A 232027-nucleotide genomic window follows, 5' to 3' on the forward strand; every position below is an offset into this window, starting at 1 on the left:
GTACGATGATACAAATATACTGAAAGGTGAATCAACATTTAAATCAACCTATATAATTTAGTGAAGATATTTCTTCGCTGTCAAGTTTTTTTCTAAATAAAAAATCTGTAAGCTGATAAAATGGCAAAGAAAAAATTAAAAATGTAACCTTTCACATAAAGAGTGATTCTATTAGAAAACACTTCTGGGTGTGCTGTCTGTGAAGCTTTACAATAAACTTGTTTGTTATGGTAGGAATTAAGCGGAGCAAATGTTAATGTAGACAGAGTAACATTCTCCTTTTTCTTTACATCATCTCCAATATACCAGATGATAGTAGCTGTTGGTCTACTTTCACTTGCTGTACATGTCAATGTTTTACGTACACCATTTGTTACTTCTAGTGTACCTGCTAGTAAAGTGCTGCCGTCCTTTAGTGTTACATTAGTTACCTGAACTGAAATAAGAAAATAAAGACAAAATAAGCTTGATATTAGGATTCAGCTATAAACCCTTGTTAAACAAAGTATTCACATCAAAGGTTGGATTAAGTAGGTTTAGATTTTCTGTTAATTCCCATTACTTTCACAGAATAATAATTTTATAACTTACTGCCCAAGCATTGATAGATATATTTATTCTTTGTTTGATCACCTACCCTATCGTTTACACAAATGATTTTATTCTTACTTTATGTCTCTTTATAATTATGTGATTTTACATTATTTGTACCTGTAGTTATGTTCAATTATGAAGGCATGTGACTGAACAGTTCTCAACATTTTGTTCTCCTCGTTGATTTTTTCTGATTTTTTTTCTTTCTATACTAAGGGGTTGCGTTCATTGAACGCCGCCCCTTCCTTGTGGATCTTGTTTTTAATTTTGTTACCTTTTAACACAATGACGAAAATTAAAAATCAATCATCAAATCAATCATTTGATTTAAATTACTTCGATTTTTATTATATGTTGTTTTTTGCCCACCGTATTCTTCGAGTAGCTTTCTTTGAATTTGTTTGTGTTAACGTCACACCGACACATAGGTCACATGGCGACGTTCCAGCTTTACTGGTGGTGGAAGATATCGGGTTCACATCCGTGCATTATTTCAGACTCTTTGACAAACAAGCAATATGTGATAAGGCATTCGGGTACTATATTTATTTGATTATGATTTATGTTTAAATGCTAATGTCGTCCTTCTTATTCTACAACATAAGGACACAATTCTAATCAAATACCTCGATGATGCGCTACAGAGAACGATCCATCTTAAATAAGTTTAAGTAAGGTTTATATAATTACCGCACCGACTCAAAATTATATTATATTACCTTACATCACTAAAAAAGAAGAATATACGTTATATATAATACTCGGGATAAATTCGATACTATTATATCAGTTAAAATGTCGATTGATGTGTTCTGTTATTATATTTTGTAATAATAATAATAAATCAAGTTTCCAAAATATGTTCGCAAAACCATTTGCATAATTGTCGAATATCAACTTGCTTTCATAGCACCATGAAATTAGATTAGCAATAATGATAAAATCGATATACATATTTTATTCAAATAATAATATACATTGTGTATGAAAATATAAATTAGAAAAAATATATAAATATTTAACAAACTTGTTTTATTGTGTTTGTCACAAACGATACATGATTTATACCTTGCGTGCAAGAAAATACATAGATTATGAAATAGAAACAACCAAATAGAAATATGTCAAGATATTTAAGTTACAGTTCGAATGTTTTATATCAAAAACTTTGTAATTTGTGTAACCTTTAAGAACGATTTAACATTAGAGGAAGTCGGAAAAAAATAATTTTATTTCACTAAATGATGATGTGTAGCTGCATTATTGTTTTGTCTATTTTATTTGTTGAGGTCATCATACCATGATTTTCTATCATATTCCTTTAAATCAATACTTTAACAATTTATCAAGAAATATGAATTGCATGTATTCAACTAAAATGTAAATAGAGTTGGCTTAGTTAGTATTACGAGACATATTTATAAAACGCATTGAGTAATCAAAGTGAATGAACTGAGAGAGGTGAGCCGCATAAATGCATGCATTTAATAAATCCTCGGAAAAAAGGCTCCAATAAACTAAAACTGAAGTGCATCGTTGAAATATAGCCTAAAGTTTACGGAATAGCCATACCTTGTATATATATGACCACTGAGTTGCTGTTAATCACTTTTGGAAATAGTATTTCAACAACACATTGGTATTTGTCTCCCTCATTTTGTTTAGTTACTTTCCTAATTGTCCATGTATATTGTTTACTACTAGGACAACTGTACTCATATAAACTGGTGTCTACCGGTATTATAAAAGATTTACATTCTGCAATTATTATACCAAGGATAGCAAAGCTACTTTCATTTGTCTTCACCCTCTTCCATATAAAACTTGTTACGGTTTCATCACCAGTGAATGTACATGTTAATGTAAGGGAACTATTCTCTAGCGCAACAGGTGATGATGGTGATAATACCACTTCTGCAATCACAACAGCTGAAATAAATTTAATATTATTTTAATTGTAAAGAATATTGTTTAGTATTTAAGAAACCTTATAACCAACATACTCTTTTATCAATATTTCAAAAAGTATGAATCCAAGTATTAGTTGGCCACTTTCTTTTATATGAAGTTAACTTAATATAAATGGACATTATAACATTATAGGTACAGCGCATGTCATAAGGCATGCATGATCATATTGATATTCATACTAAGTAGCTGCGAATATTTTGTACATTATGTGTATGTTTTCTTATGTGTCATGTATATTTATTTAATAAAATGAATCTAAAAGGTCTTACCTGAGAGTGCTAAGACATATATAAAAGCTATTAGTTGAGGGGACAGCATTGATTTATCTCCATATGACATTTTTAACCACACTTGACATAACTAATAAATCCTTCTTTAGATGATCGTGTATATAAGTATACATGCAAATGTTAATGAATGTCCCACATTTATTGTTCTTCCTGTTAACCGGACTTTGTAAAACGACGATAGCTATATGTTAACTTTTAAGTATAAATAATATGATAACATTTACATCGATTTGGAGTGGCTCTCTGTTTGTAGTGTATAGTATTAATGTAAAACTGTTAATGTTTATACAAACGTTTTTAAAGATGTCACAGGGTTGATTGTGATGGGACAATTTTCATGTCAGTTATGCGTAAAATTGAGTAGAATGTATGTATGTGACTATGTATGCTATGCTTCATGAGGGTTCATCCGCCCGTAAGGGGGTAAAATGCAGATTTAGCTGTCGAGTACGGATCCCGGATATATCACCGATCATATCTATAAATGGTACACTTTGAAGTACAAGGTAGAGCTAATGTACTTCCACCTCATTTATACGAAACATTGTCAATAAATGTGAATTTGGACTAACCTGAGACAATATGAAAAGAGGAGGTAGGTCTGAAAAGGGATATTATGCCGGTTAAGGGCCTGCATTCAAACTGTCACTCTGTGTTAGGGCTCACGCACACTGGCAGACTTTCCTCGTCGTCCCTGGTTACTTTGTAGAGCCCTCGGCATAAAAATCACATTGGCAGCTAAATTCATACATTCAAGTAAAATCGTGCGGCCTTAAGCGTGACACTGAGCTGATGAGAGCATGCCAACCGGCCGTCATTACGGTGGCTCTTCAGGGAAATAGAGAAGATTGAGTAGTAGAAACACATTTAAACTACGTTTAATCTAGGAGTTAAACTAAATCAACTTTTTAAATAGCCTTTTAAGTGACAACTATGTTTTATTTTAATGTTCACAATTTAATTTCCTAATCTGAAAGTGGTGCAATACAAACGATATCATAACCTAATATATCTTATTATCGTTCTTTCTCTACATTACAAAATCAAATGAAGCTTGTAAACGTCTAAATAAACTGTCAGAAAAGGTAATGTCTAATTTAGAGAAAACGTTGTTGATAATATAAACGTTATATTGATCAAAATATTGCGCAGAATATTTAATTCATTTACAACTATAAGATTTTATTTGTTTCAGAGCTGAGTCCATTGTACCAAAAAATTAATTAATGGTTCAAGTCTTAAATCTTAAAACAAATATATTTAAAGTATGTTAGGATTTAGTTACATTACTTTCAGAGAAGCACTAAGAAACGATTTTCTCTCATAATCCGCAAATTAACAGTTTGTTTTTATTTTAAAGAGTCAATAATTCGACGATAAACTATTCAAATAAAATTTAGATAACATAGTTTTGACGCAATGGGAAATTAAACTTATATATGGTTACAGTTGCTTACATACAATTGCACTAGATTTAGATAACAAAGAATTCATAAACCAAAGGTAGTATAACCCTAATGCAATATATCTGCTTTGAAGAGTATTCAAATAGGCTAGAATCACTGTCAACTGCTTTGAAACTGAGGAGCGTGGGTTCAAACCGAAGAAGGGGCAACTTTATTTTTTTTCTTAATTTAAACATTATTTATGTATCTCTAAGATCCCTTATGGAAAAAAATTTTGATTTCAATTATATATCTATTGGCGAAATAATGATTCATACAATGTATAATAACAAATATGGTACGTGATATTTTCAAAGTGTAATGAAATCAAAACAAGACGGTAAAAGTATTTGATATTTTACAAGATCAACCAATATACCTTTAACCCTTTCCCTCATGAGCATATTGTGAAAAATGGCCGTTTTCATTGAAAAGCCTCCTGTTACAAGTTCAAACTACTATGAAATAATGAAAAATGCTTCAATACTATTCAAACTTGGCACAAATGTTGACTGGACCATTGCCTTTGTAACGACATGCTCAGTCTTAAATTTCCTGTTACCATGGCAACGAGGGGACATCTCAAATTTGCCAAAAATCACTATTTTGCCTTGATTTTTTCCATCAAAATTTATTTCAAAGTGCTGCAACTTCTCAAGGGATTGAGATAGAGTCAAAGGCTTTTCAGCGTTGGTTACATGTAACATTTTGATCGACCTGTGGTCATTTTTAGCCTCTCATAAGTCAAAAATTTTCTTGGCGATGAAAACCCCCAAACACAAGGGGGCACATCCCCCTTCTGGCAACCCCCTGATGTATCTTTTGGATTGGGGGCGGCGCCGAAAAAGTGCTCACTTTTTTTAGCAACATTTCTCAAACGAAAACATGTGTTTGGGGCAATAAAATTTCAAGGACATTTCCGGAATCATAAATTAATACCTATACGACAAAACGTTCAGCAAAGCTTTGTTTACGACACCATAAGTGATATGGATTTTATCTCACGAAATAAAAACCCAGACTTTCACTTAGCATAAACTGTTACAATGATTTGACAAAGTATATCCTTAACATATTGACAAAATAAAAAACATTTTGTTTCTACTGCGTAATTACTTGCATACTTTAACTTATCTTTGGTTTTTCAAGTGGACTATAAGTGCCGTATTCAATGTGTAAATTACTTCTTTTGTTCTCTGCACAATATAATTATTTTAAATACATTTTCCAAATTGTTATTAAAATAAGCAAGGATATTGAGCCATGCTACTTTAACGTTTAACTTTAATGTTTTGTTATGTAATTGCAAGGAAAACATGACATTACATTTTATAATTTCCTTCCCTCAATATATTATTTGACTGGGTCATTCAAAACGTAGCTGCAATTATACTTTTACTGAAATTAGCACATTTAGTTAGAATCACTCAATTTTTACTCAATATTTAAATGATTATCATCCATTTCCATGGAGCTTTGTTCAATAACTTAAGATGTCATATACTCAGAGCTACTTGTTACCAAAACTGGCATATTTTACAAGACAGAAATATTTCGGTTTATATTTTCCCCTTCATTATATTTAAAGTAGGACGTGATTTCAACAACTTCAAGCTTTTTACGCACTTAATTATATACACTTATTTGGAGTATTCGTTACATTTAACAATGATATCCACGTGATGTGTGATCTTCCTTATTCTATTTACATTTAAGTGTTTATTCCTATTTATATATATCAGCCACGACATGTTACAGAAGATAAAGAGAAATACTGAGAAACATCTTGATACTGGAAATTAAATAACAATCAAAAGAATGAATGTAATTATTGTTTAATTGTTTAATGTAAGTTAGCCCTGGAAGTGTTTCCTGTGGCAAGGACAATATATCAAGTTCGTTTGAATAGATGAAACTATATTTGTCAACAGATAATTATCCACCATAATTACCCCTCTTTTATGATTGTTAAATTACGATTGAGTGTTTTGTAAGTGGTTCAAGGTAAATCAGTACAGATTTTACTTAATATTTATGCTATCAAATGAGTCATTTCCACCATATCTTTAAACTGCGGAATACAGTCATGATTGCGATGAAAAATATATTAAAGAAATTTTAACTTTAAAATATGCATCGTACTTTTAAAGTTTTACTATTTCATATTTCTAAATAAAATTAACAGTATAGCTACAATATTGAATTACTCCTCTACAAGAAGAACTGTTTTTAGGATGCTTTATCCGGGCAACATTTCTAACCTAGTAAAAATGTTTGTTTTTTTTTCTTTTGTTGTTTAGATATGATCATTCCCCATTCGACATTTGGTAAGGTCACGCAGCTAAAGGTCACGAGCCGGTAAAGGTCGCGCACAATCAACTTTCCAAATCGCAACTAGAGGGCCCTCCAGCATCTCTAATTTTATTGACAAAATATCAGATTTTATGAATGAAATTCCTTACTCCTGTATCTATATAAATGTTACTTGATTCAAATGTTGAGCTTTTTGAAACCTGGGAAAGGGATTGTCACCATTTACTTTTCTGTTTCAGGAATTGTCATTCAAAAGCTAGTGTATCAATCTTTTAAGACATAATCATTTAGAACAAATATATTTACTTTATGCATGTATATATGTTGCACTAAATTGTTTAACATAGTAATGTCATTGACTAAACATGTACATTTATTTGTATTGTTGTATTGCACCACAATCTGTATACCTAAACCACTTTTGCGCCATTTTGAACATTGTTAAGGTATTGACAACACTTTCAATAGGTCGCACAACTTTCAGGTCGCTCATCAAATCGTGCAGACTGGTTTGCGCAAGTGGGTCGCGTGCCAATCTTCTATTGCACACCACATTAGCTGCGCAAACAAAAGGGTATATAAGCTGGGATGTATTTTTTATATGTTAGGGTTTCCTCTCTCTTCCCCTTCGGTGCGATCATGTCGCAGAGAAGCAGAGGATTTTATAACTTGACTGATATTCACCGAAGACGCGTTGACAGGTTAACACCCGAGGCATGATGTGTTACATAAGGGTCCTGGAAACCAAACTACCCCTGCACTGATGGGGAGTTAAGCTACCATCGACATCATCAACTCAGCTGCCGATGTCCTGATTAAAGTCAAGGGGAGTGGTTCTACAAAGGAAGCAAGAACGACGAGAAAAGTGTGCTAGTGAGCTTGTGCGGCTTGACATATCATCAATTTTCAGAGCTACCTCAGGTAACTATACATATAGGTTCTTATTGACCGCTTCTGTGACCTACTTCTGACCTACTTCTGACATAAAATTCATATTAAATGAAGACTGATGAAATAAATAATATCAAAATAATATCAAAAAATCATTAAATTATTCTTCTTTTTTTTCTGAAAATTTTGTGTTTGGAAGTTCAATTGATTGCTTCATAATAATATGTTTTTGACATTGGTGTTACTCGTTACATAATTGTCCTGTTTACAGGATAAACTAGTATGGTTAATTATTTACATTATAATTTCAAATAGATACCATTACGACTTTGTTTTGTACACAAGACTTTTGAAAGTGCTTAAAATATGGTTATAATGACAAGTTGAAGAATACACTTATTGTCTCCTCATTTTCCCTTTGATAGCATTATTAACAAAGACTGTTAAATTGAAAACAAAAACACACTAAATATTAACTGCATTTTTGAACTGCAAATACATGTTAAATTAGTAGCTATTTGTGTTGCTTTGAATGTTATGTATCTGTCACTTAGTAAAGAAAAAATAGTTTTAAAGGGGGGGGGGGGCGGTCGGTGGATTCCTATCTTTGTTATTACTTCAAAAATGATTGGTTAAAAATAGCAATTTTCATTGATGAGAAAACCTTTTGAAATTGTTTTTTGTTGTTTTTTTTTCTTTTCTTTTCTTTTTTTTATTACAATTATACAATTAAAAAAGTAATTCAGTAAAACACGTACGGTATGTAATAGATATTAAAAAATATATATATGAAAGTGGTCGAAATCAATTTCATATTCATATTAAGTGACTACTTTTAGATGTTTTTTGACAGTCAGTAACTTCAGTTATTTTTTCCATTATAAGAATTTAAAATTATTGTTCCGTTATGTTTTCTCAACACAGTGTAAGGTGACAACATTAAATTGAATCTCACTAATAAATAATCATAATATAATTGCATTCAATTAAAATCTAGCGAGGGTTTTAGTGAACAACATTTACCGTTTTTACTCGATGGTTCAGGCTCGTCAAAATATATGGAATTTTATCTTATTTCTTGAAAATATATTCTTTATTTCACTCAAACGAAAAAATATACTCTAAATCCAAATTCTTCCATAACATTTTTCTGATTTAATATCGTTAATTGACATATCAGAAAGTATAATCGAATAAGTATCTACCGGCACCGCATTGCCTTTACGGAGGCCTATAGGCTCCCACCACTTAGTGTAACTGCAATAAGTGAAGAAGTTGTGGCGCTAAAGGCATCCTCCCCGGACATCAACCCTTTCGTATTTTTATGGAAAGACCACGATTTGGACTCAAACACGTTCGTTATTGACATAATCAGGCAGGCTGGTGTTTATACAACATGACACTTCAGTGTCAATCATTATATTGTATCATAGTTTGGAGACCTTTCTGTTGAAAATGTGTCATGGTTAAATCGTATACATATACATGCACAGTGCGTTAACTGGAGTGCGGGTATTAGTTACCCGCACTCCAGAGCATGCCCATTGATTGGCTCATTTTTGCTGGGGTTTACATATTGTGACGGCAGAGAAAGGGAAAGCGACAGAAATATCATATTCAGATGTTCGTTCATTGGTCCATTTTTGCCGGGGTTTCATATTGTGACAACAGGGAACGTGTTTTTATGTTTGACTATGATACAAAAGAGAAAGAACACCAAAACACTCGGCAATATGATTAATACTCGGGGGCTACGCCCCCTCGTACAAATCAGATAGCCTCGTGTTTCGGTTCTCTTTCTATTACTTATTTGAATATTGTTGCTTTGTTACAAATGTAACTAAATGTTTGCTAGCACAATCAAAGCACGCATTTAAGGTATTTGCAACCATCAAAGTGTTATGAACTCGTTGAGTGTTAATAAACTGGTCATTTACCACAGAAGAACAAGAATTCGCAAATCTTTGGTTGTTTTAGCAAGTCGAGTTCTGATAGCTGTCCAATGAAACAAAAACATGTTTAAAAAGGTTCTTAAATCGCTGGCAATAAAACTGGTTTGCTTTAATCATTATATTTCATTATATTTCAAAGAATTCATACTATCATTTTACCACACATGTCACTTCTATTAGTAATATACATTTAGTAAACTTCTCATAATTTCTATTATTATATGATCTAAATATAGCTGCAATCTCATTGATCCAAGCAGTAGTCACCAGAACTTTTTATAAAATCATTTTCACCGTGTGTACTATCATATTCATTGGCTGAAATGGAATTTTCCAGTCTAAAAATAGATTGAGACTAATATTCAATGATCATACACAATAGACTGTTCATTACGCGTGTTAATTAAAAATAATTGTTGCTTTTTGTTCTTTATTGCATATTGCTCGATTAAAATATCATTATTTTACTATAATTATTAAAGGCTACACCGCTAGGATGAGTATAAACTTGAATTATTTTATTTTTGTATGGGCAGCGTTCGCATAATCGATGCACGCCTTACATGTGCGTCTTTGTTACGCGCTTCAACGAGGCAAAATTTGTACATGTATATAATGTTTTTTTTTTTTTTGTGATTTCTTTTTATTTCTTAGCCTATTCATATAATAAAACAATTATCAGCGCCTCGGTCAATATGTCATTTTTTGAATCACATTTCAATTATTGATTACTGTTTTATCAAATTGGATTTAGATTTCAGTTGTCTTATCTTGATTTGTACTTTTTTAATTTTAATAGTTTTAATGTTTCTCTTTATTTAATTTTCAAGTCTTAGATTATTCTTCATGTACATTTTTTTATTTGATCGACTGAGTTTAAGACTTTGAGATTAATCATGGCATATTTTATATTCTGTAAATGTATACATATATGTGTGTTATTATTTTTATTACTTTTCTTTTGTTTCTAAAGTCATTGTAAATGTATATAATTACATTGTAAAGCGCCTTTGAACATTTTATTTTTTGAGAAGGGCGCTATAAAAATGTGGTAATTATTATTATTATTATTTGCCGGTGAATATCACATCTAGTTTAATTTTACCCATGAAATATGGTGCTATATCAGTTAAATATATTTCATATTTTTAAAAAATAAATATGAAATATAAATATGAAAGTGGGCGGAGTCAAAACTGATATTTATTTTAAGGGACTTCTTTCGCCGTTTTGTTTGAAAAATCTAATAAATACTAAACAACTTTTTCTTGAATTTTGTTTTGAAAACTATCTAGCATGATAGAAAATGGTCTTACTAAGAAAATTAATCCGAACACCAATATCTTTAATTCAGTAATTAACGCTGTACAGACGTTTAAAGAGTTGTTTACATGACGTCACAATGTAGCCCCAAACAGCGCGTGCTTACGCATAAATTACTGCGCGCTGTACAATTGCAGTTGGTAGCAAGCAAGGGGATTCGTTACCATTTTCTTTGATAATGAAATTAAATAAATAGGTTATTTTTTCGTTTTTCGTGAAATATGGTACATGTATATATTTTCACGAAACATGATAAAATGCCACATATTTTCACGAGCCGGTACGGCTAGTGAAAATATGTGGCATTTTATCATGTTGAGTAGAAATATATACCATATTTCACGCAAACGAAAAAATATCCTCCTTATATTCAATGGCTCACTAGTCAATTATTGTATGATAATGTCAATATACACGCCGTTATGATATGTCTTATGTTTATATTTATAGGCCGCAATCTTAACACATCTGAAAGTTTTGCCAGTCTTAAAATGCAATCACTAATAATTGATTCCAGCACTTTTAAGTGTTGGAAATTGAGAACCGCTTTTCGAAGGTATGGGCGTGAGAGGTGTTACACATGTACAGACTCAATCAAACCGAGTCTGCATTTTTCATGTGATTTGGTTGTGATTATAGCTTCTGAGGGACACCCCTTTGGACCACTTTTCTGCAAATTGTGCATTTATTTCAACGGCACCAAACTATCAGAAACGGAATACAGGATTTTACTGCACTAGATACCTTTTCAGGTGGATCACCGTCAAATTCTCTCTTTTTTCAGACCAGTTTGAAAACAAATCATATTCTAAGAGACTTCATTTTATGAAATAATTTTAATTGTTTTAAGAAAATAAGTAAGAATCGACATCGTAAAGTGTAAACGCTTGAATGAAATTGCCTTTTTACACCAAAAGTATTTTGTGACTTGGTCTATATACACTTCGATTTACAAATACGATTGGGTCTAGTTATAATGTAATCAATATGTCTGTGACGAGTTCATTCACGAGCGAAAGAAGACTGATCATAACCATTTTTCCACGACAGTGCCTCGTATATTTTGAGTAAAAAAACTAACAGTTATGACATGTAAAATGAATATAATCACATATATCTCCTACCTGTTCAATGCCTAAATTATGCGAAAGACTTATCATTGCCATTAATAGTGTTTGCAATTAAAAGCCGGCGGAAATTTCTTAATGGCGCGGTTTCATAAATTTATGAGACAATTCACAGTCGTATTTACTTAATGTATATTAAACTAACAATAAAGTTCAGTAAATATCAAATGTATATGACTAATGTAGGTCACGTTTGCTGCAATAAAGTGTAAAAACATAGTTCGAAATATAATGACTATAATAATAATGTGTCCATTTTAATCTTTCGGAGTAAACCACGATGGTATGAGGTCGAAAGTACGATGTTGAAAACACGAACTCATTTCAAAAATAATTACATACCGGGAAACTATTAAAAATATTCAAGATGGAGTAGCAGTGCATTCCCTCCGCTGTTATCTTTTTATATTTTAAGTTTCACTGGAATCTCTAATAGTTCTTCTTTCGCAGATTTTCTCTTGACAAGGAAAACATAGCTTTGACCTCTCAGTGTGACCTTGACCTTGGTAGAGGTCACAGTGTCGCGCATGACTCATTGTCTTAATATGGTGAATACTTGTGCAAATTCATTTCAAAATACTTTGATGAGATAAAAAGTTGTGGATCTTGCACAAAAAGGCATTATAACAGACCACTTAAAGCGTTGACCTCTAAGTGTAATTTTGGCCTTAGAGGTAGGATTATGGGTGTTGTGTATGACGTGTGATCTTATTCCGATAAACATGTGTGTTATATAGTATTTCAAAATCCTTTCATGGAATGAAACGTTATGGATTGGTATTCCTATCAAACAATGTTGACTGTATCTCGCAAGCACGGTGTCTTAAATATTGAGCATTTGTACAATGTTATTTCAAATACCTTTATGGACTAAAAAGTTATAAACCGGATTGTACCCTCCATTAGACAATGTTCTCCTTTGATCTCCAAGTGGGACCACCGTGGAGTTCTAGTTGTTTTGCATGACAGGTCATCCTAATTTGGTGTATATATGTTATTCAAAAATCTCTTGATGAATGGCTGAGTTACGGACAAGACAAACGGACGGAGCCTTTGTATATAAACCTCTTAACTTCGAAAAGGCCGGAGACAAAAGTGTATACAAATGTGTTAAATCACCAAGGGACTTTTTGGCATTAATTGTGGTCGTCAATTTATAATACCGACTAAGATGACTTCGTTTCAAGAATAAATTTTAAATGCTATAGCTAATCATTTCCTACATGATAGATATTTTGTCCCCAGATTACACACATAATGATAAAATCTATTAACATAACACCACCAGCTAAATGTTTTACATGAATAAAACGTTCGCGACATTTAACGGTAGTTTTGCGGCAATTAACGGTTTGGGAAAATCGTGCGATATTTAACGTTACCATTGCGTCATTTAACGGCAGACGATTGTGCAACATTTTGCGGCGATTGCGAATTTAGCGGTAATGATGCGACATTTAGTTGTAAGTGCGACATTTAGCGGCGTTGCGACATATATCTGTGTTTGTGTGTGTGTATGTGTGTGTGTGTGTGTGTGTTTGTGTGTGTGTGCGTGTGTTGTGTGTGTGTGTGTGTGTGCGTGTGTGTGTGTGTGTGTGTGTGTGTGTGCGTGTGCGTGTGCGTGTGCGTGTGCGTGTGTGTGTGTGTGTGTTGGTGCGTGTGCGTGTGCGTGTGCGGATTAAATATTTAACATGTAAATTACGCGACTCCATAACTCTAGTCCAAACGACTAGTAGTTATTTTATCGATCGGTTTATGATGGTAAGAAGGCAATACACTTTAAACTGTTTAGTCACATCTTTTGAATAGCTCATCCATAAATATACTATTTGTATTTCATCCGAAGTTTAAAAGTCCGTAAATTGTATTAAAACTTCCTTGTTGTGATGTAAAGTTATGGGTGTTTATATTTCTAGCATAAATGTATTTTTACAGTATCAATAAAAATGAAAAGAAATAGTTTAAGTGTAATATTAGTTTTATTTCTTTTGTCAGGAATTTTAACCGGCGGGAAATCAGGTAATATTTGAATACATTGTTGCTTATATTATGGTAAGGAATTGAAACTATATTGTGTTTACTTTATTTTCGCCACTGATCTAACTGTGGAAGTACACCAGTTGTGTACAAGTCTAAACGGCCCGTTCAAACGATGTATATTACATTTATGAAATATTTTTTATTTATCATTTATTTATTTATTTATTTATATATAGTAAACACTGATTTTGTAAGAGGGGAACTTGCAAGATCAATGAAATAAAAGATGTCTGTTCAACAGTTCTAATGTCCATCAGCATCGGTTTTAGCAGTATTCAATATTCAAAGCTACATATATTGTAATAAGTGATCCTTAGATTACTACAAATATGCTTAACACTTATACAGTTTTACTTTATTTAACGTTTAAAATCATATGTACTTAACAATATTGCATGAAAACATATGATAGCGCCAGAAAAAACTGTTGTACGATACATTGAATAAAGAAACGTTTTCTATTAATGTATATAGAACATATTAACATGTACAGATATCTATTGGACTTTAATCATATTTTAAAGGCATGGTGACAAACGTTTTCGTGAAAGACTACAAGCCAACAATCAAAGGAAGTGATATACAAATTGTATGTGAAATTTCACATTTCAACAATTCCGAATTAGTAAAGCTACATAAAACAGACTCCGTTCCTCCTACAGACCTTACAACTATTTCAACATATACATATTGTATTCCAACTCGGTGTTACGGAAATATACAAAGACATACATTCAGCCCAAACAGTAGTGGTCTTACTATTACAGTCACTAACCTGAATAGAACAGAAGACCAGAAGTGGTGGACCTGTGCAATCAATAACCAAAGAAAGTACTTGAAAGTTACGGTGTACAGTAAGAATATTTTCAAAAGTATATGTCGACATTCATTTTTACTAAAACAGACAAACTGTGCATATAAAGCATATTCAAAAATATTTGGTTAAACGATAAAATCAATATTAAAAGATTCAACCCTAGCAAATGATGTAATTCATCAATTCATATAACCTGAAACAATATATTCTTAGAATTGAAAAACAAAACTTTAACTAACTATAACTATTTAACATAAAGAGAAGAACTTATTTGGTGTTGTGCATAAGAAACTATCAATTATGTTATTTCACTGTAAGCAATCTAAATATTTTTACACTGTATGTCAGATATCTCTATGAAGTCGACATGCTAGATGTAGAACTACATCTATATTACTTGAAATGCATGATTCATCTATTACGAAGCTTTTTGTTTTGTTCGTTTCTTTCAGCAATCTCACAGACGCTACAGTTTGATGATCCCCCAACCCAGGATCAAGATCTCATTTATAATTCGGTGATATTGAAATGTAGTACTGGATGTGCTTACCCCGCGCCTTTCTTTATATGGTATATGTCCGAGGTAATATTTTAATTTATTTTGCTACCTCAATTAAGAACAAATAGTCTGTAAGTGGTATACTCACCATTTTTGTATAGCAGTATTTATACGATACTATTTTGGGAAGAGAATTAAAACAACACGAGGCAACGAAATGTCATTTCTTTGGTTACAGTTTATCAATGAAAATGAAAGATATGTATCTTGAATTTGAACTTAAGTAAAACTTGCCTTTGATATCCTTTGAATAAACGCTTTCGAGATGTATAATAAAAGTGTGTCTTCTTTATCAAAACGATAACTGCATTTTCTGTTATATCAGTTTGGTGAGTCACGTCATGTATGGCCGACATCACAATCTATTAAGGAAACTACTGGACAATGTACAGACTCTGAAAACATGTACACATCAACATTATTACTACAGAGATATACGGTTGGTATCGACAACACCGATAAAACCGTCAGGTTTCAATGTGGAATAGAGTCTGGAAATGATTCAACCACTGAACTACTTACACAACCGTCCGTGAATATTAGATTTGCTGGTAATCGTGTTGTTTGTTCTTTTGAACTTATGAAGCTTTGATTTTTAATACTCTTCATATATTATATGTTAATAATTTATTACAGTTCTTAAGTTAAGTATTAACAAAATATTTTAGATTTAAAGAATGTTAACTAGTTATCGATCAAAATGAAAAACTTATTTTTTCAAAATGAAAAACTTATTTTATAAAATCATTAATGATTACAAATATTGTTTGTCATTATATTAATTTTGTTTTTATATTTAATAAGATACCCGGGTAATTCCAAATATTCTAACACTTAAAATAACAGATAAAATGGCAAATGTGTTGTTAACAAATAAACATATTTTCTGTAAGGTAATTTACTAAAACACCTAACATTTTACAGTAAAAGTGACAAGTGTGTCTTTGGAAAGTGGAAATACCTCGTTAGTAGGTACCATCAATGTTACAGTTGGTATATTGAGCAATATGACATGTACAACTAGTGAAAGTAGACCTACGCCAACAGTTATATGGTATAGTGGACAAGAAGAAAAAGAAAGAGTATTAAATTCTTCAAACGCAAACTTTGCACTAATTCCCAAAATTGAAGATAATGGAAAGGATGTTTATTGCAAGGCCTTCAACATTCAGCCAGAAAATGAAGCTTTGTCTTCAAACAAAGTTTTACTAAATGTAAAAGGTACATATTATCAATGTTTCCTTAAATGCACATTATACTTCAGCAAATCAATTTTTTTTAATTCTTGAGAAATGTCAAACATGTGTTAAATTGTGTTTGAATAATGAATTTAGGGCATGTTAGATGTTTTACTTGACGAAAGCGGTGCTGAGCTTGTAGTCATGTGTCATAGAGGTAACAAGTTAAATGTAAACAATAACGTATTTTGTCTTCCACACAAAATACTTATTCAATATAACAATACCGATTGCCCACAGAGCTCTAGTGGAAAGACAGTCCATGTATGAGGCAAATCAAGATCAATTTTACAACCGTTACAAGATACAAAAAAAGCTTTTGGGAAATAAAATTGGTAACATTTATGAGGCACAAAGGACCTTTAATGTAAAGAGTACATGATTTCATTTGATTTGTATAAAACATGAAAAGTGCATTCTCGGTTTGATTGAGTCTGTACATAAAGAATAATGAAAAAGTGCAACATCACTGACGCCCTTGAGCACCGGCTTGAGCGGTACTCAATTTTCAACACTTAAATGTCCGAAGGATCAGAAAAATAAAACAACAGTAAATGACTATTTGATAACGTTTACCCTATTTGAACCGAAAGTGATTAGCCTTTCAAAAGTCCATTTTGTTTAATTACGCCCCTTGTTTTCTCGTTTAGGGCACACATTCTATAACTTGGGGAACATACGCCGCTTTTCATGGAATTGCACAAAAGTGTCGCATCGAAGGTTCTCTGATAACCGCTGTATGAACCCATCTGCGGATGTTTCAAAATTCAAAATTTCACCATTTCATGTTTATTTTGGACTTTCTTTACGGATTCTTATTTTCTCAATTTTGATGTCGATATACGAGGGTTGTTCGGGAAGTTCTGAGAATTTTGTCATATCTCCTATATTTTTTGTTTCTATGGCGTAATATTTTGCACAAACTAAGATTAGCATATCACGGAACTATTCCTAAAAATTGAATAGAATCAGACAACAATAGCCGGAAAAAGCAGTAACCATAGCAACACTATAACGCCGCACCGGAGCAGTCCGACTCTAAAGAAAGGTATAACGCGCTACACTAATAATATTTCGTAATTTTGATAACGTAAAAAATGCGCGAAAACGCTGGTCAGCAGCGGAACGTCATGACGTCATTTCCTGAAAATATCATAACGTTATTTAAATTCTCAACGGATCAACATTGTTTTAAAGTTGTTGCCCAGAGCCAATGAGTAAACAACATGACGTCGATAGGTGACGTTGAATTGCGAAGCTTCGTGAAATTTTGTGTTGCGCTGGAAAAGTCTTCCACAGAAACAATGAAAATTATCAATGCTACAGGTAAATACAAGAAATGCATTCCGGCTACAGTGTATAAATGGCATGCTCGTTTTAAAGAAGGAAGAAACTCGATCGAAGACGATCCTACAGCACGGACCTCGCTCCGATGGACTTCCGTGTGTTCCCGGAGCTCAAATCACAGCTGCGTGGAAAACGCTTTGACTCAGCTGACGATCTTGTTAAGCATACGCAAGCTATAGTCTCGTCCTTTACCGATAGCTGGTACGTGGAAACATACAATAAGTGGATCAGCCGACACAGGAAATGCATCGAAAGTGCAGGTGACTACGTTGAAAAGGTGCGACGATCGATGGACTTTAACGTCGCATAACGTTGCAAATGACGTCGGCGTGCTCCGGGTGTTTGTTATATGGCTATTTACTATTTTTATTATGTTTTAGTTTCTGTGTGTATGATGATGAAATTTTCAGATACTGTACAGTATATATTGAAATAAATGCGTATATATTTATATTTACGCTAACCCGACTACAACGTGTGCTATAAAACAATTCTCAGAACTTCCCGAACAACCCTCGTAGAGATAGCCCATCATGCAAATCTATACAGTCAACTGGTCTCTATACTGTTTGATTTGATATCTCTAAAGTCCATTCGAGAAGGTTCAAGGGTAAAGCTTATGAAAAATATTATTCATAAAATGATATATGAATGTTGCTGAAAACTTATTTCAAAAACCTTTATGTTAAAAAATGACATTAAAATCTTTATATAACGTGCACCAATATTTCAAATATTTTCTGAATAAAAGCTTTTTGTATCTATCTACAAGGTACTGTCTGTCTGTGATGAAACAAAATCAGTGTTATCACTATTAAAGTTACTGCGTGAACATAAAAACAGATTACATTAGATAGATATTAAATAGGGCGATTAACACTGCAAAAATGAAAGTGTTGATGTTCTGAGGGCGGCATTTACAAATGTAATCTACCGTTCATACTTTTTAACACCGTCTTATAATTTAATCATTAATTATATAGAGAATTGTCAAACATCATTAATCAAATCATATACATGTATTAAGTTATTTAGTTTTACATCGTTCGTTTATCCAGAACGAGCCACTGTGAAGTCATTGTATGTTGACGGGCATATAGGAAAAACTAATGTTACAGTTGATGAAAATGATGTCGATTTGCAACTGATATGTATCATTAGTGGAAACCCTGCTTCTAATGTGAAAATGAAGTTCGAAGGAAAACTTTTAATTCAGGACACGAACACAAACAATCTAAATTTTCTTCGTACGAGTGTGGCTTGTATGCATGGTGGTGTATATACTTGTGAGGGACAAGATATACTTGGGGTTATAACAAAACGGACTGTTATTTTGTTTGTCAAATTTAAGTTCATTTCTTTTCTTTACGCAAACATGCTTTGCAGAATTCCCGGCATTTATTTTTGCGGTATAATAATGTTCCATAACATACAATTATTGCAGGAAAGCCACTTGAGGGCTGTCTGCGATATTGTGTTTTTATTCAACATTTATAAACATACAGTACAACAAATGTAGAAAACCATTCTGGAGATTTTTAAAACATTTTTTCCTTGTACATATCCTAATAAAGTATCTTTTTGGCCAATGAAATTGCTGAACTTATAAGTATCAAAGAACTTATTCTATATTTACTCTCCAGGTTCTCCAAGGCCTGTACGATTCACCAAATCAAATGTGACAAGTGCAATAGGCGCTTTGGCTACACTAACGTTTTCTTCTATAGCATATCCAACACCTGGATCTAAAGGATTTAAATGGTACAAAGAGACCTTCAATGAATGGATACCCTTACTCAGTAATGAAGATCTACAGATATCATCAGCAAAATTACAAACAAATCTTACAATATTTAATCTTACACGGGAAAACTTCGGGAAATATCGATTGACAGTTACAAACAACATCGGCACATATAATCACTACTACCTTCTCGGTCAAAAAGGTATCAATTATATACACTGTTCCTAGTTAAGGAAACTACATGTTCAAATTTAAATGTACATGTAAATACAACAGTTTTACAAACATGTTCACTTCAGAAATGAAACTTAAATTTAATAATTAAACTTTTAAAGTAACATTGTGAGTGAAACCATTCAATAAGTCATATGCTTCTTTCTTTTTTCTTTTTCTTTTCGTACTCATTTATCAGATAACACCAAAGTTGATATTGGAGTTAATGATGGCTTACCGCATGAAGTCGATGCCGAATGTAACACTTTTGTGGTGGTCACAATCATACTTGCGGTGGTTATTGTCGTTGGTATTGTTTGTGCAGTTGGTATTGCATGTTGGTTGAAACGTAAAATAACGAGGAAAGGTAAGATTTATTGAAATCTTACAACTGTTTTGTTATTTATTTATTTATTTATTTATAAACAATCATTATATTTTCTATATTAATATGTTAGCCACGATGATATTTTTTATACTTCATCTGATAAGCAAACAAGACACATACTGGTGCAATTAACAATGTTCTATTTTCTTACAAGTGCAAGTTATAAAAATTATTGAAAGGGATACATTTTATGTCAGAATAAATCTGACGTATCTATATGTTTATTTTCGTTCAATAGACTAGAACGTTTTTGATAAGCATACCGTGATACATATGTTTTATAATTTCAGTAAACAAATACTTTAGCAAGCGAATAGAGGCCTTAAATTGTAAATACATTTTAATAAAGCTTGAAAGTTTCTAAAAGATAATATTTACAATTTTGCTAGAGAAAAATACAATTATAATAAACTATGCATAGAAATACCGAAATCTACCGAAATTTATTGTAGATACCAAAATATCCCATACATCATCACCTAAAGGGTAAGGGTTTTCTTTACTCCTAAAAGATGGTTTTGCAAAAAAGATGGTTCCTAATCAAATACATCAAAACGGTCATGTGTAAAAGCATTAGTTTATGAATCTATAGACAATAATTGCCCTTGATAAATTGGCAAATAAATACCGTTTCGTTCATTTCAGTGTCACTTTCAAAATATTGATATACATCAGAATTAAAGTTGTTTTGACATAATTCTTACCAAATAAAGATGCACGAGTTTTGAAATATAATGATTAACAAAGCGTGTTAAAAATATAAATATTATTTTCACTTTAAAAAGAGTGTATGGGATACACTTTGTCATTTTATGTTTTTATCAGGAACATCGAAACCTATGACAATACATCGGATGAACATGAAATACAAGTATCTACTCCGGGTGTGTACGAGAATCCATCACAACAGTACACTGAGTTGACACCATTTCCAAGAGACAACATGACGACTTATGACATTATACAAAGTGCTTAATCTTGTTCTAAGAATTATACTAACTGTGATATGTTGTGGTTCAGATCGGAATACCCGTAAATTCCGATCCGAACCGCAAACATACGTTAAAAATATGTTCTTGCATGTTCTACCATATTCCATCAATTTTTTTTTTCTTAATAAAACTATTTTCCATAAATATATTTTTGTTAGTACACCTATAACTATTTTCTTAAAGTATGGCGCTTGAAATAATTAATAATTACTTCATTCATAACGGTTAATTCACGTCTTCCTAAGCATACCATGAATTGCATAACATGCATCTGACACCAATGTGCTAGATGAAATTTCCAGCATGAGTAAATAAACGGAATCACCAGTCTGATATGCAAGAAATCGACTTGTCTGTATAAGCTAGTGACATCTGTAGTGCAGGTTTACTTTCGATCTATCGCCGCAAGTGTCAAGAAGCCTGATATGTTAAAATATCCTCTGATTTTATTCAAATAAGATCAAAGAAAAAATCATGTATTTATAGAACAAATAAAATCCAGCCCATAAATCAAGGGCGGTATTCTATTCAATAAGTGTAAAAGCAATATGTGGTAAGAAGGCTTTGGGTCAACGGATAATTTAATCTATTGAACGGAAACTGTTTTCGAGTTCAATTTCACTGTGATATCTTCCGGCAACCAAACTAATAAGTAATACATTTCTTCATCTTCAGCAAAAAAACATAGGTTACCCTATGGAGTTTGAAATTTGTTGGATAAATAATTTGTGAAAAGCCGATTGAACCGGATTTATTTCTGTAATTCTGAACTTAGCGGCCAATATATGTTGCCTGTAGCTAGTTTTTTGGAACGAATCGCAATACATGAACAAAAGGCAACAAACAAAGACAATATAAACTATTTAAGAAAGAAAATAAAACTGAACACTATGTACTGTCTGAAATAATAAAAATTATAGAAATCCAAATTTAGATGTGTAGTTGCTCCTCTAAAACTTGAGACTGGTCGTTGAAGCTTTACCATTTAATGAGAGAATATGTTTTAATTGTAGTAATAACATTGAAGATGAGCTGCATGTCCTTGTTAAATGTCCACTTTATTCGCAAATAAGAGAGGCGCTTTATATCGACATATGTAAAACTAATGACGGATCTCAAATGTATAGTGATATTGAGAAATTCATATATTTGCAATCAAATGAAAATATTGTAAAATATTCTGCCAAAGCCTGCTTTTATATATTATGTGTCAGGCGTAATTTATTATGTAATTGCTAATTATTACTATGTACATATGTTTCAGAGTCAACATCCGAATAATAGTTAGTATACGTTTGTTTTATATGTGTTATATATTACGTTTTATTGCCACCACATAGTTCCGCTTTTAACAATATTTTAATATGTTAATATTGTTCTTAAATAAGTTTTTTTATTCATGATCATGTTCTTAGTCTCTCATAATTCTTCTAGAGTGGTTTTGTACAAGTATTTCTTTTATAACTTTGTTATATTTGTTAATGTATGTACAAAAGTGAGACAAATTGACTTGACTTGTATTTGCATATAAGCCGCGGGAGAAGTATAATATGATAGACAAGATCAACAAGGAAATGTGATGTTCAATGAACGCATGGCCAAGCAACAAGAACCAGCGGCAAGAAGCCCAGGAACCGCAAATTTAAACTCTAAAATATTCCAAAAAATGGAAAGCAGAGTAAGTCTTGAATCTTTCAGAGAGCTCCTACAACTTTTAAATGTTTGCCTCTTAGAGTAGTTGAGAAATGGCCAAATCAATTTATGCTTGTTGGCTCTAGTAACGTCGTCGCATAGGCCTCAAAAAGCGCTTGATAACTGGCATATTAGTCTTCTACTATTCCTGTTGTTTCAGTTAGACTTTATTCCTAGTTGTATAGACTACAGGCCAACAATACAAAGTACAGCAATACAATCAAACAATAGAGTGATATATTCAAATTCAAAATTCATATATAAATAATATAAAGGATAGACTTAAGTGGATCAGATATTAGTCAAACTATTTTAGCATTGAATATGTCAAACATACAGCGTTAAGTTTAGCTCTGCATTTATTGTCACTGATATTCCTTACTTTCCTTAACTAAATGGATGAGATTTCGTCATTTAGATACATATTCGTGTCTTTGTTAACTAAGTAGGAATCTTGATATTTCGATTTTGAGTTAAGATTTCTTTTCACAAGTCAAAATTTTAAAAGCATCTATAATTGCGATCTTGAATAGAAATATTTCACCAAAAACCAATGTTATATATAATGTATCTGCTTTTTCTGATCTTGCATTTACGTTATGGATTGATTTATTAAATGGTTATACAGAATTAAGCTCATTCTTTCTAATATTAATGTCATGATATAAACATTAAGCAACTGATATTTCTTCATATTTTATTGTTGATGGCATCAGGGAATAGATTAAATAATGGGAGTAATGAGGTAACCATGTGTCTTTAAAATTAGACAGTTTTGATATATATACGTATAATAGAGAACATCCGAGGAAAAATAATGATATTCATCCTCAATAGCATAAGCAATGAATGCAATATCTTTCATCTCTTACATTGATCTCTATTTATTCAAATATGTCTAGCTCATTCTACCATATGACTATGACATGAACATCGAAAATTAGAAATATACTCGTATGCTAAACCTAAACTTAAATATCTTTCAACATTAAGTTAAGTTTTAAAGTACTTGTAATTCAAAGCTTTTGTTTAAGAATCAACGGCATTATGCCAGTTTTGTGAATAACAATAAAATAAGCGTTGCTTAAACATATAAATGGGATTTTAGTCATCACCGATATCATGGGAGATCTATACGTATCTAAACCCAAATGATCTTCGTTTTATTTAGGTTTATCTTCACATTAAAAGATTTACAATAATCTTAAATATAATGTTTTTGCTGCTGTAGATTCACAACGGTGTGAGAAAAGCTAGACACATCAGCAGCAAACATAAGAGCAATTTTCTTTTCAATGACATTTGATACAAAAATACCTCAATTACATTTCTCATGAAGAAAAGTAACTTAATCATTTAACCCTTTACCTCATGAGCATATTGTGAGAAATGGCCGTTTTCATTGAAAAGCCTCCTGTTACAAGTTCAAACAGCTATGAAATTGAGAAAAATGATTCAATACTAATGAAACTCGGCACAAATGTTGGCTAGACCATAGCCTCTTTAACCGCATGCTCAATCTTAAATTTCCTGTTACCATGGCAACTGGGGGACGTCTTTAAATTGCCAAAAATCACTATTTTTCATTGGTTTCTTTTCAATCAAAACTGATTTCAAAGCGCTGTACCTTCTCAATATATTGAGATAGAGTAAAAGGCTTTTCAGCGGCGTTGGTTACACGTTACCTTACGATCGACCTGAGGCTTTTTATAGTCTGTCTCATGTCCAAAATTTCCTTGATGTCCCCTTTAAACCCCCGAAAAAGAAGGAGGGGGCACACCCCCTTCTGTCAACCCCCAATGTACCTTTTTGATAGGTGCGGCGCCGAAAAAGTGATCACTTTTTTATCAACATTTCTGAAACAAAAAACAGTGTTTGGGGGCCTAAATAGGACATCTTTTTACTGTTTGAGGTCAAAAAGTGGGGGGGGGGGCGAAAAGCCGTCAAAACACGTCTGCCTTGTATGTTCCAGTATTGCATCAGAAGAAACGTCTAAGCTCCTCATCAACTTTAATTAACACATGATTTAAATTTTGCATACATCGATTTTATAATTACTAAAAAAAAATCCATTTATATTATTTCTAGAAAATGCTTTCTATTTTTTTGATGCTGAATTCTGTCAAAAGTTTTGGAAATGTCTATATTTATAAACAATACAATCTACACAATCTGCCCTATTTGATTTACTCTAATGATATATAACAATTCAAATTATTTAATAATCTTATTTTAATTATTTTGGCTTAACTTGCCATAAAACCTCCTCCCTTCTGTAACAAGCTAGCGGGATTCTTTCCTTTTTCAAGAGCTAGATATTTTCATCACATGTTCATCAACCTTCCAGTAGACCAGTTAGGGTCACTAAATCAATGAGCAGGAAAAAAGTTGAACCATTGTTTGTCTGTTTATTTGAATTTTAATTCGCTTGTAAAATGGGGACTTTCCAACGAAGATCTCAGGTGCCCTTTTGCCATGAACAGACACCTGAACAGAATCACTGATGTTCCGTAAGCTAGCTGCGTAGCTTCCTCACATGAAAGAAACAAAAGGCCCTGTCAAGATTCAAAACCTAAGCGATAAGTGGCAAGTGGCTTGAAGTCAATAACCTTAAGAACCACTGATTTATGGTAAAATGTCAATATAAAGAATTGTAAGACCAGACTAAACATTTTGGATTAAACATTAAGGACTCACATTGAGCTACATAACATACTTATAGCTAAAATTTTATCTAATTCAGACTATGCTACATGGTATACTTACAGTAAATATTTTATCTATTTCAGACTATGCTACATTAATATTTTATCTATTTCAGACTTTGCTACAAGGTATACTTACAGTTAATACTTAATCTATTTCAAACTATGCTACATTGCATACTTGCAGTTAATATTTTATCTATTTCAGACTATGCTACATAAATCTTTTAATACGTCAGACTTTGCTACAAGGTATACTTACAGTTAATACCTTTTCTATTTCAAACTATGCTACATGGCATACTTACAGTTAATATTTTATCTAATTCAGACTATGCTACAGGGTATACTTACAGTTGATATTTTATCTAGTTCAGACTATGCTACATGGTATACTTACAGTTAAATATTTTATCTATTTCAGACTTTGCTACACGGGATACTTACAATTAAAATTGTATTTATTTCAGATTATGCTACATGGCATACTTACAGTTAATATTTTATCTACTTATGACTATGCTACATGGCATACTTACAGTTAATATTTTATCTATTTCAGACTATGCTACATGGCATACTTACAGTTAATATTTTATCTTTTTCAGACTTTACTACATAGCATACTTACAGTTAATATTTTATCTATTTCAGACTATGCTACATGGTATACTTACAGTTAATATTTTATATATTTCAGACAATGCTACAATAATATTTTATCTATTTCAGACTTTGCTACAAGGTATACTTACAGTTAATACTTTATCTATTTCAGACTATGCTACATTGCATACTTACAGTTAATATTTTATCTATTTCAGACTATGCTACATTAATCTTTTAATATTTCAGACTTTGCTACAAGGTATACTTACAGTTAATATTTTATCCATTTCAGACTTTGCTACAAGGTATATTTTCAATTTTTTTTTTATCTATTTCAGACTATACTTCATGGCATACCTAAAGTAAATTTTTATCTATTTCAGACGATGCTACATGGTATACTTACACTTAGCAAAATATACCATTCTGTCCTCAAAGACCATTAACCCATTCATATTCTAAAATCTAAAATTTAAAATTGTTCGAAATTATTATGATAATGCAAGAGTGACAGAAAAACAACAGCCAAAGGGTATACAAATTCTGTATAAACCATTATATTTGATCTGACAAATAGAGATTATTTCCCAAGGAAATATTTATATATTTATCTATATAAAAATAAAAATTTAAAAATCTATTTAAAAATCCTATATTTATCTCAGAATTTGATAGTATGACAAAAGCAGACGTAGAAGAGGGGACATAATTCAGATAAACTGTTTGACATAAATTTTTACCTTGGTATTAAACAAGTATTTGAAGTTTAAAGTGAATAACTTTTGATGGTTTTTGAGAAAATTATGAAAATATAATAAAACACTTTTCTCAGTGCTGACTAAAAAATAAAAGCAACATAGAAAAGGGGGCAAAACTTAGCAAAAATAAATTAAGAATTACCTACCCTTTTAAAATGGCATCCTTTCCTGACAATAAACATGTATACCAAGTTCGAAGTGAATATCTTTTATACGTTCTGAGTAGTAGAAATTTTTGCAAACGTTATTTAATCAAAGGTGATGCTGATGAAAGGGTCTTCGAAAAGTGGAGCTGATAAATAAGAAGATAACTGAACAATAATGCCCTTCAGGGTTACCTGTTCTTTACAAAAAAAAATCAAATTTTATATTTAACAAGTATTCCAAGTTGAAAGAAAATATCTTTTAACAGATTTTGTCTGTACATGAAGGATAATGAATAGGTGCAACATCCCTCTCGCCCCCTAGCACCGGCTTGAGCGGTACTCTAGAGCCGTACTCAATTCTCAACACTTAATAGTGCTGGCATAAATCACTCAATTATTATATATTTACAGACTTTGATGAACAAAAGTATATAAAAACTACTTGCCAAGTGAGCGAATCATCTAAGGGTGACTTATTTTATTTTCTTAAAAAATGACTCTTCTAGTCTAAAGGTGAAGCAGTATTAGAAATAAATATAACACTGTCGAAATAAAAACTTTCAATATTTAATTGTTTCAGATTCAGGTATAGTATTAATGAAATTCATTTAAACAATTGTAATGATAAATTTATAAATAAGAAAAATGAAAAAAAAAACTGAATCACTTTCACCCTGCAATAAATCTTCTTAGATACTACTAAAGACTTGCAACATTTCATAAAGGTTCAAACGAGAGCTATTATCAGCAATAACTGGTAAATACCCATGAGGCAGTCTCTGCAGAAAATGATGCTCCACTGTCGTGTCAAATTACTGCACAGATCTTCAGTGAGTCAAATGTAAAATTTACTAATCTAATGCTATAACCAATGTATGATTTTCACTGGTTCACAAAGTCGGTTAGTAGTTCCTGGTTTAAAGGGAGTATAACCCCTTTTTTATTTGTCTGGACGTGTGATCTATATGGACAACATGTTCAGGTGTCCACAGCGCAAAATGTGTCCACATCGAAGGTTGAAAACGCATGTTTATGTCTATAACGATAGGAACATACACTCACACACATACACACGCGCGCTCGTAGCCTCGTACACACACATAACAATGAAAATGAGTTTTAAAACAAAGGTATGTTATTGTATTAACACAAAATATTAATTTACAATTGGTACTATTGAATATACAACTGCCTTCTTTGACTTAAATCTTTTCTTTCTATGAACGTTTAAACATTTGTATTCCAAACGTTATCCATTTGAAAGTATGGTAAAGGTCAATTGAAAGTTTTTCAATAAACAGGTCATCGGTTTCTGAAACAGGACATCCATGATCAGTTAATAAAGCATCTTAAAGTCTGATAGCTGTTTCTATTTTAAACAGTAGTATATCTTATCACTTCTTTAATAACTACTTAATTTCGCCTTTTTTGACGCGACTTATATGTAAATAATTAAGCCTTAAAAAGTACGCCAGTTATCAACAATGAACATTTATGTACACCTTTGACTCATGCACTTATTTAAAAAAAAAATTGTATATATTTCCGTCAAAACCAAGACTTGTCTAAGACACTACGCCTAACACATCATACGTTTCCTTATCATCTCTTAACTGATTCTTCAGTGATGTGTATTGAGAATCTCCTGAATCATCAAGATCTGTTCGCTGTTGTTCACCACTATCATTTGTTGAGTACACTACATTTGTGTAAACCGGAACATTCCTGATGACATGAAACGAAATATAGTTAAATTTACTATAAATGCATTGATGTAATACACAATTTGTAGAACAAACATGCGTATGAAATATTAAAATATCCAGTTTGCTAGTATGTCAGTTGTACATACATCCTGGACGTTTCTTCGAGAAATATATTTCAAAACATTGCTTATCTAGATAAAATTGTTCAGGGGTCTTATCTGATTTCATAAAGTAATGAGTCATTTATTATGACATAAATATGTTTGGACTCACTTGGACTTTGAATTGTTTATTTTCTTTATCAATAAATCTAAAATAGTCAGTAGAGTATTAGAGGTCGAAAAGGGAAGCATATACAAATAATTCTCAAAACAGAAAGTTAGATGAGGGGATACAAATTTACACAATTCGTATAACAAATGTACGTATGTAATATTAAGATATTGTCAATAAATGAAAAATCTTAAATCTAGTTTACAGTAAAACGTTCAATGTAGAAAACGTGCTTAACATAAGAAAATGTGCAGAAAAAGTCTCAAACTGTTCACCGGTTTAAAAATAGCATGTATTAAAAACTGAGCTTGTTAAAGATGAAGTTATAGATTAAACTATCTGACACTTACGTAACTGTTCTGCATGACGCATTTTCGTCTGAAATAATTTGAAAATAATCTACTTTCAAAATGTTCTAACTAGCAAATTTACATTTGTTACATTTGTGAACAAATGTTATGCTATTACAATATACAATACTGAATTTCAAGAACAGAATAATTTCATTGTTTCCAAACAAAGCAAAAAACTTGTATTAATGTAGTAGAATTTAATTATTAAAAGGTCAGGGTAATATTTCAGGATGATATATCAAATACAATGTGCAGATGTATCTAATGTTTGAATTGAAAAATAGCTGTCCACTAGACATTGATTCATGCCGAATATCTAAGCACTTGCTTACATTGTTCAGTAAAAGATTTGAAAAAGAAGCATAATATGTTCATAGGGAAAACAGCAATCGAAAGTCAATTCCGATCCATTTACTACATTTACTAAAATATGGACCATATGTGTAGAGATTCACAAAATGATATGTCATGCTCAATATCTTAGCTCTAAAATATCTAGCTTAAGCTCATGCGATTTTAAACAAAATCTATTTTAAGTATTTACTATATGCATATAAGGAACACCCATGCCCCCTCAACATGCACTGTGGCGGGATAAAATTTGATGGCTAGTTGAGGGCCAATTTTGACACATAGCTTGAAACTTTTTTAGAGGTATACAAGACAAACGTCTCACGCTAAATATCTAATCTATGAAAAATAATATATAAAATATATAAAATATTTTAGCAATTTTGATCCAAGGGCTGGATATAATTTGAACAACCATGGTAGAGGTCCACCTGACAATGCTTTGCACAAAATAGCTATGTTCTAGGTCGCCTTGTGGGTCTTAAAAATATTTTATAATTTTACTTCCTATATGTATCATGGCAATCAAATTTCTGTTTAAAATAAATTTTATTTACAAACTTTAGGAGCCCAAGTGGTTATAAAGGAAAAGAAACAAATACAAGTGGCTTTAAAGACGAGAAACTTGAGTTCACTATATTATCCATATAAGGCTCACGCATGTGCGTGCGCGCACACACACAATGCGCACAAACAGACACACACAGAAATATGCTATATGCCACCGCTGCGCGGTGTTACAAGACATATGCATCACATTTTTACAATATGTTAATAAAAATGTTTGAGGCCAAAAAACTCATGTCATAACCCCTACATTTTTTTAGGAAAGAGATTGTAAAAAAGTAAAGTAAAGTAAACATTAGTATATCATTATAATCATAAGTATAACAATATAATATTCTCACCTTTTTTTCCATCTTTGCGCTTTAGTAACAATGTAACATAACCAGCATACGTCAGTAGTAACAGGTTAATGAATCCAAGAACAGATCCTACGACTATGGTTTGAATGTTAGTATTACTAGCGTAACATGAATCAGGTTCTGCCTGTTTCCCTAGAACATCGTTTAAAAAGTCATAATTATTGGTTCGTAATTTCAAAATATTTCATTAATTTTAAATTCTTAATTGTGCACATTTTTTTTAAAAAAGCCATGTTAACATGGCCATCCTCCGCCGAATGTGTTTGCTCATTGGAAGAATGTATATGTAGAAGAGCAGAATAATTCAATGTTAAGAGGTATTTTGGTAATGCAAACTGATGGCTGACGTGATTACAGATTTGAAACCTGATAACTGAAAATAACAAAGGGTAAACTGAAAAATAATGCACGGTAGCATTATTATTCTTATGCGCTGCACTCCTCCTCAATGAGATCTATCCAACTATGAAGTTTCAAGTTAGTACCTGTGATACTTTTTTAAATAATTTCCGGACAAAAAGTATAAAAAAAGGGCAATAATTCAGAACTTAAAAGAGAAGAGTTATCATTCTTGTACAAAACATTCCTTCTTAATAAGAAATATCCACCTATTAAGCTTTATGTTGACAACACAAAGAGTTATGCTCTGGACAAAAATGAAGTAAGTAATAACAAAGGGCAATAACTGAAAAATAATGCAGAGTAGGTTTTCATTTTCGTGTGCTGCATTCCTCCTTAATGAGATCTATCCACCTATGAAGTTTAATGTAGATATCTCAAATGCTTTTTAGTTATGCTCTGGACAAAAATAAAGCATGAAAAATAACAAAGGGCAATAATTGAAAAAATGAGATATATCCACCTTTGAAGTAACACGTTGATGCGTCTTACACTTTTTGAGATACACTCCAAACAAAAAGTATGAAAAATAACAAAGGGAATAACTCATAAATGAAAATGGGAAGAGTTATAATTCTTGTGCACAGCATTCCTCCTTCATAAGATCTTTCCACCTATGAAGTTTCAAAGACTTTTTGAGTTATGCTCCACTCGGGTGAAAAATTAAGTATGAAAAATAACAAAGGGAAATAACTGGAAATAATGCAGGGTAGAGTTATCATTCTGGTGTACTGCATTACTCCTCAATATGATTTATCCACCTGTCAAGTTGATACTTCAAAAACTATTTGAGATATGCTCCGGACAAAAATGTCGGACGGAAGGACGGGCGGATGTTCTAACGGGACGGTAATACTGTTACTATTTTATTGTTCTTTCTATTGCTCTTTTTAACCCCACAAAAGAAAATAGCAACATAAAAACATTACGGAATTGCGGAGTAAATGGCATCAAAGATAAGGAACAGTTACCTATTTCCCACTAGCCAAATTATTACTGTCCCGTAAAAGCGGACGGACGGAAGGACGGACGGACGGAGACTATTTCTATATCCCCCGCAACCTTTCGGCGGAGGATAATAAAAAAGTATAAAAAACTATTTCTAACAACATTAATTAAAAGATAAGTTCTGTAAAACTTGTGACATTTTTTTTTTACATTAATCTTTTTCAGTCATCGAGACAAAGATCTATTTCAAAGAATAATATTTTATCATAGAAATAAAGATTCCTTATATTTTCTCTTGAGTTTGAATTTCTTTATCGTTTATTATTAATTGTAGAAGGATTAGATGACGTTTCTAAACATCAAGCAACAGAAAGATAATCGATAAACTTACAGATGATTACTTATCAGAAAAGCAAACCTGCGTTTTCTATAAAGTTGTGATTTAGAATGTCCAGGGTGGTGCCAAGTTTGACACAAGAAGCAAAATTTAAACATCTTTGGAAGAGGTCCACCACAAATTTTCTCATGTCAAATATATAACTTTGAGTCTTCGTCATTTCAGAGAAGATGAGTTTTAATCTTTTACAATAAATATATTAGGAAAACCTATGCCCCCTCCCCCGGCTTGCAACTTTGAAAAACTTTGGTAGAGGACCTACAGATGATATCATATATCAATAATAAATGCTCTTGCCCTTTACTTTCAGACATTTTTTTTTAATTTGCATTTGTAAAAATCCATTCCTGGCCCTTTTACATTCTTGTGCAACAAACCGGAACCATTTGAACAACTTGAAATGGACAAAGCAAAGATCATTTAAGTAAAGTGTGCTTAATGTGCAGTCATACGTTTTACAGGAGATGTTGTTTACATAAATTATTGACACACGACTGGGATCTCAATCAATCACTGAGCATTATGTGCTAAAAAGGAAAAGCAATATCGCCCAATATTCCCCCAAACATCATTCTAACATACAGCAGAACAATATGACAGAGGGACAAAGGAAATATTAAATAACCCCCATACCATCCATTATTTCTAATGTTGACCACAAATGCACAACAACACATGCTTACCAACAATCCTGTAAATTTTAATGGCACATGGTCAAATACTTTTTGACCTTTGCATCACACAATTTTAAATTGTAAGTGTATACTTAGTCAAGGGCAATAACTCAAGGGCAATAATTAATTCACATGCAAAACCAAAGATGGACAGCTTCACATGCTGATCAAAATTCCTGTAAAGTTTGTTGATTCTAGCTCAAGCACTTTTAGAGGTACACATGACACAACATCTTGAAACTTTTTTGTCAAAAGTACTCACTCTACAAATCATGATGAAATGTTCACGCAACCCCCTTAGGTGAACAACTGCGAATGCTGATAAACATTTCAGTAAAGATTCGTGATCCTAGGTCAAATAAGTTTTATGCTACGCGCGACAACAGTTTGAAATTGCTTTTTTACCCAGTCAAGGTCCAACGCTCAGATAAAACTGCATAAATCCACATAAGAAACCCTAGGTACACAGCTGCTCATGCTGATCAACATTTTTGTATAATTTCATAACTCAACAATTAATACGTTTTGGGCTTCGCATGTTGAAAATTGCAAATTTTTGTCTAAGTCAAGGGCATCAACTCTGACAAATCTTAATTAATACTCATGCCAAACACATAGTGCACAAATTCAAATGCTCAACAATATTCCTGTACTGTTTCATGACTCGAAGTCAAATATTAGCTACTCGCTACACATGTTGAAAAATGGATGGACGTCCAACAAGGGCAAATGTAAATCCCCCATGTAATAGTGGGGGCACACAATCTTGGGAATCTATACAAGATCATGATCGTGCCAAATCATAGGCCTAAGCCTTTATTGTTCTAGAGAAGCCGAATAATTAAAGTTGTCCTATATTCTTAAAGTGAAAAATATGGTCCTCCGGCAGCGGGGCCAATTTGACGAAAGGACTCTAATTTAAACATTCTTAAGTGTCCACCAAAAAAGTGTCATGCTAAATATCTTAGATATAGCCCTTTTCGTTTTCAAGTTTTTTTTTAAATGATATATAAGGAAAAGCCATGACCTCCTGGGGTTGGACCAATTTTGGCCGATTGGCTTTAATTTGGATAAATAATATCAAACGAGATTAAAAAATGAAAGCTAAGCAAATTTTATGAATCGCTTCGGACACTACACATCTTCTTAGTGGTGGCCATAAGGTTTAAATCAAATTTCTTCAATATTTTTTCAAGTTTTTCTTAAGGCAATAGTGTAAGATACGGACAGAAGGAATGGCGTTACTCTTGAGTCCTTGAACCCATCGGCACTAATTTACACATTATCCCCATTAATAAAATCTGGACAGAACGGATATTTATCCCATAATGAAGATTGACTTTGTAAAGACAAATAAGGTTGTGACTTAATTATTAATACCTGTAATTGTAAACTTGATAACAAGTGCATCTGCTTCATTTATCCAGCCAAGAGCATTAACACTGCGTACTCTAGCATCATATACATTAGGTTGCAATCCGCTTATGTTGAAAGTGAAGGTAAGCTTCTTGGCCTGAAGAAATTCTGCATCCGTTTCATTAAATTTAAGTCTCTCCACCCAGTTGTCCTTTCCAACTTCAGTTGTTTCTATAACAAATGTTTGGAGAAGTCCTCCGTTGAAATTGCCGACTAAAAGAAATGTTGGTATTCCATCTTTGAGACCGGTGAAATTGAAATATTTAGGAATTGACGGTTTACCTGAAATGAAATATAGAAGTTTGCTTAAACATGGTATTATTGCATCTTTTATCTAAGTGTCACAATATAGCTTCATTTTAAAACTTCGTCAACATCAGCACCATTATGAACATACATCACCAGCTTAAATTAAAGACAACCTTTAAAATTCAAAACAGAAAAAACTTTGGCTCAAACCCCAGAAAGGGCAACTTTTTTTCTTTCATTTTTTTTTTCTTTTTCACATTTTAATGTATCTCTCAGATCCCTTTTGGAAGAAAAAATGTTTGATTTGAATGAAATAATTATTGAAGGTATTTATTTGCTAAATAATGCCAAATGTAATAGCAAATATGATACCAGATATTTTCAAAGTTTAATAAAAAAAACTACAAGGTAAAATAATTTTATATTTCGCATGTTCAACCAATATACTTTAAAAAAAAAAAAGGCAAACTTTGAAAACAGCCCAATATGGTGGTCAATTGTAGGGATATTTTGAATAATGCTTTTTATATAGGGAAATGGTCAAATAAGTGTTTAAAGTGGATGGGGTAGCGTAACATTTTTATACATATGAAAAACATTTTTTTTAAACAATAATTCTGCTCGTGTAATTTGTTACCTGAATGTTATTGTTTGTTTCTTAACAAAGAGCTAAAGGAAAACATTTTTCATAATGATGATTTTTTTAAGTTTCCACATTTCTGGAAAAAGCCCTTCTAATACCAAAGCTTTAGTTTAGAAATATATCCATAACTCATATAAATATATCCATATCTCATAAACCACACTGTAAATTCCATTCAAATACTGCATACAAGTGACCTTTAAGGTATATAACTGTCCTATGTTGTCAATTTTACAGTTCCTTATATTGGTCTACCTTAGAAACAGCAAAACGTGAATTTTATCATGTTTCATTAATGGTCTGAGAGAAGTGTAAAGTGCTTGTAGCCTAAATAAGTAGCAATAAATGTGTAATAAATTGTCATAAAAGTAGCAAAATGTAAACAAAGTAGTATTTTTCCATATAAATTATTAATTCACTATAAATGTACTTGCCAATTAGCAACTGATAATAAAGATGGTTCCAATAATTTGCCAATGAGTAACTTTTTGGATACTATAAAATCAAACCAAAATTAAAAAGCTTTTGAGATATAAAAGCGTTTCATTGACATCATGGGATTTTAAGACATTAAAAAGAAAAGATAAAAAAGGGGCAATATCAGAAACATTTAATTTACGATGACCAGTGTTAATAACATCTGCATCATTGCAACAAAATGAAAGACCTGCTTATAATGTCCTAACGAACATTTGTTTGAGAAATCAAAAAAAAAATTAACAAAAGCTGTCACGGGAGTGACGAATTTCCATCGATGACATAAGATATGATGAAGTGCTATTCATTATTATGTTTAAACAAGAGCCAGCGCCGGGCAATGCACGACTAAAAACAATAATGACTAATTACTTACTTGTCATGTTAAACGGACTTTTCAGTGAGAACTTTGCTGAGATCTTCAAGTCCTAATCAACCGCCCTATCAAATCTATGATAGTGACTTTATAAGTATATATAAAAAATAGAGAAGAACAGAATCCCTTAAGAAAGTCCAACAGAACAAAACTGAAAATGTTGCAGGCTCGATTTGATTGAGCCTGTTCATGGACGGTACTCGAAAGTGCAAGTTACCGTCCACGCATCCTAGCACCGGCTTAAGCAGAATTCAACATTTAACACGAAAATGGTAAAATTTTGAATTTAGAAACATCTGCAGATGTGTTCATACAGCGGTTATCATGGGACCTTCAATGTGACGCAGAAGTGCCATTCCATGAAAAGCGGAGTATGGTCCCCAGGTAAGAGAATGATTTTGCCCTTAACGAGAAAACAATGGGCGGAACCAGATATAATGGAATTTTGAAAGGGGATCTGAGGTTATGAAGCTTTAAAATAAGGTTTAATAGTAAAAAGTATGAAAATTTATTTGTAGCAAACAAGCGTTTACTTAATTCTTCATTTTGATCCAACGGCCATAATGTGATTACAATTAGTATATGTTCACCAGGCAATTAACTTGGTACCTGTTACTCGCTTTGTTATAATTTCTAATTTCTCTTTGAGCGCATATAAAATTAAAGAACTCTTATACCAGACAAATATTGGTTCATGACAGTGAAATAACGTGGTAAATGTACATTAAGCAGTTTAAAATATTTTAAATCTAATGACAGAGCAAACCTGGTTCACTTAAATATTAACACTGAAACTACTGACATGCAGACAAACAAATGTGGAGAAAAATAGAATCACAAAAGAAAAACAATCTTAAAAGCTCATATAAACAAAAGAATATATCTTAAGAATATTAGTAAAACATCATTGAAATCACTATGTGAGTATTAATTGTGAAAATGATATAATTGTACATCAACCTGGAACATACTTCGGCAAAAATGACTTAATTGGTTCTTCAACTCAATCATTCTGATCTAAATAGTTGCATGATAAAAAAAATTTGTGTCTTACATATGTCACATAACATTTAGCTGGTTATATAACTTTACATTAATATATGTTCATTTCTCATGAAATGACGTTAAGATATAACAAAGTTTCAGAAGGTAAAAATTACAGAGGACATACTTTGGGAGACATGTTTCAAAATCCATGACTTATAAGATCCAATCCCATTATAAATGACCAAGGTGTAGTTAACAAAATCTGATTCTTCCTCATTCCTTATTTGAAGCTGAGCAAAGTACCCGTCTAGCTCCACTTCTTTTCCATAAAACGTGTCCTTGACGTTCCCTTTAAAGAATGACACTGTATGTTTGCTAGAATTTGTTATCACAGTGCCATTTTGGAAATTGAATTTTACAGTTTGAGGAGGTGGGTCACTGTAAAATGGTGCTGTAATATTGACTGTGCTCTCAGGAGCTCCAGCAAATATTCTGTCGCCAATTTTTAAAAGAAACTTTGGTGAAACTGAAATACAAAATAAACATTCATAATATATTTCAATAAGCAATAAAGTAAATAAAACTGATCTTGTTAAATACATCATTCGGGAATTAATATTTTACTTTAACTTATTTCATCATCATTGATTCATTTTTGTTAAGTAAATATTACACTGTGTAAGTGTAAATAAGAACCATTATCTTTGTAATGTTAACAAAACTATAATAAACATTAACAGTTATCTTCTAAAAAATGAGTTTTCTTTTTAAATAGGAATGTTTTGAATTTATTTATTATCTCACTTGATGCATTGGGACATATTTTGGTAAAAACTAGCACGCTCAATTTTTCTCAGTCCGTGTGGGGTACAATAACAAAAAGTGGCCCCTAATCCCATTTCAGTTACATGTCCTTCTGTGCTAAGACAATTGATTTCAGCAGCATGATTTTGGAATCAACACAAAGTCAGTGATTGTGTTTATATTTGTTTGTATGATTGTTATATCAAACCTCAAGTCAAATTTGATTTTGGCCGCAATTGACTTATTTACAGAGAAATGCACCTTTTTAAGCATTTTTAAGTAAAATTATTGGTTTCTGCAGCTAAACTTTTGAACAAGCCAGTGCTAGGGGGCGTGGACGGTAACTTGCACTTTTCCAGTACCGTCCATGAACAGGCTCAATCAAACCGAGCCTGCAACATTTTCAATTTTGCCGTGTTGGGCTTTCTTTAGGGATTCTGTATTTATCTATTTTCTGATCACATCCGTGTTATTTGTGCCGTGTGGCGGCTGTAAAAAGTCTCCCCGTACATATAATCAATGATGTTATATTTTCGATCCTTGAAGATCGTTCAGCACGACATTGTTGTTGTGCTTGTGGTATTTTTAGTTTCTACTTTTCGGCATTTTCTAGTTGGGTGGTTCCAATATTCCTACTTGAATAATGTTGAATCACCCTTAGGATATGTTGCCTGCTTTTTAAATTTGTCTTTTGACGTCTTATCTGTGATACGCAGGCTTCATAACCTCTGATCCCCTTTCAAATTTCCATTTTATTTAGTTCCGCCCATTGTTTTCTCGTTTAGGGCACACGCTTTTTATTACTTGGGGACCATACGCCGCTTTTCATGGAATGGCACGGAAGTGTCACATTGAAGGTTCCATGATAACCGCCGTATGAACACATCTGCGGATGTTTCTAAATTCAAAATTTTACTATTTCACGTTTAAATGTTGAATTCTGCTTAAGCCAGTGCTAGGGGGCGTGGACGGTAACTTGCACTTTTCCATTACCGTCCATGAACAGGCTCAATCAAACCGAGCCTGCAACATTTTCAATTTTGCCGTGTTGGGCTTTCTTTAGGGATTCTGTATTTATCTATTTTCTGATCACATCCGTGTTATTTGTGCCGTGTGGCGGCTGTAAAAAGTCTCCCCGTACATATAATCAATGATGTTATATTTTCGATCCTTGAAGATCGTTCAGCACGACATTGTTGTTGTGCTTGTGGTATTTTTAGTTTCTACTTTTCGGCATTTTCTAGTTGGGTGGTTCCAATATTCCTACTTGAATAATGTTGAATCACCCTTAGGATATGTTGCCTGCTTTTTAAATTTGTCTTTTGACGTCTTATCTGTGATACGCAGGCTTCATAACCTCTGATCCCCTTTCAAATTTCCATTTTATTTAGTTCCGCCCATTGTTTTCTCGTTTAGGGCACACGCTTTTTTTACTTGGGGACCATACGCCGCTTTTCATGGAATGGCACGAAAGTGTCACATTGAAGGTTCCATGATAATCGCCGTATGAACACATTTGCGGATGTTTCTAAATTCAAAATTTTACTATTTCATGTTTAAATGTTGAATTCTGCTTAAGCCAGTGCTAGGGGGCGTGGACGGTAACTTGCACTTTCCAGTACCGTCTATGAACAGGCTCAATCAAACCGAGCCTGCAACATTTTCAATTTTGCCGTGTTGGGCTTTCTTTAGGGATTCTGTATTTATCTATTTTCTGATCACATCCGTGTTATTTGTGCCGTGTGGCGGCTGTAAAAAGTCTCCCCGTACATATAATCAATGATGTTATATTTTCGATCCTTGAAGATCGTTCAGCACGACATTGTTGTTGTGCTTGTGGTATTTTTAGTTTCTACTTTTCGGCATTTTCTAGTTGGGTGGTTCCAATATTCCTACTTGAATAATGTTGAATCACCCTTAGGATATGTTGCCTGCTTTTTAAATTTGTCTTTTGACGTCTTATCTGTGATACGCAGGCTTCATAACCTCTGATCCCCTTTCAAATTTCCATTTTATTTAGTTCCGCCCATTGTTTTCTCGTTTAGGGCACACGCTTTTTATTACTTGGGGACCATACGCCGCTTTTCATGGAATGGCACGGAAGTGTCACATTGAAGGTTCCATGATAACCGCCGTATGAACACATCTGCGGATGTTTCTAAATTCAAAATTTTACTATTTCACGTTTAAATGTTGAATTCTGCTTAAGCCAGTGCTAGGGGGCGTGGACGGTAACTTGCACTTTTCCAGTACCGTCCATGAACAGGCTCAATCAAACCGAGCCTGCAACATTTTCAATTTTGCCGTGTTGGGCTTTCTTTAGGGATTCTGTATTTATCTATTTTCAATGATTGTGTTTATATTTGCCGTATAGGCATGTTATATCAAAACATAATTTCCCCCGACTCAACAGTTACAGAGTACTGCACTTTATTTAAGCATTTTAGCTTAAAATGAAAACTTATTTTCCTAACTTTTGTTATCAAACAGAAACAGTTTTTCTGATTTTTAGTAACAGTGATATTGACCTTGAATCTAATGGTTTTTAACAAAACCTCAGTCAGGTCTCCATAACGCTTGCAATAAACACTGTACCAAGTTTGATTATTACAAAATCTTCTCCCTCACTCTAGTAACTGTCCAGAAACCATTTTGAATCACATTTATTGAGTAGTGGCGACATAAAGGGATCACTTCTCAGTCGTCTGTCTGTCCGTCCATCCGTCACAAAACTTATCCGGACTACTCCTCATAATTTACTAGTATAATTTCATCCAAACTTTACAGAAATAATCAGTACCAATCTAGTTGTGCATTTTGTCAGCATTTTCGGGTTCAATTATTTTTTTCTGAGTTATGGTCCGGATTACTGATCTTATACCACTAATGAAATTTCAATGAAACTTTACAGGATTGCTCTGTAGTTCAAGTATATTACTCGGGTTTCAGCTGGATTGATTTTTGGCCCAGAAATGGCCCTTGAATGAAAATGGTGTTAATAAAGTTTATCAGGACTACTCCTCTTTTACCATTAATGTAATTTCAATGAAACTTTACAGGATTGACTGGTCGGTCAAATACTTGTGCATAATTCACAAATTTTTCACTTGAATAATTTTCAGGTGAGTTATTGTCCTTGAATATAAATGTGTTTTGTCCTGTTAATGATTTTTTGGGTCTTCTGCTACACAGTAGCTGCAACATGCGATTGGCTACTGTAAAACACTTATTATTCGCGAGAAATTTATTTTCGCTAATATTCGCGAGTTTTCTAAGACGCGAATTCATATTTCTCGCAAATATTTCACTTTGTCTATACACTTGTCCGAAAACGAATACTCTCCGAAAAGGCGTACACATGGATATATATATCTGCGAAAAGTATCGAAACCAGTTCTTGTTACATCATGAAGTCATTCAAGTGTTGCAGCATATACATATCGTACAGGTTACTAGTATGATATATGTACCTGTAACAATTTGGTATTATTGAGGAATTGGAAAAAAAACTTCTTCTCTGCACATTACCTGTGTCAAGGAAGGTAACTGTGACTTGCACTAGAATTAATTTTAATGGTATTTCTACAGATTTTTCTAATTAATGTGAAAATTGTTAAGCACCTGCGAGTTGTTTGTAACATTACTATTTATTGTATCCTATTGTATTTTACTACAGATTAAGCCGGAGGGTAAACATAATCGTTGACAGGTTAGGCAAATTACAGTACCGTTTAATTGATTTTCGTCTGCTTGCCTTTTAATGGCTAATTAGAGAAACTTAACAATACATGACAAACACAGTGAACACATATCAAATAATTATCAAACTTTATTGACATATTTTTAGACAAGACGGTTTCACTTAACAAGAATATTAGCAAGCTATCAGAAAAATCGATACAGATATAAATGCATTTGTCGCACAATAAACGACGCAAAGTTAGTGAACGGACAGGACAGAAAATATCCGAATGACATCGGGTTTCCGGTTTCACATTTTTTGGGAAGACGCGAATTCATGGTGACGCGAAATAATTATTTAGGACATTTTGCCTCAAATTCGCGAAATAAGGTTCTCGCGAAAAATAAGTGTTTTACAGTATCATGAGGCGACGCATAGCATCACTAATGGCCTTTGTTCTACATGTAGCTTGATTACATAATCTCGTTCCGAACTCTAGTTATCATCCGGAAACCATCAGACTGTAAGACAGATGTTCTTCTTGAGGTTATCCCTTTCAAATTCTTTTATCTCTTAAAGCCCAAAAACATTGTATTTTCTACCATAAGCATTCTTTCCCCCTACATGTACAGTATGTATGGATACAGATATTCAGTAGGGGATTAATAACATGCCAGAGGAGACAGCACACTGGACGTAAATAATGCTGTCAGTAAAAACAAAGGGTATATATTTACTTGAGTGATGATAAGAAATCAGGAAATTGACAAAAAGGTCAGATGTGGCCTGTCAATGAGTAATGTAAATGTCGAATTAGCAATCATATCAACTAGATCGGTTTTATAATTATGTATGCAAGAATATGATTTGTTTAAGACACATTTCTAAGTCATCACTACAATGTGTACTGAACACACATGCTCTATAAAACACATAACTTTAGATCTTTGTTAACCAGAAACTGTTAAATCAATTTGTGAGGTCTTAATCGCAACTCTAAGATTTGAGTATCCTTTCAACTAACAGTAGAATATATGCCATTTATGCAAAATATGATAATCACAAACCTTTTATTCTGACAATGTTGCTTCCCCTTTGATCAAGATTCTGATTTCTGTCTTGGATGCCATTATTTGCCTCACAAATATAAGTACCACTATCTTGAAGTTTTGCATTTTGTATTTCTATGACACCATCTGTTGAATTAAGTACTTTAGATATAACCACAGGTCCCCATTTATGTACAAGAGACGAGAAATGATAAACTTCAGGCCTTCCTTTAGGTTTACATTGAACTGTGAAGGTGTTGTTTTCAGTTGGATTCCGGTTACTTACATTTACAATGATATCTGGTGCATCTATTTGTAAACAAGAAATGTATTATAGTGTATTTGTATGTTATATCATTAATTAAAGATTATAACATCATAACCATCTGAATGCAGATGCATGTTGTCATTGAGTCAGAGCCTTTTTTCATTTTGTTTTCTTTACTTGTATATGTATTGTTTTAACATTATTTATTAAAGTTTGATTGTTAAGAAACCTAATTACTGTAAAACACTTATTTTTCGCGAGAACCATTTTTCGCGAATTTGAGGCAAAATGTCCAAAATAACTATTTCGCGTCAACATGAATTCGCGTCTTCCCGAAAAATGTGAAACCAGAAACCCGATGTCATTCAGATATTTTCTGTCCTTTCCGTTCACTAACTTTGCGTTGTTTATTGTGCGACGAATGCATTTATATCTGTATCGATTTTTCTGATGGCTTGCTAATCTTCTTGTTAAGTGAAACCGTCTGTCTAAAAATATGTCAATAAGGTTTGATAATTATTTGATATGTGTTCACTGTGTTAAAGGTTCACTGATTAGCCATTCAAAGGCAAGCAGACGAAAATCAATTAAACGGTACTGTAATTTGCCTAACCTGTAGTAAACGATTATGTTTACCCTCCGGTTTAAACTGTACTACAATACAATAGGATACAATAAGTAGAAATGTTACAAACAACTCGCAGGTGCTAAAGTATTTGTACCAATTAGAACAATCTGTAGAAATACCATTTAAATTTGGTGAGACGCATTAATTTGTTTATACTTAATTCTAGTGCAGGTCACAGTTACCTTCCTTGACACAGGTAATATGCAGCGAAAACGTTTTTTTTTTTTCCAATTCCTCAATAATACCACTTTGTTAAAGGTAAATATTTCATACTAGTAATCTGTACAATATGTATATGCTGCAACACTTGAATAGCTACAAGATGTAACTAGAACTGGTTTCGATACTTTCCCGCAGATGTATATCCATGTGTACGTATTTTCGGATAGTATTCATTTTCGGTCAAGTGTATAGACAAAGTGAAATTTTCGCGAGAGATATGAATTCGCGTCTTAGAAAACTCGCGAATATTAGCGAAAATAAATTTCTCGCGAATAGTAAGTGTTTTACAGTATCTTATTACTGTTTTAAACAATCTCAAATATTCTGATGCCATCTGACTTAGTAGGGTTCAAACCATTATCACTATGTCAATGTTCACCTTTTGAAATAGTTTAAAGGGACTCCACTGATGTTTAAAGCCTTATACATAACATTTGAATTTCTAACATAAATGGGTTGGGGCTCTTTAAACAGAAACATATGCAAAGAAAGTAAAGAAATTTACTTTGAAATAAATTGAAAATCGTATTTATATGCTTTTCTTAGCCCGATTTGAGTGCAACACGTTTAAACAATTTTCATTTTTGGTCATTTTTTAACAATTTGAATAATTATTTTGGAAAAACGAAATGCACAAATAATCTGAAATTTTGCACAAAGATTAGTGGTCTAAATGTACATCAAATAGTACATTATCTAGAAAAAACAATTTCAGTCCCATCATGTCAAAAAACCTCAGTGGAGTCCCTATAAAGTAAACATAGTCATGTAAAATGAATGAACCATTTCAACAGCATACACTTGATTAAAACCATTTAAAGGAGATCCATGAAATCCTATCATCCACCTAAGATAAATAAAAAGAAAATATAATACGCCTATAATATTTTTAATGCACAAGAAAGTAGTAAGGGTAAAGGGAATACAAGTGTTACACACTTACAAATTTAAGGAGACATTTTCTTCAAAGAATGCTACTGTGGCCTCCTTTAAATGTTATGAAAATTCTATTGTTCTCTTAAGACCTATCTACAGTTAGATGACATGGCCCCTTTTTGTTGTCTGTAGTACAAACAGGTAAACGGACGGACAAAAAAGACAGCTGATATACGTATCCTTGGGGAGCATAAAACAATGAATTGGTTAATAAAACAAACCTCAATTAATGGGCAAAGAAATTAGTTGAAAAAGTAAAGGCATTCAAGCAGAAACTGTGTAACATAAACAAAACACTTTTATCCCAATGACTGATTTTTGTTTTGCCAAAAAAATGACATTTTCACTCAGTAAAGGAAGAGGGAGATGAAATGTTAATGAAAATTCATTTTTGAAATAGTTCTGAAACTTGAGCTTGTATAACCTTCGCCACGAGATATGACCTTTTGACCTACTCCTTCAATTATCAATATCTGGTATTGTAATGATCATAATTATTAGATTTTTAAAGAAGTATGTCAATTAAAAATCTTAAGCAGAGCAGAGATCGTTGGCTGTTACCAGTATTATATTGCTGTACTAATTACCGTATTTCAGGTTACTTTCGTGTTCCACAAATTTCGCGAATTTTGAGGTTATATGAATTTAAAAGAATATAATTTTCGCGATTGTACACGTTTCTTTTGTCACGTTTTTCTCGTTATAAAGAGAAACCACTCTTTTTGTCAGACATTTATTGATTTCACAGTTAAAACTTTGTTTTCAATTTCCCTATTGACGTATCGGTTGCATATATGTATTCGGTACATCACACTTATTTTCTCATCTCATCATATTTTTTACATATTATTATCAAGCTGTCTATGTGTGCAAGGTATGAATTAAATTTTTATCTTATTTAATTAGAAAATAAGTTAAATAAGCGTTAACAAAAATATCTGTTTGCTGATTGAATCACTTATATACTAAAGAAAAAGTAAAAAAAACACAAAAAAACATTTAATTCTTAACAACCATTAATATCGAAAATTGATATTTTAATAAATTGAGATGTAGGTATACAATGAAAAATTCATAAGACTTAACTGGATAACAAATCAAAAGCAGAAAAGAAAGTTAAAGGAATTCGCAAAATTGAAAGGAAATTTGAGGACTCTATTTTTCACGATATTCATTGCACGCGAATACAGCAAAAATTAGATACTTGCGGGAAAAAACTGATATACGGTGTAGTAGTTTACTTAAGGTGCATATTTTAATTCAAAAGAGGATTCTGATTTTGTCTCTTCAACATATGATACTGGCTGACATTATCAAAAAGTTAACACTAAACTTAACTTAAAACAACTTAAAACAACTTGCAGTTAACAGTAACATTCAATTCGTCTTCTTTAATAAAGTTATGACTTGGATAGTGAGTTGATGTTGCTGTAGCTCTACATGTGTATTTCCCATGATCTGTTCTATCTATATCATCAAACAACAAAGTAGGACCTCTTGACGGTTGTCCTACCCAATCTACATTTGGGTTAGGGTTACCAGATGCATTGCATGTAGCAGACAATGTTTGACCCTCATCTTTTGTTGTGGTATTAACTTGTTTACTATCCACAAGTATCTGTATTATTGGAGAATCTGCATTACATAGAAACATTTGACAAATTTAAATAAAATAGATGTTTATTTGTTTAGATTGGTCTATACACTAAGTTAATTTCATTTTTACAAACCTTTGCCATAAATATAAAGGACTGTATCCGATTTATGAAGAGACATGGATATTTTTGCAGTTGGTCTTTACCCTACCGGTAATTAAACTTTACAAACCTTTAAAGAGTTAAATATAAACGAGTTGTTTAAAGCAATGGTCAAAACAAGAAATATATATGATGCGTAAAAGCCAATAAATCATCAAATAGAATTATTATTATGCTAATGGAAACAATTACTCATATAGAAATCTAATACTGGCTCTTGTTTAGACAGGAATATCTAGATCAAAGCTAACTTTTTAGAGCAGTAACAAGACACTATGACGTATCTTCTGGGCAGTCAACAGAGTTTCAAATATATTACTTCTAACACAATACATGTTTCTCAGGAACAAAATGGCTCTAAATCCCTCATCTGAGATGCATTGCTAGAAGAGGTCAATTCTTCAATGCATTGGTCTAGACACTTTTGACCATTTTTAATATTTGAAAATGACTGCTAACAAATGCTACATTCCAAATATCTTTAAGAGACATTGGCACTGTAATTTCACAGAAGAAGTTTTAAATCTACTTACATTAATTGAGCCCTTACTACACTGGGCTTATTTTTTTCTCAGAGGCTAGATTAAGACAAAAAGGACCAGAAGGTGAGGTCACATGCGTATGTATCAACAGAAATAAATCTGTGAAGTTTTTCAAAACTACAAAATATGATAAATGCAAAATTGATATAGGGATGGTCTGTTATAGGTTATTTTTTGTGTCCGCCTGGAACATTTTCATCGATAAAGATATGCGGGCGATTCACAAATGATAGTTGATTTACTTGGGCCTGACTTAGCATCATACCCTTAACAAATCATGTTAGCCTTTGACTCCAAGTGTGACCTTAGGGTAAGGGACTAAATCTTGAGCAAGACACATTTTCCTGCTATTATTAACATATGTGCCAAATAATTTCAAAACCAATAGATTACAAAAAAGTTAAGGATCAGACACAAAATAAACTCTATAACACACCGAGGTAAGCTTTGATCCCAAGTGTGACCTTGGTCTTGAATGTAGGGGTTTTATTGTTGCGCATTACATGTCCTCCATTTCTTGTGAACATTTGTACTAAATAATTTCAAAATACTTTGAACAATAAGAATACATTTTTATGTAATAAACAGACGAAAATCAATGCTGTGATGCCAGTATTTATTTGATGACTTCTTGGTTTGTTATGCACCACCATTTTCCTGTTTTTAAAACAAAGCCTCAGATTTTTATTACAAGTATAAAAAATTATGAAATCATTCTTACATTCCACTTGTAATAGAACTTGTATGGACTGGATCTGAAGACCTTTCTTCTGTGTAAATAAATTCTTCAACTGACAACTTACTGGACTTCTATCAATTTGATACGTTAGTTTAGGTAACTTTAGCTTCCTTGTATCAGCAACATCAGGTGTACCATATTTTTTGGACCATGTTGCTGTAGCTGTAGGATTACCATAATCAGATGTGGAACAATAAATACTCTTTCCTGTCTGACCTTCCAGGAATGGAAAACTATCATTCTTAATTCTAGGCTGTGACGGAGGCCCTTGAAATATTAAAAATAACACATTGATCAATATGTTGTCAATATTTAATATTTCTACAGCAATATAATGACTATTTCATGATCATATATATTTTTAACATCAAAATAACGTTCATGCAATCTTCAAGTAAAGTTGTGTTTGATTTTTATTCATGTTTTAAGTTATTCAGTTAACATCTTTACCTGTATATTTTAACTATATTAAATAAAAGGAATCCAACAAAATGAAATTCAGATTGGGTTGTGTGAAAAGGCATTTACTCATTTTAGGACACTCGCTTCAATAATGGAGCAAAATATGTAAATATATGCAGATTGATATAGGTGATTCTGTTTTAATTAAGTCCCACATTTATAAATGATCAACAACAAATAAACATACAAAAAGAGAACAAAAAAACAGCTTGATTTAAGGCAGTGCACTCAATAATTTGTTAGAACAATAAGGATTTATATAATGAATATTTTTTGGAAAAAGCTGAGAATTAACTTCTTGACATCTATAAACCTGATTTGATTAAAATCCTTAATTTGTTTGTTAATTTAAATACATTGTGTATACTGTTACAATGTATACATTTTTAAAAGACACCTTCGGTAGAACATTGTTGTTAAGCTTACTCCCCTTTATTTAATACACACATGTATTCTTCCCAAATTGCTGTTGTTGCTGTTGTTATTTTTTACATTAAGTAATACTTTACCTTTTAAAGTTATCATAACCATAACTGAAGACACAGAAATATAATTGTTTTGATATGTCACCAAAAATGCTATATGAATATAATTAAATGGTATATCATGTTATTATGTTATTTGAAGCCAATATTTATGTATCAGAAACAATCAGTACTGATAGCGTTATTTTGGATCAATTTTGCAACTAGGTTTGATCTATAAATGAATAAGTTACTCTTTGAACTTGAATAAGCAAAATCTTTACATGTTTTAAATGAGAAAATATGTATCAATGACATAACTAACAGTTATCGAGCACCGTTTTCTTTGTTTTACAAAGATGAATGAATTTAAATAATAAGCAAAATCAAGCGTATGACACGTTTTGCCTAATAAATTTCACTGGAAATTTCTTAAATATGGGTTGCTATTTACCTTATTCATTTACATGTTGCAAATGCTGGATATTGCAAACACTTATCTCAATCATAATTTACATGGACAGTCCAGAACATTGTCTACATCAATAAGCAAACAAAGCACATCTTAAATTAGTCTGACACAAACAGTCATTTATTCCCTAGTAAAAATTCATTTAATTGTCAAGTAATTGATCTGTCTCGCACCTCTGCAGTCTCCATATGGGCTGATAGTTAAGCTAATTGCACCCTCACATTTTGGGATAAAATATTTTTGACAAATTGGTTTCTCTCTGATATCTTGAAAGAACAAAAACATGGGAAACACGGCAAACACTTGCTAAACATTAAGACATTGGTGGTTACCTATTTAAGTTTAAGTTTAAGAGAGATTTCCGGTCCTTAAATATCGTTCAGCCACGGTAGGGAATCACGTGACTTTTACGGCTACGCGTACAGACAATATGGCGGCCTAAAAACCTCGCTTCACATGTGTTTTTCAGGTAATTCTTTATTATATCCCTTTTACTTACATACGAGACCTGTTGCAGCCTACGCGGAATAAAGAATTGTTGCCGCCTATACCTTAGTATCCACCCCTGTGCTCATAGCTTTTACAAACACTCAAAAATTCAACAGAAATTTTCAATGTGAACAATTATATTTCGGGTAACATTCACGCAAAATTTGTATTTTTTATGAATTTGATTAAACTACGTCGAGTTAGCAAAGAGAAAATGTTCATAGAATTTCTTTACTTGAAAATGTAAATATTAGGCATGTTAAATGTTGACTGGTCATTTTCTATTCCAATACATGAGAGAAAAATTATTTGGGTAACTCCCACGCGTACTTTTATTGTTGATAACTCCCACGCAATATTTTATGTGCAGGCAATATCTATGCAGGTTATAGCCTAGATATTGATTGAACAAAATCATGATTGATGCATTTAGCCTAAAACGTTCATAGAACTTTGAATAATATTAAAAATACCGCCAAAAGGTCCTGGATAGAATAAAGCCCCTATGGATAGCAGAATACATACTCACGCGACTATATTAAATGAAGTTTCGATATAGATGAATTAATCGCAGAAATTAAAATATAAGTCTCAATTATAAGAAGGAGGTCGATTTCAGTTTAAGCACAATTACAGTTGTCTTTTTTATAGTTTGCAGATATGGACGGTTCCAGCTCGGATATTGTTTGTGGATAATGTTGGACAACATTTGTCTTAATGACCACACAAACTGGCTACTCGGCACGGGACCTTGTAAATGTTGTGCCAAATCGAAACGTGACAGGTATGGCATTTTATGTTATTCGTTATATTAAGATTTTAAAGACATTCAAGTCATTTTATCACTTAGTCTTTTATGTAACCAACATTTTTCAAATTAGTGTCTGTATTTAACATTATAATGTTGTGTTTTTTTTAATCTAAAGCATAAAAGAAAACAAACTAAAGAATATTAGAATTCACAAACTAGGAAATAAAATCTAGAGGACTTATGTTTGAATGTCATTTAAATATCAACATTAAAACCCGTAACGTTTCCGATTTGCTGGGCTATAAAATGTTTTACCACAACATTTATATGGACCTGTGCCGTGTAGACTGTTCATATGGTCAATATTTGAGACCTATCCGTGAATGAAATGTTTCCTACATTCATCACAAACAATATCCGAGAAAGAACCTTCCATATCTGCAAAATATGAAAAATGACAGCTGTAATTTTACTAATAAAAACAGAAATACATAACCTCCTTCTAATATTTTAGACTTTTGTATCAAAACGCGACCTTATTGAATGATTTGGGTTTGGTAGGCCTTATGCGAAGTTATTGCTGTCCTTGGCAATTTATTGCGAAATTATTGCTGTCCTTGGCAATTTATGATTTTACAAGCCATGCCTTTTTGAAATTTATTTATCATATTATTGTAACCTATAAGCAGATGAAGTGTTGTTCGCCCCATATAATTTACGCCCCAAGACGATTCGTCAATTTAGCTGTATTAATTTTATATCTCAGTGATAGTAAAATTAAATGTGAATTAGTTTGAAAAATACATTAAATCCATTGCATTATCAAAACAAATATTGATTAAACTGTTTGAGGTTAAATAATAAAGATGAGAGTTAAATTTTAAGTTTAATTGCCGTGAATTTATGGGGAATAATAAGTCTATTTTATATTCTAGATACTGGTCCTGGCTGAAATTTAGAGTATTACAGCTGTAGCTTCTATACCATAAATTTAACATGGAAAGGACTCATCTTGGGAAAATGCTGACGTGACTGATGGGAGCAGTTTTTCTTACCAATCATAGACCAGACTTAAATAGCTTCTTGTTTAAAAAGTTTTTGTTGTTTTTTTTTGTACATAATTTACTGTCAATATGAAACTTCAGCTGTATCTTAATTTCTATGCTTTTTTCTTATGTAAATCTTAGAAGATAAGCATTTTAAGATAAAACAATTCACTAAGTTGATTAATTATATCTAATTTGAGATTGACCAAGTCAATTTTAACTACATGTTGTAACTTCTTATTTTATTTGCAGAAGCAGTAGAAGTATTCAAACACCATCATAAAACACTTAAGACATACCCAGAGAGCTCTAGAAGAAGTACTAGTGGTAGATTGGAACAGATTGTAGCTTAATTGTTAAACTAAAAGGACCTCTTAAATCGTTTGAATTTAAGCTACACTTGAACTGTAGTTTTGAAATAAAATAGCTGAAGTATTTAATAGTGTCTTGAATTTTTTTGTTAAACTCTGTTACAGTTAGAATTAAAGTATGTTGAAATGACATTGAAACTTCAACGTTGTGCCAACGTTGAACTTCAACGTTTTTTTAAACTTACTGTTTAATCACCCTAAGGATATGTTGCCTGCTTTTTAACTTTGTCTTTTGACCTCTTATCTGTGATACGCAGGCTTCATAACCTCTGATCCCCTTTCAAAATTCCATTTTATTTAGTTCCGCCCATTGTTTTCTCGTTTAGGGCACACGCTTTCTATAACTTGGGGACCATGCGCGGCTTTTCATGGAATGGCACAGAAGTGCCACGTTGAAGTTTCCATGATAACCGCCGTACGAACACATCTGCGGATGTTTCTTAATCCAAAATTTCACCATTTTCATGTTTAAATGTTGAATTCTGCTGAAGCCAGTGCTAGTGGGGCGGGGGCGTGGACGGTACATTGCACTTGACAACCGTCCATGAACAGGCTCAATCAAACCGAGCCTGCAACATTTTCAATTTTGCCGTGTTGGGCTTTCTTTAGGGATTCTGTATTTATCTATTTCAAATTCGAACATAAATCTAACGTTATTTCAACGTTGAAATCTGACCATACTTCAACGTTGTTCACCGTTGATGTGCCTGCTGAATTTCTTCTATCAAGGACCTATTGGCGGTATTTTAATATTATTCAAAATTATATGAAAGTTTGATGCTAAATGCATCAATCATAATTTTTTTCAATCAATATCTAGGCTATAACCTGCATAGATATTGCCTGCACATAAAATATTCTTATAATTGAGACTTATATTTTAATTTCTGCGATTAATTCATCTATATCGAAACTTCATTTAATATAGTCACGTAAGTATGTATTCTGCTATCCATAGGGGCTTTATTCTATCCAGGACCTTTTGGCGGTATTTTTAATATTATTCAAAATTCTATGAAAGTTTGATGCTAAATGCATCAATCATGATTTTTTTTCAATCAATATCTAGGCTATAGCCTGCATAGATATTGCCTGCACATAAAATATTGCGTGGGAGTTATCAACAATAAAAGTATACGTGGGAGTTACCCAAATCATTTTTCTCTCGTGTAATGGAATAGAAAATGACCTGTCAACATTTAACATGCCTAGTATTTACATTTTGAAATAAAGAAGTTCTATGAACATTTTCTCTTTGCTAACTCGACGTAGTTTAATCAAATTCATAAAAAATACAAATTTTGCGTGAATGTTACCCGAAAAATAATTGTTCACATTGAAAATTTCTGTTGAATTTTTGAGTGTTTGTAAAAGCTATGAGCACAGGGGTGGAAAATAAGATATAGGCGGCAACAATTCTTTATTCCGCGTAGGCTGCAACAGGTCTCGTATGTAAGTAAAAGGGATATAATAAAGAATTTCCTGAAAAGCACATGTAAAGCGAGGTTTTTAGGCCGCCATATTGTCTGTACGCGTAACCGTAAAAGTCACGTGATTCCCTACCGTGTCAGCACGACATTATTGTTGTGCTTGTGGTATTTTTAGTTTTAACTTTTCGGCATTTTCTAGTTGAGTGGTTCCAATATTCCTTGACTAATGTTGAATCACCTTTAGGATATGTTGCCTGCTTTTTAACTTTGTCTTTTGACCTCCTATCTGTGATATGCAAACTTCATAACCTCTGATCCCCTTTCAAAATTCCATTTTATTTAGTTCCGCCCATTGTTTTCTCGTTTAAGGCACACGCTTTCGATAACTTGGGGACCATACGCCGCTTTTCATGGACTGGCACGGAAGTGTCACATTGAAGGTTCCATGATAACTGCCGTATGAACACATCTGCGGATGTTTCTAAATTCAAAATTTTACCATTTCATGTTTAAATGTTGAATTCTGCTTAAGCCGGTGTTAGGGGGCGTGGATGGTAGTTTGCACTTTCCAGTACCGTCCATGAACAGGCTCAATCAAACCGAGCCTGCATTATTTTCAATTATGTTGTGTTGGACTTTCTTTGGGGATTCTTATTTTCTCTATTTGGTTAAACAGTAGAACTGAACTGTTATTTATTACAAAATCACAATAGTTTGTGCATGATTATATGCTTGAATTTTTATTTTTGCATGCTTATACGTGTGATTTCAATGATTTATTTACGCACCTAATCTGGAGCCCTGTAAAGGCATTTAAAACTTATTCATTCCATTTGGACTATAATCTTGTAATTAAAGTTACAAAATATAACAATATTTGAGAGGTTTTACTTTGATTTTTATAAGATGTGACATCGCCATTGGTTACACCAAAACCAGGGTAAAATAATAGCTTAATCTATGTGAAATGCAAATGTTAATATACAATTGCTCTGTTGATTGCATTTACCCTGAGCGGTAGTGCTTTAATGATTTACCATTAGAAAAAACAAATGTTCCCTATACTGATAACTGAAACTAGTCTATCAATACAAATAATACATTTCATGCCAGTTTACCTAGATATCAAGCAAATAAAAACAAAAAAAAATATTTGATGATACTTTGAAATTAATGATATTTTAACTGTTTTCTGCTATTATTTATACTGGTTGTCATTTTATCAATTGTAAGTGTCTTTTCACAAATGAGTGAATCAAATAACGGAATTCAAAACTTATTTAATGAAACTATAAAAAAACCAACATATATCAGATTGATTTTAAGAACGTTTGGCCTAAAAAATTTACTTACAATATACAGTCATCTTTTCTTGAGCTTTAACTACACTTTGACCAGGTATTGCAGTTTCACAATAAATTGTTTTGTTGTTATCCATTCGGTTGGCAGTAAATGTTACTATACTTGTTACAGATTTAAGATCATTTCCATGACTTTGTTCTGTATTATGTACAATAGTCAGTGTAAGAGTTTGTAACTTCCATGTAACTATAGCAACAGGTCGTGTTTGAGAGGAAGTACATTGATATCTTATTTGGTCGCCTTCTAATTTTTCTGATGTCAGGTCTGTGATTGTAGGAGTAGTAGCTAATTCTGAAAACGGGTAAACTATTACCAAATACTATTGTCAAAATGTTTCATGTTCTATCAATATCACATGTACAGTTACAGATTTATCATATATTAAAAACTAAACGTATCAGAACAACAGGGGAAGAACCTCTTATGGATCTCAAAATTGAGTTTCAGTAAAAACTATATGTGGTTTTCCGCTGATCCAGATGTGCTGTATAACATCAGTCCGTTTAGTGACATTTTCTTCATATGCATTGCATGCTATGGACATACCAAAACCCACGACGGATGTTTATGTCAGCGAGGACTGCATTAAAAATCCGGAACGTACCCTATGGTTGACTTTTGCCTCTGACACACATGTTGTTACAGTTCACATCTGGATCAGCGGAATTTCAATGTTAAGATCCATATGGCGTCCACCCCCGTGAGACTATATCCCATTTTTCCTCTTTGTTATCTTAATTTTTTATGTAGTATCTATACCATATTTTTTTTGGTAGTCTTACTTCATAATAAGCTGAAAGAGAGGTTTTGCTATTCATACAACAATATAAAATGCTGCATCAATCCTATTCTGTAATGGCAAACTCTTAATAACTTTTGCATTTGAAAGTTTGTATATCTTTCATGCTATTTATAATTCTTCTGCACAATACTGTCTATGAACAGGCTCAATCAAGCTGTACATACAACATTTAAAATTTTGCCGATTTGAGCCTGCTTTTGGTGCTCCCTGTTTTTCTGTTTTCTTACGCTATTAGATAGGATTGCATTTATATCACTGAACAACAATGCACATCAATTATACTTTAAATGATACCAAGGTAACAAAGGCGACATATACTGATTATCCATTCAAATCAACATATATTAGTGGAGATATTTCTTTGCTGTCAAGTTTATCTAAATGAAAAATATAGTAACTGTTAAAATGGCAAAGAAAATATTAAAATTTTACCTTTCACATAAAGAGGGATTTTATAAGAAAATACATCTGGATTTCCTGTCTGTGAAGCTTTACAATAAACGTGTTTGTTATGGTCGGAATTAACTGGAGTAAATGTTAATGTAGACAGTGTAACATTCTCCTTCTTCTTCACTTCATTTCCAATATACCAGCTGATTACAGCTGTTGGTCTACTTTCACTTGCTGTACATGTCAATGTTTTACGAACACTATTTGTTACTTCTAGTATTCCTGCTAGTATAGTGCTGCCGTCTTTTAGTGTTACATTAGCTACCTTAACTGAAATAAGAAAAAAAAGACAAAATCAGCTTGATAATAGGATTCAGCTATTAACCATTGTTAAACAAAGTATTCACAACATAGGTTAGATTAAGTAGGTTTAGATTTTCTTTTTATTCCCATTAATTTCACAGAATAATAGTTTTATTTATGCTTTGTTTGATCACCTACCCTATCGTTTACAGAAATGATTTTATTCTTACTTTATACGTGATTTTACATTATTTGGACCAGTAGTTACGTTCAATTATGAAGGCATGTAAAAGATTTCAGTGACTGAACAGTTCTCAACATTTTGTTCCTCGTTGATTTTTTTTTCTTTCTAGACTTAGGGGTTGCGTTCATTGAACGCCGCCCTTCCTTGTGGATCTTGCTTTACTTTTTTAGCTTTTAACACAAGGACGAAATTTTAATCAATTATCATATCAATCATTTGATTTAAATTACTTCGATTTTTGTTATTATATGTTGTTTTTCTCCAAACTTACTCTTCGAGTAGCTTGCTTTCAACATGTTTGTGTTAACGTCACACCAACACATAGGTCACATGGCGATGTTCAAGCTTTACTTGGGAGGAAGATCTCAGGTTCACTTCCATTTCCGTGCATTATTTCAGACTCTTTGACAAACAAGAAATATGTGATAAGGCATTCGGGTACTATATTTATTTGATTATGATTTATGTTTAAATGCTAATGTCGTCCTTCTTATTCTACAACATAAGGACAAAATTCTAATCAAATACCTCGATGATGCGCTACAGAGAACTATCCATCTTAAATAAGTTTAAGCAAGGTTTATATAATTACTGCATCGACTCAAAACTATATTATATTACTTTACACCATTGAAAAAAAAAGAATATACTTTATATATAATACTCGGGATAAATTAGATACTATGATATATCAGTTAAAATGTCGATTGATGTGTTCTGTTATATTTTGTCATAATGATATTAAGTCGAGAATATAAATCATGTTTCCAAAATATATTCACAAAACCATTTGCATTATTGTCGAATAAAATTAGCAATGATGATAAAATCGATATACATGTTTTATTCAAATAATTTATACATTGTGTATGAAAATATCAGCTAGAAAAAAAATAAAACTATTAAACAAACATGTATTATTGTTTTTGTCGCAACCGATACATGATTTATACCTTGCATGCGAGAAAATTCATAGATTATATAATAGAAACAACCAAATAGAAATATGTCAATATATTTAAGGTACAGTTCGAATGTTTTATATTAAATACTTTGTAATTTGTGTAACCTTTCAGAACGATTTAACATTTGAGGAAGTCGGAAAAACATAATTTTATTTCACTGAATGATGATGTGTAGCTGCATTATTGTTTTGTCTTTTTTCTTTGTTGAGGTCATCATACCATGATTTTCTATCATATTCCTTTAATTCAATACTTAGACAATTTATCAAGAAATATCATTGAATGTCAACTAAAATTTAAATAGAGTTGGCTTAGTTAGCATTACAGGACATATTTATAAAACGCATTGAGAGAACTAAGAGAGGTGAGCCGCATAAATGCATGCATTTAATAAATCCTCTGAAAAAAGGCTCCAACAAACTTATTATATAATAAAGTGAAGTACATCGTTGAAATATAGCCTAAAGTTTACGGAATAGCCATACCTTGTATATATATGACCACTGAGTTGCTGTTAATCAATTTTGGTAACAGTGTTTCAACAACACATTGGTATTTGTCTCCCTCATTTTGTTTAGTTACTTTCTTTATTGTCCATGTATATTGTTTACTTCTAGGACAACTGTACTCATATAAACTGGTGTCTACAGGTATTATAAGAGGTTTGCATTCTGCATTTATTGTACCAAGGATAGCAAAGTTACTTTCATTTGTCTTCACCCTCTTCCATGTAAAACTTGTTACGGTTTCATCACCAGTGTATGTACATGTTAATGTAAGGGAACTATTCTCTATCACACCAGGTGATGATGGTGATAATACGACTTCTGCAAACACAACAGCTGAAATAAATTTAACATAGTGTAAATTGTACAGATTATTGTTTGTTACTTAAGAAACCTTATAACCAACATACTCTTTTATCATATTATGTGTATGTTTTGTTATGTGTCATGTATATTTATTTAATAAAATGAATCTAAAAGGTCTTACCTGAGAGTGCTAAGACATATATAAAAGCTATTATTGGAGGGGACAGCATTGATTTATCTCCATATGACATTTTTTAAACGACACCTGACACAACTAATAAATCCTTCTTTAAGATAATCGTGTATATAATTTATACATGCAAATGTAAATGAATGTCCCACATTTATTTTTCTTCCTGTTTACTTGACTTTGTAAAAGGCGATAACTATATGGTAACGTTTGACTAAACATTTACATCGATTTGGAGTGGCTCTCTGTTTGCAGTGTATAGTGTTAAACTGTTAATGTTTATACATACGTTTTTATAGATGTCACAGGGATGATTGTGATATGACATATTTCATGTCAGTTTTGCGTAAAATTGAATAGAATGTATTAATGTAATTATGTATGCTATGCATCATGAGGGTCCATTCGCCAGTAAAGGGGTAAAATGCAGCTTTTGCTGTCGAGTACGAATCCCGAATATATCACCGATCATACCCATAAATGGTACACTTTGAAGTACAAGGTGGTGCTAATGTACTTCCACCTCATTTCTACGAAATGCTGTCAATAAATATGAATTTGGATTTACCTGAGACAATATGAAAAGAGGAGGTAGGTCTGAAAAGGGGTATTATGCCAGCTAAGGGCCTGCCTTCAAACCGTCACTCTGTTCTAGGGCTCACGCACCCAGACACAATTTTCTCGTCGTCCGTAGTTACTTTGTAGAGCCTTCGGCTGAAAAAGAACATCGGCAGCTAAATTTATACAAGTTAAATCGTGCGGCCTTAAGCGTGACTTTGTGCCGAAGTGAGCATGCCAACCGGCCGTCTTAAAGATTTACACATTGCAGTGGATCTTCAGGTGAATAGAGAATATTGAGTAGAAACACATTTAAACTACGTTTAATCTAGGAGTTGAAGTAGAACAACTTTTTAATAGCCTTTTTAGTGACAACCATGTTTTATTTTAATGTTCACATTTTAACTTCCTGATCTGAAAGTGGTGCAATACAAACGCTATTATAACCTTATAAATCTAGGTATCGTATCGTTCTTTTTCTACATCACAAATACAAATGTATTTTGTAAACTTCTAAATTAACTGTCAGAAAAGGTAATGTTTAATTTAGAGAAAACGTTGTTGATAATATAAACGTTATATTGATCAAAATATTGCACAGAACGTGTGATTCATTTACAACTATAAGATTTCATTTGGTTTCAGAGCTGAGTGCATTGTACCAAAAATGTATTAATGGTCTAACTGTTTAAAGTATGTAAGGTTTTAGTTACATTACTTTCAGAAAATCACTTTGAAACGGTATTATTTCTCTCACAATCTGCAAATTAACAGTTTGTTTCTACTTTAAATAGTCAATAATTTGACATAAACTTTTCAAATAAAATTGAGATAAAGTAGTTTTGACGCAGTGGGAAACTTAACTTATACATGTATATGGTTACAATTGCTTACATTCAATTTCACTAGATATAGATAACGAAGTATTCATAAACCTAATTCATCACAGTCAAATACTAGAGAAGGCTTAGGTATAAGAGAAATAGACAAATATTTATTTTATAAATTGTACCTTATATAATCAATTTTAAAGACTGTACTAATTGCTGATAACTGGATTCGTTTTCAAATTCTTTCTAAATACTTTTTACAAAATGATAAAAGCACGCTTAATTGGCAGGATTGTAGCTTTAAATGGTACATGTATATTATCCTTATTATGTTTATAAATTATCAGTTATGCTTAAATTGGTTAAAATACAGTTTAACTACCTCTTATCTAGGGGTTAAAATATTTTACTGAAAGCTATTTCAAATTTGTTTTACATGCATAAAAGAAAGCTCAATTGACTACACTTCAACTTCCTGATCGCACTGTTGTAAAATATTAACGATAGTTTTTTTGTAAACAAACTTTTCATTTTACCAGTGCATGTACCGTTTATAGAAATGCTACGTGCAGATCACTGTTCATTTATCTGTTTTATTTATGTGGGATTTTTGAATACACTTATAGGTAAGTTCATTTACTATATTCACTTTTTACACATTTATGACATCATAAACATTAAAGTTTTAAATAATAACGTAAATGATATTCGAAAGCACAACAAGTAAGGTAAGAATATAATAAGATATCCCCGTCATATGAATTTACAATCATTTTATAGTAAAGTACATTATTTTGGGATATAATGATATTCATAGAATAGTTTGGCTGTATATGTAATGCCATGTTGATCAGTCATTTAAATCTATACAAATTACGATTTTAGGATTTAAGGTTAGTGAAGACATGCACATTTCTGTTTCAATTATTAAATTCATTTAATATAATTAGACCTTGAATGAACATGGTTTTAATATCAACACTGATTGTTTTGGCAATGCTGATTATGACAAATTTGATAAAAGACAAATAAAGAATGTCCAGTCTATATTTGGCTCTGCATACATTTTTGGTCATTATGATCATATTAAAGATCAGTACTCAATAACACACATTCAGACTTTTATAGACATCAAAGATTTTTGGGGTCTTTTTTAATATGTTTTGAGCCATAACTCGAAAATGCACGATCAGATTTTGAAGGTATTTAATGAAATGTTTGTTTCGTTACAATTAAACTTAACTTTTGCAAATACTGAGTATTATTCAAGTTGTTGCTTGCACTTTTTAATGCTCTAAGCAGTTTAACTTTTGAAACAAATATAAATTCGCAAGGCTTACTATTACAAATGCATAACAGAATATTCAGGACAGTTTAAAACGTCGATGTGAATGACGTTTTCCATACTGAGGGCTTTACTTTCCATTTGATAGCCCTTGCTTATTAGAAGAAAGGAGACTATTTGTGTTTCTAAACCATGAATTCTCTCTTGTTTAGTCATTCACACATTTGGTTTGTTCAGGCAATGTGTTTTAAGAATCTCTCGCTGTTCTTTTATCGAATACATGCAAAAGTCTCTAAGATATGTTCAATTAATTTTTTCATCATTTGCCAACAGCGAAGAACTCACCAGGCACACAATTCTTTATTAAAATATCATCTAAGGCTACAATGCCAATCTTCCAAGATAACGTTGTATACCTGCGTAGCGTTGTTACTATTATAGACAATTAATTGTTTATACTTTTTCTGTCATAAAAAACAAATACATGTCTAGCTTAACTAGCGGATTGAAGACTTATTTTAAGTCAAAAGGGTTCTATGATAAAGCAACCATCATTTAACCAAATAGTGTTTTATATGATTAGAAAAGCAATATTTCTATTAGTGATAAGAATGGTGTCATCAGCATGGGGTGTTCAGCAAAACTCTGTTATAAAAATATAGCGCGAAAGTAAATTTAATAATATATTGTATAATTGATATATCATAATATATATTATATATTTAATAACAGGTTTTTTATGCTGTAAACTGCAGTGTTATATTGTCAACTTCTCCTGCTACAGCCGCTGATGGAGAATCCTTTACATAAACATGTACATAAAGTGGCAGTGAAGGTGTGACTGGTTTTGCATGATTTTAAATGGTAATACAGATGGTGTTATTGTGCTACCAGCATGTACACCATTTGCCAATCCTGGTCCTCCTGATCCATTATTGTTTGAATATGCCTGCCTATCAGACAACAAATCATCATTTACAGTGAAACGTATTTCACTCAAATAAAATGGCGATAGATGGCAATGTGCAGTTGCTGCTCCTGGATATTTATACAGTTCTAATGTGACTATAACTGTGATGTTATGTTCATTAAACTCATGATGTTAGAAAAAGAATATATTATATATCTTACAACTATTTTTCCTTTTTCCTTTATGATCATTTTTGTTATAAATAGTATGTTCAGAAAATCGCTAAAGCTTTAAAATATCAGTAAATGAATTACAGAAAAACACATAACGTATTTACAGTGGCGGTAACCAATGTAAGTCTACAGTCACCAAGCGGCTCAATTACAGAACATATTAAAACAACGTTTTCCTGCAATACCTCCCCATCAAAGCCTACAGCAAATATAACCTGGTACAAGGAGTCTGACGGCGGTCAAAAGCAGACGATAACAAATGAAATATTTTCTACAACAGAGGATGTTGGCGATCAATTATATTAAAGTATAGCCCAAATAGGAGTGACAATGGATATGAAATATTTTTCTGCTCTGCTATTAATATTGGAGGAAGAACACCAATTACGTCAGCAAAGTTTAAAATGCTTGTTCAGTGTAAGTTATATCACAGTAAATTTACTTTCTTTCTTCACATCACATTTCTTGCAAAAGGTAGTTGTTTATTTTGATTCATTTTCAAAAACGCAATGTAATTTTACTAAATATGTATAATATAATGTATGCCTTTAAACCACATATATATTAAAGCAAAAATAAGTATGTCTTAAAAATATCCTGATAATATTGCGATAAGATAACACGTTGTTTACTTTACTTAATGAACATAGACTGCACTTGTTCAATTAAATGTCGAATATGATCAATTAGCGACATTGACAAGGGCCTGTTTTAACAATGGATTGCCTACAGTTATAAATGGAACCACAGTAACAAAATCAGTATTATGGATTGCTACAAGAGGTCCTGACAGATCGTGTACTTGTCAATGCTCACATCCTGTAACAGGGGTACAAACTGTTATTATCAACGTGCATGTTTTGTGATTTTATTTCTTTAGCTTGCTTGATTTATGGTATTCAAACACAAAGCCTCTTGTGCGACAGATTCTTGGCTTTTAGTGTTATACAATCTTTCCATGGGGTGGAGTTTGTTTTAACGCATTTTCTTCCTTCAAACACAAAGCCTGTGATATTCCAGATAAAAAAATAATCATTGTCGATCAGAACAAACTTAGATATTGAAAAGAAAAATGTTCAAAAACATATTTTAATATTCTAGATAAACCAGATATACCAAGCTTCGAAGTTTCTGGGAACGAAATTGATGGTTCTATCAGCTTTATTGAAGAAATACTAGGTTCTGTGATGTGTGAAAGTAATGGGAATCCTAGCCCAGACATTTATATCTCGACTTTTAAATGTTATAATGTATATACTGGAAGCACACTCACATTAAACCCTGTCCGGAGACAAGATGACGGTCAGTACACGTGTACAGCAAACAACACAATGGAACCATCAAAGGGATATCTCCAAATAGGAAGCAGTAGTTCTAAAGTAAAAATAAATGTTCTGTGTAAGTATTTTGTCCACTGTTTCAAAACCCTAAACACTTCAAATTTAGCTTGTAAACAGATAAATAAACTTTCAGAAAACGTAATGTTTAATTTAGTAAAAAATTGGTTTGGTTGATAATTTGTACTTTATTTTCAAAATTGGTTTATCTTTGAATATGATTGTTGTTCAATTACAAGTCACAATATGATTTAATCATTAAAAGACTAATATAATTGAATTATATAAGGAAAATGTTACATTACTCTCACTGATTGTAATCCGCATATCAACATTTTGTTCTTATTTTAAAGAGTCAATAATTCGATGATAAACTATTCAAATAAAATTAAGAAATAAAAGTTTTGACTCAAAGGGAAAGTAAACTTATATGCTTATCATTGAATGGCACTAACGTGTCTCATTGAAGGTCCCATGATAACCGCCATATGAACACATCTGCGGATGTTTCAAAATTCAAAATTGTACCAATTCATTTTAAATGTTGACTTCTGCTTAAGCCGGTGCTAGGGGCGTGGACGATAGTTTGCACTTCCTTCACAGTACCGTCCATGAACAGGCTCAATCAAACCGAGCCTGCAACATTTTCAATTATGTTGTGTTGGACTTTCTTAAGGATTCTTGCTTTCTCTATTTTATACATTATGAAATTCAACATGGTCCACAGTTGCTCTCATACAAATACACGTTTTCTAATGTAATTAGATAACAATTATATGCTATTCACAAAAACTTTATTCATTACAATATGATAATAGCGAATGGCTTTAATGTAAAAGAAATAGATGAATAAATATTTCATAAACCGTACATTCTAAATTTGAATTTTAAATGTAAAAGCTCCACTTCGCTGATAACTTGATTCGTTAATAATTACTTTTAGTTTCTTTTTTCAAATACACAAACAAAGATGTAATTCTATGTTTAATATGTTTAATGCAAGTACTTAACGGTAGGAATAATAAAATACTACTGTTCATTACTAAGTAAAAAGTATATGACTGTTATGTATATCTGCGATCTAATTGTTTTTTTATTTCAAAATCACATACAGTTACAGTCTTATTACACTCTGTACTACGGTTTCTATACTCTATACCGTTCGTTTCCTAATTCACATTCTAATGCAGACATATTCTGTTTAATATCTATATATTCACCATAAAACATATATACATATATATCTTAACTTAAAATATTAAACAACATATTTCAGGATCATGTGCATTTCACTTAATGTGTATAATATTATGTATGCCTATAACATAGATAAATACAGAATCCCTAAAGAAAGCCCAACATGGCAAAATTGAAAATAATGCAGGCTCGGTTTGATTGAGCCTGTTCATGGACGGTAATGAAAAGTGCAAGTTACCGTCCCCCTAGCACCGGCTTAAGCAGAATTCAACATTTAAACATGAAATAGTAAAATTTTGAATTTAGAAACATCCGCAGATGTTTATAAACCACATGTATTTTTTAATCAATCATTAGTATGTTTTCAAAAATGATTAAACGGTTTTGTCTTATTTTATTCTTTACAGATGGTCAAAAAATAATTCTCTCTGAACTTGATAACAAAACGATTCTTGCTGGGTAAAGCTTTAATTTCTCTTGTCCTGTAACAAAGGGAAATCCTACATCTACAAGTTTTAAATGGACAAGAGATGGTGATAACAGAACATGAAACACACAGACACTAGACATTTATAATGTTACGAAGAAAGATGGTTTAAAATACACGTGTACCGTGCTTAATGTTCTAACACCTAGTGAAGGTCTATGAAGGACTCGTACTGATAGTGGATCATTTGATCTTAATGTGTTATGTAAGTGTGGCACTTATTATTACAGATCTACTTGAATATGTATATTCATCAAATTTGCTCTTATAAAATGATACATTTTTATTCATTATGTCTTATTAGAATTCTATTATAATAAGATACAAAATTTGAAAAAAAAACAAATAAGAACTAATCTAAGTTATCCATTAAAGATAAAGAAAGCGGATAGTGTATCTTTGATTCCTACAGCTTAACTCGAGTGTCGTCAAACCTCTCATATGAAATATATAATATTTTCAGTTTAATCTTATTAGAATCTAGAAAAATAAACAAATAAAAACTTAACAAAATGAGAATAAAACCAGGGTAACGTGTAATTGCTACGTTTATTTAGCAACATTCCTTGATATTATGCTCACAGAATCAACTTCCCGTACAGGGTTAACATTTCCATGTAAGTAGTTTATACTCAATTTTTAATTTATAATTCAAATCAACTTTTGTTTAACGAGTTTTCGTTCTTATCACATTTTAGTTATTTATTGTAGATATGTCAGTTGTATCATCATACGATCAAAGAAAATCAGAGTCAAGACCTACTGATATCAGCAATTGTGAACGAAAGTGCGAATGTACTGTTGACAGTAATCCAAGTTCTAGTATTGAAATAAATTTTAAAGACAAACCACTATTGAAAACTGACAATGCAAGAAGTTTAAACTACACACTTTTTGAGGTGTCTTGTCTTGATACAGGTGTTTATACCTGTACCGCAGAAAATCAATATAATTCAGGAAAGAGTTCCAAAATGGCATTGACTTTGTTTGTTCGATGTTAGTATTGTTCTAATTCATGCATTCTGTTGTATTTCAATATATGTCTTTAACCGGTTTTTGTCAGTGAACACTTTTAAAACGATATAGTTAAACGTTTCGTTAAATAGCAGATCCAATATAAAAACAAATCGAGGTCCAGCGTATTTACAAAAGAAACTAATTAGATAATTTGAAACTGAATTAAAATATGAACAGTAAATATAGCATATTACACGGTTCTATGTGATTAAATAGGATAACACTTTGTCCGTGTCATTGTCATTATAAATGATTTTAAATTGACACATTATTCGAACACACATTTAAAAACAATCAATAAACGAGAATGTTATTGAATAGACTCAGATTAATATCTAAATTGAGCAGCGGATTGTGATGACAGTTGTCACTTCAAATTCGATGTTATTTACGTTTTCATTTAGTTACTGATCGGTTTTAGTTAAGCAACGTAGCTTGATTTTTACCTGCACTTTAAATACACAATAATTTAATTAACGTTAAACAAATTTGTTCAAATATTTTCAGTTTTATATGTATCTTTAAGAATATAAACAATAATGTCTTTTCTGTGTATAAATCGTATTGAAAGGTTTTATTTCAAACAACATACAGTCTTTGAATGTAGAAGTTTGCTTTGTTTAAGATTTATGTTTTCTATATGTCAACCGGCTCACCACGACCACAAATTCACTATAAAGAAAATGTTAGTAGTGCTCTTGGACATGTCATTACCTTGGTGTTTAAGGGTCTTGCATACCCTTGTCCATCGGAGAACACTTAATAACAGTTCCAATGTCATTATTTCAATATAAGGAACGGATTCAAATCTAACAATTAGAAATGTGTCACTATCAGATTACGGTGAATACCAACTGAAGATTGAAAATGAAATAAATTATTTCATACAACCATATTTTCTGTCTCAAGAAGGTGGGGTTTTTATTATCAAATTATTACTTTATAAATAATTGGCAGCTCTGAAATAGCATTTCTCTTTACGTGTATTATTCATATGACTAAAGAAACATTCCTTAAGGGATTATGTATTCTGCAGTATTTGTATAAAACATATGATATAGCAGTTTTAGATAATTAATTGATAAAATGAAAAATATGATCAAATGATTGATGCTGCTACTTTTCACTTCAATATTGTACTTTAATTTGTAATATTTATAAGAGATATCTTCTTATGTCATATTTATTTATATAGATATAGCAGATGCACCTAATGAATTTCAAGGGGTTACAGAGCATATTTCGGACACTTTCGCGTTGTTTCGGTGGAAACCATGAATCAATGGGGAACCAAAACAGTCATTTGTATTATTATATAAGAGACCATCAGACAGTTGAAGACACCCGTGAGACCCTGATGATTTATACGTTGCACGAGTTGGTCAGTGATTCGGTGTATAGAGTTGTACGTGCTGTTGGCAAGAAACAGTGTCGGCGATTTAATAAACTCTACAAACATGACATTTAGAACAAAAGGCATGTTAAAGGTACCATAATTGTTTAAATTAATGTTAAAAAAACTTTTTTGACAAACATTTTGAAAGTAGCATTATTCAAAGGTTTTAAAACTACATCAAATTGTTTTAATGAGTATAAAAACGGTCAATTGTAAACATTAACTATTTCATCTACTTTAAAGCACTTACAAAACAATTAGTACATGTTACTTGTCAAAATAAACTTACAGGAATCTTACTTTTATATCGTCCATGGTTTATGCAATAGAATTATAATCATTTATATCTCTCAATTCGTTATGATAAATTTATTTGAAAGCAATTGTGAAACTTTATAACGAGCTCTGCATCAGGGGCCGGGTTCATAAAATAGAGGGTATTGAATTAGTGTAGGTTCAATTCTGAAATGTTTGTCTGTTGCGACAAAGATTGAAACGTCTGGTCGAAGCAAAATAAATTGGATTACAAGCAAAATTGAAATGATTGGTATACTTAAAATGAATTGAAGACAATATGTGCCGAGAATATGTCCATTTAAATATTGGTACGAACTTCATAATGTTCGAATGATTTTGAGAACAAACTGTTCTGCAGTAAGCTCCCCTTACTGGCCGTAGTGTAAAAGTGCGTAGGGTTTGGTGCACTTTCTAAACGATTGAGGGAAAACCGCCTCTCTGATAGTGGGTGTGGTTTAGGCTTTGTAACTTGTAATTTAATGATAAGACAAGTGATATTGATCAAAGTTGTCCTGGCTTTCTTCCGCCCCGTCAACGAAGACTAAATGCTAGCATACGGAGCATCATATTTAATTTGGCGACATCTTAAGGCTGAGCCGAACTTCAACAGAGGCGGAGCAAATGAAGTGAGTGAAACTGCCTCAGTCGTTACCTCTCTCATCGGTTAAATTTTAGAACGATCGACAATAGACTGGCTAATTGGCACATATTTATTATGTTGATAAAATTAGATAATGATAAAAAGAATATGATATTCAAATATGGCACTTTCACTTCAGTTAAAAGTTTATTCTAATCCCTTAAGGCTATGTGACATGTTTTACATCAGATAAGCTATTTATTAGAAAATTTGAAAACAATGTGATTTTTTAGAAGAAAAACAAAATCAAGTCTTAAATTTTCCCCATTTCTGTATGGACAAATGCATATCTACTAGACGCCGCATGCACGCGGCGTCTAATAAAAACTTTTTTTAAACTCAGTTGCTGTGCGTATATTAAACCCTCTGTTCATGTAAACTGTCAAATAGAAATATGGGAGTATTGGGAGAGGTTTTACGCCAGTTAGGGAAAAGGCACAATTGTGTAACGTTTATTTTTCTGCTGGGAATTGAATTTGTTGTTTTGAAGGGAGATTTGTTGATTTGATGAAGTTGGTTGAATATAATTGTGGTGATCTTAATTGATCAGGGTCCATTGGTTGTAATCAGTTGTTTTGGTTGTAACATTTTATTTGGTTGTTGAGAGTTATATCTGTTTGGTAAGATATACTTGGTTGATATTGGTTGAATTTTTTGAGTGATTTTGTCTTGTCATGATTATTTTTAGTTGATGCTTTGTTTGTGAAAATATTTGTAAATATTGGGGGCTTTAGCTTAAGTTGTTTTTACATGCTGATAAGATTTTGTGAAGTTAATATTGTTGGTTAAATAATTGTGTTTATACTGTATCTTATCTGTATACGTGAAAATATATTTCGTATGAGTGGTTCATAAATGATGTGTGTTTGTTTTGGGTGTAAATATGATCAGAGTTCTTTGTTTTGTGTGTAAATAATAATCGGAGTTTGTTGTTTAAATGTATATATGGCTTTGAGATAGAAAAATATGTCACATTATGGACTACGGTGGAACACAGGCTGATCACAACTATCATACAAAACAAAGCACAACTCAGTAGAAACTATTTAACAGTATATTTACAAAAATAAATGATTATTTATAAATGAAATTAAATGAATGAATGAGAAAACAAATTAAATAAAAGTTCCGTGTCCTGTCGAATAACACTATGTCACTTTGTCCCGGTGGCTTAACTTAAAATAAATACACTGATGCTCGGGATGTGACCCATCCAAAGCAGAAAATCGATTCTGTACTGTCTACAGAGTGTAGATCCAAGACTGTGGATGTGGGGTCTCTACGTCACAATCTCCAGATGTGGCCCATTCAAAGCAGAAGATCGATTCTGTACTGTCTACAGAGTGTAGATCCAAGACTGTGGATGTGGGGTCTCTACGTCACAATCTCCAGATGTGGCCCATTCAAAGCAGGAAGATCGATTCTGTACTGTCTACAGAGTGTAGATCCAAGACTGCGTCGTTACGTCACAATATCCACTATCGTCGCTATGTTGAAAATATGCGGGATACAAAATTGAAGGTGAATCCTCCAAGTAGAAGCTACAAAATATAAAACATGGTAAATATCCATGGTACACAAATATAAGGGTATAAGTATGTCCCTTTGAAATAGCCGGACCTTTGTCGGATTCCTATAAACTGATAAACAAGGCTTCTAAATATATAATGTCCCTTATGGAACGCAATACACACTGGTGTAATAAATTCAACGTTGATTATATATCGTAGCACGTTGTAAGATATAAACCGGTTGCCACCTAAATATCGACGAAATCCTTCCTTGAATCGAATCCATATTATTTCGTACAAACAAAAAAAAATAATGATGATGATGTGATAGGAAAATTACTTAAAGAAATAAGAATTATATAAAAAGAACATCTGCAGCAGACTTAAATATAAATGGCTTTTACTTATTAAACAAGAACATGAAAACTTATGCATGAAAAAATAACGTGCACTCAAGGCGTTAACGGCCTTCCATACATACAACAACTATCAATGATAATAAACAGATTACAAATATTCAAGAAATTAATGGAACACTAGAGTCATAAATCTACAGAAGACGAAAAATTAGAGAACGAAAAATTACTGTCAAAATGCAAAATAAAATTTCTATAAAACGAATATGTAATGAAAAATTAACTGAATTACGATATTCTGAAATAACAAAAATTTACTAAATAAAACAACAAGAAAAGAAAAATTTACCTTGCGCAAGCTTAAAAATTTACACCACAAAAATAAATGTGTCTGTCATAATGACCTTGTGCGTCTTTACACGTCTAAATGTGAGTCCCAAAGAAGATTTAAAATCGTTCAATATATATATGCATAGCTATACTGAACAGAAAAGCGTGAAACATAACTTTCACGATTTTCTTGCATTCCAGTGTGCATGTATTATAATAATAAAATATACAGGCCCGTAATATCAAATTTATAGCCCATAAAAAAATTTGCACTTTATCACAAAAATCTAACTTTCTTATTACATGTACTGGACCGAATTTTATGAAAAATATATCAAAATGTTTGGAATGATATCAAGAAATTTAAGCAATAAATGAAAAGAAATAAGTAATATCACTCGATAACTCTGAATTTTACAAAAAGATGATGCAATAATTTACATTGTAATAAGTATAAACCTGAGGTTCGGCATGAAAATAATTTTCTACAAAAATCAAAGTACTGAGAGTACTTCTGAGCATTTACGAAATATGTAAAAATCAAAGTACTGAAAGCACTTCTTAGCATTTACAAAATGGTTTACTTTGTGACAAAATATAAAAAAACACCCAAAAAAGTGTTAACTTAACAATTACATGCTAGTTTTTCCAACTGAGAATATTTCAATTTTAAGTCAGGCAGTGCTGCGCAGCCTCCATATCTTGGAAATTGGTTCTAGTTTTTATTACTAAATCTTTCCTCAGATTAAATAACATCAAGGCAGTCATTCTCCTGACAATATATAGTCTCAGAACTTCGTGAAAAAATGCCGCTCACAGACTTATAGATAAACATAAACTTCACGATAATATATACTGCTTTTTAGTGTGTATTCTTTGAATAAATTTCAAATAAATGAAAACATGGAAACAGTTTGAAGTCAGTTAATAATAGGTTAAATGAATAAGGGACACTGATTAAGCTTATAAAAGTTATTATTTTTAAAAACTGGCAAAATGTTGAACCATGCTTAGAATAAATTACTAAAACAAACATTTGTAGGCAAAATTGCGAAGAAATATTGCGATTGCAATAATGTAACTAAAGGTTTTCGTAAACGTGTTGACCGTCATTTGGCGTAGACTTCAGTTCTGAAAAGAAACAAATTAATTGCACGTAAGTCAAAATGCAAGAATACAATGTAACAAGAAATATAAATAAACATATTCATCCAACCATTTAAAACCCGATTTAACTAACAAAACGATTTTAAATTTCTGAACTATGCTGATGAAATTATACAATCAAAAGATATTGACGTATCGTTCATTCCTTTCTGTCGTTCAATAATCGATACACATTTGAAAAAAATCGATAATTTGGAATTATTTGTTAAATGTCTTAAAATAATGAAAATGAATCCAAAAATATACGGTAGCCAACGTCTTTGTCTAAACGTATGATGGTTCTTTTTAATAAAAAGATATATGCAGCAGTCAGATGGGCATTTGATAAAGTAAGACTTATTGTATGGAAGAACGTGTATTTTCCTAGTCATTGTCATAAGTATGAAAGCGATTGACGGAAAATTAATTATTAAATCAGATATATTGTCATTTTTTTCATCTGATGTCAGAACATAGCCGATAATCTTTGCACTATATTAATGACAGCTCTAGATGGAATTTATACATTAATGTCCTCAAATCTGTAAATTAATATAATACAGGTATTTTCATAGTATTGCAACCAATCCATAAGTCCCCTACCGGTTTGAACCCCAGCAACATTCTGAAGGGCCATTGGTCATTGAATTTTGTCATTGAATGAATAAATGACATAAATTAACTTAAATCTTTTGAGTTCTTAGATTGTCTGTATCTAAGTAATATGTTATGTTTCCCTTATTATGTTTATAGATCAAATAATCAAAATATCCAATTTTCTCAGGATGAATATGTATAAGTGATGTTTCAACTTTACTTTATTTTAGGTAAATTTGTTAGAAAAGTTACAATGTCTTTAAAAGTGATCTCAGGAAACAGTTTTTAGAATCGGACAGAAAGACCAACTGACGCAAATTTCGAGGATAAATGTTTAAACATCACTGGTTGTTACCAGAAAATAACATTTTTAAAAGCAAAATTCTTTAACTAAGAGGAGATAACTATTAAAATAAATATGTTAGACTTATGAACATTTTCATACATGATGTGAGTGTAACAAAAAATAATTATCTCACAGAAAATTGTCATGGTAACATATGTCTTATATATCTAATCACACATGAATTAGGTCTTGATAATGAATGTTTTTTTTAAATTTTAAGTTAATCCATTGAGAAATAAGAAAGTTAAAGAATCGAGTAAGAAAAATTCAAAGTTGAAGAAGGAGATAATTCTGGAAATATGGACGCTAGATTTATAACCCTTGTCATGTTATTATGATTTGGGAGTTTGAAGGATATGTCATAAGAAATGAAGAAGTTTGAGTCAAATAAAATAATTTCAAGAAAAAAAAATGTTCAAAGGGGACAGAATTCTGGAAATAGTCAAGCTAAGGTATTGAACCTTCTCCAAAATGAATTGAGTAAAAATTAGCACATATATATGACGGTTATAGTAGATACATTAGTTATGTAAAAAATCATCATTTTTTCAAGGGGTGGGGGTGGGTTCAAAAATATTGTTATATTTGCCATATTTTAAAATTCTGGAAACAAAGTGATCCCTCGGAAGCATTAATCACAACAAAATAGCCTTTTTGCTGCCATAGCAACCAAAGTTTTCATCATAGGAAGAAGAAAAAGACGTGCATAATCTCCATGATCTAAAAGCATTACGGAATGAATGACATCAAAGAGGAAGAACAGTTATCTATTGTCCCTCTAGCCACATTATAACTGTCCCGTGAGAGCGGACGTTCCAACATTTTGGGTTCAGGGGCTATTTTCTTTGTCATTTTCTTTGTTATCTTAAGGGCTACTAGCCCATAAACCCTTTGATCACGGAATGAACCTATTGTTCTCCTTTGTTCTCTTTACTGTTACATAGCCCTTAAACCCAAAACATTTGCTCGGACGGACAGATGAACGGACAGACAGACGGACGGAGGGTATACATAATGTCTCTTCCGGTAAAACCGGTAGGAGACTAATAACAACTACGATAGATTTCATTCTTTTTAATGCTATACAACAGTTTCAACAACCTGTAAAAAAATAAAATTGATAACAGCCTATATTAAAATGTACCGATAATCATACTGATATAAATATGAGTAGGCAAATGTATATACGATACATGTAAGGATTTAAAGATTAGAATTGCGTTTACTGTAGGTACAAGCCATTATTGACATCAATTTGAAATCTTTAGATACTCAATAAGAGCACATTATGATAATTAACACGTGTAAGAAATCCAGCAACATTTTAAAGCTAGATAAATAGTAAAATATGTAAGAGCAGACATTTCTTAAAGAGTGTAAAATAATATTAGTATGTCCAGCTATTTACAATGAGTGAATTGTTCTTGAAGTAAAACATAACTGTGAGGAATGAAAGTCACTTACCTAACTTTTTATAGATATGCTCCTTATTTTCATCGACATTCGGCTCTAACACTGTATACACATTTGTGTCGCTATGAAAAAAAAATATTAAAAAGTGGTTTATGATAAAAGAAAATAATTATATAGCATGTTTCGTTATTTAAGAAACATGTCAGAAAAGATTAATTGCCTCAAAAATTAAAACATTGCTGATATGAACATGTATTTGACAATGGGGAAAGAGAGGATATTTTGGATAGAGAATGACTTCTCATCCAAAAACCCTGTCCACTTAAATATCATAACTTGAGAACCATTCGGCTTATATTCGCAAGGTTGATCCTGGCTTGTGAATAACCCCTTTGTGAGATTAGTAGGTTCTTTGTCAAGCTCATAATGACCTTAAATGAGATTTCGTAAAAACGAATTAATTTTTCGTAATTACGAATTAATATTTCGTAATTACGAAATAATATTTTGTAATTACGCATTCATATTTCGTAAAGACGAATTATTATTTCGTAAAAACGAATTAATATTTCGTAAAAACGAATTAATATTTCGTAATTACGGATTAATATTTCGTGAGAACGAATTAATATTTCGGAAGTACAAATTAATATTTCGTAAAAACGAATTTCTATTTCTTAAAAACGAATTAATATTTCGTAATAACGAATTAATATTTCGTAAAACACGAACTAATAATTCGTAAAAACGAATCATTATTTCGTAAAAACGAATAAATATTACATAATTACGACTTAATATTTCGTAAAAACGAATTAAATGCCGGGAAGAAAGTGTCGAAAATGTCACCTTAAGGGCTCCGTATTTTTTAAATTTGAAATAATCCTTTTTTTCAATAAGGAAACCTTTTAATTTCAAATATACGTCCATGAAACAGAATATGTAATTAATTTTTGCAAAAGAAAGGAATATTTGTGGATGACAAACGATCAAGTACCTGTATAAATGATACTTTTAATCACAATTACGCCCGACCAATCATAAGAAATGGCGAACTCACAATACATTATTAATGTGAATATTAACATGATGTATAAGATATAAGTTCCAAAATGTAACATAGACCATTGTAGGTTCCTTTAATGTCAAGTGATTCTGTATTTTCTACAGAAAACAACAATTGTGATCATGTACATTGCAAAATATTTACGCGTTAACAAAACGTTTGTCTTTTGTTTTCGAAATTATTGACAGTTTAAAACATTAAAGAGTCCTGAAATTTCATGTGAACATATCTATACAGTGCCGTATATAATCTCATATTACCAAAGCTTATGGAGATTATAAAGCGTTCCCATATTTTCCAGAAAAACGTGTATTGCACTAAAGCTTCTATTTGCACTGATTTAAAAGCTTCTAAGCAATATTTTCTTATACATGTACCAAAACCTGATAGGGAACATTTACAAGGCTATATATTTTCAGATATAAATGTATATAAAACTTTGCAAGACATTTAAATATTCAATAATTTATACTAATTGTTCGTCATCCTGTTTTTGTGTGTGTGTATTTTAACAGCTGCCATACGGTGTTCGATTATTTCAGTGACTCATAGTTGACCCGCTATTATCAAGCTATGATCAATATTTATATTCCTCTATAGTATTACAATTGAAAACTTGTTTGTGATTTTTTAGTTATTTCCAATTTCGACCTTCATCTTGTCAATTCGATTAATGATGACTTCGAATGATGTCCGTATTATTTTTTTTATTATTTAAAAGTCAGTTTATCCTTAGTTCACATAATTTCCAGGGAACATTTAAATACAAATGATCATAAGTTTCTTGAGAACAAGGTGAAAAGTTATCAAATTATATCTGTAGCTAGTACAATTGTATATATGTTCTGAAGCACATATTTTGCAAAAAAAATCGATATTATATCTTTTAGCTTCTAGAGGTATTAAGTTTCCACAATTAAAGAAGCAAAATGAATAATTTCCATAGTTTCATATAATAATACGTGTATAATACAAATTAACCTTTTTAGGTAAACCCAGGCAAATTAATGACACAACTATTAAAATGATTTAATGTATGCAACCACGCAAAAAATAATAACATTTTTCACAGTTTCTGTATAAATTCAATATATTTTGGGGTTGAAGCGAAAATATATCTATAAATGTAGAACGAAGTTAAGACGCCAACAGATTCAAAGATTAGTTTTAAAACAAGTCGCGTGACCCTAGAACAGGCATTGTGGATATTGTATGATTGAAACAAGTCTAAATCATTCATATTGACATGTTCTTTAACGTTTCCATAGTTCACTGTGACAACTCTTGTGAAATTCTAAGCTTTAACTTGACCCACGTGGTCGACAAGGAAACCACGATTTATTTATTTTTATACAAAGAGAAAAGTTTTGTTCCTGTGTCTGTCTAATGTACTCATTTTCAGGACATTTACAGAATAATAAATGTGTAATAAGACGGATAAGAACCCTCTAAGAACGTGCAAAACGGCAAATTTGAAAAAATTTCAGGTTCGGTTTGATTGAGCCGTTCATTGACAGTTCAGGAACGTGCAAACAACCGGCAATGTCCCTTAGCATTGGTTTATGCAGAATATAATGCAAGCAAGTAAATAGTATATTAGATATGAGATCAAATAAACTATAAGAATTGTTCTTAACTACTGTGTTGTTTATATGTATACGTACTTTTCACTTGAACTGTGATCTGAAAATGGAAATCATTGCATTGACAGAAATGTCATATTCCCGTTGTTGGCATTAAAATAGACAAACTTAAGAATTGTAAAGTTTTTTTGTTTGTTTAGAAACAAAATCTATATATATATATAACAATAAAAAAATAACTACCTATTGCAGAAAGTTTATCAACCTCTAACATAATGGGTTTTGTAGTATATGAGTGCCCTTTAATATAGTCGGTTGTGCTCGTTTGTATTGAATTTCGTGTATTAGTTACATAAATCAAATATGAAGGGTAATTTTTTCAAGTCTTGGTCGTGTGTTTTACTGCAATATTAAAAGGATTTATAATTGAATGTAAATGTAAATATATTACAAAATATCAAAGCGTATAAAAGCTTATTCTCATGAAATAATTTGTAAACATTTGATAACAGTAAAACGAAGTTGTTTCCAGAACAGTATTGCCGTATATGAAACGATTTGTAACATTGAATGTTTATGTTATTTTATATACAATGAATGTTGTACGTAAACACAATAAAATTGGACGGAACAAAATATATTGTTTTATTGTTAAGATTCCATACATGTATTTCCCGCTTTTGATAATATATTTTATAATTCCTTTCATTCTAGGTATTCTTCAAACATTTTAATCATAATGTAAAAAATCATAGTACATTCTGTAGACAACAGAGCTTTATACACTTTAATTCACATGTTTGAGCTTTTTTCTTATTATGTTTACTTTTCCTTATGTAATTTAATTGTAATGGGACTTCACAGGCACATAAATCCTATCTTGTCAATCAAATTGCTTATCTGTTAAATTCCTTAATTAAATTCCTCCGTCTAGAACTGTTTAATGAAGGTATGACTTTTTTCATTAAATCAGTGATTTAAAAGCAGCATCAGTACATGCTTTTGCTTCTACAATACTGTTCCATTAATTTAAACGTTTGAGTATGACTTTTTTACAGTTGCTTGAACACACTATAATAATCCAGTCTTAAGTTAAAAATAATCAATTTTATTTACCGTGTGCCGTGTTAACGTAGTCAAAGTCATTGTATATGTGTATACCACTTTGCATATCTTGTAAGTCTGTGTAAGCATCGTTACCGCTGAAAAAAAATCGCAATACAGAAAAGGCATTTGAAATGTGTTATACTTAGAAAAAAGATATCAATTCTAAGTGCATTGTTGTAAAATAATCCACGGTTTGAGTTCAAATGCGTAAGAATATAATCACGAAAGCCGATAGGCCTGAGTGATTAATTACAAAATATTTGATCGAAAAAAATGTGCATAATTATACTACAATGGACGGAGGTTAAATATCTATTTCCATTCTAACACGTCACGAAAAAAATATTGTTGGACTATATGTTTGGTGGTGAAATTTGTTTTCGCCTCAGAGTTTCCAGTCGGTTGCAAAAAAACTGTCGTTTAGTCTACCGTTCGCAGAAACATTTTGAGAATAATGAATTTTTAAAACGTTGTTATAATTGTTGTATGTTTATTTTAATTCACTTTATATTTTTCAAGCGCAATACAGAGTATTAATAGTAAAATTAATGTGGTTTGCGGCATTGAAAAAAAGTTCAGCGTACAGCATTAATGACTGAATTAAAGATATTGGTGTTCGGATTTATTTTCTTAGTTAAACCATTATCTATCATTTCAGATAGTTTTCAGAACGAAATTCAACAAAAAGTTGCTTTTTATCTATCAGGTATTTCAATCAAAATGGCGCTGTCAATGTATCGGTTTAAAAAACAGAGGGATGAAATAAGAACAGTGAGTGTATTGTTGTGAAATATATATCTCGCTTCTGGTCTTCTTTGTTTATATAAGAGAAATCTCCGAAATCTCTTAGTGTTAGAGTTCTATTTTGTTAAAATGTTTTCATTTTTTATATGAAATAAGGATCGAGAATCATAAAAGCTATCATTGATAGTAAACGTCATTTTGCCTGAAAATTATTGACGTGGAGCATCACAAATTTGCTTAATAATATACCAACTTATCTGTATTGAACTCAATCTTTGATAAATAAACATAAATAAACAGGAAAAGGATATGCATTCCTTACAAACAATTTTACCTATGTCTGCTTTCACTTCTGTCTCTTTGAATTCCTGAAAACAATTGATCGAAAATATACAGATTAGTTCTATCATTACATAGAAATGTGATCATATTTGACGGTTGTTAATTACAGTAATCATTAAATAATGCTGACCAGAATTAAATAAAATCAAAAGAAGTACACGTCAAATGTGTAAGTACTTCGATAAATTTGACCTGACATCTCCAAAAAGGAGCCAGTCTCAAATGATATCACATTAGATCATTGGATAGAATTTGAAAATATGTCACATAACTACAAAATAACAATATACAATTATGCTGAATTGCTTATTATTGAAAATATAGTATAATCTCTATCGTAATACTTTGAGTAAGCTTGTCACGAATGGCTCATCTTTAATGTTTTACGTTTAATATACTGATCCAATGCAAATGATATTGTCCAAATATTAGTCCTGTTCATAATCCTACATTTTAACTTGATTATGTTGATAATTAGTTTAACTGATATCTTATGTTACAATTCACGTCACCCAAATACACTAGGATAAAATGGAAACGTCCAAGCATTAATTTGAAAAAAGGACCTCGTGGGCTCGTCCAAGCAATATTTCAGGCATGAACTGGCTCTGAGTAGAACCATTAATGTTTCTTATACAAAATTTAAAGACCCTTGGTAGTATCGAATCCACAACTGTAAGGGGTAAGTTGTTTGAAGATGAAGACCGTAACCACTCGACAACAGAAGCCCTAAAAAGGACATACTGTTACGCCTATGAAAATGAATCTGAAGAAAAGGCTATAATAAACAATGATATCATAATAATTATGTATTGTTGTTTATATTGAACGTTAATTAAAGAGAAAATTGTATACCTTTTTTCCAGTATTTTCTTCTCAAGAAAACACTAAAAACAACGACAACAGCAATAACGATAACTGAACCAGTAAGCAATCCTCCAATCAATGCTGCATTTATTCCAGGTTCGTCTGTTTTTCCTGCAATGAGGCAACACCATCACAATTTATATCTTGTTAGATAAAAACGTCATATATGTATTACATACATGCAACTTCGATTATTACAGAACGGATAATGGTATTATGAATTATCTTAAACAAGAATAAACAAGAAAACTATTTTAAAAAATACTCGGCTGAAGTTAAACTGGTTAACTGGCAAGTGTTATTCTTAAGTTTTCCAAACACATAAACGTGTTAGCAATTCTTACATGACAACAACGCGAACAATTCTTGTAGGATTATTAATCTCGAAAAAAATGGACACTAAAAGGAGTACAAAAATAAAATGATTCTGTAGTTTTTCGTAACTGAATACGAAAGTTTCTTAGTTTCTCAGTTTCTAAGAAGAACAATTACGCAGTCGGTAGGCAATTAAATTCATAAATACTTGATTAATATGCAACAAAATGTGTAATAGATTTATAGACATTATATCAATTGAACTCATGATATATTAGACCCTAAATGAACATCATAAAAAACTAGGTAAGTTCGGATATTTAGGTGTGTTTTTCGATATATTCATATGCATGAGTAAACATACACGGTCGTGAACGTTGTCTGTTATTTTGGATAAAATATATAACTCAGTAAAATATTATGTAGAAAAAAAACTCAGTAAGTTCTCATGAATGATAAACTGTTCAATAGAAATGTAGTCAGATCTTAACAAAGTATAAAATGTGTTGTGGGGGGAAGTACTGTTAACTTGAATACCTGAGTAATTTTACTAGAATGTTAACAAAACCTATCCTATTACTTAACTTTAGAATGGCAAATGATATTCCCAGATTTCTGTTTGAAATTTTAAAATGTTCAATGAATATACTTCTTATATTCAGTTTGTCTCTGTACATTTTAATATAGGAAATAATACAGAATTTAGACGACTGTCAGCAAGATAAATCATAACATAGCAGATATATATGTCTTGTTATCTATGAATCAATAGAGCGTACACGGTATTTTTGTGTGGGGCAGATGAATTCTATCTCATCAGATAATGATCAGAGGTTCGCTAAAGAAATAGGAAACTTCACTCTCAAAAGAAAAAAAAAGAAATATATAATCTATTTTCTGCTAGACTTCTCAGGAAAATGTCATTGATGCATGATATTTCAAATTTTATCTTGTAAACATGATTGTGCTTTTTAGTACAGTTATCGGTTATAAAGAAAAAAGTGGCAGATATGGAAGTTTCAATATACTTAATAATCAGAGATCTGCTACAGGTCAGTGTGACCATTTCCAAAATTGATCACGGTTATATAGAAATGCTTGTTTTTAGAATTTAATTAAACATCTTAGAAATATTGGCCTGAAATAGCGTACTCATGTTTATACTTAACAAGGGTATATGTGTGTTTGTTTTGGTATTATCTGAAAATACAGACTCATGAGCATGTAATTTACACATACCTCTTGTTGTAAATGTTAATATTTCTGTAACATCACTGCTTCCCTCAGGATTTCTTGAAAACATTTGAAAGACATAGGATGTGCCTGGTTCAAGACCGAAAAGTGTAACATTCATTCGTGTGGTTCCCTTATCTGGTATCGTTATTTCTTTCCAGCTTGAGTCACTCTGTTTTTTATATGTGACATGAAATGTTTGGTTTAGGCCTCCATGGAATCCCGGTTTCCACGTTATAATGACTAATGTTTGTTCTAATGAACCATCAAGGTAGTTAACATTTTCTGGTGGATTCGGTTTACCTGTAAAAATAACAAATATGTCGAATAATTTCTACAACAATATTTGATAAAAGGCAATGTAATAAGAACGTGTTTTCCTTATTTCTTTTTAAATCTGAATATATAATAATAAAGTTTGTCTAAACAAATAAAATATTCGACCATGAAAACTATCAGATATTTATAGACTAGCCATACTTTTTACCACAAATAACCCTATTTCAAAGCAAAATGCTTTAAACAATGCACATTCTAGGATGCTTTAAATACGTTTGGTCAAATTTGTTAAGTGCACCCCTTGTTCCGTCAGAATACAAGCATACCGAATTAGATAATATTTGATAATATTCAAATTATGTCAGTCTGATGTCTACAGAATATGTAAATATATTACTAAACACTGTTCAATAAAACTTCGTGGCAACGCAAGACAAGTTACAACAAGGAAAATGCAGTCTAAAAGTTTTGAAGATATGAATCTTTATCTTTTTCGGAAATGGTTACCTTATATATGATGATGATGGCATAGTGAAACTCAGTTATTTAGAATCCTGAGGGTATGGAAGTAAATACATGAAATATAGTACCAGTATTTCCTTAATTTGGTTATTTCAAATGGCCTCTTTTATTGTGAGTTATTAGTCGGCGTTAATGGTATCGTGTCGAGTTTGGTCCATACACGATCACATGACAGTCAGAAAAAGCTATATTTATATTTCGTTTGTAAGTGATAATTAATAATAACATTAATTCTGACTCTCTTAACAGGAAATAATCAGTTAACGCCTTTCGGGATTTAAGGTAATAACCGAAGAAAAGAAAACACTGTTACTTAAAATAAACATCCAGCAAAAACCATGGATTCTGTTAGCGTTCTTTCAGTCATAATATAATGATGAAATAACAAACAAGTTTTGCTTTGCATGTTCAAGAAGGACATTAATTTGCTATAAAAAGGTATACACATGCCGGATATGGAACACATACTTTTGCATTGCCGCCTGCTTATCATGGGCATAGTTTATAGGTCAACTTGCAAAATTTATCAAATGATTTTTATGTGGCCTTAGTGAATATCAATATTCACATTAGCCAGAGCAATGTACTTTGATATTCTTCTCTATACCATATAACTGTATACTCTTATGTTTTATACATCTTAGACTACCACATTACACTAAAACGAGGCTAGATACATTATAGTTTAATTTGATAACTATTGATTTCATTTACAGACTTAGGACAATAACTGACAATAAACACTTACAAGTACTGTCAATGAAAAAATTGAATCAAGGCGAGTCTTCATTTTTTTACTTTAAGCCGATTTGTGTTCTTTACAAACTCATTCAAATAATATCATTTCTAAAATTTCATTTATTTCATTAGAAGTGTAGAAGAAATAGTCTAAACAAATTTTACTTAAAAAAGATGTTACTATTAATAGCTCTGTCTAACATTTTGTGCAGCGGAGCAGTACGGTCCGGGAATATGCGTAACTAGGGATGGGACTGACCACTTCTGAGTAGTTTCATTGAAATCTGAGATTTTTCTATTAATAGATCTGGCGGCCATTTTGTGCAGCGGAGCGGAACTTGCCGGCGATATACACAACTAGGGATCGTACTGATCACTTTTGCGAAGCTTCATTGAAATCCGACAAGCAGTTTGACCTGTGAAAGCCGGACAAGATTTTTCTTTTTACAGCTGTGGCGACCATTTTATGTGTGCAAGTTGAATGTATGACCGATATGCACAACTAAAGATGGCACTAATCGCTCCTGTTAATTTTGTTTTAAACCCGCCAGCAGTTAGACCTGTGAAAGCCGTACAATATTTTTTCTATTTTAAGCTCTAGAGGCGATTTTGTGAAGCAGAGCGAAACGTGCCGGCAATATGCACAACTAGTGATACTTATCACTACTGTGCACAACTAGGGATGTTGCTGATCACCCTAGTGAAGTTTCATTGAAATCCCCTCAGCGATTTTGGAGGTGAAACGCGGACAAAATTGTTCTATTTAAAGCTCTGGCGGCCGTTTTGTGCAGCGGAGCGGAACGTGCCGGCGATATGCACAACTTGGTACGGTACTGGTCACTCCTGTGAACCTACTTTCACAGAATTTCCCCAAGCAGTTTCGGAGATGAAGCGCGGACTAGATTACCGGACGGACGGAAGGACGGACGAACAGTGCGATAACTATTTTGCGCCCTCCGTGAGCGGGGGGGGGGCGAAAAAATCTTTTAGCCTGAGAAAGTTATTACAGTATCTGTATTGTTGTTTTTTGTACAATTAGAAATTGAAAACAATTCAGACAACATCAGTTTGCTTAGGAATTGGATAGGCTTTCATCTTTATCTCCAGCTTTACTCTTTCACCAACAGCACCTCTTACCTGATTGTTAAAATCTTCTTCTGAGTAAAGCCGAGGAGAGCCTAGTATAATTTGTAATTAAATACATTATAGACTGCATTCCATTATGACATGTTTCTCAATTGTTAAAAAACAAGGAATTAACACTCGTTCTTTCTGATTTTATTGAAGTAATAAGTAATAATAAGTCTTTATTTACTTCACATATATTGTATAATTGCTAGATAAAAGTATGACACGATTAATAATTTTATCATAATTATATCATATCATATCAAAATTTTTAAAATTTCAACAGTTAAAAATCAATAATTTGGATTATTCATAGTACTTGATTGAAAATATTTCAAACTTAATATAAAGCTACTTCTGAAAATAATTTCTAATTTCATCTGATATAGCCAAATGTTTCTTATCTATGACAAGTAAGGGCTCAGCAAATCTAAAAATCAAATTAAATCCATTTATGTAGAATTCTTAGTTATCAAAACCTTTGTAAGATTGTAATGAAATAGATTGTTTCCGTAACAATACTATTTACTCTTAAAATTCGTATAATCCGGTTCCATGTGAAATAATTCAAAGTTAGGAAACATAAGTTACATTTATAATTCATCATTTAAACATTGTATTTATACTTACATGTCACATACAGGCGCAGTTCCTTTGATGGTCTAGTTTCACCATTATAATCATTGTAGGCGACACAAGTGTATAGCCCGGCAGCATCACATGATATCTTTTCTTTCTTATAGGAAATTTGCTTTGCTTTGACCACGGATGCAATATTCTCCCTACTTTTCAATATAGCAATTGTAGAACCTGGATTGCTATCAACTGTACATTGAAGGTTGATTGAAGAGTTCTCATGTTTTGTGACGTCAGTCATTGTAGGCTCACTGACTTCAAAAAAACTCATTATAGATGTTTCATCTGTAAATAATCACAAAAGAATATTTTATAGTTTAAGGTGAAAGAGGGTCACATATCTATAAGATTATTAAAACAACATTCATTTCATTATTATCATGGAAGTATATAGACAGAATGTTTTTTAATTGATGAGGTATTCTAGAGCGCATTTCAATTAATGATATATCCAGAAATAACTTAATGTTCGTTTGATTTGTGTTTGTTATCTCAACTATCTCTAAAATTCTTTTTCATTTGATTTAAAGCCAAACAATAAGTCTTCAGAACTTCCAGTCTGGCCACAAAACAGGTAGACGATATAGGCCTTCATTTATTTGATCGGAAACATCCATCCTTAATATTTTACTTTTTTTCTATATAGACATACCACAGTAATACAGGTGTACATAAAGTGGTTAAGTAATTTGTTTTTTGAACCCAGCACATACGAGGAGCTCTATTATAACATAATTCAATAAATTTAATAAAGAATATTGTCCAACAAGTGACATGTTTTAATGGTTATTAGAAATAAACTTCAAATCAGTTCTTTGACATGCTGTCACAGTAAAAAGTACTCGGATTTCAAAACACAATTTTATAAATTTAAACCTTTAATAATACAGTAAAAGTCGATGCTTAATAGGAATAATTGGAGTATCCGCAAAGCAAAATTTACTCTTTCTTGTTGCTCTTTTCCAATAAATCTTTATATTGAAAGGAAGATATAATAATTTAATACCCGTAACATATGCACAAGTTTTTCAAAGTTATAAAAATATTTAAATTGTGATTCACAAAAATTGCAATACAATAAATTTGATAATCAGTGCTAGTAGCAACTTATATTCTTCAAAATTTGTTTGAACTTGAACATAAATTGATTGAATCTGTATTATCAAAATGCGTAAATGTTACTGCGTCTATTATGGCTATGGAGCTTGATTTATTACCTGATATTTAAAATGTATAGTGAGTGAATAGATAAAGTTTAAGAATCTCTACCATTGCTTTTATCAGAGGTTACGTTTTCGAGGTTGAAAATACATCTGCTTCTCCCTTTCATTGATATAATAATTTCACTTAATGACAGAAAGTCTGAATATTTGGCGTGTTTATTACTTATATAGACCTTCAATTAAAGATTTTGTTTGAAGGTACAATGTCTGTAAAGCTGAACTTATAGTTTATATGTTTTAACGAAATATGTTATCTGTTAACTTTGTCAATATTGACTAATTCTCCAGAGCCATAATTTTTGATAAATGACAAAAATATTTGAACATTTCATACATCACATTACATCTATGTTTAATCATATAAACTAGCTGAAACTTATACAGAAAGTTTATATTTCTAAATATACATACAAATATTACTAAACAAACTTTCAACGATATAGTATTTTAAATTAATTGATTAAATGATTTATTGTTTATTCAATTAATGATCGATTTTTGACTTGATTATATTTTATTATTTTACTTCATTCATTACTATATTTGTTCACTAATTTCTCTAATTTATTTGACAAATATTGAAATAGTTAATGTCTTTTTCTTATGTAAATAAAAGACGCGATGACAGGAATATTGTGACATGATGCTTCACATCATTGCATTTCGATTGCAAATGGTAAAGGATAATGTATATTAAGTTGATCTTATTTCTGATTTCTTTACGAGACAAATGTAAATTTTTGTATAAGAACAAATGATAAGTGTTTAGAAAAAATTATGAAAAACCTGTAAGAATTATTCCTGTTAAGTTTAAAACGGGGCATTAACTTGGACACTTCTGAAAACGATCGAAGCAGGTTTGTGTAAGACCTGTATCTCTCAATCTAACTATTTATCTAATCATCCAGGAAATATACACTTTTATTCACAGATGGCTTCGCACATTTTCAAATGTCATGTCGACGCTGGGACATAAACCGGCAAACATAAAAAGAAAAGGTTTGAATTATAGTTATCTTCTATTTCATTATTTTATCAAACTTTGAAAGATGAAGATATATGAAGAAAACAAAACGCATCTTTCGTTCAATACTTGTCGGTAACAAAATTGTAATTGCATGGCTATTTTGTGAATTGGGCGAATCGTTTAACGTTTTAAACATTCATTACCGCATTGATCTTTATAATGATTTTATAAAATCATTATGCGTAACCATGTAAACATCATTTACTATTTTTAACTTTAGAGTAATAGTAATTTATTGCGCATAATAGGCTCGGTTTCCAAAAAAATTGCCCTTGAAAATAAAACATATACATGGTTTTCAAACTTGCAAAGCTAAAAACTATATTTCGCCGATATCAATACATATTTACAAACGTTGTCTTGTGTTTTCCTGTTTCGTTATTAAAATGCATTGATTTGTTACTCTTGCACTATATTTGTTATTGTTTACTTAAATACCAGTATTGTTCTCAATATATAAACATAAAAAAATTTTCACTTATAGTTTATAATAGAGCGTCTTCTACATGTTACCATTATCTTTCTTTTCAATACTTATATATTAAGTACTTACACAAAACATCAAGAAGGAATGTCCGAGAACTTGATCCTATTTGTTGATTTTCAGCAGTTGGTTTCATAACATTTGATGCAGTACAATTGTATGTTCCAGCATCATTTCTATTAATGTTTTGTTTGACAAGTTTACCTTCATTGACAAAGATAATAGAATCTGGTATAATTTGCCAATTGTTCATAGATGAACTGTTTAATTTTCTCCTCCATGAGTATGTCATACAAGCGGGATTACCAGGATCAGCTTTACATTCAACAGATAGTGTGGATCCCTCAACAACCGGCTCAATGTTAAATGGTTTAACAGATGGACCGTCTGAAATGTTTTAATTGGGAATGAAACCACGTAGAGGTTAGATTTGCTGTTATCGTTTAATATACAGAAATATCTATGGAAAACCATTTTGCAACAAACACAAGATAAAATGTTACAATTTATCTCTCGGACTAACAAGTTATTTGGGAAAAAAAACAGATTGTAGGTATTTGGAGTTTAAATTTTACTTCTGAAAACGCAATTAGCAATTTTAGATCTTATACGCACATACCGAATTATGCAAAAATGAATAAAACTGAAAGAGACTTTGTTTTTTTCTTTGTTTGTTTAACGGCAGTACTGTCACATTGTGGCCATATGGTCATACCGTGCCTAATACTATAATAAGTTAGCCTAAACAGTTGCTATATTAAACGAATAAGGTTAATCTTAGAAAACAAGTTTATTTCTTTTAAGCAATTGATCAGGGTTTGAGATGAAACTGAAGCAAAACATAATTGTAAGTGAATTGAGTAAAACCCGTAAATATTCATGAAGGCTATACAAGATGGAGCATCCTCTCCTGCTAAAAGATAATAATGTGTAATTCAAGTATGCTCAATAGAACAACTTGAATAAGACACGTTCTGCAGCTTAAACTTCAATTGATATCTGCATTTGTAAAAACAGAAAAAATAAACGCGCATGTACATACATATTTCAAGGACATCAGCCTTTCAGAAATTATTGTATTTGAAGATTACTTTCAATTTTAGCATTGTCTATAAATTCAAATGTTTTGTTGTAAATCAACAGGAGTATCCTTATTTTACGACTTTTATATTTCTAATGATATTTTTGATTGCTTTTATTTCACGCTTAATCTATAGTGATACAAATTATTATCAATAAAACATTTTTTTCTAATTATTGTTATGCATGCAGATTACTCCTATTATATATCACAACACATGATGTAGTCAATTATAACAAACTAATATGTAATATAAATTTTATACAGTATTTAATGACTACACAAAAAATGTTCTATTCACAATTTTTGCTCAGAAATAAAATATTTGCTGAATACTATTTTGTGTTTGAGAACTACCCAAATTGATTTGTACATGCTTTAGAAATACGAGTCATTTGATTATGTGATAATGACTTGTTTTGAGGTTCGAAAAAACAAAACAAACAAAAACGAAAAATACGTACATAGAATTTCCATATGAAGGTCAGATGTGATTGTCACTATTTCTTTCGTTCCAAATGTTCTGTTCATATAATTACTAGCTGTACAAACGTATGTTGCATTACTTTGAATAGAAGTAATGGCCAATTTGTTGGTATTTGAAAAGATCTGACCTGACCACGAGAGTGTAGGTGTTGGTATTCCAGTAGATGAACATGATACACTGAATGACTTCCCTTTAATGGCTTTCAATGTTGAGGTAACTGGTGTCCTTTCTGACTGGCTGTAGTGATATTCTATTGTAGGACTTGTTACTGGAGCTTCAGAGAGTAGTAAGATATGCTTTTATAAAGGTTGCTTTTATCAAAAGGTGAGCATAAAACATCTATTAAAAACTGTTTTGTTTTATAATATTTTGTTTTTACAATCCTATACCTAAGCTAATTTTAAAATCTACTTTGTTTAAGACAGACATATAATAAATAGCTATGAAATATAAGAAATTAATGTTGTTAGATAAAAATCTAAAACATATTAAGGAAATCCACGTAACCTATTCATTACATAGATAACTATTTGGACGTTTTACACAACTTACATAAAACGCTAACAGACACAGTCGATGTAGAAGTTCGTGTTACATTAGCGTCATTTGTAGGATTCATTGTATTGGTTGCTTTACATGTGTAACTTCTATCTTGTTGTATAGATGAAACAGCTATAACTTGGTCACTGATTGTTCTTCCATCTCCTGTCCATCGGTAATTTGCAGTCGGGTTCCCAGTTGATGAACAATACAGGTTAAAGTTATCTCTTCTAACAACTTTAAAACGTCCAGTTATAACGGATCCACTTCGGTCATGATATCTCAGCTCAGGTTTAGATGGCGGGGCTGGTATATTATACAGATTCATATTTAGATTAATGTAGATATACACTAAAATAATGCAAATAAAGAACATTGCTTATTTTACTTCAATTGGCTAAGAGTTGTGTTAAGTGTGTAGATATATAAAAATAATAAATACTTACAAGTGAGAAATATATTGATAATACCAGGCTAGCAACAGAAATGTTTTCACAAATTAGGTATATATCATTTGAACAAAGGTATTGCATTGCAAACGCACTTACTTCTTTTTTATAGCATATTATAAAAAAGTTTAAAAAACAAGATCATTGTCAAAGTTGTCTGTTTTTTATCCGCCATAAATCAATGAACTGATCAATATAATATATCTTTAACAAAACGTCTTAGACTGCTACATTTTGCTGTTATTATTTTTTTCACATAAAACTTCAAATTATAATAACAAATTTGTTATCTAGCTAGCTTAAACAAAGTGCTAAAAGCGTCTTACTAAAATGGAAATAGAAATGATAAAATATGAAATAGCATTGTTATTCAAATTATATTTTCTTCTAATAATAATCAAATTTCTTAAGATATCTTCAGACATCATATGCCAAACTTGTTTTTATTGTGTTATTGTATTTGGGTTACTGTATTTGGTCATATTTTGTCACAATAAATTATTTTTACTTATATCAGTAATGTTGTTAAAAGACTCAACAAGCCCCAAGCGGACTACATGAAGTAGTTGTGGATGTTTGTATATTTCGTATTGCCAACGTGATTATTACTAATAGTTCTGATTTTTAACATGAAGTATTTTTAATTTTGTGGAGGGATAACGAATGGTCCTAGTCTCTTTTCTTTAAAAAATATATAATATACATTGTACAAAGATAAACAGTGGTTGTAGAATTATTTGATATCAGATTGAGAGGTGATTCATGTTGTTATCAGCATTGGCAAAAACTTAAGGTGTGTTTCCGATTACTAATATAGATCATATATTATTTATTAACATTTTATAATTTATCATTATCATCATCATTAATTACTTAATAGTTATGAATTTACATAAAATGTCTGTTATAACTAGGTATTATTCTAATCGTGTTTTTTTCTGCCTAGTTTGAATTTTTTATGGATACCAAACACTTACTCGTACACTAGAAAACAATATTACAAAATGTAACAGCAAAAACTGTTCAACAAAAGAGACATTGAGAGTATCAAGGGCAGCAAGGAAACAGCTTTTTATATTGATTTAGAAGCCGAGTCGAAGCATTAATAATTGTGATTATTTAATATTAGACCTACAATATTGTACATTTTTTATGAAATGAGATTTTGTTTAGTTATTATCAATAAGTCTTTATAACTTACACAATATTTGAATGTCAATAAAGGCAGAGCTATTTCCAGTTTCTGTACTGCCAAGAGACGGCGTCATTCTGTTTTGTGCATTACAGTAATAAATACCATTTCTTGTAACCTGAGAAGGATTTAGTGTTGCGTCTTGGCTAACTTCTGTTGTTTGTCCATTGTATGTCCATTTATATTCTGGTAGGGGAACACTTGTAGACGAGCAAATAATTGGCTTCGTGCTGTCTCTTATAATTTTAACTGTACTGGATGGTTGAACATTTTGTGAATTTAGCTGGAGCTCTGGAGATGTAGGTGGTACTGAAAATTAGTGTCATTGTCTTCTTACAAACATAGATACGAGTATATCAAAGACTGCAAATGTTTTCAATTCGTTGTAAATATATTATAAAATGTGTCATGATGGCTCTGGATTGCCCACCCGACATTCATTACTAAGATGTTATATTTTTTTATTTGTCAATATTAAAGTCAGCAATGATGTTCTTTAAAATCCAAGCTGCATAATAATTAAAATATCTGCTATGTACAGTAATATCTATCGTCGTGGCTTTGTAATTTCACATATTTTATTAAGAGTGTTTTACTATGTATTTATATGGGCATGATAACTATTGTACAGATATTGTTGTTTCTGAGGAGAAAATTTATGACATTTTTATAAGGCTCAAAAAGAAAGTTACCCCTGGGCAGAACCAACTTCAACTCGATGGGATTGATTTATATTATTTTGTAACGGTCCGATTGGCAATTCTATTTGCAAAATATCTTAGTTTATCTTATCAAAATTATATAAAAAAAATTGCAGATTCGATTGAGTGTGTACATCAGGGAAAATGAAAAAGTGCAATATCCCTCAAACCCTCTAGCACCAGCTTGATTGGTATTCAATTTGTAACACTCAAAAGCGCTGAACTCACTGATCTCGAAAGAGCAGAAAAATATAACACCACTAAAGTGAAGAAATGGGCAACTTTCACGTCTGCCACACGTAAAGACTACTTTTAGCTGCAAGACCTTCTAAAGCAAACTGGACTGGAACAATTCAACTTTAATAGAGGACTACTTAAGTACTATTCATACGCATCAATCATTTAGAAGGAAATGTTGTAGAACGAAATTGTGGATAATAACGGACGACGGACACACTGCCATTACAAAATATGAAAAACAAGATCAACAAGGAAGGGCGACGTTCAATGAACGCACACCACACGCGACCCAGTAACAAAGGACCACTAGCAAGGAGCCCAGAATGACAAAAATTAAAAGACAATGAAATTTAAGAGACTATTAATTAATAAGCCTTAAAAGCTCACCTTTGAGCACTTTGTGGACTTTCGTGTTTTTCCATGTGACAAACCAAGTGGAATATGAAAATCCAGATCATCAAGGAAGAGCAGCTTCCAATGAACGCAACCGCCACACGACCCATCAACACTGGTCCACCGATAAGGAGCCCAGCTGGACCCGAAACAAAAGCAGGTCAAGGCAAAAAGCAAAGCTCGAACCGGATAATTATTTGGATAATCCTTAATAGGATATAATGAAAACCGACCTGGAATTTAGAAAGATGATTAATTAATAGGCCTCAAAAAAGGGGGTGTAGAAGAAGGGTCTGGAGTATCTGGAAAGGCGGACGGGGCAAAAACAAAACAAAACTAAGTGAAAAAGGGAGACACTTACCGTAAACGAGAAAGCAATAAGAAGGGAAACGAAAGTTTCACTCTAATATAATAAATAATTATGAAACAACTAAGACACACGACTCTACAATAAACGGTTCTTAAAACCTTTTGGAATGAATTGTTTAAATTTTCACGTCTTCATCGGGCCCTTATAGAGGACTTCTTTCATTCAAGTCGTTGGGTTGTATCTTTCTGTATATCTATATAATCATTTTTTTTCTGTTTCATATTTTGTGAACAATTGTTAGAATTTGCCTCGATGGGGATAGTTATTTACGGAAAACAGAAAAATACAGAAAATACTGCGGGCTCCATTTTATTGAGACTGATCATTGAACCAATGACATATTTAAAATCAAAAGAAAGAATGCTTAAGTCAGTGGAATCAGTTTAAAACATTAAAATAAGAGGGCAATGCTGATCATATCGCTTACCTGCTTATTGAGGCGTTTAATAGAATAAATATGAATGAAAAAGCACATAAAATGTCTTCTTCATTGAACGCAATCTTTCCTTGTTGATCTTGTTTTTCATATTTTAATCTAAAATTTATCAGAACGTTCATATCAGCACCTTAAGTATTACAAAGCTACCATATCTGTACAGTGTCACGTACTTTAACCCACATTAAGACGATATTCGAGTATATAGGTTGCAAATATTATATATATATTATTGTAAAGGTTTCTTCATATTTGGGGTATGTGGCCTTGATATTATCCCGAAATGACCGATATTCAAAGTTGAGCTATAAATTAACATAAAAACCTTTCTGACAAATTTTAAAGATTTTTTAGCTAAAGATATTGCCTTTACAGCGTTTTTGTTCTCTTCATCATTTGGGCTATGGGAACTAGGTTTTACTGGTTTTTTTGTTACTGGATCGGGTGGGGGCTGCGTTCATTGAACGCCGCCTCTCCTTGTTGATGTTGTTTATCATATTTAACCCATTATGACCAACATTCAAACTTGACCTAGAAATCACAGGAGTAACATTTTTATCAAATTTTAATTACATTTGGAATGACAATATTACTTCTAGAATATTAACAATGCATTTCCCAATTTAGATTGTGTTAACCAGTTGTTGGCTTAAATCAATTGATGTTTTATTGCTTCCAAGGGATCACTTTTTTCCAGATATGTATTTAGATGAAACATACTCAATCTTGAGCTAGAAATCACGAGAACAACTTTTCCGACCAATTTCAAGGATGTTTAGGTTGAAAATGTAACGTCTAAAGTGTAAACAAAGTTTTTCATATTTGGTATGTGTGAGCTAGCCAAATGAATATCCAACGCCCCTTGCTCCGGCACCAGCAGTTTAATCATTAAACACAAAATGGTAAAATTTGGAATTTTAAAACATCCGTAGATGTGTTGATTCGGCAGTATTCATTGAACCTTCACGAGCAAACAATTGGCGAAAATGAATAACATAAAATTTTGAAAAGGGATCAGGAGTTTTGAAACCTGTATATCACAGATAAGTTGTCAAAAGACAAATTAAAATAAAAACAACATTTGTTTATAATGATATGATTGTTTGTTTGTTTGTTTGTTTGGGGGGATAATTGAAAAAATCATTCATTATTGTGACAGTTTTCAATAGAATGTCCATGTATTCCTAAACACCTAACCACTAGTCACTTCTTATTCAACTATTTTAAATAATGAAATACTTTTTCTATCTTGGACAAGACAATTATAATGTTTGAAAACTTTTGTTCTATTCTCTTAAGAATTAAAATTTACATACATAAAAGTCTGACGTTTAGAACAACCTCACTTGCAGCACCCATTTGTATAGATGTACATTTACATGTGCCATTTGTTGATGCTGTCCAAGTCCATCTCTTTGTTATTGTCTGTCCAGAACTCAAATCCTGCACGGTTCCCATAAAACACGCCCATGATAGTGATGGTGAAGGATATCCACCAGTAACTGAACAATCAAGTGTTTGTTGTCTAGTTCCAATGGCACGAAATATTGTGTTATTTCCAAAAAGCTTACTTGAACTCTGAATCAATGGTCCAGTGTCTGGCTTGTCTGAAAAATGTGCAGTTGACATGACTTCATTCAATTTTGAAAAAATGTAAAATATTCTCAAACTTTTAGTGAAGATAATGATAATGAAATCTAATTTTCCGTGGAAGTTTACTTGAATGATTAACTAAATTTACAGCATCATTTCATTTAATTATTTAACTTTCATATTTTCAATTACATAATAATGTTATATAACAAATTTGTTTTTTTTGTTCTTTATTGAAATTAGAATTATTTAACATAACTGATGTGGCTTCATTTTTAGTCAAACACTTTTCAAACTTTAGTAACATCATATTTTTTAACTTGAAATTATTAATTGTACTTACAATAAACATCTATTTTTAATGGATCACTGATAGTAGATGTATAGGCATTACCGAGATCTTCCTTTGCTGCACATGTAAAGTTTTTGTTGGCATCATTTCTACTAATGTTAGAAATTGTCAACTTGTTCCTTGTATTTGAGTATGTATGTCTTGAGTCACTTGGAATGTTATTATTATCAATATTCCAGTTGTACACAATTCTAAGATTTGGGTCTCGAGGTGTTGTAGTTGATATACTGATACATGTCAATATCGCAGTCTCTCCTTCAAATGGTAATTTGTTAATGGTGATACTAGGCTTTGTTGGTTGACCTTTTTCAAAAGACGGAAAATAATAATTCTAAGGAATGAATGACCCACAATAAATATAATTTATTACCGGACATTTAATCTCAGACAATAAATTTGTAAAAGCTAATTGATTGACAAACATTGTCCATATTCGTTTACATTTTTAAATAATGAACAGGTTTGTTCTAAAGGTATCTGAAGATCAAAACTGTATTGTTTTATTAGGAAAATGCTTTTTCAAATGTTTTCCTTTTTTATCAATTCATCAGCCTGATGGTACAAGAGGCATCCGATCCATAGACTGTGTAAAACATAAAATAAAACACGAACGTGATTGTTAAAGACAAATGTCCCCGGCTCAGATTCGTCTCGGTAAACGAGTTATCAACAACTGTTTACCCATTCACTGGACAAAGAAATTGCCAAAGCTAACAATGTAAACATAGTCATTTAACTTGACAGAGTCATGTGAAAAATATATAAGTCGGCAAATCATTGCTATGACTTGTGATGAAGTTGAACAATATTTAACTTTATCAAATATTATAAATGCAAGACTTAACATTGAATCCAGTGAACAAAAACTCCATCAAAACTTAAAGAACCACCTTAGGTATGTTTCCTTGTAAATATTAGACATTGCTGAAAAACAGCTAAGGCTGTATAAAAATGTATTAAAAATCTATTGAAAAACAAATGACATTGACCTTGTGACTCCCAGCACTGGACCACCCAAGGGATGTTACTTCCAATTATGACAAAAACACCAGGGAAAACCCATTTAGAAAATATTACATACTATTGTGTCAAGTATTATTTTAGTGTGTACAGAGGCCATGAATCGCATATTAAGAAATTAAATGGAATTGGATATATACCAAGATTACTAGCAATAGGGTCATGATAAGCAGAAAAGTGAACACTCACAAAATAGTTCGGATCAATATAACAGTGTGGGTGCCAAATTTAAATAAAAAGAATCTTGAAGAAAATGTTATACAGTATACAAGAGTTGTTCAACACACTAAAAATGTATGAAAGTACATTGTTTGTTTAAGTAGCGATGGCTCGAGCCATTTAAAACTACAACAATCTGTTACCAAAAGTAGTCCAAAATATTTGAATCTGGTAACAGTAATTATTTGAGTTCAATTCGTTCTTTGTAGCTGATCACCTATTTCAAATACGCGAACTTTTGGGTTTTACAATACTCACAAAGCCTTTACGAAATTGCTGTAAAAAGTTTAATTAGTTTGCAAAACGACGTTTGTATCTGAAAGAATGAAGTTTATTTGTGGGGCAGACAGAAAGGTGACTTTTATTTTCGCCTTTAAACCAGTTGTTAAGTTTCTGTGCTTCGCATGTATAGAACTGGATCCGGCATCTAGTCATAATTTTCCTCAGGCCTTGAACTGCACAATTATCTCTTTATTGGCTCAAAAATATGCAGATTTGACATAGATTTGGAGAGACCAATGTATTATTATCCTATTCTGACATTGTTGAAGCATACCGTCAAATATTAAACCTACAAAACGTTTACCCTTCGTATTTAGAACATCTACGAAGTAAATGACCAGTTGAACCTTTTGTTTGTCCATGTTACGCGTTAACTTATTTAAAACAACAATGTAACAGTATAGAGCGAGGAAAATTTCCCAGAGTTATGGTATAGACTAAGCGACTTGGGTCCCATTTTGTTACAGTTTATACCCAGATTTCGGATACAGTTTTGACCCCAGATATTTACAAAACCGTTGCTTTTTTATATACGGGGTTAAATGTTTATTGAAACGTCGGATTGAACGTAACATGTTTATGGTGTACCTGTCATTGTACTAAGGGTTATTTTATAATTTATCCTACCTAAGATGTAGACAACGACACATTCTTTTACTTCCCGGCTAGCCTGAGTCACCGCATGTTTGTATGTTCCTCCATCTGATTGGTGTAGGTTGTCCAGTCTAATAGCGAGATCTCCAGTAGCAGCATTACCAGTAAACGTACAACCAGTACAGTTACCTATGTATAAACTGGTTGAATTTCTATACAGTGCTATTAGTAATTTAGAGCCTGTATTAGACAATATCTCATTGGTTACAGATAGAGTAGAATCTTCAGTGTTCTTCGTTATTGCTTGAAACTGAATAGTGACATAATGTCTAGGTCTTTTATATTGAGTTACTGTAAGGGGACAGCCAAATGCTGAAAGGAAGATAGGGTTTTGCTATACTTAAGGAAGACAAAGAAGTAAAAATTATGTTGTTTTTATAATTAAATGATGAACATATTGAACAAATAAATGTCCTTCAATAAACACTTTGAACCACTTCAGTGAGTTTTTATTTTGATCAAATGTAGCTCACCAGTGATGAAGGCACAACATACAATACAAAATATTTCAAAAGGTACTTGAACAATTTTGGAAACTCAAAGCTATACATCAAAAATATTTTTCAAAAGCTTATTCTATACTTGTGTGACATTTTTTTATTGATTAAGATTAAATATCACATTACAAACACTAAATTATTACAAAATATACCTTCTTAACAAGAAACCAAAGATTAAGTATATTACATCAAAATCACATGCACATGTACATGTATATCTAAGCAAATATAGTAATATACGGAGTTTATATCCGCCAAAGGTATATGTACCGTGATGACAAGTTTATATCTGAATGTTACAAACCCATGTTTGTTGACTGCATTTGTATTCACTGATTTGCTTACTAAATTGTGAAGATCTCAAACTGCTATATGCCCATGCTTCATTGCACATTGCTGCTTTTTTAACTGGCATTGCAAACAACGAAAATTCAACATATTTTCGAACAAAAAATCAAAATCGCAATTATGTTAAGTGAGAGTAACATGTATGAAGAAATTTATTTAAATGTGACATACACAACTACATTCAGTCATATTTTGAATCCATGTGGCGCTTTGACTTGAATAACGTCTCCGGTGAAATGGTGACACGAGTAAAAAGTGAAAGCCGGTGTCGCGTAATAATCATATGCGCGTAATTTTACCACGGTTAATACATGTTTTTTTAAACTTGCCTATGGCTTTGTTTACCAACAAAGCGCTTAGAAAATTAGTATAAATCTTCAGCAAAGAATAGTTATTTCGGAATTGAATATTCAGTCTTCAGAATATATGTGTGAAATTGAGAAAAATCGTAGAATTTTTCATCTTTCGTAGGGCATTTTGAAAACCTGCAAGGTTCTCAAAATATTAAATTCATGAAAATACAAATTTTCAAGGGTGTTAAGCTTTGTTTCTTGTTAATAGTTTAATTTATAAATGAGCTAGAATTGATCGTATGATGTAGTTAAAAATGGTCAATTCTCCGAAAACTTAGACAAATTAATGGGAACTTTTGCCCAAAAGGGTACTACAAATGTAAAATTTGTCACTCATACATTTATTCTTGAAAATAAAGTTCAATATCTTTTCCCGTATTCTTATATTCACACGTCAATACCATACCGCGGCTATACCGACTGAGCTATCACGCCTCTTATACCTCTTCTTCCCTAAATAGTTAACAGATCTTAAGTGCGATATACTTTCCTGCCATATTGAAACTCATCCTCAAATTTCTCAGGTTACAGAGCAATGTTAATAAAACTCTGATCTATATTCAGTTACGGCCCAAAGTTTGGCTCCAAAGTCTCAGGTTGAGAGAGAGGAATGTGCATTATGGCGGAGATTCGAACCCGAAACCCTCACAATACCGTACCACAGCTCTTACCGACCGAGCTATTCAGCGGCTTACACATCAACTACCCTAAATACTAAATAGTTTTGAACCGTGACACACAAATGTAATATTAATTTGCCTTTTTAAAAAAAAACTAATTAAATACCAAATACAATGTTAATTCAACTCTGAGATATAGGAAGTAAAGGCAGCATTATGTGTGCCAATTGTAACAGGGTGACTGGGATTCGAACCCGGGACCCTAAGAATACCATTCCGTGGCTCGACCGACTGAGATTTCCGGCCACTTAAACATTTTCTCCCCAAAACAGTGAACAGTTCTAAACCATGACATAATCCGATCAATTAAATACAAAAACAATATATCTAAAATCTGCAAGAAAAGTTCTGTTATAAATGAATTAATACAAATTAAGTAAATGGAAATCTTATCCCACGGAGTTGATTTGATGTTGAGTTGAAACATCCCACCTTAACCATGATAAATGTCAACAATCTTACAGATGAGACCAAAGTCCCATATGTTCAGGACTGCTAGGACCACGGTTGCCTCTAAAACAAGGCAAACTAGGAAACTACTGTCTCACTCCTACACTTTATATAGATCTTTTCTCTTAAAATAATGATATAAGTGCCAAATCATGTGTTTTACTCTATTATCATATATGATGTTTTGAAATTTACCAAGTTATATTAAAATTTAAAATAATAAATTTAAATAAATAAGTTTATTCATTCATCTTTTTTTTTCTGATTTAAAGTCCCATGAATGGTTCAGTTCAAATTTTGAATCATTTAGCCAAGGTCAACCATAATGTCTCTGATTTGTACTCAACTACTTTCTTCTTAACAAACCAACTAAGATATTACACGGTCAATAGAATTAAAGCTAATAAATGTAAATTTTAATTGATGCTCACTTTGAAAATAAGTATATGAACTCGTATCGAAGATTTAATATTTTCTTTTTTTAATCCTTGATATTATTGTAATAAGTCATTAAAAAACTCAAATCAATCAGGACAGTTTACAGGATAGTATCTCACAATCATTTCATGTTTGAACTTGTTACTACAAGATTGAACTTCAAGTTCCCTATTAATTCCATAATAAGTGCAGCATAATTACACAATGTATTCTATGACCACAGAATACAGTGTGTGGCATAGCTTGATTAATTTGTTGTCTATTTTTGAGCATCACCATCAATAAATCAATCATCACCATCAAAGCACTGCTGCTCATGATAACTATCATCATAATAATCATCATCATCACAATCAACATACTTCTGCTCATAATAACCATCATCAATATAATCACCATCATCATCACTATCAAATACTTCTGCTCATGATAACTATCATCATAATCGTCATCATCACAATCAACATACTTCTGCTTATGATAACCATCATCAACTTTATCTTCATCATCACAATCAACATACTTCTGCTCATCACAACTATCATCAATATAATTATCATTACTACCAAATACTTTTGCTCATTTATAACCATCATCAACTGAATCATCATCATCGCAATCCACATACTTCTGCTCACCATCATATTTATCATCATCATCATCATCAATATTATCATTATCATCACTATCAAATACGTCTTCCTATGATAATCATCATCAACTTAATCATCATCATCACGATTAACAAACTTATGCTCATCATCATCATCATCATGAATACAATTATAATCATCACTTTCAAATACTTCTACTTATGATTACTATCATCATCATCATCATCTTCACAATCAATATTTTTTTGCTTATGATTACCATTATCAACATAATCATCATCATTGCAATCAACATGCATCTGCTACAATATAATCTACATACTCATTATTATTGATATCAGCATCCTCCTGCTCATCATCAATATTATTATCATTATCACAATCAAAATACTTCATCATCAATTTAATTATAATCATCACTATCAAATACTTCTGTTAATGATTACCATAATCAACTAAATCCTCCTCCTAATCATCATCATCCACATCACAATTCAAATACTACTGCTCATGATCATCATCATCGATATAATCTTCATTATCACAATCAACATCAACTTCCACTAATGAAAATTACCATCATCAACATAATTATCATGATTGCAATCAACACACTTCTGCTCGCCATCACCATCATCAATATAATCAACATATACGAGGGTTGTTCAAAAAGTAATAGGACTAAGAGTCTTGCATCTTCATATTCAGTTCAATTTTGCAGTCCTATTACATTTTGAACAACCCTCGTACGTGTGCTTAAAATTATGTCTTTTATTTATGAGCTTTGTTTTTATTTAGTCCTACATAATAGGTTTAAACATATTTATTTTTATTAAGTAACAATACTACACATCAAACACAGAATTATTTATAAAAAATCATGATCAAGTTGATTGAACTGGAAACTCAAAACTTATTGTAATTCTCTCCACTTCTAGTAAGACATCGGTACTTATAAATAATTGATTGAATAAATTGTTACATCCAAGATAAAATATGTTAAAATTAAAAGAAAATAAGACAAAATTAAGTTAAAACAAACAAAGAAAATTCGAGAGAAAAACATAAAGAAGTGTTAAAAAGTTTGAATTAAGAAATAACTCCGAGTAAAGAAGAAAAAATGAGAAAATATAAATAATAAAAAGAAGTGTGAAGCTATAGAATTGGGTGAAATACAGACTTGCACATTCATAAAGAGGATGGAACTTTTTTCAGATTAATCAAAACGTTTAGATTTTTCAATATAAGTGTGAACAGCTTTGAATTTACATTCAGTCTCTCCAACTGATAAAGATGTGTTTCCTGAATAATGTTTTTTTAAGAGGAACAATATAATAAGAATTCTTGATAACATTTATCAAGGAATGTCTGATATTTTCATACTGCCTACAATGCAAGAAGAAGTGAGCGGCTGTTTCGCGTAACCTATAGCTTCGAAGAGATGATGGGATAATATGTTTTGATAATAGATCGTCTGCAAGTAAGCTACAATGTGTACGAATACGGACGAGAATAATTTAATTTTTACGTTTTCCAAAGTAGAATTATTGCGGTACAGTTTTTGTTTGTTTCAACGATTCTTTCTTAAATTTGAAACTGTTGCTGCCTTTTTAAGAGATATAGAAAGTTCATTAATAGCATCTAGTTGTTGCAGGGAGAAATGAATCATAATACAGCGATGTTCTAGCTCTTGATCTTCACGATTACGGAGGAGATAATTTTTGTTATCAACTAATGGCGGACATAAATCTGAAAAATAAGACGGTGTTAGGTTGGAAATGTAGAAAAAAGGTAGCTTATGTTCTTTTCTCTTTCATATGACGAAGCTTTAAAAGCTTACTTACAAAATTACAGAAAAAAGTGTTGGTTTCCGAACTCAACCCAAAACAAACATGAAAACATTAACTACATTTCAGAATTATTGATAAGAAGGACAGAATAAGTTTATTTTGTTTATATATTTGCATGATATTGTTCAACAACATTGACCTGGCACTCTTGCATTTGACCCTATAGCCGGTAGTTTCCGTAAATGTTACACTCTACTTGTACATCGATAAAACATGTATATTTACAGTTGTTGGATGTTGTAAATTCAGAATCTCTCATGACGCAATCGACCTTACATTTATAGGCTTACACTCGTCGGTTCGACCACTTTAATTTATTCTTATTTATTTATTTTTTATTTTAAAAATGCCATTCTCTTGAAATCGTGTGTATGGACTGTATGACTGACACTGCCAGTGAACTCGACTACATTTTGTAGACGACTGATTGATTTTTATTGTTTACTGTAATAAAATTAAATATAATTGTTAAAAAAGCACCACTCAAATGGAATCCTAAAACAGATGTAGTAGAACATTTTTAAATAAGTAAATTTAAAAAAGGAAATATGTGTATCTTCATAACGTGGCGTTGGTCAGGAATCGAACCAGAGACCTTCAGATCGGTAGCCCGACATCTATACCAATTCACAACACCTCACTAATGAGTAATAGTAACAATCATAGCGATATATCCGTAATATACCAATGTTTATCTAGTGACCTTTACGAATTTGTTGTACAATATAACAAGTAGTAAGGTTAACATTGAAAAAATTAAGAGAAGAAGAATTATAATAGTTCTGCGAGCAATAACTTAATTTTGTATAATTACCTTTGTAATTGCAAATAGATATCCAAAAAGTCAGATAGAATATATTATTCAACATGACACTATTTTTAAGTTTATTTTGCTCAATTTTAAATTGTCGTGTTATTTTCTAAACCAACTTTATAAGGAAGTAAATATGTCGTGTTTTGCTAATATACATGTCTTAGTTATATCTGAATGTTTAAACGTGCGTAAAATATAATAAATTATAATAGGAGTATTTAAGAGAGGTTACGCAGCGCAGATAAGTAAGTAATTAATGATTCAATGAATGCTTGGAATTTGATTTAGCATTAAAACCTTAAAAAATCAGCGCGTTATGCAAGACTTACAAACCAATTTTTAAAACACAGGAACAATTATAACGCCTATAAAAGTAAATAACACTGCACATGTAATAAGATTGGAATGAAAAAAATCTTTTGACACAATATCTTATTATATATAACTTTTATTTGTTACTACATTTGTTTTACAAATTAACCCTTTAAAACTTAGCAGATCGATGGAGTCAAAGTGCGAAATTGGATCACTGCACTTATATTAGAGAAATACATGATGAAAAACAAAACCTCCTTACCACGTTAATGTTTGATTTGTTGATTATTTTTGAAAATTTGCTTATAAAATACTAGGTATTTTAATTTCATTATCGCCGTTCCTGGACGGCCATATATACAATTAACAAGATTTGAATAGATCTACCTGTACACCGCCTGTCTTTTGTCAAGCAAAGCGAATAATCTAATATCACATGATAGTCAAAAACTCCAACAGGGGATGCGACCTAAATGGACTCGCCCAACCGCCATGTTTGTGGGATAAATTATTCGTAAAACTGAAAAATACCATTATCAGTATACAAACGCAGTACCGTTCTGTAGGCTATTGTAAGAAATGTACTGAAGATTGTAATATGGTTTTGCTTCATGTCCTTTCTGATTATAGAAGGTAGTCTAAATAAGAGTATCTTTTGTTTTCTTTCCTAAATTTGCACTTACAGAAAACAACTTCATAAATGTTTTCTTTCTAGCGAGTTTAATTCTATGAGAGGTTTTATTGCATCATATCTATAATAAAGCTTGTCACTTATAGTCCGTTCAAAGCAAAGCCGTCGGCGGAGTATAGAACGTTAATTTCATTTATAGAACGCATGAATCAAAACAAAGTTTTGAAAACTTTCGCCGGTAATATTGCAAAATTGTGGGAAATTGACTGATTGCAACTTTTCGAATTAAAGATAAAGATAAAAGCCGACAAATTCTGATTGAAAACGGATGCGTAAACTTGTCTTACGTGAACTTCTACTGGAACCATAATAATTATGACAGGGAACCAGAATAAACGGCAGCAGTTCATAAAATACCGAATGGCAGTTTAAAAACGGAAAATTATTCTAACCGACTTCCCCTTTCATAGGATTTGCCTAATTTCATATAACCCGAGGGTAAATTCTTTTTAGATATCACATAAAACATGAAATGGCCGTATATAGTGTGTGTTGAGTGCAGCCGAAAGTATGCAGTTCTACAGTTCTAAGTGTATTGAAATAATTAATTGTAGCCACCGATGGATTTAAAAATGTTATGTACGAAAGAGCTTGTTTTGACATGTTTGAGGCTTTGCCTTATTCAGATCAGAGTATCATGGCAGGAGTTGACCCCTAAGCGGCTGTGATTAATTAAAGCCATGATTCTAACGGCCACGTCTACTACGACTTCATAACTACGACAACGATTTTACAATGTTAAGTAAGTTTAGGAATATGACTACTTGAATTAGGACTTCTTCATCAACTCCGTCAATAACGATAACCAAAATACCGATCGGGGTCATTTTCTGATCATCACTAACATCCCTCTGCAGACTTTTTTTCTTCTTTTAATTGATTTTAAATATAATGAATGTGGTCATTTTTTCCAAACCAAGGTTTTATAGTAAGTGAACTGGTGGAAATCGAAATAAGTTTATTTTTTACCATTATTCCTCTCAATTTTATAATTTATTTCGCAGGAATGAGACATAACTCACGTTGGCCAAGAAAATTCTGTAAATATCCACCGGGATGTACCTATAACGCTCATTTGTAATACCGAGTGGATGGTCATTTTATATTTCAAGCATATTTATATTTTATCCTGGTTTTTTTTCCACAATCACTGTTAGCCAAAAACTACTATAACAGTCAATTAAAGTTGAGGTGAATTGGCTATATATTTCAATTCATTGACTGTTATAGTGTTTTTTGGCCAAGAGTGATATTGAAAAATGACAAACAAACATAGACTGTATCTTCAAAAATGTGGTTTAAAGATCGTTTAACGTAATAATAGTTAATATATTCATAATCTCAATTCAAAATTTAATTGTCGCTTCAGCTATACATCATTCAAAAATATTAAATTTTGAAAAGGATTCAACTTAATTATAACTATTAATAATTGTGTGTATATTTAGTAAATCAATTTCATCAATCAAATGTGATATGTATTTTGTTTAAAAAATAAGTAGTACCTCTTCCTTTAAATCAGTACAATTAATATTCGTAAAATGACAAACTAATTTCCACACTTAAGATTAACCTATATAATCAGGAAGTATCCGATACTAAAGGAAAACTGGATTGGTTATGTAAATAGTAAGTGCCTTAAAGTTACTTAAAACTTCAAACCATTTTCAAGAAAAACAGATTACATTTCAAGCAAAATTAAAATTGATTTAGTAATCAAAGAAGTCTACTTTCATTAACGGTGGAATGAAGACGGAATGGCGTTTTTTATTATTAAAGTCATTGACACATGCATTGATTTATCTTATGGTTGTATATACTGTTAAAAACACTAAATAAATTGTACCTTTGCTTCGCTTGACATTTTCCTTCTTCCATACTAATTTGTATACATACTGTCAATATATCAAAATATTGCCGAACTTTGACAAAACAATAATCTATACGTCCTCTTCCATAAAAAGGACAAAAGAAAATCAAACTATGATAAGATGCTACAGTCGTAGTTAGTAACACTCTAAATGCAGTGTAACATCCTGAATTTGGTAATTATTTTAGGATTATACGAATGTGTAAGACATGAATGTCATTTATGGAGGATATTGAATGAGTGTAAGTTTAATACTGAATTTATTGAACGAGTTGAATAAAATTATATTATGCGAGACTCTGGCGAGCATAATATTATTTTATTGAACGAGTTCAATGAATTTAGTAATGAACTTACACGAATTTAATATTCTATTTATTACATACATAAAATAAAGACCGTTTGAAGCGATAAAGAAACATGTTTCATTGACGCGCCCATAGTAAAACGCTTACATTTCGCGCATCTTTACGCTATGTTTATATAACGCAAATGACGTCACGTCAAAATATATGCACGGCCGTGCAATATCGTTTTTACGGAGTCGCGAAATCGGCACGGGTGTGTGATAAATTATTTTATCATTGGTACAACCTGTAAAAATGATTTTATGTAAAATCAAATAAACTTTCATATGTATGTATCTATATTGTGTCTGTGTATAACTAGATACATTTGACTTGAGAGTTTTTCAAACTAGGTTAAATTGTCTTTACCTTTTAAAATGCGTTAAGAAAGGGGAATAATCAAAGTAACTTTAATTTTTCTAGTTGAACCATGAGAACCAAACATATCATACACCGAGTCAACGAGTGACACAACTACTTACATCGTCTTATTCGCTGTGGTTATCTATATGTGCATGGATAATTATAGGTTTACTTGTTACTGACTAATACTATAACGTAAGACTTACTATTAAGGAGAATAAATCTGTTTAATAATAAATATTAAATATTAAGAAAACAGATGATATCCGTGACGTGTTATGGTATTGATTTAAAAATGAAATACTATACATGCTATCCTGGAGAGCTATATCTACTAATTAGCAGTGAGACTATACAATAACATATATAATGCACATAGTTAGAAACAAAATACAACTGATAATCAAGCGAACCATCGAATGGGTCACCCTTAAAAACCATGATAACTGACAATAGATAATCTTCAAACGACAGGGTGTACAATGGTGTTAACTCAGAGTCCTGTTTATCTTGTCACTATTTGATCTCGTATATCCGAGTATAGATATCTAGATACAGATACCGCTGTTCAGCGAATCAATATCAAATATATCATTAATACACTACTGTATATGAAATTACTATAGCGATATGAACAATAAGACTGTAGCCTACATTGTGAAAAACTGTTAACTCATGTAGCGTGTGTATAGCATCGACGGTAAAATGGATTAGAGTAATGGTACAAGAAGTATGCATGTTACTTGGTTAATTATATAGATACACTGCTCTACATCTCTAACTGTCCATACCGACATTTATCAGTTTGCAAATGTGATTGTTTAATTATTTTCCAGTGGTTACACTGGTCCGTATCAGGAATTAGGTTCTAACACATTTGGTCAAATAGCTTTAAATCATTGTTATTGTTGTTGAAAACACGTAAGCAGACGAACATTAGAAATGAACAAATAAGGCTAGTGTATTTAAATAATTCCAGACTGCTTTAGTCAGCGAGAGATGATTAGTCAAACCAACAGTGCTGCAACCAGAGACAGCAACCTTTCAACTTAAAGGTCTGACGCATCGCATACTTAATATCTAATTCACTTACACAATGAAAGATAGCTTTATAAAATAGAATTCAGCTAACCATATTTATATCGCGTTGAAAAATATATTCAAGTATGACTATGAAGTGTAGTTACCAATTACAGCATAGAATGTTCCTTATTTTTTTTGTAAGATTGATCAATATAATAACCATAAGTATATATATGCAGAAAATATTGTGTTAAAACAAACGGTCGATATCAGGCGATGACCCATGTAACAGACATCAATTATGTGAATTATTGTGCTCCTTAGAAGCTCATGGGAACTATACACTTAATCTGTCGTCATCTGGAAATTAAAGAATCCATCGTACAATATTACAAAACTATTATAACGCTTGTCACATAGCTCAAACTCTGAATATGAGTTGCGTGTATGGTTGTCTTGCATTTGTAAACGAGTTCTGTGTAAAGATCGAAGCTAGCAATTTCGAGATAAAAAATTAAAATCGATATAATCATGAATATAATCGCAATAGGAAGAATATGAATTGTCGCGTAGGAGGAGATACAATCTGAAGTTACAAGACCGACGAGATATGTGACAGCAGAAATACAATTGAGAGAAGGAGGTAGAAACTTGCCCTATTTTAAAATCTTTACTGACAATATAAAGAATTACTTAAAAATATGCCGTGACAGCTATTTGACTATGTAACTTAGGATACTGTGGAAGATCAAATATATTTACAATGTTACTTAGAGGTTTATTAATTCGGATTCATGTTATATTTGGCGTTAATTGTTTCTTTCTGCTGACAGGTAAACTATATAATTGTGTAAACATTTACATAATGACTTAATTTTAGATAATAATCATTATACAAAAAACGTTTTTATATTTTTTGTTTACAAATTATTGCATATAAATAGACTTAAAGGATATTTTCTCTCCGAAACAGCCCTCATTTTTAAAGGAAAAAGTGCATAAAAGTTTTTGCAATTTTAGGTTGGCTTGTTATTAAAAGTAGCTATGTCTGTAACAATTGCTAAAGAAAAAAACATGCAGTTTTCGTGATGATATTAACCAGTGTTCCAAATTTAAAATACCATCATATGTTCAATGTTCATCGTGTTTAAGGCCTGTTTTTCTGAAAATCTATTGCAGTTTAAATAAAGAAATACATGTATATATTCGAAACATGTCAATATTCAGCAGTACGTTGCGATACAATAATTAAAGAATAAAAGGCTTGTCTGCAAGCCAGCTTGATATACTTCTTTAAACTAAATGGACACATTTTAGCTTTCATGTCTGTATTATCGTTTTATCATTTATGTACCAAGTTAACTATTGTACGTTGATATAAATAAATGCAAATATGTTATGTTTAACCTTCCCATTCAACAATTTCAATTCTAAAATGAAAATAACTTTTGTGTGTACATATCAAGGCATTTATCAATCTTTTGTCTGATATATAATATTGAAGTGTACATTCAAATATAACTTAATGATAAATACGAGCAATATGAAAACTGAAACCACATTCTTAATAGATATATAACACAGCCTACAACTAAATTGACATTGACATAAAAGAATATTGTTATCATTATTATCACTGGCTTTACATTTTGAAACGATTTAGCTGTTATCTTCGAATTAAACTGCGGCAAAAGTATACAATACTGCACATTGAAAGAGTAAAGAGATATCTTTCAATGAACGTTTATTTTTAAATGCTACCAATTAATAGCATAATTACGAAAGTCAGGTAAGAACATTTCAAATTCATGAATTCGTCATTGACTACACAATTTCGTGATATTAAATTGACGAATTTCAGAATTCATCAACATGTATTCATGACTTGACCGTTATGAATGTACAATTTCAACATCACACGAATTTAGGATTTCTACTTCATAAATTCAACTTTATGAATTCTCGTTTTGATTTCAACTTTGCGGACTCTTTAATTTCATGAAATGTCGATTGTGAAATTCTTGTTTCAAATTTTACGATTTCTGCTTTGTGAATTCATGATGTAAACCTTACGAATTCAAGATTTCAATTTTCTTCTGGATCATGTGACTTCGGCACTGGTGACGTCATTGTAACTTTTTACAACAGGTTTTGAGAAGTTGAGAAAAAGATTGTCAAGTAGAGTGATATATTTTACATGTATTTATAAGTAAATCTAGAACTAATGTATTTTCGTCTAAATTTTTTAAATCTAGATCTGATATGTCCTTCACGGTGTTGTTGCTACATCTGCTTTGACGAATGGATGGATATGTTTCCAAAAATAAATTATTTTTTGTTCCGAAAGATAAGTCAGACGTGAAATAAACTTGGGTTCCTTTGTAATTTTGAATTGTACAATATTGGTTTTACGACAGATGCTTTATCATTTTCTTTTTATTTTCTGGTATATTATGACCAATTCAAACTTATACGCATTATACTGGTATTTTATGAGATGTTACCTTCGTTTGAATGAATCTGTAGCACAGTAAGTTTGTTTGTTAGTTTTGGGTTTTAAGTCACATCGACACGGTATAGGTCATATCGCGACGTTCCAGCTTTACTGGTGGAGGAAGACCTCTGGTGCCCTTCCGTGCATTATTTCAGGCACGAACGGGCACCGAGTAGAACCACCGACGTTCCATAAGCTAGCTTGATAGCTTCATCACATGAAAGAATCCAAAGTCCCTGTCGGGATTCGAACCCACAGCGGTGAAGGGCAAATGAGCACAGTAAGAAAGACTGCTTATATGAAAACTAGAAATCAGCTAGTGGCTTGGAAACCTGATGAAAACTGTTTTATTGTGTATTCAAGTCTTATTTCGTAATTATATTACCATACACACTCTTTTTAGAAATTATTAATGACGATGGATACAAATATTTATTAAATTTTCCCTGTATCACGAGTATATTATTCATGCAAAGTAAATTATATAATTGAAAGGAATTATGACAAGGTGTTATTTATGTCTTTACATGTTTTATATACCCTTTGATGGGCATATTGTTTCTTTACATGAGCCGGTGAAACTTCATACCACTCTCAACTCGAAACTTAACATTGAAAATAAGCCATTATTTGAAATAAGCAACTAACGTTATACCAAAATATAAAATTAGTAGCAACTTATTATCGAATTTGTAGTGTATTATACTAGACCTTGATTAAATCTTTGAAAATTATACATAAATTATATATAAAATCCATTACCAATTTTTACAGAGAAAACAAGAGAGAAAACATTTGAAAAGAAACTAAAAAAAATACTCTCGTGAAATGAACCTTAAAAATTGCGCAATGCCAATTCAATTATTGTGACACTAAAAGTACAACTGATTCATTGCAGGACTTGGTTTTGGAGATATTGTTTTATCTCCGTTGTCACCAAGTGCAGCAGAAAATAATTCTTTGACTTTGACATGTACTAACAGCGGAGATGAAAGTGATACACTTTTCATTTGGAAGCGTGTAATGAGAAATGAATCTGCATATAATATAATTGGACTTATAAATGCATCATGTAATGCTGTCCTACAACCTGTAGACACAAATGAGTATGAGTATGGCTGTCCCAGCAGAAAACAATACACTTGGACAATCAAAAAAGTTACCAGAGAAAATGAAGGAGATAAATACCAGTGTACAGTCGATTCTCCAGGAGCAAACAATAGTAATGAGGTGAAAATTTCTGTTCAAAGTAAGTTGAAATAACACTTATTGCAATTTGTTAAAATCTTGATATTTCCTGTGTAATTTGATATAGCTTTGTCATGTTTATAAATTAAATGCAACTTTTATGTCTTGCTTCTGAAACAGTATTGTAATGAAATATATATTTAGATGTTTTAGCATTTCAACGGCCTTAATAATTAAGTTCTTTTATATGATCGTGAAATATTATTCGATCTGAATACAAATGTATATGACTTTCCTAAGTAATACAATTAACAAAATGTTTATACATAAACTGTGTAGTTTTTAAATCTATTGAAATTGTGTAGAATCTTTTTAAATCTGTAAAGTTGCCGTATTGCATGAAAAACTTTACATCACAGGAAACAGATGAACGTGAAAAGGATGTCATCGTACGTTCTATTTCTGTGCAGGCTTAAATAATCTTTTCATTCCTTTTTATTTGAACATTTCTGATATTGTCTTTAGCATAAACTGTCCACGGCAGATATTATTCATTCTTTTATCTTAACGTCGCGTCCCTCTGGATAAAGACTTCTCTTGCTTCCGAGACGTGATAGGGACCATCCGTTGTCCTGATATAAATATATCAAAAGCGTACAATATGTTATCCTCTGAAACCAGAAAGTCTACACACATTGTCTATTGTCTATTGTACCTCTGCAAAATTTGTCAAACTAGAACTGTGTCCAAAGGACACCGATGCCCCCACTGACAACATACATATGGTATATAGTGAAAAAAATCAACAAAGTGCCATAATTCTGTTAAATTTGGTCGCAGCAAAAATTCCTTCCTTGACTACCATCTACACATTAAGGTTGTTCATCCCTGGAAGATTAAGCAAAATCTGCCATCCAGTTTAAGAGGAGTTGCGTTCACAAACTTTTTATATGGTATATACAGAAAAAATCAACAAAGGGCTATAATTCTGTTGAATTTGGTCGCAGCGAAAATTCCTTCCTTTGCTACCATCTACACATTATGGTTGTTCATCACTGGAAGTCAAAGCAAAATCTGTAATCCGGTTTAAGAGGAGTTGCGTTCACAATATTTCTACATAGTATATAGAGAAAAAAATCAAGAAAGGGCCATTATTCTGTTTAATTTTGTCTCAGCAAAAATTCCTTTCTTTACTACCATCTGCACATTAAGGTTGTTCATACCTGGAAGTTTAAGCAAAATCTGCGATCCGGTTTAAGAGGAGTTGCGTCCACAAGATTTCGGGAAGTACGGACGGACAGACGGACGGACGTACCAACATTTGATATTTAAGAGGCAAATCAGCTCATAAACTACACCTGGACTAAAGTCCATAAGCAGAATTAGCTCATAAAAACAAAAAAATAGCCTTTAATTTGAATTTTATGAGTTTTTGTTCTTTATTTCACTACGGAATGAAGCTCATAAATATCAAATGTTTGCTCGGACGGACGGACAGACAGACGGACAAGTGCAACGCTATATGATGCACCCAACTTTGTGGGGGGCATACAAAGTAGTTGTTGAGTCTAAATTGGGCCCTCCACAGTAGCCTGGAGGTCATGGGCTTTCAGTATGTTTGTTGTTAAAGTAAACAATTCTTCTGAAACTTAAGAGGCACAGCCTAGATATGTGTGGCATACAAGATTGTCTTATTGCCCTCTAGTTTGTTTAGATAAGGACTCGGGGTCAATATTTGCAGATACAGTGTTAAACTTTATATTTTGAGCTACAGCTGTAAAACATGAACAATATGCATCATTTCAGAAATAGAATTAGACATTTACATTAGTTTACCTCGCAATTGACCCAGTAAACTACCTTTCCTAAATAGTTCTTCAACTATGAAAATTGGTCAAAGTACCGGTACACAATTTTCAGACACATTATTGATATTTGACCTAGATTTTGACCAGGAGACTAACTTATTTGTATTGAGAGGTACAGCGTTTGAAAAACTACAACTGTTTCAGTTATAAATTTGATCTGAACTATTAGGTGAAAGTTTACCCAGTGTCATACTTTGTAGTTCCCTTTAGCATTATAGAGGTTCTTTTTATTTTTATTTCTCAACAACTTTCTCATCTGTCATGTCCTGTTAAAGTTTCAAAAAATACCATTGACCAATTACCTAAATCATCTGTTGTTTCTATTGTTTTTTGTTCTAGGTTCACTGGTTCTTGTTGCTATGTCGTGTGGGGGTTAGGTTCATTGAACGCCGCCTTTCCTTGTTGATCTTGTTTATCATATTTTGACAATATTAAGGATTGCTATGCACCTTGGTTAAAATTCTGTCAGGGGTAAACCGTGTTGCCATTGAGCAAGAAATTTTATACGTATTGCATATTGCTGGTTGGTTGCAGGAACGGGTTTGAAAGTATTACAATAACACGGGAATGGATCTCCGTATGTATATCGTATGAGCATCGGTAAAAACTATATGTGAACTTCCGCTGCACCAGATGTGAAGCATAACACCAGATGTGACTGTATAAATAGGTCAATCGCAGGTTAAGTTTTCATCTTTTTAAACATTTTTATAAAATTCAAACGCTTTTATTAATTTTCATTCCAATCTATGTTTCAGTTCCAATAACTAGTGTTGAGTTGATAACACCAACCAGTTCAATTGTAACTGTCATGGAAAAAACAGAAACAGAATTCAAATGTAAAACATCCGGTGGCCTTCCAGAAGCTACTGTCACATGGTATAAAAACAATGGTACATCTAGCCAACCAGGAGATGAAGTTGCTATATATGCATTAATAAGCTCATCATCGGTTACTGTTAATGGTCTTAAAGAAGTAACAAGTATATTAAGATATTTATTGTCACGAAATGAAAATGGATTTACAGTGTACTGCAAAGCAAGTAATACTGCTGGACAAACACCAATTATTTCAACAAGAAAGCCACAGCTGAATATTCAGTGTAAGGTTTGTTTGTTGTATTGGGATTATAATTTTCAATTTTTATATGGATAATAAATGTCACGCAATATTCATGACATGTTATATATGTATTACAAAAAAAAAACGATCATGTGTAATGGTGGATGATTCTATTATTTTGTCATATAATAACGTTCATAACGTATCTAATTAATGGTAATTATACATGTATCCTAACATCGGAAATTTTGTTTCTTTTTAGATCCACCGGGTTTCCCACATATAATAGATTTCATTGATGGTGTGGAGTATAGGGTTATAGAAAACACTCAGGGACAGCTTTCATGTAAAATATCCGGGGGAAACCCGTTACCTACTTTAGCATGGGACTGTTATAACAGTGGCACACTTGTGGCAACTAGTGGCGATACAGTTGCAAACAACCATACATGGGTTGCTAAACGTGGAAAAGATAAAATATGTCATTGCCGTTCTTTTCATTACAGCGGATCTAAATCGGTGTCTATCAACATTAAAGTCCTATGTAAGTGCTTTTATGATTACACACAATATCTAATTTTATCAAATATAATATACACTAACGAACAAAAGAAGGAACGGGTCAATTTATTTTGTGAACTAACTATAGTTTTCTGATACGTTTATTAAATTTTATTATATAACTTACTCAAATGTAAAAACACGCCAAAAATGTGGGTTTTGCTGTAAAACATTACAAAACAAATAACACCATTTAAAACCACAAAACGTTATTAGTTGCATGACCTCCTAGAGCTGCAAAACATGCCATACTTTTCTTGAAATATTATTTATTCTTGCCTAGTGAATATTCCGACACTTTTGACAGAAGACATAATTTATTTTCTGATCGTAAGTGTACATTACAGTTTTGTATAGTTTATGTAAAGTTTTAATTGCAAATTATATATGTATATATATATATATATATTATATATACATAATATACCTTTCAATCAGATATTGAAACAGGATAATCAAATATATCAATGATATTCAGTTTATCAGGCTTCCATACCGCAACGGTGGTAGTGTTAGTAGTTTTCACTTGCAATAGCACAGAGTATTTTAAAACTTCCACTTACTGAAGATATGAATGATAACACACTGTTGTTTTCTTTTTTAAGATCCTCCAGTAATACCCACTTTCATAATACATGGAACAGTTGTAAGTGGAACTATATCAGTTATCAAGAACAATGGATTTTCAGTTAATTGTAGTAGTTCTTCAAATCCAATTCCTACATATATATGGACTTCTTTAGACATTTACAACAGGTCTGGATCAACACTTAATGTAAATAATATACAGGGCGAAAGTAGATATACATGTGAAGTACAGAACACGATGAATCCTACAACAGGTGTTAATGTCACGAGTAGTAACTCCTCATATTTTGATGTACAAATGCTATGTAAGACTTCTTTACTTTTCATTTCATAAAGAATACTATCTACTTCGAATTCTACTTTCAATATACTTTCAATATACTTATGACTTATTATTCGTGCTTGTTTGTTAATATTAGAAATTTGTTTTGGTAAATATTGCTATAGGAATTCCTTTACCTATTTGAGTAAATTTACGCTATCTTAAATATATCAATTTTGTCATTTTCGTCGTTTTAAAGGTATCCCATATTTTATTCATGTAACCAATAAAAAACACTAAAAACAAAATAAATAGAAAATAAATTTTATTTTTCATGCATGCTATGTGCATTTTGCTTTAGACGCTCCATCAATACCAACATTTAATTACTGGAATGCAAACGGACACTCGATACCAACACGATCATTAGATGTTATAAAAGACGATACGTTTAAAGTAGCTTGTATATCTGACGGCAAACCGTCGCCAGCATACTACTGGGATAATCATGGTAACAACAGAATACTGACAATAACCAGGATTGAAAGTGATAAAACAAGTAGTGTTTGTAAAGCCACAAATACAATGAAAGAAACAGTAGGACAAACGTTGACAAGATCCGCTTCCGCTGTTTTAACAATAAATGTTTTATGTAAGTTATATTAATTAATCGTTCAAATACCAATATGATTAAATTAATTTTATTACTTATCTCATGTTTATACTTTACATTTTGAAAATAAATAGAAAATATAGATGTTGAACGATTCGCTAAACCACAGTCATAACTTAATCGTATCAGGTCAAAGCAATACGAGTAAAATTAGTCTCCCGTTACATAAAATGCTACCATAATAATAGCTTTTCGTTACCTTCGATCATACAAAATATATTCATTAAAGTAACATACATGTACAATTTAAGTGTAAGCCAGATGATGACTGCCCCTCACCGCCGTGGGTTCGAATTCCGACAGGGACTTTGGATTCTTTTATGTGAGGAAGCTATCCAGCTAGCTTACGGAACGTCGGTGGTTCTACTCAGGTACCCGTTCGTGCCTGAAATAATGCACGGAAGGGCACCTGAGGTCTTCCTCCACCAGTAAAGCTGGAACGTCGCGATATGACATATACTGTGTCGATGTGACGTGAAACCCAAAACAAACAAACAAAGATGACTGTCTGTATATGTCAGAATAATTATACGATTTTAACTGTTTGATTGAATTTCAGCGAGTTATTGATTTTCCTACAGTGATAATTAGTGGGGATAAAGTTTAAATGTAATGGTATGTACCTGGTCGCATGTCAAATGGATATGAATGATCATACTTGTTTTTGGAAGATGTTTGCATAAGTTTATGGAAAGCACTCATGAAACGAAGAGCGATTACTTTTTCAAGCTGGAGAAAATATTGTTGTTTTAAAAATAGTTTTGTTGATCTTAAGAATGTGGACGTATTTAATTACGGTGATCTAAATTGATCTGGTTTAATTTGTTGTATTGAATGGTATATGACTCTTGATTTATTTTCATTGTTGAGTTATTATTGTTTTTCTAGTTGATTTAAGTGTTTGGTAATATTGTCTTGTCAAGGTTTCTATTGTCGATGCATAGGTTTAAAGACATCTGTTTATAAAAGTTGTTTTTGGTTTAATTTGTCCACGGTTAGTATCTTCTCTCTCCTCTAGTACACCACCCCCTGCCTCTGGCCCTTACCTGCATCCTTATTTTTGTTGGTATTTGAATTGTTTTCATTTTACTCATCTTCGATTTGTATGACTTCCTATTTGACTTTTTATAATGGCTTCCGTCCATCTTTAAACCCTGTGCCCTCTTCCGATTTTTGTTTTATACCTCCTAAGCTGTTGCTGGTGCTTGCTTGTGTTGAGGATGCATTTACTTAATTATCTTTGTTTTAAAAATTTCATTTGTTTATTCTTATCTGTGATACGCAATCTTCATAACCTCTGATCCCCTTTCAAAATTCCAATTTATTTAGTTCCGCCCATTGTTTTCTCGTTTAGGGCACACGCTTTTTATTACTTGGGGACCATACGCCGCTTTTCATGGAATGGCACTGAAGTGTCACATTGAAGGTTCCATGATAACCGCCGTATGAACACATCTGCGGATGTTTCTAAATTCAAAATTTTACTATTTCATGTTTAAATGTTGAATTCTGCTTAAGCCGGTGCTAGGGGGCGTGGACGGTAACTTGCACTTTCCAGTACTGTCCATGAACAGGCTCAATCAAACCGAGCCTGCAACATTTTCAATTTTGCCGTGTTGGGCTTTCTTTAGGGATTCTATTTTAGGGTTGTGATAACTTGCTGTCAAGTTAAATATTTTTTGCTAAATGTTTATGGTTTATACTAGTTGAAAAGTAATTCATTTTGTGTCCTGTATTTTTTGTTGCATTGTGTATTTTTTTTTTTATTTAGAACTTGGACTTGGACTTGCCAGATATAATTATTAATTCTTAAATAAGACGTAAGAAAAGATAGTGTGTGTATAATAGTAATTAAATTGTGTATGTTTGTTTGGGTGTAAATAATGATCTGAGACACTTTTAGTTGACGAAACTCTTCCTAAGATTATACACATCAAAGCCATTTATTCCCCTGACAGTATGCAAAATCAAACATCTAAAATATGAATATGATATGTAACATTAAATATGTTTGAAATCAATTTTGTTATTGCGTAAAATTAAAAAAAAAATTCTTAACATATTGATAAATTTTAAATATGTTTAGTTACTATTATAAAGATACAGGTCTTGCTTAAGACTTGTGTTTGTACTTTAATCGCTTGGCGAGAAAAATAAGTTTTATACAATTCTTTTAAAGACCCGCCTTCGGTTATAACATTGATGTATGAAAACGGACATATTTTAACAACAACTCTGAAAGTCAGGGAAGGAACACCATTCAAAATTACATGCAGTAGTAACAGCAATCCGCCTTCTTTCTACAACTGGACGGGGACAGTCTCTTCAACGTCTGCTGTATTGAATGTGAACAAAGCTATGAAGTCGCACGCCGGAACATCTACGTGTAATGTAGAAAATGTAATGTTGAGGACATTTGCCAATCCTGAAATACAGAAAACAGTTAGAATCAGTAAACGCTTGGACCTTACAATTTTATGTAAATACTTTTTCTTATCTGTTTTTTTTCTATTGTATTTTTTCCTGATAAAATGAGTCTTTGCATTATAATGAGTGGTAGAACTACAACGATTTTGAAGGGTTGTGCTTACTAAAAAGCTTACTCAGAAGTAAATTGGGTTCGTATGTTATGCTTTTATAAAGCATATTTGATTGAAAAGCATTGCAACGTTTTTCAACTTTGCGGCAGTTTCTACAATTAGAATAATTATTGCGAATGATCTGACATATTGCAAAGTAAAAAATAAATTCCAGTACAATAATGTATTATTGAATTCATGCCTTTTAATTCCAGACCCCCCTAGGATAGGAGATTTAAGTAATATAAGTGTTGTTGAAGATTCTCCGTTGAACGTTTTGTGTCCTGTCACTGTTGGTAATCCTCCACAGACTACATTTGAATGGTTACGAGAAGGACGGGTGTGGACAACAACTCAACAACTAACAATAGATGCGGTATCTAGGTCTGATGCAATGTTCTATACTTGTAAAGTAACTAATACAATGCAAGCAACCGGAGAGAAGGCTGTTTCCTTTGATGTAACAAACTCATTTTATCTCAATGTATGGTGTAAGTATATAAATAGTTATGTTTTTAATTAATCTTCCTATGAGACATCAATGTCATAAATACGTATTTCATCATGAACTTGATAAGCATGCAACTACTCATATGGCCATGTTATTTCACATCGATGATAAAGTCCGTTGCATTTCTTTCAGTTATACAGAGATAGAGCAATTACTTGAGCACACTTCTGCATAAGTTTACAATTTCAACATTACCATGTGTTAATGTGTAACCCTGCATAAACGGCTATTAAGGAGCGTGGACGGTCACTTTAACATTCCCGTACTGTCCATGAACATTTTCAATCAAAACGAGACTGCATTTTCAATTTTGTAGTATTGGACGTTCTTTAAGGATTACATTTCTCACTATTATGAGAATGTCGTAATAAGTCCGAAAACTAGATCAAAAAAGAGCAAATAAATATATGCGTTTCTAGACCACAGATTAATAAGAAATATGTAAGGTTCACATTCATTACATACTGGTTATCATGAGTATATGCATAAGGTGTGAGTCAACAAGAAGGAACGTCAAATAGACAAAAAACTACCATGCAATAAAAAATAAATGTAATATTTGACACGTTTTCAAAAAAAAACTGTTTATACGTGCAACGTGATTTATTTAAGTAAACATTGTTGAATCTATTTATTTTTTTCTTATTTCAGATAGTGCAAAAGTACAGAATTTTTATATTTATGGAAACGAAGGGAAATCTTATGTTGTCAAAAATGAGCACGACAGAGTTGTGTTTATATGTGTGGTCGATAGCAACCCTGGATCTAATATGTCTTTGACATACTCTAGGGAAGTCTTAGAGACGAAAAATAACGTAAAACAATTAACACATGTTGTTGGTTCAACAAAATGCACTATGAATGGAGAATATAAATGTATTGGATACAATCAGTACAATAATGAATTTTCTCATCAGACTATTGACCTGTTTATCAATTGTAAGTTATGTTCATTAAGTAACCTTATTATAATGCAATCCTGTCAGCCTTGCTCTGGTATGTCATACTTAATCTTTATAGGAGTAGCTGAACTAAGGTTGTAAAAAAGATTTTGTTTTTCTTAAAACAAGATAGCATGTATACAACTTATGTATGCAACACGTTATTGTAGACTTGTTTAGGGACTTTTTAGGTTAGGCAATACAGGTAAAGAGAGTTCTATAGGGTGGATAAACAACTTTTTTGTCTTTATATTTTATCTCGTTTCCACGAGATAATTACTCGAGAGAAGAACTTATAAAAAATTTCATAACGATTTCTTAATTTAAAAGAAAGAAAAAGTCCAATTCTAATTATTAATGTTGCGCGTGAAAAATAAAATGTAGCGCGATAAAAATAATTGTTTTATAAAAACGAAAATGCTTGATAGCAGTGCCGAGATATTTATATTATTAATACCTTGATCCTTCCCACAACAGAGCTAATTGATTCACATGACATCATCATTTTTCCACAGAAAACAGATTATTTGTTTGAAAATACCAAGATCATGCGTCTGTATGAGCTATTATTAGAACGAAATTACTTGAATTATTTGCTATAAAAACGATTATTTTTAGCTTTATTTTCAAATGCCACGTTTTACTAGATTCGAATTTCTCATGTCGTTTCCAAGACAAACTTACTCGAATACTCGAATACATAATTTTCTTATAAAAAGGGGTGATTAAATTTAAAAGAATGGAAAACACATGCCACCTCCTTGCCAACGCAGTTGTTCCCTTCAGTAATAACATTCGGTCAGACCTGTTTCCTGCGACTTTCTTTGTCTTTCATCTCTCAGCTTGCATCCTCTTGAAAAGATCAAAACATTTTGAATTTTTTAGATAATTGTAAATGAATTCTTCGTCATTGAAAAATAATCATGGAAAGACTTAGAATTTAAAGACTTCAAATGTTTTTCGTATTAATTAATAATAATAATAATTCGTGATGACCAGAAATAATCTTTTAACAATACTTTATGTAACTGTTGTCAAAAATTTCACAATATCAATTTGGTTTGATCGTGGAAGATTATCTTTCAGGTTCTCCACGCCCATCGCCTTTTGTTATTCTGAGGGACACCGTTAGCAGTGCACAGCATATTCCCGCTGTCTTAACGTTTACTACACTGGCTTATCCGGAAACTGCGTTAGAATTTAAATGGTATAGATGGTATAAAAATGTGTGGCAGCAAGTTTCAAACAGTAAAGAATTTCAAATAGATACATTGAATCTACAGACAAATCTAACGATCAAATATGTTAACAGGACATATTATGGAGCATATCAACTTCAAGTTAGAAACTCTATTGGAAGTTACACACAGCTGTTTTACCTTAGATCAGAAGGTAGACATTTAATTATTTAATATAATATCTTTTTGTATCTTTTTTGTTTTACTTTGAGTATGATATCATTCTCATTCTGTTCCACGTGTATATCTAATCAACAATCTAGTACTATAATTTCTCTTAAATTTTTTACATTTTTACATGTTTAGTCCAATCCTATATATAACTATATTAATAGATATACCAGAGAGTCCGCGAGACTTTCGGCATTTATGTGAACAACTGGGAGAAACATCAATTACAGTACAATGGATACCAGGTTTGGATAATGGTCCGCGTCAGACATTTGTACTACGATACAGAAAAGGCTTAGACAAAAATTGGAGAGAAATAGAAATTTCTGATGAAGGACAGGATATAATGAACTATACAGTTAGTTCACTAATCAGTGGAACTCAATATGAAGTAGTTTTATATGCAAGAAACAAGGTCGGAACTTCAAGTCAATCTAATGTTTTGAGGATCAAGACAGGTACTAAAATAGATATCAGTCTGTATTATCTTTTTACAAAACCAACATGACGTGGCCTGCAAGTACAATTGACATGCCCTTTATTGTCCATGACGTAATAGAAAGACAAACAAGGTCTTCACTTATATGGCCGTTTGTGCAATATTAAAACTTCGCAAATTGAAATGATCTAACAATATTTTAAATGGCATTTACACACTGTGATATTAATGACATATTAAAAGCAACAGCACAGTGTCGACAAAATCGCCTTCCATTAGCATGATTAGACTGTTTTTAATTTAATTTCGTGTACGTTAAATCAGCTGTAAATCATTAAAATTGATTGATTATTTCAAATGTGCTATTTTTTTGTAGGAAACCAAGAAATCATATTATAATTGTCATTCTTAAAAAATTATATATTTAGGCAATCTGAGGCAAATAAAAAACAACAACGTTAAATAATGATGATAAATCTTTCTTTTTTTCAGAAAGATCATCAGAGTGTGAAATTAATAGTCGTTTAAATGAAAGCACATTGGCAATTGTCGTTGGATGTGTCCTCGGAATCGTCATCATTTTATTAGCATGTTACGCAGGTTATATCACCCTATTGCTGAAGAGAAAAATTGATGGGAACGGTAAAACAATGTTTTAAATTGTTCATGTTTAAATAAGACCTTTCACTTGTTATTGTTGGTTTACCTAGTAATTTTTAACTTAACTTTTGTCGAATTCTGTTCAAAGTAATGTTAGAGTTAATGGACTTAACAATGTATGATGTATTGAAAATACTTTATTGTATTATGTACATTAATTTTAAGCAATTTCATTGAATATACACCTATAGTAATAATTTAACTTGTTTAAAAATCGAAAATATATTGAAAACAAAACGGTTTGATTACTTGTTTAGAATTTTGTGTAACATTTTTCTTTAAGTTATGCACAGCGTCATGTTTTTATTTCTTTTGTAGTCTCAATAGTTGGTATTTTATATTTCAGTTCAAAATGAAGTACAATTGGCGTAAGTTTTTTTCACATCTAAGTCTTCAAGGTTCTGTGTATAAATGAATAAAAAATTTAGCCAGTAATAAATTACTTAAGCATCAATTAAAATAATTGTTGTATTAAATGCTTTCAGGTTTTTTTATTTTTATACATTAAAATGTGCACATTTTGTATTTATTCTTGTCTAGGATAAGAAATGGTGCCCCAATGTATGCTAATATATCAAATTTAGCAATTGAAGGTCGTGAACAAGACTTGGCAGATATGCCAAATTCCATGCCTCCAAGATTAAACTCTGATGATGTCACTGAGTACATGACACTTGATGAACAGTTAAGGGAGAACATCGAGACATATAACAATATAAATGTTAACGGTTAGCAGCTGTGAAATTAGAATGACTGGAAGTAAAAAAGAATTGCAGACAGTATATACTTATTGATGTAGGAATACGAATCAAATAATATCCGTATTTCAATAAAAAAACGTTAGGACGCATATGTATATCAAACGTAATCACATGCCGGATTGAATTTTAAAAGGGAAACATTTGAAATTCTACAACCACAAGACTGATAGCTTAGATATAAGTGTATCATTATATAAATAGTCTCTAAATGCAGTCTGTGTACTTTGTAATGATTTCAAAAATATATTGTGCGTTCTACAAATCATCAACATTGTGCTTTATAACGAATTATATCGGGTTACTTCCTTTAAGTATTACACAGACTTATTTCATATAAGTCGGCCATTTTAAGCATGAAAAGTAAATATTTCTTCAACTGCCTTACTTCTTTTTTAAAGACATATTAGACTGAAACAAGTCTACCTGCGGTTGTGACAAAAGTAAAGAAGAAACGCTTTATTTGTAATAGTCGCACAATGTGAAAATAAGGCAGAAAAAAATCATCTTATACATTGATAATTTTAAGAATATCTCGTATGAACAAATACAACCTTAGTTGATGTTGCATTCATTCATAAGAAATAGTGGGGTTTTGCGACATGTGGGAATCTTATTACTTTTATCATTTCTTATGTCATTTATGTAGATCATTTTGTGCGAATGCATATTGCTATCCTTTTTTATGTACAACATGGAGCAATCTATATATATGTTTCGTATCATGTTCTAGAAAATACAGCGTAACCATGACATATGTTCTATGTTTATAACACGTATCATTTTACTTTTATTAAAACATAAATTAAAGAATATCGCAAAAAATAGCAAAACAAAATATATGCATTAAGAATTATAAGCATAGAAATAGATTTCACGATAAAATATAGTTTGTTTCTTATACTCTCTCTGTACAGTAATACTTGCATTTACAAGAAGAGAACATCAAAATTACTCCTAAATACTAAAATACAAAAGTAATACTGAATGAATAGATATACAACGGTTTTAAATGATTTCAAGTGTAAAATTAATCTTGCCAAAATCAAAAACAAAGCAACAGCGAAACAAAACAAAAACGAATGAAGCGAGCTGGCAAATTTTATTGGGTGAAGTAATACCAAAATAACACCTCAATAAAGATATTTTCGTTGCGTTAAAAAATGAATGCTATTTTCAATAGATTTTTTGTGTGTTACACTGACATATATCCTAAATGTATCCGTATCAATAAAGGCTGAATTTTGTGGTCACCCTACCAACATATTTTGTACCCAAAATTGAGTGTTACTACCTGGCGTTATAACACCTTTGCATGCAGAAATGTTTAACAACATCAAAAGAATCATGATATAGAAAATGATTTATTTAGCATTTGTCTCTTTAAGAAGTATATGAAGTAACAAATACGAAAATGCATGTACATTTGGCTGTACCAATAAATACGACAAGAATAATCAATACATTCCATTTTAGGATTATTTTCCTATATAACGGTACAATCAGAAATGTATGCAATGATCTCATTTTTTTTATATCGCAAACAAAGATTTTAAACATAAATGTTCGATAAGCATAAAATTAGAAATAAATAGAGGATATTTGTTTGTTTTGCATGTAAGATTGAAATATAATTTCACTGAGTGAACACCAGATGCAATATTTTCACGAGTGGCGTAGCCACGAGTGAAAATATAATAGCTGGTGTTCACGAATGAAATATATTTCAATCTTATATGTAAAACAAATAAATTTTCTTTTTATTTTATGCTTTTTAAGTGATTTTAAGTATTTGTTTACTGATTTTGCCGCGTAACGTCGCGCATTTTCCTTTGTGACGTCATTATATCATGACGTCACATCATAAGTTTTGAAATATAGTTCTGTTAAATTTCTCTAATTTTGTTAAATTTTTAACATGATGTATGATGACATTGACTTTCTTTTCCTAAATAATCAAATTTACATATGACGGCATTTATTTCCGCGTGTTATTCCATTTGGTTATGATTTTCTTTTCATCCGCATTCAGATATAGTCCGGCTACAGTGAAAATTATATTTTATAAATTTCACTAGTGGTTTATCAGAATATAATCATCTGATATATTGTAATAAAACACTGGAAAGCATGAAATAATATGAATAGAACTAACACTTAAAAGTTTTAACATAGACATTTATGTTTAAAATGTCGATTTCCAAAAAAATTACCTTGTTTTATGCAGCAAACGGAATAACATTATACATTTAAAGAAAAAGGTAATACTCCTGCAAAGCTTTAAAACTTGTCAGTTGATTTCATAGAAATCATTTTGATGTCATTTATGTATTACTCAATAAACACACTCTTATAAGTAGCACTTTTATTTGGCACGTGAGCGTTGTAAACCGAATTTTAGCGATTACTACATGTAATGTGTGTATTTTTAATTATTATGATTTGAATAAAAGTTAATACTGTCAATATTCGATGCATTTCTGTTTAAACAATCGTTTATTTTCTGTCGATTTCAAAAGCAAGGCAGTCAGTTTTAATTTACTAAAATAATTCTCACTACTTTGGATTTTCCATGCATTTGTATTTAGTAATTACAGCATTAATTTGCAATCATCCTGTGGCTGAGTTAAAAAATTTATATGTTTGCCGCACCCAAGATCCGTCGGTCCGAAAATAAATAGATAAAAAATTTTATTCGTTTCTTTTTGTATAATTGAGAATTTATCAACAAAAATATCATTCTACAACATCATCAAGTGGGGCTGATGAATTTCACATGAAATGATGACAAATTATGTACCCTAATAATAAGACATGTTCATGTATTGTTAGGACATGATACGTCGTAGTTGAGAAGAATGGTAATCTTTGTTTTAATAATTTTGTAATCATTGAAATTAAATGCAATTGTAAGTGCAAATGTGAAAATATTCATGGAGGATAAGCTTTAACTAACAATAAGTGTTTGGATATTCAATTTGTATTTGTTGGGTTTGTCTAATTCCCGGTTTTACATAGTTGTTTGTTCAAATTATTCTGATACCATCGAATGATTAGTGTTAAGTGATAGGATTATCAATCTGAAAATATTGAACAGACTGTTGTTAGTGGGCGAATATCTGATCAAACAGACAAATGCGAGCATCTTATGAAGCCATTAAATGAGCAGTAGATACTGGTACAAAATATGGATATATAGAGAAAGTGTACATTAAAAAACCTTTTCAACTAGTGGTTTGGGTTGAAATTGTCTCCATGTTAAAAATACAGAAATAAATAACACATTTAAAGACACAAAAAAACATTTTATTACAAGCCAATAAATATCATATTAATTATGTAATTTAGATTAAACACTTTTTGCTTTGCAAAAGGAAAATAAGAGGTACATTGTGTTCAAAGAAAAAAGCGAAACAGTTGACACTTCTGGGGTTTGAAACATTGCCCCTCAGATTCTCACACAAGTGAGAGTAGGATTAAAGTATACGCTGTTCCTCTATAGAATTTTTTCTGCAAAATTTATCATCCTCTGTACTAGAATAAAATTGGCTCTATAATTAACCTTTAAAGCACATACTATATCAAGTGTACAAAAAACTTAACAAAATGTACTACACAACATCTTATAAGGAATTACACATTTATATGCAACAACTAAAGCCAATGAAAACTGAACCAAAATGATCTCGTAAATGAACTCGCACAACATTTTTTATTATGACAGAAATGTTTAGTGATTTCACCTGTATATTACAGATATTCTTATAGACATGTATTATATTGTCATATAATAATAAATAAACTATGAAATTCTAAACAAAAAAGGTGTTGACATAATGGTCCAGATGTCCGCCTCTAAACCAATATATAGTGGGGTCAAGTCCTTCAATGTTGAATGTTGGACACACATTCTTTGTGAATAATTTGTTAATAAGTTGATTTTCCTAAAATGAGTCCTATGAGGCAGATGGAACCTGTGCAATGAGGCACGTGGATCCATTTCATTACATAATCAAAGCAGTGTGCAGGGATGGGACGTACACAAGTTTTTGCAATGAATTCGAAACTACAAATTATTAGGCTTAATTATAAAATTATCCTTTTTAATTTAATAACCATTTTTTTCCGTAACGTTTACCTCAGCAGATTTTTTACCTAAATGGCAGGCAAGACTGCGCGTACATTCGGAATACTTCGTAAATGATCTATACATAGACTTAGACTGTCAATAAGCAGTAAGCAGTAGGCAGTTAGCAGCAGGCTATCCAGTTTGCAGTAGAAAGTGAGCTGTAGGCTGTCGTTTATGGAATTCCGTATATTTTCCTTTGAAAAATCTACTACGTTACTAGCGCAGAAGCAAATATAAATAAGAGAAGATACTCCATTTTACATTTCACGTGTCACAACAGAGATATGGAAAAATCCCAGTATCCGGTATGTCCGGAATCGGACATCAATTTCCATCATTGAGTAGGCGCCTATCGTATTTCAAGCTAAATTTTAAATCTATAAATTTGTCATGAAATATATGATATAATTATTTAATCAATTATAATTTTAGTCCCACAAGTTACTACAAATATCAAAACAAAGCAGTTAAGTTTGATACGATCCCGGATTCCGTGCTTAACGGAAAACAGGTCGTGATATTATCCTGTACAATCACGTGGTACTGGATGAAAGAATTTCGTATCATAAAAGAAGGTGTTTGCCTTTGGCAGAAACCCAAACTGTTTGTTTTCAGAGCAAACGTGTTAAAATATGAACATTTTGAAGTAACAATTTGGTTCTAATGTTTTTGAGGAGGAATTTCGAAATATTTGTTAGACAGTAGTTTTTATCTTCTAAAGGCAAACTGTTTTCAACTATTTTACTGATTTTGACATTATTCCTTTTACCAAAGCATAGAATTCTAATACGCTAATGATCATTTTCATGATCAAGTTATCTGTAACAAATCAAAAACCAAAATGTATTATAAGAAACGTGAGCTTGTAAAACAGAAGAAAACAAGACCAACAAGGAAGACTTAACTAGGATGGTATTGTTTGGATCAAGTTACTTTGATTAGTTTGGAACTTAAAATAATTTATACGTATGAACGTGTAATTATTCTTCCGTATAATACATGTGTACAAAATGATTTAACAAATTTAAATAAGTTTTACTTTCTTGAAGGCTTGAATAATGACCATACGGACATTGAGGCGGTGATTTCGACCCGTGGACATACCTGAATGTTTTTTCCAAAATACATATACTTACACCGTTATATTCACATGACCGAAGACCCAGAATCGTGTCACACACGATCTAGATAGTTAAGGTTTTAGTGATATATTTATACACGGACAGGACTCTATACTAGATTTAGGATAAAATCATATATCATAGCATTAAGATGAACTAATATTTGTAACAAAACGTTTTTATTTTCTGCTTAACGCAATCAGTAAAGTATGAGTTCAATTTTCTATATTGCTATAACATTTACTATAATTTACGACATAAATAAATGTCAAACAATGCTTAAGTTTCATTTCAAAAGTTACCTAATATATAATTATGGTTCGCACTCGTATACATTACATAAATAAGTTGTTTTATCCCTATGTTTTGATAATCACTACCGACCAGTTCATCCATGGTCTAACCATGTGTGATAAATGATTTTGTAAAAACATTATTTATATTGCTCGATAGTGCTTTTATTACAAAATTTAGTATTTTACAGTATAATTTCTTATGGCAGTTTTTAAGACAAGGTCAGTAGAGGTTATCAAACTTTTAGAATGTAAAAAGTCTATTATAATATTGTAATTTAATGTCTCATAATGACAATGTGCAATTATGTCATCCTATTGCAATTGATTTATATGGTGAAAATGTTGAGAATGTGAATATACGTAAGTAAGGGAGGTACATTTCTATAATATGGACTAGTATTAGCTATGACAAGTCTCTTGTAATTCTTTCGAGAATGGCTATATACAATTTCAATGCTTTAAATGATTTATATGTATATATGTGTACTGTATAGATGAGACTATAATAAATAATAAAATAAATATAACGAGCATTTAAAAATCAATAATGGTCAAGGGCATATAACGGCTGATTTGCAAATAAATGAATGAAACAATAAGCAGTAATTGTTTATATAGCATTGGTCTTTTCTTTCTTTATCTTCACAAAAACAAACAAACAAACAAATTCCTACGGACCATTTTCTGAAAAAAGTGTACTTTGTAAAAAGGAATACAAAAGACGCAATGACCAACATAAGTTTTACGCCGAGTTTTAAAGTCGGAAGACATTCAGAAAAAAAAGTGTAATAGGAATTTATGTACTTGTTTTGTAATATAGTGCATGAAGAAATTGGTACAATAGATTTGTCTTATAAAATATTTGTATTGTATTGCCATGACTTATTGTTCCTATCTTTGAAATTCTTTATTCTGTATTGACTTAAATACTTATACTAAACACTTAAACAAAATCATGTTTGACAAAGATCCCCACTTAAGTTTTACAAAAAACAAGTGAAAAAAGAAAAATTGTCGTCCGCCGCGAATTTGATACAATACTTTCATATGCCTACAGAGGCAATCAAATCGTTTTAAAAGATAAAGTCCTTAATATAAGATATGATAATGAGCGGGTCAACCAATCAAACCCAAACAATTTTGAATTATTTTGAAAATTCTTTACAATCTGCTGAGTAATACTAATAGTTGTATATGTCAATATATATGAGCAATCATGTTCTTTGGTCATTTATATTATCATATGTTTTATTGTCGTCTCTAAATCGATTATCTAGTGTTGTATATTCGGCTGTATCAGACCGTTCTGTACTTTGCTCTCCAGCGCTGTTGTTTATTGAATACGCCAAATTGGCATATGTCTGTGTTTTTGTCCTGAAGTGTAAACATGTTATTCTACATTTTCAAGATAGTTGACAACAGTTACAAATGACGTTTTAAGTAACAATTATATAAAACTATGGTCTGGAGAGCCACCAAATACTTAATATAATAGTATAGTGATATCTTACCTGTCAGCTGCTGGAAATCATTGCATTTATTACACGTACCTAAACTCTAGGATATTCTATTATTTGTACAAAAATATATTCGTGGCGAGTAAAAAATGTATATTTCTTCCGAATTTTGTTAATATTTGATTTTTGAAATTCTGTCTCTAAAATATTAAAAGCATTTAAAAATATAACTAAAAAAACAATACTCACTCATTTTCCTTTGATGATTTTGATTGCCCTGAAACATAAAGATATTCCTGATTCGTCTCGTAAATGTAATTGTTTAATGAGTAGAGGAAATAAAACAAGCTATTATGACTATCATGGCGACGAAAAGGAAAGAAATAAAATATTTTCCTCAAGAAAAGAAATAGTAATTTGACATACGTCTACAGTATATCGAGATTGTTTAAATATTGGCAACAGGTCAGTGCCGCACTCATCTGGTATTTCTTAATTAGACTAAGAACATTGGTAATATGGATGTAGCATAATCCTTCTGTAAAACAATAAACAATCAAATAGCGACAGGTGAAAAATTGTAAACATGTTTGGAAACCTTGAATAGTGTAGAATGTTATATGTTATGAAATGGTATTTAAATATTTTGACACAAAAAAGGTTTTGATTATTCCATTAGTGCTATGGAAATAAAATAGTTAATACTTTAAAACCATTCACTGTATGTTTATAATATAAATGAATTGAAGACGCTTCTGGAGGTTTGTGTTTGTTAACAATGATTTTCCCAACATAAATAAGTTAAAAGGATATTATCTGTCAAACAATATCTGAAATTGAAGCAAGTACACCTTAAATTTCAACATGATAATGCAATTTGATAAAAATGCAAGGTTGAACTTTTATCCACTTTGGTGTCTTGTAAAGTACCAAATGTGAATACATCATTAATGAAAGCTTTCTTTTCCAGTTAGCTGTTCCTTATTGAAAGGGTAATGTATGATTTACGGGACGGTTAAAGAGAAAATTCAGTTATCGTTCAAAAATATTTATAACGGATACTATAAGAATCTCTCACGAAATACTTTGCGACGAGAAAAAGTAAAAGTGTATTATATTTCTTTATAAATCATTTGTATCTGTTTCATTTATGTGTTTTCTTACGTCTTTTTCAAAACATTGACTTAGGCTTAAATTTTATAATAAAATAACCTGTAAAATTGCCATGCAAATGCCTGTTTGAACAGATTTAAATATCGAAGTCGATGCCCACTTTCAAAAGAATATTAAAGCCATGACGGCCCGATTTCAGGCAAATAGAATAAGCACATTTTGACATATTCATTTACTGATAAAAAGTATTGATACGTCATTTTGCTTGCTAATTATGTATTTATATTTATTAATTAAAGGTGAATTAATATTGCTTTTTCATTCAACGAATATCAGCACGTATTGATTTGTCATAAGAACTGTTGTTGAAATTTCCCTCTTGTTAAATGTGAATCCGTTTCAGAATGCATTTTCAGCAAATGTGTTGGTTAAAATGGTGTATGTGCACGGTGCGCGAAAAGAAATGGAGACATAAAAATACCTTACTTAAAACTTTTTTATTCGTGCAAAAAGCCAAACGTCATAATTTATTGAATGTTGTTATGTAGACGTATCATGCACGTATATGCAAATATTCATCCATACTTTTGACATCTTGTATATACAGTTAAATCAGTTTTACCTTTGGTACGCTTTATTCTTCTGATTAGCACAGTCACATAGCTGCCATAGACGGATACGACGACGGAAATAATTCCAAACACAACTCCAACTATGATTGTTTGATAACGATCATTTTCACAGTGACATTGTTCAGGAATTACTAAAAGACAAATATGAAGATATGTAAATATTTAATTATGTTCGTTTCGATACATTTGTGTCGTATAACATTTAAATCCCAATTTGTTTCAATTCACCTTGTTAGCCTTTAAGCGATAAGATTTAAGAATTAGCTATGTGTATATGTTGTTACTATGATAAGTTGTCTAAACCTACCGGTATTATGATACAAAATATTGGATAAAGCAGTAACGTAACTATGCTTTAATCTTGAATATTTATGTTTAATTGTCTACTTGTTAAAAGATATCATATGGTCATTTATTGCTGTCAAGTTGAATTGAATTAAGTAGATATTTCAAAAGATTGACTGTCCCTTAAAATGGTGATTGACCAACAAATACACTATAAAAACGACATAAAATATAAAAAAAGATTACCCCATTCATTTTTAGGAAACGAACAATACTTGTACATGCTGAATAATTTGATATAATTTCCGTTTGTCACGTGTATTATTAATTTTCTTTATTAAGAAAGATTTACAATTGACCAAAATTACGGCAAATTATTAAATTATTTTGACTTTTACCTGATAACGGACCATTTACATTTGTATATGCATAATGCCACTTTAAGGAGCACGTTCACAAACACAAATGACATATTAGTTCGTATATTTATTTATTAAGCATTATGAAATTGGAGAGGATACTATTGTTTTTATTCGATTCGTTTACTTATACAGAAACCTACTACCAAAGTATTTCGATGCATCCTACCTGAAACGTCATTATTAGAGATATGTCTTACTACCTTTTCGGTAGAGCCCTATTCGTTTCATTTTGCTTATGTGCTGTACCGAAATAAAATAGTTTAAAAAACTTCGGAACTCATAGTAAAAACCAAATAAAAATGACAGAAATGTCAAACCTTTGGTTGAAATTGTTAAGATGTCTGTTTCAGAAGAATTCCCCAGTCTGTTAGAAGCATATAGAACAACTTGGTAGTTTGAACCACTTGATAAGTCTGACGCTGTAAAATTCATCAATGTTTCCCTTGTATCAGGGATTTGATAAACTGTCCACTCTTGTTGTGATTCTTTTCTGTACTTTACAATGAAGGTTTGTTCTGGTCCATTATCAAAGCCAGGTTTCCATTGTACAGTAAATGATGATACAGTCACTAGCTCTTGTTTATTAATAAAATAGGTTGGCACTTCTGGTTTATCTGTAAACAGATTAATGGTAAAATGTTATCACAATTGTCTGATGTACTGTTGGACATCTGTTTTTGTACTCATATAAACATCGCACATGTCTTTTAGGGTTTTAGTGCATAGTAGCGTCCCGTGATTTGCAATAACCCCGGAGGTGGAGTAACCTTACCGACATTTTAATGTGTATTTTCACCGCGATACATTATTTCATAGAACATAACGGGTTTTTTTCAGTCTATATAGAAACTCGTCTATGTGGAATATTGCAAAAACATTATTGACCCGGTGATAGATTAAAATTAAACAATGTGACGTCGTATTATATGGTAAAAAGTTTACGCTATGTATAATTTGCATTCAAAATCGGGAAAAAAACTAAAATTAATCTGCCATAAAGTTATGAGATATTCATACAACTTGGGAAACTAAGTTTGCTTAAATGATCTATTTACATAGGAATGTGTGAAATAGATTTTTTTTAAATATTTTGTAAAAACAGGAAATATATAGTTAAACTATCAGGTAAATAAATATATATGTAGCTATTAATGGCGGCTTTTAGTACAAATATATACAAAGATACATGTATAATTATAAGCGAATCTAAACTTTTAAATACATGCCAACGTTTGATATGTTTTTATAATACTGTAACAGTAATTACTTATACATACAAACAAAATTACTAAATTACACGATTTTAATACTTTACTTTAGTTATTATCCTCGTTGATGACGTCAAAATAAACGATGAACACCCAGCATACCACACGAGGGTTCTACACTAGATAAACAAGAACTTTTGTTCTGTTTACAGTTAGATGGCCCCCTATCCCTATTCGGTAGTGCGGACAGACGGACGGATAGTCGGACGGACAGACTGACGGAGTCTATTTCTATATCCCTTTGTTTCTTTGAAAAGGCGGGGGACCAAAATATCTGGGTTTCTGTCATCTCTAGTGAATTTGAACTTGCAAATATTTAACATTAATTACAATGTCACACTTGTTGTCATGAAAGTTATTATTTGTGCTACAATCCATCAATAAATAATGACTAATGGTCCACGTGCATAAACCTTGACCTCTCTTTGTGACTTTGACTTTGTAGCAGGGATCTGGATTATAAACAAAATATTTAGATTCACAATGGTAGTCATAATAGTGTGTCAACTCCTCAATAAATGATGACTAAATGGTCCGAACACACATTTTCATATTTTTATCTGAACTTTGACCCGTAGGTGTGACCTTGACCTTGGTCACATGCAATTGGCACGCGACATTCAACCTTAAAATGGTAAACATTTGTGCCAAGTTATATTGAAATCCCTCTATGCCAGAAGTCGTTTTACTACAGAAAACATTATTCATTTAATGGCCCTTAAGTGTGACCTTAAAATTTGACCTAGAGACCTGGTTCATGCACATGACACTTTTTTTATAGTGTTGAACATTTCTATGTAGTTTCATTAGAATCCCTCTTTATGCGTAAGAGATGTGTTCTGGACAAGATCTTTATATTTTATCATCTTAAGTGACCTTGACCTTGCATATTTATAAACCTAAATAACATGTTTCACACCCGTTGTCATTATAAGGACAATTTGTGTTTCAATCCCTCAATAAATAATGGCTAAATCGTACGAATACACATTTTCATATTTTTATCTGAGCTTTGGCCCATATGTGTGGCATTGACATTGGCTGCAGGGACCTGAATTTTGCACGCGAGACTCCAGCTCGCAAAGTATAAGATTTGTGCCAAGTTATATTGAAATCATTACACCCATGTGGAAGTTTTGCTACAGAAAACAATTTTTCAATGACCTCTTAGTGTGACCTTGACCTTTAATCTATAAACCAGGTTTATGCACATGGAACTGCTTCTTATAGCTTTTTACATTTCTATGAAGTTTCATTAGAATCCCTCCTTATGTGTAGGAAATATGCTCTCGACAAAAATCGCTTTATTTTATCACCTTTAGTGACCTTGATCTTGCATATATAAACCTTAATTACATGTTTCACTCCTGAAGTCATGTTTTTGACCATTTGTGTTTCAATCCCGCAATAAATGATGACTTAATTGCCCGAATACATATTTGCATATTTTATCAGAATTTGACCCCTGTGTGTGACTTTGACATTAGCCGCCACACTCCGCCTTACAATGGTGAATATTTGTACTAGGTTATATTAAAATCCTTTTACCAATGTAAAAGGTTTGCTCCGAAAAAGCGTGTTTCAATGAATGTTTAGTGTGACCTTGACCTTTGACCTGCACGACACAGCTTCTCATAATGGTAAACATTTCTATGAAGTTTAATTTAAAGTCTTGAATGAGCGTAGGACATAGGCTCCGGACAAACAAGAGGGCCATGATGGCCCTGAGGTCGCTCACCTGTATAAAGGCACCAGGAGCGGGGCCACTTTAAACCCCAGGGCTTTATTTGAACAAACTTGGAAGTCACCAATTAGAAGATGTTTCACGATGTTAAGTTTTTACTACACACATATAATGAAAAACAACGATCTACCCCCCTCCTTCCTTCCCCCAGCAGGGCCAATTTTAACCCAAGGGCTTTTATTTGAACAAACTTGGTAGACACCCATAAGAGATGTTTCATACTATACATCTAAGCTCTAGCTGATTGGGTTTTTTTAAAAAAAGATTTTTTAAGTTTTTACTATACACATATAGTTAAAACCAATGACACCCCTGGGGCAGTGCCAATTTTGACCCCAGGGCTTTTATTTGAACAAACTTTGTAGACAATTACCAGAAGATGTTTCATGCTTAATATCTAAACTCCAGCTATTTGGATTTTTTCAAAGAAGAATTTTAAGTTTTGCTATACAAATATAAGGAAAATCAATAACACCCGGGGCGGGGCCAATTTTGACTCCAGGGATTTTATTTGAGCAAACTTTGTAGCACTCACTAGAAGATGTTTCATGCTTAATATCTAAACTCCAGCTATTTGTTTTTTATCAAAGAAGATTTTTTAAGTTTTTGCTATATACATATAAGGAAAATCAATGACCCCCGGGGCGGGGCCAATTTTGACCCCAGGGCTTTTATTTGAACAAACTTGGTAGACACTAATTAGAAGATGTTTCATGCTAAATATCTTAGCTCTAGCTCTTTGAGTTCTTTAAAAGAAGATTTTTAAGTTTTTACTATATGCATATAGGGAAAATCAAAGACCCCCTGGGGCGGGGTCAATTTTGACCCCAGGGCTTTTATTTGAACAAAATTGGTAGACACTAATTAGAAGATGTTTCATGCTTAATATCTAAACTCTAGCTATTTGGGTTTTTTTTCAAAGAAGATTTTTTAAGATTTTTCTATACACATATATGGAAAATCAATGACCCCCGGGGCGGGGCCAATTTTGACCCTAGGGCTTTTATTTGAACAAACTTGGTAGACACCCATTAGAACATGTTTCATGCTAAAGATCTTAGCTCAAGCTCTTTGAGTTCTTTAAAAGAAGATTTTTTAAGTTTTTACTATATGCATATAGGGAAAATGAATGACCCCTGGGGCGGGGCCAATTTTGACCCCAAGGCTTTTATTTGAACAAACTTGGTAGACACTAATTAGAAGATGTTTCATGCTAAATATCTTAGCTCTAGCTCTTTGGGTTCTTTAAAAGAAGATATTTTATTTTTTTACGATATGCATATAGGGAAAATCAAAGACCCCCTTCGGCGGGGTCAATTTTGACCCCAGGACTTTTATTTGAATAAAGTTGGTAGACACTTATTAGAAGATGTTTTACGCCAAATATCTAAGCTCTAACTCTTAGGGTTTTTTAAAAGAAGATATTTAAAGTTTTTTCTTTCGGTTGCCATGGCAACCAGAGTTCTGCATGGAATTCAATTCTTTGAACAATTTTTAAAGGTTACCACCACAGGAACATTCCTGTGAAGTTTGGATGAAATTGGCTTAGTGGTTAATGAGGAGATGTCATTTAAAGTAAAAGTTTACTGACGAATGGACGGACGACGGACGGACGGACGCCGGTCGAAAAGCGATAACAAAAGCTCACCCTGTCACTTTGTGACAGGTGAGCTAAAAAATGAACGCCGCCCTTATAATACGACACGTTTTTTAAACACTGAATAACTTTCGATTTGGCTGCAGATAGAAAATTAAAAAAAAATTGAGCACAAATTGACAATAAAATATTTTGCAGATTTGCGTATAATAATAGATTCAAATTGTATAATGAAAGATTGACTTAATATATTGATAAGTTGACTTTATATAATGATTCTACCACATAAAAGCGCACATCGTATTTAATAGTTTCACATCGTGTAATGAAATATTGACCTTATATTTTGAAATTGATACTATATAATGATGCTACCACATAATAAACTGATAAATGTACATCGTATGAATGTATATTCACATCGTATAATGGAAGATTGACATAAGATATGGATAAGCTCACACTATATATAGATGCTACCACATAATATATTTATAAATACATTTTTTAAAATGTTGCCAGACTTTGATTCGATTAGCGTTTTAATACATATAGTTCAGTCTACAAGTGATTCAAAATTATAACTGAGATGGTTTTAATATTGATGCGGTGGCCGATGGGCATACTTTATAGACCTAAAATAATAAAACCTTTAATAGCGTAAACATAATAAGAACATCCGCCTTTATGTGCGAACATGAAAATGACTCTCGCAGTACTACAGATCTAGTAGAAAGTATCTTTGATGAAAACTTGCCAAGTTAGAGATAATAATTATTCTCTGCTATATGCATTTCAGGAAATAATCATTTAGCTGAAGTTGTGATGTAGATTTAGTAGACTTACTATCGTGTTTACATATAAGGGGGACATTCAAGGAATCAAACCCGCATACCGTACAGTCAAAATGAGACCATCAGAATAACAAGATGAATGCTTTAATCATATAAAAGTGTGTAACTACAAAATGCACCATATTTTGTCGCTTCTAGTCGCAATGAGTATGTTTTGAGGGGAAATGTAAATATCTACATGTAGGTGGATGAGAAGTAGTATAATTACAAGAAAGTGTTGAGAACTACAAACCTTTAAAACAAAGGAAACTTTTACCTTCTTGTACTAAACGAAATATCTGTTTAAAGCCTCCTATGACATTATTGACAGTAAGCCTGTACATTCCGAACAAGGTCCTGTTAACAATAAGAATTGTTAAATTGGACTGGAGATTAAATGTATCTATTTTAAAAGCTGCATCATTCCACAAAGGATACCATTGTCCATTTGCCTTTCGGAACCATTGAAAGTCATTTTTGGAAGGTACAGGATGTGCCAAGGCCGTGAAAGAGAACACTGCTGACTTATTCTGCTGACTTATTACATTTGTTAGCAAAGGTACAAGTGGAGAATTCCTAGGAGAACCTGAAATGATATTTGTATTCATAAGTTCAATATTATTACTCTATTATATACATTAATTTCAATGTTTCACTTCTATGTTTTTTCTTAAATAAATAGTTGTTAAAACGTATTATTTATCAGTATGAATGAACAGTTCTTTTTTAATGATTATACACGAATAAAAAACATTTATTTACATATCTAAAGTACTTTGTTTAGGATAGTAAAATGCAGTATTTATTTGTAAATGTATTCATAACAATTATGCTAAAATATTTATTCTAGATTTACTTACAATTAACGAACAATGTTAGTTGCTTTGATGATAACTCAGTGTTGTGAGTATTATTTGCCAAGCATGAATAGATTCCTGCATCAAGGCACGAAGCTGAGTGACGTACATATTCCAACCATTTTCTATCGGAACCGGAGTGAAGTTGTTGTTCTTCCTTCTTTATAGTCATGAAAGATCCTGGATTACTGTCAACATCACAATGAAAAGGCACTCTGCTCGTTGTTTCATTTACTGTTACTGATGTTTTTCCAGCAAACCCGACCACATAAAAATTTGTAACTTTTGCCCTATCTTATAAACGAAAAATTTATTTTAAAAACGTGGCTTTCCAAAAATATTCTAACACAGAAATACATATGGATTAACCGTATATGTAGTGCAAGAAAGGGAGCTAACTAGAGAAAATGGATGGAACATTTATGATTCTTGACTGAGCCATAAAGCCAAACTAGTAAATTAATGATTATAAATCATTTGTACCATACATCAAATTTAACTGATCTACCTTTTTTCAAAGTACCTAAAGCTGAATTATAAGTACGTTGTAACTTCCTTGAAGTTGTAATGAATCCAGAAACCTGTATTTGATTTTTACCTACGGTATATAACTTTACTACTGTTTAATTCAAAATCCGTCAATGAATCACAAAGCTATGCATCAAAGAAGTCCATCATTTCACAATCATAAAGTTTGGCATACAAGTATGACCTCGATCTTTAAACTAGAAAATTACTGTCACGATCCAAACAACAGCATCATGTTTAACACGGTCATGTAAAGTTATTTTGCAATCCATCCAGGAGACTAACACGACCATGATCAATACACATGCAAGACGTTTTCGGGAGTATGCATATACACATATTGACAAAATCAAAAATGGTCCGTAAAATTTCTTTAAATCAGAGTCTTTCTGTTTGAAAGACTCTGTTTAAACAAAGCATGTTGTTACATATAAGCGGTAAAAATTAGGGTCACTGTTCTGTTATTTAGTTATCTGCCATTGAGATTATTCACAATTTAGCTTAACAATTCCTTACTTTTTCTTCTTATTTTCACCGATTTAAGGTAGCTCGCTACTTTCCGACCTAAATTTGACAATATCTCAGATCTTGATGATTTCTGGTATACAGACATGTAGATATGTAAGCTTTACTTCTGCAGCATTATTTTATAAATAAACAGCGTTACTATGACGTCAAAGCGCCCTCTATCGGTGGCGGCGAAATTGCGTCTTTTTTATCAATAAACCGGTCTGTTATTATCAATTTTCATCCGATTTCCTTCATTTTAATTTTATAATGTTCAGTAAATGTATGTCTTTGTAACGATGTCTTTCTTTAACATTTGCTTAATACTCTGCGATTCTACGTTATTTTCCCTCGCGTTCTGACGTCCATATTTGATGCAAATATCGCGCGATATCGCAATAAAGATTGTGAAATAATAAAAAATCTACACGGTGAATTTTGCTTTAATTTTTTTAACATGTAGTGAAGTCATAAAAGAAAATATTTATGCAATAAAAATATAGGGTCAACGCGTAAGATATTTTGCTATTACTATTTGAATATAAAATAAAGGGTGAGTAAAACGTAATGATTTTGGTGACGTCAAATATTTTTATCAAGGAAATTTTCACGACTTTTTCGATAAATAACATACTGACAGGAATAAAAATGTATGAACACCATCAACAACAATAGTTTGTAGACATGTTCCGTAAAAATGTTCTTTTAAAAGTCCTGTCAGATGCCTGCATTTCGATGAATATCTTCAATTATATACATGTACAACAAATCAGGGTATAACTGTCTGCAAAAGTTGGTATCAATCGCTGAAAAACTGCAACGAATGGATATAAATACCTCGAGGACTGAAAGACAATTCAGAATATTGAAAGATATAATTAAAAGGCCACCTAAGTGGAAATTATAAAAACATAAATTTTGCAAAGAATGTCAGAAAAAAAGTATGAAAAGGCTGGTGCCGTCGCAATGTCATCATGTAATGTGTATCTCGGTACAACATAAACTTCCATGTTATCATATGTACTAATTTTGAATTGTATATATCAGTTAGTAGGAACAGAGACATAGATAACATCTATGTCTGTGGTAGGAAATGAATTTCAAAAATATATGATCAACTGGAAGTAGCAACGATTTGTACGTAAGCCATGATTCACTGGTAGTCTTAATTATATTATAAATCTAGCAGACATTTAATTCAAAAAAATTCTACACGTATGAAAATTTATTTATTAACAGCCATCAGTTATTCTATTTTCTCTCGCAGCTAAATACCCTGCATTAAGCGTGATACTCAGATTTAAAGCAGGAATCACGCTTTCATGCTATGGCTTTAATTTCTCACGTATTTCACATAATTACAGATATTCTTATTTATTTTAAACTAACTGACTCGCGGTATGCGTTTACTAGCGCATCTTTGAGGCGACCTGAAGCCGCGATCATTTCTCAATTAGAGGCGATTGATTTTGTATGTTCAGAAGCGGAGAATTTTGCATATTAAATACAGATTCCCTTGTATTGAAGACCATGTAGGATCCTCAATTTGTGGGATTATGATTGTGTGGGAGAAGCTCGTTTTTTTTTGTCTGCACATAATGCAGTGCTATGTAAAGCCTATGAAAATAATGAACTATGCATTTTATGTTTTATATCTTCTTATTTTTTTAATATTTGGTTTAACGCCGCTTTCAACAGTATTTCAATTAAAGCGGAGGGAATTTAACGAAACCAGTGTTTCTCACAGTATCAACTTCTCTTTGGAAATGAATGACAGCAGTCCGAGGTGGACCTTGAAACATTTCATACACAGTAAACAATTCTAAAGGATAATCTATTAGTACATCTCGAATCCATGCCTTCCGAATTCAGCGTAAGACCACTTTACCGATTACAACGTGGCAACAGAAGAATATTCAAAGTAAAAAAAAACCTGATTATCATCTCCCTTAATAAGGGAGAAGTCCATTTTTTTGCTAACATCATAAACACGTGTTGTTGTGTGTGTTTTTGAGGTTGTTTTTTCTTGTTTTTTTTTTATATTTTTGTTTTAAAGCAAACTGTATTGTATTAAAAAATGAACAAGATAACGTCAACATAATACATTATTCGTATTCAGTGGTAACAAAAGTTGCACAAGTTATTTAATAATCATATTTTGTATTTAATTAAAATATACAGTATAACCTTTACAGAGACATGCCCTTTGTTGCCTAGAGTGGTTGCTCTACAGAGGTAAAATGTAATGGAACTCTTTAGAAATAAATAATACTTTGAGGGCCGCTATGTTATACTGTACAGTAATGAAAAAACGGTAATGAATCCGAGTTGAGTAATGGTTATATTGGGTGTTTCACATTCGAGTCTGCAGTTGCGAGTTTGCTTATATATTTTTTTATTCAGTATGATTTTGCTTCCAAAATAGTTTATAGTTTGTCACATAAGTGCTCATTTTCTAATTATCATGAAATTTTAATTAGATTATAATTATATAATCTATGTATTGCACAGACTTAAAAATGGTAAGCAAAAATAAAAAGAAAATAAAAGTCTTTGTTTCTTGTACAGTTTGTTTTTAAATATTCTTAGAGGGACTCCACTGAGGTTGAAAAGCCAAACACATAACATTTGAATTTCTTACATAAATGAGTTGGGCACTTTAAACAGAATTTTATGCGAAGATACTTAAGAAATATACTATGAAATAAATTGAAAATCGTATTTTTATGCTTTTGTTAGCCCGATTTGGGTGAAAAGCGTTTAAACGCTTTCATTTTGAATAATTATTCTGGAAAAACGAAGTGCGCGAATGCACTGAAATTTTGCACAAAGATTCGTGGTCTAAACCTACATCAAATGGTACACTTATCTGGAAAAAATATTTTCAGTTCCATCATGTCAAAATACATCAGTGGAGTCCCTTTAACATATTTGAATATTATTTCTGAATTTTATTTATCACTTATTTCGGCACATTTGTATGCATATCTATTTGAATTGTATTTTTACGATGTGTTTTTGACACCGAGCCTCGTCTGCCTGTATTTGATTTTATGCTGAATGTAACGTAAAATAAATATTCTACGGGTATAGGCTAAGCGACCTAATATTCTTACTTCATTCATACAGCAATATGTGAATCTTATTTTTTGCGCTAAAAGTAGTTAATTCATATAATAATATAACACTTTAACAACATCACATTATAAAATTAGAATTAAAAGATGTATGAGACTGTGTCCTGCAAATTAGAAAAGTATTTAAAAAGGGATTGTCGGATTAAACATTGTAAATGTGCTCATCTAGCGCATGCTTTCAATGAGAAAATAATCAACAATTTAAAAAATATACATTTCATCAAGTCCCTGTGTTGTTTATACTTACTATCGTAATGTTTGACGTAAGAAAATTGTTATTTGGTATTATTCTTTGAACTCCAACAACTATTAACGTCACCAAAATCATAACGTTTCACTCACCCTTTATTTTATTTTAAAACAGTAATAGCAAAATATCTTACGCGTTGACCCTATATTTTTATTGCATAAATATTTTCCTTCACTATCTCACTACACGCTCGGAAAATTATAGTAAAATTCACCGTGTTGAATTTTTTTTATAACCCAATCTTTATTGCGATATCGCGCGATATTTGCATCAAATATGGACGTCAGAACGTAGAGAAAAATGACGTAAAATCGCAGACTATTAAGTAAATGTTAAAGAAAGACATCATTACAAAGACATACATTTACTGAACATTATGATATTAAAATGAAGGAAATCGGATGAAAATTGATAATAACAGACCGGTTTATTGATAAAAAAAGACGCAATTTCACCGCCACCGATAGAGGGCGCTTTGACGTCATAGTAACGCTGTTTATTTATAAAAATAATACTGCAGAAGTAAAGCTCACATATTTATATGTTTGCATACCAAAAATCATCAAGATCTGAGATGTTGTCATATTTCGGTCGGAAAGTAGCGAGCTACCTTAAGTCATTGCACAATTGTAAAGTTTAGGCAAAATAACAAACAGATTGTTGTTTTTCCCCTTTGCTGCTTACCTGTGCCATTTTACACAAAAACTAGCTTATTTTTCGAAGAATTTTGAACTGTTTTATTCACTCTGAAAACAATATGTAGCATAAAAAATGCAATCAGCATTAATAACAGCAAAAAACATAGTCGAGAGGTAAAACACGTATGTATTATAATTTATAAGCCCTTAAAATGACATCAAAAGTGGGATCGGTGTCACCAACGTATTTGTTAACTTTAAATATGTCTGCCATCATATTCTAATTACATGCCAAAAATAGAAAAGGGGAGCGGTGGCCTATTGGTTAATGTGTCACACTGTCACTCTACCCAGATATTATCGGTTTGAGCCCTACTCGGGTCACGGCCATGTTTCTTTAAATGACACCAGTACTTGTTGGTTCCAGGAAGCGAAAGTGATTAATATAAGTTGCAAGAACTTGTTTCGCAATGGAGTTAAAACAGATATGTTTAAAACATTTTTTTAAATACTTTTATTTATTTATTTCTTCTTTTTTTCTTCTTCTTTTTTTTGCACAAAAATACCTTTAAGATAAGATGGATGTTGTTAAAGCAGTTTTTCAGCATTAATTTTAGAATAACATAGCACAATGTTCTGAGTTAAATTTGTACTTGAACATATAACTAAACAAATCAAAATTCAAAGATTTTTTTAAACAATTAACAATTATTTTAATGCCAAAATAAAGCATTGATAATCACAGCTGCTAGGATAGATAACAGATAACAAAGACTCACTAATTGTTAATTGTCTACTTTTGACCTCTCAGTGTGACAATAACCAAAAAGCTAGGGGTCTAGGTGTTGCGCATGACGCATCGCCTCATTATGCTACAAGTTCTTTCAAAATTCCGTGATGCATGACAAAGTTATTGGCCAGACACTGTATTCTTTCCGCCGACCTATGACCTCTAAGTTTAACCTTGACCTTGTATGGGGTCTTTGTCTTGCTCATAACAATCATTACGTCATGCTCAACATACGTGCCAAAATATAAGCTTCGGGTCAAAAAATCTGGAAACAAAGTCATCCCTCGGAAGCATTAATCACAACAAAATTACATAAGAATTGCAGACTCGGTTTGATTTAGTCTGTACATGAGGGATAATGAATAAGTGCAACATCCCTCACGCCCCCTAGCACCGGCTTGAGCGGTAATCAATTCTCAACACTCAATAGTGCTAGTATCAATGATCCCGAAGGACCAGAAAAATATAACAACACTAAAGTGAAGTACGGGGCAACTTTTTACAGCTGCCACAAGGAACTTGACACCTGCTGTTGTGAAGTATAAAAATCTGGAAAGTGATCCCTCGGAAGCATTAATCACAACAAAATTACATAAGAATTGCGGACTTGGTTTGATTGAGTCTGTACATGAGGGATAATAATTAAGTGCAACATTAAAACTGGTATACTTCATCATCATAAAGGGATGTGTCGAGCGGTAGAGCCAAGATTCAAACTATAAAGTAAGGATCGAAGCAGGGAAATTTGGCGTTTAGTTTTCTCAGTTTTCGTTTGTCGTTAACTGTGGCATAAATGATGGAATTAAAGGATTAAAAATGTGACATATAGTCTCCATAAGTCGACAATGTGTTTTGTGCAAAACACATGGATACACCTTCAAAGTCAAGGTCCTACTTGAAGGTACTTGAAGGCATAAGTTTAAGTTTTGCCCGGCTTATAGCTTTGCCATTACTACTATGAATTGCATACAAAACTCACTTCCGCATCTTAAAGGCCAAAGTCAGTTATTATTTGTTCATCCTGATTTCCTTCTAACATTCATCCAGGTGCAAAAAGCGAGCAAATGTCTAGCTGATCGATCGGAAATTAAAAATATTCGCCTAGATGGCGATCAAAAATTAAAGTTTAAATACAAGCATCTCCTTTCTTCCGTTAATCTTCTGTGGATTTAATTTTCTTTTGCTAAGATGAAATAAGAAGAAAAAGTCCACAGCATTCTCAACAAAAGAACGACAGCACACCAAATACGACCTGCATGTCAATATTATGCCGTCTTATGTTTTTGATATCTGTGTATTTCCTATACATTAATGGAGCATCATTTTTTATATTATTTTTTTCAATTGCAACCGGTGATACAAGTGTCCAAACCTAATTGAACATCCAAGAACGACCCGCCCTCTATCCCCCCCCACAACCACCCCCCGCCCCCCCCCCCCCAAAAAAAAAAGTAAATAAAAAAAAATGAATAAATAAAATAAAAATTATTTGCAAATCTAAAATCACAATAAGATTATTATCTGATAGTTGGCCTCACTCATTTTAATGGTTTCTAAAACTCTTTTTGCGTGACAGAAAATTGATGTAAAATACAAGTATTTATAATAAATACTTACACCAAACATTTAAATAGAAACTTTTACTATCTTCGCCTTTTGTTGCCATTTGTTCTCCTGTTTGTTTCATTAAATTATCAGCTGTACATGTGTAGAATCCAGCATTTGTCCTCGACACATTTTGTATTGTTAACATTTGGTTACTCCATATTGTACCATCACTTTTAAGCCATTTAAATGTAGTTTCTTTTGGGTAACCAACTTTAACCGAGCAATATAGGTCAAAAGGTTTACCTTCGGGAATACTTCTGTTGTTCAAAATTCCAACTTCCGGGGGATCTAAACAGATTACAATTTTTATAATTATCAACAAAAAATCATTTTTTAACCAATCCTTATTATTAATTTGATCAGAAACATAAATAAAAACCTAAGTCATACAATAATAATAATGATAATAATAATTAATTGGAATGACATTTTAGCCAAACATGAGTACATTTTCAATTTTGTATAATTATAATAATAATAAAAATAATAATGATTATAATAATGATTATAATAATAATAATTATTATTATTATTATTATTATTATTATCATTATTATTATTATTATTATTATTATTATTATTATCATTATTATTATTATTATTATTATTATTATTATTATTATTATTATTATTTGATTAACCAAAGAAAAAGAAAAAAGAAGTACATTGTAGTATCTTTTCGATAAGTTTCAATATACAAGAAACACAACATCCTGGAAATTACCAAGTGAAAAGTGTTATGTCAAGGTTAAAGTGTAAATTCATGAAGAATCTGATAAATAAATATACTGACTAAATTATTACGCGAAGATAACATTATTTTGATGCTTATGTTTAAAGTTATAGAACATTTACATGCCAGACCGTCAATAAATAAATTTATGAAAATAATTACACAGAATGTTCAACTCAAATTGCTGAAAGTTTCTCCCATAAACAACGTTTTCTAGATTTATAAATGTACGTTTCATGATATTTTCAGTTTTGCAGTTGTAGTTTCCAGCTTTTGATCTGTCCAGTTTTTTCAATGTCAGTATATGTGAAGATGGTGTTATATTTTCCCAGACGATGACTGGTTCTGGCCTACTGTTTGATTCACAGATGACAGTAAATGCTGTTGGGTTAAATTCACGTACAGATAGTGAATCACTGAATAAATTTTGTGATCCTTGTCCATATCTGTATTTAAAGGTAGGATTTGTTGGTGGATCTGCAAATTAACATAAATGTAAGCATATAACATGATATAAAATATTCATTTGTTTAACTCAACAAAGAAAAAAGATATATTTCAAAGAAATTAACATATTACTCAACTATATAAGCAGTCTAAATCATTTATTTAACACAGTTGAAAAATATATTTATATTTACTGATTTTTAAAACTTGTCTGAAACTTAACTACATGTATTTCAGTTTACTTATAAATTGGAATTTACATATTTATAATCAGGTTACAATGATCTATTAAAAGTACTTGTTATGGGTGTCCTATATCCAGTAAATGAATCTTAATCGGATAAAGCTATATAAACTGTAGTTGTTTTTCTTTAAATTTCAAACATTACTCTTTAAGGTTAGAAATGAATTAGTGTGTCAGATATGAAAGCAGTACTACAAAAAAGCTTAACATATCCGTAACAAAAGTAATTGTTATGTAAGTCCTTTCTCTAAAGTATAGGAATCCTTATTTTGTAACAAAAATCAAAGTTATTTACATATTTATCACGACCCTTTACGCAAGTTTTGGCTCATATGTGAAAAATAAGGTATATAAAGTAACTTACAAAATTTTGAAATGCTATATACAGGTTATTATATTTGTTATAGTAACAAGATTATTACATGACTGTATGATACCTAAAGTCACAAATAAACATTCTTTCTTGTCACAGACACCATTTTTAAGATGTTAAAATATTCATAAAACTTAAACAAATGTTTCCATATGTTGAATTTTACAATTATAATAGATACAACCAGTTACTTACACATAACATGAACAGTTAATGTTGATGTAGAAGTTCCTCTGGTAGGATTTGAAGTAGTAGGAACAGTTTCTGTCATTGTATTTCTAACCTCACATTTATACATGTGATCTTGTTTATCAGCAGTTATTGATGAAACAGTAAGTATTTGATTGTTTCCACGTGTATCCCATTGGTAAGTGTCTGGGTCCGGTTTACTGTTTGATCGACAGGCAACTTTAACTAGATCATTCTGTATAACATTTAGCAAGTTGTTTGGTATAGTTGTTCCTGTGGTATTCCAGTATCGGAATGTTGGTGTCGTAGGAGGATCTAACAAAGGAAGTAATGTAGGTGGAAAACATAGAGTTAATACAGAAAGTAGAGGATAGGTCTACATATCTATAAGTGTTTAAAATGGAAATTGTAATTCACATTCATAAATTCTAAGAGCAAATAATGTAAAAGCTGATAAAGTAGTAGCTTTTATCGATATAGAATAGGTTGATAAAAGACAAGTTTATAAGTTTAATGTTTAAACTGTCATCCGGTTTATTCTTAAGATTGGAATACCTTTATAAAAGCAATGATTCCGGAAGTAACAGTATGAATATGTATTTCATTTAATGTATTTAAAAGCTGAAGACAAGAGTACATAACTGGATAGCATATGATATTGCTATACAAAAAAAATAGTATCTCTGAATAGAACATACATGTATACTGTAAAACTTCTTTTCTGCTAGCTTATCAACAGTAATGTTTTATTATGGTTTGTTTATTATATAAATGTTTAAAAAGTTTAATAAATAAATTAAAAATGTAATCACAAATGTTAATCTATCTGTACAGTAAAAAAACTTACATAGAACATCAAAACTTAACGATGATGAGTTTTTTCCGGTTACAGCACTACCATCTGATGGGTTCATTAAATTTTCTACTTCACATGTATATTGATCACCATTCTGTATGTTGTTAGTTGTCAATGTTGCTCCTGATGTTATTGCAGAGTTATGTTTCCACGTGTACTGTATTTGATTTGGCTGACCTGTACTTTTGCATGTTATAGATACTTGACTATGTTTTATGACTTTCACTGTACCAACAACCTTTGTGTTTTTTATTGAAAACTCTGGTGTTGTCGGAGGATCTGAAATTTCATCAAAAATTAGTTTGTCAGATATCAGTATCCTTACGAACAAATTTAATAAATTGATCGTGATATCCCTGACAAAAAAGATACAAATAACCTTATTCAAACTTCTATACTTCTGTATTTTGTACACAAGAAAACAGTGAAAACGAAGTTTGTATCGGTAGTTGTGTTGATACAAAGACCCAAAACTGTCAGGCAAAAATTGCTTAAATTGTAAAGGACATTCTTTTTGCGGAGTAACGAGAACAAGAAATGTCGAACAACACATATACTTCCCTTACAAGCCATTGACTCATACTTGGTAATTTTGTTATTAGAAACTTGACATAAATTGGTACATAAAAGTGTTCGTGCATGGAAAAAAGAAAATTAATGACCTATTAGTTATAACCAATCAATATGTGATATATATCAAGACCTTGACCTTTGAACTAGTGATCCCATTGTGGCTAATCAATATGTGTAATATGAAGACATTGTGATAAAAAGTTTTCAAGGTAATGAGCGGAAACCATTATTACATTTAAGGTTGTTGTGACCCTCACTTTTGAATTAGTGATCCCAAAATAAATAGGAGTCATCTACTGCATATGACTATTCAATATGTGAAATATGAAAACTTTGGTATGAAGAGTTTTCAGATAATGAGCGAAAAACCATTCTGACATTAATAGCCTCTGTGACCTCATCTTTGACGAAATGATCCCAATATCAATAGGGGACATCTAGGCGTTATGACCAATCAATTAATATGTGAAATTTGAAGACTTTGTGAAAAAGTGAAAAAAAAACAATCAAGGAAATGAGTGGAAACTATTCTTACATTTAAGGCTGCTGTGACATTGAACTTTGAACTAGTGATTCCAAAATAAATAGGTGTCATCTACTATATATGATTATTAAATTTGTGAAATATTAAGACTTAGTAATAAACCATTTTCAAGATAATGAGCGACAAGCATTTTGACTTTTAAGGCCCCTGTGGCCTTGATCTTTGATCCCAAATTAATAGGGGACATCCACTAGTTATGACCTATTAATATGTGAAATATGAACAGTTTGATATAAATAGTTTTTAAGATAATGAGCGGAAACCATTCTGACATGGATGGCACCTGTGACCTTGACCTTTGACAGAGGTACCCCAAAATCATCAGGGTAATTAAAAAGATATGACCAATCGATAAGTGTAATATGAAGACTTTGTGATAAATAGTTTTCAAGAAAATGAATGGAAACATTCTAACATAAAAGGCTCCTTTGACCTTGACCTTTGAACTAATAATCCCAAAGTCAAGAGGAGTCATCTGCTACATATTACCAATCAATATGATTATTGTGAAATATGAATACTTTGTAAAAAATAGCTTTCAAGATTATGAACGAAAACCATTCTGACATTCCAGAACCCAGTGACCTTAACCTTTGACATAATGACCCCAACATCAATATGGATCATCTACTAGTTATGGCTAATCAGTATGTGAAATATGAAGACTTTGTGATAAAAATCTTTCAATATAATGAGCGGCAACCATTCTGACATTTTCGGCGTCTGTGACCTTGACCTTTCACTCAATAGGTCAATTTATCAATAGATTTAATAACCTCGTCAGTTGTAAAATCACAATCTAGAAAATCAACATAAAAATTTACATTCTGATTTAGAACTTCTTTAAAAGCCTGATCACAATATACATCAGTATCATAAAATTAAACCTTTAAAATGATCATAAAAATCCTCATGAGATTACCGTCCTAATCCGAGTCTGGGGAGTATAGTACGTTATTGATATATAATTCATCACGCACAAGGTAAGCTCTATGACCTTTGTTACGAGCATCTTCCATGATGGGTATGAGCCGCTTCCGTTGTTCTTGTACCTCACGGGGGGGGGCTGATCAAACACAGCAAATGGTGTTTTTCTCAAGTCAACATGTTTCAAAGCCTCTTTCACAACCATTTTGGACTCCTTGGGTATCCTTTGGGTATCTTTAAAGTTGATGACAATTGGCCGTTTTTGTCCTGTAACTGGTCGATAGGTATACGATGTGCACGATTTATGCATATACGCGGCTTTGCATCCTTAATGTCGAGAATTTGTTCAAAAGTTGGTAACCTTTAGCAATACAGTTTTCAGGTGATGCAGTACTCGCATATGAACCCACTGTCTGTTGATTTGTAGAACCTAAAAAAATGGCCACTGTCAGCTGTGGGAGTACTATGTCCATCAGTTATATATGTGTGTTCCTCGTCATTAGGGGATGCATCCAATTGCATGTTGTTTCTTTCAGAAATTGTTGTCATAGAATAGACTGAATTAGGACTATTATGCATGTATTGTGGGCGCTCCGATATACCTACAATCACAATATCATCCCTCATGGAACGACAACGCAGATCTGTAATGTCATTTTGTAGAACTTGATTTTTCTTCCTCAATGTTTTATTTATGTCATTTACTTTTTACAGCTTACCCTGTAGAGCTTCTATTGCCTCATTGCTATCTTTTGAGGAACAATGTATCGAGTCATATTTATCAGACAGCATACTTTGGCTCAGTTCTACTTCTTGCATTTTAATATTGTCAGTGTTTACTTGTTGAGTGTTCAGTTGTAATTTTTGTTGAAGTTACAGTCCCAGACAAGCTTGCTGGTACAAAAGTTTCATTATGACTAGTTTGTTGACTTTTATCGTACGCAATTTAATTGTGCTGGCATTTTTAAATCAACACCGGTCGCCATTTTTACCGACATATCTTCTGTTTCGCTTCCCGTATATCCCTTAGTACGACGCCTTCGACGCTTTTTCTTATTGCTTTCCGACATACGTAACGATTATTCGCTAAGTCAAACATCTAAATATTTTTTGTAATGACTAGAAAACACTAAAATTGTCATTTTGTCTAACAACGTTTTCAACACACCGCAATCTAACCAGTGCTACGTAAGAATCTACAACACGTGTCACGTGTTTATATCAATGAGAAGTTTGGTTTGAAAAAAGGACCGTAATGAATCAAAATTGATAGCTAATATTTATCGTCCATCTAATACAAATGTAGACTTTTGGGTTAGATTGAATATTTGTCTAGAAAATGCTTTTAATGAATTAAGTAGAGTTCTATTAGTAGGTTACATAAATTAAGACCAGATAAACACGATTTAATGATAACAACAGACTGGTCATTTCTTTACTCCAATACACTTGATGAAGCAACCGGAAACTTTAATTTAAATTTCATTGAGCTTGTAAACACTATATTTTGTAACCCTTTAGAGAATAAGCAAGATATAGACCGGACATATCCGGACTGACCCAATGAACTATACGCCAAAGGTGACGACTAAGTCGAGCTCACCATAAGCAGGATCGACAAAAATGGACAATGGATAATAACTTCAAACTTAGCCAATACTGAGTTACATTTCTTATGTAATGGGCATCTACCAAATGAGACTATCTACCTTAAAAAGTGCTTGTTGGTATATTTTATAACTTTTGGGTAATGTCTCGGACATAGTGTCAAAATAAACAAATAGCGATAACTCTTAAACTTAGCAATATGGAGTTACAGTTTTTGCACTGCACATCTACCTAATACAATATATCTACTTACATACGTACGGACGGACACAGCTGTGACTATATGCTCACCCCTCTTGGAGTATTATAAATATAAATAATTTCATTCCTCCTTAAAACGATCTTTAAGGATCTTTAAGGTTGTATTACAATAAAAAGCGGAGTAATAAGATTCTATACTAAATTTACTTAATTTTATGAAAATAATTGCAGTAATTACACCGCTTAGCCGGAGCTTCTAGGTAGCCCAAAATAATATGTAGATTAGAAACAATGCCCGTATATGAAATGCTAACATATGAACACAGTTTGCTGGTTCATACATGAAAATCTAAACTTCGACTAATTGTCACAATAACAAGTGTTCAAGCTTGAATCATTATTATCAAAAATAAACAAAATGCACTAGTAACTTTGGGGTGAAAATAATACATTTAAATGTTCCGTCCAATTTTGTTACAAATTGATTGCTGTATGCATGTTCATTTAAAAGAAAACAGAGAATCATCTTAAAGCTTATAACGAAACTTACATATAATTTGTACTTGAATGTCCACCATTGCACTTCCACTTGAATGTGAAGACTGACATGTACACTTTCTGTTTTGACCTCGTACAGCTGTCCATCTTGCAGTCTTTAAAACAGTGTCAGCATCAGTGTTGTCAGACGTTCCAGTATTAAAACAAGTCCATGTTAATGTTGGTAAAGGATTACCTCCTTTTATCAAACAAGTCAGTTGTCCTGGTTTGTTTTCTATGACTCGATATGTAGTTCCAGCTGAAAACCCCTGTATTACAGGGGGGCCATCAGGAGCATCTTAAATTAAAAGCCAATGATTTATTACATTTTACCAATACAATTGTAAATTTATCAAAACTTATGATATTGGACAATCTTGTTTCATTGATATGACTGAATATAAATAGATTCGCATCCGGAAACCGACATTTTTTATGTCTTACAAACATTTTTGTCGAACATGGGTCATCTCGGATGAAAAAGTAGGTCACAGGAGCTATAAATAGAAAAACCTTGTGAACACTCTAGTGGTCACATTTTTGAACCAATCATCATCAAACTTGGTCAGAATGCTAGTCTAGTCAATTGCTTGGATGAGTTCGAGCATGGGTCATCTCTGATGAAAAACTAGGTCACAGGAGCTAAAAATAGAAAAACCTTGTGAACACTCTAGTGGTCACATTTTTGACCCAATTATCATCAAACTTCGTCAGGATGCTTGTTTAGATAATAGCTCGGATGAGTTCGAATATGGGTCATCTTGGATGAAAAACTAGGTCACCGGAGCTATAAATAGAAAAACATTGTTAACACTCTAGCTGTCACATTTTTGCATCAATCATCATCAAACTTGGTCAGGATGCTTATCTACTTGATAGCTTGAATGAGTTCGAACATGGGTCATCTCGGATGAAAAAGTAGGTCACCGGAGCTAAAAATAGAAAAACCTTGTTAACACTCTAGCGGTCACATATTTGCATCAATCATCATCAAACTTGGTCAAGATGCGTGTCTAGGTGATAGCTCGGATGAGTTTGAACATGGGTCATCTCAGATGAAAAAGTAGGTCACCGGAGCTAAAAATAGTAAAACCTTGTTAACACTCTAGCGGTCACATTTTTGCATCAGTCATCATCAAACTTGGTCAAGATGTTTGTCTAGGTCATAGCTCGGATGAGTTTAAACATGGGTCATCTCGGATGAAAAAGTAGGTCACCGGAGCTAAAAATAGAAAAACCTTGTTAACACTCTAGCGGTCACATTTTTGCATCAATCATCATCAAACTTGATCAAGATGCTTATCTAGGTGATAGCTCGGATGAGTTTGAATATGGGTCATCTCGGATGAAAAACTAGGTCACAGGAGCTAAAAATAGAAAAACCTTGTTAACACTCTAGTGGTCACAATTTTGACTCAATTGTCATCAAACTTGGTCAGGAAACTTGTCTAGGTCATTGCTGGGAATAAATCGAACATGGGACATCTCGGATGAAAAACTAGGTCACAGGAACTAAAAATAGAAAAAGCTTGTTAACACTCTTGTGGCTACTGTTGTAATCCAAATATTTTGTTAATTGGTCTGAAAGTTTGTTTTGATGATTTCTAAGTCAAGATCGAACATGGGTCATCTTGGATGAAAAACTAGGTCAAACCGCCCAAATATGGAAAAACCTTGTTAACATTCTAGTGGTCACATTTTCGACTCAATTATCATCAAACTTGGTCAGGATGCTTGTCTAGGTAATTGCTTGGATGAGTACGAAATGCACGTGAAACTAGGTCACCGGAGCTAAAAATAGAAAACACTCTAGTTGCTAATGTTTTGATCCAAGTATCCTGGAAATTGGTCTGAAAGTTTGTTTTGATGATTTCTAGGTCAAGTTTGAATATGTGTCACCTGGGTAAAAAACTAAGTCGCACTGCTCAAATATGGATAATCCTTGTTAACACTGTAGTGGTCACATTTTTGACTCACCTGTCATGAGAATTGGTCAGAATGCTTGTCTAGGTAATTGTTTGGATGAGTTTGATAAGTCAGGTGAGCGATCTAGGGCCATCATGGCCCTCTTGTTTCCTCTAGTTGTTTAATGTTTTGGATTTCGTTTTGAATAAAATCTAACCTAATACAACAGTGTCTATATGTAGTTTATTTTGCTGTTAACGATGTAAATAGACTAACCATGTGACGGAATAACTGGAAATAAATATGTTTTTCGACAATAGGCTTTATCCCGCTAATTATATCGACAGTAGTAGGATGATTCATTGGCAGCCGTGCAGAAATTTAAATACAGAATATTGGAAAGTAAACATGTCTTTTAAATGAAATTTTAGTAAATACATGTACATGTAATGCACAATAATATTTTGAAGTTTATGGTAAACTCTGAAACGAGTATATAATAGATTTGAAAGAAAAGAACGATGGATAAAGCAATATAATCTGCGTCGTCCAGAAAACTTCATAAAAAATCTGGCATATTCTTCTGTTCTTCCAAATATTTCGGCTAGCAACATATACCAAATGAAGTGAAAAATTGTGGGGCGTGTTAATAATTAATAATTCAGTCATTTCCAACAAAAAGAGTAAAAAATATATTTTTCATTTGTATGTTTACAAATTGTTGGATACGACCCAGTTCTGATTTGAGGCCCTGTTTAAGTGTGTTTTACGTCACCGTTTAAGGATGTTGTGACAACGTTCAGACTGTGACGTATGCGCATTACTACGATTTCTTAGATGCTGGTGTGGCAGCCATTATCTGTTCGATTGTTATGTTTTGCATCCTTGTAAAGTTAATATTACGCATAGATATAGATCGATCTTGTGCTTTTTATATGAATGTTACAAAATATTAGTCTATTTATACGGATTATTTACGGGTATTTCTGGATGATCCCTCATAACTAATACCAGTTTCTATATCAATTAAACAGAGACATGTGCCGCAACGCCGTAAAATATCGCACTACAGGGTAAACGCACGTTTTTTTTTGTGTTATAACGTCTGCAGAGTCCCCAGGAACGGTCGGTGCCCAAGCCCGGTAGGGCGAGGGCTCCAACAGTTCCGAGGGACTCTGCAGACTTTATAACACGAAATAAATGTGCGTTGGCGCTATAATAGCATAAAATTTTTAAACAAATTCATGATGTATATTAAATACAAAACAGATACAATAAATCTTTGTGCTTGGACGGTATTCATCCAATCCGCCATGTTTTACGTATGCGTTTTATTTATCCGAGGCTAACAACTTGGGAAATACAAATGCTCAGAACCGAACGGAATTGGAATTTTAATTTATTTAAGAATTTTTTAAGCTTAACATTAGACATTTATTATCTCAAGAAAAAACACTTAATTTATCTACCAAGGACAATACATGACCCTCAGAAATTCCAAAAATTATTTCAGATTGACGAGAAAAAAGATCAGTGACATCAGAATCGTTTTTTTATTTTTTCAAGCACACAAGTTTATAAAGAAAATCCGGCACGAAACATTATTCTCTCAAAGAAATATAAAGAGAAATTATTAATATAAACATTGATAAAACAACATTTTCTCATATTCATTTTGTGTTATCTTGTTTTGTAAGTTAATCGGAGGGTTAAACTGAATGACAGATATTTGTTTACATTGACAACTGTCCGTTTCTTAGAAAGGGCGACAACCAAGATAATGGGCGATGTTTACACGCCGTATTTCCGGCATAGTTATTTGAATGCTGCTGGCCGTAATGCGATTGAAGCCCTCGAATCAATAATTTCAATGTAACTATTTGCCAAACAGTTTGTTTGTTTACTGGGCCCTGTATGTATTGCGCATAGGTAAAACTGGGCTACATGTATATAACAAGAGCGCGTGACTATGTTAACACATGGTTTTGGCCCCGTTATAACATTGGCAAAATAGGGAAAAATAGCCGATTTTATACTGTAATTGCCGTTAAATGCCGCACCATTGCCGCTAAATGTCGCAACCGCCGCTATATGTCGCAAAATCGTTTGTCGTTAAATGTCGCAATGGTAACGTTAAATGTCACACGATTTGCACTTCCCGTTAAATGTCGCAACGCTACCTAAAATGTCGCAACGCTACCGTTAATTTTCACAGGATGTAAATTCATGTTAAACTAGTAGTTAATGGTGTTGCATTAAATTTGTCGTTATGTTAGTTATCTGTTACTTATCATTAGTAAAGCAAAAATGAATAAGTTCATATTTAAAAGGGAGGATTTCCGTATATCTACTTGGATAGGCTTTGTTGTTACTTCAAAAATGATTGGTTGAAATAGGAGTTTTCTTTTTCGGTTTTAAAATCTATAACCATAATTGTTGCCTCCTTGGCTTTTGCACACATACGTGTTGTCCTTTAACAACTTACGTGCCTAGGATTTTAGCTAAGATTCAACCTGAAGATAGATATAACATATTAGGAAGCAAATTCTAGAATGATTGGATTGAGATTTTATATTCTGTGTCCTCATTTTCCCTATATCTTCACCTTTATCATTATATTGTCACTTTCAAATTACGAAACATGTCTTTAAAATTAAATTGATGCAAAAACCTGTTTAGTTTTTTTTTTCTTAAATAGTGTTTCAGTCATACACGTACGGTATGTTAAAGATATTTAAAAATTAATATGAAAGTGTGCGGAATCAAAATTCATATTTATATTTAGTGACTACTTAAAGATGTTTGTTTTCTCTGACAGCCAATAGCTTCAGTTATTCATTTCATTATAAGAAATTAAAATAATAATTTTATTATGTTTTTTTTTTTCAAAACAGTGTAAGATTACGATTTCGTATGAGATTTGCTAGTACCATGAGATATGCAAGTTCGTTTCCGGTTACTAAATGACTTCCCGATTTCATGTTGGTGTTCATAAAACTCGCCGTTCATAATTGAATTGAATCTCACTGATGAATAATCAAAATATTTTTTGCATACATTTTAAATCTAGCGAGAGTTTTTGTGAACAACTGTTATTGCATTTACTGGATGTTTCCTGCTCGTGAAAATATATGGAATTTTATCATATTTCGTGAAAATATATTTCATATTTCACTCAAACGAATGATATGTCCTCCTTATAGTATTTGCCAACATAAACATATTTATGTCAGTCTCATTGACATGTATGAGATTATTCAATTTTAAATGTCTTTAATGCTTCTTATCAACATTTTTCGGTCTAGGTGCTATCTGATTACTTAGTAGCATACAATAATTGATTCTATAAGGAAATTATGTAATATACACTGTATTACAGTCTATGTTTTATACATAGATACATGTATATGTTTTGCCAATAAAATATTTGACTTGACTATATTCATTTGTAAAGATTTCTATTTTCAATGGTTAATCAATTAATTATTTCATTTACTAAGGGCTTGATAATATTATATTTTATACAATAATAAGGTAAGATATAGAATTGAGTAATTTTAATTCATGCAGAATTAAGTTAAAGGGAATCTTTTGATATATATAACCTATTTCTGATTAAATATCTTAAATAAACAGAAAACATTGGATACTTTATATAAGGAAATAATATTATGATATTTATTATTGACATCAGTATCTACCGGTACCGCATTGCCTTATCCGAGGCCCAGGCTCCCACCACTTAGTGTAACTGTAATAAGTGGGGCATCCTCCATGGCATAACCCTATTGCATTTTTATGGAAAGAGCGCGATTTAGACTCAGACACGTTCCTTATTGGCATAATCTGGCGGGCTGATGTTTATACAACATGATACTTCAGTGTCGATCATTATATTATCTGAATGTTGTTAGTTTGTTTACTAAATATGTTTGCTTGTACAACCAAAGCATCCACTTACGGTATTTGCAACAAGCGAAGTGTTATGAACCCGTTGAGTGTCAATAACTGGCTATTCACCACAGAAGAGCAAGAACAGCAAACTTGATTCGCATTTTTACTTTGGTGGTTTTGGCATGGAATAGATTCTGATAGCTGTCCAATGAAACAGAAACATGTTTAAAAAGGTTCTTAAGATGACCGTGTTTTGTTGAAATTTGTTTGCTTTAATCATTATATTTCAAAGCATTCATACTATTTTTTGCTACACATGTTTCTGTTATAAGTAATATAAATTCAATTGACTTATTGTATTCTTAATTTCTGTTATTATGTAAATATACACTCCGCTGTGATATAAATAAAATTGCCTGAAATTTCAACTGGTCTTCAATGCAGTCACTGATAATGGCTTTTAACACCAATAATCCCTAATTGATTCCAGCACTTTTAAGTGCTGAAAATTAAGTACAGCTCATCGAAGCTAGGGATATGAGGGATGTTGCACTGTTTCATTATCCCTCATGTACAGACTCGATCAAACCGAGTCTACAATTTTCATGTAATTTTGTTGTGCTTATAGCTTCTGAGAGACACCCATATGGACTTCTTTTCTGCAAATTAAGCATTAATTTCAACAGCTCCAAACTATCAGAAACGGAATACAGGATTTAACTGCACTAGATACCTTTTCACGTGGATCGCCGTTAATTTCTCTTTTTCTGAAGGCCAGTTTAAAAACAAATCCTATATCAACAGGCTTCATTTTATGAAAGAATTTTACATTTTCATAATTAGTTTTTAAAGAAAATATGTTAGAATCGAACACGTTAAGTGCAAACGTTTTGGAAAAAAAATGTTGCCTTTTTTTCACCAAAATTACTATGTGACTTGCTCCATATACATTTTGATTGACAAATACGATTGGATCTAGTTATGATGCAATCAATATGACTGCGACGAGTTCACTCATGAGCAAAATAAGAGTGATCATATTCATTTCGCCACGACAGTCCCTCATAATTTTTGAGCAAAACAAAAGCCTAAAGTAATAACATGTAAAATGAATTCAATCACATATCTCCTCCCCGTCCAATGCCTTAATTATGCGAATGACTTATCAAGGCATTAATAGTGATCGCAATGAAAAGCCGATGGAAATTTTAAAATGAGACGGTTTCATAAACTAACGAGACAATTCACAGTCGCATGTACTTAATGTATATTAAACTAACAATAAATGTCAGTAAATATCAAATGTATGTGACTAATGTACCGTGAGCTACATTTTTGCAATAAAATATAAGAAAATAGTCCCAAATATAATGATTAGAAAAATTATGTTTCCACGTTAATGTTTCGAAATAATATTACAACGATGGTGAGAGGTCGAAAGTACGATGTTGAAAAAACGAAATCATTTCGAGTATTCACCATCGTGACTTTGTTATTTCGACTTTTCACCATTGCACATCGACTTTTCATCATCCTACCATTGACTTTGTTCATGCAACATCGTAATTTCATTATTCCGACTTTTCAAAATCGTTATTGCTTCGTGATGACCCTTACGGCACACCGTACTTACACATTGACTTGCTACTTGAATTCGTACGTGCTAAAATCGCCAAATATGTGATTTTGGCCGTTTGGCACATAGATGGTTTCTTAACGCACAATAATTTCCTATTAAATAAACACATATTTACTGGCAATGAAAAAAAAATCAGATATATCAATCGAATTTATAAAACTGTAATCAGACTGTATCAATATGATAATATCTATAATATTATACAAATAATTTTAAGATTTTTAACAGAGTTAAGCTACAGTCTCACTGACATCCCGGCAGAGCCCCGGTAGACGTCCGGGGTGATCCGGGAACGACCGTGAACAACCGGAGTACATTCGTAAATCTGGCGTCAACGTCCTGGATTATCCGGGAACATTCGGCATTCGACCCCGGATGGAATAAAATATTTAATATTACCAGGGTGGTCCGGGAAGTATAGCTTTTCCGGCTTCATCCTTAGCTTTGTCGGGAACGACCGGGGTTACACCGGGGAAGCACTGTAGCTCTGCCGGCACAAACCGGGGATAGTCCGGGGTATGATATAGCCGAGAGAGCTACGGAAGAACCCCGATGAATGCCGGGAGAGCCCGTATGAATGCAAGCAGAGCCCCGGATGATGCCAGCAGAGTCCCGGAGCATGACGATGGAGCTACGGTTTATCCCGGTAGAGTCCTGGCAAAGCCTGGTTCATTTCAAAAGAATAACGACAATTTGCGATGATAGAACTTGTTTGTATTACAACCCTTCCTATTTCCCTTCTATCCAGTCTTGCATGAGGATTTTTCAGAAAATCATCATAAATTACTATTCTGGAAAAATACATATTGTATAAAATAAAATTATTGTATAATTGTTATCATTTTCGTACGTTTTCAATCCACCGGGGCTCTGCCTGGATCGTCCTGAGCTCTGCCGGGGGCTCTGCCTGGATCGACCGAGGCTCTGCCTGGGTCATCTGCGGCTCTTCCGGCGTCATCCGGGAACGACCATGAACCATTGCTGGGCTCTGTCTGGATTTTTCGGAGCGCATCCTGGGTGGAAAGATAGGAAAAACCGTAGTGCTGCAGGGGTAAGTGTGACCGCAACAACTGCCAACGTCCCCCGCCAAAAGGAAGTATTACAATGAGCACACAATAGTATTATATAATAAATACACAATAGTATTATTTTGACAGTTTGAGTTTCACTGCAAAATATTCATAAATGCACATGCAACAACAAATCCATCATAGAAATAATATTATAATGAGACAACTCCTGTGTATGTGTAAAAAGAAATACATTTGAGGAGTTTGTTTCACTGAAAATAAGTACATACAGGGAAACAATTATACTTTCGGAGATTTTCTCTGGACAAGGAAAACACAGACCATCTTTGGCTTTGATCTCTTAATGTGACCTTGAACTTGTTAGGGGTCAGAGTGTCGCGCATGACTCATTGTCTTAATATGGTGAATATTGCTCAAACTTATTTCAAAATATTTTGATGAGTGAAAAAATCAAAAAGGCATTATAACAGACCACTTTAAGTTTTGACCTTTAAGTGTGACCTTGACCTTGGAGGCAGGATTCTGGGTGTTATGTATGACATGTGGTCCTATTATGATAAACATGTGTGTCATATTATTTCAAAATCCTTTTATAGATGAAAACGGTATGGATTGGACAAGAAGTACACTCCCCATCAAACAATGATGACTGTGACCATTGTATCATAAGGACGTTGTCTTAGATAGTAAGCATTTGTGCCAAATTGTTTCAAATCCCTTGTAGAACATAAAAGTTGGAACCCGACACGAATTGTACCCTCCATCAGACAATGTTGACATCGGATCTCCAAGTGGGACCACCGTGGAGGTCTGGTTATTTCGCATGACAGGTCGTCCTAAATTTGTGAACATATGTTATTTCAAAATCCCTTGATGAACGACTGAGTTAAGGAGCGGCCAGACGGACGTAGCCATTTTATATGTCCCGCTTTTTTTTAAAAAAAAAAGGCGGGAGACAAAAACGTATACAAATGTGTTTAATCATCAAGGGGCTTTTTGAATAAGTTACGGTCGTCGATTTATAATACCGACTAAGATGACTTCATTTCAATCAAATAATTTAAATACTGCAGCAAATCATTTACTACATTATAGACAGTTTGTCCCCAGATTACACACATAATGGTAATAATAAAATAATAGCACCAGCTTCTTGTTTTACATGAATTAAAATTTTGCGCCATTTAACGGTAGTGTAGCGACATTTAATGGTATGGGAAAATCGTGCGACATTTAACGTTACCATTGCGACATTTAACGGCAGGCGATTTTACGACATTTAGCGGTGTTGCTACATATAACGGCGCCACAACGTGTAAAAATATCACCCGAGCAAAGGAATATTGATTTTCATTATGAACTTCTTGTCTGAAGGTACAAGACCTAAACCTTTGGTATTTGGTAAATAATATCATTTATAGATCCTCTACTACAATTGTTCAAATAAATTTCGCCACTAGTGTCATTCAAATTTTGCTCAAAGTGTCAAAATTGGCCCTGGCCCGAGGGTCACAGGTTTTCCTTATATGTATATATAGTAAAATAAAAAAATCCTCTCTGAAGTGACATAGGCTAGAGGTTAGGCATTTGGCAAGAAACATTGTGTAGTGGACCAATACCAAGAATATTCAAATTATTCTGTTAATAATTATTATTCCCGAATTCTAATTTACAATCTTATACCCCAAACCCCATGACATTATATATCTTAACAATAACAAATACGAAACAACAGCAGCAACAACATTGTCACTATAACAATACAGCGTATTAACAGAACACACTCTTTTATACTTGAAAGAAACATTCAGCGCATTTTAATTCAAATGTTAATTTTATTTGTGGTATCCAAAGTATTCTAGTCCGTCCAATTAAATGCATGGTGGTGCATTAGCTGTTGATACACTGCTAATACTTATTCTAAACAAACTATAAGCATTCCCCTCAAAGAGAATGTAAAATATATTAAAAGCGACAGTGAAAGTAACTAAGCGTTACATGGATTAACTATTTTTTAATATGTTAGGTATGTAATAAATCCATTAAATCAAGTATACGAGTAAACATTCAAACTGATAAGTTATCAATGGAAGAGTCAAATACACTTTGAATAATCAATATTTGTTTACTATTGGCATGTTCAAATGACGTAGAAAGTAATTACATTAAGGTTTAAATAGAATATTTTCAATACTTTTTATATCAATTTTCAAACCTTAAACAGGGCAAATAATTTATATTAATAGTTTGCCAAGTATTAAACTACTTTCGGTTTCTTAAATATTGAACCATTTTTCCGTTTTTATTCCGAAGCATATTTAAATCTCGGTAAACCATATATTTAATCTGACTTAAAAAAATAGTATCAACAAGAACTGTTTTTATATGAAACGTACTACAACATCTTAAATATCTTGATTTCATTCTTAAGTTTGTACAGAAGGAAAAATATATGATTTTCAAAAAGGGTATTGTATTGAAATATTAAAATTAGTTCACAAATAATTATCTAAAGAGCAAAGGTTACTTACATAACACATTTAGTTTCGGTTTACGTGTTGAAATTAATGGTGTTTGATCTGAAGAACTATAGGCACTACAATAAATGTTGATTTGGTTGTCATATTTTGATGCGGTCAATGTCAACGTACTTGTTGTTATTACAAGATCATCACTTGTATTTCTGTATGAAGGTATTATAAAAGTTGTTATCTCCTTATCATCACTTATATCTCCTGGTGTTCTAGAATCATTATACCATTTTACAATCGGTTCTGGTAAACCACCTGATGTAATACATCTAAATTGTTGAGTTGTTTTCTCTAGTATTGTAATTGTGTCACTCTGAGGTATTGTCATTGCTACAGTTGTTATAGGAACTGAAATGAAAGTCGGTCAATAACTCGGTAATTTAATTGATAGTAACTCTCCTTACGCATTTGGACACATATATTTTTCTATATGCTACCGAAAATAAACAAGAAGATAATAAGCAGAGTTGCTGTTGGAATTGAAATGTTGAAACGGTCATAAGAAAAATGAAACTTGATACTTCTTTTCACAAACTGGGTTATTCACACGAACAAATGTTTAATTGAGAAATATGAACTTAAATCCTTATAGTTTAGAACTGAAAATCATATGTTATATAATCCTTCATACCCTAGAAGAAAACTTTCATATGAATTTCTTCTTTAACAATTCAATGACAGAGTCAGACAAAACAATAAAAGGAGTCAACGTATTAAATTGTTTGAAAATAGACAATTGGTATGCAATATATACATGTAGAATACCATGCAAAGAAGCAAAGGGTAGAGTAAGATGTATACCCACTATTTCTGTTTACATATTCATATTCTTGTTTGAATAACGTTAAAATGTAATTGCATAAACGTGGACCTAAATAGAAAACGAATATTACCTTTTACAGAAGGTGTGACATTATTGCTTTTTGAACGTACTTGGATTCCTTCCAATGCAATATCACATTGCCATATGTCGCTCCTGTTATTTCTTGTTACACTCAATATAGTAAGCTTAAACGTTCTTCTGCTGACATCACATGACCAACTATGAAGATTCTCATGTCTCCAAAATAGTTTGGTACAAAGTCCATTAACTCTCAAATTTCCTTGAGTTATGTCATTAGCGAACCAGGATACTGATGCTACTGTCTCACTACCACTGTACATACATGTAAGTGTCTGAGGACTTCCTTCATCAACAACTTTGGGAGCAATGGCAAGGCTTGTACTTTGTCCTGAAACTTATTTTTAACAAAATATCGGACTAATGGTATCACTGCATAAGCCATGTATCGCGTACAACAACAAAAATGTTGTCAGTTATTTTTAATGTTTGATACATTCTGGGGATTTCTGGACGGTTTGTAAACAGTAGCGCATTTTGCAAGTTGCTGACACCTAGAATGATATTTTTTGTGCATGTTCCTTTTTGAAATTCTTAGGCTACCTTTAATCTATCAGAAAACCATTTGTTTGATATAGAGAGAAACAAGAATCCCCAAAGAACGCACAAAACGACAAAATTGAAAATGTTGCAGACCCGGTTTGATTGGATCTGTTCATGGATCTGTTCATGGACGGTAATGAACAGTGCAAGTTACCGTCCATGCTGCCTTTCACCGGTTTAAGCAGTACATGAATGATTCATTTTGGAATATTGAAACGTTAGTGTCATTCCATAAAAAGCGGCGTAAGGTCCAAAAGTTAAAAATGCGTGTGTCCTAAACGGGAAGTCAATGGACGGAACTAAATAAATGGAACTTAGAAAAGGGGATTAGAGGTTATGAAGCCTTAATATCTCAAATCACCTGTCAAAAGTTAAAGTTAAAAAGCATGTTATATATTCTAGGTGTGATTAAACAGTATTCAAGTAAAGATCCTATCAGCTACAAAATAGCCAAATAGAAGGAACTAAATTGCCACAAGCACAACAATAATATCGTGCTGAACGATCTTTAAGGATCGGAAAATATAATATTCCTAATTTTGATAATGTTCAACTATAGATGCACTTATAATATTATGTTTTCTACTCAATTAACAAATAGGATGATTAGGCAGTATAATCATTTTCTACTCAATTTGGCATTTTCAATACCTTACATTTTGTTTATGCCGAAAATAATATCGATATTCATTTTAGTTTAAATATAAACTAGAAGGGATATTCCGTCACAAAGCATATGTCTCCTAAAGCAAGGGAATGTACTGATCACTCCTGTAAGGAGTTTGACATGTGAAACTCAGACACAATTTTTCTATTGATAGCTCTGGCGACTATTTTGTGCAGCAAAACGGAACGTGCCGGCGATATGAACAACTAGAGATGTTACTTCTCACAACTGTAAAGTTTCATTGAAATTCGGCATGCAATTCGACTTGTGAAAGCTGGAAAAAAATCTATGTATTGTTCTTGCGGCCAATTTGTGCAGCTAGGCGGAACGTGCCGTCGATGTGCACAACTATGTATTGCAATCCTGCAACATGCAAGCAGTTCAACCCTGTAAAAGCCAGGCAACAATTTTATATGTTTAGCTCTGGCGACTATTTTGTGCAGCGAAGCGAAACATGCTATTGATTAGCACTTCTAGGGATAGTACTGATAATTCCTGTGAAGTTTCATCAAAATCCTACCAGAATTTTGGCCTATGAGAGCAGGACAGGAAAATATTTTACAGATTATTTTTAGATCTGACGGCCATTTTGTGCAGCGAAGCGGAATATGACGGCGATGTGCACAACAACAAGGGATGATACTGATTACTTCTTTGAAGTTTTATTGATTTTTTTCTATTTTTAGCGCTGCGGTCAATCTGTGCACCAAAAAGGAACATGGCCGCGATCTGCACAACAAGGCATGGTACTGATCACTCCTGTGAAAGTCCGCTAGCTGTTCAACCTGTAAAAGCCCGACAAGATTTTTGTATTTTCTGATATACTTACAACAATAATAAAATCAGACCTCGGCATTTTGTCATGGAATATGAACGGGATGAAAGCAGATAAAAGTATAAATTGTAATGAATTACAAAATTATTTAGATAATCTTAAGAACCCGATAGACGTAATTTGTATACAAGAAACAACAAGTTCCATTTAAATTGAAAGGCTACCAAAAGCCTGTTTATAAAAATAGACTAGATGCAGATCATCCTGGCGGCGGTGTATGCATATATGTTAAAAATGATATAACTTTTAAAGAAAAGATTATAAATTATGATAGTGATATAGACTTTGTAGCAATAAATGTAATAGGCCAAAGTGAAAATTTCACTGTCATAAACTATTATGCATATAAATCAAATATTAACTCAAAAATATTTGTGGAAGTAACATAAACAATGTTATAATAGTAGGAGAGTTTAATCTAAAACATCCATGCTGGAATCCCGAACATGACGATAGGAAGGATGCCAAGTCTGAGGAATTGCTAGAATTTTTAAATGATTATAATTTTTGTTATTTAAATGATGGGCAAGTAACAAGAGTTAGTAACTGCGATTCCCACATAGACTCCGCGATTGATCTTTCCATAGTTTCATCAAATTTATTTATTTTATCAGAATTTTTAGTTTTAGATGATACTATGGGTAGTGATCACCTACCTATAATCACTTTAATAAACACTGAAATTAATAGAGACAATATCAAAATATTAGAAAAATGGCTTACAGAAAAAGCTACAGAAAATCAATGGACTAGCTTTAAACATTTATGCCGTCAAGAACTAAACTATGACATAAAAGATGGTTCTATCAATACTATATTTCAATCATTCTTAGACAAACTCAATTCAATATTGCGGCAGACAATACCTAAATCTAAATCCAAAACTATGAAATACAAAACCCCTAAATTATGGTGGAGTGATGAATGTACATAAGCTATTAAATTAAGAGAACAAAAAAGAAGAAACTATAAAGCTGAAAAGACACCTATAAAATATGAACTATGGAAAAATGCTAGAGCTGCTGCAAAAGAAACTATTAAACAAGCTAAACGTCAATCGTGGGAACAATTCTGCAGTAAAATCACTTAAAACAAACTCTAAGGAATTATGGGAATTTGTAAGAAAAATTAAAGGTAAAGAACAATCATCTTTGCCAGCTTTTCAAATAAATAATAAAATAATAACATATCCAGGAGAAAAAGCGAACGCGCTGGTTAAACGATTCGAAAACGCTAACAGTGACCAGGGCTATACACAAGAATTTATAATGCAAAAACTAGAGGGCACGCGTTGTGCAATAACTAAGGTAGATGCAGAGCCAGAATTTGAGAATATAATATATAACAAAGAATTCACTCTTTTTGAAATGAATAAGGCCCTCCAAAACTGTAAATCTGGAGCTCCTGGGGAAGACAAGATACATTATGATATCATAACAAATTACCCTGATGAAATTAAATTAACTTTATTAAGTCTATTTAACAAATCGTGGAAAGATGGAACAACCCCTTTAAGCTGGGGCGAGGCTATAATTATACCGCTCCTTAAGCCAAATAAAGAAAAAAATGACCCGGCATCATATAGGCCTATATCATTAACATCAACTTTTACAAAGTTAATGCAAAAAATGATTAAACCTCGACTGTGTAATCATTTTAAAAAACAATAACTTATTCTCCGCCGCTCAGTCTGGGTGCAGATCTCATCACGCTTGGGATGATAATCTCAACCGACTTGAAGCGGACGAGTGATAACAAACATTTATTAGCTGTATTTCTTGATTTAAGTAATGCATTTGATAAGTTATGGATTGGAGCTGCTATTGATTACTTAGACAAAATAGGGATAAGAGGACGCATGCTTCGATGGATAAAAGATTTTCTTGGTACAAGATCCATTAAGGTTAAATTTAACGGCTCATACTCAGTAATAGTCGAAACAGTGAATGGCTGCCCACAGGGAAGTGTACTTAGTCCAATAATTTTTAGTCTAATTATGAACACCTTTAGCGAAACAATAGACTCATTTAATGCACAAAATAAAACAACAAATGCCAAGTTTCACTGATTCTGTCGCATGGATAATTTCTGTTTCTAAACAATTAGCAGTTAAGAAAATGCAGTTATTGTTGAATGAAGTGGACAAATGGAGTAAAACGTATGGCTTCGTTATAAATCCAATAAAAACACAAGCTATCTTTATTGAAAAACGTTCAAACAAAAAAGAATTAAATGAATTTAATAATAAAAATTTTCCAAAATTAATGTTAGGAAATGTAAAATTAAATTATCAAAAAACTGTTAAATTCCTAGGCATGACAATAGACAAACACTTAACGTGGAAAGCCCATATTGATGAACAGATGTAAATTTTGTATTATAAATCTTTATATGTGTATGGGCCGGTGGCCTTATAACTCAATAAAAAGTTTTGATATTTGATGAACTAATAATTAGGTGTCAAAAGGATCTAAATGTAATGAAAGCAATACGCGGCAAAGAGTGGGGCACAGATAAATAACATTACATAAAGTTTATCATACATTAATATTGAGTAAAATAAACTATGGTAGCATTATCTATAACTCTGCTTCTGATGCCGAAAAAATAGGTTACAAGTTATGCAAAACAAAGCATTGAAAATAGTAACAGGTGCATTTCCTTCTACAAACACTGAAAAACTACACTTGGAGACTAACACACTTAAACTTGATTTACAAAGAGAAAAATGTGCACTAAAATATTATTGGGCTCGCACTATCAGTCAAGGGGATAAAATGCCAATCAATGATAAAATAGGAGAAAGTCCGTACTTTATAAAAAAGAATAATAAAAAACAGTGTAAAATGCCGTATGCACAAAGAATAACACAATTGATTAACGAATATGAAATTGATGATTTAACTATAGCCGAACCGTGCTATGAAACAGTAATTGAAATATCGCCAGTTAACATTGAGTTAACATTAACAAGTAAAATCAGTAAAAGCAATATAAATACAGAAAGTCTAGACACAGCTAACTTACATATAAGTAAAAATTATAGAGACCATTATCATATTTATACTGATGGAAGTAAAGACCCGGATGCTGGTTTAGCAGGTGCAGGAATTATAGAATATGACAAAAATGGAGTAATAATTCAAGAAACTAAAATAAAAAATAACAAATACGCTTCTATTTATACATGTGAAATGACAGCTATTATTAAAGCAATTGAAATGATAAGAAAGAAAAAATTTGATAAAACAGCGATATTTACAGATAGTTTAAGTGTTCAATCAAAAATCTAAAATCAATCAAAGCCGGCTTCTCAAAAAATCAACCAGCTATGTGCAATAATATTCTAAGAAATAGTTCTGCGTTACTAATGGAAAACCTTATGTTAACGCTAGTATGGGTACCCAGTCATATCGGTCTTGTCGGGAATGAACAAGCCGATAAATGCGCAAAATATGCAAGCATTGATGGCATCCCATCAGACATGGCTCTTAGTATAAAAGAAGCATACAGTATTATTAATAGAAAAGTGATAGAAAAAAGAAATAAATTATGGAAAGAACATTGTGAAATAAATAATATAGAAATAAACAAGATACCGCCCAAAAAACTAGTATCATACCACCATAATCGAAAATTAGATGAAATTTATACGCGCTTAAAACTTAACCATTTAAAACATAAAGGTCACTCATTTTCAGCCGATAAAAATTGTCCCGCGTGTAATGAACCAGAAACGCTTGAACACGTGTTTTTTCAATTGCGCGTGTCATTCCGTGCAACGCAAAGAATTGGAATCATGCTTACTAAAACTTGGAATAGTATCAATAAATTAAAAAAATACTCTTGGATCCGCCGTTTGAAATAGCTGGTAAAGTTCGCACTGCGATATTCAAATTCATAAAAGATATACAATTAACAAATAAAATTTAATTTACTATGGATATAATTAGATAAAGTATCTCATTAAAGATCGCCACTTTATAAAATGGGATTGAAATGCCGAGGAATTATCTATGAGTGTGGAACTGTAAAGCACGACAAGCTTTAACATGCAACTGCCCCACAAGTATAGACACATCTTTGGACAGGCACGCTAAGTTGATTTAGCTAATGCTGCTCAGAACATATTAATTTGTGTTCTGAGGGTAGAGGCTGAATTGCTCCATACTGGCATGTCACAAAAATTTTATTTGTAAAGACAGAAAGTGGTCCAATATGTAGATATGATGTTAATTATAAATACAATTACAAATTTAATGTAATATAGGTAAAACGTCAAAATTTACAAACAAACAAGAGTTAAATACACGCCTAGAAGCTCCTTGTTGAGAGGTCCAATGGAACTTGGGCTGGTAGTATTTAACAACAGTCAAGATAGAAATAATGTACTGATTATAAACTATTTTTAATCTCTAATGTAAAGAAAGTGGTCACCCCAACAGTGACTGAGAACTAAAATAATAATAACAATACAATGAAAATAAACTATATTAAATACTTGATTGGTAGACACCCTATAAGGGATGCGGCGCTTAGCCCACCGACTGCTTACAACAAATCATGTAAAACATCAAAATTTACAAAAATAAACATAGTTTTTATGATACAAGTGCATGTCTGTTTATATTCAGTTATAGTAGCTAGATGTTTTGTTATTGTTATCAAAGTTAGTTCATAGTGAAATAGGTGGTGGGTACTTTGTACACTCTATAATAAACCATTTCAGGTGAAATATCCCGCTTTGTACTTATAGTCATATAGCACATAAAAACAGCAAATAAATATCAACAAATTCATAATGAGAACATTATTTTAATTAGCACAAGTAGTACATTATGAGTTATGAAAAATTATTTCTTAAACATTTTCGATTTCGGCATACTAAGAAATAGTTTAAAAGATTGGCTTAAAGCAGCACACCCCCAGAGATTCATGTTAATTTTCTTGACAATTTGAAAATGTATATATATGTTTCTGTTTAATCCTTAATCTCTCTATACTTTTAACTTCATTTTATATAAAATAATGTTTTAATACCAATTCAGAGTTTGGGTATTCAAAAACGTGTACGTGCAGGCCTAAAATACAGTTATGAAGATATTATGCGTCAAATCATGAAGAGTCACTCTATGTATTGTCGTAATGTTTAAAGGCATTGGTATTAAACTAATGAAGGAGATTTAAATAATGTAAAAAGGTAACACGTTATCACTGTATACGATTAAAAGAATAAGCTTGAAAAATGTGTTATTTACCTTTCAAGAAGAAAAATATCCCAAAACAAAACACAAACATGCTGTCAACATATATAATATCACTAAATGTATACCTCTACCTGACAAATATTTTGAAGTTGTCTTATTTAAACTTCCTAGATTGAAAGCTAAAGTTTAACACATTATACATACAACTTAGATTATTATAGTATACCTGAGATACGAGGTATAACTGACGCACTAGACATTTTTACCCTACAGAGATAATCCGAACATAATTGAAAACAAATTGAAGAACTTCTGTATTTAATAGAGTCATCTTAGAAATGTTTTACATTTTTTAATTTGGCCCTATGTTAAAGAAATAGATATCTCTGTTTTATACAATACTAATTCTTGTGTTATTTAAAATGTTTTTATCAAAATGTTTTAAAGTAATACGAGACTGTAGACTGTTAACGACGCGGTTAATTGCTATTAAACCGGATGTAGTATATTCTAGCGCACGCGCAATCTGTGTAGAGCAATTGATCATCACCCATTATAAAAGTTCATAGACAATTCTAAGCTTGTTCACGGTTAAAATTAAAATTTGATATTGCATAACTTTTAACAGTCAAACAAAATATGCTTTATAGCTTTGTACTACCAATTGCTACAAAAGGCTACGGAAAAGATGATATTTTCCTAAGAATTGGCAACCACGTCGGATTTGATGTTGACAATACGAAAGTACGATCGAAAAACACGACAGTACGATGGTGACAGTACGATGGTAACAGTACGACAGTACGATGGTGACAGTACGACAGTACGATGGTGACAGTTCGATGGTGACAGTACGATGTTGACAATACGAAAGTACGATCGAGAAACACGACAGTACGATGGTGACAGTCAATCGTACTGTCGTACTGTCACCATCGTACTGTCGTACTTGTCACCATCGTACTGTCCAACATCGTGTTTTCTCTAAGAACAAAAAGCGAGAAACATGGCTGTAAGATGGTGACAGTGCGAGAGCGCCATCATACTGCCGTATTGTCACCACCGTCGCACTGTCACTACCGCACTGTCGCACCTTTACCATCGTACTGTCAGGGTTCTAAGAGAAAAAGTGTTAGCCCGAATGGATCACCGTACTATCGGGTCAATCACGGACTTTAATTGACTTGACATTAATGTATGAAGCGGTAGTTAGATTAAAACAAAGTATTTTGATAATTATAACTTGTAAATAATACAAAAATTACATCGGCTCATCAAAAACTACTTCATTAAAGATGAATCTATTTCTAAAAGATCTATCCGATATCTTGTTATAATACCTAAGGCCGAAAATCATCGGTAAAATTATTGAAAAAGGCATATACTGTACACATACATGTATTTATCAACAATGTGGTGGTTTAGACAACTTCTTACAACCTTTTTGTTGCCAACATTGTTCGGGCTTCATTCAAGCGGTTTGGGACCCTTTGATTTATTTTCTCTACTTATTTACTTCAACAATATTCTCAATCATATAGCCGCTATGAATAATTTATTTTTGTTATTTTCCTTTATTCCGTTAAGCCAGTTAAATTTAATATAATCCTATTTTATATGTATATTTTCATACATGTTTGAAAATGTGAGATGTGGCCTGTCTGTGTAAATAAATCTGTCAAAGAAGCTATTATATAAACACATTACCAGAATTCTATCGCAAATCTTCATTATTTGACCCATTTTTACGAGAGTTTCGTTTACCAATATAAAAACATAAAATTTAATGACTTCCGGTCAAAAATTGTACTTATTGTGTGCACTGGAGAATTTTACTACTGAAAACGAAATATTTACTAATTCACTTATTTTGTCAATATTTAGCATTTCATCTAAAATACACGGGTAAGCAATTACTATTTTACCGTAAAACCACGGAAAATACCGGAGATCAAAATTGTTCTTCCACAGTTATCTCTCCCGTGTGTAACAATTTGCAATCTTAAATTCTTTATTGGTTTTCATAAAATTGTGCTTTTAACAACCGATTGACAAGACTATGCATCATGTTAAATACCTCTATTCCTGAAGTTTAAACATATTTTTCAATCAATCATTTTGGTAATGATTACCTTCTGGAATATTCAATTTAAACAACAGTCATGTGGCAGCAAACATTAATGATGTTGAATAAAGAGCCGATACAAACAAATTAAGAAACATAAAAGACTTAAAGATATACTATGCTCAAATTTGATTTTTAAAAATATTAATAATTGCTACACAGTCTCTTTGTATGTATAAAATAAACATGTTTGGACTTCATTTAAGGTAGATATGATAAGTTTTGAACTCTACACACTATATGTGGTCACCATATGAATATATAGTGTCATTAAAAAAACTGGCAGTTTTTTTAAGAAAAGACCAACTTTACTTGACCCGTAATAGGGAATGCAGCTTCCCACACATAGTTTATTCATTATTTTATTCAAATTAAACATATTCAGTAAGAATTTCATGGATTTCAATACATTTCTAAGATAAAAATATTTTACCAAAAGATGAGCATAGTATATCTTTAAGTTGTTGTTGATTACTTGTCACATTCAATAGTAACAAAGTCATATGAACTTACAAATACATAACTTTCAGTTTATAATTTTACGGCAGGGGCGTAACTGAGCTATTTTGGTATGTACTCTTTATCTAGGGGGATTCGGGGGCATCCTCCCCCGAGAAATTGTTTTGGCATTTTGTGACTATCTAGAGGCTATATTGACAACAAATTGGTAATAATTTCAACCTCTTTTTGTTAATTTTAAAATAGGTAAAATGAACAAGTACGTTACATATACCATAGAACTTTTTTTTATATTTATAAGCGACTTTTTTGCAGAAAAAAATTGTCATTTTGCGACTTTCAAACTGATGTTATAGCAACAAATTTCCCATATTCAGAAAATTTTAAATAAAAAAAAGCTAGAAACATCGAAAACTAAAGCAAGCGTTTGTTTTAATTGAATTGATTATATGTCATGTTTGGGTACAGAGCCTTGCTTTCTTTAGAAAAGCCGGGTCCGCTTGACGGAATTGTCAAATTCACGTTAGTCTATCACATAAGCCACAGCTAATGCTGAGACTCTCGACAAAGATGAGTATATTCACACAATGCCCCAATGCTCTCTGAGAAAAGATTGTCATTCTGCACCTTCATAAGTAGCAACTGTTGTAACAATATATTAATTTAAGGACGATAAATGTGTGAAAATTGTGATTAAGTTCAGTGAGTGTTTTGGACTGTTAAATATTTCATTATATTACAATACATTTTGTATATATAAAAAAAACGCGTTATATTACACGTTATATTACACGCAAAGATATTTCAAAATCTCCTTTCAGAAATGTCAGAAAATTAATTAAAAATTGTTGCATATAACATAGATAATGTGGATCATGTGAATACATTAAAGGACTCATTTAAGACCTTTATTTATGATAAAGTAAATTCATAAGTACGACTTTAATAATGATGTAACTTGCTTGATGACTCATCGCAATGTTTTGCTGACCACAGAGAATGATAAATTTAATCTCAACAACTAATTTTAGAATGCTACTATTCTTTTAAATAAATGCATAATATTGAGAAGGAATTGTACATTCTTTGTCTTTTTTTTTGCCCTTTTTGGCACGGCAAAGTAATTCTCTCAATCAATTGATTAATATGCCATTGAGAAATTACACCAATTTGTTACTTGTTTTCTGATTAAAAGATGAGATTAAAAATCAAACATTCAAAGCTACGTTGGCAGAACTCAGTCCCCTACATAATCCAGCCACACCAGCAGGGCACCCAGAAGGCACACAACCAAAAGCAGAAGAGGACACAAAAGGGCCGATACGGGAATAGTAAAACGTTTGGGAAAAAATTATTGCGGGCGACCTGCGCGCCGAATAAGAAGCACGTTGCGCAAAAACGGGCCACCAAGCCAATGCTGGGGGAATATCTCGGCCAAGAATAGGTTCTGAACAAGACACCTTAAGCTTTTCATAACTTTCCTCCGTTGAATCTGTACAATATATCGCAATATAGATCATTTTAAAAGATATTAATTTATACTGTATATGTTATGAAATATTTATATAATGATTAAGTCGAAAGAGTCAGTAGGCCTGTATGTGCCCCGACCACACTACCCCCTATGTTTTTATCACTTTTTTAGAACTTTTAGCACATGTGATTTTTTTGAATACAGGATTGATTTGTACACATGGGCGTTCAGGAGTACGCCTAGTTACGCCCCTGTACGGATGAACATTTTTAAGATCACAAAGGTACAAAATGTTAAACAAGGAATCTTAATGTGCAAATAAAAGTTAGTCGAATATCGGAATGAATTGCAAAAATAGCAATAGGAAACACGGAAAACAAATTACTTATAAATTGATTATATGCAATTTTAATGAAGTTGTCAATAAGGGGGCATATGAAAGTAAATTACATAAAATTGTAATTTAGCAATAGACATACGCTGGCGGATATCCCCTTCCATTGAAAACACTATAATGACGTTTCGAATTATGGTAGGTAGCAAAGAAATTAAACCATCGGCTCTTTATAGATGACTTTTCGCTATGAATATCATTTTACTATCTGATTGATATAAAAATTTAAAGCGGTAACTTATTTGTACAAATATATCTCTAGATTATCAAATAGAATCTAGCCTTTTTATAACTTCAATATTTTATCACGCTGTTTATCGACCTACTTAAACAGGAAGTATTCTACATTGAACTTAACTTCACACGTTGTTATTTAAAGATCCTGTAACACAATTTTTATGGTTTTATATCATAAATACAATGCTCAAATGAAGAATTATCATAATTTTGGAAATATTTAAATAATAATTATCAGGAGGTTTAAACTTTGTAAAGTTGATAATGAAGGTTTATCAATATTGTAAGTTCCAAAAAGCATTATTTGTCAAGATATTACCGAGTTTACATTTCATACTAATAAAGGTAGGTATTTAGAAATTTACTTTCTGTAAAATCTGAGTCATTTTGCAATAAGAAATGAATGCATATATTTCTATGATTTAATATAATGTGGACACATATTTGCAGTATATGATATTTTACATATTCTTCGGTGTTTGAAAATTGTTTTAGAAGCAAAGTTATATACATATATAAAATTTCACTTAAGTGTATTAATCAGATCGTCGAGTGTTTTGATGATCTTTCTCTTTTGTATCATTTTCAAACAGAAAAACACGTTCCCTGTTGTCGCAATAATATCTGCACTCCAGTTAACGCACTGTGCATGTATATGTATACGATTTAACTCGGACACATTTTCAACAGAAAGGTCCCCAAACTATGATACAATATGCAACAAAATCACTGTTGATGTTCTATATATAGACATGTGACCTAACCATTATAGCGTGCTCGAAGAGCTGACCCGAAGGGCCTGCTCGCAGAGCGTGCTTTACGGTAGCGCAAGTACCTGCTAGATAGTGATGGTTTTGAAAACTTTCGTCGGAAGTACTAAATTGACACATCGCAACTTTTCGAATCACAAGATAACGATAAAAGCCGAAAAACTCTTATCGATAACGGAAGCGTAGATTGGTGTCCTGCGCACTTTTATAGGAACCATGATAGGACAGGGAACCAGAATAAACGGCAGCAGTGCATAAAATACGAAATGGCACTTTTAAAACGGAAAATGTAAAATAAAAATGAACGATTGTTTTATATTTTTTCACGGTAAAAGTAAATCGAACTCGTTTTGGGGCTTTGCCTTTTTCATATTACATGTGACGTAACCACTTAATATGCGACGCGCTGAAAACAAGTACGGAAACTAATCGGGGCCAGCTTAGCTTTATATCAGGTACGGCAGCATTTTTTTGTTGATGTCGTGTTAGAATCGAAACAATATATCAAAGTCGGTGATTTTAACGCTTGATAAAGGCACTGTTTGTCGTTTGGATGCACACCATTATATCGCGAGAGCGTGGCCCTCTTGATATAATTCCTCGCATCCGAACTGCAAACAGTGATTTTATTGAGAGATGAAATGAGGAATTCTGACTGGAAACGGATAAGTAGACTGGTCACCCGCGCATTTCTATGGGAAACATCATTGGACAGGGAACCAGAGTAAACGGAAGCAGTGTATAAAATACCGAATGACAGTTTTAAAACGGAAAATGTAAAATGAAAATTGAACGAATATACTTTTTCACGGTAAAAGGAAATCTTATCAATGAAATTCATGTTTATTTTCTGATTTTTCTTTCACCAGAAGAGCTATTTAGCAAGCGTCTGCTAGCAATAGATTGAATTATGTAAACGCTCATTTAAAGCGCTCTGATATCTATATTTAGCTCAAAATTATTTCAAAATGGCGGCGCCAAGTTAACTAATGATTTTTTCACAGCTCATTAAGTATAGGCTATATATATTCTTTTTTATTTTCATTTACTTTTAATTTGATTTCATTTGAATTGATACGCGTCATACATGTTATCATAAGGCGCTACAGCCCTCGCGGGGCGTTAGGCCCCGCTCGGATTTTCCGCAAATTACAAGCTTTTCGGTGGTTTATAGAAATATATCAGTGAAATAGAAACTGATAATTTTACTGTTTTAAACAGTGAACTTATCAATTTGATTATTTCACTGTTTTAATTTTTAAGCCCCTTACATTGTTTCAGTGAAATACAAGCGTTTACAGTACTGGAAACCAACTATATGACGTGACGTCGTAAATAACGTCACGTTGTATTATTATTTGGCACGCTTTTCATATAGCAATATGAAATTAGGTGATACTTATGACGCGGAAAGCTCTTATGAATTATGATTTAAGCATAACATATTTAGTGTACGTGTAAACCAGATCTTTCTTGAATAAACAAAACGAATAAATTGGTGGTGTTGAACCTATTATCGGAGCCCTCGGAATATTCCAAAAAATCTCCAAACGTAAAGGGGACCTCTGCGCATGCGTCGGCGTTTGGAAAATCCCGTCACCCATTTTTGTTAATCTCTAATCACAGTTGTTGTTTTAACGTTATTTTTAATGTGCTAATTTATCAAAAAGGGTATGTTAAAGTAACATTTTATATTTATAATCGTTACTATAATTCTTATGAATGGAATGCAGGTTTATTTTTATGATTTTGAACAGCATTCTAAGACCGGAAGTGTTACTAAGCATTCTTCTGCTAGCAATAGTCTGAATTATGTAGACTCTCATTAAAAGCGCTCTGATATCTATATTTAGCTCAGAAGGATTTCAAATTGGCGGCGCCCAGTTAACTAAGGATTTTTTTACAGCTCATTAGGTATAGGATATATATTTTTTTGAAATTTTCATTTAGTTTGAATTTGATTTCATTTGAATTGATACGCGTCATTCATATTATCTAAGAGTGCTACAGCCCTCGCGGGGCCTTCGGCCACGCTCGGACTCTCCGCGTATTAGGCTAAATGTCTTTTTAAACGTTTTTTTGCATATAATAAAAAGGAAATTTGTTTAGTTCAGAGTAAGATTGAAATATATCTCACCCTTTGAACACCAAAAGTTCGTGGCTGCGTAACTCGTGAAATATACCTTCTGGCGCTCACTCGGTGAAATATATTCCAATCTTACACTGAACTAAGCAACAATCCTCTTTGTATTTATTGTCGGAATTATACACTATAACTTAGTATTTTCTTATAGAGAAGTAATCGCAAGTTATATTTTTTTGGCGACAATAGTGCACGAGTGTCTTGTAATTAGTAAAGCGGACATTCAAGTTGTATTTGTCAAGTCGTTTAGATGTGAAAGTTACCATCATATAGATTTATCGGCAAAGCATCAAACTTTTTGGGGATTCTGAATTTTTAAAGACGAAAACAAAACGAAATATTTTGTTTACCGTTTTACCTTTCGGTTTATGTTTGTGTCGGGTTTTATTTTCATAAAAGTTTTTCGCGAATTAGTTAAATTGTTTATTTAGACGGCGGTTGGTCAAATTAATTCCTCTTACAAAAGCGGTTTTAAATTCAAATTGTATACAAGTTTCCTCACGCAAATCGGTGTTTTTACCAAATGATGTGGTCAGTCAGTCTGGACCCCTGTCCAAATTTTGACCAGGTTAGGACATATTTTCAATCTCAAAAAAAAAAGATTAAGGAGAGGGTAAATAATCTCAAACAGAAAATATCAAAATTGAAGAATAAGCCCAAAGAGAGTTAATTCCCGATCTCTACCAAAGATAACTGGTATGCAACCTAACACGCTTAATGATTAGGTTTATATGTAATGAAATCAATGAAAGTCATAGCTGGGATTCAGTCTTCTCGAAATGATCGTAAATGCTGAAATAGATTTTTGTTCAAACAATTTAGACAAATGTAATTATCGTAACTTTTTTCCAACAAAACAAGTTTCTGTCACAGTTTATTCTGACGCTAGTGATGTTGCGTGTGCTTCTTTTTCTCCAAGTTATCCAGAATGCATTGCACACAAACAATGGTCTGACCAAGAAAAAACAAAAAGTTCGACTTGGAGGGAATTAAAATGCATTGAAAGGGGACTTATATCGTTGTCAAAGATTTTTGTTAATAAGTATCTACAGTGGTTCACGGACAGCAAAATTTGTGAAATCATTGTTCAGTCAGGAAGTTCAAAGAAAGAGTTACAGTCTCTTGCACTTTCAGTATTCCATTTTTGTGTTCCAAATCGAATAGTTCTAACAGTATCGTGGATTCCACGTGAATATAATCAAGTCGCCGATTTCTATTCTAGAATTTTAGATGTTTACGATTGGGGTGTATCTAATGCATTTTTTACTTTAATCAATTCAAAATGGGGTCCGTTCACAATAGATAGATTTGCAAATTACAGCAATAGAAAGACTATGCGTAAAGTCTGGAATCCAGACTGTGAGGCAGTCGATACGTTTTCGACAGACTTGTCCGGTGAAAATAATTTGCTGGTTCCGCTTGTAAAGCAATTTTACATATCATAAGTTGTCGTTCGTTAGGTGTGTTTGTTGTACCTACATGACAATCCATTGCTTTCTGGCTTTAAGTCTTTGAAGATGAAGATTTGATTTGGAAGCCTTATGTTAAAGATGTTCTGGAATTTAACGATTGTAATATCTTCGAATTCGTCCATGGCAATAACAAAAATCTTTACTTGGATCTCCTGAATTTAGAGGGTCCAATTTAGCTATAAAGCTAGATGCCACATAGTCATATCTTAGTTATAGAAGTTATCATTCCATTTTTATTTTATTTTTTCGCTTAAAGTAAATTGTTGTTAATTGAGAAAATTCCTAATATGAAACATGTTTGGTTTTTTCAGCGGTCATGTAAATATTTGTTTTGATAATTATTTTGTAATGAACTTACAGAGAGTAAACGTACCGGTATGGTCTCTTATAATTTGAAAATCCAGCATCTACAAATTTTATCTAATTATTTATTTCATCGATCGATCGTTTGTTTGTTTGTTTGTTTGTTACTTAAGATTCATTACCTCATACCTGGAAACGCATGGCACACATAATCTGTTATTATATTTAGCTTTTTTATTATAATATAGTTTTTTTGCACCCAAGAACATTTACAGCATGCACGCAAAATTATTGCACAAATGAGATATTGCGAAAGAAATCAAGATGGGGGGATGTCACCAGGCATTTTATACATACCCAGGAAACGAATGTGCACAAAAATGCCGACATTTATGTTGGCAGAAATAAATAAATAATGAGGAATCATTTTTAACACATTCAAGATTCATCTTATTTCCAAAAAGAAATAAAAACATAAAATTTAAATACTGCGTGGACCCTTCCATAAATATGACAGTATTTCTTTAATCCACAAACCACGAATTAATAAATGAACATTAAATTATTATTGTACGATATTACTGATCTGTCAATTATGCGCACATTGTACTAATAAACTTCGGAAATATTCGTCTTCTTTACGAGAATCATTTCGTGAATAATTGGTCTATACGAGAGTCATTGGATAGGTTCTTGGGCGGTGTTATAAATGTTAATAGTCAGGCAAGTTTGACGCAAAAATGTGCGTACATGTAAATTGTGGATATTTTGTTGTTCTGAGTATATATGCTATGTTATATCACATCAATAAATGAGAGAATGGCTATATTTTCACGAGCGCATAGCACACCTGAACATATTGATGTTTTATCACGTCGTTGTGTGATCATATATAGCAAATTCACGAAAACAAACGACAAAAATAGAACAATAACAACAAATTTCCTGTTTTAGGCCTAATTAATACTTTCATTAAGTCATGGAATTCAGTCCTAAGTATAGAAAATGGCGTCAGGCTTTCAACGGCTACGCATACACTTCGTAAAACAAAAGAAGTTACAATCTTAGTGTCATCATTGCAGTAAAAATATTACTTAAGCACAGAAATTATATTTGAATCGAGAAATATGCTTTAAAGAACAAGATACACAATAAAATTTCAAGGAAATTTACGAAATTATAAATTACTACCTAGCCCACAAAACGTTTTGGAAAGCTTTGTCCACGACACTATGAGTGATATGGATTTTATCTAACGAAATAAAAACCCAGATTTTCACTTATTCTCAGAGCTACTTGTTAGCAAAACTGGCATATTTTACAAGACAGAAATATTTCGGTTTATATTTTCCCCTTCATTTAATTTAATGTAGGACGTGATTTCAACACTTTCAAGCGTTTTACGCACTTAACTATAATCAGTTATTTGGAGTATTCGTTATATTAAACAATAATATCCACGTGATGTGTGATCTTCCCTATTCTATTTACTTTTAAGTGTTTTTTCCTATTTATATATATCAGCTGCAACATGTTACAGAAGATAAAGAGAAATACTTTGAAAAATCTTGATAATGGAAATTAAATAACAATCAAAAGGATAAATGTAATTATTGTTTAATTGTTTAATGTAAGTTAGCCCTGAAAGTGTTTCCTGTGACAAGGACAATATATCAAATATGATAAACAAGATCAACAAGGAAAGGCGGCGTTCAATGAACGCAACCCCCACATGACCCAGCAACAAGAACCAATGGCAAGGAGCACAGGGGGACCCCAAACAAAAACAGTACAGGGCAAAGACAGAGCACGGACAAGTTAATCATTAAATGATAATTAATTTGTAACTGATTAGGAATTAAAAGAAAATAAAAATAGGCCCACAAAGGGGAAGGGGACAGGAGACCGGGGGGGAGGGGTGGGGAGTAATCAAAGAAATAAAAAACTAGAGGCAATGGGGAAGATACTTACCGTAGACGAGAAAACAACAAGGGACACAAGCAAAAGTGTCACCAAAACAGTATGAAACAACATAAGACATACATCTGAGGAACACAGTGGGGCGCCGCCTTGGAACGGTCAGCAGCATAATAATGACTGCTGGGGAGTTTAAACCGGTTAATGGTGCACCAAACCTCGCTCTTAGCCCCACCATGTTCCTATAAACGAGACAGTGTAAATAAAATGAATCCCCGCCAAGTGAAATTCTAACAGTTGTCATGGTTACAAAAGGTTAAATAAGTAAAACACTAAAATGATCATGTAGAAACATATAAAAGTAAACCAACCCAATGACCATAACAAAAGTACTCAATGTCCTAAAGGAAGACAGAGCAACAAAAAAATCACCTACAAGGGCCCGACGAAGCAAGACAGAAGACGAACATTAAGACAATTCAGTCCCAAAGGGCTTTACGAACTATCCATCATAGAGTCTCCCACTTGGTCCGTCAGATGCAATCAAAAGAGGAAAGCGTAGTGTCTAACTGTAAAAGGGTTGAACACTAAACATGCAGTATGTCTTGAAATAGTAGGGTCATAACCTCATTTAATAAAACGTTTAATGATTTTAGTAAAAACAGCAGAAAAATTACCATGACCCAAAATCTTACGAAGTTTGTAAATCACATCGCCATAAAAACCAGGCTGGCTAATCCCTTGTCGCAGAAGAGTTTTTAAATCACTATTGAATTTGGAAATTAAATCAAAGTTACGATTGTAAAATTTAGTAAAATATTTCCGTAATTTATGATAGCGGTAGCCCTGTTTTAGAAGCTTGCTGGAAATAAAAATATTCCGCTCGTTGAAATCCTTTACGTTGCTACAAGCTCTAGCGAATCTAATTAACTGGGAAACATAAACCCCGTAAGATGTTGCATGGGGAACGTCTCCATCTAAATGTGGATAATTAACTATACAAAAGTCAAAGTCATCTCTTTTATCATAGATTTTCGCGTGAATAGAATTGTTGTTGATAGTAATATGAAGATCCAAAAATGATGTACTAAAATTTGAAGAGTTCGTTTTATTAAGTTGTAGTTCATGCGGATAAATGTCAGACACCATTTGATCAAAATAAGGATTATCTAAATTAAAAATATCATCAAGGTATCTGGAAGTATTATTAAATGCGACTATAACATCTTGTTGTTTATCTTCAGAGAGACTCAACATAAAGTCTCTTTCATAGCAGTACAAAAACAAATCGGCGACCAGGGGTGCACAATTAGTACCCATAGGAATTCCTATGATCTGTTTAAATAGGGTATTACCAAACCTGACATAAATGTTGTCTAAAAGAAAAGAGAGTGCTCTACAAACTTCGTCACAGGTCCACATAGTATAATGTTTTACAATACCGTTAGTAAAAAAAGCTTTGTTAGAATTACATGCTAGAAAGGTAACGTTTTCCCGTGCAAAAGTTCGTTTGAATAGATGAAACTAGATTTGTCAGCTGATAATTATCCACCGTAACTATCCTCTCTTTTATCATTCTTAAAGTACGACTGAGCGAGTGTTTTGTCAGCGGTTCAAGGTTACTCGAGTTTATTAGTGCAGATTTTACTTAATCTTTACGCTATCAAATGAGTCATATCTTTAAACTGCGGAATACAGTAATCATTGGGGTGTAAAGTATGTTTAAGAAACTTTAAAATATGCATCGTACTTTTTAAGTTTTTCTATTTCATATTTCTAAATATAATTAACAGTTTTGCTACAATACTGAATTAGTCCTCTACAAGGAGTATTGATTTTAGGATGGTCTATCCTGTCAACATTTATAAGCTAGAAAAAAATGTTTTTTTGTTGTTTTTTTTCATTTTTTTTTTTTTTTTTGTTTTTTTTTTTTTTTTCATTTTGTTGTTTAGATATAATCATTCCTCATTCAAAATTTGGTAAGGTCATGCAGATAAAGGTCACGCGCCGGTAAAGGTCGCGCAGAATCAGCTTTCCAAGTCGCAACTAGAGGTCCCGCAAACTAAAGCCCTCCAGCATCTACAATTTCATTGACAAAATATATGAATTTATGAATGAAATTCCTTATTCCTGTATCTATATATAGGTTATTTGGTTTCAATTTTGAGCTATATTTTGGAAACCTGAGGAAGGGATTGTTACAGTTTACTTTTCTGTTTAAGGAATTGTCATTCAAAAATTAGTGTATCAATCTTATAAGACATAATCATATAGAACAAATATATTTTTACTTTATGCAAGTATATATGTTGCACTGAATTGTTAAACATAGTAATACTATTGATATTCATGTCATGTACATTCATTTTACTAATATGTACTTATGTGTGTGTTGTTGTATTGCACCACAGACTGTATACCTAAACCACTTTTGCGCCATTTTGAACATTGTTAAGGTATTGACAACACATTCAATAGGTCGCACAACATTCAGGTCGCTCAGAATCGTGCAGACTGGTATGCGCAAGTTGGTCGCGCGCCAGTCTTCTGTTGCATACCACCTTAGCTGCGCAAACAAAAGGGTATATAAGCTGGGATTTTTTTTATATGATAGGGTTTCTTCTCTCTTCCCCTTCGGTGCGAGCATGTCGCAGAGAAGGTACATGGTATCGGCATTGTAGAGGATTTGATATCTTGGCTGATATTCACCAAAGACACGTTGACAGTCCCGAGGGATGTTGTGTTACATGTAGGGACCTGGAAATAAAACTACCCCTGCACTTATAGGGAGTTTAGCTACAATCGACATCATCAATAATTCAGCTGCCGATGTCCTGACTAAAGTCAAGGGGAGTGGTTCTACAAAGGAAGCAAGAACGACGAAGAAAGTGTTCCAGTGTTCTCTATGCGGCTTGATAGGCAGGCTTTCACCTAGCATAACATCCCCTCGGATAACTCTGCATACAGGTTCTCATTGATCGCCCTACTGTGACCTACTCATATTCATATCTTTGGCTAATACTCCTCGGAAAATGCAAGGAGGTATATTGTCACCACTTGGTGCATCAAAATTAATCCTTTAAAGGCATAACTGGCGACACACTGTCCTGGGTCCGTACTCGACAGCGAAAGCTGCATTTAGACTAAGTGTCTGAAAGGGCGAATGGATCCTCATTCAACATAAATATCAACATGATCATTTGTTGAAGTTCTTTGTCTTTATTGGAGCCGAATAGGTGTTGTTGAGTTGAGTTGTTTCAGTTGAAGTGTTTAAATTGCTTTTAGACTGTTGCTAGAATATAAATATGATGCATTATTTTAGTTAAATTGAATAAATGCTTTGAATATCATGCTTTCCATTTGACTTCTTATTTATTATACAAGCATCAAGAATTGTTAAAAATAGACATATCGAAAACCTGTGTTAGTTTGTTTGTTTGTTTACATACAACAGATGCGTGCAATGTTTAAATCTGTACAGCGCTGAATGGAAAAGCGCGTCATAATGTACATTTACCGCGACTTTACGCTATGTTTGTATAAAGCAAATTAGTCACGTCAACATATAAGCACTGTCGTGCAATACCGTTTTTACGAAGTCGTTAAAGCGACACCGGTGTGTGATAAATTGCTTTATCCAACGAGTTCAATAACTTCAATATTTAATCACACCAATATGATATTTTGCGATTTTTATCACATATTTCAAAACCAATAAGCTAAACTGAAGTATACGATGGTTAAAAAAGAAATCATTATTTTACCTCAATTGACGCGTTGTATGAGTTGAATCGCTAAACGCATTTATTGTTGGTTATATGAGCAATAATGATCGTCACGGCATGTATATGTATCGAGTCTTTAGTGGGAAAGATAATTTCCTCTCCACCCCTGTGCATGGGTTCATGTCTAAATCACTCTCATAAAAAAACTTGTTTGTAGATTTTATGCTTATATTCAAACAGTGTGACTGTAAATTGGGAAGATATGCATAATAGAATAACAGCACTAAAACTCTCTAGATACATGAGCTCAGATCAAAAATACACTATTTTTATATAAAACCAGAGTGATTTGTTCAATCTTTAAAATAAATATGTTTCGTTTATTTCACGGCGTCTCAACGCCGTGATATTGTGATGGGTAGTTTTCGGTAGCATGGGCAAAAGTCACGTGACAAAATTCCTTTCTATTTCTACAGCCGACATTTTATTGGCTTTTTACGCAATCATTGTACAGCCCATTTCTGTGAAAAGTTACATAGAAACATTTTCCTTTCAAATCATATACATTACAGTATTTTTATCAACACGCGAAATATCAGCGTGATATATTTACACAATTTCGCAAATCCTTTCGACACACTTGAGAAGATTTGAATACTAAAAACCCGGATTTCGAATATCGTTGTGGTCTACATTGATGCCGTACATGTATCCATTCGTTCATTCATTTATATATATTTTCAAAATTTTCCTACAAGAAGAAAGTTCACCTGCCAATTAGTATAAGGATAGGTAATGGACTGTTATTAACGATTATCCTATTAATTTAATATATTACGTTTATCTGTTGCACAGAATGGTTGTTTTTTACAAGGTGTGTACCAGTATCCGGATGTTGAAAGCTATCCGATTTTCTGCAAAAACTGCTGTAACATGGCCATCTATTTTTTTTTTATGAATACTTTACCATGAATTTGCATGGCTTAATAAAACTGAGCCTGCAACATTTCTTAATTTTTGATGTTGGGGTGTTCTTTTTGGGTTTCAGGTTTTCTTCTATTTTAAGGGGAAGTAACTCATGTTTACTAAATTATCTGTTCTTTTCTGTCTATTTTAGGTTGAAGTTAGGTATTACGTACTCTTTTTTGTTTCATAAATTTACCCAGCTGTAAGGTATTAATCAAAAGCATAGAGGCCATGATGAGTGAATATTGATGATATATATTTTTTTACTGCTTTATATACCTTAGACCAGATTTTCTAGTTTGTTCATTTAGCACATATACTATAGGTATTCTGCTAGAGGAATATTCTAATCAATATGTGAAATTATTATTTTCTATGTGTTTGTATGTAAATTGCTCATAAAATAACCTTTGGTAAAAAAATGAAAAGGTAGAATATTTAAGCTATACATATGGGTGCTTACATTTTAAAACACTTGATATATATACAGTTAGTTTTATAGTAAAGTCTAAATGAGGGACAGTATTTGTTACTGTAAGAGATATGCATTTAATGTTTAGAAACTCACACAACTTATCTTTATTATATAATATTTTATTGAGATTTTTTTTTACTTTATACTATACAATATCATTTACATTATAGTTTTTTTCTTTCTACAAGATTATGAATTCCACCCAAACGCCAACTGTTATAGAAAGGATGTTATTTTATTGTTAATGGAAACCTGAGAATTATTTATTATGTTAAAATGTTCATCAAAGTGTATATCATATATATAGAGAATAATGTATTTCTGTATTTAAAGACTTACAGTTATGATGGATAGAGACTTGCACTTTAAATTATATAATTTGATAATACATGATCAGTCTACGGTATGAAAAGATTGTTTTACCGTTTACAGTGTTACGCTTGCGAACTAATTAACACAATTAGTATCTTATGGTCAGAGTTCTTAGTATAGTTAATAAATAATTAATGATATGTTATCTCTATTAAATATCTACCTGTATTGAATTCCATCCCATTAGTATCAATGTTTCAATGTGAGATGTCATATTAATTGAATAGAAACACGAATAATAACGAATGTTCAATGTTGCATACAGTGAAGAGCGTGAAGTTTAATCAATATGATGAGATTCATATATAGTCTTAGAGAGTTTGTGAAGAGATTACCTGGTTAATAGTCTTATTATTTATTATAGGTGATGTGACATTACATATGTAAAGTTTTGATAAATATCCCTACTTACATGTACACTTGATTATAAAAAAGTGTGTCACTTACTGATATGATCTGGACAATTCCACAGTCAGATCTAAATTGATAATGAGATCTCGAAAACAGAAACGAATCAGAGTCTGGAATAGTTACATTTCTATTTTTTTTTCTATACATGTAGCGTACTCATTAGGTTTTGAAATGGGACATGCCTCTATCTAAACATATCTTATTTAGATTAATGAGGGTACACCCAGGTGTCGGTCTCAAGCTACCAGGTCTCCTGAGTCAACCCGACAACAATACTTTTCATAAGTTAGATTGGTTTACTTGCTCCCTTGAAGTAATTTGGGGTACACGTATAATTATATATAAATTGGGGATGATAATCACCAGCTGCCACATGATAAAACAACAAAGCTAAACAAAAAAAGTAACCAGGCGCCAGTTATGAAAACATGTAAACCAATGAACTCATACATTGTCTACCATCGAAGTCGGTTCGTGATTAGGATTAGCATAATTTTCATGTTTTTATTCCAACCCGCGTGCCCTCAATGATGCCAAATGAACAAATCAGTCTTCATAAAAATTCTTTATCATAGAAAAAAGGTAGTTTTTTTTATCTGTACTAAAAAAATATAGATATTGTACATGAATTAGCACAGTTATGTTCACTTTTAAATTGACCTGTTAATAAATAATGGCACAACCCCAATAACTGTCTAAGCCCTTTTTAGAAAAATAATTATACAATGGTATATAAATTGTTATCTTAATTAAGACTATATGAGTCAATAATAATGTAAGGGTTTTTTTTTTTTCTTATTATTAATTAAGAATTATTTATCTGTTAATTTGAAAATCTAAATATCATAATGTCATGCGAGTTTTAGAATCTGTTCACTAATTTGTATGGCGAGAAAATGTGTAAGTGGCCAGATAGCTCAAGTACATTATTCTGTGATCACAGGTTTGAGTTATGGTGAAGCTGATAAGTTTTTTATCATCCTGTGACTGCAATTAACCATGAGTTTAATTCACTATGCTCTGTTAACATCAGAAATTCTAATGGACATTCATCAATATAGTGGAGAAAATATGTTGTGGTTTAGAACTGTTTCATTATTTAAGAGAAAATGTGTAGTCCGGCCAGATAGCTCAGTTGGTCTTCTGAAAGTCATGTGTTCGAGTCATTGGTCAGGGCAGTTTCAGTCAGGGTTTTTAAAGTGGGGTTTGCGACTGGCACATGTTTTATTCATTTAATAAAGTGCAGTTAATTTGAAATGGACAAAGGCAGTAATTTGGCATGATACTATAACATTTCACGCGTATAGTATTAGATCTACACATAAAGACATAATGACAACAGTTTTAATTGATCACACTATACTGCACATGAGAAGTAATAGTTCTTTTCTTCTTTGCTTAATGGACTTCTCCATTATCCGTCTGCTCATTACTTGTAGAATGTACATTTTACCTTTAACAAGAGTCTCTCATTAGGACATGTCTCGCTGAAATAAGCATCTGGCGTATCCTGTGGCTTGATACTCACATAGTTACTACCTATCATGCTCTGATGTTTTACTATGGTTGATCCCCCTGATGTTCATTTTTAAGGTTAGGTCCTCTGTTTTTGAATATCCTGATATGAATATTTGTTGTAACTGGGAAATAGGTAATGATTCTCTTGTGTTATAAAATTACACTTGTCAATAGATCAATGCATACATGCCCAAACATCCATACATAATTCATATTATATGCAAACAGGTATACATATAAGTAATTCTAGACTCTTTAAGCGATACATCAAAAAAAAAGACTATATATAACATAAAGATTTTCACTTCCAGAGTGCGATAGCTCATTGCATGAGTGATCCTTTATGAGTATGAATGACTCAGTCTGATTATCCACGTCTATATGATAATCTAGAGTAAAATAAAAAATGCTCATTAAGATACTCGTAAAGTGACATAAAAATTAAGCCTGTACACTCTGCAAGACTGTGTTCTATTTCGTTTTTGCACGTTATGTTTTAAATATTCCTCTTAAACTTGGCCTAGCCCTCGCTAGGTTACACATGAAATGGTTACAGGCTATAAGACCTTTAACATCTTTTAGTTAATGAAATATATTACAGTGTGTCATAAATTCTTTTGGCTCGCCACACTACTTGAGTGTCTTACGCCATATCTCAATGCATTTCTTGTGTTGTCTTCAAAACTAACATCATTTTTCTTTGTACGCCAATTATCAAATAAACTTTATCTTTTCACGGCGTAAGCTGTGAGACTCGGTTCCATTGCTTTTTCACAGTAATAGCATAAAACATTCTCATTTAACCATACCACGGTGGATACAAAAATAAATTCTTAAATATTATTTGACGCTTCCAGTAATTATAGATTCCAACATTTGTTCCTTTTAGTCTTTGTTATATACAATAGTTCTTCTGACCCATTTAACAAGTAATAGTTCATCCTCTATGTGTGAGCAAACTACTGAGTCGCTTTATGCTATAAATAGCATACGACAATCGTATTAGCTATCCCCGCCGAGAAGGCTTAGCGAAATATAGTCGGATATAGAAATTAGTCTCTGTACCGTCTCCGCCTGTCCTTCTTCAGTCTGTCCTTCCGTCCTCCATTTTAGTCCGGACCATATCTTAAAAAGGTATTGAGGCTATGCAACTTGTTCAAACTTCATTAGGGTGCGGATAAATCAGTATGTGTAGGAGAAATTGCAGTGCACAAACTAATGATGAATAATCTACCCTTACATAATGTTCTTCAGTTATTTGCCCTAGTGTATATTTTATCTATAAAACTCAATGTATTTAGTACCTCAGAGGCAAATAATGTCAAATATGCCTTTCTAGATGACTAAGCATCCACTACATAGAGGGGCATTTGTGAGTCAATAAAATGATAACATCTTACCCCTTCATACTATTCTGTAGTAATATGCTCCTCTTATGTAATTTGCATACTATAGTTAATATCTCAGCGCGCGATAGTTAGCGATAAACTAAATAAAAAATATACTTTGAGACAACATGACTCATTCACTGGATGTGATTTGATACTTCTAATGATGATGCGTATATGTTGGCTGTTAATTAATAAGAGTGAATGATAAACTCTGTATGATGATTATTAAATTTTTATTGTGTGACTATGTTTATTTTTCATACTTTTTGTCCGAGTAGTCATATCCATCTCAAAATTGTTAAATGTTATAGAGGTAGATCTTCCTCAGGAGTGAATACTCTACCCTTCCATACATGTATTTTTTGAGTTATTGCCACTTTGTTATTTTTCATACTAAATTTTTCACCTGAGTGGGAGCATATCTCATAAAGTGTTAGAAGTAACACCTTGAAACTTCATAGGTGGATAGACCTCATTGAGGTGTGGAGGAGTTGCTGCACACAAAGAGTGATAACCGAAGCGTGCATTATTTTTAAGTTATTGCCCTTTGTTATTTTTCATACTAAATTTTTGTCCAGAAGTATAACTACAAAAGCCTTGAGATATCAACATGAAACTTCATATATAGATAGATCTCACTCAGGAGGTGTTTCAGTGCATAAGGGTGATAACTCTACCCTTCATATATTTTTGAGTTATTGCCCTTTTTAATTTTTCAACACTAAATTTTTCACCTGAGTGGAGCATTATCTCTAAAAAAAGCTTTTTGAAATGTCAATATGAAACTTCATAGGTGGATATATCTTATTAAGGAGGAATGTTGTGCACTAAGGAATGTTAACTCTACCCCTTTATAATTTTTGAGTTATTGACATTTGTTATTTTTCATACTTTTTGTCCGGAGCTTATCTCAATAGTGTAAGAGAGGAATAACTTGCAACTTCATAGGTGGATAGATCTCATTGAGGAGATTGCAGCACGCAAGAATTGGATAACCTACCGTGCATTGTTTTCAGTTATTGCCCTTTGTTATTTTTCATACTTAATTTTTGTCCCAGAGTATAACTACAAAAGGCCTTCGAGATATAACATGAACCATCATAGGTGGATAGATCTTACTTCAGGAGGTGATAACTCTACCCCTTCATATTTTTGAATTATTGCCCTTTGTTATTTTTCATACTAAATTTTTCACCTGAGTGGGAGCATATTTCTAAAAAAGCTTGTGAAATGTCCACATGAAACTTCATAGGTGGATAAATCTTATTAAGGAGGAATGTTGTGCACAAAAAAATGATAACTTTAACCCATTAAATAATTTTTTGAGTTATAGCCCTCTGTTATGATAACTTTACCCATTATAATTTTTTGAGTTATAGCCCTCTGTTATTTTTCATACTTTTTGTCCCGAGCTTATTTCAAAAATTGTTAGAGGTTACAACTTCATACCTACAAAAGCCATTGAAATATCAACATGAAACTTCATAGGTAGATAGATCTCACTCAGGAGGTGTGCAGTGCAAAAGAGTGATGACTCTATCCTTCATAGTTTTTGAGTAATTGCCCTTTGTACAATTTTTTCATACTTAATTTTTCACCTGAGTGGAGGATAACTCAAAAGGTCTTTGAGATGTCAACATGAAACTTCATTGGTGGATTGATCTTATTGAGGAGGAATGTTGTTGCGCAAGAATGATACCCTTTATAATTTTGAGTTATTGCCCTTGTTATTTTTTCAAACTTTTTGTCCGGAGCTTATCTCAACAGTGTTAGAGGTATTAACGTGAAACTTCATAGGTGGATAAATCTCATTGAGGAGGAGTGCGGCACACATCTACCGTGCATTATTTTACAGGTATTGCCCTTTGTTACTTTTCATACTTAATTTCGTCCAGAGCATAACTACAAAAGCCTTTGAGATATCAACATGAAACTTCATATGTGGATAGATCTCACTCAAGAGGACTATGCAGTACAACAAGAATGATAAATTATTCTGCTCTACTATATATGCATGGCTCTTGTAACATTAGTTACATTACAATACTTAAAAACCTTCTTTACAAGTTAACCTGTCAATTAAACTCAATGCTATTTGGAGATATACTTAACATTATACTTATAACTGTTTTTTTTTTTTTTTGTATTTTTTCTTTTTTTTCGCCGTGACAATCACATTGCTGCATTTCCCAGCAATTTTTTACTTGTATGCTACTTTTTACCAGAAAAATGTCATTATGGAAGCAATACTCACATGTGCCGTCATGCAGTTAAAGTCTGAACTCCATTTCTTTATACATTCATGGATGATGTACCTATATCTTTAAACATATGAAACTATAAAATGACATAAAGCCTAATAAAATTTCAATATTTACTTTGTAAGATACCATTACTCATCACATAAAAGAAATGTACCACCTCCATTACTTATCAAAAATGTCAAGTTACGTACAGAGTGAGTCACTATTTGCAAATGACTCTCACTAAAATTAAAAAAAAGAGATTTATTTGTAAATGTTCGAACTTTTTCCTACATCCTACTGTATAGCATACACAAATTATTTTTCAGCAACAACTTATACATGCATCCTAGGACAGATAATAAGGATTGCGAAAAGCACGTGTACAGAGATCTAGGTACTTATTTAATTGTAGTATGTTTGTAATAATTATCTTAATTATAATATTTTTGTTTTCGAAATGAAGACTGATTAAATAAATAATATGAAAAAGTCATTAAAATGTTCTTTTTTCTGAAAGTTTTGTATTTGGAAGTTAAATTGATTGCTTCATTGTAATATGTTCTTGACATTGGTGTTACTCGTTATATGATTGTCCTGTTTACAGGACAAACTAGTATGGTTAATTATTTACATTATTATTTCAAACAGATACCATAACGACTTTGTTTTGAACACAATACATTATAGAATTTTGAAAGTGCTTAAAATATGGTTACAAAGACAAGTTGAAGAATACACTTATTGTCTCCTCATTTCCTCTTGTCAGCATTATTACTAAAGACTGTTAAGTTGAAATAACACACTAAATATTAACTGCATTTTTGAACTGCAAAAACACACCAATCTTATCAAAAAGAAAGTTTATTTGTTAATCTTTCCTTGTGATAAAAAGCCAAAATTCAAAAACAGTTCATTTGTAGAATTTTTTTACAGTACTGACTTGGTCTACACTTTTCGCATATATTTAGTTCCCGCCAGCAGGCTTAATAATTGAGGGATTCTCAATATTATCAAAATACATATATGACATATTAACAGAGCATTTAATGGCTGACAAAGTTATACTTGTGTAACATGTTTGAAAACAGAAAATACAATTTGAATGGACATGTTCGGAAGTGTAGATAATAGAGGATCATTGCACCTTTTGTGCATTAACATCCCTCTGAGCACGTGGAAGCATTTTAAGCCCGAATCCGCAGGCGAGAGATTTAATAAATTCTAAGGCTTCTGCAGATGTTAATGCAGGACAAAATACGTATGCTATTCTTGCATAAAAAATTACGTCTTATGGTCTCAACCCGGTACGGAATTAGACCGGACCCGTTGTAGTCAAGAATGTAGTTCTTTTAAATTTTAAAGTGGTCTAGTTTAAGTAATCTCTAGCTTGATTTGTCATAATTGAAGTGTATTTTTTTGCATCTGTGTAGTTTTTTGTGTTATATGGTGACTTTAAAAGTTGTTTTTTGTGTATTCTCTAGGACCTCATTTGTTGGCGGAATGAGCCACCACTATTCAGGAGTTTTTTAAGTGGTGAATGTAAACAATGTTACAACAGAATGAAGATTTATGAAAAAGTAGATGGCAAACACATTATATTTCGGGCATAATTTGACTTAGATAGTGTGATGTTTAAAGATGAAGACTGTATATAATTCAACAAGAACAGTGGAATCCAGAATTAAGCCTCAAATGTGACTGATTTACTATAGAACAAAGAGTACGAAAATTCACTAGGCTGATGCCTTATACGATAATAGTACATTTCAGTTCCTTTTTCTAGTATATACTAGACTTCTTAACACCCTGTGTACCGTTATATAATAAACCAACCGCCATCCGCAATGCTACTACACAATTATTAATACCCATCATTACCGTTGACGATTGTTTTTTTACAAAAGAAAAACAACTACGGACAGACGGACACAATCTCGTAATCAAAACACACCACAAATGCTGGATCCAAATTAACCTCATATTGTCAAAATAAAAATATACAAAACGTAAAACATGGACATTTCTAGTCAGATAAGGAATGAAGAAAATAATATGTTGAGCAAAAAAAACGGAAATTTATTATTATACTTTATATTAAATATTTAGAATTTGAATCAAACTTAAAATTGACTGAGTTAGCACTTGCACTATTGTGATGAATGACAAGAAGTTATTAATCTATTTACAAACGAGACGAAGTGTTTGAATGTTGATCAAAAATGATTTTTAACAAAGAGAAATAAAACAGGAACAAAAATGTTCCGTATACATCTCGTTTAAATACAGCACTTAATAATGAGACATATGCTAAATGTAAGTACAAATAAAAAAGTATTTAAATGCAAAAAATGATTAACCGATGAACAATGAAGGATATTTAGATTACAGAAAGAAAACTTAACAAACTACTTAATTAAATATTCAACATGTAAATTACGTGACCCCAGAACTCTAGTCCAAACGACTAGTAGTTATTTTATCGATCGATTTATGATGGTAAGGAGGCCATTCACTTAAAACTGTTTAGTCACATCTTTTGAATAGCTAATCCATAAATATACTATTTGTATTTCATCTGCAGTTTAAAAGTCGGTAAATTGTATTAAAACTTCCTTGTTGTAATGTAAGTTATGGGTGTTTATATTTCTAGCATGAATGTATTATTAAAGTATTAATCAAAATGAAAAGAAATAGTTTAAGTGTAATATTAGTTTTATATCTTTTGTCAGGAGTTTTAACCGGCGGGAAATCAGGTAATAGTTGAATACATTGTTGCTTATATTATGGTAAGGATATAAAATTATATTGTGTTTACTTTATTTCGCCACTGATCTAACTGTGTAAGTACACCAGTTGTGTACATGTCTAAACGGTCCGTTCAAACGATGTATATTACATTTATGAAATATTTTTTATTTATTTATTTATTTATTTATTTACTTTATGTAAACACTGATTTTGTAAGAGGGGAACTTGCAAGATCAATGAAATAAAAGATCTCTGTTCAACAGTTCTAATGTCAATCAGCATCGGTTTTAGCAGTATTCAATATTCTATGCTACATATATTGTAATAAGTGATCCTTAGATTACCACAAATATGCTAAACACTTATACAGTTTTACTTTATTTAACGTTTCAAATCATATGTACTTAAGTTTTAAAATTATTGTAAGAAAACACAATAAAATGTCTGAAAATACTGTTGTACGATACAGTGAAGAAATTTATTAAATGTGTAGAGAACGTATTAACATAGGTAAAGGTATGTATTGTACTTGAATCATATTTAATAGCCATGGTGACAAGAGTTTTTGTGAAGGACAACACGCCAACAATCAAAGGAAGTGATATACAAATTATATGTGAGATTTCACAGTTTACTAGCGGCGACGTTGTAAGGCTTCATAAAACAGACTCCGTTCCTCCTACAGACCTTTCAACTATTTCAACATATACAACTTGTATTCCAACTCGGTGTTACGGGAATATACAAAGACATACATTCAGCCCAAACAGTAGTGGTCTTACTATTACAGTCACTAACCTGAATAGAACAGAAGACCAGAAGTGGTGGACCTGTGCAATCAATAACCAAAGAAAATACTTGAAAGTTACTGTGTACAGTAAGAATATCTTCCAAAATGTATGTCGACATTCATTTTTTACCAAAACAAACAAACTGCAGATAAAGCATGTTCAAAAATATTTGGTTAAACGACAATATTAATGTTACAAAATTCAATCCTCAGCAAATCATGTCATAACTATTCATCATAAAAAGTAGAACTTATTTGATGTCGAGCATTAGAAACTGTCATTTATGTTATTTCACTGTGAGCAATTCAAATACTTTTACACTGTATGTCAAATATCTCTATGAGGCCGACATGCTATATGTAAAACTATAATCCTTGAAATGCATGGTTCATCTATTTAGAAGCTTTTTAATTTGTTCGTTTTTTTTCCAGCCATCTCACAGATGCTACAGTTTGATAATCCCCCAGCCCAGGATCAAGATCTCATTTATAATTCGGTGATATTGAAATGCAGTACTGGATGTGCTTACCCCGCGCCTTCCTTTACATGGTATATGTCCGAGGTAAAATTTTAATTGATTTTTTTCTTCAATTCAAACAAATAATCTGTAATTTAAATAACTCTTATAAACGCACCGCATTTTATGGCAGTATTTACACGTGTGGTTTAGGAAGAAAAACAAAAGACACGAGGTGACGACATATAATTTCTTTGGTTACAGTTTATCAATCAGAATGAAAGATATGTATTTTGAATTTGAATTTACGTTAAACTTGCGTTTGATATTCTTTGAATAAACGCTTTCGAGGTGTACAATAAAAGTGTATGTTCTTTATCAAAACGATAACTGCATTTTTATTATATCAGTTTGGTGAATCACGCCATACATGGCCGACATCACGAGCTATTCAGGAAACTTCTGGACAATGTACAGACTCTGAAGCCGTGTACACATCAACATTATTACTACAAAGATACACGGTTGGTAACGAGAACACAGATAAAACCGTCAGGTTTCAATGTGGAATAGTGTCTGGAAATGATTCAACCAGTGAACTACTTTCACAACCTTCCGTGAATATTAGATTTGCTGGTAATCTTGTTGTTTGTTCTTTTGAACTTATGAAGCTTGGATGATGGATACTCTTCATATATTTATATGTCTATAAGTTATTACAGTTACTAAATTTAGTATCAACAAACTATGTTAGATTTAAAGAATGTTAACTAGTTATCGATCAAAATAAAAAAACTTATTTTATAAAATCATTAATGATTACAAATACTGTTTGTCATTATATTAATTTTGTTCTCATATTTCATAAGATAATACCAAATATTCTAAAACTTAAAATAACAGATAAAATGGCAAATGTGTCGTTAACAAATAAACATATTTTATGTAAGGTAATTTACTAAAACACGTAACATTTTACAGTTAAAGTGACAAGTGTGTCTTTGGTAAGTGGAAATACCTCGTTAGTGGGTACAATCAATGTCACAGTTGGTATATTGAGCAATATGACATGTACACCTAGTGAAAGTAGACCTACGCCAACAGTTATATGGTATAGTGGACAAGAAGAAAAAGAAAGAGTATTAAATTCTTCAAACTCAAACTTTGCACTAATTCCCAAAATTGAAGATAATGGAAAAGATGTTTATTGCAAGGCCTTCAACATTCAGCCAGAAAATGAAGCTGTGTCTTCAAACAGAGTTTTACTAAATGTAAAAGGTACATATTTTCAATGTTTCATTAAAGGCACACTATCCTTCAGAAAATCTTTTTTTTTATTCTCGAGAAATGTCAAACATGTGTTAAATTGTGTTTGAATAATAAATTAAGGGAATGTAAGATGTTTACCATTGACGAAAGCGGTGCTGAGCTTGTAGTTATGTGTCATAGAGGTAACAAAATGTAAACAAAAAAGTATTTTGACTTCCACACAAAATACTAATTCACTATAATAATACCGATTGCCAACAGAGCTCTAGTGGAAAGTCTATGTATGAGGCAAATCAAGATTAATTTTACAACTGTTACAAGATACAAAAACAGCTTTTGGGAAATTAAATTGGTAACATTTATGAGGCACAAAGGACCTTTAATGTAAAGAGTACATGATTTCATTTGATTTGTATAAAACATGAAAAGTGCATACTCGGTTTGATTGAGTCTGTACATAAGGGATAATGAAAAAGTGCAACATCACTGACGCCCTTGAGCACCGGCTTGAGCGGTACTCAATTATCAACACTTAAAGTTCCGGAGGATCAGAAAAACAAAACAACAGTAAATGTCTATTTGATAATGTTTACCCTATTGGAACCGAAAGTGATTAGCCTTTCAAAATTCCATTTTGTTTAATTACGCCACTTGTTTTCTCGTTTAGGGCACACACATACTATAACTTGGGGAACCTACGCCGCTTTTCATGGAATGGCACAAAAGTGTCGCATCAAAGGTTCTCTGATAACCGCTGTATGAACCCATCTGCGGATGTTTCAAAATTCAAAATTTCACCATTTTCATGTTTATTTTGTTGTTTTGGACTTTTTTTACGGATTCTTATTTTTCTCAATTTTGATGTCGATATAGAGATAGTCCAGCATGCAAATCTATAAAGTCAACTAGTCTCTATACTGTTTGATTTGATATCTCTAAATTGATAATGACTGGTTCTACAAATGACAATTGACCAAGTCCATTCGAGAAGGTTCAAGGGTAAAGCTTTTGAAAAATATTATTCATAAAATGATATATGAATGTTGTTGAAAACTTATTTCAAAAACCTTTATGTTAAAAATTGACAATAAAATCTTTATATAACGTGCACCAATATTTTAAATATTTTCTGATTAAAAGCTTTTTGTATCTATCTACAAGATGTCTGTGATGAAACAAAATCAGTGTTATCACTATTAAAGTTACTGCGTGAACATAAAAACAGATTACATTAGATAGATATTAAATAGGGCGATTAACACTGCAAAAATGAAAGTGATGATGTTCTGAGGGCGGCATTTACAAATGCAATCTACCGTTCATACTTTTTAACACCGTCTTATAATTTAATCATTAATTATATAGAGAATTGTCAAACATCATTAATCAAATCATATACATGTATTAAGTTATTTAGTTTTACATCGTTCGTTTATCCAGAACGAGCCACTGTGAAGTCATTGTATGTTGACGGGCATATAGGAAAAACTAATGTTACAGTTGATGAAAATGATGTCGATTTGCAACTGATATGTATCATTAGTGGAAACCCTGCATCTAGTGTGAAAATGAAGTTCGAAGGAAAACTTTTAATTCAGGACACGAACACAAACAATCTTAATTTTCTTCGTACGAGTGTGGCTTGCATGCATGGTGGTGTATATACTTGTGAGGGACAAGATATACTTGGGGTTATAACAAAACGGACTGTTATTTTGTTTGTCAAATGTAAGTTCATTTCTTTTCTTTACGCGAACATGCTTTGCAGAATTCCCGGCATTTATTTTTGCGGTATAATAATGGTCCATAACATACAATTATTGCAGGAAAGCCACTTGAGGGCTGTCTGCGATATTGTGTATTTATTCAACATTTATAAACATACAGTACAACAAATGTAGAAAACCATTCTGGAGATTTTTAAAACATTTTTTCCCTGTACATATCCTAATAAAGTATCCTTTTGGCCAATGAAATTGCTGAACTTATAAATATCAAAGAATTTATTCTATATTTACTCTCCAGGTTCTCCAAGGTCTGTACGATTCACCAAATCAAATGTGACAAGTGCAATAGGCGCTTTTGCTACACTAACGTTTTCTTCTATAGCATATCCAACACCTGGATCTAAAGGATTTAAATGGTACAAAGAGACCTTCAATGAATGGATACCCTTACTCAGTAATGAAGATCTACAGATATCATCAGCAAAATTACAAACAAATCTTACAATATTTAATATAACACGGGAAAACTTCGGGAAATATCGACTGACAGTTACGAACAACATCGGCACATATAATCAGTACTACTTTCTCGGTCAAAAAGGTATCAATATAAATTACAAACAATAATCTCTAGTTTATATTCAACATTTTTAAAAGCATGTTCATGTCATAAATGTAACTTAAATTAATTTAATATTTAGACTTTTAAAGTTACTTTGCGAGGGAAACCATTCAATACGCCATCATATTCTTCTTCTTTTTCGTACTTATTTATCAGATAACACCAAAGTTGATGTCGGAGTCAATGATGACTTACCGCATGAAGTCGATGCCGAATGTAACACTTTTGTGATAGTCACGATCATACTGGCGGTGGTTATTGTCGTTGGTATTGTTTTTGCAGTTCTTATCGCATGTTGGTTGAAACGTAAAACTACGAGGAAAGGTAAAAGATTTATTGAAATCTGACAAATGTTTGTCATTTATTTATTAACAATCATTATCTTTTCTATATTTATATGTTAGCCACGATGATATTTCAGACTACATCTGATAATCAAACAACACATACTGGTGCAATTAACAATGTTCTGTTTTCTTACGAGTGCAAGTTATAAAAATCATTGAAAGGGATGCGTTTTATGTCAAATTTAAGCTGAGGTATCGGTATGTTTATTTCGTTTAATGGACTAGAACGTTTTTGACAAGCATAACTTGCTACATATGTTTTATAATTCCAGTGTACAAATACTTTAGCAAGCGAATACAAGCCTTAAATTGTAAATACATTTTAAGAAAGCTTGGAACTGTCTACAAGATAATATTTACATTATTGCTAGAGAGAAAAACACAATTATAATAAACTATACATAAAAATACTAAAATCATGTCACCGCAATCAAGATGTTTTAATTTAATATATTGTAGATACCAAAATATCCCATTCATCATCACCTAAAAGGTAAGGGTTTTCTTTACTCGTAAAAAGATGCGATAAAAGATGGTTTGCAAAAATATGGTTCTTTAGAAAGAACATTTACATCAAAACGGTCAAGCGTAAAATTTATTAGTTTATAAATCTATAGACAATAGTTTTCCTTGATAAATTTGCAATTAAATACCATTTCTTTCCTTTCAGCTACACTTTCAAAACAGTTATGAAGATCAGAATAAAATATATTTACCAAATAAAGATGCACGCATGATTGAAAAAACATGATCCACAAAACCTATTAAAATATGAATATTACTTTCTTTTCAAACAGAAAGCATGTAATACACTTAGTATTTTTATGTTTTCATCAGTAACATCGAAAGCTTTGACAATACATCGAATGAACATGAAATACAAGAATCTACTCCGGGTGTGTACGAGAATCCATCACAACAGTACACTGAGTTGACACCATTTCCAAGAGACAACATGTCGACTTATGACATTATACAAAGTGCTTAATCTTGTTCTAAGAATTATACTATCTTTGATATGTTGCGGTTCAGATCGAAATACCGTATATTCCGATTAGAACAGCAAACATACGTTAAATATATGTTCTTGCATGTTCTACCATAGTCCATCAAATTTTAAATGCTTTTTCTTAATTAAACTATTTTCCATGAAAAGATTTTTGTTTGTACCTTTATAACTATTTTCTCACAATAGCGTATGGAATTATTTATAATTACTTCATTCAGAACGGCCAATTCACGTCATCCTAAGCATGTCATGTATTACATAACACGCATCTGACACCAATGTGCTAGATGAAATTTCCTGCAAGAGTAAATAAGTTAACGGAATCACCAGTCTGATATGCAAGAAATTGACTTGTCTGTATAAGCTTGTGACATCTGTTTTGCAGATTTACTTTCTATCTGGCGCAAGTGTCTAGAAGCCTGATTTGATAAAATATCCTTTGATGTTTATCCAAATAGGATAAAGGACATGTATTTATAGAACACATAGAATCCAACCCCAAAATCAGTGGAGTTCTTCTTATAAATAAGTGTAAAAGCACCATGTGGTAAGAAGGCTTTGGGTCAACTGATCATTTTATCTATTGATCGGAAACTGTTTTCAAGTTCATTTACACTGTGATATATTTCAGCAACCAAGCTAATAAGTAAAACATATTTTCCATCTTCAGCAAAATAAGGTTGATTACCCTATGAAGTTTGTCGGATAAATAATTTCCTTGTGCAAAGCCGATGGAACCAGATTTATTTCTGTTATTCTAACTTAGCGGGCAATATACGTTGCCTGTAGCTAGTTTTTCGGAACATGTTTTTGCACATAAGCCACAGAAGAGGTAAAACATGATAGACAAGATCAACAAAGAAAGGCGGCGTTCAATGAACTCACGACCCAGCAACAAGAACCAGCGACAAGAAGTCCAGGAACCACTATGTAAACTCTAAAATAGTTGTAATAATGGAAAGCGGAGTAAGTCTTGAATCTTTTAGAGCTCCTACGACTATTAAATGTTTGCCGCTTGGAGTAGATACCAATACATGTTTTAGTTACTAGTAAATAGTAGGAATCTTGACATTTCGATCTCGAGTTACGATATCTGTACACAAGTGATATTTTTAAAAGCATTTATAATTGCGATCTTGGAAAAATGAAAATAGTTCACCAATAATCAATGGTATATATAATGTATCTGCTTTTTTTCTAATATGCATATACAAAACCAAATTGGAAAAGCATATCATAAATGTTGCCAGCCCATGCCTCTCGTCGGATTCGTGTAGTCGTTTTAGCATTAAATAAGAATGTTTTGGCAACCTGTGATTGGGTACCTCATTCGCCTCAATTTAAGCCGGTATTTAACACACTAGGTCATAGAGATAGTACAGAAAGGTAATTTACCACATTTACCGATAGCAAAATAACTTGCTGTAATTTTAAAAAAATACAATATTGTTTGCTGAATTTAACTTGCACAGATTCAATCTTATCAACATAACACTATAGCCCCAGATTTCTGACGCATAACGTCAAAGACATTTTAGCATTTAATAAAAAGATTTAGACATATCTATTGGAAAAAGTTAATATACAAGCAAAACCTTTAAAATCTTGTAGTGCAAGCATTTGTTATGTTTTAGACCATTCTAAATTTGGTGTGACAGATACACCTAAATATTTGTAAATGGAAAAACTTTAATTTCTCATGAAGAAAAGTAACTAAATAATTTATGAAAATTTTAATTGAGTAAATGATTTAAATTTTGCATACATGGATTTTATAATTATTCTGAAAACTCCATTAATTTTTTTTACTTCTAGAAAATGCATTCAATAATTTTTATGCTGAATACTGTCAAAAGTTTTTGCCAATGTCTATATTTATAACTAATAAAATCTACACCGTTTCTTCTATTATTGCTTCTGGATCAAATACATTAGAGTTTGAATATTTTCGGTTGTTGAAAAGTTGAGACTTATCAATACATTTCAGTTATCACACCTTTTAGTAAGACGAATAATATATTAACAAAGATTTTATATTACAGAAACTATTCAGAAAATACCTCGATAATTAATTGATTTAGAACATTTTTTATGTATTGGATTTTTAATACTTGACTCCATACATCTTGATAGTTTTCGTTTTCAAAAACGTCATTACAAAGCATTTAAAAAAGGTAAAATTATATTTATTTAATTTTCTAAGCAAACACCATCAGGCTTAGTCAACCAGTTTGCACGTAAATGGTCTATACTTTGACTAGTTCTAGATCAGATATAGGAACGTTTATTTCGTCACACTTTAAGTTATTACGATTCACAATGACCAAGAACTGCTAATCGCTAGTAATATCTTCATGAGATTTAAAATATTCATACAATTCATTACAAGTGTTTAGATAATCTGCAGTTTCTCTACTATTACCTTTTTAAAAAAATATTCGAAAACCGTGGCATTTTTCCTAGAATCAACAAACAGCTTTTGTTTAGCTTTACAATGAAAATACCTTTTATCTTTACAGAATGCTTTAAATATCTATTTGGACATTTCTTTAGAGATTCTTTATTTCTCTCTATTTTGTCGCCACATTAGCGTTGTTTGTGACGTGTGGCTGTAAAAGGTCGCCCTTAGCATTCGATCAGGGATGTTATATTTTCGATCCTTAAATATCGTTCACCACGACATTATTGTTGTGTTTGTGGTATTTTAGTTTTTACTTTATGGCATTTTTCTAGTTGGGTGGTTTCAATATTCCTACTTGAATAATGTTTAATTACACAAAGAATATGATGCCTGTTTTTTTTTTTGTTTTTTTTTAATTTGTCTTTTGACGTCTTTCCTGTGATATGCATGCTTTAACCTCTTATCCGTTTTCAAAATTCCATTTTATTTAGTTCCGCCCATTGTTTTCTCGTTTAGGGCCCATGCATTCTTTTAATTGGGGACCATACGCCGCTTTTCATAGTATGGAACTTTGTCACATTGAAGGGTCCATGATAACCGCCATATGAAAACATCTGAGGATGTTTCTTAATTCAAAATTTTTACTATTAACATGATTAAATGTTGAATTCTGCTTAAGCCGGTGATAGGGGGCGTGGACGGTAACTTGCACTTTCCATTACCTCCATGAACAGACTCAATCAAACCGAGCCTGCAATTTTGTCTTGTTGACCTTTCTTTAGGGATTCTTTATTTCTCTCTATTTTATATTTTATTAAATCACCTGTGTCATTTAAAACCGGGTACGTGCACTGACTAAGTAAACGGGTTTCAGAATTTGACAATGGTTACATCTTTAAGTTTAGCTCTACATTTATCGTCACAAGTGATGTAAATATATTGTCATTGATATTCCTTATTTTTCTTGACCAAATATGAACAATAAATTATCAACTTTAAGTTTTTTATACGTCGTGCTAACCAAATGTTTTCTAATTGCCGTCTCCATCACGTCAATGTCATGTTAGAACGTCAACGTATAGTTGATGCTGTAACATTGAGCAGTTGTACGAATACAGGACAAGTTCTTCATAATTGTAAAGTTTCCGGTCAAATCACCTTGAATCAGAACAAGTCCCGGATGAAAAGCATCATTAATAGCGCCAAAAACGACAGCACAGCCTCCCCGTGACCTATCATACTCTACAACATAGCTGCCATGAAAACGTTCGTTTTGAAGTTTGTTCAGACGCACTCTACAAACAAATCCCAGAAAAAATAAGCTTTCAACACTGATATGAAGTTAACACAACCGTTGAATTTGATAACTTTAAAAGGGTAAGTCTATAAAAACGAGCTATTTAGCCGATACTTGGTTAAGGTATACGTTTGTAGCACGCTTTGAAGCTCCGCCCTAAACGCGAAACTAAATCTGCTTGCACAAAGTGACGCATTCTTACCTCTGCTTCCCTAGTCATCTAAAATTTAATGGTTTGAAATATCTATTATTTAAAGAATATCATATCAATTAGACAGTTGGTTTTTGGCTTCTATCTTGAATCGCCCTAGAAAATTTGATCAGTGATGGGAAAGCCACTATAATCATAATCTTTAGACAGCCTCCAACGAGACTCTTTTCTTTTGTTGTTAAAAGCTTCTATACTATTCGTTTAGAGTGCCATGAATGCCGCCTATTATTAGACCACCTGTTGGTGTAAGTAGGTTAGTCCTTTCCCTATGATCACTGGTATAATCACCGAAGCCAGTTTTGCAACAGCATGTTGATATATCGGTCTTTCAAACTTTCTTTTGCATAAATATACGTATTTTATATTAAGATCGAATACAAAGACAGTTGGATTAAAGTTGTATACACTTTTGTGAAAGTTTAAAGGCGCATTAAGAAATATCTTCTTCTGTGGCTGTTTTGTTCTAGACGTAACCGTAAAAGATGAGGAGATCTTTTTCTGGCTATTACTTCATTTAACATCTTAAACTAAAAGGTAACAGATAAATTGACAAATATGTCATTTCAAGTCATTTTCTAAACTTTAATATTATAAACTTTGTTGTTTTAAATAAATTTAAGCGCATGCATTTTTAAGTAAAGTTTCCGATTGTTGTAAAATAAGGATGTTACATACATAATAATGTACATGTACGGGTTCCTAACAACACACTATTCTCATGACAATGCAAAAACATTGTAGTATAAAGACTATTGTCTTTTGTTTCAGTATAATTTTGCTACAATAGTCTTGCATTTATTGCGGAACAAGCAAAATATTTACAAATTTCTATTTATCCTCATATAATTTACCAAACATATCACTCTGTTTGTTATAATTTCTGTAAATTGAGATACCATTCTTAATTAAAGGAAAGAATTATTAGATAACACCATGCAATATTTGAGGTACAGAGTTTTTAAAGTGTAACGCTAATCTGGTGTCTGCATGCTTATGTTAACCGACAGACAAATCATTTAATGAAGGTATGCGTTTTGCTCCCTGTGCCGGTAACAAGGTGGTCAAGGCTTGACCAATTCGCTTTTTCCATTGTGTAAAGGAATGTCCTTTTCCAGGATCAATAAAGATCCACACGTTTCGGTTAAGTTCATAATGTTGAAATTGTGTTATGGTTTTTGCAGCTTCTATAGTCGCTTGTGTAATTCTGTATGGATAATTCGTCTCCGCTCCTCCCGCGTCGAAATAAATCTTTTGCTCTGGGCGCTTCACTTGAAATGTTGGATCTTTGAGTATTCTGGTCAGAAAATCAAAATTAGTAACATTAGGATGGGTACTGTTTATCGGCATCCAAAAGGGAGGTGATTGGCAGGCAGCGAATGAATAAACAGCTGGGCGTGTCCAAATAGCATAGCATGACAAAAGTGCACCTAAAGAATACCCCATCACTCCTATATTATCATCTTGCAATCTCATAGATGTCATTTTGTTTGCAAATGGGAGAGCCTCTTTTTCTAGAAAATCCAACGTACTATCACCCCTAAATATGTAGTATTTTCCACAGTCTCTTTCGAGATATCTTATAAACTGTTGTGCATTTTCATGAAGAGCTACCGGAACACATCCATGACACCGATTGCCAAATGTGCCATTTATACAACCTAATGTTGGACCAGTTGTGGGAGTTAAGTAATCAACTCGTTCTACTTCCGCAAAGTCATAATCACCAAAGCCTATCAGTATAAATTCGTCTGCTACGGCATGTGGGTATATCGGTTCTTCAAATTTCTTTTGAAATGAATACGCAAATTCTAAATTGAGATCGAGAACAAAGATAGTCGGATAAGTTTTATACACGTTTTCATTAAAACTAGGAGGTGTATAAAGAGTTATGTTCTTCTCTTCGCCGAGAATTGTAGAATTCATAACAAAACTGTCTATAACACCTGTATATGTGAAGAACCAAGGGTATACCGAAAAGACAGGAACTGTTTCGAAATATGACGACACCTCCGAAAACTGGAAAGTGTATAGCAAAATTAGCACCAATCATGTCCTGAAGATCGTCTACCATTATACGATATTGAAGTTGATTGTCAGGAAGGTAGTCTTTATCTAAACAAAACTTTACACTGATATCCATCTAAAGACGATGTGTACGTAATATTTATGTCCCATTTATCATGATCTGTCTTTGTAAGCTGTTTGCCTTTGGCCAAATGTAATCCCAGTCCATTACCTCGTATATACAAAGATGCTCTTCCGTGAATCTAGCAAAAATCAAATTAAGAAAATCAAATGATCAAGTACATCATTAAGAATATTCTAACTGATCAAAGTAAAATGTTATAAAAAATTAAACATTTTTTCTAATATTGGAGTATCTAAAAATGTAAAAATTGAAAAATTTATTCTCGAGTCGTTCAAAGATTCACACGTTTATAACGTTCGGTACCTTGTATCATACCTCCATATACAATGAGCTTAATAACATAAAAAGTTAAAAACGCCTTGCAGTTCCTGCTAAACGTCTAGCAGAGACAGAAATAGAACATATAAATGACCAACTTCTCTGTCTGACCTTAATTGCTGAAAGCAACTAAAAGGGATGAGGAGATGTTTCTTGGGGTCTAATGGATCGCGTCTTATACTCCTAATGTTATAGGCCTTTTATCATTAAATTACTATCCGTGAAATACATGTATACGCAAATAAATTAACGTAACGGATATATTGTTACCTTTAAAACAGACTCTGGATATTTCACTCTGATTGTGAATTTCAGATACTCATTTGTGATGTCCTCAAGTTGTCGAATACATTTCTTCAGATGACATTGTCCAACGTGTCCGGTAGACAGTAAACAATCTGTATTCACTTTACATCCGGAGATAAGACTAAAAACTGAAAATACCACGATGAAATATAGCACAGTCATTGCTGTTCTACAGAGATTAAATATAAGTAAATGAAGCAGAAATTGAGTCAATTTGTTCTTGAACATGTATGTCCGCGTGTTGTTTTTTCTTTCAAAAAAGTAAATGTCACAATATATTCGTTTGGCATAGCATGAAACAACTACATTATCACAGAAAACTTCTTGACTCTATTTTTTCCACGTTGACAAATCAAACAATACCATAATGTGATCAGCAATTGCAAAAACATTAGATTTTCATGACAAAGTGTTTAGATAGTATTTATCAACTAACGCCGTATTTGTTCTGGTGTTTGTTTTGACACTGTACTTATAGATAACAGTACAAGGATTCTTTCTGTACTGATTAACAAAGGAATTTTACACTAATTTAACGTTTTTATTAGACTGCTATAGGTTTATCAGTGCAACTGTACTTCAAATCAATAAAACAATGCCATACTGATAATAACTGACAAAATATTTTATTTCTTACATACAATATGTCAAATTTCTGTCTTACTTTGATATGGAAACGAAACTAAATGTTCAAATGTTTAAATCAGTCTAGCATTTACCACTTTGGTTAGCCCAAAAAGCTTTCAAATTGGAAAATTAACGAGATATTTTACAAAATCCCGCACAGCTGGCCCCTTTATTTCACTACACAGACCACTGCTTTCACAAAATATTTAATATCTTATACAGAAACAAACATTTCGATTTTGATTTATCTACCTTTATACAAGTATGTTATTGAATAATGACATTTTTCCTAATCTGCCTTAATTGAAGAAAGAAAGAAAAAAATATAGGTATTACTAGGAGGATACTTTTGGGCATGTATGTAACAGGTTGTTACTCTTTGTATAGTTAGGATGTTTGTGATTTAAAATAATATTATTCAGTTTATGAATGATTAGATTTATATTCTTTAAATAAGTCGAATAATGTATGTTTTTATTTCAAAAAAGACATTTTCGTCTGAAAGAGTTTTCTTTGGCGTAGTTTTTTGTAGCCTCCATATTAAAGTCACATGACGTTTGCTATGGTTAAAGAAGTTTGTGAAGGCACTGATTTGAGCAAGACCAATCAAATCACTGTGAGGAGTTGGGATATTTTATACTGTTTTATATTCGTTGCAGTACTCATTTCACTACAGACAGGCAGACAGACAGACGGACATTTAACTATATCTTCTCACACACATGTGTACAATATCATGTTTTTTTAAATATTTTGAGTATGAAACATTAGTTTTCCAGCATTCAATCCTAATATTTGTACGCAATATATTGTATATAAATGTTTTTGATATGAAGGGGCGAGGGTTTGGGAATTCAGCATTTGTAAATCTAAATAGTTAAACATAGAAAACATTATAGTTTAAATATAAAAAAGATATAAAAATATTAAAAAAATTAGGAGAATAAACTTAACACTTCAATCAAATTGTATATATGTTAACAAATATATCGTTTAATAATAATCTTGAAATTTTCATTTATAAGTAACATTCATGTCACGCTTCATCCATACAAATCATGACCTTGGATAAAAACATGTATGCGTTAACAACTATTATTCAAATTTGTTTTGAATCTAATCTAATCTTGAAGGAATTTTGAGACACAACGATCGTAAATAAAGAATTCGCGTAGAAAACAACAAACAGCATAATTATGCATATTTTTTTGTTTTATGCGTTTGAGTGGTATACTGATTTATACATAAACATTACATTCAATAATTTTTACAGTGAAAATTATTTATTTAAAGAATCCCACGTGATGCCCCATAAACCTACCTATGTAATTTACAAGTTACCTCCCTTACATTATTTAAAAACAATCATTCTGACGTCTGTCCCTCTGTCAATAATATACCTGCAATTTTGGGACTGAGATATAATCCCGAAAATTTAGAGGCAATTTAAGATAATTTCTTTGACACAGAGACATATCGATATTTTCAAATAATAGATCGGGTTGAAAAGTTATTAGAAAAGTATATCCAGATAAACCTTTTGTTCTGTTTGATTGTTTTATTTTACGCATTTTCCCAACATTATTTCAGTCATATAGGCGGGTAGTTTCCTAACCATCGTTCCTGGTGAGTTACACCAGTCCTAGACTACCATCTTCCGCGCTAAACTACTAAAGCATCATCCGGGGATCTAACCCACACCAGAGAGGTTACTGGATTAGAAGTCATCGACTCTAACCCATCGACCACGGAGGCGGTTGATAGGCCACTCGTGAGAACACTGTTCGTAGAAATAAATTTTATCTTTCATAAAAACTAAAAATACATTGTATCTTCTATATAAATGCTGGAAGTTCATGAATATGCGAGCATATAAATAATAGCTAAATATGGGACTTCATTTCCGTCAATGTTCTCATCCTTAGTTTATATAATTATGCGTTATGGACATTATCATTTGAAGCGTTAGTATTCTAGTAACGGAGTATAATTAGAATTTTGATAACGGGTTCAAAAGTTTTGACAAATGGTGTCTATATTATACCCCCAAAAACGAAGTTTGGGGGCATATAGGAGTCACCCGATGGTCGGTCGGTCGGTCCAGCGGTCCGTTGCATTTTACTTGTCCGGAGCATAACTTAAAGACTAATGGTTGGAATTCAATATAACTTCATACAATGGTCAAGCACATTAAGAGGAGGTGCAGTGCACAAGAACCATAACTCCATGTTGACTAATAACTGAGTTATTGCCCTTTGTTACTTTTCCTTGTCCGGAGCATAACTTTAAAATTACTGGTTGAAACTCGAAATTACTTCATACAGTTGTCAAGCACAATAAGGGAAAGTGCAGTGCACAAGAACCATAACTCTTTCTAAAGTAATAACAGAGTTATTGCCCTTTGTTATTTTTCCATGGCTTTCTTTTGTCCGCACTATAACTTGAAGTATAATAGATGGAATTCAAAATAACTTCATACAATGGTCAAGACATTGAGAGGAAGTGCAGTGCATAAGAACCATAACTCCATTTTGACAAATTACAGAGTTATTACCCTTTGTTATTTTTCCATGACTTTCTTTTGTCCGCACTATAACTTGAAAACTACTGGTTTGTATTCAAAACAACTTCATACAATGGTCAAGCACAATAAGGGGAAGTGCCATGCGCAAGAACCATAACTCCATCTTGACTAAATACAGAGTTATTGCCCTCAGTTACTTTTCCATTGCTTTTTTGTCCGGAGCATAACTTGAAGACTAATGGTTGGAATTCAATATTACTTCATACAATGGTCAAGCACATTAAAAGGAAGTGCAGTGCATGAGAACCATAACTCCATCTTGAATAATGACAGAGTTATTGTCCTTTGTTACTTTTCCTTGTCTGGAGCATAACTTGAAAACTACCGGTTGTAATTCAATACAACTTCAAGCAGATGTCAAGCACATTAAGAAGAAATGAAGTGCACAAGAATTATAACTCAATTTTGACAAATTACAGAGTTATTGCCCTTTGATACTTTTGCTTGTCCGGAGCATTACTTCACATATACTGGTTGGAATTTAGAACAACTTCATACAATGGTCAAGCACAATAAGAGGAAGTGCAGTGCACAAGAACCATAACTCAATTTTGACTAATTACAGAGTTACTGCCCTTTGTTACTTTTCCTTGTCCGGAGCATAACTTGAAAACTACTGGTTAGAATTCAAAACAACTTCATACAATGGTCAAGCACAAGAACTATAACTCTGTCCAGAGTGATTATAGAGTTATTGCCCTTTGATACTTTTCCATTGCTTTTTTCTTGTCCAGAGCATAACTTGAAAACTACTATTTCACACAATGGTCAAGTATATTGAGAGGAAGTGCAGTGCACAGAAACCATAACTCTTTTTTGACTAATTTAAAAGGTTTTGCCCTTAGTTACTTTTTATTGTCCAGTGCATTACTTGAAAATTAATGGTTGGAATTCAATGAAACTTTATACAATGGTCAAGGGCAGTGAGATGAAGTGCAGTGCACAAGAACAATAACTTTATTTGGACTAATAACAGTTTTTGCCTTTGTAACTTTTTTTTCCAGTGCATAACTTGAAAACTAGTAGTTGGAATTCAATACAACTTCATACGATGGTCCAGCGCAATGAGAGGAAGTGCAGTGTACAATAACTTTAACTCAATCTTCAGTATTTATAGAGTTATTGCCCTTTGTTCCTTTTCCTTGTCTTTCTGGACTTATTACAGAGTAATCTAAAAAAAACTTCATCAATTGCCAACCACATTGAAAGGAAATGCAACACACAAGAACCACAACTATCCTAAATTGCCCACAACCATAACCATATTTCAATTCTTTACAAGGTATTCTGCTACTAACTTACTAGTAACATCCTCATTTCCGAAGCAGTCTTGCGGTGGGGGGGGGGGGGGTATTAATCACATTTAGTGGTACTTCTAATTAGGTTCAAGAACAATATTTTCGTTATCGAATTAAGTTACATACTACTTTATATAAAAAGCTACAATTAAAAATGTTAGGTAATTCTGTGTCTAACTACAAAGGCTGGTTTTGTCTTGAATAAGCGGCACCGTCATAGCGACCCGTCTCTTAGGGAAGTCTTGTGTTACATCCTGTTAACGTTGCCTTTGCCTTGATGTACGGAATGCCGTTAGGGCCATCGCCTATGAATGTGTTGATCTGGAACGCGATAATCGATAGTACGATGGTGAAAACGCGAAATCACGAAACTACGATGATGAAAACGCGAAATTACGATGATGAAAACGCGATAGTACGATGATGAAAACGCGACAGTACGATACTACGATGATGAAAACGCGATAAACTATCGTGTTTTCACCATCGCACTGTCGCGTTTTCACCATCGTAGTTTCGTGATTTCGCGTTTTCATCATCGTATTGTCGAGTATCGCGTTTCAGATCAAACCATTCATAGGCGATGGCCCTAACGGCATTCCGGAATGCCGTTAGGGCCATCGCCTATGAATGTGTTGATCTGAAACGCGATAGTCGATAGTACGATGGTGAAAACGCGAAATCACGAAACTACGATGATGAAAACGCGATAGTACGATGATGAAAACGCGATAGTACGATGATGAAAACACGAGAGTACGATGGTGAAAACGCGATAGTACGATGATGAAAACACGACAGTACGATGATGAAAACGCGATAGTACGATGGTGAAAACGCGAAAGTACGATGATGAAAACACGACAGTACGATGATGAAAACGCGAAATCACGAAACTACGATGGTGAAAACGCGACAGTACGATGGTGAAAACACGACAGTACGATGGTGAAAACGCGATAGTACGATGATGAAAACACGACAGTACGATGATGAAAACGCGATAGTACGATGGTGAAAACGCGATAGTACGATGATGAAAACACGACAGTACGATGATGAAAACGCGAAATCACGAAACTACGATGGTGAAAACGCGACAGTACGATGGTGAAAACACGATAGTTTATCGCGTTTTCATCATCGTAGTATCGTACTGTCGCGTTTTCATCATACGATGGTGAAAACACGACATTACGATGGTGAAAACGCGATAGTACGATGATGAAAACACGACAGTACGATGATAAAAACGCGATAGTACGATGGTGAAAACGCGAAAGTACGATGATGAAAACACGACAGTACGATGATGAAAACGCGAAATCACGAAACTACGATGGTGAAAACGCGACAGTACGATGGTGAAAACACGATAGTTTATCGCGTTTTCATCATCGTAGTATCGTACTGTCGCGTTTTCATCATCGTACTATCGCGTTTTCATCATCGTAATTTCGCGTTTTCACCATCGTAGTTTCGTGATTTCGCGTTTTCACCATCGTACTATCGACTATCGCGTTTCAGATCAACACATTCATAGGCGATGGCCCTAACGGCATTCCGTATTGATGATCTTTTTCTTCTTCTTTTTTTACATGTTTTAAGTTGTACAGGGTAATGAAATCAATCCATGGAATTAAATTTAAATATTTTTCTCTTTTTTTTTTAAACCTATTTATTTGTTTTGTTTTGTTTTTGATCTTGCCATATTTGTTTATATTGATCTATTAAAGTTAGTTTAAATCGAAATGGGGTACTTTTATTACGACTGTACATGTATGTTGGTTAATCCATAAGTAAGTCCTAGCTACAAAATTTAAATGTCTTAAATTTATTAACCATTTAACACTTCTTTCTGAAAGATTTACTATGAATCGGTACAGAAAATAGGAAAGTTTACTTTAAGTCTAACACAGAAATTTATCATCCTAGAGTACATAATATCTGCCTAGTTCACAAAGAAGCATAAATTTGAAGAGCCTTTCCTAGCACAGTTTATTTTCTAAAAAAAAGAGAAAATAAGAATCCCTTAAGAAAGCACGACAAAATTGAAAATGTTGCAGGGTCGGTTTGGTTGAGTCTGTTCATGGACGGTACTGCCAAGTGCAAATAACGTCCACACCTCCCTAGCACCGGCTTAAGCAGAATATGAACTGGAACAATTTTGAATTTTGAATTAACCGCAGATGTGTTCATATGGCGGTAATCATTGAACTTTCAATGTGACACGTAAGTGCAGTTCCATGAAAAGCGGCATTAGTCCCCAAGTAACAAAACGTGTAAGCCATAACGAGAAAACTATGGGCGGAACTAAACAAAATGGAATTATGAAAGGGGATCAGAGGTTTCGAAGCCTGCATATCACAGATAAGACGTCAAACGACAAATTTAAAAAGCAGACCACATATATTAAGGGTGATTCAACAGTATTCAAGTGAGGAATACTGGAACCACCCAACAAGAAAATACCCGAATAAATATGTTATAGACTTCTTTCAATAACTTCTAGATTATCTTAGCCGAATATCTCAGATTCGTAGATTAAAGTAGGCATAACAGAGTTAAAAATCAATTCATAAGTCTGATTTATTGCATTTCTACTTTTGGTTTTTGGCAGATTTCCGTTCATTACAGTATGAATTATGAAAGACAAACATTTTTGAAAATTTGGATCTGACAATATAATTGTATCGATTGCGTACTTTAAAACCAATAGTTAATCCCAGGTTTCATTAGTCAAAATATCATTTAAATTTTCTCCTAATTTACTCCTAATGCACCATGTAAAAAGAACTGGACTACATTACCCCTGGCGGGCACCTATTTTTAGGTTGAAGAAATTGAGGTATTTCTACTAAATGTACTGAAGAAGACTGGATATCATTGTTAAGAATAATCCGAAAAACTCTTTAGCTCAAATATAACTGATATCAATTATAATTACACAACACATTGTTATCAGCTCATATGAATCAAACACAATTTGTTTCTGATAAGAGACCACATTGTTTAAGAGACCATTCAAAGCATTTTCTTCCACGGTCTCTTAAAATGCTGAAACATGTAGGTCTAACAGAATATTTTGATACAGCTGAATGTCATGGTGCATTATATTTAAACAAAAGGCTGGGCGATTGAAATAAACTGTCTTTACCAACTACAATTAATCGTGTTGAAAAACATAAATGATTAAATACTTCATTAACTTTTCCGTGATTCACATTATTTAAAGATATAATTATTCAAAGGAAACTTTATGTAACAATTCCCCGAATTTCAACATATTTTAACATAAGTTGATTTAGATTTTAAGGAGTATTTTAAAAGTTAGAGCATGTATTCAAATGCAGTTTCACACAAAAAAAATCTATGACCTGATTAAAGATTAAACAAATTTTCAAATCAATTTAAATTTATTGTTTTCTTCGTATATTTCAAAGAGCAATTCTATCATGTCACCCAACTGGTGAAGCATCTATTGACGGCATGCCTTTAGAACCATGGGCCGGCAATAATGTAGTCAAAGCCTGGCCAATACGCCTTTCCCATTCTACAAAAGAATGATTTTTGTTCGGATCAACGGCTACCCAAACATTTCTGTTTAATTCATAGTGTACGAAGCTGGAAATTGCATGTGCCGCTTCTACAGTAGTTTGTGTAAGACTGTATGGCTCTGGAGTTTCCGCCCCTCCTGCATCAAGATAAATTCTTTGCTCCGGACGTTTTGTTTGAAATATTGGGTTTTTAAGAGTTTTATTTAAGAAATCAAAATCGTTAACATTATGACTGAAAGTGTTCATCGGCCACCATAAAGAAGGTGATTGGCAGGCAGCAAATGAATACACATCTGGACGTGTCCAAACAGCATGGCAAGACATAAGCCCTCCTAAAGAATATCCCATCACACCAATATTATCTTTTTGCAATCTCGTAGACGTGAGTTGGTTGGCAGTTGGGAAAGCCTCTTTTTCTAGAAAATCCAGTGTATTGTCACCTAGACCTCCTTTATTATAATATTTTCCACATGTTTCCTCGAGATACTTAATAAACGCTGTGATGTTGGTGCTCAATGCCTCAGGAATACATCCGTCACAATTATCACGAAGTGTGCCATTAATACAGTCTAAAGCTGGACCAGCCGATGGTGTCAGTAGATCAACTCTCTCTCTACCATTAGATGTATAATCACCAAAGCCTATCAGAACAAATTCTTCGGCAACGGCATGTGGATAAATCGGATCTTCAAATTTCTTCTTGAAAGATTTAGCATATTCTAAATTGAGATCAAAGACAAAGACAGTTGGATAAGTTTTATAAACGTTTTCATTAAAACTAGGAGGTGTATAAAGAGTTATGTTCTTCTCTTCGCCGAGATTCGTAGAGTTTATAACAAAACTGTCTATAACACCTGTATATGTAAAGAACCAAGGGTAAACCGAAAAGACAGGAACTGTTTCAAAATATGATGACACCTCGGAAACAGGCAGGTGAATAGCAAAGTTAGCTCCAATCATGTCCTGAAGATCGTCAGCCATTACACGATATTGAAGTTTCTTGTTAGGAAGGTAATCTTTATCTAAACAAAATTTACACTGATATCCATCTAAAGACGATATGTACGTGATATTTATGTCCCACGTGTCATGGCCTGTCTTAGAAAGTTGATTGCCTTTGGTCCAAAGTAATCCAAGTCCATTACCTCGTATATATAAAGACGTTCTTCCATGAATCTAGCAAAATATAAAAGAGAGAATCAAATATTCGTAAAGGGCTCGTACTCTATATTTTTTGGCTCAAAGTATGACATTATGAAGTTATTCTTTTTAAGCAATCTTGATATAGAATTATCGAGAAATGACGAATAATAATTTATACGAGGGTGGGTCATTGTGTAATGCAATATGATCAGTTGATTTAATAAAAGAGCATTTTTTGTAAATTTTCTATTTCATACCTTAAAAATAATATCATAATGTATAAATTTAAATTGTTTAATCAAATTTATAAACGCTTCAAAATAGTCCTCCTTAGGTATATTTTTCAGTAACTGAAAAATGACAGACCCAAGTCCTTCTCTTCTCATGTATCAAGATCAAGGGGCTGGACGATACGGCTATTGTTTTGGAAAAATCACTCGTTTTTTTTTTTCAACAAAAAGAATCAATTATACAGTAGTTCCTTTGTGTGTAGGGGCATTGTCATGTGGCAAATTGAGGCCTTTTATATCAGTCGAGAACGAGCTTTGTATGTCTTCCAATTCAAAATATAATCATCCTCGTGTTTAAATGTTGAATTCTGCTTAAGCCGGTGCTAGGTGGCTTTGGCGGTAACTTGCACTTTCCTGTACCGTCCATGAACAGGCTCAAATTAAACCAACCCTGCAACATTTCCGAATTTGTTGTTTTGGGCATTCGTTAGGGAATCAATCGCTTGGCAATGCATGGTCGACGAACATTTCTGGTGGCCCAAAACTTATTGTTACACGTGCGAACTGGCGTAAAACTTTGAAACCAGTTTATATCAACAGTTGCAATATTTAGGAAATATGTTCAGTATTTTAGCACATTTAACTCGTTTCTTTTCTAAGTCAGATGTTAGAGTTCGGGGTATCCATCACATTTGAAGTGATTCTTCATAATCGTATGAGTTGACCCATTTGATGTGTGATATGGGATATCTTGGTGAGTGAAAGTCTGGCATCTTTGTCAATGATAAGCTTAAATTTAGTAATGCTTTCTAACACAACTATGGACCGTTTTTACAATACTTAAAGAGCATCTTTAATTGACTTGTGCCCATTATTGAATCTATGCATCCACCTAGAAAAGGGTGCATAAGATACTCCATTCTTGCCATCATTATTACAAATATCAATATAAACATTTATAGCAGATCTACCTAGTTTTGTTTGAGTTCTGTAGATGATGTAAAATACGAGTATACTTAACAAGATCAACAAGGAAGAGCAGTATTTAATGAACGCATCTCCAAACACGGGAGGACACCGAAACATGGTACACAGGAAAAAGCGGAAGGTTCGACACCACAAAACATTCAAAATAAGAAATCATAAATCCAAAGATCAGAATTAAATAAAAGACCTACAAAAGGACAAGGGCGCTGGAGAAGGGGACAGGAAGGACATTGAAACAATAGAGGGCAAAAGGGAGATTCCTTCCGTACACGAAAAAAATAATGTCAAAAATGGCATTGTATGTAACAATTAACAAGACATACATCTGACGAATATAACCTATTTAAATAAAACGTTTTATAGTTTTAGTGAAGACAGCAGAACAATTACTATGACCCAAGATCTTACGAAGTTTGTAAATTACATCCCCTTAAAAAGCGGGTTTGCTAATTCTTTGTGTTTTGATACCACTATTGAAAAATTTCCGCTCATTAGAATCGTTGTTACGGTACGGCTACATGCTCTAGCAAGTCTAATAAACTCAAATAGATATATCCGTAAGGTGTTGCATGGGATACGTCCTAATGTTGAAAGCAAGTGCTTTAAGCATAGCATAGTTTACAAAACTAAATTAGAATATACACCTCATATTGCAATACACATTGACCCGACCTCGTAGATCCTTAGGATTATGATGTCTGTTTATTTATACACCATATACCCATTCAAGGACCTAAATAAATTAATAATAAAATGACAGAGCATGACGATGACAAGCAGAAATTGTTATAGAAAGAATATGCGCTTAATCATATAACTGTCCTTTATGAGTACATGCATCTAAAAGGGTTGAGGAGATTTGTGTCAAGATCTTAGACATCACATCTTATAATGCTATTAAATCTTATGACCTTCTTAAACATGTATTTAGAAATTGTAAAAGGAGAGAAAAAGATTATATAGACGGACCAAGCGTTACCTTCAGAACAGATTCTGGATATTTTACTCTGATAGTGAATGTTAGATATTCATTTGCGTTGTCATCGAGTTGTCGAATACATTTTTGCAAGTGACATTGTCCAACTTGTCCGTCAGGCAGTATACAATCTGTATCATCTACACATCCCGAGACAAGACTTAAAACTGATAACAACACGGCAAACGATAGCACAGTCATTGCTGTTGCTTAATCTACAAATAAATAATTTAAGAATATTTGATTAGTTAAAAACACAGAGATAAGTTAGAAGCAACGACAGCAGACGTACAGTAGGATATGACAATGGAATCGAAAGTGTTTTATTAAGCTATAATACTAATGATAACTCTAATAATAATTATTATGATGATTAAAACAATAGAAATAATATAAATCAATCTTCATTACCTTTGTTTCGTGCAACAATCATGTATCAACCACAAATGATTTAAACAATATCAATATCTCAATAGTAAAACAATGTTATGTTTAAACAATGAAACAAATGAATAATGCTCGAAACGCAAATGAATTAATATGCGAATAACTGTTGTGATTTTATATTTCAACTTTTTTCAATTCTTATTATGTTCTGATTTTTGAACGTAATGAAAGATAATAATACACGAATTCTTTTTGTACTGATCAAGAAAAGAATGTAATATCATTCTTATTAGTTTAGTTTATCAGCGCAAATGTACTTAGATCCAATGATTCATAGTCATAATAACTGACTTATCAGTGACTGTTTTATTTAATTTGTGTCAAATTACTGTGTAACTAGTATATTGAAACGAAATGAACAAATTTTACTATGCTTCTGTATGTGTTACAAACGTTTTTTATACCATATTCTTATTTTAAATCAACCACTGCTATCCATTAGAAGCTCAATCAAACCGGCCCTGCAACATTGTTACTGCTGACCTGTTGGATGATTTTTTAGGTTCACTTAAATAAGTTGTTATATTCAAGAAAAGACGAACAATTTGTGCTTAACATGAGAACTTTACCAAGATTTGTTTCAGTTATTGTCCAAATTTTTTGTTATATTAGTTTTATATTTTGTCCAGAGCAAAATATACTATATTTTAGGTTTCTACATGAAACTTCATATTTTGATATATCTCATCCCGGAGGGAATAATATACCCCTTTTTTATTTTTTAAGTTATTGACCTTGTTATTTTCCATAATTAGTTATTTTTTCTTATGTTCTTCCTTAGCTTTCGTTCGGAGCATTACTCGGAAAGTCTTAAGAAAATCATCTTTTAACTTTACATAATGATAGTCTTATCAAGCAGTAAACTTCACAGCTCACTATTGGGTCGAACCAACTTTAGGGTTCAAACAAAGTACAGTAAACTTCACAACTTAAGAGTCAAAATGAATTTGTGGTCAATCAAGAAATGAACCTAAAAGTATGTATGTTCCAAATTTCTGAAGGTGTCAACTGAGTTCTTAAATACTGAGTACTGACTAAGCTGCCTTGAAATATCTAAGGTGGGGTTCAAGATGACAATCGATACTTTGAAACATCACTGTTCAGTCAAATAACACTACTCTACTTAATGTCATATAAATTCTGGTGTAGCTGTAATTAAATAAAAATGTATTTGATGCTTATTAAAGCCACCGGCCTCCAGTTAGTAAAACGTGTCACAAATTTGGTTCGGAAAATTACTGGTATTTCCAGGGTCGTATATCAATTTTCGTCGATGAGTAGGCTTAATCATATTTCAAGCTAAAGTTTAAATTGATACATTTGCCCTCTTATATATCATATAATTAATCAATTTTAATGCAAACAAAACCTAGGCAGTTATTTATTTCAATCTATGTTTGATACGATCCCGGTTTGCGTGCGTTCCGGATTACAGGTCGCGATATTGTATTGTACAATCACGTGGTACTAGAAAAAAAAACAGATGAAAGAGTTCCATAGTTTAATTAAAGGATATCCTCATGTACCACTATATTCACGCACGTTCCATTACTATATTGACCTTTAATGACTATATCAGACGGAAAAGGATACTTAGCCCCCTCATCTTTGACAACCAGACCTGGATCTGTTGTAAGATAAACACATACAACAAACTGAAAATAAAAACGCATATACTTTATTGAGTTTAAGCGTTTGAAACAATGGACTGAATGAAAAGAGAACGGGGACATTAATATTTCTAGTAGATTTCAATTGCATACTAATATTCTTATAATCACATAATAAAAAAGCATATACGCTGAAAAAACTGTTCTGCAAACTGTTTTGTTTCACAGCCCCTTAACTTTTTGACACTGACAAACGCTCATGAAAACTATATTTAACAATCTTCTGCAGATTAACTAGACTAACTCCTAACGGTCTTGCCTTTTAATAATGACCTTCACGCCATTATTTGCGACAATAGAAGCCCTCCAGATCTCAAAGAATGAAGACGGTATTTTTTTCACATCGGTAACATGTGGCTTCATAGCCTCAGTGAACATACCCCTTACATGTGTAACCTCCCTTATTCTCTCTCAGAAAAATCCTAAATACTCAGTGAGAAATATTTCCACAAAATGGTAAAACACAAGTAGAATTTTATGATAAAAATCCTGCAAAGGTAGCTTTTATATCTTCATATTTTACGGCTGCTTCCACCAATGTTTCTTGACTTTCATGTAAATCTAGTATCTGTCTTTTCTTATTAAATATCTATATAACAAATCTTGAATTGCTTCAGATAAAAAGTTAATGCAGCACCCAGATTCATGCTAATTTTCATGAAAATATTAACAATATATGAAAAGTAAAATATTTGACGTGAACAAAGAAAATAACTTCCACACTGCAAACAGCACTTACTGCCCAGGTTAATTACCAAAAAAGGTCAAAAATATACAAAACATAACCTTACTGGGTTAGTAACGCAAAAGCAATATGTTGAAATAAACTGCAAAAATTGATCATAAATCCCACATAACATGGACATTATTACTTTCATCTTGAATTGTTTTATTTTTCTTAAAATCTCAATACTTTTTTCTCAGGTTTTGATTTTCTTTGAAATATTTTGATTCATTTGGAGGCATGCAGCTAAAAAAGTAGAATTGCTTTTTTACAAGATATTCTGTTTTGGGGCGAATACAGAGATACCTTATATCCCCTTTCTATCTCATTCAAAATAAATTCATAGGCACCAATATCGCGCCATAATGAGGCATGTTTTCTGAGTTTACCTTTGTCAATCATATGTTATTGCTCTTGTCCATACTTTCATAAAAACCATGAGTACAATGCTTATAATTCATAAATTTCATTATCATACTTATCTTTAAAGTCCAATAAACTCATTTTCTGGCGACTGGAGATTGTTCGGTCATACTATTCGACTTGGTCCTCTCACGTATGGACAATTTTGTCTGAAGTGTGTGCTCTGACAGCATGGACCGGGGGCGGTGTAGGTGCTTGAACCGAACACTGCGCAAAAGCCAAATCAGGTGTTGTAGTTATTTCCATAGACATAAGACCAAAATGGTTATAGGCACACAAAAGACGTTCACTTCTACCTGGCTGACTGAACTGAGAATGAGGAACACAAACATATAGATTACTGATGTCACGTGCGCCCTGCCTTTTGCCGTTTTTTACGTTTAATGTATCTGACAATAACATCCTCATATCATTACATTCTTCTAAAGAAATTACTTTTCTTCTCAATGGTTTGTTCAAACGCAGCAAAGTTACACGTATTAGTTTTATAATGTTTTAAAAATGAATTTAGATCATGTAAGATGCTTATTACTTGAAGAAAGTAGTGCTGTATGTGAAGTTATGTGTCATAAAATCAGCAAAATGTAAACAAAGTATTATTTTGACTTCCATACTAAATCACTATAGCTGCACTTATTAAAAGAAAGCAACACAAAAATAAATATGCATCAGGTTGTTGTCAAATAATTTACATTTTGGAAATAATAACAGGACACCAAATATAAAAAGATTTTTAGAAATAATAAATGAAAGCGCAATAATTGCCACGTTGAAACACCCATTGCCTATGTGCTCTCTCAATAGAGTAAGGTCATTCAAAGTTGTGATAATCTTTTTAAAAAATCAGCACCCTTCAGCACGGTTCGCTGCCTTGCAATGTGTTACTTCCCTTTATTTTGTTATCGTTTGTTTTTTAGAAGCTACATGTGTCTGCTAATTCTTCTTCTACGGGATTTGGTTCATTTTTTGAAAGAATTAGATAAATTGAAATCTTGCTGAGAACTACCTATATCCATTATAATTTAGAAATTAATTTTAAAAAGAATTAAAGGGAACAAAATCATAAAAATCATGAAACAATTTTGCCGTTCTTTAAATCAATAACACAATCCATAATGAAAAAAGACCATATGAACCAGCCAAATCACTTTTTCAGACAATTAAGAGACACATTTCCTTCATTTTTTTCTAAAAATTTTGACATGTTGGTTCAATGCACTATTTTGTTACCACTGAATTACGTAGCACAATTTCTCTGTGGTAATAGATTGTCGCGTTTGAAATAAATATTTATATATTATTACAACTACAATTATTAGTAAATATTTCATTACCTTATCCGTGATCCACTTTTGTATTCAAAGTAAGTTTTATTAACAACAATTCCTCAAATTTCCATATATTTCTGTTATATATTGGTTAATGTATGACCATCCTAACGGGCACTTTAAGGAACTGAAAAATTGACACCATATGTCAGATATGTACCCTAAAAGACACTTGTATGCAAAATTTAAACAAACTTTACCGTACGGAAATCGAGTAATAGCCATTTTACTGAATTTTACCTTGGATGTTAGAAGGGCCTTTTTTTAGAAATAAGGAACCTTTAAAAAATGTACAATATCATTCTGATGAAAACATTTTTTCCATTAATTTTTTATGAGAAACACAATGTAACATTTAACTTACAATCCACATAAGCAAAAATGATTGTTTCTACTCAACATTTCTGAAATATTTATAAAAATGTTACCCTACCCCAACCATTTTTAACACGGTTTGGACCAATTTCCTATTTTAAGAGTCTAATTAAAATAATATCTCAAATTTACTTAAATGACTGCCTGTTTTCAAAGTTTTACTTAATTTTCTCAAATCTATATTAGTTGATCTTGTAAAAAATTAAATACTTTTACCGTTTAGTTTAAATTGTATTGCACTTTGAAAATATCAGGTACCATATTTGTTATAACATTTAGCATTATTTAGCCAAAAATACCTATATTAGTTAAATACCGGTAATAAAAATTAAACACTTTTTTCTAACCAAAAGGGAATAGAGAAACATAAATAATATAAAAAGAATAAAAGGGAAACAAGTTGGACCTTCGTGGGTTTGAACCCTCGGCCCTAAGTTTCAATGTATTTAACAGTAGTACTAGCTTATTTGAATACTCTTCAACACGGAGGTAATGCATTAGGATAGTCATACCTTAAGATTGCAAGAAGTGTTTTAAAAGTCAGAGCTTATATTCTAATGCAGATTTACTTTAAAACAGAACTAAACAAGAACAGCATTGATGCAAAGCATCAAAGGGCGTCCAAGCAAGAAATGCAGAAAGTGAAGATGAACTAGTAGACATATGATGACAAGATATTCTGGTTTTTACCAGAATGAACGGACGAAAGACAGTGTTCATTATGAACTTTGATGGGCATGCTAGAAATAAGAATATAACTTTCTTTATGATCGTGCTTATTAATAGCAACGGATAAACATGTATACCATCATTTATAATCCATATGTGTAACGCATGATCAACACCACACTTGTGGAATTGTCTTTTATTATGTGAAGACCCCTTCTTAAGGTATCTGTTCACACTTAGTAAAAATATGACACCGGTTATATTACCATGTTGATCATGTTGAGCATAATTGTGTATTATACAATAATTGTAATATCTCTTTTAATATAAAAATACAGATTTTATGAATATTGTTTTCCTCTCTTTTTGTGTTTTATGTGCTATTTTGATAGTGAGTTTTTACGTTTACTACTCTTTTTTTATCAAAATTGTAAAATAAATTTTAAGAATTCAATTGTCATATTGACCGACGATTATAAGCCAAAACTTAACTGGAAAAAGTCAGTAAATTATGTTTAATCTTTCAATATATAATATTGTTTATTCTTAAACAATGTACATGTACATTTGTATTTTTCTTTATCATTTTTTAAATTATCAATCAATTGAATAATCCATAAAATCTAATTTGTAACTTTGAATAATTCCTCCGCATCTTTACTAAACACGAATAACAAATTGAATAAAATGTTTCAAAGTTGATAGTGTTATATTAATACCATAAAAATGTACCTTTTTCTCAATTATTGCACATATTTATTGTTTATATCTCATATAGATAAAATGAAACATGCTATTGTTGTTGTTGTTGGATTATTTTTCGAATTGTAGTATGTTTATGTATAATAATGATCAATAAATTTGAGAGTTGATCTGTGTTTATTAATTATTGTAACCAAACTAAGTGACAAACATTCATTTGGAAAAAAGTTTATTTATCTGTAAAATATTTGTTCTGTTCTGTAACAATATCAAACATCTACTCCAAAACCGGGAGAGACCGGACAATAAACGTGTGATACTATTCGCCGGTCACTAGTAAATCCCGGTCAAAATAGACCGGGAGAGACCGGGAATTACCGATAGCAGTACATCCCTCTATAAATAGATTTTCGAAATGTTTAGGTCATCAATTCATCATTCTATTTTAACATACCATAATAAGCCACTGCGTACTACAAAATGATAAATAAAAAAAACCGAAGAGACTGAAAAGGTTATTTCATGCACTGCGAAATTCTCCAGTTCGCTATTCATTGTACATATCGAGACATTTTTTAATCAAGCACCCTCATACCGATCGGAATGATCGGCTTTTATTATGACCGACTAAAAGGCTCGAGAAGTTGCTGTCGCCCATTCTCATTCCATAAGGGCGCCGCGCTTCGGCGCGGACGCCAATAATCGTAGCATGTCTATTTTTAAATTTTATTTTGTCACAACCGTTGTAGCCTATGACCAGATAATAAGACTTTCAAATCAATTTTAATTTATTGTTTTCTTCGTACATTTTAAACTACAATCCTCTGAATTAAGACAAATGTAATTTATCATGGTACCCAAGAAGTGAAACATCTAGTGACGGCATGCCTTTAGAACCATGGGCCGGCAATAATGTAGTCAAAGCCTGGCCGATACGTCTTTCCCATTCTGCAAGGGAATGATTTTTGTTAGGATCAACGGCTATCCAAACATTTCTGTTTAATTCATAATGTTCGAAGCTGGATATTGCATGTGCCGCTTCAACAGTAGATTGTGTAAGTCTGTATGGGTCAGATGTTTCCGCCCCTCCTGCATCAAGATAATATTCTTTGCTCTGGACGTTTCGTTTGAAATATTGGGTTTTTAAGAGTTTTTTTTTAAGAAATCAAAATCGGTAACATTTAAACTTAAACTGTTAAACGGCCACCATAATGAAGGTGACTGGCAAGCAGCAAATGAATACACAGCTGGGCGTGTCCAAACAGCATAGCAAACATAAGTCCTCCCAAAGAATTCCCCATCAACACCTATATTATCCTGTTGCAAAGTCTCATAGAAGTGATTTGGTTAGCAGATGGAAATGATTCTTTTTCTTAGAAAATCTAGTGTTTTGTCACCTTGACCCTCCATTAATTAGTTACTTTCCACATTTTTCTTGAGATACTTAATAACGCTGTGACGTTGGTGCTTAACGATACTGGAATACATCCGTCACAATTATTGCTAAGTGTGCCATTAAATACACAGTCTAAAACTGGACCAGCCGTTGGTGTCAGTAAAGGTTAAACCCTCTTCCTCTACCATCAGATGTATAATCACAAAAACACCTATCAGAACAAAATTCTTCGGCAACGGGCATGTGGATAAATCCGGATTTTCAAATGCCCTCTTGATAGAATTAGCAACCGTAATCTAAATTGAAATCAAAGACAAAGATAGTCGGATAAGTTTTATACACGTTTTTCATTAAAACTAGGAGGTGTATAAAGAGTTTATGTTTTCTTCTCTTTCGCCGAGAACTGTAGAGTTTACAAACAAAAAAACTGTCTATAACACCTGTATATGTAAAAGAACCAAGGGTATACCGAAAAAGAACAGGAACTGTTTCAAAAATTATGATGACACCGTCGGAAACAGGCAGGTGAATAGGCAAAGTTAGCTCCAATCATGTCCTGAAGATCGTCAGGGCCATTAACGATATTGAAGTTTCTTGTTAGGAAGGTAATCTTTATCTAAAACAAAATTTACACTGATATCCATCTAAAGACGATATGTACGTGATATTTATGTCCCACGTGTCATGGCCTGTCTTAGTAAGTTGATAGCCTTTGGTCCAAAGTAACCCAAGTCCATTACCTCGTATATACAAGGATTCTCTTTCGTGAATCTAAGGAAAAAAACAGAATCAAAAAATTATGAAAATCGTATTTTATTGGATCAAAAGTAGGAAGTTAAATAAGTTCAATATTTAAGCCAATCGTGATATAGAACTCTTCAAAGGACTGACGTAGA

General features: G+C 32.2%; 9 protein-coding genes and 1 long non-coding RNA gene across 12 annotated transcripts; 4 read left to right on the forward strand and 6 right to left on the reverse strand.

The window, feature by feature from the left end:
• Positions 1 to 9: 9 nt before the first annotated feature.
• Positions 10 to 3018, reverse strand: LOC132732989 (uncharacterized). The gene is made up of 3 exons (XM_060719544.1): positions 2835 to 3018; positions 2167 to 2523; positions 10 to 436 (listed from the first exon to the last, which is right to left on the reverse strand). Exons 1-3 carry the CDS (start codon positions 2902 to 2904, stop codon positions 93 to 95), a joined length of 771 nt encoding a protein of 256 aa, XP_060575527.1. The 5' UTR covers positions 2905 to 3018; the 3' UTR covers positions 10 to 92.
• A 10689-nt stretch (positions 3019 to 13707) lies between these two features.
• LOC132732982 (uncharacterized) lies at positions 13708 to 19441 on the forward strand. The gene is made up of 6 exons (XM_060719537.1): positions 13708 to 13925; positions 14471 to 14800; positions 15216 to 15346; positions 15648 to 15873; positions 16247 to 16543; positions 18966 to 19441. The coding sequence occupies exons 1-6, from the start codon at positions 13853 to 13855 to the stop codon at positions 19424 to 19426; spliced, it is 1518 nt and encodes a 505-aa protein (XP_060575520.1). The 5' UTR covers positions 13708 to 13852; the 3' UTR covers positions 19427 to 19441.
• Positions 19442 to 44341: 24900 nt separating this feature from the next.
• On the reverse strand, positions 44342 to 58666 carry LOC132732987 (cell surface glycoprotein MUC18-like). Its single transcript, XM_060719541.1, has 6 exons — positions 58501 to 58666; positions 57993 to 58349; positions 56038 to 56325; positions 54795 to 55094; positions 47939 to 48223; positions 44342 to 46553 (listed from the first exon to the last, which is right to left on the reverse strand). Exons 1-6 carry the CDS (start codon positions 58568 to 58570, stop codon positions 46267 to 46269), a joined length of 1587 nt encoding a protein of 528 aa, XP_060575524.1. The 5' UTR covers positions 58571 to 58666; the 3' UTR covers positions 44342 to 46266.
• Positions 58667 to 62370: 3704 nt separating this feature from the next.
• Positions 62371 to 68026, forward strand: LOC132732990 (uncharacterized). The gene is made up of 5 exons (XR_009626119.1): positions 62371 to 62742; positions 63427 to 63723; positions 65267 to 65551; positions 66058 to 67275; positions 67559 to 68026. It is a non-coding gene; the product is annotated as an uncharacterized LOC132732990 (long non-coding RNA).
• Positions 68027 to 69737: 1711 nt separating this feature from the next.
• Positions 69738 to 103861, reverse strand: LOC132732984 (hemicentin-1-like). The gene is made up of 17 exons (XM_060719539.1): positions 103746 to 103861; positions 97672 to 98010; positions 95515 to 95826; positions 94895 to 95185; positions 91448 to 91747; positions 89810 to 90103; positions 89235 to 89531; positions 87759 to 88076; positions 84950 to 85240; positions 81659 to 81955; positions 80093 to 80215; positions 79230 to 79263; positions 78161 to 78246; positions 77126 to 77144; positions 74447 to 74517; positions 71928 to 72024; positions 69738 to 70237 (listed from the first exon to the last, which is right to left on the reverse strand). The coding sequence occupies exons 1-16, from the start codon at positions 103798 to 103800 to the stop codon at positions 71975 to 71977; spliced, it is 3177 nt and encodes a 1058-aa protein (XP_060575522.1). The 5' UTR covers positions 103801 to 103861; the 3' UTR covers positions 69738 to 70237; positions 71928 to 71974.
• Positions 103862 to 109567: 5706 nt separating this feature from the next.
• Positions 109568 to 125235, forward strand: LOC132732988 (synaptogenesis protein syg-2-like). The gene is made up of 14 exons (XM_060719542.1): positions 109568 to 109583; positions 111747 to 112097; positions 114663 to 115007; positions 115230 to 115511; positions 116134 to 116421; positions 116740 to 117030; positions 119231 to 119530; positions 119846 to 120121; positions 120793 to 121080; positions 122169 to 122474; positions 122656 to 122949; positions 123423 to 123572; positions 123937 to 123958; positions 124131 to 125235. Exons 1-14 carry the CDS (start codon positions 109568 to 109570, stop codon positions 124321 to 124323), a joined length of 3402 nt encoding a protein of 1133 aa, XP_060575525.1. The 3' UTR covers positions 124324 to 125235.
• A 2909-nt stretch (positions 125236 to 128144) lies between these two features.
• Positions 128145 to 174046, reverse strand: LOC132732983 (synaptogenesis protein syg-2-like). Its single transcript, XM_060719538.1, has 14 exons — positions 173997 to 174046; positions 166686 to 167030; positions 165793 to 166140; positions 154806 to 155090; positions 150394 to 150681; positions 149553 to 149861; positions 148456 to 148770; positions 147570 to 147848; positions 140106 to 140396; positions 139523 to 139831; positions 134121 to 134417; positions 133087 to 133227; positions 131601 to 131628; positions 128145 to 131268 (listed from the first exon to the last, which is right to left on the reverse strand). Exons 1-14 carry the CDS (start codon positions 174034 to 174036, stop codon positions 131109 to 131111), a joined length of 3435 nt encoding a protein of 1144 aa, XP_060575521.1. The 5' UTR covers positions 174037 to 174046; the 3' UTR covers positions 128145 to 131108.
• Positions 174047 to 198829: 24783 nt separating this feature from the next.
• LOC132732981 (uncharacterized) lies at positions 198830 to 205477 on the forward strand. 3 transcript variants are annotated; one of them, XM_060719535.1, is made up of 10 exons: positions 198830 to 199129; positions 199639 to 199968; positions 200314 to 200444; positions 200750 to 200975; positions 201321 to 201617; positions 203049 to 203336; positions 203634 to 203936; positions 204114 to 204281; positions 204764 to 204797; positions 205142 to 205477. In XM_060719535.1, the coding sequence occupies exons 2-10, from the start codon at positions 199641 to 199643 to the stop codon at positions 205290 to 205292; spliced, it is 1926 nt and encodes a 641-aa protein (XP_060575518.1). In that variant the 5' UTR covers positions 198830 to 199129; positions 199639 to 199640; the 3' UTR covers positions 205293 to 205477. The 3 variants fall into 3 exon arrangements, with proteins under 3 accessions (XP_060575518.1, XP_060575517.1, XP_060575519.1); XM_060719534.1 differs by having other exon boundaries at positions 198830 to 199096; XM_060719536.1 differs by having other exon boundaries at positions 198834 to 198966.
• Positions 205478 to 209531: 4054 nt separating this feature from the next.
• LOC132732980 (uncharacterized) lies at positions 209532 to 212399 on the reverse strand. Its single transcript, XM_060719533.1, has 2 exons — positions 211960 to 212399; positions 209532 to 211489 (listed from the first exon to the last, which is right to left on the reverse strand). The coding sequence occupies exon 2, from the start codon at positions 211143 to 211145 to the stop codon at positions 210219 to 210221; it is 927 nt and encodes a 308-aa protein (XP_060575516.1). The 5' UTR covers positions 211146 to 211489; positions 211960 to 212399; the 3' UTR covers positions 209532 to 210218.
• Positions 212400 to 219077: 6678 nt separating this feature from the next.
• LOC132732986 (uncharacterized) lies at positions 219078 to 223986 on the reverse strand. Its single transcript, XM_060719540.1, has 3 exons — positions 223809 to 223986; positions 223401 to 223612; positions 219078 to 221237 (listed from the first exon to the last, which is right to left on the reverse strand). The coding sequence occupies exons 2-3, from the start codon at positions 223596 to 223598 to the stop codon at positions 219963 to 219965; spliced, it is 1473 nt and encodes a 490-aa protein (XP_060575523.1). The 5' UTR covers positions 223599 to 223612; positions 223809 to 223986; the 3' UTR covers positions 219078 to 219962.
• Between the last annotated feature and the right edge of the window lie 8041 nt (positions 223987 to 232027).

The sequence above is a fragment of the Ruditapes philippinarum genome, unplaced genomic scaffold (genome assembly GCF_026571515.1).
Source record: "Ruditapes philippinarum isolate M1 unplaced genomic scaffold, ASM2657151v2 ctg2094_1_1_1_1, whole genome shotgun sequence".
Classification (NCBI taxonomy): domain Eukaryota; kingdom Metazoa; phylum Mollusca; class Bivalvia; order Venerida; family Veneridae; genus Ruditapes; species Ruditapes philippinarum.

Coding starts and splice junctions, on each gene's coding strand:
- LOC132732989 (XM_060719544.1), bottom strand. CDS start 2,904: ATGTCATATGGAGATAAATCAATGCTGTCCCCTCAACTAATAGCTTTT. Junction 2,524..2,834: donor ATATGTCTTAGCACTCTCAG/GTAAGACCTTTT, acceptor AATTTATTTCAG/CTGTTGTGATTGCAGAAGTG. Junction 437..2,166: donor AGTGGTCATATATATACAAG/GTATGGCTATTC, acceptor TTCTTATTTCAG/TTCAGGTAACTAATGTAACA.
- LOC132732982 (XM_060719537.1), top strand. CDS start 13,853: ATGAAAAGAAATAGTTTAAGTGTAATATTAGTTTTATTTCTTTTGTCA. Junction 13,926..14,470: donor TTTAACCGGCGGGAAATCAG/GTAATATTTGAA, acceptor CATATTTTAAAG/GCATGGTGACAAACGTTTTC. Junction 15,874..16,246: donor CGTGAATATTAGATTTGCTG/GTAATCGTGTTG, acceptor AACATTTTACAG/TAAAAGTGACAAGTGTGTCT.
- LOC132732987 (XM_060719541.1), bottom strand. CDS start 58,570: ATGTCATATGGAGATAAATCAATGCTGTCCCCTCCAATAATAGCTTTT. Junction 58,350..58,500: donor ATATGTCTTAGCACTCTCAG/GTAAGACCTTTT, acceptor AATTTATTTCAG/CTGTTGTGTTTGCAGAAGTC. Junction 55,095..56,037: donor AATCCCTCTTTATGTGAAAG/GTAAAATTTTAA, acceptor ACCCGTTTTCAG/AATTAGCTACTACTCCTACA.
- LOC132732984 (XM_060719539.1), bottom strand. CDS start 103,800: ATGTTGAATAATATATTCTATCTGACTTTTTGGATATCTATTTGCAAT. Junction 95,186..95,514: donor ATTAAAAATAGATGTTTATT/GTAAGTACAATT, acceptor CACATTTTTCAG/ACAAGCCAGACACTGGACCA. Junction 81,956..84,949: donor ACTGCGCCTGTATGTGACAT/GTAAGTATAAAT, acceptor TTATTTTTACAG/GTAAACCGAATCCACCAGAA.
- LOC132732988 (XM_060719542.1), top strand. Junction 122,950..123,422: donor TGTTTTGAGGATCAAGACAG/GTACTAAAATAG, acceptor TCTTTTTTTCAG/AAAGATCATCAGAGTGTGAA. Junction 123,573..123,936: donor GAGAAAAATTGATGGGAACG/GTAAAACAATGT, acceptor TTTATATTTCAG/TTCAAAATGAAGTACAATTG.
- LOC132732983 (XM_060719538.1), bottom strand. CDS start 174,036: ATGTTTGTGTTTTGTTTTGGGATATTTTTCTTCTTGAAAG. Junction 167,031..173,996: donor GATATTTTTCTTCTTGAAAG/GTAAATAACACA, acceptor GTTAAAAATAAG/TTTCAGGACAAAGTACAAGC. Junction 147,849..148,455: donor ATTTGAGTTGAACATTCTGT/GTAATTATTTTC, acceptor TAATCTGTTTAG/ATCCCCCGGAAGTTGGAATT.
- LOC132732981 (XM_060719534.1), top strand. CDS start 199,024: ATGAAAAGAAATAGTTTAAGTGTAATATTAGTTTTATATCTTTTGTCA. Junction 203,937..204,113: donor CTACTTTCTCGGTCAAAAAG/GTATCAATATAA, acceptor CTTATTTATCAG/ATAACACCAAAGTTGATGTC. Junction 204,282..204,763: donor ACGTAAAACTACGAGGAAAG/GTAAAAGATTTA, acceptor AATATATTGTAG/ATACCAAAATATCCCATTCA.
- LOC132732980 (XM_060719533.1), bottom strand. CDS start 211,145: ATGAATTCTACAATTCTCGGCGAAGAGAAGAACATAACTCTTTATACA.
- LOC132732986 (XM_060719540.1), bottom strand. CDS start 223,598: ATGACTGTGCTATCGTTTGCCGTGTTGTTATCAGTTTTAAGTCTTGTC. Junction 221,238..223,400: donor ATCCAGAATCTGTTCTGAAG/GTAACGCTTGGT, acceptor ATATTTTGCTAG/ATTCATGGAAGAACGTCTTT.